The sequence below is a fragment of the Typopeltis vanoorti genome, chromosome 4, assembly GCF_054136105.1.
Source record: "Typopeltis vanoorti isolate ZY-2024b chromosome 4, IOZ_Tvanoo_1.0, whole genome shotgun sequence".
Classification (NCBI taxonomy): domain Eukaryota; kingdom Metazoa; phylum Arthropoda; class Arachnida; order Uropygi; family Thelyphonidae; genus Typopeltis; species Typopeltis vanoorti.
Genome location: NC_143552.1, coordinates 35,096,456 through 35,315,562, shown reverse-complemented (window position 1 = coordinate 35,315,562; position 219,107 = coordinate 35,096,456). Strand labels below are relative to the sequence as shown.

At 35.1% G+C, this 219,107-nt stretch overlaps 3 protein-coding genes across 3 annotated transcripts in view; 1 reads left to right on the top strand and 2 right to left on the bottom strand.

Moving 5' to 3' along the window:
* Positions 1–1,835: 1,835 nt before the first annotated feature.
* Positions 1,836–188,362, bottom strand: LOC150107224 (uncharacterized). The gene is made up of 6 exons (XM_090391082.1): positions 188,202–188,362; positions 171,423–171,721; positions 160,308–161,027; positions 115,230–115,424; positions 11,050–11,178; positions 1,836–2,140 (listed from the first exon to the last, which is right to left on the bottom strand). Exons 1-5 carry the CDS (start codon positions 188,252–188,254, stop codon positions 11,066–11,068), a joined length of 1,380 nt encoding a protein of 459 aa, XP_090247208.1. The 5' UTR covers positions 188,255–188,362; the 3' UTR covers positions 1,836–2,140; positions 11,050–11,065.
* On the top strand, positions 17,567–51,672 carry LOC150107225 (uncharacterized). Its single transcript, XM_090391081.1, has 2 exons — positions 17,567–17,674; positions 50,468–51,672. Exon 2 carries the CDS (start codon positions 50,469–50,471, stop codon positions 51,270–51,272), a length of 804 nt encoding a protein of 267 aa, XP_090247207.1. The 5' UTR covers positions 17,567–17,674; position 50,468; the 3' UTR covers positions 51,273–51,672.
* Positions 188,363–206,696: 18,334 nt separating the features above from the next.
* Positions 206,697–219,107, bottom strand: part of LOC150107223 (uncharacterized) — a 22,590-nt gene continuing 10,179 nt past the window's right edge. The window contains exons 4-5 of the mRNA XM_090391080.1: positions 211,588–211,723; positions 206,697–207,279 (exon numbers count right to left, since the gene is read on the bottom strand). Coding sequence (XP_090247206.1) covers positions 207,033–207,279; positions 211,588–211,723 — 383 coding nt within the window. The 3' untranslated portion in view covers positions 206,697–207,032. The remainder of the gene's footprint in view (positions 207,280–211,587; positions 211,724–219,107) is intronic.

Below are 219,107 nucleotides of genomic sequence, written 5' to 3'. Positions count from 1 at the left end.
CTCCTTGCGGATATGTCTAATGTTATGCATTAAAGGAAGGGCCACTACCCAGACTAGTTTCGACCTTTATTGAGGTCTCTTCAGTGGGAGCCAGGCCCTAGTGGAAATACCAGGCAGAAGCATTAGCAGGTCATCTCTACCTATAGGAGTTGCCAAATGGTGTGCCACCCTGTTTTTTAATTCACACTTGGATAAAGGATTAAACTAATTTTATTATACTCTAACCAAGTGAAAAAATAAACTTTCAACATGGTATGTCAGGGATGTAACATATTCATACACAGGAAGCACTTTTTATGCAGTCAAATTTTTATTTATTTTATAACTATGTTATGAGGAAAAAGAGGACATTAGAAAGATCCGCACTTGATAATGCTATTATTATAATTTTGAATCCAGTATTAATTCCACATGGAGAGATGGAATACAGAACAAATGCATTTAGATCTAGACTAGTTTTATGTATTCCTATAGCACACTTTATCAGGAGAGAAAAAAACTGAATTATATGACTGAGTTTGGTGACAAGCCAATAATGGTAACATTAGTACATAGTATTTGGAAAGACTAACAATGGAAATTGTGAATGTTTTTATGTTGTATCCTGGTGGTTAGTGATGCGATGAGCATCCAAGGTCTGTATGCATTAGGTTTTTAATGAAAGATGACTCAAACCTGATATAAGATCATGCCTTGTTTTTTGTTGAACTGATGTGGGTTCTTTAACATTTCAGATGACTGAATGCTCTAGCATAGAAATTGCAGTTAATATATATACCATTTCAGTACTCTGCCATAGTACTTGGTGTTCGTGTCTGTTGTACATGTTACTAATCCTGATTTACGTGTTCTTTTTTTCCCTCCACATCCTTGATGTGTTCTGATAATGTACATCTCTCCTGACCAGTCTGTCTGTCTATCCTACATGGCAGATATCATACCTGCAAATGATCTTGAATATCCGCGGTTTCTTGAGTGGCAAGTGGGATGGTTTTTGGAGGTTTAAAGAGACTTGAAATCTTATTTAGAGGGAAGAGAGCAACTTTTATTTCTTGATAAAATACTGCACTTCTGTATTCTTGTTCAATTAATAATTCTAGGGGGGGGGTAGAATTTTATCAATCAGTTTTTTATTAAAGCCATTTTTTGGGAGGATGAAACTGAGGTATTCTAATTCTTGATTTCTTTTTTACATACTGCTGGAGATCTTGTAAGCCCTGTCTCAAAGGGTTCTTATAATTCCAATCTGTCATGATGAATGGCAGTGGGATTTTGCATATAGGCATCTGTGTTCATTGGCTTTCTGTAAGCTGAGCAGATAAGTTTATTTTGTTCAGAGACTTTGGACAGTGTCTAAGAATGGGTAAAAATCTATTGGTTTCCAATTTCACAGTGAACATAATCCAAGGATAAATATTGTTAAGACTAATAACAAAATCTTGTGACTGGTTTGCAAAGCTGGGCCACATTATGAACACTTCATCTACATATTTAGCCAAACTTTAGGTCATAACCATCAACATCTCCATGTGGAATTAATACTGGATTTAAAACTGTTCCATATCCACAGAAGTCTGAGAAGTCAGTGTTGAGTTATTTAATCTGGTCCTCATCTAGAACAGAATTCACATTACTAACTTTTGTTTGGTTATTCTGCTAATAGACTTGTAGACATTTTCTTCTCATAATAAAATTGGCTAGATGCAATACACAACACATTTATGAGTCTTTGAATTGTTTCCATACTTTGACATACTGCTTTTAACATGTCATGGGAAGAAAATGAGTGTTTATGCTGGAAGTGCAGTGTAATTCTGGAATCATATAAACTATCATTTTAAAGAACATACACAAATTTAATGAAAATTATCTATACAGGTTGTTTTTATACAAGAAACATTTTTTTTAAAAACATTTCATTGAACACCATTTTTCATATCTGATTGCTCAACATATGCACTGATGCATATATCTTTCAAACACTAACAAATACAGCAATCAAAGTTCTTCATTGCTTGTTGTGTCTTCATAACTGCAACGACAAAAACCCTTTCCAGTTATGAATAATGCATAACTCTGGTGTGGTTAGGGTAGCCAGATGGAATGGCATTAGAGCAACACAATGTCATATGATCACCAGCTAGGGGAAAAAAAAACAAAACAAAAAATTACTATATCAAATATTAATTTCACAAGGAGCATTCAGAATTTTTATTTTATTTATTTATTTTTTCCTGAAGACTGTTTATGATAGCAAACATAGTCATCTGCTCCATTCTCATGACAATACTTTTTGTGGAACTCACTTCATATGAGTATTTAAACTTAGTGATCGGTAAATTCATTACATTTATTGAGTGGTACTTGCTCAATGAATGTATTAAAAAAATAGCACCTTTAAATTTATAAGCACAGGAAGAATTGCTTACTTTAAGTTAATTGATAAGTGATATTTGTATTGATTATTTTACCAATATGATTGTGACTGTGTTAAATGAACAATCTGTTTCTGGAGTGAAAAAGTGTTTTGCATGAAGAACAATATGCCTTAAAATGCAACATTTATGACTGTTACAACAATCCCTTTCATGAAAAGGGCAGAAACTTATATGTTGGTACCGGAACAAATGGTTAAAAGTTGGGAATTCTGAAGATTGTATTCTTCATATAGCTTTTTGAATTCATTATGCCACCCAGGTTAAGTACTATTTTCTTGTCACAGATGACTATGACAAGAAACTATATACATGAAAAGTATATCAGAGTAGAAACAACTGGCTGATAAGAAGACATCGTTGTGCATTATGAATACAAGAGAAAGGAGCAGCAAGTGTGCTAATTATATATATATATATCAATGGATTTGTGCCTAAAATCTTTTTTTTTTTTTTTTTTTTGAGAGAGAGAAAAGCACAAAAATAAATAAAAAAGATCGGTTCTATTACTTATAGTTAAATTCATTTTTAAATGGTTTATCCCAATTTTCATCATATTGTTCTTATCAGGATTCCCTTTAAACTGTGCTTGTACAGTCCATTAATTCATTATTAAATTAATGGATAATCTAATGTCAAACCAATACTTCATAATCATTAGTGCAAATAGGGAAATTCCTTATATCAATGGATAGCAAATATTAAAGAGAAATAATGTTACTAATTTTTAGTGCTAAAGACAATTTTTTTTTCAATGACATTTTTATGCAATATAAAACATTCATTCCATCACTGTTTGTTATGCTAATATCATGTTGATATGCAGATCCCATTACCGCATATAAATCTAATTCACAGTTGATGGTTGGGTAAGAGGATATGCTGATCATATAAAGATAACAACACAATCAGTATAATACTCATTTTGGAAATGTTCATGCCAAGCCAAGGCAAATATACATGTTTTGTAAATATGTGTTAAACAGGATAAAACCTTTTTCTCATACACTTGAAAAGCCCTAAAGTAGGAAAACAACAGTGTATCTTGAACTTGCTTTCTCGTGAAACCAAAGAGGAAAAGAATCAGTATTGTGAGCACATCAATATATATAATTAATGAAAGGTGATCTCTACATATGGGTGATATAGTAACTTGCTACAGGGTTTAGTGATTAGAAGTGATCCTATACCCTACAGCAGTGATTCCAAGACTTTCTAAACATCACTGAACCCTCAAATTTATGCAAACATATACATGTGCACAAAAATAGATTCTATAAGTTAATTCTAAGCCACCTGTAAATGTCAATCCAAATAATTCAAAATCCTTTCTTAAAAAAAGCTTAAAATCCAAAATAAAGGTATATGCATAATGAAAATTAATTTAAAGATTATCTTCAGTGCTATGAATGAACCTGTCTCTCCTTGCACAATTTTCAAATATTTGAATATTTGTTGATAAATCCACTTGAAGCTCTTCATCATCAATCAGTAAATGACTTAAATCTTTATGTTAACCATTATCTGCTTCAATGACATGATTTCTTTTCATGAAGTTGAAAGTTTTTTCAACTTGGTTATACTATAAATTAAAGATGCCAAGATGTCTAATATTATGTACAAGGGTGATCTGAAAAGTTCTTGGCCTCAACCATAGATGGCAAGACTATCAGCAAGATTTTTTTTTTCTAAGTTGGTACATCTGTCATAAGCATCCATGTGAAATTGCAAGTCATTCTATCAAGTAGTTTGTTTTATACTGCTGTCTGAAGCAAAATTTTTGTCTGTATCCCTTGAAATGCATAAAACTGAGTATCATGTGGTTATAAAATTCTTTGTAAAAGAAGGTTTAACAAAGATAAAAGAAGGATAATGGCACCAAAAGAAATTCATTTGAAGTTCATAAAAGTTCATGGGCACTCTTCTCCTTTGTTTTCAACAATTAAGAAATGGGCTGCCGAGTTTAAACTTGGCCGTAACAGCCTTGAAGATGATCCAACTGAAGGACATCCAAAAAGTGTAAAAACACCAGAAATCATTGATCAAGTGCACGATATGGTATTGGATGACCGCGAGTCAAAGTGCATGAAATTGCTGAGACTATAGGCATTTCTCCATGCGCCGCACCAGCTCACAACAGATCAAAAACGTACTCGATTGAAAATCTCTGACCAGTGCTTGGGGCATTTTAACAAGAATAAAACTGATTTTGTGTGTCAATTTATTACTATGGATGAAACTTGGATTCACCATTACAACCAGAATCCAAATAGCAGTCAAAATAGCAGACAGAAGCAGGTTGTTCAGCACCAAAGAAGACAAAGTTGGTTCCATCAGCAGGAAAGGTCATGGCATCGGTATTTTGGGATGTTAAAGGCATTTTGTTTATTAATTATCTTGAAAAGGGTAAAACAATAACTGGAGAATATTATTCCTATCTCTTAACCAGACTAGATGAAAAAATTCATGAGAAAAGACTCGGTTTGCAGAAGAAAAAAATCATCTTTCACCAGGACAATGAATCTGCCCACAAAGGTGTTTTGGGAATGGGAAAATTAAGGGATCTGCACTATGAATTGTTGGAACATCTGCCCTATTACCCAGATTTGGCTCCCTCTGACTTCTATCTCTTCCTAAAACTAAAACTCTTCCTCGCTGGTCAGCTTTTTCTTCAAATCAAGAGGTGATTGCTGCTGTAGAGGGCTATTTTGCAGATCTTACTGAAAAACATTACAGGGATGGGATAATGGTGCTGGAGCATCACTGAATAAATGTATTAGTCTTAAGGGAGATTATGAAAAATTATTTTTATTAAAAAATAAAAATCTTCTTCTTCTTCTGCAGCTTCTCCCACTTAAGTGGGGTCACTGTTTGTTATGAGTCTCCTCCACACCTTCCTGTCTTGGGCTGTCACCACATCCAAGTTCTTCATCTTCAAGTCCTCTTCTACCAGCTCCCTCCATCTCTTCTTTGGCCGCCCACGCTTCTGCCTTCCTTGCACATCCATCTGCATGACCCTTCTTCCCACATATTCATCCTCCCTCCTCATCACATGACCAAACCATCTCAACCTTGCCTCCTGTATTTTCGCTCCTAAGTTCGTAACTTTCACTGTTCCCCTGACATAGTCATTTCTCAGATGATCCTTTCTGGTCACACCGCACATCCACCTAAGCATTCTCATCTCTGCTACTTCCATCCTGCTAATGTTATTTTTCCTCAGGGCCACAGTTTCTATAGCATATGTCATAGCTGGCCTCACTACTGTCCTATAAATTTTGCCTTTCAGATTGATCGGCACCCTCTTATCGCATAACACTCCAGCCATCTCCCTCCAGTTCCTCCAACCCGCTTGTATCCTGCATCCCACCTCCTTCTCAGCTCCTCCATCTTCTTCCACTGTTGAACCTAAGTATCTAAAGTCTCTCACCTTCCTGATGACATTTCCTTCCAACTCCAGATCTGTCTCCTGGCCACCGCCCACTGCGCAACACATATACTCTGTCTTACTTCTGCTCAGTCTCATACCTCTCTCTTCCAGTACTTTTCTCCATCTTTCCAGTTTAGTTTCCACTTCTTCTCTTGAATCTACACACAGCAAGATGTCATCTGCATACAACATTGTCCAAGGTGCATCTTCTCTCACCTCCTCTGTTACCACCTCCATCACAATATTAAACAGAAACGGACTTAATGCTGACCCTTGATGCAAGCCAACTGTTACTTGAAAACTTTCTGTCTGTCCCAAACAGGTCCAACACTTGTCTTCACATTTCTGTACATTTCCCGCACCAACCTGATATATTTCTCCGGCACCTTCTTCTCCCTCAGACACCTCCAGACTTCTTGCCTTGGCACTCTATCATATGCTTTCTCCAGATCAATAAATACCAGATGTAGCTCCCTTTGTTTCTCTCGATATTTTTCCATCATCTGTCGTAACCCAAAGATAGCATCTGTTGTTGATCTACCAGGCATGAAGCCAAATAGTTCCTTTGCAATCTCCACTTCCTCCCTCAATCTACCATCAAGAACCCTTTCTAGGATCTTCATTGTGTGGGACATCAACTTTATTCCTCTGTAATTTTTACAGTCTTGTGCATCCCCTTTACCCTTGTAGATGGGAAGAAGAGTACTCTTCCTCCATTCCTCAGGTAAATTTTCCTGTTGGCAAACTTTCATGAACAGGTCCCACAGCAGGTCAATTCCCTCTTCCCCCAGTGCCTTCCATGCCTCCACTGGAATTCTGTCGGAGCCCACTGCTTTTCCATTCCTCATCCTCTTCATGGCCTCTGTCACTTCCATTCTACTGATGTTCTGCACCATCCCCTCAGAAGGCTGCCCATCTCCTCTGTGAGTCCTTGCATTTTCCTCATTCAAAAGTCCTTCAAAGTATATTTTCCATCTGTTTCTTAAGTCCACATCCCTCCATAATACTCTTCCTTCAGCATCTTTGATCTGCCTCACATGTAAGATGTCCTTAGCTGCTTTATTTCTACATTTCGCTAGTTGGTAAATTTTTCTCTGTCCTTCCTTTGTTTCTAATTGATCATACAGATCTTGATATGCCATGGCCTTCGCCTGTGCCACAACTCTCTTGGCTTCTTGCTTTCTCTCTTTGTACACCTCTCTGTCCTCTTCCACTCTTGACTCATCCCACTTCTGCTTTGCCTTCCTCTTAGCTGTCACTGCCACTTGTACATCATTATTCCACCACCAACCCTCCTTCTGCTCTCTAATCTTTCCAGATGTCTCACCAAGCACCTCGATTGCACAGCTCAGGATTACTTTTGAATTATGTTTCCACCAATCTTGTACACTTTCCAGTCCATCCAAAATCCTCTCTAACACTCTCTCCCTAAAACGATTCCTCACACTCTCCTCTTTTAAGCGAAACCACTTAATTGTTTTCATCCCATGGCAACCAGAAGTTCTTATCTTCGATCTTATTTTAAAGTCTGCGCACAGCAGTCGGTGTTGTTGTGCTACTTGATCTGTTGGAATTACTTTACAATTTGTCACAACCTTAAGATGTTTTCTTCTAGTCAAAATGTAGTCAATTTGTGAGCTGTTGTTACCACTTCTAAATGTTATCAAATGTTCTTCCCTCTTGAAGAAAAACGCGTTCACAATTGCCAGATCAAACGCTACTGCAAAGTCCACAACCCTCTCTTTCCTGGTTCATCATTCCCACTCCGTGGCCACCATGCACCCTTTCACAGTCTCTATTCTGTCTTCCTATGTGCCCGTTCAAGTCTCCTCCGACAAATCACCATCTCATTTTCTTCCAATTCCCTCATTTCATCATCTAACACGTTCCAGAACTCATCTTTTTCCTCTGCTGTACAACCAACTTGCGGGGCATATACACATAATACAACCACCCGCTCTTCTCCAAGACCCAATTTCATTCGCATGATCCTGTCGTTCCTTCTACCCACGTCCAGTATTAAAAAATTTTATTAAAAAATAAAAATAATTTTTGAAATTATAAATTCGTATTTTCATTGTTAGGCAGAGAAATTTTCAGACCACCTTCCTATATAATGCATTGTTTGCTTACACTTGGATAAAGGATTAAACCAAAAATATAATTTCTTGGCTTCTTTAATTTATTACTTTTAAAATATTCTCTTTGGATCAATAAATAGATGGCTATTTTACAATTTTGTAAAATTTTGATGAAGGGTTGTAGAAAAACTGTTGGCCAAAAAGCACAATTTTTTCACTTTTTGTTCACAAATAATGCTGAGTACACAATGGTAGAAGTCTGTTTTTCAATGGAAAAAGTAGTCTGACCATGCTCTCGGTTAAAAAATGTGCACTGATAACGTGGGAATGACTGTCATACTGTGATTTGTCACTAAAGAATGTGATAATGGAGTGATAATCAAGCTCCCCATAAATCAGAGTTTGAATAACAGAAAAAATTTCAAAAAAGCTGAATGATTTTTTTTTTATACCAAATTTGTTTGTGCTTGATGCAATATAAAATATTTTATAATTCTAGGTTTGGCAGAACCTAGTTTGGGAATCACTGCTCTACAGCCATGTATTACATGTATCTTAGCACATCTATGCTACTAACAACACAACGCTACAATTTTTTTTTTGTTCTATGATATTGGTGAAAGTATTAAATAGTAAATCGTACATTAAGGTATAGAAGGCACAGAAAAATATTTACTTCATTTAATGAATTAAAAGAAACAACCCTTTTTAAAGTGCCATATTTTCAAAAAATTCACCCAGTTCTGTAGCATTTTCTTTTGTTACATTAACAAAAAAGAAATACAACCCTTCATCAAGTACAAAAAAAATTCACGATCACTTTAGCATTCATGAAGTTTTTTGGTCATAAACCTATGACATTTTAACAGAGATTAAGGAACACTAACTAGGAAGAGAACTGATTCTGATGATGCCACAAGTGACTTTCAGCATAATTTAGAACCTGTCTACAAATTGTCAATCACTATACTAATAGAAGTAAGTAGCTAAAGCTATACTTAGATCTTTCCTATGCTTCTGTCATAGGATATCAAAGAGGTTGCTGATGGTTGGACAATGAATGTGATTTGCTGGTTTGTGTTCACAGTATGTCTTGAAATTATTTCCCATGTTTTCAAATGAAATACAACTTATTTTTCATTTAAAATCCTTAAAGAAGCATTTATAATAAATTCAGATGATAATAACTTATTACATTTCTGATGTCATTTCACCTAACTTTTAAGGAGCAGGAAAAAATTCAAGAAAAACATGTTATCCTGGGGGATTTTTTATAAAATTGATACAGCTCACCTACCAAGTGGGAATCCCATAAGGGTATGAAATTCCTGATTGTTGGGTGAGGTTATGTAAGGTGAAATGATGCTTTAGCAAAAAAAAAAAAAAAATAAATAAAAAATATATATATATATATATATATATATATATATATACAGGGTGATTATAAAATAACATCAAGTGTTCAGAGCCCTCAGAGTAATGTATTGGATGAAACACACCAATATTCGGTAGACGTACACACAGTGGAACATGGGGATTTGATTTAACAAAAAAAAAAAAAAAAGTACCAAAAGTCACCAACAGTGGAAATTTTAGCATTTTACCGAGTAAAATGCATTAATTTGCATTATGCATTTCTTGTGAGCGATCATGCAATAAAAGGAAAGCCTGTGAGATTTTTTTATCATTTGTAGACGAACTGCTTTTCGATGCCTCTTACCTTATGTGAGCGTGCTTTGTAAGTCAAACTCTTATTATCAGCGGAACAATAATACCAGTGCTTGTCTTCGTGATTTTCGGTGTATGAAAAATTTATGAAAAGGACCGATTAGCATAACAAACTTACGAAAACTGATTCAGTGATTTGAAACTACTGGAACTCTAGCAGTGCAAGTAGGCAGGGGACGCACCAACAAGTTGAACAAGTTGCAACTGCTATTGTGGAACACGAGATGATGAATGTGCAGGGTACAAGCAGCGCACGAGCAATATCCCGGCAAACGGATATCGCATACACAACAGTGTGGAAAATCCGACATCAGATGTTGAAGCTTTACTCCTATAAAATCAATCATGTTCAAGAATTGTGCCCTGCTGATGTGACCACATGAATCGACTTATCTTTGAGATTCTTAGCACACATGGAAGTGGATGATGCATGGCTGTGGCAGATTTCATGGAGTGATGAAGTGCACTTTTATTTGAACGGCGATATTAACACACGCAACTGTCGCATTTGGGCTGCAACTAATCCACACATGTGTCTGCAGATGTCTATCCACTCGCCCAAAGTCACAATGTGGTGCGGATTTACAACATCTTTTATCATCGGTCCATACTTTTACGAGTAAAATCGCCAAAAGGGACCAGTGACCTGTTTCGTCAATGCTAACAGGTATGCCAACATGCTACAGAACTTTGTGGTTCCACAACTGCAGCAAAGAGGTTGTCTCGATTCGACCATCTTCATGCAGGATGGTGCACCACCCCACACTGGACTTCAGGTACAGCGTGTTTTGCGACAACATTTCTCTGACAGAAGAATCATTAGTCATGCATTTCCCATGCCATGGCCACCAAGATCGCCCGATCTCAATCCTTGTGACTTTTGGCTGTGGGGATTTCTTAAAAGCATTGTGTATCAAGGACATGTACCCGATATTCCAACTTTGAAAGATCAAATAACGTTACACGTAAGGCAAATCAATTCCGATATGTTGCGAGCCACTGTGGAAAATGTCGTGCACCGTATACAGTTCATGGAACATCAGAATGGTGGTCATATTGAACCTCATTTGTAATTAACAATAAACGTCATGAAATCGATGTGTGCTGTCTCTCATTTGCCATTTAGTCATTCATTAGTCACATCTACTAAATTTAATTTGGCAGCGCCAAAATTTCCCCTGTTGGCGACTTTTGGTATTTTTTTTTCGTTAAATCAAATCCCCATGCTCTACTGTGTACGTCTACCAAATATTGGTGTGTTTCATCCAATACATTACTCGCTAGAGGGCTCTAAACACTTGACGTTATTTTATAATCACCCTATATATATATATATAATGTATATATAAGATCATTAAGTAAAATAAGTACTAACCTAACATTCATCATTATCATAGTAATCCTAATTTTTCTTTTTCTTTTTGTTTTTTCCGAACAATCTCAAGATTCCTGTCCTTCCATGTACTTTTTCTTAATTTAATTGGCCTACTTCCAACATAGCGACCTGGAAAATTAAGAAACATAGTCATAAAATGAAGAGATAAATCATAAAATTAAGAAGAACCAACCTCTTTCAAGGTTACAAATACTCTAAAACATGTAACTGTAGTGAATTTCTTGAAAAATGACTATAAATCTATGCTAAAGTTAAATTTAATACAATTTACTTTTTTTTTTTTAATTCAAGAGGGAAAACTGTACTAAAGTTGACTTTAGCTTAATTATTACTGAAGTTATTTTAATGCATAAACTTTGGGCATTGATAAGTTCAGACATAACTTTATCTTGCAAAAAAGACATAACATTATCTTGCAATACGAATAGTCACATGTTATTGGAAGAAGCAAGAGTCAAGAGTGGGAAAGTGAAAATCATAAGTATATTACCTTGAATATGATAAAAATGTAATTAAGAAGAAGGGCTATGATGGCAAACGATTCAATGCATAGGCTGTGTAGAAAGAATGGATGTGAGATTTTGTATGTGTGGAGTGAGTTTGAGGAAAGATTGGATTTGTATAAGAGGGACGGCCTGCACTTGAATGCATTTGGTATCAGGTGTCTTGAAAAATTAATAACTGGTATGAGACACAGAGAGTCAGGGAAACTTAATTATAATGGGAGGAATGGTGAGAATTTGCATGCACAATGTTATGTAACTGTGTTAATGATGGGAATGGGCATTATCATGGAAATCATTACAAGGAGAGAACAATTTTGATTTTGTGTTCGTCCAGTTTGGACTCATTAATATGTGCAAAGATGTCTGTATATATAAGGCACTAGAGAAGAACAGATATTTGCAGGTGGTCCAACTGTGTCACGCAGACTACAGACAAGAGTATACAAAAGAACATGCAGGTAGCTTATTATGTCTGCATACGCGTTGAGACCTCAGATTGTAGGCATTAGTAAGACATAGCTATCAGAATCAGACATACTAACTGGTATCAAGTGTAAAGAGTACAGTAGTTTTTAAGAAGGATAAACAGGAAAGGAGAAGAGAGAGTAGCAAAGAGGCAGCCTGCCTCACGGCACGGCTTAATAAGGGCACTCATTCAGCCATAGGCATCGTCGCTACACTAACAAGAATTGTTAGCGTAGCAAGTGCGGAAAGAAGTTTTTCCAAGCTTAAACTGATTAAAAATTATTTGCAAACAGCAATGACCCAAGAAAGGTTGGTTGGTCTAGCAACTATATCGATAGAGACAGACATAGCTTATAATTTAAATTTAGAAGAGCTTGTAAACAGTTTTATTGTGCGATACCCCCATAGAGCAAACATTTAATTAATATTATTATGCAATTGCTTTGCATTATTGTCTCTCTGTAATAAAAAAAAAATTAGCAATTGGAGATTTTCTTATATTTTTGTCTTATAATCCATCAGGGAAGATATTTCATTTTTTGCCTCAGGGCACAATCTAATCTGCCGACGGCCATGGTTGTGTTGATGATATCGGATGACTTGAATCCAGTTAGTGTTGAGACCTATGATTGTAACACTAGAAACAGTTTTTCATGTGTCAACGAGTTTGAAGGTATTCAGACTTCCCACAAAAATCTGACCTACTGTTAAAACATCAAGAAATCACTCTCCCTCTTTCACAACCAGGAATATGCAGAATCCAGTATACCTGCAGTTTGGCACATTCTGACCAAAGAGGCTATAACAGCATCTAATCTTCTTCTTCTACGTGTTATTCCTATGCAGGGTCCGCATGTTATTTAGATGCGACTTCTTGTTAGTTATACTCCCAACCGACCCGTTGCCTGGTCTGCCGCTGGGGGGGGGGGGGTATATTTTTGACTGTAGAGGCGTATGTTCACGGGGCCGGTTTGCCTGTTTTGCGGGATGAAAAACGCCAGATAAACTGGCGGAAAAAACCCTACTGACCGCGCCCAAGACCGGCTAACTTGGCTATGCCTTAGGAAGAGCCTCAAATTCCTCACGTCTACAATGGGAATTGAACTTGGGACACTCCTTCCCCAGGCACATGGTGGCGAAGCGCAAAGCCGCTAGGTTAACCGCGCGGTCTATAACAGCATCTAAATGAACACTAAAACATCTGATTTGTGCATTACAATAAATTAGGATTATCAAACCATGAAACATACTCCACAGGATCAAATGAAAGCTTCTACCTGCTTATAAAACTGAATATTAACATGAAAATTTAAAGCAGTAGCAAAGATTATATCAACCTAACCTCAACAGGACTGAAATTACCCAGGATGCAGACAGCACACAACTCTTAATCAACTAACCATATATATATATATATAAAATCTTAGACTTACTGAGGTACAAGATCACTAGCTTACTTAAATTGAGAAACTATATGGATTCAAGAATCCAAGATATATACTGCTTGTCATACTTCCAATAGGATGCATTAGTGTAAAATAAATAAATAAATAAATAAAAGACTAGCTGAAAAGTATAAATTACAATTATCTTGAATCAAATGTCCAACCAACTCAAAAAATTTGCCTTACTATGGTTACTTAATAGCTGACGGTTATTATTTGTTCAGAGGTAGGATATTATCCGGTGAAAGAAAGGAAAACTGAGTCTCTTGGTTGCTGAGGAAATGATACAGTAAATAACAATTTACTGTATCATTTCCTCTTTAATTTTAAATGATGGTAGTAAATAACAGCGAGTATTTACTACCATCACTTAAATTATTGTTAATACTGTTACTATGAGGGGAAAAGAAACTACAGATTACAACCAAAGCCAATTAGGATATTCCTGATTCTTATCTTAGACAGCTTTGGTACATCTGTTATGGAATGAAAGAATAAGGGACAAGAATTTAAATAAGAGTGGTGAATAAATGTTTCAATACCTATAAGATTTATATAAGTAATGCAAATGTTTGGATCAAAAACTAAAAACAATCCAGCCAAGAAATGAAGAATAAAAATCAAGACTGCTAAACTTGGTATTCTTATAATGTCAAGCAATAAGAAGTCAGGAGTGGCAGTGTTGAGTAATGCTGCAAAGATGAAAAAATGAAAAAGTTATTATCTGAACTGTTTTCAGGATGATTGTGTAGATGGGATCCTTTCAGGTATCAGAAACATTACAGATCAGAGGAATGAGACATAACAAAACCCCTAGAACTTTTCTCTGGAGTTTAACCCCCCCCCAATAAAAATAAGTGTTATATTAAGAGGCAAAAATAATTCATCTACCACTTCACAATGTTTGTTTGTTGCTTTTCTTTTGAAGGGATGTGGAATCACATCTAAACCTCTGCCTGCAGTAATACACTCCTAGCTACTCACTTCCAGCCAATGCATTTCGTTTGCTAGAGGGATGAGCTTGACATTTACTTGCATGATTTACAGCAGCTTTTACTAAGTCATGAAAATAAAAGCCCAATTTTCGCTGCGCCAAAAGATCGATAAGAACTCCAAAACTGGCTGGGGAAAAAAGAAGGCTGTGAAAAAGTTTGTTCGTTTAAGCAATAAAAAATATATTAAAAACTGTCCCTGTGTGTACAGAAAGTAATCACTAATTACGACTTATCTAAAAAGAAAATTAAAAAGCAATATACAGAAGATAAAAATTTAAGACATATCTTGGCTATTTCTCTAAGTAAAAGGACATTTGGGAATTAACGTAATTTTATTTATTTTCCGTTCTTACAACACTGAAAGGAGGTTCAATTATTCTTGGAACATTTCATTTGCTGCGCAAACGAAATGCTGTATAGGAAAAACGTTAGTACAAATATTGTTCACTGAAGGTCATTTTCAGCAGGGAATTGCCGATTCCAAAAATTACCTGAAAAGAATGACGCAAAAAGGTTTAAGTTTTGATGTTACATTTCGAGAGTGGACCGAACAGCCGGAGTTACAGAGCCGACGAAGCGCATCAACAGCGCGCACACAAGATCCCAGCTTTGTCTATTTAACTGGACTCAAAGTTTTACTTGCATATATACTTAAGTTGCTTAAAAGTAAACAATTCTACATATCATGCAAGTAAGCTTAAGCGTACTCCGTATGAACACTAAATCTTAACTTAATTGCAGTTAGATTTTCCTTTACAACAATAGATTATAACGAATATTTTCACCTGTTTCATCTTGCATTAAAAAAAAAAAACCCATTGCTTATTAATACGAAATTTATCTTACTGAAAAAAAAAAAAAAAAAAAAAAGACGTGAAACTTAAGGGACATCATGTAAATGTCACAAATCTGATTATACTAACGAATGTTACTATTACAGAAATACTATTACAAAACGCAACCTTTATCTTGATTTAAAAAAAAAAAGAGAAAAAAAGAACGATAAGTACTTAACGGCACTGTTTCAACCCACCCACCCACCCTTGCAGCGGCAGGAAGGAACCTGATACTTGAAGCATTGATTATACCCGATCATTCTCAGATGGTCGCTTCGAACACTATACCCCTATTGTAAAACCAAACATTCATTTATTTAGCAAAATGCATTCAGAATGGTCACCTCATTAGTTCCCAAAACAAGTCTCAATGTCTCGGCCTATTTTTCTCTCTGATTTTTTTTTTTTAATTTATCATTACGAACTCTTATAGCATTTAAAACAAATATCTAATATGCTTGTCTTTCGAGCCTTCAGTGAAAAACCGGCAACGAATCCTGGTATATCGAAGATGATAGGCTTCGGAAAAATATTACGCCTCCTGTTAATTATGCACCTAGTTAAGATAAATAAAAATCTGGATTTTGGTAAATTAGGTACGAGAAATACAATATTTGTAAAAGAAAAGTATCATTGAAAACTGGTGCCCCCATCCCCGAAATAGCTAAGGAAAAAAACCTGTCACCTTACTCACAGACCTTCAATATAATCTCCATTCTGACTTATCACTGCAGCTTAATTTGGGAGGGCTTGTATTCCTTATTTTTTTTTTAACAAAAATTGTTGCTGATGGGTTTGATAAGTCAGACTACTTCAAAAAGAAATCTCGACAATGGCAGTGAAGCGTTTCTCATCGAATTCTTTCAGTCTAAGGCCCAGATTGAAAGAAAGCTGGTGGCGGAAAAATCCTTAGCTCATCCACGGTATAAAATGTACTATAGGTTTGCAAATAACCCTTCGTAGGAGTAACAAAAAAAATGTCGCACTAGCCTCGTAATGCGAAGCCAAGAGATTATAAAAAGCGAAAATAAAAGGGCTAGCACAGGGTATCTAAACTCTTAAGGGAACAATTCAGGAAGGGAAAATGTTTACATTCCTTAAGCACCACCTGTGACCTAACTGCAACAGAAAAAGACAGCTGTCGAAAACTTAATCTGTGGCAATACAATGCAAATCCATACAACCAGAATACACGAAGAGACTTCTGAAACAGATGAACCAGGGAAACACGAAAATCTTTCTACCTATTCCTAACATATAACTTCCCGTTAGTTTTCCTTCGTTAAAATTCTCTAATAGGGCAAGTTTTCAGTAATACGGCATCTTCGATTCTAAGAGTGGCTCTCTGGATATTCAAACGCGGCACGTGTCGGTGTATGTGTGTAATCCCCCCCCCCCCCCCAAAAAAAAACGCACCCCAATGCACATCTTCTTGTATAACGGTGTGCTGAAGTGGCATGAAAGATTCGGAGCGAAGTTTTCAGTTCACACTTCCACAAAAAGCAAGACGAACGATACGACACAGCCTTATGATGGCACTTGTAAAATGCCTCGCTCTTTCTAAAAAAAAAAAAATGCCCTTTAACTACACATTTCGTCACTTAAGGGGAAAAATGTATACCTAATCATAACAGATTCCAGCGTTTCCTAAGTGAATTGATAAAGATGATCAATGACACATCATCTTTACCAATTCGCCCATGATAGAAAAGAAACGTATCGCCGTTCACAAGAACAGCCAGCAGCAATTAAAACCAGTAATAACCTAAATGGATTGATTTTAAATTTCATTCGTTTTTTTTTTAATCTCGAAGTATCCCTTTAATGAGGATATAAACCCAACCCAAAACATTAAAATCTATAGGAGTGTGTGCTGAATCACATGATTCGACTCGCTAAATTCTCAAAGCAACTATTAGGGTAACGATGAAGATACAACAAATGATTTTAAAATACAGTTTCTCCGGTTAAAAAAAAAAAAAAACTCAATGTTTGAGTTCCTTTTTCATTAAATAAACACAACGGTAATTTATGAATGTGACTAATGTGTACTGTATAAACTAATTACACTGGCCATATACAAACGCAGATAACATCAATGTTCAGGAAACATTTTTGGTAACCGATATTGCTGAAACGAAAATAAAAATGTTTTAACGAGCGTGCTTTACCGGATAGCCTCACTTCCTACACTCCTTGCCCGTATTGGCTGCCACTTCTTTCAGTTCGTACAACCTCCCTCTTTAAGCGTATAAAAGACAGCTTCAAGCTTCAAAGCAACCACACGCTCCTACGATCTATCGATAGAGTTTGAACGACCAAGTAAGGGCGAATTTCGCAAGCACCTAATTTTTCAGGTGAGTGATGTCTCTCTCTATATATATACATACATACATACATATTTTTTCAACTCTGCAATTAGCCTATTAATAAGCATGACTGATAATACATTAAGCATTTGCGAAACTTGGCCCTGCATGACTATAATATGTCGTTTGCCATTAAGTTTTCAAATTTTATGCGTGAGGTGTTTTTAGGAATGCAAATACTCCTAAATTAATACTGAACAACACTCAGATTAATCGTAAGTTGAAAATTTAACATACAAAGCCAGATATTAATGGATATTTGAAATGATTACTATCAAATTCAGTAGAAGTTGTTGGAAAGCACATATACATGTCTTTCTTTCTCTCTCACAGTAAAAATCACTTCTGAAGAAAATAACAACTTTCGTTATGTTTAACAGCTAAACAGGAAGAATACTACTTGTAAATTGTTATAAACGCATGCATATTCGTAATTCTTATTTCATTTGACAGGATAGAGAAACTACTTTCTTGGAGATTATAATAGCAGCAAGGGATAATTCCAATAATTAGTAGGCTTGCTTTAAAGCCGCAAAAAGAATTTAATTTAGATATGAAGAAGACTAAATCACTATGTGAACAATTCTTTCTTTCTTGAGATGAACGGATTCAAAAGCGAACACATTCAAACTGAAAAATATTGCACAAACATGCAATTAATAATTTTATCAAAGAATATTATAACGAAAGGAGAAATGACAGATTTTATTTCAGAGCGAGGATGATAATATAAGTAACAAAGGATTGTTACTTGATGGTTTGAAAGTCAGTTAATCATCTACTTAGTTGTACTCTACAAATGGCCGTCTGTAGGCAAATTTCTTTATCTTTTAACAATGGATAAATAAAAAAAAAAGTTACAAAGTCTGTACATAATGAAATTTCATTTTTTACGGAATATTCCTCATTTCCAGGGTCCAGAAGTATTGAGAATGCACATATATCTTAGCTGGAACCTTTTTACTTTTGTCCATCACTAACTATTCGAAGAAAGAAATTAGATGGAGAATGAAAGAAGAGTTAGAAGTATGTTGTAGACAAGATCTCGATATATGCCTATAGAGAGGAAATTTACAATTTTCTAAATGAATAGCATTTTTTAAAAAAAAAGTTTTAGAATTCTTCAAGATGTTCAAGCCATTAATTCTACTGAATTGAGAGCATCTCAAACCGTTCATTTTTTTATCAGTTCTCGTATCTGAAAAATCGATAAAAAAATACCTTCTAATTTTATCACAACTGATACAAGGAAATTTAAGCTAGGCTTTAAACTTTTTTTTTTAACAGTTTTAATGAGCAATCCAAGTTTAATTTTTCAAATAATCTCACCCACGAAACACTGTTAATCTACAAAACATTAGTACCCTGAGTGGGCTAAGCTTACGCAAATAAATCCGGATGCCAATGCTAAGAATCAAGCATGATACTTTTACACTTCAAGTTATCTAGGGATTCGAACTCGGGCCCTATAAGTCGAAATGCAAAAGACGTTAAGCCTAGGAAGGAGTTAAAAATAAGCAAATAGTTATAAAGAGAGCACTTTTTAATCCTGTAATGGAATTTTCTGTGGCTATGCTACTAGAATTCGGAGAACTCAAGATAACATATTTCGCATTTGCAAAATTTGACAAGCATGTGCGATTCTAATACAAAAATATGATTTGTTCTATTCCTGTGGTTTCCATACTATTTCTTCCCTGCATCCGAGAATGGACTGATTGAAAAAAAGAAATACAGTATTCGTTTTATCATACCAGACTCGAAAAGTCGAACAACATATGAAATGGAAACTAGTTATTGCTTCCATTTTACATCGGTTTTCTTTTTATCCCTTTAGTGATATTTGTCGCACTTACTGAGATTATCATAACAGAGTATCATAATCTGGATAATTTTTACTGTACAGTAAAATTTGCTTAACTTTCCTCTATAAGATGAACATATGAAGGCAATTCAAATGCTGTTGTTGTTTTTTTTTAAAGCCAATTTAGTTATGATTGACTTTTTCGATAATTTCAAAATAACAGTTGCGCTGTTCTGAAACTGCACCAAAACCGTGTGATTTCATATGAAGTTTTTGTAAAAACGCGCAAAGCAAATGAGCAGTATTCGCGATTAAACAAAAAATGGAACAAATAGTGTGGGGAAAGCATCACTAAAATCACTAGCGACAGTACTTTGGCTTCGGAAAACAAAACGATTTGTATTCTTGACATACAAATGTGAAATCGTTCGATTTTTTATGAACAGCAACATTTATCCAAAACAGTAACATATTAGTCCAACTGATGGTATTCATGTTTTTGTGTAGGCGAGCATCGAAGGATACGCATTTTTTTTTTTTTTTAAAGCACATCAATCTAAATCAGAGTTTTAGCGCCACTTCTTTATCTTGCCTTAATATGTGTTTATGGAGTGTTCGAAAAATGTCAGCTGATTTGACAGGAAAGCAAAGAAACTTGTTGTTAGCTAATTTATTGCTTTCTGAAACAGCAAATACTTAAAAAAAAAAAAAATGAATAAAAATGCTACTAGTGATAAAAAAAATTCCCCACTCCCGTACTACTCAACAAAAATGTATACACATAGGTAATTAAATCTTTAATTTATTCATACACATTTTTCTCGTACCACTGAATACCAAAAACCTCATTTCATTATAATAACTCACACGATTAAACGTATCCTACCTATTCTTCGTTAACACTAGCTTTAACGATCTCAACAGAAGCAAAAACTGTACTAGAGAATTTCATTTCCCAGAGTTATGTGTAAATCTTAATCTTCAAACTGAGTACTTTATCAAATATTCATTTATACCTGCGTTACACTTGATAAAATAAAGCGGTGTACCTCGTGTTACTTCAAGTATAGTATAGGAGAAGGTTTAGTATCATGTCAACGCAACTAAAGCCATGAAGAGACAGTTACGGTATCTCTCATATATGTGTACTCTCCGGCTGGTTTATCAATTTTGTAAAGGGCTTTAAAAAATAAATAAACAAAAAATAAAATATCCTACCATTTCCGTGTATTACCGGCTATGCTGAAAGGCATTTAATGTTCTACACGTTGTAGCTGGAATTCAGACAACAGTCTCTGCGTCAAGGGTATGTCGATATTTGTCGACATACCCTTGACATATACACAGGACATTTTCTTCAAGTTCGGAGTATATGCAGGGAACGAATTATTACGTTTCTCGCGGCATATTTACTGACCTCAGTTGAAATCTTCCTCATTCCGACTATAGCTGTGTCATGAGAAAGCGTTGAGTTTTTAGCTTTCTCGAAAATGTTGTCTGAGTGCACTTCGAGTTGGAGATAGACATACTTGCGAAGAACTATTTCAAACAAGCGATCAAAGTTTGTTTTTTTTTCCGTCTTCGTTCAGCGGTATTTTTTCTCGAAGAGTAACATAACACACTTCTAGAAGTTAGCTGGAAGTGTGTTACTGGAAGGTAACCAGTTCTTTTGAAATTTTGAGTTAACTTCATTGGGATAAATGTATTTACAATTTGTGAATTCGCGAATAACAAATACTTTTCAACAGGAATGTTTTCCCATAGGTGTAAGCATGTAAAATGTATTATCTGTCATGATTCTCTTGGGACCGAAATGGATTTCTACAACAGAAACGGTGCTGCGTGTACCTGTGATTCTGATGATGGGCAGTGCAGCCGCTTGCCAAAACGTTACGGAGTGCCTCCGTAACGAAGTCGACAGAAACGATGACCTCTGGTCGAAAAGACCTACGTTCAATTCCTCACGTAATAAAAGAAACATTTATTAGGTCTTTTCAACTAGCAATGCGTTTTCCCAAGTCATATACAGGATTTATTCTCCCCAAAACGTGCACAACTAGTCAGAAAATAGAATTTGCATGTACAGTGGAACCTCGGTTGTCGAACTTAATTCGTTCCCGAAAGCTGTTCGGAAACCGAATTGTTCGAAAACTGAAACCATTTTCCCATAAGGATTAATGTACAATGGATTAATCCGTTCCCCAGATGATTGTTTATTTAAACCTTTACAACAGTACTTCATGCATAAGATCGTATACAAACATAATGAAAATGCATAAAATTTTTACATAAAAAGAATAAACAAATAAATAGATAAAATATAGACGAAAATTGATCGCCTCTTTATTTTTGAATATTGTACAGATCGTTGATTTCGCCATGCCGAACTGCATAGCAAAATCCGAGACACGAACGCCATTTTCATGTTTGGATATGATTTCTTTTTTCATCTCTATCGTGGTTCTAACAACTTTTCTTTTCACTTTGCTGCTATCACTATTCTTCTATGCGGGCCCATGGTGGCTTAATTAATAATAATTTATGAAAAAAAAATTAATCAAGAAAACTCACTGCAAATTCGAGCAGGTGTCTGCACTGAACGAAGGCTACCGCGTAACTGACTCTTTCCCGCCTTACAGCTCAGCACGGGTTGCCGTTTGCCTGTTCGGAAACCGGGGCGTTTTTTGTTCGAGAACAGAGGCGTTCGACAACCGAGGTTCCACTGTATAAGCTGCCTTTCTGATAAATTTAGTGGCTCGAGGGTAAAATAATAAAAAAGGCAACCTGCTAAGAGTGTAGTCCGCAAAGTGCAACGTCAATTCCATGCAAAATCATAAAAGATGCCAGCCGTTTTTCATATGTTTAGATATTTGTTTCACATTTAAATTATCTGACTTGGTAAGTGGCGTTTGTGAATACCATAATAACGGACAAACTAACTCTTCACTATTTTGACACGGTGTATAATTGCTTTTCTGCAACCTAATAAATATAATGAACTGTTAATTCATTCATTGTACACACACACACGTTTTTGTACCCATAAAAACGTGTACAATGCATGTTTTAGGATTATAACCTGTGCTTCCTCAATTTCATTGGTAAAACACTTTATGGTATTCAGATCACTGGTATACTTTTTTATGCATTATAATCTTAAGATGAACTTAATTTTGAGTTTAAATTATCAAAAACGTAACTCCAGTTTAGGGAATGTTGTTCTTAATATAAAAAAAGTACTCGAGACCGAAAAGATAGTATTCTGTTTCACTAGTATTGCTTAAGGGTTACATGTATTTTCTTATATTTCATTCTACAGAGAATTAAAACGAAAACCACATGTATTGCTATAAGAAGAAATTATATCTAAACAGACACCAAATGACATAATCGATAGTTATATCAAAACGCTGGAAATACTCGAGTTAAATTTATTCGAAACAAAACGCCTAGATGTTTCACAGCATCCCCCTCCCCCGTGAATTTGTAAAGTAACTCAAACACATAAAAAGCAAAGGAATGTAAACGTGCTATTACATGACATGTATTAAGCATAGACAAATATTCTTTAGGTGGTAAAGGACTTAAATATATGGTCGGCGTGAGATTACCGTTATGCTTACTGGAGGCTAGAAGTGGCTTGAAAATATGCTATCTTTAGTCTCCAGAGTAGGCTTTCGGATTATTTAATCCAGAGAACTAGAGAATTATTTAATATGTCGGCATGTCTTTCCCCATGAATGAAAGAAAGAGCTGAAACAGTTATCAACACTTCTGCACATTACAGAACGCGAACTTTGATCGGTTAAGTTTACAAAATTGACTCTTATGGGAAATCGAAGATTGCGAGCTATCTGTGATCCGTGGATGAATCTTTTGGGAACTTTTATAGTTTTTCTTCATATCTATGCCGCTCTAACTTCCATTCAAAAGAAAACAGACGGGGAGGGGAAGAATTCTAAGAAAAACAACACAAAGTTCAAAACAATGTATTAAACATACAGCCCTTTTAGATTTTTTTTATGATCTTACCAGCTGTGACAGTCATTTCACAAGTGCAAGGTCATATGCACATCACACAGCTATCTACTGATTATAATAAAGTATACTAATTATAATGAAGAGTCAAAGGCTTCAATTCGGTGACATGAACTTATTTAAGTTAAGGGATATTATATCCCATATCGTTTCTTAGCCGAATAAGAAACTCTATTTCATGCCGAATATAGAAACTATATAAAGTTCGGCGATTCCAAGCGTAAGCAAATGCCTGGAGAGTGCAACACCTGACCCATTTGGTAGTGCAAACTGAGGCAACTCATAGTAATGCTCCACTCTTACTATGAGTTGCCTCAGTTTGCACTACCAAGTGGGTCAGGTGTTGCACTATCCAGGTATTTGCTTACGCTTGGAATCACCGAACTTTATATAGTTTCTATATTCGGCATGAAACTCTTTGAGTTTCTTATTCGGCTAAGAAACAATATGGGATATAATATCCCTTAACTTAAATAAAGTATACTATTTTTTTGTATTCTTATTTATTTTTTTACATAGAAACCTGTTCTAGGGATCAAACAGTGAACTTTTTTTCAAGCCGCTTCTATCCTCCAATATGTAGAGCGTTGATTTCACACAGGCGACGAAACCCATCTTCCATTTAAGTAGGATAACATTCACTTTTTATGAAACTTGTAGTGTATGGAGCAAGAGAGAGAAGGACACTATTTACCGGATAATCCTGACCACTCTTCCTCACTAATAAGCTAAGTATATTAAATTCTAAGAGCCAGGTATCATCGAATCACGACTAGGTGTTGATTTCTTCTCAGAAAACAAAAAATCAACCTCGTGATCATCCAAAATCTGGTATTCTTATAATGACAAAAGGATATGCCTCGTAACTTCTATTCTTCATTTCCTTATCAAGAGAATGAAGAATACTTTCCTTACTTTCTCCGATCTTTAATCCAGTTCAGTTCTCCGCACTTAATTAAATCTATGAGAAATAACTTAGATTCACTTGCATTCTTAACGCCTCGTTCTTCACGCAACTCAGATAAAGAACGATAATTGTAGATTGGACAACTGTCAGAACTGTAGATTTCAACAATTGTCCCTGATAAAAATCAAGCAACATTATTAACAGCATTTTTCAAAATATCACACTTTCTCTCGTTCTTATAAAAGATTCGCAACTATCACCAGTGTTATATGATCAACTACTTACCGCTCAAACTTATAAAGATACCAATACTTAAGTTTTCTTTTAAATATTATACCCTGTAATTTAAATACGTCTAATATATGACGATTTTTTACATAATTACACAAAATAAAAAGTATTACCAAAAATTATCAGATGCACATTTCGTCCAATGCACCCCCCCCCCTTTTTTTTTTTTTTTTTTTGAAATTCCATGTTTCTTCTTGATATTACCTAAACAAAGCCAATCTCCTTGTTCACTCCTAGGCTTCTAAAACTGATATAAATGAAGCTTTTCTTTCCTTACAAACACATCGTATTTCCACATTTCCTTTGATATTCGCCAATAAGAGATCAAACGAACCTGTTTAATCTAGGCATCGAAAGCATGTCTGATAGAAACACAAATTCGCCGGTTGTTCTCAAGAACTTCTTTACAGTTACTTCCAATTTATATCGACCGGTCAATTTTGTGGCTTGAAAATTAGTCACTATTCAATCTATGTCTACCTCCGAATTACCGTCTAACGTCTCTATCACTTCGATCAAGCAAGCCTATTTTCAACTCGGCTCTAATTGGGCTTCTTCGAATCATAAAAACAGAATTCTTGTTAAATTAAAAACAAAACAGTTTCTCGAAGAGTAACACACTTCCACACTTCTGTTTTACGGACAGGATACTCAGCGTTTTACTCCTTAACTATCAGAACAAGGGACACCTATTGAAGGTTTATACATGTCCGACACTCATAGATGATGCTGTTTTCATTTTACCGATTACGCTATTTCAAGAGAATAAGTCAGAATGTAAAACAAACAGAATTTAAAATCTAAAACCAATTAATCCGATATACCCAACTTGAATCACATTCCTAATACAAATTTAACAAAGTCATCAAATTGCTGGCTTAGTTAGCTGAGTGGATAGCGTACTCATGGATATTTTGTAAATGTCTTTAGGTAGAATTTCATCGATAGGTGTGACACCACCAATCTCTTAATGAAAGCTTGAAAAAGTTCCGTTCTCGCTGTTAAGTAGGGTTTTCGGATTATCTAACCTGTTGTCCACATAATGTACGGATACTAATGCTATAGCATTTCATGGGTGGGATTTGCATCATAAAAAAAAAAAAGTACTACATATAAAGGACAAAGCAGGAGAAATTTTCGATGTTGGCGATAAATTATCCCCCCCCCCTAATTAAAGATGAAATTACGTATGAAAATGCTTATTTGAAAGTATTTAGATTTTATCTTAATAGCTATAATACATCCAAAACCGTTAACATGCAAATTGTATATAGGAAAGAATCGAAACCAATCTGATACCATGTTGACGATGATATTATCATCTGGGAATTGCGTATATTCTGCTGGATGGTTTTGACTCTTTTTAGGGTTAACTTCTTTTAGGGAAGACTAGGATTGTTCCGCCATGGGTCATTGGCGCCCATGCGAAATTCCACTGGAGCATGCGATGTCAGTATATTTCAGGCCCAAAAGCATGATTAAATTAATTTTAGAAATAATCTGGGGAATTAACTCAAACTACTTTAACACAAGGGAGGGAGATGACAATACAATAATGTAACAAACATTCTTGCTGACAGTGGCTATTTTCTAATACTAGACATTTATCCCAATACGACAGCATGATTCTTAGATAATAAAAACATCATCATAACGGTTTAAATGTAACAGCTCCTCCATTTTGTAATGCTACCTATTTAAATAAGTACTGTTTACATCAGAAAAGACGAAGACATTTTGTGATTGTATATATAATGCTCGTTGTCAACACACACGACAGGTTGAAATTAGGTTGAATTAATTTATTATCGAATCGTTCGAAACTAGCATTGTTTCGAACAATGTATTCTGTAGACTTACGCAAAAGCGCAAACGAATGAAGACGTGCGATGTATTATCGTTATTAAAAAAAATTACTAGTCTATAATTAGTTTTTGTCCTAACTAGTTCTAGTCCGCTATAACCACCAAGCGACTATTTAGTCAATTTGTTGAAAACAGTTGGATTACTATTCTAATCCAACAACTGTGTAGGTCCCAACAAACTGAAAAAATCAGATCAAGGTCTATATGGACGTCAAATGTTAAGCAAATGCCTGCACATCACACTAGTAATTTTTATGTTAAAATAGGATCGGACAGAGCTAACAACATTGGGTATTCACTCCTAAACTAATGGAAGCCTACGTTCAGATCTCAGCACTATGCACAAATCTATAATTTGACTGATGAAATTTCCACATAGGACAGACAGGAAGTGGACATGTAAAAACCGTAATGGGATCAAAGTACCCATACACCAACTTATTAATGGATAACAATGGTCAGTCAGTTAAAAACTGTTGCGCATACAGTGTATCAATTAACTCTGATAACAGGAGTTGTTAGCTATCATATTAGATTTCATACTCACATGAATTTTAAATAGTGTTGCAAACGAGTAGATATTTCTTACAATAACTTCTCTTCTGCAATGCAGCTCAAGAAACAGTCAATGAAAAGCAGAAAAATAAAATAAAATGTTCTAAAGGATTTTCGTGGGTATTCAATTCAAACCCATGTCAAATTTATAGAAGTGCGTATGAGGCAACAAAGTTTAAGAAAACAAGAAAAATCAGGGACTACAGACAAAGCTTAAAGAAGTAAACGCTATTATAACTCATGAAAAAAAAAAAAAAAGAAAAAAAGAAAACTGATGTTAGAAGTATACATAAGTACTATACAAACATACAAAATCTGATCTGTGCAGTGAATTAGAAGATCTGTAAAAGTATCACGGGACAGGAGGAACATATCAAATCTTTAGGTAATAACAAATTCCAAATGACAAATAAGCAGTCATAAAGATAAAATGCTCGAAATAGAGAAACTTTTGGCAATCCTCTAGTTTTCAAATGCTTTAAAATGGCCAACACTGAAATGTCCTAGTGAAGTGCCTGAAAAATGGTAAAGCTTCTGGATCAGATATCGCTGCCATGGAAGCTTTAAAACATGGAGGTAAGGAGGACGCTTGTTACAGCAAGACCCTGTTTCAAAATATCTAGCATCATAAATCATTCTTATTCCAGAAATGGTGCTAGATCGTTTCCACTGCACAACGAGACTCATCTGTTTAATGGAGGAATTGACTTGAAAAGTTCAGAATTATCGAACCCTCAGCTCCGAGCCGTAGAAATATAACTTAAGTTTCCGGCCTAATTTGTGGGTGGAATTCCTATAAAAAGGGCAATTTAAATAAAACTACAGGGAAATCAGTTTCTACCACTCCCTCTAATGATTTACAATGAAAACCGCTTCTAAATCGCATACAACCACAAATAACTAATCTGCATAGTATTTTAAAGACGCTAACTACCATAAAAATATATATACACACACACACATTTCTCGAGGGCTCAAAAGTCAAAAATCTTCCACTCATCCTCAATTCAATGTCTATACAAGTTTCGATTCGGTTAACTTAGGTAAGCTTTATCATGCACTAAGAAAATGTGGAATCCCTATCTATCCAAACAATTAATGCAATAATAACTCCATATGTTCTAAATCGGCAAGGAAGGCAACGGGAAACCACCTTGCTCATAATCATCTCTCCCTAGAATGGTAGCATATAGCTACCCTCCCGCGGCCGTATGGCAGATGGGAACCAGAAGAAGATGTTCTTAATAGAAAGAAAACAGCTTTTATACTGCAATTGGTGTTAGAAGGTAACTCATTGTCCCTTTTACTTATTCGATATATATATGATGCAATCGATTACACTGTCACACTCATGGATCAATATTGAGTGCAAAACTCTTACAATCTATTAGGATGGACATTAGCAACAATCTTCAAAGAACAACAACCATGGCTTTGTACAAAGATTCGCTATGTGTGTGTGTGTGTGTGTTTACGTTGTCTATTGATGTAAAACTTTATGAATAAAAAAATATTTTAAATAATCCTGTAATAAACATTAAATACTAATATTTAATGTTTATTACAGTTTAAGTCTTCATTAAAACACAATTCATAAAGAACATTTACAAGTAAATCATTATACACTAAATCCAGTTTCTGCAACGTTGGCGTATATCATAACTCTCAATGGAAGTGATGGACGTTGAAAACAATGAGGCAAATTACGACTTTCCCAAATTTTCATTTTAAAATTGTATTTGATCCTTGTGCTAATTTTACATAGTAGATATGTTTTCTTATTTCTAACATCTCAATACAGGGATCTCAATATTGGATTATTATTCGCCAATCTTTCGCATGCATAGCAAAATTAAACCGCGTTCCAAGTCTCAATATATGCGTGTGTTCTTTAACACCAGTTTGTGGCGCTAAGCAAGCAGAGGAGATTAAAGGCTGGAAGTCTTCGGCTGCGAAAGAAGCAATACTCATGCTTAGGAGATTTTAAGCTGTTTGGGTGCTTTGTAATTAATCCACTTCTTAGCTAAATGACAAGAAGTTGCAGTTATGTCCACTGGTAATGAACCAGTGAAAAAAGTCCGCTTCAGGCTAAATAAAATTTTTAATTTTAGACAAATACATTCACGTCCAACGTCAAGTTAAATAACGCTGTACGTGAATAATCATTTATAACTTCATTCTATGAAGTTGTAAATCATCTTGCAACACTTCTATATGGTACATATCCTTCAAGTTCATATTTGGTTATTTTGCTATTGAAGTGTAATTGTGGAGATTCAAATTTCTATGCTGCATAGCTACCATTCTATTCTTTAATATGTCAAAGTTTTAGCAATATTTTAAATTCATTCATCTCTTTTCTTGCATATACACATAGGATTTCTATAAAGTTCATGAGCTGTCTGAATTTTTAATAACTCACTTCAGTGTAAGATATGAAGAATATGCAAAATGCAACAGAGAATTTATTCACAGCTTAGCTGCGAATACTTGACAGTTAAAAAGCCGGGAGGCGACCAATGAGGGGAATCAAATATATACCAAAAATACAGTTAAAGGTAAAAAAAAAAAAAACATCGCTTCTGCAGACACTGAAGGGAGTCCTAAATTGCATTTGTCGTAACTCAGACTTTTATTGAGTATAGTTGCTTTAGTGAGTTTAATAAAGCTCTTGATCAGCTTATTTCTTCTGCAGCTAGCAGTACAGAAAATTGATGTACATCTTTGTGGCAGTATATGATAAGAAAATTCATGAAACACGTAAAAGAACTATAAAAACAGCGCGACGAATAGTACATACAGAAGAACACTGAGGCTCGTGCTCGAATGAGGTAATTGTTCAATCTCACCGGCTTTTGCCTTTCTCAAACTTGGATGTTTAATTCTGAAAACAACGCTAATTGAGCACTCATAATTACCAGGGAGGAAAAAAGAGGGGAAGGAAACAATGGGACGCTTATAGTGACCTGAGTGCAGGGAACGACCTACTGGTAGAACTGCGAGTGACCAGATGGCTACGCGCAATTTGAAATACGTACCGGATGACCAACCAAATTATAAAAACTCATATTCGTGGTAAATAGTCGACACGATTGAAAAAAAAAAAAAAAAAAAGCAATGAAACAGCATATTCGGAAACAACAGCGTGAGCATTTTGATTTTGATTCAAAGTGAATTATATGCTCTACGCTTATTTACTTTGAATCAAGACCTAAAACAGGACACACACATATTATAAAACTCTGGAACTATCTAATAGCTATTCGGGTATTCACTATATATTTGACAGAAAAAGAAAAGACGATTCAAGTTATATTACGAAACAAACATTAATTCAAGTAGTCAGGCGTGTTTCCTTTGTGGTAAACAACTTTAAAAAAGTATAAACGATATGACTTGTAACAAAAGGAATACGAAACACGCTTATGCACAACAATAGGCAACAGGTACAATACAACTTGAAAATCGATTATTACTTTTAATAGCGAACTCGGGGCTCGAATTTACGCCATAACGGCATCTAAAAATATTCTTTCCCATTCAGAAGTTCAATGGTAAACGAGCTTTTTTTGGGAGGAGGGGAAAAGAAATGCTTAGATGATAATTCCAGAGCTGTTCATTATATGGATAAAACTATTTATAACTATGCATGGTAACTGCACATATTAAGCGATAACACGACACTGAAGAAACAACTTTTCTATCAAGCCAATGGTGAAAATTAATTGTCGGGAGAGAAGTAATTATGGAACTGTCTTTGTAATTAAAAACAAATAGGTGATTATTTATTGTTACTATTACAAATGATTGTAATGGAGGCCATAAACACATCGAGATAGACCTAAATCTAATTACCTAAAATACACATCGTCTGGCTCTGAATATACTAAGTGTATCAGTCGCAACTACCAAAAACTAACATCCTTTCCCACCAGTTCTTTGAATGACCTTCATTATATTACATTAAAACATAAATGTAAATATATATAAATGCTTAATTTGATTTAATATCTGATAATACTACCACACTTTCCCGCTCTATGTCAGGAAAGACAGCTAAAAGTGAAAGTGTGTTGTTTGCCACCTGCAGGTTTGTATGTGAAAGTTGGCAATAGAAGCTGAGTTGATCAATCTCTAACGATGACAATAACATTTTTCTTCCGCAGGAAAAAAAAAATCTACTGGCATCATTAGAGACTGTTTAACTCAGCCTTAACGTAAAACTGCCTAGAAGACATTTTTGATGTCCAATCGAAAATAGTAACAGTTATGAGGTGTTAATGTAATGTGACCTAAAGATTACGAGGTTAGGGTTTAGCGGACTGCGTTTCTCAATTAAGTTTACAGCGTTTTATACTGAGATTTTTTATTTACTGAAAAATATAATTTATCATAATTTTATCAAAGCCATGTTCATTTTGGAGTTTCACTCAGAATGTAAAATCGCTTCTTTCACTCCCCCACCCACTCGTATTCCATACCAGGTTTGTTCAATATGTTTGTACGGTGCATTATAAATTAAGGAAGCAAGTAGCGAATGTCAATAGAAGTAGGTTTAAACCTGGGCATTTCGTTTTATAAGTTGGATGGCACATTGTTTAGTGTTTTACAAATTGCAATACTAATCGAGAAGACACCAATGAGTTCTCCCATATGTATTAAGTATGAAGTGTAAAACAGAGCGGAGTGATTGACTTTTCTTAGTCATTGGATAAGTCGATCCTGAAATTTATAAAAATTGCTGACCACATAACATGAAGCGAATTACATTGTGTAATAAATTGAAGAAAGAGATGGTTATTTCAATAGATTTTAACAGACAAAATCTTTTGGGGAGGGGAGGGGGCTTGGAGTAATGCTTTATGATTTCTTTCTTTCCCACACATGCAATACAACTAAAATAACCGCTCCCACTAATTCATATAATCCACAAAGAATATGAATTGGGTAAACTGGGATCGAAAGTTGAATGGATGTTTGTAAACAGTTTCTTTGACAATTCCAGTATAAAGATCCTATAATTCTAAAATTAAACTTTATTAGTTTCGAATACGTTTTTGCGCAGTTCTTCAGGATAGTTTAAGATAAGTTAAATGACAAGAAATATTTTCGGTATCAAAGCTGGAATGGAATCAATGGTTGCAAAATATTTTAACAATGGGACGTTGTCATTTAACTTATATCTAACAAACTCTCCCAAAGACGTGTACAAAAAGGTATACGAAACCTGCAGAATTTCAACATAACCACAGAAATCTCAGACTGCACTACACCTTGCCTAAGACAATGAAACACACTTTGTCCTTTAGGCATAGCCTAGAGTGTCTATGAAAAACAAACACCTGCCTTTCCAGTCCTTGTAGCTTTCATTACTTCAAATCTGAAAGTCAAACAACAGAAACAAGACAGAAAAATTAATAATAATAACAACTTATTATTCAACGTCAGGGAAACCATCAGAAAGGAATTTTTCCTGTTTACACTTGTAGAGCCAAGCATAGGGTTGCTGCTCACCGGATAGCAGTCAATTATCATCTGACTCCAACTGTTGCTTTGGAATTACGAAGCCACTACGAGTATGAGGCCAGTGTAATTGTTTTTCTAGTCGTTTGTCTGTATGACAATGTGAAAAACCAGAGCTACTGCAGGAAAAAACAACCTGAAGTAAATAAAACTTGTCTCCATTATTTTGACAGTTTCATATGAAGAGCTTTAGATGCTTCTTAATGATTAATGAAGTGTTCAGTGAATGCAAAGTCCAGGGCAGAACTTCAGAAGAAAGGTTTGCTCTTATGAGTCCAAAACTACAGTACTGAAATGTGAATAAGGGCAGTTAAAATGAGATCTTAAGTAAAGAATTTACCGGATATCACGGATTAGAACGAATTCACAGGTTTCAGATAATCAAGATTTTCACTGGCAATATGAATCAACAAAAGTCCTGATTACATCATTACTTATCGCAACACAATACATTACTGACGTTAAGACTAAATGTTTGCAGGTTATCAAACCACTCGTTTAAAAAAGAGAAACAGAACTAGATCCAGGAATTTTCGAACTTCAAAGCTTTTAACTACAAGTGACAATGATAAATGTATGAAAATTCCGAAAAGCAGGTTAAAAAAAAAAACCCTCGCTATACGGCGGTTTTCAAACTGTGGGACGAGCTCTAATTAGGGAACAAGGGGCTGAACTGGCAAGCAGTTTAGGATTTTCTTTTCCAATAAATTGAAGTATTACTTAAGTATCACAGTTGAAAAATAGGTAATTGGGCACGAGTTTGAATAACTTCGAATTATTCTAGTTCGATTGTGGACAACAGTTGCTTGCAACATACGCATACTTTAAATTCACTGCAGTGCATATAGACTTTCTTTCTTTCTTTCTCACTTTTCAAGAAAGTCCAAGAATCATTTGATGCTATAAGGAGCAAGGTAAGGCAGATTACATAAAATCAAAATATACTTTCCTCTATTTCTTTCGCTCACACACCGACTCTCACATTGATATCTTTTATATTTTTAAGTTAAAGTTTTACTGTTCTTTTAACTTTCCATTTCTCCTTTCATTTACTAATCGTTATTATGAGTGATTTGAAACGCACCAGATTTTGTAAGATTTATTGCAAATCGATATATTTTCTATTGTGAATAGACAAGTTTTTGATGGGAATCGAATACAATCAAGTGTTAAGTAGCTAATTTAAGCAAATGGGATAAATCACTAATCGCTGGGTTTCACGAGTTTAGCGAGTGGGGCAAGGGACGACCTCAGTATATACTACAGTGTTCATACACTACTTGGAAAGAAGTCAACGGACATCCCCCTTGGGCAAGGCGCATCGTTCCATGTAACGAGCCGCGTGTTTGTAGTCGGTGTAAATTAGAGGATTACGATGCTCCCAAGTCAGTACAGCTGCGAGAAGGGAACTGAAGGAGTTTGAAAGAGACGTTATGATAGGATGCCATATCGCAGGCCTATCTGTTCGGCAAATTCTTGACAAATTGCGCCATCCCACGTCAATAATCAGTGATGCCATACTGATATACAGTAGAAGCGTAGGGAATCAACTGCAAGTGCTATCCATAATATGTAATTACTGGTAGCACAGAAAACGTGTTACCAATAATATGCAAAAACCGCCATTTAGGAAAAAGCGCTGAATGCGGAGTTAGTTCCGGGCTTCGATCGGAACACGACTCTGCACAAAAACATTCAGAACCGAAGCGCACAACATGAGTTTCCATGTTAGAACAGCAATATTGAAGCCCCACGTTGTACCCGAATCAACATCTTCAGTGGTGCAAAGAACAGCGGGATGTGGAAGTTTGGAAAACTGTGTTATGGAGAGACGAATCACGCTACACCCTCCACTGACAGATTGACAGGTGTGGGTGTAGCAGAAAATTCATAGAACATTTCTAGTTTTTAAAATTTTGAAATCTCTTAAAATAATTATTTTTCTCTTTATTTTTCGTTGTTTCAAACTTGTATCGTTTTGTATTAGTAATCTGAATTATGCAGTTTAATGCAGCAGTTTCTTTTTGTGGTGGCGCCACAAGTCGACTTTTCGCTGCTGACAACACTGCACGTCGTGACATCTGACTACTGGACGTGTGAATATCTATATCTAGTATTGATTTCCTAAATATAAATACACCTGGTATTTCAAAAAGAACACGTGAAAGTAGTGATAGTGATAATTCCACGGATGATGTAAACGCGTGTGAAACAGAAAATAATACCAGTCGCAAATGTAAGAAAAAAAATAAGTAAACAAAAGGAAATATGATACAAGTTATATAAAATTCGGATTTATTAGTAGAGAAATGGATGAAATTCAAAAACCACAATGTGTTGTTTGTGGTGTGGTCCTCTCGAATGAATGTCTGAAACCAAATAAATTAAGAAGACATTTAGAAACGAAGCATCAACAATATAAAGATAAACCAGAAGAGTGTTTTTTATAAGAATAAAGGATGAACTGAAAAATCAGAAGTCCTTCATGAATGCAATAACTGTTAGAAATAAATAGAAATAAATCACTAAAATAGCATTGAGTAACACAACTGAAGCAAGAATAGACAGATTAGTAGAGAATGTTCAACAACAGAGGTCTCGTTAAAATGCATTTAAGTAAAGTTGATTTCTGTTTTCTGATTTTTTCTCCCCCATTATTATGTTACTCTAAACTAGGGGACCGTGAAAATATTTTAGGATACTTAGGGGACCGCGACTACTAAAAGGGTAAGAACCACTTACAAGAATGCGTAATATCAGGTATGAAATTCGGAGGTGGCGGTGTGATGGTAAGGTACTGGTTTGGTCTCGGACCTCTGTTTGTGGGATCACAAACACTGAACATCCTTGGCAATGCAATTGCATTGTGGCGTTTCTACGGAACTGAGCGTTGTCTCTTTCTGCAAAACAATGCGCCGTGTCATAAGGCTGCTGCTGTAATTGTGTGGTTTGTGGACAATGAACGTCACCATACTTGACTGGCCTTCACAGAGCCCTGATCTCAACCCTATTGAACACCTGTGGGATGACTTGGAGCGTCGGGTGAGGTCGAGGAACGTCTGCCACCGCAACAGTCGAGGACCTCATTACATGACTGTAGGAAGAATGGTCCAAAATTTCCACTGATCGCTATTATACGCTTGTGGAAAGTATGCCCCGTATGATAGAGGCAGTCATCGCAGAGAGAGCTACATGTTAAGATGGGCGCGATGGCTATTTGTTCATCACACCATGGCGTCCGTTGACTTCTTTCCAAGCAGTGTATATTTAGCAGCTGGCAGCACGAGATCCAACAGGCTGAAACTTCATTTTCATAAACATTTTAAGACAAACCTTAAAGAGGAAAACAAAGAAAAATCGCAGAAATATCACACAAATCAGACAGTTCGATAATTAGTTTCAAGTATTATCTCTGAGATTTTCTTTGTCTTCTCACTTTAAAGAGAAATTTAAATTATACTAAAATGAGAAACGAACCCCAATGTTCTTAAAAATTTAGTCTTGACTAGTGGCGAGTTCTCGTAACTGCTTGCTTTTGTAGCTTTTTTCCACCAATTTGACTTGTTGCGGTGGCTTCTCCGCAGAAAACATCAGAATATTTCATATTGAAACGAATGCTGGTTAGGAGCCTATAACTTCCCGGAATTTCTGCGAAAGCTCTTAAAATTCGCAAAGCGAACATTTGGGCCGCCAGAATTCAAATATATTCTTATTATTAATTTTCCGTCAGTAACATCCACATGCTATTCCACAAAACAACGCATTTTCATCACGCTGCAGAACGTGCGAGACGTAAGAAAACTTCTGTTTGGTTGGTACTCGTTAGTGTGTGACAACTAAAAATATCTCCAACGGCGTGATTATCTTTCGGTAGTCTCCCATATTTAGCCCTTCCACTCAGGCACTCTCAACGTTAACTACAGGGCCTCTAACCTAAACAAGTACAGTATATCTTAGAGGCAAGTCCAGACAGTTACTCAATTTAAGAATTTATGGTCCTGTGTTTATATAAACAACGGGATACCGACCAACGGAGCGAACCAAACGTCTTTTAGTGTCGCAATATTCTTCCAGTCATACTGATGAATTCCGATTAACGTGGAATGTTCTGGATCGAATAATCATCATTAAAACGATAATCATCAAATTCCTGCCATGTACCCTCAAGGGGGTGTACAGGATATGATAGTACTACATGAAAAACTTACATCATTATTAACTTCCTATCTACAATTTTCCTCCACCTGTCAAAACTCAAAAATTATGAAATCTTATATTTCTGCCTTCTAAGGCACTTTTTATAGGGCACATTAGTATCAATCCACCTATATCTTGGTCTTTTTCCTGCCAACCTGGCAAAGACCACTTGTTTTGCTAATCTTTCCTCTCCCATTCTGTTTAAGTGACCATACCACCTGAGATTAGCTCTGCTAACACATTTCTGAATGCTAACAATGGCAAGTTCTTTCCTAATATTTTCGTTTTTAATATGATATTGCCATTGATGCCATCTGTTCAAGCCCCTAATCTTTCTTGGGACTCTCAAATCTGCAGTCTCTAGTCTTTGGTGAAATGTTTTACTTCTAACCCAGTTCTCAGATCCATAAGTTAAAATTGGTTTGAACACTGTCTTGTATACAGCTGATTTAGTGTTTTAACTAATTTCTCTCTCATTCAATATAAATTTATTCAGTTGACTTCCTACCATACCAGCTTTGTTGATTCTGTTGTCTATTTCCATATTTAATTTAAAATCTTCACTAAAAATCGTGCCTAAGTCGATGAAATGTTTTACTTATTTTGCAGTACACTGAAACCGAAAAACAAATAACAGAATTATTGCTAAACGTGTTCGGTTTCAGCAAGCGAGATCTAACATAAGATGCATATCTGAAAGGTGGATTTTCTGTTCTAGAGAAAAAACCCGAAGTTTCCAAATATGTGAAAACTATGATCAGAGACTAAATACAACTGCATGCTACACAGTTAAGAATTCTAGAATTCTTAACTGTGTAGAAACTTAACTGTGTCTAGAAAATGCTTTCTCAGGAAAATAACAAATTATAAATCCCTAGACCAGATATGATCAACTAAGGTCTGTGGGCCATTAAATAATATGGGAATGAATGAAAGTCAATCACGATAAGGAACAATGCATACACATAATTACAAGAGCGCACTTATATATGCACCATGCCACAACAAATTTAGCCGCACTGGTTGGCCGAGTCGTTAGCGTATCTGCTCACAGGTCGGTCTCCAACCAACAGGATGCGGGTTTGAATACCACCCTGGACATGGATTTCAACTGCCGGTGTGAGACCACCTTCCCGCTTATTGGAGGCTTGAAAAAGTTCTATGTCTGGTCTCTACAGCAGGATTTCTAGAACTGGTAAAAATAAATAAATAAAAATATATTTTTAAAAAATGGAACACATTCGGTCTCGTGCCCCCGCAAATATTAGGATAAAATAAAATTGCTAGTCTTCATGCATTCTTGTTATGCGGAAGAAAAATGAGACCACGTGAAAGTCCATATTTCAAACACTCTGAGGAAACTCACTGGTTCGTGCATTTGTAAACAAATGTTTGCAAACAAAATCCAAATAATAGCCATGTAAAATTATCCAATCACAGTTAACTATCCAACAGTAGCTAAAAATACATTTCCAACATACCACTTTCTGGAGTAGGAAAAATGGAAGCCAGTAGTGCCTTAATCTTCTTCTTCCTCCCCTCCTCTTTTACCTTGCGGTGTCGAGGATTTTTCTACACTTAACCGCTACCGTATCGAGGATAAGGTGGTTATCCCTATACCTCCCGGTGTGTGTCCTATGTCTGTAAATGCATGTGTTCACGGGCCGGTTTGCTTGTTCTGGGGAAACGAAACCCGAGTTTCCGGCTGAAAAAAAAACCTACCTCCGTATTAGACTGGCTAATCACCTTTAGTCAAAAGAGATAAAGGTTCCTCACGTCTTTCAGGGGAATCGAACCCAGGTCTTTCCGACCAAAGAGCTTCGTCTATACCACTGACTGAGCTACGGAGGCTCAGTGTTTTTATATATAAATATACGAGTATATATATAATCCCACTGACGAAAGGCTCTAAATCTATAACACATTACTACGCCTAATCCGGAAACTATGCGGTAGAAGATCAAATACAATAATCAAGGGTCATCACTTAGATGAATTTTTTAAAGGCGAGAAAATAATGCTGAAAAAAAAAGTGACAGTTTTTTTTTTTTTTAATATATAACTGGTAGGCACAGCTGAGAACAATACTTTCAAGAGTCAGTGAAGATGTAAACAGGAATCATACAAATTTTAAATGGCTAAAGAACTTGAGAGGATAAATTTAATTTACTTTATTATTCAATTTAATATTACTTTTGTTATAGTCAATGAATATCTTATACTGCTGACATTCCATTATGTCAACAACGCTGTCGAAATCGGCTGAACAACTGATACGACTCGCAGAGTATCAGCAGCATCCCCCCCACCCCCCGATCCCGTTTCAGTCTGACTGTAACGAAATTCCTAGTCAACCTTATAGTAACATATGAAACTATTATGTTATATTAAAATTCATAATTAGGAAAATGCACAACAGTGAACACATCAGAAACTGTATTCCAGAAAAAAAGTCAACTCCGACATCGTCAGTTCTCGGTTAGTGGACATGCTGAATTATTAATTTTTTTCTTAATAAAACGGAAGTTTTTATTAAGAAATTGATTGAAAGAAATTGTATTATCCAATTGTTATGGAAATTCAATCCATAAAATTCGAATTTTCCACCGCTCTCTCCGCTATCAAGTGTTCTCATTACCAATCGATGTATGCTGAGTGAAGTAATAGAATTGCACAGCCTCTTGGCTCTTATGATTGCCGATATTGCTGTTACCATGTACCTTTGGAGGAAGTAAATTATTCCTTAAAATAATAAAGTTATAATTTCCAACTTTCATTCATTATTTCCTTGTATTTTGAAATCTGTTCCACGAAATAAAATAATTTTCGGCTTCAAAATACGAGGTAAACAATGGTAATCGCCACCGCCAATCACATGCATCACTCTAAATAATGAACAAAAGTGGCCAGAAACTGAATTCGACAATTATTAATATTATATTATACAGCAGTAAATTGTAATCAGTTAAAAAGAAATGTACAATCATCCATTTAAAAGCCGAAAAAAAAATAGGTTTCGATAAATCATGTATTAATTAAGGCAATCAGTATTTTATTATCATCAGTCCTCCATGGCGCTAAGTAACTTATCATGGAGGTCCCATTATTATACACAGTTTATCATACTATTCCTTAAATATATTCACGCTGTCTCTGCATTCACAACACACTAAAGGAAATTGATGCCAATCACTCGCCACTCTCCATGCAAAAAATCTGCTCCTCACACCCTCCTTATACAGCTTCCACGAATGACCCATTTTCCCTTTCTCCTTCCCCATTCTGGTAACAACCCCTTAATAACTTATGTCTCAATCATATCCCTGCTTCTCCTATCCACTAGTCTCTCCAATTTAAATTTCCTCAATCTGTCTTCATACTCAGTATTCCAGAAACCACCTTAGTCAATCGTCTCTGGATCTTTTCCAATATCTCATCTTTCTGAAAAACTGGTGACCGAATTTATACATAATAGTCCATGTGGCCAAATCAAAGCCTTATATACTGGAACCATAACATCCTGACTTCTACACGTTAGTGTCCTCGTATCACTGCCATAATCTGTTGTCCTGTCTTCACAATTCCAGAAACGTGTGTCCGAAAATTTAGGACCTTATCCACAATCACTCCCAAATCCTTCATCTCTACCACTTTAAGATATTGCCACTAACTGTATACTCTGCATTTCATTGCTTCCTAAATTACACTCTGCAATACCGAACCGGTAACCCCAATTACTTGCCCATTTAGTCAGTGCATTCAAGTCCTCTTGCAAAGCCACAACATCGGCTGCATTTTTGATTGTTCTCTCCAACTCTGCATCATCTGCAAACAACTGAATATCACCAATCAGGCCCATCCCGATATCATTAACACACAAGATAAACAGCAACGGCCCCAAAACAGACCCTTGGGGTCCACGCACCACTAGTAACGTTCCTTCTCTGGAATATCGCTCTTCCGCATGCAACTTGCTGTTACCTATCAGATAGCCAATCCCTTATCCCCCCCCCTTAATCCCTTATCCAATCCCTTACCCCCCATGCTTTCCAATTTAATCACCAGCTTATCATGTGGCAATCTAGCAAAGGCAGGCCTTCGCAAAATCTAAATATACCACTGTGCATGCATCAACTTTATCCAATGCACTGATCACCTTGTTTACTTGAATAAATGTTCAAGAAATGCACTGCCAGAATTAAAGCATTAAATCTTAATAACAATCTTTTAAAAATAGCAAAAAACGGTCATCGAGTCGTTTTTCTTCTCAGATATTGCATCATTCAATTAATTCCGATCAAACCGAATAGATTTGTTTCTTACTGTAAACTTTCTCTTAGAATTTTAGTTCAATCGCAAGGAAACTAAAGGGAGGGAAGCTGCATGGAAGAGACCTCATCCATAGACAAGAGTCGTCGTTCAGTTCACTATTACACACACACACACACACACACACACACACACAGAGAGAGAGAGAGAGAATATATCGTATGTGAAATCTGAGCCAAGCATTAAAAATCTTGCAATCCTGATACTTGTCTGACATTGTTTTTAACTGTCGACGAGAAGGAAAATTTCTCTCTGAAATTAAATAATACTATAACAGCAACAACACAAACATTAATCATCGAAGTGCCCACTTTTAATTTGCAGCCATTCTTCTTTTAACTTACAGTCATAAGTATATAGGATGTTCATGCGATGAGAAAAGTCAACAACTCTACTATTGCGCTACAGAATTACTGCCATGCTTGTCCAAATGATCAAGCATATTTTGTATCCAAAATGAGCTGTTGTCCTGGTTACCCATATGCCACGTATTATATAATTCTGAAAATATAATTTTAAATAAAGATTCCTCGCTTATGACAATTCGAAATCCGGTGTTTTGAAAATTAAAAGATCACGACGGCATTGTCGTCCTTTCGAACTGCGCTGCTTGGAGTTATTACTCGTTTCATTTCGTGTTTATTCCATGTTTTCATGGTAAACACTAAGTTATCCTTCATTTTTCAAGTAGTAAAGCATATGTATATCGCCAATTTATCCTGTTAGAAACAGAAAACAAAAATATTACCTAGGTGGACTAAGTTGTGATGTGCGTGACCAAGGAGGCTGAAAATGTGCTTCAACGCTTATATAAATAGTACTGATAAAGACAGAAAATGACTCCTTCAGCACGTATGTGAAAACTGAGCCAAGCATTGAAAAATCTTTGGTGAGGCAGAACAATATCACAGAAGCTTGTGGAATAAGATCAATATGCTATCATAATGACATTTTGGAAAAAAATTATTTACGGACTAGCTAGTGTTTGTTACGAACACTAGTTAGTTCGTCCAGTGAGCCTCCATACTTTTTCAACTGTTAACAATTGTTACTGAATGTGAAACTTTTTTTTTTAATGTGATCCTTTTAGTGAGAAATGCTTTCGCAACAAAAGTCCTTAAAGATCATCCAACCAAAATGTACTTACCTTTTTCACTTTTACGAAAAATGAACCTTCAGAATGATTTTATATGCTTATGAAATACAGTATTCTTTTCTTCTTATATATTATATCGCATATTTCATTTGAACACAAGATATATTTTAAATGAAAATTTGCAAAACACACCTTGTAAACTGGCATGCGCGTGTGCGCAGTAATTCAGAAGATAGATTTCGAAAGTAAGAAAATGATAAAGATTTTCAGAATCCCCCCTCCCCATCCAATTATGTGAATTCTACTCACAAATGATTACAAACTTATCGTACATAGCAGATGAAATAAGGATTAGATAACCGGAAACATGGAACTTTTTAGACATTTTGAAATGAAGGGCGGTGATCACTCGGCAATAAAATTCATCTATCGCACATTCATATTTGCCAACACAAACATCAAACGGTGAGATTTGACCCCTCATGGGTCAAATGCCACCGTTTGATGTTTGTGAGTATCTTATGTGAGGCTACACCCCACTTACTGGAAGCCTGAAGTAGCTTGAAAAAGTTTCATGTTTTGTCTCTAAACTATAGAAGTTATATCAATATTTGCTGCTGAAATGAGAGCAGACACGCTATAAGATAATAATAATAATAACGCGCATTTAGAGGAATCGCTGACGTTAATCCATCATGATAAATGTATCAAGCGGTAGTAAAATTACTTTAAATTTGAGGATATGTAAACAGGTATTCTTGTTGAATTGGGGGTTCTAATAATTTACCCTTTGTTACGTATCAGAAAATTAGGATCTTCCCGTTTGAGTATGCCCTGATATCACTTCCAACAAGATGGGGCACGCTTTTGCATATTAGAAACACTGAGGCAAACTCTGGATGATGATCAGACAGAAAGGAACCAATTTCCTATCTACAGTGGTTTTCAACTTGCACTCTTACATTTTTTTTTTTTTAATGAGATTATGCCAAAAAATAGTGCACACATAAAAGTGACTTTGCTATAAAAATAGGCTACGCATAACTACCGTTACTCAGAAAAGTATGAGCGCATAAAGCAAGAACTGAAGTTATTCAGGTTAATGTATGAAGAGCCACATTCGGAGTTTAAACTGTCATTCAATATTTGCTACTACTGTATTTTAATTTTTGCAATAAATATATAAACTAAAATACCGATATTATTTTATAGAAATCCTGTATATTACATATAACTGCTCTGTGTTGGCATATCTTATTACTTGATTTACTTCAAGTTTAAGATCAGAGGATAACATGTGATAGCTCAATGTTGAACGGATTATCTTAGCTCAGGCATGAAAGCATGTAGCTATTGAGATTATTTTTATTGGGTAAGGACGAAGGAGGGGGGGAAGGGGATGAAATAGTAGTATTTTAGTAGTCATGAGTTAGTGAAAGGCATGGGTGATCTCGATAAGCGTAGACGAAACTAATTGTCTTTGCCTGTAGCACGTTTGGATTGTATTTAAAAAGCGGAGTTTGATTTAACTATATTTTCCTTGAGTGTGTTTGGTTTTTGGTAGGGCTCTATGGTTTATTTTTTTGACTCGTATCACAGAGCCTCTAAAAATTTGTGTGCACGCATGAAAAAGAGTTACTTTATCAGCATCTTTTAGGTAGTAAGAGTATTTGTCTCACGATTTAAATCAAGACAATCCTGCTTACTGGAGGCCTGAAGTAGCTTGAAAGTATCGGATTATGTGACATATAGTCCGCCCACCTAACATTAATGTGTGATAGGTTTACAACATTTCGTGAATAGGATTCACACATTAAAAAACTTAGCCATTATGCAAACATGTTATTAATTTTCTCCATCTTTGTAGATTAAAGTTAACAAATGGTACCTAAAGGGATATAAATAGCCAGAGGGGTTCTAGACAAGCTAAAACTCACGGGTGCCCAAATTAATCCAGAATGCATTTAGAAAGTATGATATAGGACTGATATAAATCAACTTCTAGTTTAACTGTTTTACCACACTCCAGCAATCAACTCGATATTTTATTTAATGCACAATTTTGAAGAATATAACGTGCTGATAAACAAAGAAAAATGAAAACAGTTATTTTAAACTCGTGTTACGGGTTACATTTCGTCTTCATGGTTATTCACTAAAATTCTTGAGGTGAGGACGAATTTATTTTTATTCGTATTAAGAATCAATTTGAGAGCAAAGGAAAGAAAATCATGAAAATAAAAATGAGGTGCAGGTATGAGGATCAAATCTTTCGTGTTAACTGCTAGTTTTAATGGAATGTTTTAAAGATGACATCCAATATATCCAACTTACTTGGCTCAACTAACCAATTTCGTAGCACATATGCAGCATTATTCTCTGCGAAAACCGAAACAGAATGTTTACATATTCGTAGTTTAGATGTCACTTTAAGGAGATGAGTTGCATATCGTCCGCCACTAGCTCCGGACAGTACTACCCGCTAAGTGCAACGCCCTTTTCTCTAATGGATTACCCTTTACTTTCATGCACCACCGCGCTTCTAGGCGGCTGTTTTTATTTAAATAGAAATCTAACCTACGAAAGGCATAAATCTATAGAACATTGATATCGTGGATAGGTAAGTGTTAAATTCGGTAGAGACCAAACCGAACTTTTACAAGCCACTTCAAGGCGATCATTTCACAATGAGAGATGAATTACGTTTTATTTTATTTTTAAATGGCGAACAATGAATTGCGAATAAAATATGAGAAATGAAATGGCTGATTTTCTAGCAATAGCTGTTTTTCGAAGCCGCTGTTACAATACAAAACTTGTATATGTGCGCGCGCGAATTCGTGTTAATTTCTGAATGCACAGGATCAGTGATGCAGCGATTGGTTTTCAAGTTTAGCTTAATGTACTAGCTGAAACTAGTACATCAAGACTCAATGAACAGCCATTTTCATCCCATAAAAATAGACAAACCGTCCCGTTCGTTGCACACGAACGCCATTGACAGTTTGTCTGTTTTATCGGATAAAAATGGTTCCTCGTCTTCTCCATGGAATTCGAGCCAAAACTTTCCAACAGAAGGGTAAATATCGAGAAATCTTGGCGACTACACCATGAAGGCAGGTAAACTCAGTGATCGCTTATCAACTGACTTTTAATACACGCTTTTTGCTAGCTACTATTCCAACGTTCTCTGCATAAGACATTCTTATAAATGAAAGATAGTTTTAAATTCTATGAAATATTTTTCCAAGCCACTTCAGACCTCCGATAAGCAGTGCTGCAGTTTCACACTGATGACATGGATGCTTCTATCAGTGTGATATAAAAATGCATAAAAGAAAATGTTTTGCTGCAGTAGGTTCAGAGGTTTCATCAATGCTTCATAAGGCATGCCTGAAATGTTATGTTGATACACAGAAAAACAAATAGAGTGATTTAACTATTCTGCTCATAAGGTACAAACTTCCGCATATACTAGCTTTTAATGATACTGTATCTGCAAACCAGAGTTCTAAAACAAAATAAAGGCCTACATATTGTTAATTACAAAGATAATAAGCCGAAAGGCTATTTTACCGGCAAATTCGTTAATTGAGCGGGAGATGAAATCCCGTTTTTATTTTATAGCCGAGTACGAAACTCGGGTCGAAATCCATCGACATCCATAGAGTTTCAATGCCGAAAAAACTATCGGCGGAACCAAGCGTAAATGACCACTTGGGTAGTACAACACCAGAAAAACTCCATGCAAAGGTGGAGCAAGCTCTGTCACTAACTTTAATATTCTCTCATAATGTAAAACGCAGCTCCTAAGAGATGTATAAATACTGTTTTACATTACGAGAAGAGGTCACTACCCAGACCGGTTTCAACCTTTTTTGAGGTCTCGTCAGTGAGTAGGTAGACCTGGAATATCAAGGTTTTAAGTGAATCGAAACTTACATACCTCTACTATCGAATTGCCGAAGTGATGTACTATATATTGTTACATATTGTTAATTACAAAGATAATGAGCCAAAAGGCTATTTTAACGGCGAATTCGTTAATTGAGCGGGAGATGGTAAATCCCGTTTTTATTTTATAGCCGGGTACGAAACTCGGGTCGAAATCCATTGACATCCATAGTTTCAATGCCGAAACTATGGATGTCATATTGTCTAATTTGTACAATGAAAAATCAGAGATTCAAGTAGAAAAATAATACTACATCCATACAAAACCAGCTTACTCATCTTCAATTGAACCCTTATAAGGTTCCTCACATTCCAGATTACAGTCTGCATAATGTTTACAATACCATAAAGAATTGTTATATATATATCAAAGATGAATTACGTTGAATAAAACCTATCACCCTGCATTGGATATTATTATTATTATTATGTGAAACCTCCAGGGAGTCCAAAGACTCATCAAGGGAGAGTGTGCCAACAGCATCGAATGATTGATCTCCTTACAACTACTAACCGCGCTCAAACTTGCTTAACTTTTTGCATGAGCCATTAGTAACAGCGGCACTACCAATCGACCAACCTACCAAAATTTCAGGTATACCACTTACCCAAAGACAAAATTTTTTTTATTAAAGTTTAGGATTGTGATATACGGGCATTTCTGATAGTGGAGATTGACTTTATTAGCTACATGGAAACAATAAAGTACCGAAAACTTCACGTTCATTTAAGTCCCCCATAGTTGAAATATCTGATAACAGAACCAGATATGATGCAAATTATGTGCTTGATGTAGAAAGTATTTTACCTTGAGTATATTAAATGTTAAAGATACCATGTTAAAGTTTAAAATAGCTTGGTATCTTTAACATTTATGTGCTTGATTTTTATTATACTGGGCATTTCGGAGGCCTCTGAATTGCAGACATAGCCATGTAAGTAGTGCAGGCCATTCACAGTTTGTTGGCAACAATGTAATAAAAACGAAGAACTTCATCATATGCAATCTCTCTCATTAAACATTTCAGCCATGCAAATCCAGGATATGGTGGATGTTATGCTTTTCACCATGGCAATATCACATTTGTATGATATGATATCAAATATGTGCAAATAACTGAACTGACTGTTTATTCTTTTATCACTGTCTGAATATTGTATCTATCTCTGATTTGCATTTAGCTAATATCAACAATCTGTTGAAATAAAATTTCAGTCATTGGTTCTTGCTATCAATGTTACATTTTTACATTCATTGACAATATCTTCATTCCATCACCTAAAAGCACAATTACCAGCATTTGTAAGGATAATTAAATCCTCTCATGAAGAAAATCAATAGCTAAGAGCTGATTTCAGTGTAAAAACAAAAATTGAAACAAAATAACTTAAGCATTGAGAGAAAAATTAGCCAAAAATGTGAATTTTAGTTTTATAAAAGTTAATGTGCATTTAAAATCCAGAAAATAATTTTAATTTGCAGTGCATTAGTTTGCCCATTTAGTTCTGGATCATCATTGCTGAAGTTGTACAGTAATATATAACAATGCTTTACTTACTGTGTCATGAATATACTACAGCTTAACATGATATAATTCCTTCTTTTATACAAAATGTCTTATATACATGCATTGTGAGATGGAGCAGGATGAAAGTAATCATTCCAGGTGACAGTAGCAGAGACATCTTGAAGTAAACTGTCTCTACTACTGGTTTCAAATACTTCTACTACAAAGTCACTAGTGGAGAAACCTTATTCACCATCATCAAATTCCTAATATGTACCCTCAAGGGAAAGGGGAGGAGGGAACAGGATACTAAAACAGTACATGATTAAGTTCACATTACTACTAATCTCCTATGAACAATTTTCCTTCCAATTAGTCTATCACTTGTCAGCACTCAACTGCTGTCTGATCTTATATTTCTATCTTCTAGGACAAACACCTGTTTTACTAACCTTGCCTCCCCTATTCTATTTAAGTAGCCATACCATCAGAGATTACATCTAACACATTTCTGAATGCTAACAATGCCAACTTCATTCCTAATAAATTTTTTCATATGATTTAGCCATTGATGCATCTGTTCGCTCCCACAATTTTTCACAGAAATCTCATATCTGTGGTCTACAGTATTTTGATCAACTGCTTTATTTCTAACACAACTCTCATATTCATATGTTAAAATTTGTTTGAGCACTGTGTTGTATGCTACTTCTTTGATGTTTTGGATAATTTCTCTCTTATTCCATGTAAACTTATTGACTCTCTGCCTACTAACTTTGCTTATTCTGTTGTCTATTTTCATATTTAATTTGTCATCTTCATTAAAAATTTATTAAACTGAAATAGCTAAAATGTTTTACTTGTTTTATAGGTTTAAAAAACAGAAATACACCTGATGTTTTCAATATTCCTGCTTATTTTCAAATTCTGTTTTTTAATGTTGATTTTAATACCAAATTTGTTATAGCAGCTATTCAGTTTAGTTAAGGAATTCAAGGGTTAAGAATATAACTACCCCCAATTTTGATCTTATGGCTAATACCACTTTCCTTCACAATGTGTTCCATACAGATGCACAGTGGAAATATTGTGCACCTTTTCTTACTTCTTGTTTTTCATTGAACCATTTACATGTACCTCATGCAATTCTAACTGCTGACTTATAATGCACATAAACATACATATTGCTTAATATTTATTACCCATTTATATCAAATAATTATAGCATTTTGAACAGCTTTTCTATTGGAACCTTGTTATATGCATTTTCCAGATCTACAAAACTTAAATACAGATTGTTGTTATATTCCCACAATTTCTCAACTATATGTCTTAAAGTGAAAATCTGATCCTGACCACCTCTGCATGGCTGAACCAGCTTATTCTTCTACTACAAGTATCCCTTCCACAGTTTTTATTAGCCTCTCAGGTACACATAAATCTTACATGAGCTCAGCAGGAAAATTCCCCTGTAATTCTCACACTTCTTTATTTCCCTTTTTAGAGATGGGTACTATGTGAGCTCTAATTTATCTTATTTACCATACACTGTAATATGCACATGTTATGTAGTGGATAAAGGCTGCTCAAATGAAAAATGGATACTCATATATATCACTGTATCCCATACAGGGAAATGGATATATACAGAAAGAACTCATTAACACTAGTATCATTTATACATATTGGCACTGACAGACAAGAATTCTGGCCAGACCCTTTTATAGATGGATACTATATGAGGTCTATTTACCTAATTTACCATGCAAGCATACTATAAAATGACCTGTAAAATATAATAATTTGTATATCAAAGTAGAATTTTTATTTCAGTTGAGGTGGATAATGCTGAATACAGGTAGAAGCTGGATATATATGTGCATATTATTGTACAGTATTATTTTTTGTACAAAGATGATGCACAATAATAAAATAAATATGGACAGTTACTGCTTACAGTTTACCTTGAAAGGAAACATGCACATTACTCAGTTTAATAATTACAAAAAATATTACTTTCATACTATTATCTAATTTGGCCCATTTGTGGTGCTATATGTACCTTGCATAGGTGGGATCACTATTAAAAACAAAGGAGGGAGGAGCAAACTAGACTTTTCTTTTCTCCAAATGCCAATGACACAATGCTGACTAGCAATAAGATATAAAATGTGAATTAAGATTTGAAATTTTGATATTACTGAAAAAAAAAAAAAAAATGCTAACCTGGATCTGATTTTTCCTAGAAGGCTAACTTTTGTTAATTAACTTAGTAGTTTTATCTATCATTATTAAATACTCAGTAAATCAAAGCAGCATCCATCATTTCAGTATACATAGTGCAGTAGTGTAACTAAAAAGTTTCATAATTTAAAGATGAGGGGCCATGTGGAATGAATTTCTTAAGAGGGGTCCACTTTTTAATTTAATTTAATTTTTAATATTAACTTTTTATAATTTTATCTACTGAAATGATATCAGGTAAAAATTCAATACACCAAAAACATTAACAAATCAGTGCACTACCATCATGGTGTACATAGTACAAAACTTAAATTACATTATCACTATATAAAGAACCTGCTGCAGAAAATAATTTGATCTGCCTTTCCCCCCTCAATAGGCAAAAGTAAGTTGTACTGTATGTATATATTCAGAAATATTAAACCATTCTATTGATGTCTAAATTTCATTTTCATTTCATTCATTTGCAGAATGCTTGCTATCCATCAATGGCAGATGACAGGAAAATTACTGCTATTACTACTACTACAAACTTTCAGTTTTATCTGGAAGATTAATACTGTACAAGGCCAACAAATGATGCTATTTCCTTATCAACTTGGCAGAAAGAGTGATATATCTGATGCTGGCAAATCAGAAGAAAAGCCATATTCCTCTGGCAGTGAAAAATTCTACAAAGACGATGGCATAGAAGTGATAAGGAACAGAATTGTAGACAACAAAGACTTTGCTTGGAGACTATCAACAAACAAGTTTGAAAGGGATGTTAAAGCACCAAGTGTGAGAAAGATGATGCCAGTTGATATTTCCTCTTTGAATGGAAATCGAATGAAGACCGGAGCCTCTGGAAAACAGACGACCTTAATTCCAGCACTGATGGATATTGATGTGTCAGTATTATCAAGAGGACCTGACAGAAAGTTACCTCTATCCCACTCTGTTTCTCATATGACTGAGCCATTACATCCTCAACTTGACCGACTACCACTTGCAATAAATGAGACACCTCTGAGTATCACTTCTCACCAACCTAAATTAAACAATGAAGAAAATGATGTTGTTGTTTTTCCCTTATTCCACCTTCCATTTAAAGCAATGAATTTTTACCATTCAGTTATTAGAGATAACAAAAAGGATGACAAAAGCTGGCATTCAATACGACTCCAATATCCCCCATATATTTATGTAACATCATCTCATATGAATATTAAAAAAGTATTGGCAGATATGATTTCTCATAAATTTCATGAGGTGTTGCCAGAATTATACCAATGATCAGTCAGAAATATTTCAGTAGAATGTTGTTGGATGCTAATCTTCCTGATCATACTAAAAATAAAAATGTACATTCTGAAATGATTTTATTTTTTTGGCCAGTCTTAAGGTTGAAGCTGTTAAATTATATTTAGGTCTGATTTCTGAAAGTTACAGAGTGACAATTTTCTCACCTTTCCAGTTCTATATGTTGATCTTTGCACTAAGTAATAATATTTTATCATCTAATTTTATAATAAACTAAAAAATGAAATGTTACTAAGTTAATGTAATGAAATGTAACTAATTCAATTTGTTACAAATGAATATTGTTAAACACTATTTGTAATTTAATGCAAAAGACAACATGCTAAGCTAAAATTCTGTTAAAACAATAAGTAAAAGAAAGTCTGAAGTCCTGTTTTAATGTGTCATAAGTTTTTAGATTCCAGTATTACAGCAAACTAAAAAATAAGCTTTTTTTTTTAAGTATTTTAAGAAAACATAATATTCTCCCCACCACCAGCACACAAACACATCCAGTCTCATACCACTTCAAAATCTTTTAAAAGGATAAACCTGAACCATATTATGGACTAAAGTGAGGTTATTTCATACATATATATATACGCGCACACACACGCACACACATAAAATTACTACAAAAAAAAATCATGACACATCTTAACACCTAAAAGGATAAAAAATAAATTGAAAAGTAATACTTATAGAAGATTTTTTCTCTCGGTTACAAGGTAAATTATATTCTCTTGTTTTAACCCTTTATCCAAGTGTAAGCACACAGAGTTTGTGTGTGTGTGTGAAATATCTTCACAACTAGGCTACTCGTATATAGCTGCTGCTGATTTCACATCAATTGCCTTAGTATCCCATAATGCAAAGCAGAAGTGATCCTCTCATAATGCAAAGCATGTGCATGTCCAAAATGAAGTACAAATCACATTATGGAATGCTAAGGAAATTGATATGAAGTCATCAGCCTCTATATATAAGTAGCCTAGTCATTAAGATGCTCACATATAAACTTTGTTTGCTTACACTTGAATAAAGGATTAAGCAAGAATATAATTTCTTGGCAGGTATAATCATCATCATCATCAAATTCCTGCCATGTACCCTCAAGGGGTGTACAGGATATGATAGTACTACATGAAAAAAATTACATCATTATTAATTTCCTATCTACAATTTTCCTCCAATGGCAGGTATAATTTGAAAAATAAAATGAGACTGTCAGTAAGGGTAAAAGATAATGGGTAACAGTTTAATGAGGAGAAATGTAAAGTTATGCACTTTAGGATAAATTGATTACATGCTGTGTACTATATTGATGGCACTAGAGATTTGGGGATGGTGGTAGACAGAGAGTTTGAGGGCATATTACTAAAGTTGCTAAAGTAGCTCACAAGATTACTTGGCTATTGAATAACACACTAGCAAGTAGAGATAAGACAATTGTTACTCCATTTTATAAGGACCTGGGTTTCTTGGGGATGAGAAAGCAGTGGAGAAGATTCAAAAGCAAGCAACCAAGATGGTGAGCGGTGTGTGGAATATGCCCATGAGGACAGATTGTGTGTGTGTGGATTGTAGAAGTTGGTTGATAGGTGAAAAAGAGAGGATACGATAAAAACATTTAAGTTACTTAAAGGGTTTATAGGATTGATGCAAGGGAAATGTTTTAGCTCTTTGCTAGAGAGGGCAAAACAAGAGGTCATCTCTGGAAGTTAAGTAAAAATGTGGTTAGTAGAGGTGTGAGGACAGATTTTTCACTTGGAGTTGTGAATGAATAGAATGGGTTGCAGAGTCAATTGTGAGTTCTTTGTTAATGAGTTCAAGAGGATATTTGATACCATGTGTGGCCAGTTTGGGTCTCCTGCAAGTCTTCAGACTCCATGGTGGCACCAGTACAATAATAATAATAATTATTATTATTATTAAAACAATTAAATAAAACAAGTTATATGCAGTTTATAATTCACACCAAAACACAGAAATGTAGCTAGGAATGGCATCACAAACAGTTCATGGAAACCTCTGTATCATTGGTTGATTCACAAGATTCATGTCACTAAAACTGTCACATGAGCGAATGTATATAAATGGGTACCGGACATAACTGAAAAGTGTCACATGAGCAGAGTGTTGTAAAGTGAAGCATCGTAAGACAGGGTATTACTGTATATAACAATTTTGAGAGTGATCTGAAAGAATATTACTAATAATAAAGGGGGTGAGTTTTGTCCAAAGCATGAATTTGCACTGGTAAATTTGCTAGCCTGGTTGTCCAAATAATGTACTTGCTAAAAGCAGACTGTGAATTCAAATATCACATGAAAGACTTCAAGTAATGAATGAATTTCACAATCTGGAGTGAGACTTCCACCTTGTCACTGGAGACTTGCTTGAGTGGCTTGAAAAAATATTCTATGTTTGGTCTCAAGAGCAGGATTTCCAAATATATTCCAAATTACTTTTAGTCTATGAACAGTACTAATACTAACGTACTACAAGTTTACAACCTTTTGTGGACAGAATACGCAAAAAATAGTGGTCTGCACTTATTCCCTCTGATCACCTGCTAAAAGTAAGTAGTCAGTTTATTATTAGCAAGACAACTGATCAATTTGATCTCCAATTTAATCAGCCAACAATGCAATTGCATGATGGAGACATTTATGGCCTATATGCTGTAGACTCAGTTTATTCTATCATAATTATATATTTTTAATTTTTTGCATTTATAAAATAGGAAAACTTTTATATCATTTTTTAATCATTTGGGCACACAAAGAAAGTTTATCAGTCTTTATAAAAAAGAAACAAGAAACAAATAACTGCAATAATTAGAGTATATGATAAAGAGGTATTTTAAGAAGACTGCATAGAAATATGATAGAGAAATCAGAAAAAGAATATAAAGAGAGCAAAATTGAACAATAATCAGGATTCCATGTATGTAGATTTACAATAAAATAAAATACATTAATAGGTTTCCTGGCAGTATTACCAGGAAATGTATTTATTATACCTTATAGATATACGACAACATACTGGTACTTAAATTACAGAATTGATTGAATACTCAAGAGTTCTTAGAAAAAGAGACATAAAAAAGGTGTTAAATAACTCAAAATTTATATGAGGGATATAATATATATATATATATATATATAAAATTAAATATAATTAAATATAATTATATAATTAAAATATGATATAAAATTGGAGCTTATCTGATTCATTGAATGAGATCCTGTGTTTTATCAAATTTATTATTATTTATATATGAGTATCTCCATGGAGTCAAAAGACTCATCACAGGAGACCCACACCACCCATTATTCACATAATACTTAACATACCTCTCCTTAAATGTATTCACCACTGGCACACTCACAACCACCTCTGGCAATTCAAATCCGCTCATTCACCACACTTCAAGTAAAGAACCTACTCTGCATAATCTTACTAACCACACTCTTACACAACTTCCAGAATGACCTAACTCTACTCCTCATGTATTGAAAATTTTCTTTTGTGCCAATCTTATAGAATCCCTTTAGTAACTTATAGATTTCTATCATGTCCCCTCTTGTCCATCTGTTAACTAAACTCTGCAACCTCACACACTTTCAATCTATCATCATAAGAGCATCCCACAGACCTGTCACTAGCTTGGTCACTCATCTTGGAATCCTCTCCACTACCTCCTAATCTATAAGAAACCCAGGTGACAAAATCTGTGTAGAACAGTTCAGTCAAGATGTGGCCAAACCATAGCCTTATAAAGAAGGATAATAACTTACCTATCTTTACTTGTCAATGTCTTCTTCAACATCCAAGTAATCCTCTGAGCTACTCTGCCAATCCTTGCAATATGTCCTCTGAATTTCAAATCTCTATCCATCATAATCCCCCAGATCACTAGTCTCATCAATTTTCTGTAATTCAGTACCATCAATATGATACAAATTATGTAATCTTTTCATCCTGAAGTGCATCATTACTCTGCATTTTGTAACATTAAACTGACAACCATAGAAGCCATCAACTTAACATAATTGCCTCAGTATTCCATAATGCAAAATATTATGGGAGGAGTTACTAGGCAAAGGATTAAAACTTCCTACATTATTTGTATGTACTATAATACAGAAGCTGAGATGATAATAAAGGATTACAAAATACTTTTCAGACAAGCTATGACAGCTTCTGTAAATTTATTGGGATTAGCCAGATAAATGTGGCCTTGACTAAAGTGTATAAACTCATATTTAGTCTTTAGCAAAGGATTCTTAGCTCTTCCAGGGTATACGTTTTTAAGATTTTGTGGGTGAATCTGCTATAAAAAAATAAAGTAGTTTTCTGATGTGTTATCAATCATTTTCTACAGATCTTCCATTTTTTTTTTTTGAAGGTTTTGAAAATCTATATGAATTGATGCGATTGCATGATTTCAATTCTCGATTATCATTTAGACTTTTCCATGAGCAAGAGAACTAATTATAATTACACACAGCGACATTATGTGTATGAGAGAAAGAGAAACATTCCTATGTTTACAACATAAATTTAAGGAAATAAAGATTCAGTGCATTGTTATTATTACATGAGCAAATTCATAATTTATTTCTATTTAATTAGTATCTACATAAAAAAAATGCTCATCTAATCTTCACTGTCAAAATGTTTCATGATTTTTATGCTAGTCGATCAAAAAAAAATTATAGATGACTGAGAAAATAATAAAGTTACATTTTTTAAATCAGTAAATTTAGACTTCAAAAACATGTGCACTTATACATTGCAACTAAGACTTATAAAAAAAAATTACTAATTATAACATTTTAAAAATGTTTAACTCAACTGTAACATTAAAGGTCATATGAATGTAAGCTTCTGTTGAATTACTAAACAGAGAATATGAATATCAAAAACCTGAAGTTAGATTTTTTTTTTTTTTTGAAAACCTGAAAGATTTTAAAGTGTTTTAACTTCATAAAAATATTTAACATGAAATAACTATTACTTGTATTTGCATTTTGGTACCGAGACTAATAAAGTTTAAACTTCAGCTTTTCATGATAAGTTTTTAGCTCAAAATATTGAATTTATCCAGTTAGTATAGTATTGCAGATTATAAATTTTATTTAAAAATACTTATGAGTGAGGAATTCAGAGACCTGCTATAGAAGTAATAGAATGCAGACAGATAATCAATTCATAATAAGCATAATACCAGCATGTAATATGTAATGCTCATATGACAATTACTGTACTAAGGTAGTTGTTCAATTAAAAAAAAAAAAAGAAGTCAAAATATGTAGATGGTGTACTTTCATATTTCTGAACATACACATTTGAAAACAACTTCATATAAAACCAGATTTTTTTTTTTTTTTTTTTTTTCAGATTCCCCATTTCCTTAAAAGTGATAAACTAAAATTGAAACAAACTATTTGATTTTTAAGACCATGGATTTAATACACATTTAATACTAATTTAATGTTTATTAAATCCATGGTCTTAAAAATCAAATACAGTAGTTTGTTTCAATTTTAATGAAAAGGACCAAATAACTTTCAGTGATAAACTAAGTTGTCAAAAATATTCCGGAAGAGTATTTTGACAATGTTTTTTTTTTCTAAAAAAATTCTAATTTTCTGTATATAAAAGTATATTGCACTTAGCAAAGTCATCCAGAACTCTTCGAAACAATCTCATTAACAGTCCCTCACAATGTACAAAAACTATTACAAATAAGTTTTAACTCTTCTTTAATGGTTATGGGTTATTGGATGCTGATTATAGTTTGTGTTGTAGTTAACAGACTGAAGAATATTTCGGTTCTCCATTTCATTCCTTATAATAAACAGTGCATATAAAAAAAAACTTTTTTTTTTTTTTTTTGCTCCTATTAAAGCCTCTTTCTAGAAGCATGCTTATATACTTTACAAAGATACACTCAAAGTGCTTTGTATAAATGTTCAAATTTATACAAAAATTTGAACAATTTATACAAATTCTTTCTTTTAAGGTTACATGGTGATCAGCATTCATATTTGTTCAATTAGGGACACAAAACACATGTGTTGAAAAGATTATTTTACTGATTAATAATAAAATAATAACTTTACATTTCGACCCCTGTATTGAGGTCATCTTCAGAAGGATACATTCAGAAGTATAAGAACAAGCTACATGCTGTTGCACTCTATACTATACAAGTAAATTACATCTACGTTGTTAACTAATCTTTTTTCTGGCCTGCCCTCTAGTGGGAAAAAAAAAAAAAAATAAATAAAACAAAATAAAATAAAAACTACAATAAACTGCTGAAGTCCTCCCGTACTAGGATTCTTCTGGAATTATACAGTTATATTACGATTATCTTCTGGATTTGTACAGCACAGGTTACTATAGAATGTTCAAGAGGAAAAAAAAAAAAAAGAAAAAAAAAAAACTTCACTAGGTCTTGTGTTGAGATTTTTCTTCATGGTTGCTAGATAGGTCCTCCACATTCTTGGAATTGTTAGACCATCATTTTTATTCAGATTCGGATTATGTTTGAGCATTTCACATGCTTCCTTGAATTTCCACTCGAACCAGGTTTTGGTGCGGTGTAGGGACTTGGTACCTTTCCAGTCAATTCTGTGGTATGTTTGGAGTGCGTGGTCAGAAAGGCCAGTTTTCCCAAAATGGAGGTATTTTATGTGTCGTTTGTGTTCATCCTTTCTGATTGGGATGGTTCACCCTGTTTCCCCTAAGTATGGTATGTTACATGTGCAATCTATTTTGTACCTTTCCTGGGTGGGCTAAGTGTGGCAGGGGATCCTTGGAAGAACTGAGTAGGTGTCGTAATTTTGTCGGGGGTTTAAAGGTGGTTTTGATGTTGTATTTGTGTAGTGTTCTGTCTATTTTTTCTGAAATGCCTCTAACATATGGTATAACAATAGCATTCTTGAAATCTTTTTTGTTATTAGTGGTATCTTTGTGGAGGATCTTGTGAATGGTTTTTATACTGTATCCATTTTTTATAAAGGTATGTTTGATGGTCTCATATTCATCGTTAAGAGCTTGTTCATTTGAACAAATGGTTTGAGCTCTGTGTTTAAGGGTGCTTATGACCCCTAGTTTTTGTGTTGGGTGGTGATAAGAAGTTTTGTGTATGTACTGGCCTGTGTGTGTAGGTTTGCGGTAAACTAAGAAGGAGAGACAGCCTGAAGGAAGATGTGACAAGTGTGTCTAGGAACGGAAGAGAGTTATTTTTTTCAATTTCAATGGTGAATTGGATGCGTTTGTCTTGTTTGTTCAGGTGGATAAGGAATGTATCTAGTGCTTGGCGGCCGTAGGGCCAAATGGCGAAAATATCGTCAACGTATCTGAGCCAAATTTTGGGCTTTAGGCACGCTGATTCTAGAGCTCGTTGCTCAAAATCTTCCATGTAAAAGTTCGCTATTGGGGGGGAGAGTGGAGAGCCCATGGCGGTACCCTCTTTTTGAAGGTAAAAATTGTTTTGCCACACGAAGTATCCGGAGCGGAGTACGTGAGCAAAGAGGGGCGTGATGTCGTGTGGAAATATGTTCTGTAAGAGTAGGATAGTATCATTGATTGGGACATTGGTGAAAAGGGAAGTTATGTCAAAGCTGACTAATAGATCTTGGTTGTTGAGTGTAATATTTTTAATTTTGTTTATGAATTGCTGTGTATTTTTTATGTAGGAAGGGGAATGACCAACCAATTCCTTGAGTGTGGCCACTAATTTTTTGGCTAAGTAGTAATTCGGACTGTCAATTCCTTCCACAATTGGACGTAATGGCGTGTCTGTTTTGTGTACTTTTGGCAGGCCATAAATTCTAGGTGCGCGGGCATACTGCAGTATTAATTTTTTGATTGTTTCTTCCGGCCACGTGTTAACTGATTTAAGTAGTTCAGTAGTTTTCTTTTTGTTACGTTGCGTGGGGTTGTAATTTACCATTTGGTAGGTGTTGTGGTCCGATACCAAATGGTTTATTTTTTCAATGTAGGTTGTCTGATTTAAAACAACAGTTCTGACCACGCACTCCAAACATACAACAGAAGTGACTGGAAAGGTACCAAGTCCCTACACCGCACCAAAACCTAGTTCGAGCGGAAATTCAAGGAAGCATGTGAAATGCTCAAACATAATCCGAATCTGAATAAAAATGATGGTCTAGCAATTCCAAGAATGTGGAGGACCCATCTACAACCTTCATAGCAACCATGAAGAAAAATCTCAACACAAGACCTAGTGAAGTTTTTTTTTTTTTTTTTTTTTTTTCTCTTGAACATTCTATAGTAACCTGTACTGTACAAATCTAGAAGATAATCATAATATAACTGTATAATTCCAGAAGAATCCTAGTACGTGAGGACTTTAGCAGTTTATTGTAGTTTTTATTTTATTTTTGTTTATTTTATTTTGTTTTATTTATTTATAATTTTTTTTTTCCCACTAGAGGGCAGGCCAGAAAAAAGATTAGTTAACAACGTAGATGTAATTTACTTGTATAGAGTGTAACAGCATGTAGCTTGTTCTTATACTTCTGAATGTATCCTTCTGAAGATGACCTCAATACAGGGGTCAAAACGTAAAGTTATTATTTTATTATTAATCAGTAAAATAATCTTTTCAACACGTGTGTTTTGTGTCCCTAATTTAACAAATATGAATTTATACAAATTGTTCAATCTATAGTACATTAGTATCCTGAATGAGTAGGAATATCTGCAGATTTGACTTCTCAGGCTTCTGTGAATAGGGAACATACTACTTTTTAACCGGTATTGATTCCACACGGAGTAGGTTAACAGAATACTTTTATTTAGTTCTCTACTAGTTATACTTAACTTTATTGTACACTTCATGAGGGGAAAAGCAGTGAAACAAGAAAATATTGGTAACATTAGTATATAATATTTGAAAAAAGACTTAGGATGGAAAGCATGCATTTTTATGTTGCATCCTGATGGTTCGTGACATGATGAGAGTGCCTGAGGTTGGTATGCATCAGATTTAATGAAAGCCGACCAAATATTATGTACTAATGTTACATTATTTGCTTGTTGTTAAACTTAGTCATACGATGCACTCAGAGTATCATTCTGTTGTATAAGACCATGATCAGACCACACTCAGACTATTGTTCTCAGATTTGGTCCCCAGGATTTGAAGGGGATAAATTAACTGGAAAGGATACAAAGGCAGATAACAAAGACAGTTTCAGGACTTTACAATGCTAGTTATGAGGATCGGCTGAGGGAATATGGACTGCAGAGTTTGGTGAATAGAAGGAGAGGTGATATGATTGAGACTTTTAAACTGTTGAGAGGTGGTTACAGGGTTGACACTGGGGAGTTCTTTCACTTGGTTGAACAGAGGGAAGGAGTGATGACAAGGGGCCATCCTTGGACATCATGAAAGGAAACTGTGAACAAGAGAGTGAGGAGTGGGTTCTTTGCATGGATGGCGGTTGAACCGTGGAATGCATTGCCTGATAGAGTGGTGAGAGCGAGAACGTTCAACAAGTCTAACGAGTGGTATGATAGACTTTGTGTTTCCTATGAGTAACCTTCCCACGATGAATCTTTTGACTCCTTGGAGACCTAAATAATAATAATAATAATTTTTCATTTGATGAAGTGTATGATATAGATACATGAAACTAGTAGAGATTGAAATAAAATTGTTGTATCAACCTTCTCCATATGGAATCAATAACAGTTAAACAAGCAGATCCATAGAATGTACTCCTTAAAAAATACACATGAGGGAAGATTGTTCCAAAGGCCAGCAGCAGAAGAAGCAAATCAAAATGACAAAAATTTGTTCTGAGTTCTATAGTTGAAATGCGAAGAGGTTGAATGGCTGCTGACTGGTGTTTTAACCAATGACAGTGGTGGAATTATTGATGCTAAACTGATGAATAATGTCCATGGAAAGATTTATAAAAAACGAAAATAGCAAAAACTGAATATTTGTGTAAAAGAGCAGAGTGAATTACTGTATTCATTCACGTATTTTTAAGGAGTTATTAGGCGCACCACCCCAAATGTTAGAACAGTATTCAATGGATTGACAGGCCTGACTGTAGAATTAACACTGCTCAGAGGTAGAGTAGCACCTTAAATAAAACAGAAAATCTAATTTTTTGAATGCTAGAAGACAATATTTGTGATGTATGCCGAGAGAAATTTAGAGTAATTCCAAGAAGAGAAATTTCATCTTATATAGAGATTTGTCAAAAGTAAGACTGGAGATTTTTTTTTTTTTTTTTGATAAATGAGTAAGCTTCTAAATGCCACTAAAACACATTCCATGTTTTAGTAGTATTAAAATTAATAAGAGTATCAAAACCCCATTGAAGAATTGGTTTAAAGATAGAATTTAGGACTGCAGAAGTTGATGAGCCTCCGTAGCTCAATCAGTATAAATGAAATCCCTTTGGTCGGAAAGACCAGGGTTTAGTCGAAAGAGGAACCTGGTCTCTTTCGACTAAAAGTGAGTTAGCCGGTCTTATACAGAGGTAGTGGGTTTTTTTCACCTGGAAACTCGGGTTTTTCGTCCCCCAGAACACGCTTCTACAGATATAGGGCACCTCCAAGAATAAGGAGTAACCAACCTATTCCATAGGATTTTGGTTCCGAATACCTACACGGTAAAATGTGTAGGTCTACACATTTTACTGTGAAGGTATTAAATTAGGATAGAATAGGATAGGAGAAGTCGATATTTTGGTGATTTGTGTGTACTGGCTTGATAGATGAGTGCAGTGTACTGTCATCATCAAAACTATGGATTTGCAGTCATATGGAGAGAGGTCCTGTTCTTTCACCCAAAAATGGATGAAAGAACAAGACTTCTAGGGAAACACCACATTAGTCTAAAGATAAAGATAATCTGCTATCACAGGTAATATGCATCCAGACAAAATGTTTACAACCCAATTGCAGAAGTTAGAATATGATGAAAGCTTAATAGGTTTTTGTGCCAAACCCAGAGCAACCACTTGAGATTGATTCCCTCAAACTTTTCTATTGCATATGTCCATAAGCAGATAACATAAGATCCACTCCACCTCTGATTGAGAGTGATGGAACACATAATGGAGATCATAATACACAAGTTGAGTGGTGGTTTTTTCCATTAATTTAGAAAGAATTGAAGTGAGTGAGTGAAACTGAATGGCAATTAGATGGCAAGATTTGTAACCCTTTTTAGGAATGGACTGAATATGGGCATGATTTCAGGATGCAGGATAGCTATTAATGTAACAGGAACAGGAGAGAATTAAAAGGAGATACAGAACAGGAGTTAACACCAAAGCAAAAACCTTCAGTATAATCAGAGAAATGGCATCAGAAACAGAAACTTTCTGGTATCCAGTTTGAACAAGATTGTTTCTAATCTCTTTGGAGAAAAATCAAAGAGGAACACTGAATGTTTGTGTTAGAAATGGTAGATCATCCAGGGAAAAAGCAGAAGAAAAATAAGAAGCCATGAGATCCCCCCCCCAAATATCCAAGTGCAAAAGAGGTGGAAGCATGGTCAGATAAAAGTTACAGACAACAGTTTTGGCAAGAGATCAGAAGCATGATTGTCACTTGGACATGATGGTTTCCTGATTTTAGTCCTTTTAGAATCAATACATACTGATAGTTTGTATACAGGTATTTCAGGCTCTGGCATAAACAGAAAAGGAAATTCTCCTGTACTCTGCAGCAATGATTCTTGTCATATAAGGTAAAACACAAATCCAAGAGGTTCAAGTAAAATATCTGGTCAAAAAATTGGAGCTAGATACAGCCAATGGTTATAACTGGCAAAGAAAACTCTGCTGTCAAAAATAGCTCAGAACAACTAGTATAATAATAAATATACTAATAAATTAAGCTAACACTGAACCATTAAACTTGAGCATTTTTGCTTTGCAAGACAAACTACTGAATTTTGCAGTGGAGCAAACATTCAAAAGGCAATCAGGCAATTGCGAATACATTTCACTCCCACTTGATGGGTGCCTTGATAACAAATATAAATTATTTCATGTGCTGTTTTACATCTTTCAATAGGTGAGCTCAGATGATTTCAGAAACAACTCTGAAATCAGCAGGATAGTTCCTAGTAGATGGAACTAATTTGAAAAAAAAAAGGGGGGGGGCAGTTATAGGAAACATACAGGGATTAATACTAAACAATATCATAAAGATATAAATATACATGCAGACAATGTGTATATAAGATATACATAAAAACTGTAATTGGAAATTCTAATCTTAGTTTTATGTCTGGAAATAAAACTAAAAACTCTTGTAACTTGTTTTCAGCAATAAAATCATACAAAACAGTCTAATTAATAGATATCCACAATTTAAAACAAATGCTGTTGAATAAGCTTTCATCATGCTCATCAGTCACTTTATGGATAGTGAACATTCCCTTACATTCAGTTACATTCAAAATATGAATGTAACTGAACATCCAATACATAAAAGAAAAATAAAAGATTGATAAAACTCGTATACTCTTTTTTTTTTATCACAGTAAAGCAAATACATACAATGACAATGTGGACATGCTTTGTATGTAAATCAGTCACTAAATCTCTCTCTCTGCCAAAAAAATATAAATCAAACTGCCTAATCCAGATAAAACTGAACTTTGAGGACAATGAGTAGTAATTCCCCCTGCCACAGAATCAAAATCCATCAAGTGGTTCAAGAATTTAAAGCTATGACAAGTTTCGGTAAATAAATACAGCATGCCTAAGGTGTTTTCTCCTAGTATCAAATTTTCTGATAAAGATCTCCTAAGAAAACAAGATGGATAAATATAATTCTAAAATTATTATTAACTGGCTGATCAAAGTTTGTAAGATGATAATGTTGAAGTTTCTGGAACCAAAAATATGTGAAACTTGAATGCAAATAAATAATTTACTGACTAAAATTAATTATTTACAAGATGATGCTTCACCACCTCAAGCTAGGATTATCAGAGGCACTTGAACAATACACAGACAGTGAAGACTGGGAATGAAATGATCTCAAGAACAAGGATAGTCAAGCATGGAGGATGACAGTGCTCTTTGTGATAATTTTTGTTATTAATGGTGAATAGGAAAATATGGTGGTATACCAAAATTTATGCAAGTTAACTAGGTTTTGTAGAACTTATGCCGCTTCAGGAATTTTCATCTGATTTAAACTTGGTTAACTGAAACAGAACTGATGGTATGATCTTGCATAGACTTTGGCCCACTGTCCTATCTTTCTGTCGGCATTAATAACAGAAATTATCATAAAGAGTGACACTATTGCTATCTACATATGTAACCATCTTTGTTCTCAAGGTAATTTCATTCCTTGCCTCTGATAATTCTAGCTCAAGCTGGAAAAATGTCGGCTTGTAAATAATTAATTTCAGTCAGTAATTCATATGAATTCCAGTTTCGTGTAGTTTTTGTTCCAGAAACTTTGGCATTAATCACTGCAGCATTTATGGAAATACAACCATAACAAATTACCTATTATAGACATTTTAAAATTAAATTTGAATTGATAAAATTCAATTTCACAGTTTGCTCTTCTTGTAATAGATCATGCCTATAATGCAATGCTGGTTCACTATGAATTACTATCATACAAGTGACAACAAATTACTGAGATCTACATTATTACATCTCTACAATGATAATTTAAGATGAGCATCATTGGCTATGACCAATAGAACAACTAAAATGGTGGAAAGGGAGATACACATCCCATAGCAACTTGTTAAAGGAGGAGTAAAGATAGTAAAGGAGTAAAGATTTAAATCAGAGGAATGGTTCCTCTGATTTAAACTTGGTTAACTGAATAACTGATAGCATGATCTTGGCAGTAGAAAATAACCAAACTTTTTTTTAAAAAAAATTTCTCAGCAAAATCAAACTTCTTTTCAAACTTCTGCATTAAAATATTAAGTATGTAATGAAATTCAAAGAAGAGAATAAAAAAATTGTGTAAGAAAATCTTGATGAAGAACAAGGTAGGTTCAAGCTAAACAGGAACTGTCAGGACTGCACCAGAGACTTACTCAAGAAATAATGGGAAGAGAACAGGGATTTGAAATTAAGTTTTACGGATCTGCTAAGCATGTGATATGGTGTAAATGAGACATTTTGAAGAAGCTGAAAATATTGTATTTTGAACTTTTTAAAATGTTTCATGAGTACTGTAATCTTCATGTCTAATTGCCGACTTGTAATAAGTCAGCAATTAGACATGAAGGAAATATACAGAAAGATGGTTTGATATGCTCACTGTTGCTTATCAAATATATTTTGCATCAAATATCTACATTTATGTATTAAATGATATCTACCATGTAGATATTCAACTCGGCTTTTTTGTTATTATTAATATTTTTAATTACTTCATACAAATGTAACGCTTCAAAATAAACCCCTATAAGCCTTCAGGTCTACCTAAGCTGAATGACTTCTGCCATGGAGTATCTCAGTAAGCATTTTTTATTATTTCTAGTTGATTTTGTATGAAAATCAGCAAAAAACATCATCTGCATTCCCAAAGAAAACTATTTCAGCTATAAATGTACGATTTTGATAACAATGGCAAATTAAATATGGCAATAGACAGATCTCATTTAATTAAAACCTCGTTGGAGATTTAGATACAACTCCAAATGACTTCCCTTTTTGAGAATGCACTAATCCAGCAGGTGGAGATGCTAAGACATTTACTATATAGCCACCAAAGATCTCATACAAATTGTCCATATGCCTACTAGAATAATCAGATGATGCTAACTACTCTCCAAGAGCTCAGTTATCATTCATGTGATGTTTGGCAGTAGAAGAATGCCAAGTCAAATAATCTTTGTTATTAAAACAATAATCTAACTAAGAAAACAACATTCAGAAAGCCAAATTTCTTTGGTTGGATTACTGTAATCTTCTGATTCAAACATTTGCATTGAATGCATCAATGAAACAATTCTTGCCGATACAGAAACATGTAATCCCCATTCCACTTTAAATTCTTATCCCTTGTTTAACCTGTCTTTCTCCAAGGAGTGTGCCAAGATTGTACAAGTGAAAAATGAAGCTTGTTGCAATTAGCTTTCATCAAAATTTGCATCTTGATTTACAATTTATACCGAAGATCAAAAACAGCTGTAAACATATAATCGACATATCCAAAAATGACTCAAGTTTCATCATGTCCAAATTGCAGTCATGCTTTCTGGTCTCTTGCCAAAGTCAATTGGTGTAAATGTTGCCCAACTCTGCTTTTACCTCTTTCACATCATTGACATCTATGGAAAATTTTTATCTCATTTCGTATTGAAAAACCTTGGCAAATTCCACCTACCATTCCCAGCACATAATATTCAATGTGCTTTTGAAATCAATCTTTACAGTAAAAAAAGAAGAATGTTGTCTGAAATGGATACAAAAAGTCTCCTTGTCCTGATGGTATTTCTTTAATCGTTCTGAAGATTTGTGCTCGAGTATTGATTCCCATCCTATGTTGCCCTTTTATTCTCTCTTGTTTCACTGGCATCTATCCTGAAGCTTGGAAATTAGCCTATATTCCTCCTGTCCATACAATGGGGATGAATCTTTACGATCAATTTAACATCCAATTTCTCTGACTTAAATTCTTTCTAAAGTAATGAAGTAAATCATTAACACTCCTTTTCATTGCTACTTGGAAACCTTTCAAATAATAAATGCCTGTTCATATGGCCTTTGTCATTGCCAATCCAATCTGTTTTTTGTATTGTTTATCTCAGCATTCCCAATTATGCTGACAATGTATATCTTTACTTACTCTACTAGTGCCACACTTCTTTCCATCAATTTTCTTCCAATGATGATTCCCATCTTCAATTCTGATGAATATGAAGTTGCTCCAGTACCTGATTTATCATGGTGTGTGCTATTCTCTGACAAAACCAGTGCAGAAATTTAATCAAGCAAAGTACTAGGCAGCATAACATTTGATGTTATACCATCATATATGCGTGCTTCAAGCCATACAGAATGCATCAGTATAATTGCAATAAAACTACAAAGTAAAAAAAAAAAATATATATATATATATATGATGATTCCAATGATGATTCCCATCTTCAATTCTGATGAATATGAAGTTGTTCCAGTACCTGATTTATCATGTACTGGAGCAACTATATATATATATATATATATATATTGCCATGGATAATATCTTTATGGAATTATGGCCAACCAATGAAGCTTGATATCAATAATATACATACTAACGGAGTCATTTGCTATTATATGCAAATTTGAAAAGTTACATATCAAGCAAAAAAAGATTTATAAGCAGGTTATGTTTCCTTAAATTATACAGATGGCAATAATATACCTAAGCTTCTTAGAATAAGAAACTGTTTTAGAATAAAGAAGTCTAACTTACACAATTGTGTCATTGGTATTTTTACCAAATAAAAACAAGGAGTGGTAAAATGTTTATCAAGACACTTAGCTAGTTTCATATCATCAGGAGAAAAAAATACTGGCAATACAACTGCATTATGTCCTCTAATCACAGAAGCCTATGTAACAAAATACCAGACTACAATTATCTGAAATACACAAAAGTTAAGCTATAAGGTTAGCCATAGTGCAAATAAAGGCTCTCCTAACCAAATGTCAACCTCACCTGCACATGTAAAGTCTGCTTTAAGAAAAACACAGATATGAGAACGGAGTCTCAGCTGAATAAATGATCCAACAATTTGAGGAAATGGTAAATATATATGTTTTAATAAGGAAATACCATGAGCAGACATATAAATACAAAATTAATAATGGGAAAAACTCACGTAAAAAGATAATTTAATAGTATAATTTTCGCCTGCAATATTCAATACCTTGAACCTGAGCAGTCTGGACTTGCAGACCATGCCATCATCACTAGACACAGAGTTCATTGGAAAAAGACATGAGTCCTTCACAAAAGTTGGTTACCTCATGGAACAGCTTTATAAAGAACCATGTGAAACTTTACTTCACTCTCCTAACTTGAACAGATCCAATGGTTTATGTCTATCTCCTTTATGGGAGCTAGTACTTTATAAATAAGCTAATCTTTCTTAACTTTTTATTGTGTATATATATATATATATATATATATATATATATTTATATATATATATATAAAATATATATATATAATATATATATATTTTATATATATATATATATATTTTTTTTTTAGTTAGGAAATTTATTGACCTTTTTAGTTATCTTACATTAGCTACTTAGGCGGTGCTTTTTTGGAATTGTCAGTTATTGTTTAATTTTAGCTTAAAATGTACTGAGGATGCCTGTAACATGCAGGCAAAAATTATACTATTAAATAATCTTTTTACATGAGTTTTTTTCCATTATTAATTTTGTATTTATGGTAAATATATATACGTGCCCAGTCTGAGGGCAACAGACAGATCTTCTGTCATCAGGTCATCAGACTTGCTGATGACAGAAGATCTGTCTGGTAACCAAATCAAAACTCATCTATTACTGATAAGTCTAACACAAAATCTAGACAAAAATAAAAAAAAAATCAAAATTTTAACATGGTACTTCAGAGGAATAGCACATAAAGATGAAGAACTAGAAAAAATACTATAAAGCAGTAGGATATAAAATAACTTCCATGATGGAAACAAAATGAAAACAAATGGGATTAAAAAACTAAATTCTTAAATGTATATTCAAAATATATAATGTAGTAAAGAAATCTGGAGCAAAAGCAGGAATAGAAGCAAAATTAAAAATACAAACAGGAAACATGACAATATTCAGTGTTTTTAGTCTCTTTTGCTAGTTTGGTTTATTTAGATTTACGGTCGAAGCAACTCACAGGCTATGAGGACAGGGACTACACAGTATATAAAGTGCAAGAATAGGTTAACAAACTAATAAAAGATAAAATGAGAAATAATAGGGAATCCCATCAAAATAAGAATAAGCTAAGTTAATTAACTTTGTCTTATTCAATAATTTGAAAATAGCAAATTCCTTTTACAGGCATCGAGAAGTACATAAATAGCATGAAGCTGTAAATCTATAATTGATAATTAATATAAGAAATAAAAAATAACAAACCTAAGAGATGTCAGTTTACAGAAGCTTAAAGTTAGAAACAGATCATTACGCAGTTACTGGAAACATGTCAATACTTCCAAAATGGCTGAAGACAAAAAACTAATAGAAAGTGTTTTTATAATAAAATTGCTATAGGAAGATATTAAAAACTGCATACAAAGAAAATTAGAAGACAGTTCCTGAGAGATAGCAGTAAATGAAAATAGGGAAATAGAATGGAAGAATGTATGTAACATAATAAAGAGAGCAGCCTATGAAAAAAAGAAAACTGTGCTCATGAAAAGGGACATCAGAAATTGGAATATACCTGCAGAAAATATAATATGGAGAAAATGAGGCTTAAAGAAAATGATTATCTTCTAATAAAGTTGAAAAGAAACAAAATTATAAAGGAAAGAATGTCACAGCTAAAAGGGAAATTAGATTCTTACCATAGAGAAACTGTAATAATGATGTCAAGTCCATAACAAAGAATATAGATATCACATGCAAAAATAAATTAAAAAAAAAAAAAAAGAGGAAGAATTATAAAAAAAGTTTGGAAAGATAATGATTTTAGCACTCCTGACATAATAAGTAACAGTAACAATTAGAAACCACATTAGATAAATTAAGTGAAATTCTACAGGAAAAAAAAATAATAGAAGAAATATGGAATAATTTAAATATACTGATTTGGATCTGCATAAGGACTTATTAAATCTATTAAAATGAAAATCAGCAAAAAATAAAAAGAACCAAAACTATGGAAATAGGCAGAAACAATGAACACACAATTTAATCAACTGCATTCTGAATGGAGAGCCAAAAGAACAAGTAAAACATTTTAACAATTTAGGCACAGTTTTTAGTGAAGATGGCAAGTTAAATCTAGAAATAGAAAACAGAATAAGCAAAGCTGGTATGGTGAGTAGTCAACTGAATAAATTTATGAAGAATAAGAGAGAAATCAGCCAAAACACCAAATTAGCAGCATACAAGACAGCATCAAATCAGCCTTAAGTTATGGATCTGAAAGTTGGGTTAGAAATAAAGCACTCGACAGACCAGAGATATGCAGGTTCTGAAAAAAATTAGGGGAGTGAACAGATGGCATCAATGGCAGAATCATATTAAAAATCAGATATTAGAAGGGAACTTCACACTGTTCATGCATTCAAAAATAGTTAAGCACAGCTAATCTAAAGGGGTACGATCGCTTAAATAGAGTGAGGAAAGGTTAGCAAAAGAAGTGTTTGATGCCAAGGAAGAGACTCAGAGAAAGACCGAGGTCTAGGTGGATTGATTTAGTGAGAAGTGCCCTAGAAGCACAAAATGTTAGTGTGACAATATTGGAGTAGAGATTAATAATGAAAACTTAATCATATAGTAATGTCATAGTAGCCTGAACACCCTTTGCGGGTACATATCAAGAAACTGATGATGACAGCGATGAAAAATCTATTAAATAAAATTTTGCAAACCACTGGAATACATCTGGAACCACTCCAAATGACTGGAAGAAATCCATTATCTTACCCATTTTAAAAAAAGGCAATAAATAAATGAATATGTTCAAACTGTAAACAATGTCTATTAAATATTGAATACAAAATTTATACAGCAGTATTGAAAAGGAAAATAAATAAAGGCAAAGAAAAACGTTTAGTAGAAGAACAAGATGGTTTTAGAAATATATATATATATATATATATGAAACAGAATGGCGATGTATAAATAACACAGGCATACAATTAGAACCAAATTACCAACCACATACAGTTGACCCTTGAAGAACATGGGTTTGAACTGCACAGTTCCACTTATACGCATTTTTTAAAAAAAAAATAATATACTGAAAAACTTTTTGGAGATTTGTGACAATTTAAAAAAACTCGCAGGTGAACCACGTAATGTAGAAATATCAAAAAAATTAAGAAAAAGTTAGGTATGCCATGAATGCATAAAATATATGTAGATACTAGTCTATTTTATCATTTATTATCATAAAGTATACACAAATCTATTATAAAAAGTTAAAATTTATTAAAACTTACACATGCAAACACTTGACTGTACATGGTCATTTGCAGTCGAGAGAAATGTAAACAAACATAAGGATGAGGTATTAAATCATAACCGAACAAAATTAATTGTTATTAATTAGTTAAACTAATTAGCATGAAATAAAAAATTTAACTATTTATTCATTAGTGTATAGGCTAGGCCAGTGACGGCGAACCTATGACACACTTGAGGATTTCAGGTGACACACCTTGGATGTTGAAAGATATTGGTATTCTGATGAAATCTCAGTTAAAGTGAAGGTAGGTTTCGGTTCACTGAAAGAATTATATTTTATAGTTAGCCTATTTCTATTTTATTTTGTAGTTAGCTTATTTCTATTTTATTTTGCAGTTAGCTTATTTCTATTTTATTTTGTAACTAGCCTATAAACAACGAGCGTTTGAAGTTTAAGTTTTCTTTCTTAATCATTATAATTTCTGCATAGTCATATGATATTATAAAACACTTATAAAAATTATTATCAATATTATATGATACAAATTTATAAATACGTGCTTTATATATTATAAACTTAAAGTTTTCATTTGACTTTTGTGTGAAATTCGTTCATGCATGCATTCCAAGTCTCTCCAAAAATCTCGACTGAGTAATACAAGTTCTAAACATATTTAAAACCACTTTAACAGAGAATATAATTTGCAGCATTAAATATTGAATTTATCTGAATAAATAATGCAAATAGTAACAACTTACAATGACGTCACAACAAAACCTACTAAATAGCTGTGATTTAGTAGCATGATAGAGAGTAAAACGTAACAAGGTTGCTAATAACGTACCTGTAATAAATCTGGCAACCCTGATGAAAAAAGTAGTGGTAGTCTTGCATGGTCTGCCTCTTAAGTAATTTGAGTTGCTGGTATATAATTCATTTCCAGTAATTGTTAGTTCTTATTAATTATTACTGCTTAATTACCGCTATACATAATTGTGCTCTTTTTTAATTTGTGAACCCTATTACAATGGCAGCTAGCAATAATAAAAAACTCCTGATGTATTATACATCAGGAGACACTGTGTGTGAAATCAGTCTTAAAGGATTTGGATGATGTGATGAGAATTGTGACAAAGGTAACTAATTTTATTGCTGCCAGGGGTTTAAACAAACGAGAATTTAATTCACTTTTAAGCGAAGTTGAATCAGTGTACAATGGTCCATTAATGTACAATAATATTCGATGGTTGAGTCATGGCCAAGTACTTGAACGGTTTGTTGAATGTTTAAATGAAATTAAATTATATTTAAATACGAAGGGCATGGAGCATGAATTTTCTCAGTTGAACGATTCTGCTTGGCTCAGTAAGCTGATGTTTTTCACAGATTTTTCATTGCACCTGAATGAACTTAATAAACAACTGCAAGGTTTCGGAAAATCTGTCGATGTTATGTTTGGCACGATCAAGAACTTTGAGAATAAACTCAAAATATTTCAACGTGATTTAGAAAGTAACAATTTTAAGTATTTCTCAAGAGTGAAAATTTTTTTTTAACAAAACCAGCCCCAAAAATCGTGAACAACATATCAACCAATCTATCAAAGTTCTAAACTCAGTAACTGAGCAGTTTTATTCTAGATTTGAGCAATTTCGAGTGTTGGAACAAACAATCTAATTCATAAAGTATCCTGATGAAACAGAATTCAAGGATCTTAAATTAGATGGCTCTGAGTGGTTGGATTTAAAAGATCTAGAAATGCAACTAGCCAACTTCCAGTGTAATCCTATCTGGAAAAGAAATTTTATTGCTCTTAGAAATGAATTAGAAGAACTCGAGTGGGAACATCTGCATGATATCGCGTGTAAAAATTCAGACTGTGAAATTCTAAGCGTATGGAATAGCCTTCCCGAAAACTTTCATGCTCTTAAAATCTTAGCTAAAGCTCTTCTAACAGTTTTCTCTTCTACATACTCTTGTGAAACTTTATTTTCTGCCTTAAATAATATCAAATCGAAAGGGAGAAATAGATTGAGCAATGATTTGAGCACTGCCTGTGCAGCATTAAAACGTATAAACTATAGCCCTTCTATAAAGAAACTTTCTACCAGCACTCAGCAACAGAAAAGTCATTAAATGTAATGTAAGTTTGTAATTTCACTTTATTAAATTAATTGTATAATATGAATTCATAGATTTTATATCAATGTCCTATTAAATAAATAGCCTAATATGATATGTATAAGTCACCATCTATGATTATGTAGTTAAATTTATAATGCATGTATGCAAGTGGCACATCAACAATGTCAATATTTAAAAAAAAAAGATGTTTGACACACCTGGGTAAAAAGGTTCGCCATCACTGGGCTAGGCTATCGCGAAGCAATCGAATCGATTGAACTAGGCTACCATAAAGCAATCATATCGTTCCTTCTTTGTTACCAATGCATGAATCGTTATACTTGTAAATAAATATGAATCTCTTTTTCAGATTATCTTTTCATTTTTGATTCTAGTATTAGTAATACATATGACATATACAGTGTTTTGTATCATATATGACAATATATGCCAGCCTATTTGGTCGAGTGGTTAGTGTGTCCACTCTTCAGCCAAAAGGCTGTGGGTTCAAATCCCACCGTGGGGATGGATGTTTGTGATTGTCTGTGGAAATACTAATGGTAGTGGGCTGTAGATGGTGTTGGTGTAGATTATGATGATAGTTACGGTTTGCTGTAGTTGGTGGATTGCGTAGTGGAGATGGAGAGATGTGGAGTGGGTGCCCTCCCTCGATGAGTCTTTGAACTCGTTGGAGGTTTCATGTTATAATAATATCGATGTAGGTCATGACAGACAGACAGACAACATAAACTTACTGCATCGATAAATACAGTACAGTATGGTACAGTAGAGTAAATATGTTTTCACTTCCTCTTGATTTTCTTTAATAACATTTTCTTCTCTCTAGCTTATTTATTGTAAGAATATAGTATATAATACATACACACCATACAAAAGATGTGTGTTAATCAACTGTTTATGTTTTCGGTAAGGCTTCTGGTCAACAGTAGGCTATTATCAGTTAAGTTTTTGGTGAGTCAAAAGTTATACACAGATTTTTGAACAATGCAGGGAGTCTGCACCCCTAATTCGATTGTTCAAAGGTCAACTGTATAATTTTTATTTTTCTGAACTGTGCAATGCTAGACAGAATTTAATCCAAGCGAACTGCTTTGAAAAATTTAAATGAAATTTTATTCTTTTTCTTTTGTAAAACTAAATAATATTCTTATTTGGCAAAGATCAGGGCACATTATGATCAAAACAATTTGAAATATTTTTTTTATTTTTTTATTTTTTATTTTTCCCGTTAGAGGGCGCCAAAAATAGGACTTTAGATCTTTTGTCTTTCTGCAATTATATTGTTTCACTCACTGTCGCGTTTACATGTGTGTTGTGCTCTGATGATGCTGATTTGAAAATCAGCGAAATATTAGCGTTAATAAAACATCCTTGTTAATAAAAGTGTTTGTGGTGTTGTTAATACCGTGAAAAAATAAGTCATGAATAACCAGCAACGCCTAAGCTTATCAGTTAAATAAATACAAATTAAGATTAGTATCCTCCACAATTAATATCCTCTATTTTAAAAAGGCAAAAGGTAGACCACCATCTGGAAATCTGACCCTATTCATTGGTTCTTTCAACGAATAGGGTCAGAACCCTATTCGTTGAAAGAACTTTATCTTCCAACTCCCATATTGATTTCCTGCTTCAAGAACTGCAAAATGTAAAGTTTGATGTCCTTGCTATTTGTGAAACCCAAAGAAGCTCTAAATTAACAGCAAAATGGAGCGATGGCAACCATATTTTTCTGGGAGCTTCAGATAATGCTACAAGGACTGGAGGAGTTGGCTTCATCATAAATGAAAAGATAACTCAAATATTATTTCTTGCACAACCCATTTTGAACGACTAGGAATGCTAAAATACAAAATTAATTGGAGAATCTGTAACAATAAAAATAATAGCAGCCTGTGCACCTACCTCAACAGCTGACAAAGAAGAAACAGAAAATTTCTACGAACACCTAAGAGAAACATTACAGAAAAAAACAACATACACAATAGTGTGTGGAGATTTCAATGCAAAGATTGGTACAGGATTTATTAAAGAAAAATATGTTGGACCGTGGGGGAAAGGGGAAAGAAATGAACGAGGTGAACTCTTGGCAGAATTTGTAGAAGCAGAAAGGCTGTACATTATGAATAGTTTCTTTAAAAAGAGAACTGGAAAGAGATGGACTTGGTAATCTCCAAATGGAGAGACAAGAAATGAAATTGATTTCATCCTAACAGATTGCAAAAGAATAACAAAACATGTCGAAGTCATTGGGAAAACCTACTGCGACATTCATTCAGACCACCGTCCAATAAGAGCCACTCTTATTGGCCCTCTCATATAAAAAAAAATGAAGAATGCATACGAGCACAGTCCAACCATAAAAAACATTCAAAACAGATAAACCTAGAATTTAGAAAAAATGTGGAAGAAACCGACTGAAAATTAAAAAATGACATCGAAGAAGATTTAACAAACTTTAACAATCAATTAATGAACAGCAAAGAAAGAACCTCGTATGAACTTCCTCCTAAGACCAGGGACGTCTATCACAAGAACAATAGAACTATTGAAGAAAAGAAGAATACTGAAAGATACAGGAAAAGATCACCTAGAATATACAATTATTTGTAAACAACTGAGGCAGAATATCAAAGATGACTATAACATATATAGAACAACAAAAATTGGTTTATATGCCCCAAGAAGAAGGAAGAGAACAGGATAATATTGATTTTTATAATCAGCTACAAAACATATATAATAAAATAAATAACAATGATTACATAATTTTAGCAGGAGACTTAAATGCAAGAATTGGAAACACGAAAATTAATAATAATATAGGAATACATGGAGAACACACTCTAAACAGAAATGGTAAAAAATTGATTGACTTTGTAGTTTATAATAACCTAAAAATAATGAATTCCTTCTATAAACATAAAGACATACATAAATATACTTGGGCAGCAAGAGGATGGAAATCAATATTAGATTACCTCATATTAAATGAAAAGACATCAAAATTTTCACTAGATGTTAGAGTTCACAGAGGATATGAAATAAGCAGTGACCACTTCCTTGTTAAAATAAAATTAAGATTACCACCTAAATGGCTACAAGTAACAAGAACAGAAAGAAAAATTGAAACATTTGTTTATAAAACTAGACTATTGAATGACACAAATGTACAATGGCTATATGAACAAAGAATTAACCAGTAACTAGATAAAATAAAACAAAATGAAGAAATAGAAATAGAATGGCTTAATATAAAAACGATACTAAATGCAACAGCAAATGAAAGCTTAGGAAAGACCAAAAAATTCAATAAAATAAAAAAACTGAAGATCTGGGATGATACAATCAAAGAAATAATCAAAAAGAAAAAAGAAGCCTATCACAAATGGTTAAGCAGTAAAAGATTAGAAGATGAAATAGAATATAAAAGAATAAGAGCCATAGCTAAAAGAGAAGTCAGAAAAAGACATAGAGAATCATGGAATAAATTTGTTTCTAATTTAGAACATGATTTATATAAAATAAGACCCAATGTATATAAGATTTTGAAACACCTAAATGCAGATACCAAAGAAAACATAAAATTAAACACTGAATTGAAATTAGAAGAATTTCTAAATTACTACACAGAACTGTGGACAAACAAATATTTTAAAAAAGACAACTGGAAACAATTAACGAAAATGAAAAGGAAATAACTGAAGAAGAATTAGAAATCAGCCTGAAAGAAACAAGAAACGGAAAATCACCTGGAGAAGATAAGCTAGGTTCAGAACTATATAAATACGCAGAACAAGATTCAAAGGAAGACTCTTATTATTTTTAAATAAAATTCACTCAACTGGTATCCCCCCAAAAGAATGGAAAAAAGCAATTGTGATTCCTATCTTTAAGAAAGGTAATAGAGATGACCCTAAAATCTATAGAGGTATCAGTATACTAAATTCATGTTACAAAATATACAGCAGAATCTTAAATAACAAACTAATGAAATATTCCAAAAACTTTATTCTAGAGGTACAAAATGGATTTAGAAAAGGACGATCATGTATAGACCCAGCCTTCTGCCTAAAATTAATAATAGAGAAAAGAAGAGAATATAATTTAGAAACACATATTGCATTTATTGACTTTGAAAAAGCATTTGACAAAGTTAAAAGAAACATATTATTTAACATATTAAAAGAAAGACAAATACCAAATAATATCCTAAAAGCTGTCACAAGTATATATGAAAATAATCAAATACAAATAAGATTAAATCATGAGCTATCATATACAAGAGAGATAAACCAAGGGGTCTGACAGGGATGTCCCCTCTCAGCAACTCTTTTTAATATCTACTTAAATGAAATAATAATAAAATGGAGTAAAAATTTACATCAAGGAATTAAACTTTCACCTACAGTTAACTTAAACACTCTCCTCTTTGCAGACGACCAAATAATAATTACAAATTCTGAAGATAACTTACAGAAAGCTATTTCAAATCTAAATGAGATATCCAAAGATTATGGTATGATAATATCAACGGAAAAATCAAAAACTATGGCCTTTAAAGGACAAGATCCAGCAAGAACTAAAATAGTATTAGATAACAAGATCTTAGAACAGGTGAATTCATTTAACTACCTAGGATGTATGATCACTTATGAAAATGAAAAAGATATAAACATAAAAACTGCAAAATATTTAAAAATAACAGGAGTAATTAACTCTATATTTAAAGCAAACCTAGTTCAAAAACAAACCAGGCTAAAAGTATACAATACATTAGCCCTACCGGTCTTAATGTATGGAAGCGAAATCTGGACAATAAAACAAAAAGACAAACAAAGATTAACAACAGCAGAAACGAAGTTTATGAGAAAAACTGCAAAATATACCCTATTTGATCACAAAAGAAACGAAGATATTATGAAAGAATTAAACCAAGAACCAGTAATTGAAAAAATTAAAAAATATAAACGTAGATGGATGGAACACGTTCAAAGAATGAAAACAGAAAGATTACCAAAACAAGCCTTAAAGTACAAGCCATTAGGAAAAAGAAAACAAGGACTACTCTTAAACGATTCAACGATGACTTCTAAGGCCGGAACAGGCCATACTAGGCCTAAATTCTTGATACGTATGATGATGATGATGATGAGAACAACAAAATTGGCAGAAGCAGCTAGGCCCCGCAGTAGCCTAAAAAAAGTAGAAAAAGAAATAAATCTAAAGCAACCACTACCGTCAGCCTTCATAGACAATCAAGGAAACAGACACACAAACAGAGATGAAATGGAAAAAATAGTAAAATCGTTTTATGAGAACCTTTACTCATCTAAACAAGTAATCACAGCTCCAGTACCAGAAGAAAATTTGTAAAATTTGGAAATACCATCTGTCCTACCTGAAGAAGTAAAAATGGCTATCCACCATATCAAAAATGACCGATCAGCAGGAATTGATGGTATAAAATCTGATGAATTAAAAATGGGTGGACAAATACTCTTTAAAGCTTTAGTAGAAAGGTTTACCCGATATATACAATTAAGGAAAGTATCTACTGAATGGAAAACATCAAAGACCATAATTCTGCATAAAAAAAGTAATAAAGAAGACATCAGTAACCACAGACCCATCAGTCTATTAGCACACACACACACATAAAATATTCACCAGAGTCATCTTAAACCGAATACAATAAAAATTGACAAGAAAGATGGAATAAACATTGATCGTGAAATTTTAAATATCCTATTATTCGCCGATGATGTGGTATTAATATCTCACTGATCCAAACTCTTAGAATCAATGCTGAATAATATAAGCCAAAACTGCCAAAAAAGTGGATTGGAAACCTCCATCAACAAAAATAGCTGCAAAGAACAGGCTGGTTTCAAAAAAAGGCTTTTCAACAATAGATCACATTCAAACTATTACTCAGCTAACAGAAAGATGCAGAAAATACCAGATTCCACTTTGTCTTCTTTTTATAGATTTTGAAAAAGCATTTGACACTGTTGAGCATAACACAGTATTCCAAGCTTTAATGGAACAAGGTGTAGAAAAAGCATACATCCAACTCATAAAAGATATCTAAAAAGAAGGCACAACAAATATCACCCTTTTCAATCACCGATTAATATTAACTTAAGTAGAGGAGTACGTCAGAGTGATGTCTTATCATCTAATCTCTTCACATCTACTCTGGACAGCATCATTTGAAAAATTGACAAGAAAGATGGAATAAACATTGATCGTGAAATTTTAAATATCCTATTATTCGCCGATGATGTGGTATTAATATCTCACTGATCCAAACTCTTAGAATCAATGCTGAATAATATAAGCCAAAACTGCCAAAAAAGTGGATTGGAAATACACCCGGACAAAACAAGATGGATGAAAAACAAATACTGTAAAGATTATATAATCACTCTAGAATCTCACACCATTGAAAAAGTTGAATACATCTACCTTGGCCAGTCCATAAAAATGAATAATGATATATCAAATGAAATAGCAAGGAGAAAAAGAGCTACTTGGATAGCCTTCAACAAAATAAAATCAACAATTACCAACCAAAACATAGATATAGAAATAAGGGCCCATCTTTTCAATAGTCACATCTTACCAGCATTAACTTATGGCAGTGAAACATGAAACACAACTTTAAAAGAAAAACAAAGCTTAATAACAACTGAACGTGCAATAGAAAGAAGAATGTGCAATATAAACAAAATAGACCACGTAAGACACACAGAAATCAGGAAGAAATCTGGACTCACGGATATAACAAAAGCAATCTACAACAGCAAAAGAAGATGGGCAGGACATCTCGCCAAAATGAGAGATGACAATAGATGGACAGTCAGAGTTACAAACTGCTATCCGAGAGATACAAAAGGAAACCTGGAAGACCAGCCTTAAGGTGGGAAGACCCAATGATTAAGAAAGTTGGAAGAAAATGGAGAAGAAAGGCCCAAGACAGGAATAGTTGGACTCTTTACAAACTGCAGTCATGGAGAAATCCTGACTGAAATCACAGGTCCATCAAGGTAATCCTCCATAAACCAATTAATTTTAGTATTGTGAATTTTAAAATACAGGTAACCCTCGTATAACGCAGTCTACGATTTATAGTAACCTTTATTTTATTTATTTTTTTCATATTTTTCACCACAGGACTTAAAAATCAAATATTATCTTCGTTAAATTTGTGTCTGCCCGTATCACGCAAGTAGTTATAAGTATCGAATTTAGTTTTATTGTATCACTGAATAAGTACTGTACAGAGGCTTTTGCAGTCTGTGTCATTCTCAACAAATAGTGCAATTAGAGACAGATGGAATAAAAACAGCGCTAACTAATAAATCACGTCTCCTCTCACAGAAACTATGCTGCATAGACTTAAGCAAAACCATATGTTGCACCGAAACACAGTATCTATCTAAAAACCATTGTCCAATTTTTCAATTATGAAATAAGTGTTTGTTTTATTGCATTTGAAATTCTCGATGCCATTATGACAGATCACAAAAGCTAACTTAAAATAAAAGACTACCCTGAATTGAAACATGCCATATAATGAATGTGTGAGTTCGCCTGCCACCTCAAACGCAAACAAGAAGCCATAAAATTCAACCAAGGGTTGAAACGTTTGTGTGAGTTGAGCCAGTCAGTAATGAAAAGTTCCATCGGAACGATAAATGACACCCTGTGAATGTGTTAAAACTAATAGTGAATGTTGTTATGACAGTTTCAGATGTTATGGAATTCAATTGAAGAGAATTAGCATTTCAACTCAACACTTGTCGGTTGCTTTTGTCTTTGGGTCGCACGATCCTTTGTTAATACCGCACCAATCATATGCACGTCTTTATAGCTGCTGTCTTATGTAAAACAAAATTCAGCTTGCAGTACAGTAACGAGGGTATGATGCACCTGTGGCAAGTGTGTAGCTTGCGCTCCCCCCCACTCCCAACCCAAAAATGATAAAAATTTTGAAAAATTTAAATGTAACAAGTTAATTTTCAATTTTCAGTCAATTTTCAACAATAAAGTGTTTATTGTTGAAAATTGTCTTCGTTTTCTGCCAGGAAAGTGCATTTAAAATCATAAGTGTGTTATTCTCAAGCTGAGCAGTTTATTTTCTGGTGAGTTACATATATAAGTAATGCTCTTTTTTTATGTAAAAGTTTATTTTTTATTGTAATGGCCACTAAAACTGCAGCAAAAGGGAAAAAAAACCAGCATTGAAGAGGAAATTCATTTCTCTCGAAGAAAAAATTAAAATCTTGGATTGGCTGAAAATTGGAGAAAAACCAGGAGTTGTTACAAGGACTCTGAATTTAAATGAATCAACAATTCGAACAATCAAACAAAATAAACATGAAATCTGAGAAAGTGTTATTACTGGGTCAATGGTAAGTGCAAAGCATGCAGAAAATTCCTTTGGATGGACACCTTATTAAGCAAAAAGCTCTCAAAGTTTATAAACATTGAAAACAACTGCTGATCAAGATTCTTTAGAAGAAATCTCTCAGCATGGATTTTGTGCCAGTAAGGGTTAGTTTGAAAACTTTAAACAGCGGTTTTCTTCGTATAATCTTAAAATCGAGGGAGAATCAGCATCAGCAGATGTTGAAGCTGCCCGGCAATACCCAGCAGAACTTTTAAAAATCATCAAAGAATGTGGTAACAGCGCAGATCAGGTGTTCAATGCGGATGAATCTGGGTTATATTGGGAAAAAATGCCAAAACACACCTATATTTCAAAAAATGAAAGATTAGCTCCTGAATTCAAAGTTTCCAAAGATAGAATTCCTCTACTGTTTTGTAGTAATGCATCAGGTAATTACATGACAAAACTGATGTTTATTAACCGATCCGCAAATCCTCGTGCGATGAAAGGACTCGACAAAATCCACCTTACCTGTTTATTGGTGGGCCAATAAAAAGGCATGGGTTACAGCTAGCATGTTTGAAAATTGGTTTTTCAAGTGTTTTGTACCCGATGTAGAAAGTTACACAAAGAAAAAGAATATGGACTTCAAAATTCTACTAATTTTAGATAATGCACCAGGCCACCCAACAAATTTAAGCCATCCGAATATTAAAATAACTTTTTTGCCACCTAATGCTACTTCACTTATTCAACCAAGGAATAATATCGACATTTAAGTCATATTATATTTGGCAAACATTTCAATTAATTTTGGAAAAAATGGAATCTAATCCAAACATGACACTGCCTCAAGCATGGAAATAGTTTTCAATACTGAAGTGTGTAAAAATTATTTCTCTGTCCATTAAGGAATTACAACCCTCTACGCTGAATGCTTGCTGGAAAAAAATATGGCCTGAAGCCATTGTGGAACAAAATTTCGTACCCCCAGTGGATGTCGAGCTATGTCGTATAATAAACGTTGGACACATTTTTGGTGGAGAGGGCTTTTGCGATATGGTTGAAAACGAAATTAGTGAATTAATTGATGGGGAAACAGATTTAAATGAGGAGGAACTGGTACAATAATGGTGTTGAACCAAATGGCAGGGAGAGTTCTGCCGAAGATTCTGATTGTGATGAATCCATTAAAGAAATTAGCAGAAAGATTGGACTTGGCAAGAAAGTTAGGAAGTTATTTTACGGATAATGATCCCTCAACGGAGCACTTGGGAAAATTCACGAGACAGTTGGATATTTGTTTAGCGCCATATTATGAACTTAATAAAAAATTGCAGTATAGTGGAAAGCAAAGTCTTATCACTGACTTCTTGATGACTAAACCAGCCGAAGTATGCAATGAGAATTATACAAATGATGTCCAAGAGATTTCAAGTGGTGACGACCTCCCGCCACTTAAAGAACATCTATGAAATGTTATTTCTGAAGACAGTGATGACATTAAAATATGCGCTTTATTTTATTTTGCCTAAAACATTTATGCATTATGTGCAATGAAATTTATGTACAATTTGTAATTTTTATAATTTTATACTATGCATTTGTTTCATAGTTCATGTTTTCTTAACTTACATGAATTACCTGAATCAAATAAAAATATTGTTTTTGTTGGATATGTCATTGTTGTTTATATAATTTAAAAAAAAAACGATTTAGGAACCTAACCCTACTTTATCTATGTGATCTAAGTCTCGTATAACGCGATTTATATAATGCGGCATTTCTATGGAACCTAATATCGGCGTTATACGAGGGTTACCTGTATATATTTTTTTTGACAGAAATGTTATATTTTAACATAAACATTCAAAAATATAAAATGTGTTTCCTAGGAGATGCTAATCGAACAACACTACACTGAAAATTCAAAAGCAAAGATATTTCTAAGCAATATTTCATAATCAAGCATGGAAATACAAGTCTAAGAGGAGGGGGGGGGGGGATATATTGTTTTTCTTTATAATGATTTCTAGGTGTATTTTAAAAAGAATATACAGGATGCTTCAAAATATAGATTTATTAAAAACACCCTAACATGTTTTGATTCATTTAATTATATATTATCGTAGTTGCAATGGAAAATTTAATTCTCCTCAGAAATAGTCTTTCTTCATGAAAGTTACTGCCTATTTATTGACCAAGAGCAAACATATTTACAGACCAAGTATGACACTGGGAAATCTGGAAAGTAGGAAAAATCTTGACGAATAAAGATGTTTAAATTAGAGTGAGGCTATGAAAGATAAGATGAAGAGACACAATTCTTAGTATACCAAAGAACTTTTATTTCATAGCAGAATATTAAATTCTCAGTTGGACTATGTGAATTCATTACATATATACATTCACTGATACTTGAAATTATGCACATGTCCATTTATTTCTATGACTGTGTTAGTAATTATGATAGGACAGTAACATAATCACTGTTTTACTGTAAGCTACTTATGACAGAATGATAAATGAGCAAGTTAAAAGGAATAAAAATAAGGTGATCATTTAATTTTGTAGAGAATTTTCCAAATAGACATTAACAGGATTTAGCTGTACAATTAACGGTTAAAATAAAAAGCAAATAAAATAAAAGCATTTAATAAAGGAGACTTTAGTAAATGCTTCTTATGTGCCAGAACTGAGTTAGAATTTTGTTTTCTAAAGAACATGTTGTCCCTTATGTAGTACAGTGACTCCATTTATGACAAAATTCAACAGTGTTTTAATGGGAATAATCACATAAAAAAGGAAAACAAATGATACCTCAAGACCTATTACAATTACGATGCAATAATAACAGTACTTCATCGTGAAATATTATATTTTGTGATGATACAATGCGCAAATTCACCTGACAGCGCACTGCAAAGTAATTCTGGAGCGACCACAATGCAAATCCTTCATTGTGTATGTCACAGCATAAATACCTGATATGAAATGAAACAAATCAACAAAAATGTCTTTGGATAATGTTGTCGTCAAGATTTTCATGATTGCAGAGTGTTGATGGGGGGGGGGAAGCAGGAGTTTCGTAACTCACTAAGAGTGATAAGTTTGGCAAAAATTGACAAAATTGCAACAAAATCATAAAAAGACCATTTTACAAAAAATATTTCCTTATATATTTTCTTAAGGGGAGGCCAACAGTGCTTGCTTTGGAACGGCATATACCCTGACAATGATCTGTTGAAGGGAAGAACAAATACAAGTTATTGTTAACTTTTAGAATAATCTGCTTCAATCTGATTTTATATCTGGATATGACTGATATAATCATCTGGTTGATGAGATAACTAGGAAGCTAGACCTGTGTAATGTAACGATTGCCACTAATAATGATAACAAAAGCATTTAATCTTTTGCTCAATAAATTTTCATTCCCTATTCTAATTTTTGATCAGATTAAAAATGGTATATTAAAAAATTTCTAAATTTTTAATTAAAAAAATACTGCAATTTTTATCCTGAATGAGATATATTTTTTCTTTGAATTACTTAAATCAGGGGTCCTCAACCTTTCAGACAGTGTGGGCCACATTAAAAATTTCAATGAAGCCCAAAGGCCACTAAGCTATACTGTGGTATTTAGAATTGTAAGATGCTTTCCAGATTCACAAGGAACGCTGTGCATTTGATACTTTACATAAAACCCTATAAAAATAAACAAACTCAGCTTAAAGAGCGTAGGTAGGAGTCAGGTTCATGATAAGTAAATACAATCAATACTTGAAAAAAGATAATTTAATGAAGAAAACATTCATTTTTTACAATGTCAATGGGCAACTTGGCAATGCTTTTCCTTGACCAGCTTGTCAATGTTGGCATCAATGTTGGAAGTCGCTATGCACAGAGTATTCTTGAGATGTTGGTCCGTAATCTGAGTTCTTGTCTTGGACTTCACATGCTTCATTCCGGAGAACTGCTCACATAAGTATGTGCTTCCTAATGCTGGCGAAGATTAGGGAATGCGTCCTCAGAAATGTAGTCATTTCTGAGGACATTTCGCACTCTTGGGCCAAAAACTCTTAGAATTGATGATGATTCAATTCTCTTGCCCTAATAATGTTGACAACAGTCACAATAACTTTCATGACATTCTCAAATCCAATAGTTTTCATGCACAAATTCTCCTGGTGGATTAAACAGCAGTAATGGATGAAATCTTTTCCTTCTAGTTCTGGCTCTTTCCATAGCAGTGAAACAAACCCTTCATTCTTTCCCACCATAGCAGGGGCACAATCAGTAACCAAACTCTCAAGGTTGGTTAAGCTGAGGTCAAAATGTTGGAGCGTTTTCTTAGTGGCTTCAAGAATATCAGTGCCTTTCATTGTTCCCTTCATAGGTATGAGTGCTAGCAGTTCTGTCGCAGTGAATTGTCGATCAATGCCACGGACAAAGAATAGCCAGTTGTGCTGTATCCTTCACATCTGTGCTCTCATCTAAAGCAAGTGTATATGATGTAAATTTGGACAACCGCTTTTTTAAAGTTCTTTCAATGTCATTGGCAAGTTCTTCAACATGTCATGCTACAGTTACCCCAGACAAACTCAGTTTTTTAAACAATTCCTTATTATTTGGGCACAGAATCTCCCCAGCAGCGATGAGACACTCTTTCACAAGCTCGCCGCCCAAGAAAGCTTTTGATTTTTTAGCAATTTTTTCAGCTATTACATAACTTACTTAAGCACACTTTGTTCTCTTCCCTCTGCCTTTTAAATGTACCCTGCTGGCATTTTAAATCAATTTGGAGACGGTTCATTTTGTACACACAAAGCTGCCCTTGAAGGTGATCGAAATTGGACACATGCTTTGTCTCATACTGTCTATTTATATTGTATTCTTTTGATACTGACACTGACTTACGACAAATTAAACACACTGGCTTATCGTCAATTGGCACAAAAAAGTAAAAATGGTCCACTTTTCATTAAAAACCCAACAAGAATAGCTTGATTTGTGCTTTTTACTCGTAGACGGCATAGTGATGGTGTCTACAAGTAAAAAGTTACGATATTCACACTTTTAATTTCACGATCTGCATCATCGCTGAGTTAAAAACAAATAACCCAACTCTGAATGGTCTGGAAACTCACCCATTTTAGATGCTGAAATTAAAAGTATTTGAAAAATAAATAAATCTTAAAGTGTGTGTGTGAGGGGGAGTCTTAAGAATAATAGGCAAGATGTGGCACGTCATGCAGATGAATGGGATACTTCGTTACTCAGGGAAATGTCTGTGGCAATTTAACAGATTAAAATGTGAAAATTCCTCTTATATTTTATTCCTTTGAAAATATACTATTAGACATTTCGAAAGAACAATATATCATTCTTTTATAAAAACAGCTTAAGATTACTAACCCTCACTGAGAAACAGAACAATAGAACATGCCCAGTAGGCAGCACACTAAACAGCCTCAAGCAATATCTGAATATTTTACAGGTAAAAATTTCTTGTTTGGTTTTTCCATCTTTCTTTATTCTGATATTGCATTTGATGACAGTGATTTTAAATATTAATTTCCCCTATTACTCAATATCACATAATTTCCTGATTTATAATAATCAGGAAATAATATGTATATTTTCTGATTTATAATTTGCTAATTTATAATAATCACCACCTAGTTTCTGTATCAAAAAATTATACTTATGTGGAACAATTACTAGAGAAAAATAATGAATTAAATAAAAACTGTACCTATGTTTCATAACAGCTTTCAGGTGTGTGATAGTGATGCAGCAGGGATGGGAGGGAGGTTAAACTATCAAAGGCGAAATAAAGTTCAATTCTACTATAAAAATATGGAAATTATTTTCCTTTATGAAGTGCTCAAGCGCATCCTAAAGGAAATCTGCGAAGTATTATTCGATTTCTATGATTTTGAGCAAAAATAAAAATAATATAATCTGGAACATCGGCAGCCAGTTTTCTTTTCTTTTTCTTTTTTTGGTAAATAATATTTCAAAGAATTACAGTGAATTAATTTCTTCAAGAACAAAGAAAATGTTTTGTCGAGTAAGTAATTAGAAAAAATTTTTTAAAAATTGGTTCTCCAAGGTTCTCTAAGGCAATATTTAAGTGAAGAAATTATGCAACGATCTTTATTTTTCCTGGGCATTAAAATTCTATTGTACAATAAAAAGAGAAAATAAAAATAATTTCTATATTTTTAGTCTATCCAATATAATTAAGATCCAGTTACCCAGCATAGAACAAGGAACTGCGTTTCTTGTTATAGGCAACTGAGACGCAGTTATGAGATAATCTGATTGCATTCTTATCCATGTTCTTTCAACAAGTGGGCTGAATCATATCCAGATTTCGCCGGACGTCTATAGACGTCCTAGCCATTTGAGAGGTTAATATAAGCTTCTTGTGTCTACATGTTCAAAGCTTTTTTTTTTTTTAATACCTGTGTGCACGCTTCAACACATGCTGCATCCTTCTGGAATGAGGAGGCTTGGTTTTATAAACATCATTATTTATGAGGTTTTTCTGTACAATTTTTATATAAACATGAGTTTTTCAACTGTCTCAATGAAGTACTTTCATAGAAAATTATCACAGCAGTAATGTTCTCTTTTTTTCAAATAACCCACAATACACCTGAATGTTTTTATTTCAAAAATGTAATGTATTATAAAAATCAACTAGTTTTCATATCAGCATACATAGTGAGCGTATCCATGAATTTTAAGACAATAAATTAAAAATAGGCAACGGTAATTTTAACATTATTTTCCTTTCCTCAAGGAAGGATTCTTGATCTTAAACTGAGTGCTAATTAGTTTCTATACTTGTCTTCATCTAAGTCATCAAAAATACATTGGAATATTTAAAATGTTACTTACAACATTCTTAACTATGATATTTACATATTATTTCAAAATGAAGTATTTGGCACTCAACTTTATGTATACTATACAGGGTGTCCCAGAATTAGTTATCTATTTCAGTGATATGGGACGAACAAAAAACTCGTGTTTATTGATGTTTATCATGTTTAATATGTGTTATAAATGTAAAAATTTCTGAATTGTTTCATAATTTTATTTTCATCTTTTCAGAACCCTAGCTCTAATAATGAATACACAAGAACGCATCTTTGTTGTAACATCATGTATCAAAGGAGTGTGATGTAATGAAACCAGAGAAAGATTCACTAGGAAATTTCACAGAACCGGTCTTACAGGCAAAACTATTCATGAACTTGTGAACAAATTTAAAAGAACTGGATCCATACATGATGAGGTGGGAAGAGGACGCTCAAGGACAGCACATAACAGTATCGAAGGAGTACAACAACTGTTCGATGATGAACCAACAACATCAACTAGGGAAGCCAGTCGAAGACTTGCCATATCCAAGACAACAGTTCATAGAATCTTGCATTCGACACTGATGAAAAAGCCTTATCACATTCAGGTACCACAAGCCCTAAATGCAAAGGATTATCCAAATCGAGCAACAAGGTGTGCAGAATTTGTGGATCAGATCGAAAACAGAGGTCAATTGGATAACATTTCATTCAGTGATGAGGTGACTTTCCACACGTGTGGTACAGTCAATCGACACAATTATCATATTTGGTCCAATGAAAAACGATCTGAAGTCACAGAATGGCAAAGAGACTCTCCAAAAGTTAACGTGTGGCTTGGAATGACTAAATCCAAAATTTATGGCCCATTCTTCTTTCAGGAAGCATCTGTAACAAGTACCTTCTATTTTGATATGCTTCAGAAATTTCTTGAACCAGAGCTTCTTGATAATGGCATTCTCGATGTTGTGTTTTCAACAAAATGGAACATCATGTCATTATGCACTAATTGTCCAAGAATACCTCAAAAGACACTTTCCGAATTGGTGGATTGGACATGGATGACCTTGACCTTCATGTTCTTCGGATTTGACACCCCCCCTGGATTTCTTTGCATGGGGTTTCATAAAAAGTATCATGAAAGGTCTATTGCCAAAAGATCAATAGTTTAGCTGAACTTAAAGAATGCTTTCAGTTGTCAGTGCAGGACATAGCTCCTGAAATGCTTCAAAATGTGTTTCACAATGCTAAGGATAGATTTGAAATTTTCAGGAATACAGATGGAGCACATGTTGAAAGTTCTCAATTAAGATTTGACTTATGATTTACAAATCTATCTGCTTTTGTATCATAATTAGGTAATAAACATGAAATTATGTTAGTTTTTAATAGATTCATCTGATTTCACAGAAACAGATAGCTAATTCTGGGACACCCTTCATTTTGAAATACAATGTACATAAAACATAATTCCCAATTCCATCTTTTTTTGACGAGGTGATTTCCAAAAATAAGACTGAAAGATTAGAAAGGGATTTTTTAGAAGCTTAGTTTCTAAGAAATCCCTTTCTAATCCGAAACACAAAGAAGGTCCTTTGTCCATGTGTTAAGATTTTTAGTGCTGAGAGGAGACATCATGCTAGGAGCATGGAACAGTTTAATAGAGTATGTACAGCATTGGGAAAGGAATAAAACTATTTTAATTCTTCCAATATTTCATCTGAGTCACTGAGATATCTTCAGTGAGTACAAACAAGCACTTGGTAATAACACACGAGCAATGGCAACACAGTACTTAATGGAACATGTGAATATAACGCTAGAGTCCTATTTAGGTGGGGTACCTTCTTTGGGTGTCTGTAGGAGGTCGAGGTTGTACCTTGGGATCTCTGATTGTTTCCCAAATTTTGGGAAGTTTCTTGTGTCTGTAAATACTGTAACTATTTAAATTTGGGCGATTTCTGAGAGCAGCTGCAGATTCCAAAAATAGTCTTTCTATTCTAAATTTACTGTGATGGAGCATGGTGGGTTTGTTCTGGATCATCCCATTACTAATATCCAATGAATTGTCCTCAAGATCAGACTGACCATAGTTGTGATTGCATGCATTTTTTTGTGTTCATCTATATAAGAACGGCCAATCTACTTATCTGTCCAAAGTACACCAATTTGCAGGAACAGGGAACTTTATATACTCCAGGAACTAAGAGAGGAAAGAGCAGCTGAGCTTTAGTAGAACAGATAAGGGTAGCAAGTTTCAGGTGAGGTTTAAAAGTTAAGGTGGTATTTCTTTAAAGACCTGGCTATTTTTTCGGATGTACTATGACACAACAGATGGTGATGGATTTCCCAAAATACTTCTGAAGACATGATTGTGATTCCCCCAACCACAACAATGTGAATGGTCCTCAAGATCAGACCAGATTGTGGTTCTCCCAACCACAATCGTGTGGGGATTAATATTTTTTTTTTTTTTAAATTCCATAGTAACTGTAGCCATTGGATAATAAATATTTTGAGTATATGGTTGAGTTCTGTCGAAAGAGAGGTTCCACCAAAGGTTGGTGGAACCTCTCTTTCGACAGAACTCAACAGAACAGTAGTGGTCACTGTTCTGTTGAGACAGAACAGTAGTGGTCCAAGAACAGAACACTGTGTGCCACAGTGTTCTGTTCTTGGACCACTACTGTTCAATTTGTTCATTAACAACATAGGAAAGGATCTGAGAGGAACTGTTCATTTGTTTGCTGATGATGCAAAGTTGGGTAGAGCAATAGTGAGTGCACAGGATGTCAAAATTTTGCAGGATGATTTGGATAGTTTGGAGGATGGGCTAAGGAGAATGGATGTCAATTTAATGTTGCAAAATGTAAAGTTATGCATTTTTGGGTGAAAAGATTAGCAGCAGTATATCACATTGGTGGAACTGTACTCCAGGAGATTCACGAGGCCAGGGATTTGGGAGTGTTGGTGGATAGAGAGTTGAAGTTTAGGGGGCACATCATAAAATTGGCTAAATCAGCTCATCAAATCACTTGGTTGCTGAAAAATACTTTAACAAGCAGAGACAAACAAGTTAAGTTATTGTTCCTCTGTATCGAGCCTTGATAAGACCCCATCTAGACTACTGTGCCCAGATGTGTAGGCCAGGGTTTCTAATGGATGGGAGGAGGTGGAGAGGATCCAGAGATGAGTGACCAAGATGATAGCAGGTCTATGGAATGAACCTTATGAGAACAGGTTGAACATTTGTGGGTTGCAGAAATTGGTTGATAGACGAAAAATGGGTGATATGATTGAGACATTCAAATCACTGAAAGGTTTATATAAGATTAATTCAGAAGATATTTTTGAGAATAGGACTGGTGGTGGGAGGACTAGGGGCCATACATGGAAGCTGGGCAAGAGTGTGGTTAGCAAGGGTGTTAGAGATGGAGAAAGGTGAATGAGGAATAAGCTGCCAGAGTCTGTTGGATGCCATGACTATAAATGAGTTGAAGGCGAAGTCTGATAGATACTGTGTGAATATTGAATAGTTGTTCTTGACATGATGTTAGGGCCTCCCTCGATGAGTCTATGGACTCCTTGGAGTTGCCCATAATAATAATAATAATAACTAATATTTTGAAGTAAAGCCTTCTTTTCTGGGCATATTTGTTCATTTTCAGCTAATAAGCATCGTTTAATAAATTCTGAATCTGTATAACACCTTCCTTCTTTCGCAACAACTTCCCCTACAACATAACTAGTACGAACAATCAATTCATTATGAATACTTTGCTTCTTAAATATGTTTTGCTGAGCAGTCAAAGAAGCTTCTAATTTATTAATTTGATTTTTTCCAAGTAATACATGAAAGCTAATACACGAATCCTTGTATTAGCTTTCATGTTCATTCTCGTAATGACATCTGATATTATATTCTTTCATAACAGAAACACTTTTATGACAAGTAAGACAAGGGGCTTACTGCCATTTTCAATAAAACTTGCTGTTCCATTCATCATTAAACCTTCTTCCTTCGTCTGCAATTTTACGTGTTCTTGAATCCATTTTTGAAATAATTTTTAGCAAATATACATCCTCTGAAAATAATAGTTGATGTTATTGAATTATTAAATTATATTAAAAGACAGACCAAGGAAAGCAACTGCAAAAGTGTGCCAAAATCTCTTGTTGGATGAAGTCGCCTTTGTTATCCCCACTCACACAGTTGACTCGCGCCAAGTTGCATGGTGATATCACAAAGTATAGGTATAAAATTGTTTTTAATTTATTATTCATATTATAAAATGTATTATTTAAATAATTCAACATACGGGCCATGTAAGTACAGCCAACTTTTTATGGACCGCCAAAAATGCACGTTTGGGCCGCATGTGGCCCATGAGTTACCGACTCCTGGTCTGGACCATGAGGCCAAATTAAAGAATACATCATCTACATATCTTAGTCAAACAGAAGGTATGGGTCGGGGGGGGGGCTAAGTCTATGGCTCATTTTTCAAAATTTTTCAAGTAAAAATTGGCCCAATGGCAGTTCCTTCTATCTGTTTGTAAATTTTGTTCTGCCAAGAAAAATATCCAGAATGGATGACAAAGGAAAAGAGATCCAAGATATCAGAAGGTTGGATGGATAAATAGGTAGAGCAGTCTCAGAGAACAATATCCATTTTATGAGTGTATTCAGTGGAATTAAGACTTACTATGGCACTATCTTTATCCACTCTGGTGATAATGATACTATTGTCCTTTCATAGCCTTCTGAGACTCTCTGTACCAAGTTCCTGAAATAACCAACAACAACAACAGACTCAACATTGTCAATATTCCTTTCCAGTCTTCATCTTCAAAAAAAGAAATCTATCTTCTGTGGTCAACTTGCTGCTCTCTTGTCTTTACTTACATTCCACTGGATCACAATCTACCAAAACACAGGTTAAAAAATTAAAAAGCCTACTTAAAAAAAGCATCCTCTTGGCCTCCCAATATCACAAAAAAAAAAAAAAAAAAAAAAAAAAACCTCCAGATCTCATTATCCCCCCCCCCCCCTCAACCCACACACCACAATATATGGCTTACCAAATATCCATAAACCAACTTTCTCCCCCCCCCTAAGACCTATAGTAGATGCCACTGATTCCCCATGCCACAAATTATTAAAACAGCTAGCAAACTCCCTTAACCCTTTCACTGGTCATGCCAAATTCTATATTAAAAAAAAAATTAAAAATAAAAAAACTCTACCCATTTTAAAACTTCTATTGAAAATCTGCCTCCTTAGCTCAGTCGGTATAGACGAAGCCCTTTGGTCGGAAAGACCTGGGTTCGATTCCCGTCCAAGATGCGAGGAAACTTTATCTGGTCTCTTTTGACTAAATGTGAGTTAGCCAGTCTCATACAGAAGTAGGGGGTTTTTCCACCCGGAAACTCGGGTTTTTCGTCCCTCAGAACAGGCAAACCGGCCCCGTGAACACACACATCTACAGACATAAGACACCCCTGGAATAAGGATTAACCAACCTATTCCATAGGATTTCAGTTTCAAATGCCTGCACGATGAAGTGTGGGTCTACACGCAAGCATAAATCAATAACAACTGAAAATCTAACTTTAAATAATATTGAGATACTGGTTAGCTCTGACATCCAATCACAGTTTACCTACATTCCCTTGAATGACCATAACACATGTAAAAAATGTTTCTCCTTCTGATATCGTAGATTTCTTTTCCTTTGCCATTCATTATGGATATTTTTTTTGGTAAAACCAATTTTACAAACAAATAGAAGGAACTGCTATGTCCCCCCCACCTCACTCCCCAAATGCTAATTTTTACATGAAAAATAAACCACTGACTTAGCCCCCCCCCCCCTCAAACCTTCTATCTGGCTAAGATATGTAGAAATGTATTTTCTATTTGTCTCATGGCCCAGACACATTAGACTCTTTCCTCTGTCACCTCAATTGTCTATATCCAAAAATCCAGTTTACGATGAAAAAGAAACTAACAACAGTTTCAAATGGTAATCTCTCTCTCTTCTTCACTGTACACAGGCATATACATCCAAAATATTCTCATCGCCCCCCCCCCCCCACTCAACAATATTGCATCATTAAAACTCTAACCAACAGAGTTCACAATCTTTGTTCCGGTGGAACATCTCAACAGAACTCAACCATATACACAGCATCTATCTATCCAACAATGGCTACAGTTCCAACAAAATTAAAAATTTAAAAAAAGTCACCCCACCCCCAACCACAAGAAGGATTTTAGAAGATTCAGTCTTCAGAAGGATTTTATGAATGCCATCACCATCCTGTCCATCAGAGTACATCCTGAAAAATAGCCAGGTTCTTAAAGAAATACAATCTTCACAAAGCTTTTAAGTCCCACCTGAAACTTGTTACCATTATCTGTTCCACTAAATATCAGCTGCTCCTTCCTCTCTCAGTTCCTGGAGTATATGAAGTTCCCTGTTTCTGCAAGTTGGCATGCTTTGGACAGACAAGTAAATCAGCCACCATCTGAACAGATGAACATAAAAAATACATATTAAATCACAACTATGGTCAGTCTGGTCTTGAGGACCATGCATTTGATACTACTCATGGGATCATCTGAAAAAAACATGTAAATTTAGAAAAGAACGAATGTTTTTGGAATCCACAAAATATGTGCAAGCAAGAAACTCTCCAAAATTTGAGAAACATTAATCCTCAGAGATCCCAAGTTACAAGAAGTCCTCCCCACCTAGAGATAGGAGTAGTGTTATATCCACGTGAGTGAGTGAGTGAGAGAGAGAGAGAGAGAGAGAGAGAGTGTGTGTGTGTGTGTGTGTGTGTGTGTGTGTGTGTGTGTGTGTGTGTGTGTGTGTGTGTGTGTGTGTGTGTGTGTGTGTGTGTGTGTGTGTGTGTGTGTGTGTGTGTGTTTGCTTCAAGTATTAGTTTATACTCACTGAAGATGTCTCAGTGACTGAGACAAATACTGAAATAATAAAAATAGTTTTTAATCTTTTCCTAGTGCGATATATACTCCATTAAATTACCAACATAAAGTCCATTTGTCCTTTCATGAATGTTTCTTGAATCCCAAAGAAGTCAACAGGACAAGACATGCCATTTTATTTCTTTCTATTAATAAACTATAGAAAACAGCACAATCAAATGTGGTTTGTCTTGCCCAGCTGAATTATTTTACTGCACATGGTAAGATTGACATTTTTCCTCCTCACAACTATTCACTAAGCTGCAATTATGCACAGACATTATTTGTTAACAGCTATCTCTTCAAAAGAAATCTCTCTACTTATAAGATACTACAACTAATCTTCCCTTTAATGCATAAGATGGCCAGTCACAGACAACTAACTTGGTTTTATAGAAATGTAATTAATTCTATGATAGGTGGTTCTGCAGGATAAAATCTCTGCCATCTCCAAATGATAACAGCTTAATCTTCTTAGCTGAAAAGTGTTATTTATAATGGTTCTTTAAGTCACTGATGGGATTCAATACCAGGCCTCTCCAACCAAAGAGCATCATCATCATTATGGACCAAGCTATGGAGGCTCTGCTTTTCTTCTTTACTTTAAATTCATTATAAATGCATGATTCATGGTGATATATTATATATCATCATGAATCACAATATATATATGATAAATTAAAGGCTCACCTGCAATTTGTTTCATCTCACAGAAATTTACGGTTATCAGTCACAAAATTTTTTCTAAATTCTGCATTATTTATTTTTCTGTCAAATCTCTCTAACTTTTCTTGCTATTCAACGATTTTCATCTGAAGACTATACAGGTTCAAGTGTAATTCACTCCACTCTTCAGTAGTGATTTAATGTATTAGCCAAATGAAGAAATTTTCTAAGTTATATATATTCTGAAATCAACACATTCTTTCCCTTCGAAATAGTTTTTGTGTCACAGAAAGCACAAATGCCAAAATATGTGACATGTTTCCTGATATGCTAGAGAAAATATAAGAAATTTTTTTGTCTTACATCACAACCAAGTACAACAGGAAGTGATGTACTTCCCTATGTAACCACAATAATGTGAATCCATCATTATAGTCAGTGATTAATTTATTATTATTGTTGTTGTTGTTGTTTATTATTGTTATTTATTTATTTATTATTTTTTTTACAAAAATGGCCGCTCAAGTGATGCTCATGATTTCTATCATGAGTAAATAGAACAGGTGCTTATTCTCATTATATGCTTCCTTTCTTAGAATAGCATGATTCCAAGTCTTTCTTCTTTCAAAATAATGCTTTTTTTTTGTTTCATTCTACAGACAGATTATCTGATTAAAGTATAAGACTAATGTGTGGCAATGCATTCAGCTTCGTCATACATGCCTAGATATTTTGTTGATGGGTATCAGACTTTAAATGACCTAAGAAGAGCTTTGTCAATCAGATGGAAAAGCAGTTACTTTCAAAACAAAAGGCACAATCTTTTCTTTCAGTCATTAAAGTTATCCTCTAGAAAGGATGATCTTTAAATGACAAAGGGACATAGCTGAATGTGATAGTCAGCTTTCCATATTTCTTGAGGGATATGCCAAGGTCTCCTACTATTTATCAAATGTAAATTCCTTCAGTTCAGGGACAGATGAAATGTTTCTAACTCAAACATGTTTATTGTATTACAGTGCTAATATAAGAATTTTTAGGAGAAATTTGAGGTGGGTCTACAACAGAAAGTTCACTAAAGTCCATTTCCTTCAGTACAGCAACGTTGCTGTACTAAAGTTAGGACTTTTTCTGAAGTTCGTTATAGGGAGTGAATTCACTATAATAGTGTTTACTACAGTGAGAGTCGACTATGTGATTCATACAATCTATTATGCCTATGATCCATTCCCAAGAGATGCATATTCATTCACAGAAGTAATGTAATTAAAACAACAATAAAGAAACAAATAAACAAAACATTTATTTCTTCGAAAAAAGTTCCAATGACAGCAAGCAGAGGATGGGCAAATTCGTGAAGGAAACCTAAAACCTTTTACAGTGGTTGTATTCAATATTCTGGAAAAAGTAAGTAGTTCCAAATAATATTTTCTTGCTTCAAATGGATAAACTTACTGTTCCTTCATGGAATAACAGCATGCAACTTATCAAAAGTAGACTAAACATTAGTGATTCTCAATGTTTAAATCAGTTCTGTAAGCTGAGTTTCTAAATATTAATAAGGAAATATGAAGCTTTGAAAAGATCCTTTTTCATTAAAAATGGGGTTTTTATTTTAAGCATATAAAAAAGGAAGACTTACTCTAAACTCTTGAAAATTGCAGTCCTTTTTCTCAAATGTTAAATTGTATTCATAGAGGACAAAGGAAGAATGAAAGAAATCAACAGATGAATCTGTAAAAGGACTGATAATAGTTTAATATAGTTTTATTACACATGCAATGAATTCTATGACTGTCTGCTTGCTCAAGTCTGACTTTATAACGAAAGTTTAATATCTGATGAGCAACTATTAAATCAGAAAAAAATCAGAAATTCTATTATTTAATTTCTCTGCAATGGGAATTATGCATACATCAGGGTGGTTCAAAAAACAAGGTAAAAAGCACTCTTATATGAAGGAAATATCCCTTTTTTTCAGACAGTCACTGAGATGTTTATGTATTTATCATAGTGTGGCACCAAAGCATCTATTCAAGAATATATAAAATCAACATTTTTTTCAGTCTTTAACCAGAAACTGATAGCATGCTGCAAATGCTCTAGGCCAACCAAGTTGTATTACCATCACCACTTGAATGTGCAGGAGAAACACAGTGCAGGACATAGAATTAGCATATAGCATGATGAAACTTCATGAAAAAACTTAGCACAGTTGCAATGAATGGCCATGTAAAGCTATCCAGCCTCTACTACAGTAGCATTTGCACTATCACCTTAGCTCATAAAGTCAACAAGAAGCATGGCCTTATAATCCCAAAATACTATCAACACCATCAACAAAGAATATTCACCACACTGAAACATCTATGACATGACTTTTGTTTATTCTATACACTTCTTTCAAATGTGGAAAATTTCTGCTGATGTGATCAGAAATCTGATCACACCTCTTTCTATGATCGTGTTTCCCATTATTCCAAGTGATGAGTCACATGACACCATGTGATATCATCTTGTAGCCACATGAGAAAATTGGTGATACAAATGTTCTCATCAGCTATTAAAATCCTGCTGCAAATGATTCTTTTTTTTTTTTTTTCATGAGTGTTTGTGGTATTACCTTATTTTTTGAAACACTTGTATTTCAGCAGATATTTCATAGACTTTTCTTTCACTAGAACACCAAGTTTTATTATGTATTTTATGAATAAAGGAAGATAGCTATTATTATAATTACTGATATTTGACTTCTTCACCTATTTATTTATGAAGAATGGATGTTTATACATGCAAAAACTACCCCAGCTAACCTTACACGTTTTCTATATTTACACATCAGTCACATACACAAAAGTCTGAATGAAGAACTTTTTTACAGTATACCTCATGTGATTGGGTATCTGGAAAAAGAAAAGAAACTTACTCGCCCCATCTTAAACAGCTGAATGTTGTAAATGTTGGGAAAAAACAGAGAAAGACTAAAAGGAAGAGAAGCCAGCTCAATAAGTCTGGACTATATAAATTTACACAACACTTAGACTAATATGTCCAATAGTTCCACAGACACAATTACTTAAAAAATAACAAAGACTCTCATCACAATAATGCATTAAACCTAAGTATATTTTGCTGGAAATATCTATCAACAAAAAGTTAAATATAAAATATAATAACTAAAACATGACAGAATATAAGACATAATTTTTATTTTTATTTATTTATTTTTTTTTCCCCTATGGGGATGAGCTAGCAATTTGGGACAGCTGTATTTTGTACTGGCTTAAATAAAAAAAAAAATCATACAACACGACAAAATGTCACCCTGTTTTTATCAGAAACCACAGCAAAACAGTGAAAATTAAGCCATGAGAACAAAATCAACTTCAGCAAAATTGAAAATAGGCACTATCAACATAACTGGCTTTATACAACACAAAACAGGTGAGACTGGATTTTGCTAACTGATAACTATGAAGGTATTCAGGGGCAGCTTGTGCATAGGCAATGCGGAACTGCAGCCTATGCACAATTTTTCTTGATATATAAATATATTTATTAATTTATTTATATTTGCTTGTAATATTTAATTTTATCATCAACAATCCTGTACAATTCTCTTATTTTGTATAAAAAATAATAAAAATCTATCTTGTAGCACTTAGGAGGGCAAAGGATGCTAGCAGCACTGCGTTTACCACAGGGTCATATTGCTACATGCACAAGCATATGCACGTCATAGTGAGATGCGAGCTATTAGCATAATGTGGCACTGTCTGTCACGCAGTTCCACTGTTGTTTATATGCAGTTTGCACAGTAGTAGAGTGTTCGTAGTGCTTATCGTGTTTACTGATTCTCTTTAAATATTTGGACATTACAATTAAAGACATAACATTTGTTATAGTTTTTATTTTAGAACATTATTGGGTTATGATAATGGATTTTATTTTTAAGTAATTTTGAATTATACTAAACTGTATAATTTTATTGATAATAAATAATATTTTTTCACGAAACAAAACAAAAAGAATATATTTTATTTTTAAGTAATTCTGAATTATACCAAATTGTATAATTTCATTGATAATAAACAATATTGTTTCATGTTTCATTTTTTTAAAAAATTTCTACCATAATTTTGATATTTTATCCAAACATGTATACAATGTACTTACAGTGTGTATGTATATTTTGAAAGTTGCAACACCCCTACAATTTCAAACCACGAGCTGCCACTGAAGGTATTATATTCAGGCAATAATGACCACAGAAAGGAAGGAGTTGCTGTAGTATGCAATATTAAACATAATGGTAAGCTTACTGAATGGTAGCATCTTTGAGCAGAACAATGTGAGCAAATTTTAAAAAACAGGGAAGCTGGACAATGAGAATTCAGTTCCTATAATCCCACAGAGGGTTCTGATAGAGAAGAAATAAAGGAATTTAAAGAAAATGAAAAGTTACTCTTGTTGCCACAAAAACTAAAGATATTATGGATTTCTGGAGTAATTACTTTGAAAGGCTGTTAAGTATTAAGCACTGATAGAAAAGTGGCAGAAATTATTGAAGAGGAATGCAGACTAAAGTACATATCAATACTTCAGTTAGAAAAAGCCTTCAAAAACCTGATATATAGAAAGGCTGGTGGAGAAGATGTGTTAAGCCAGAAATACAAAAATATCAAGATATAAAGGCTTTAGTGTGACTACATTGTATAATTCAGATGACTAAAATAGAGCCCATAGCATCCATCTGTAAAATGGGAAATAAAACAATAAAACTAAGACTTATGCAAGCATGCATAACTGTGATGATAATGTTGAACCATAGTAGAACTAAACCTACCGTAAGACAAACTGATGATACAAACAATTTCTATAATTGATGAGTCAAAAGAATCAAATCACATGAGACTAATAGGTAAATGCCTTAATATCAATTTTTTCAGTGAAACCAGGAAATGAGAAAATGGAAAAAAGTATACCTGTTCATGCATTTTCTTCTCACCATGTGAACTATAGTGTAGTATTAAATAGCAAACATGTGGAAGAAATTTGTACTATATAGCTCAATTAGTGTTGGTAAATGATCTGGTTGGCCAATGGTTAGAGTACCCGCTCTCCAGCCAAAAGGCTGTGGGTTCAAATCCCGTCTTCAGCATGGATGTTTGTAATTGTGAAAATACCAGTGGTGATGGTGGCAGGCAGTAGATGGCATTGGTGTAGTTGCGGTTAGTTGTAGTTGGTGGATTGAGTGGCAGAGACAGAGCTGTAGAGTAGGTGCCCTCCCTCGATGAGTCTTTGGACTCCTTGGAAGTGTCATGTAATAATAATAATAATAAATGGGGAGGAGAAATGAAAACATCAAAAGTTATGGTTTTACAATGTATTATGCTATTGGTGTTTGTTCATATATCTGCTGATCACATTGTCTGATCTTTAACCACTCTGGTCTACTATAATATTTATATAATCTATTTTTACTCAAAATATCAGTTTCTTGTCATTTCTAATAGTGTGTGTGAATGCATCACAAGTAGTTACAATTACACTGTATATATTTCTCATGTTTAAACTTAACATATTTAATTCTGATAATGATGAAAGATACTTGCAATAAAATACGAGGGTGGTCTGAAAAGTTCTCGGCCTAACAATGAAAAAACGGCTTTATAATTTCAAAATTATTTTTATTTTTCAACATTATCTCCCTTAAATTAATACATTTATTCCAACAATGCTCCAGTACCATTATCCCGTCCCTGTGGTTTTCAGTAAGAGAACCACTACAGGGATGGGATAATTCTCTTAACAGCTGCAATCACCTCTTGATTTGAAGAAAAATGCTGACCAGCGAGGAAGAGTTTTAGTTTTGGGAAGAGACAGAAGTCAGAGGGAGCCAAATCTGGGAAACAGGGTGGATGTTCCAACAATTCATAGTGTAGATCCCTTAATTTTCCTACTGCCAAAACACCTTTGTGGGCAGGTGCATTGTCCTGATGAAAGATGATTTTTTCTTCTGCAAACCAGGCCTTTTCTCAAGAATTTTTTCATCTAGTGGGATTAAAAGATCGGAATAATATTCCCCGGTTATTGTTTTACCCATTTCAAGATAATTAATAAACAAAATGCCTTTAGCATCCCAAAACACCGACGGCATGACCTTTCCTGCTGATGGAACAGACTTTGTCTTCTTCAGCGCTGAATAACTGGATTCTGTCCACTGTTTTGACTGCTGTTTGGTTTCTGGTATGTAATGGTGAATCCAAGTCTCATCCATAGTAATAAATCTATGCACAAAATCAGTTTTATTCTTGTTAAAATGCTCCAAGCACTGTTCAGAGATTTTCATGTGAATGCGTTTTTGATCTGCTGTGAGCAAGCGTGGCACCCATCTTGTGCAAAGCTTTTTCATTTGCAATTCTTCATATTCTTTTGAAATGCCTATAGTCTCAGCAATTTCAAGCACTTTGACTTGCCGGTCATCCAATACCATATCATGCACTTGATCAATGATTTCTGGTGTTGTTACACTTTTTGGATGTCCTTCGCGTGGATCATCTTCAAGGCTGGCAGCCTTGAAGAAGATTAATTGTTGAATACGAGGAGAAACTTTTATGAACTTCGAATGAATTTCTTTTGGTTTTAAACCTTCTTTTACAAAGAATTTTATAACTGCATGATACTCAATTTTATCCATTTCGAGGGATACACAAAACACTTTTGCTTCAGACAGCTGTATAAAACAAACTACTTGATAGAATGACTTGCAATTTCACATGGATGATGTTTATGACAGATGTACCAACTTAGAAAAAAAAAATCTTGCCGATACTGTTGCCATCTATGGTCAAGGACAAGAACTTTTCAGACCACCCTCGTATTTATGTTTAATAAACTAATGTCATAATGATGTGTTGTTGTCATATATACAATTTTATTTTTAATTACTGCATCTCATACTGAATAGTCATGACAGGAGAGTGACTGTTGCAAATGATATAGTGGAAACAAATATTATGAGAATTGGAAGTGAAAGAATCAGAGGTATATCAGGTGTTGATTGGGTCAGATATTAACAAGGCTGTAGGAATGGATGACATACCATAATGTATTTTTAAGGAATGTGCACAACAGTTAGTTATGCCCTTAACCCTTTAATGAGTCTTACAGTGGGTAAGGTTCCTAAGCAGTGGAAAGAAGATAAAATAGTATCACTCCAGAAGCATGGTTCTATGACAGAAGTTTCCTTTTGTAGACCAGTATGTATAACTGTAGTTGTAGTCAAAGTGTTGGAGAAATTGGTTAGAAATAGAAAACAAGAATGGGTTTAGGAACACAGTATTCTTTATGATGGTCAACATGGATCTGTAAAGAATAGGTCTTGTTTTAGCAATTAACTTACATTTTATGATAAGGAAATGCAGTGATATCTTATACAGTGATATTCTTGGACCTTGCAAAAAATGTTCAATAGATTACCACATGATGGGTTGGTGTACGCACTGCAGAGGATGGGAATAAATAGTATATTGGTTAGATGGATTAGTGATTGGCTCTCTGAATGATACCAGTAAGTTGTGTGTGATGGAGCAGTGTCTCAAAAAAGAGAGTAACCAGTGTCATGCCCCAGGGTTCTGTTCTTGAGCTACTGCTGTTTAACTTATTTGTAAATGATATATCATGTGAACTAACTGGGGATCTTCAGTTGTTTGCTGATGATGCAAAGTTGGGGAGAATTATAAGTAGCACTGCTGATGTTAATTTCCTTCAGGAAGATTTGAATACTTTTGATTTGGACAAAGCAGTGGGGTTATGGTTTTAACATTAATAAGTGCAAGATGTTGCATTTTGGAGTGCAGAAATATAAGAATGTGTACTATATTGAAGGCACTACACTGCAGGAAGTGGATGAGATTCAAGATTTGGGAGTGATGGTTGACAGCAGACTGAAGTTTAAAGGGCATATTGCAAGTGTTACAAAGACTGCACATCATAGTGCTACTATGATAAGAAGTACACTGACATGTAGAGATAAGGAGGTAGTTGTGCCACTGTATAAAGAAATGATCAGGCCACACTTGGACTGCTGTGCTGAGATTTGGTCACCTGGATTTCATTGTGATGTGGAAACATTGTAGAGGATCCAGAGATGAGTGACTAAGGAGTTTGGAATGTTGGCTATAGAGAAAGGCTAAAGGAATGTGGATTGCAGAGTTTGGTGGATATGAGGTAAAGAGGTGATATGATAGAGGTGTTTAAGTTAGTAATGGAAATTTTTTTTCATCGAATTAATACCAACAGGATTGTAAAAAGAATAGAGGGCAAGAGGAGAAGGACCAGAGTCCATTCCTGGATGTTATGTAAGAATGTGATGAAGAAGGGTGTGAGGAGTAGATTTTTTACATGGAGAATTGTGAGTGAATGGAATGCATTACTGGAATATGATGTTAATGTAAGGAGTGTTAAGGATTTTAAGATTCAGTATGATAAATATGTTGACAGTCGAATGGATCCCCCACAATGAGTCTGCCAACTCTATGGAGGGTGTAATAATAATAATAATAATATGGATATTGATCAGCTGCTGCTATATCTTTTATAGTTTAGAAGCAAGTGAAGAGGTGATAAATGCTAACTCAGTAGAACAATACCCATGGAAATACCTTAGTAAATGCAGAAAGAGATCGCATGACAGTGGAATGAGTCAGAAAGAAGGTTTTCAAATAGCTTTCTTTGAGAGAGAAGCAAAAAATTTTAGGTGAGTTTGTAGCTAGCAATTTGGGACTTAACTATATTATATTGTTCATTAGCTAAAAATAAATATGAATTATGATGATACAACTTCTTCTTCTGCAGCTTGTCCCACTTAAGTGGGGTTGCTGTTTTTGGCGAGTCTCCTCCGCATCCTCCTGTCTTGGGCTGTAACCACATCCAAGTTCTTCATCCTCAAAACCTCCTCCACCAGCTCCTTCCATCTCTTCTTTGGCCATCAGTGCTTCCACTTCCCTTACACATCCATCTACATGACCTTTCTTCCCACACATTCATCTTACCTCCTCATCACATGAATAAACCATCACAACTTTACCTCCTGTATCTTCGCTCCTAAGTTCGTAACTTTCACCATTTCCCCTCACATAGTCATTTCTGAGTGTGGATGAGATTAGCATTCTCATCTCCGCCACCTCCATACTGCTGATGTTATTTTTCCACAGGGCCACAGTTTCCATAGCATACGTCATAGCTGGTCTCACTACTGTTCTATAGATTTTGCCTTTTAGATTGATCAGCACCCTCTTATCGCATAGCACTCCAGCCATCTCTCTCCAGTTCGTCCATCCTGTTTTTATCCTGCATCCCACTTCCTTCTCAGCCTCTCCATCCTCTTCCACTGTTGAACCTAAGTACCTAAAATCCCTAACCTTCCTGATAACATTTCCTTCCAGCTCTAGATCTGTCTCCTGGCCGCTGTCCACTTTGCAGCACATATACTCTGCCTCACTTCTGCTCAGTCTCATACCTCTCTCTCTCTCTCTCTCTCTCTCTTCCAGTACTTTCCTCCATCTTTCCAGTTTAGCTGCCACTTCCTCTCTTGAATCTGTCCAAGGCACATCTTCTCTCACCTCCTCCATCACAATATTAAACAGGAACAGACAATGCTGACCCTTGATGCAAGCCAACTGTCACATGAAAACTTTCTGTCTGTCCCCCGCAGGTCCGAAACTCCTGTCTTCACATTTCTGTACATCTCCTTCACCAACCTGACTTATTTCTCCAGTATCTTCTTCTCCCTCAGACACCTCCAGACTTCTTGCCTTGGCACTCTATTGTATGCTTTCTCCAGATCAAATTATGAGGGTACAACAACCTGGTTAAAAGGAAACTGCTGTTTCTGGCAAGAAAGGTGGTATGCTATAAAAGTTAGTTAATGAAACAAACCTCAACAAAACTAAAGGCAGGCATTATTGAGATATTAACCCAGGGTGTGTGTGGGGGGGGGGAGAGGGATCTTGAACTTTTTGGTAAAAATCACCTAATGGAACAACCACAACAAAACTGCAAGTAGGTATCATCAATATATTAAACCAAAGGGAAATGGAGGAAAGTATTGCAATTTTCAAAATTATCTGTGAGGGTGATTTCGCTATGTTTGCAAAAAAGTCAAGTGATTTGTGCAAGCATGTTTTCTCTTGTGAATTAAGTGAATAAATATTTCATAAATGTCAAAGAAATGCAAATCCCAATTCATAAAGGTTGTTTCATAATGTAAAAACAAATCAAATAACAAGTAACGCAGATGAGAAATTAAGTTAATCTTTCTGTCATAAAAAAATATAAAAAAAAAATCAGTAATATTTACTCTGGGTTAAACTTGATTCTTCTTCTTCTTCCACCTTTTCCCCCTCGTTTACCTTGCAGTGTCGAGGGGTTCTATTCATTTAACCGCAACCGCACACAAGGATAAGGTGGTTAGCCCTATGCCTCTTGGTGTATCCTATGTCTGTAGAAACATTGAGTTATCAAGGCCAGTTTGCCTGCTTGAAGGATGAAAAATCCTACAGTCCATGCCCAAGACCAGTTAACTTGGCTATGTCTGAGAAAGATCCTAAGCTCCTCAACGTCAGCGACGGGAATTGAACCTAGGACATTCCTTTCCCAAGCATATGGTTGCAAAGCGTATAGCCACTCTGCCAACCACACGGACTTAAACTTGATTTCATTTTATAATTTTCTCTAACAAAAGAATCAGTTCAATTCACTTCAATTATGAATACATACATATATCATGCCTTAAGTTTTGGCTGGCCACATTAAAATAATATTAATCCTCTTAATGAGTGCAAAATTAATTGTATGCATACTGTTGGATGCATTTAAAGCACTGAAGAATCTCACTGCCACTGTGGTTGTTTTAAAAGTTCTCTGAATACCAAATGTGATATGCACTTTATATAAGTAGAATAACATTTCTGTTTCTCAAAATTTGGTCAATGTGAAGAATACCTAACAGAACACTGGCAAGCATTATTTTTTTTTTAAATATATATATATCAATTCCACATGTGAAAGGGGTAGCTGAACCTATAGCATATGTATCTTGGGTGACATTACTTCAGTAAAAGTCTGTGTGTCGATGTCCACCATGACATTTTACTAACTTCTGCCACCAAAGTTAATACATTTTTTTGTATTAACTTTGGTGGTGGAAGTTAGTAAATACAAAATTAATACAAAATTTTGTATTAATTTTGTATTTAATTAAGTTTGTATAAAATACAAACTTAATACAAAACCTGTTAGGTGTATTTATATCTAACACAAGAAATAAAAGCAAAAAATATAACAATAATAGAAATAGTACATTACTTTTATCAAAGACAACTCGTGAATAAGCTGTACATCCCCATTTTGAAGAAAAGAAAAAATTTAAGTTTTATGTTATTTATTTGAAGTGTGAATGATGTCCAGTATAAATGTACATAATCAGAGTACTAAAATTCAAATATGTTCTTCACTAATTGCAGCTAAAGTCTTGCCATTCATTTAATCAAACATAAAATTATGCAAAATCAAGATAAAAATATTGTACTACTTACAGAGTTAATCCTCTTCAATGCTTTTGTAGTTTCTGTCAAGATCTATAGTTTTCTTTATGTCCTCATTCTTTTCCTTTCCTTTAGTTTACACGGTGATCAGCATTCATTTTATACAATTATGACCTCTACAACCATGTTATAAATAATTATTTTAATTTCCCGATGTTTCGACCTTCATATTAAGGTCATCATCTGGAGTATACACACACAGAGACAAGCTAAATTACATTTCACACAATATGCTGAAGAGACAATGATTTGATCAACAGTTATTCTACTGACCTGACCTCTAGTGAAAATAAAATTACAATAAATTGAATAAAATAAAGCTATTATATTCATCACAGCTATATTCTATTCTTTCATATAGATAGTTTTGTTACAGTAAAAATGATGTCCTAATTTAACATGACAATTGTTATATTAGATTTAGGATCCTGGATTACCTATGGTCCTATTTATAATTAACTCTTAGGCAGAAAGGTTAAGTGGGTAGAATATGTGCCTTTCCATATTCTTGGGATTTTAAGACCATCATTATTGTTAAGATTAGGGTGATTGATAAGAATCTCACAGGTCTCCTTAAATTCACGTTCATACCATGTTTTGGTGTGATGTAAACAACAGGTGCTTTTCCAGGCAATTCTATGTAAAGTGCTCAGGGCATGATCAGAAAGACCAACTTGACCACAGTTATTATATTTAATGTGTCATTTATGTTCCTTTTCTCTGTTCCATTTTTTTTTTTTCAGAAAAAAAGGCACATAAATTACACATTAAATATAATAACTATGGTCAAACTGGTCATTCTAATCATGCCCTGAACACTTTACATAGAATGAATGGAAAAGCAACTGTTGTTTACATGGTATGAATGTAAATTTAAGGAGGCCTATGAAATTCTTATCAATCACCCTAATCTTAACAATAATGATGGTCTAAAAATCTCATGAATATGGAAGGCACATATTCTACCCAATTAACCTTTCTCCCTAAGAGTTAATTATAAATAGGAACATAGGTAATCCAGGATCCTAAATCTAATATAACAATTGTCATGTTAAATTAGACCATCATTTTTACTATAACAAAACTATCTATATGAAAGAATGTTTCTCTGATGTTGTCTTAAATAGAATATAGTTTTGATATAGTTAATATATTTTATTTCATTTATTTATTGTAATTTTATTTTATTTTCACAGGAGGTCAGGCCAGTAGAATAACCGTTGATCAAATCATTGTCTCTTTATAATACTAGGTGAAATGTAATTCAGCTTGTCTCTGTATATATATATACTTGTGTGTGTGTGTGTGTATACTCCAGATGATGACCTTAATATGAAGGTCGAAACGTCGGTAAATTAAAATAATTATTTATAACACGTTTGTAGAGCTCATTCTTCTTTTGATATGTCATATTTTTTAAGATATTTTCCATCAAGGTATTGAAATGCACCATTAATCCATACATGAAAGTAAATGATTTCTTGTTGGTGTGAACTTACACTCTTTCCTAGCCACTCACTATATATACCATTAAGAGGTTGGCTTCAATTCTGAAGCAGTTATTTTATGAATTTCATTTGAAAGAAGTGGAGGTACTGTTGCTGCTACTGTTAAGAGCTGCTCGAATTTCAGAGGGTATTTACATTTCCAACAATTAAAACAATAACATCAGATCACCCCGTATATTTAGTTCCCTTTAAAAAAAAAAAAAAAAAACATAAAATGTATTTTTATGATGTCAATTATTTTTTTAGGTGAAGAGGGTAACATATTCAAGAAATAACTGATGGATTACTGTATATTCTAAATTTTTATTAAGTCAGGCTGAACTGACTTAAGCTGTATAACTGAGAGGAGACCTCCACATAGCCTTTAAAGGAATGCGGAGAACCGACCAGGGCTTCTCACCTAATGGCCAATCCTCACCTTCTCACGGTGCACCCTGTTGGGTATCTACCTGTATACTGAACAAACGAGGATGGTCTAGCAATTTGAGATTTAGCCGACCAAATTATATTCTTATTGGTTAAACCAAAATACAAAATGATGGTACAACATGACAAAATTTCATGCCAGCTGGGGCTTCGCCTGGTTAGACAAGACCTCCCTTGTTTTCGTCAGGGAACCAGGGCGAACAGTGAAAAGTCATCTACTGGAACAAATCTGAAAACACACCCCAACTCAACATCACCAGAGTTAAAGATTGGTACTATCAACATAAGAAGCCTGAATGGCAAAGAAATGGAGCTAGCTGAGGAATTAGATAAGCACCTGATCGACATAATAGGGGTGACTGGAACAAAAAAGACAAAAACTGGTGAGATCTTTCTGAACAATAAATACAAAATGTTATATTTAGGCAATGACAATCAAGGAAAAGAAGGAGTAGCCATAGCATTCAACACAAAATACGAGGCTAATCTTCTTGAATGGCAGGCAGTCTCAAGTAGAGTAATGTGGACAAATATGAGAATGGGGAACTGGACAATGAGACTTATTTGTGCCTATGGTCCCACAGAAGGTTCTACTAAGGTAGAAGTGAAGGAATTTTTTGAGGCTTTAGCAATAGCAACTGACATGATGAAAAAGGAAAAGTTGGTCCTTGTTGGGGATCTAAATAGCAGAGTAGGAAATGATTGTGAGACATACAAAAATATTTTGGGAAAATTTGGAGAAAAGAGCAAAGCTAATAATAATGGCAAATATCTGTTGGATTTCTGCTCAGGACATGGATTGGTTATTACTAATGGCATGTTCCAACATAAATGTATAAATGTGCACAAATTCACATGGAGAGAAGAGGCAATGAATAAGAAAAGTCTCATTGACTATGTTATTGTTGATAGCGATGTTTTCTCCCTGGTTCAGGACACCAGAGTGTACAGAGGATTTGAAATTGGAAGTGATCACTATTTAGTCTTGAGCAGGATAAAATAATTTCATATTGAAAAGAATAACATGTAAGAAAGTTTTAAAGCGAATAAAAGTTGAGCATCTCTCAGATGTGAACTGTAAACTAAAATACACAAAGATTATTGAAGAAAAAATGAAAGAGTTTGAGAACAGGAACCAAACCTTGGCGATACAGTGGCAAGCCTTGAAGAAAACCCTGACTGATTCAACTAGAGAGGCACGTGGTGAAGTTGTCTGCAAGGATAGAAAAATTAGAACTCCATAGTGGACACAGGAAGTTAAAGAGGCAGTGAAGGAAAAGAAGAAAGCATATCAAAAGTTCCTGGCAAATAAGTCAGCTTGTGCCCTTAGAGAATACAGAGACAAATGTAAGAAAGCTAAACACTGTGTAAAACTAGCTAAACAAAAGTCATGGGAGGACGTTGGCAAGAATATAGAAAATACATATCAAGAAGGTTGCAAAATATTCTGCAGGTTGTTGAAGAAGCTTAGGAATGGAGGAAAGAGTGCTGTAAAAGGAGTTAGATGTGATAAAGGTGACATGAAAACGGGAGAAAAAAATATCCTACAAGTATGGAGTAATTACTTTGAAAAACTGCTAAATGAAACAAGCAGTGATGACAGCATATGATAAAAAACACTGACCAGGCATGCAGTCAGGAATACATATCCATACTAGAAGTAGAAAAAGCCATCAAAGGCTTGAAATGTGGAAAGGCAGCAGGAGTAGATGATATTCGACCAGAAATGCTGAAGTATGGTGGTATAAGAGTCTTACAGTGGCTACACTGCATAGTTCAGAAAGCCTGGACAGAGGGATGAATTCCCGATGATTGGAGTAGAGCTCTCATAGTACCCATATATAAAAAGGGAAATAAAACTGAATGTGAGAATTACAGAGGTATTTCCCTACTTAGTGTTCCTGGCAAAATCTATGCAAGTATACTTGAGAAATGGTTGAGAAGAATTGTGGAAGAAAAGCTTGGTGAAGAACAAGCTGGATTCAGGCCAAATAGAGGCTGTCAGGATCAGATCTTCACTTTACGACAAATTGTTGAGAAAGCATGGGAATATAACAAAGATCTGTATTTAAGTTTTGTCAATTTGGAAAAGGCATATGAAAAGGTGCCAAGAGAGAAGCTATTCAATACGCGACAGTTATTTGGTGTCAATTGGGCATTATATCAAGCAATACGTAGTCTTTATTTGAGTTGTAAGTCAGCAATTAGAATTGAAGGAAGTACAGGAAAATGATTTAATGTTAAATCTGGTGTGAGACAAGGATGTACATTATCCCTCTCTGTTATTCATTATCTATATGGATCACACTATGAAGGAAAGTGGTATTAAACATGATATCAAAATTGGAGATGTTAATGTCAGCTCTTTGCTTTATGTGGACGATGTTATACTTCTAAATAAATCTGCTACAAGTCTACAAGAATCTCTGACTAAATTGAATAACTGTTGTAATAGATATGGTATGAAGATCAGCAATAAAAAGACAAAAACAATGAAAATATGCAGAATCATTGAAATTGTCAACTGTGTTGTGAATGGAGAACCCGTGGAACAAGTAAAACATTTCAGCTACTTAGGCATGATTTTTAGTGAAGATGGTAAATTAAATATAGAAATAGACAACAGAATCAACAAAGCTGGTATGGTAGGAAGTCAATTGAATAAGTTCATATGGAATAAGAGAGAAATTAGACGGAACACTAAATTAGCTGAATACAAGACAGTGTTCAAACCAGTTTTAACTTATGGATCTGAGAGCTGGCTCAGAAGTAAAACACTTCACCAAAGACTAGAGACCGCAGATATGAGGGTCCTGAGAAAGATTATAGGCGTGAACAGATGGCATCAATGGTAATATCATATTAAAAATGAGGATATTAGGAAAGAACTTGACATTTTCAGCATCCAGGAATGCGTTAACAGAGCTAATCTCAGGTGGTATGGTCACTTAAACAGAATGGGCGAGGAAAGATTAGCGAAACAAGTGTTCTCTGCCAGGTTGGCAGGAAAACGACTCAGAGGAAGACCAAGGTATAGGTGGATTGATACGGTACAAAGTGCTTCAGACGATAGAAATATAAGATCTGATAACGTTGGAGTCTTGACAAGTAACAGACTGATTTGGAGGAAAATTGTACATAGGAAGTTAGTAATAATGTAAATTTTTCATGTAGTACTATCATATCCCGTACATCCCTTGAGGGTACATGGCAGGAAATTGATGATGATGATATATACTGCTCAAAACAATTAGGGGATATTCTTGTTGTTATTCATGTTAGAATTATTTCACGCTAAAATGTATAATTAGTTAAATTTGTAATAAATATTGATTATTTAAACAATATCTCATCAATTACACTTTATCTGTAAGTAAGAAATATTTATTCATGTATAAAGTACCCAATAGTTATAATTATTTGCAGAAATTTATAATTATCCGACAAACTAAAATATTGCTAATTGTTTTGAGCAGTGCATATATATCTATAATATAATTTATATATATAAAATCATATTTCATTTCATATCCTCATTTCTGGAACACCAAATGATACATTCAAAAACAAGACATAAGGGTTCAAGTCAAAACTGGTCTTAAGTGATCCACTGTTGCAATGATGGCATGGAGAAAAAAAATCTTTTATTCCTCTACTATGAGAAATGCTACAATATAAATCTGTCTGATTTATCCCAAATATGAAGCTTTGTTGTATCAATTATAAGGCCAGATTGTGTTTTATTATTTTGTCTGTTACAAAAGAAGCAAAACCATCTTGGAAAAGCATCTGACGGGGTGGGGGGGGAACACTTCTACTTCTGTATAATACCTATATAAAATGCTCTTATAAACATTCCTTGTTCTGTGGACAGAATTTGAACCTAGATCTTTACAATAAAGGAATACACATTATGTTGTTCTTGAAACTGTGCTAAAACTGCAGGTAGACAGTGTTAATTTTTCAGCTTCATCAAATCTGCAGCCCTTGTTACGAACATATTGTTCTATCACATTCTGAAGATGCAAAACAGGATTGAAATCTGATTAAGAAGGCCAATCCAAAATTCACTGTCATTCTTAAATGGAAATTTCTTGTGATAAGGCAGGTTATCTGTGTTGGAAGTGTCCATTTGCAGTGTCAACAATAAACATGAATATTTGGTGTTGGTGTACTGATTTTCAAGTAATAAGCAGCAGCATTCAGCTTTGTTTTCTACTGTTATCAAGCACTCATGTCATACCAGAAAAACACTCTCCAGACCATCACTGCAACCCAACTACTATATCTTTACTGTTGTGATGAAGCATCATTTGTAACTGATATCCCTTTGCTACCATAGCAGTAGCTGTTTATTGTCAATATGTATCTATCTAGCCATTTTTAGCTCCCCCAATTCACAACAGAGTATTTAAAGCAGAGTGTATTTGGATATACTCTCCTACTGTCACTGGTTTACTGTACAGTAACCCAACCTCATTTGACCAACTTTATGATCCTTGAAATTTGGTATACCACTTGTATAGATATTTTATCATACTATTCTTAGTATATTACTGCCTACCAACATCCTAGTTGCGCATTATTGGTAGATTCCATTCAGCATGGGATGTCTCTAATATTTTGACCATTTGTTATAAGAGAATTTTTGAAAATATCTAATTAAGTTCTGATATAAATAATACTGTTGTTGTTATTTGGGATTACAGTCAAAGCAACTAAAGCTATGATGCCAGCTTATTATGTCTATAAATTTTTTTTGTGTGTGTGTGTGCACGTGCACATGCGCGCACGCGCACACACACATACACACAAAGGATGAAAAACCTGAGCATCTAAGAGGGGAAAAAAAAAGCTTTCTACCTCCATATGAGACCAGCTACATCTTCAACCAAAAAGGTACTGATCTGAATGAAGCCACCAACATTATATTTATTTTATATTTATTAAATGTAAACATAACAGTGGATAATATCCTAAAATAAGAAATCCAACTATGATGAAAGATTTTGCAACCAAATGTTTAACCTTTTGCAACATTCATGTGCCTGTAAGGCTGATTATGACAAGTTCCTCAATATCCTGTTATTTTCATATGATATATGGCAAAATTTCTTCCATAAGAAAGTGAGCAATGATTGAGAAAAACAAAAAAAAAGACTTACCATTCATTTCTCTCATTGCTTTAATAAAATCTTGTGGATCTTTAAAACTAACAAAACCAAAGCCCTTGGTTTTATTAGTCCGTTTGTCCCTAATGACTTTTGCTTTAACAAATGATGGATACTTGCTAAATGATCTGGTTAATACTTCATCTGTAACATCATTACCCAAATCACCACAGAAGATTCTAAAATCATCTAAAATAATATTTGCAAAAAATTACTATGTTAATTTCAAATCAATTAATCAAGATTTTTTTTAATTCATTTATCTACACTAGTGTTTTTCAATCCAAGTAAGAGGCACTTAGAAATATACTCAAAATTAGGTATCTTTTCATTTTGATGTTACTATAAATAATTTTCAATTTACAGATTATGTGGAACAAAAAATAATGAAGTTTTGATTTTCTGTTGTGAAATACATGCACACACACACACACATGTAAATTCCTCATCAACTGTTTCAACAGACCAGGTGAAATGGCTAGCTCACCCATTATAATGTGACACCTCCGAGTCCAAAGACTCATTGGTGGGGGGAACCTACTCTACAACTCTCCTTCTCCACAACTTAATCCACCAAATACAGCAAACCATCACCTACACCACTGCCACCTACTGTCCACCACTAGTACTTCTGTCTGTAAATTGCGTATGCTCTCAAGGCCAATTTGTCTTTATGCAGGATGAAAAACCCTGCTACCTTTTTTTTCTCTACCTCCATATGAGATCGGCTAACTCACCTTCAATTGAAAAAAAAACATATAAAGATTCCTCTCATCATGACAAGAATCGAACTTAGGCCTTTTCCAATTGAAGGGTGCAACGTACCATTGTTCTTCCAATTGCACTATGAAGGCACTTAATTATATCCACGTATATTTTTTCATCATTAACACTATTCCAACCAAAGTTACTTCTTTTTACTTTCTTCCCTATCTTCTCTTATTTGGTCACTCCACTTTTCCATAAGTTCTAACTAGTTTTTTCTCTTAATCTTCATTTCACACATTCTTCATAGTATTCTTTCTGAATTCATGTTTTTATATTTACTTTTGAGCACCAATACATTCCTGTTGTCCATATTTATTTTATTCAGTCAAATCTTCTTTGTGTCAACAATGTTCTTGAAACTTTCATTTCCATTGGTCTGTATTTATCTCTATTTGTTAATCTTCAGTTTCTCTGCCATAAAACAAAATTGACAAAAACGCTTGACATATATTACCTTTTGGTTAGTCTTCATGCATTTTCATCTGAGGTTCATTATGTAAATACCACCTGCAAAAGGTTGTAAAGCTATCATATATTAGTACTGTGGGTAGACTAATGATTAGATAATCTGAAATCGATCTCTAGAGGCCAAATGCTTGCAAAGTGGACAGCACTATTATAATTAAAACAAAATAAATGATCAGAAATTAGTCATGCCTAACTTAAGATTGAAGCAATCATCTAGAATAATACATGTAACCACAGTAAGAATGAAAATAAATAGGGTAACTAAATGATGTCATTGTAGACCAAGCCAAGTTAATCCCATTTTCTGTAGAATGGTCTGTTTCTGCAAAAGAGAGTTCTATTAAGAAAAATCATCATCATCACATGCTTGTCAAGGATTTTAGGCCTAGAGTGGCCTGTTCGAGCCTTAGAAGTCATCGTTGAATCTCTTAAGAGGATTCTGGCCTTCTTTTTTTTAATGGTTTGTTTTGGTCATCTTTCTGTTTTCATTCTTTCAACATGTTTCATCCATTCAAGTTTATATATATTTTGTTATTTTTTCTATTACTAATTCCTGGTTTAATTCTTTCATAATTTCTTCATTTCTTTTGTGATTGAATAGAATATAGTTTGCAGTTTTTCTCATAAACTTCATTTCAGCTGTTATTAATCTTCGTTTGTCTTTTTTTTTTTGTTTGTTTTGTTGTCCAGATAACACCACTTCCATGCAATAGAATGTAGGGCTAATGTATTGTACTTTTAGTCTGGTTTGTTTTTTAACGAGGTTAGGTTTAAATATAGAGTTAATTACACCTCTTACTTTTTAAATATTTTGCAATTTTTAGGTTTATATCGTTTTCATATGTAATCATACATCCTAGGTAGTTAAATGAATTCACCTGTTCTAAAATCTTGTTATCTATTACAATTTTAGTTCTTACTGGATCTTGTCCTTTAAAGGCCATTTTTTTTTTTTTTCTGTCGATATTATCATTCCATAATCTTTGGCTACCTCATTTAAATTCAAAATATCTTTCTGTAAGTAATCTTCAGAATTTGGTCATCAGCAAAAAGGAAAGTGTTTAAGTTCAGAGTAGAAGAAAGTTTAATACCTTGATGGAAATTTTTATTCCATTTTATTATTATTAAAAAGAGTTGCTGAAAGGGGGGGCATCCCTGTCGGACTCCTTGGATTATCTCTCTCGTACATGATAGTTCATAATTTAATCTTATTTGTATTTGATTATTTTCATATATACTTATGATAGCTTTCAGAATATTATTTGGTATTTGTCTTTCTTTTAATATGTTAAATAAAATGCTTCTTTTAACTTTGTTAAATACGTTTTCAAAGTCAATAAATGTAATATGTGTTTCTAAATTGTACTCTCTTCTTTTTTTTATTATTAATTTTAGGCAAAAGGTCAGGTCTATACATGATTGTCCTTTTCTAAATCCATTCTGTATTTCTAAAATAAAGTTTTCAGAATATTTAATTCTTTGTTATTTAAAATGCTGCTATATATTTTGTAACAGGAACTATAATTTATAGGATCATCTCTGCTACCTTTTTTAAAGATAGGATCACAATTGCTTTTTTCCATTCTATTGGTGGATTACTCGTTGAATCGATTTTATTTAAAAATAATAGGAGTCTTTCTTTGAACCTTATTCCTGCATATTTATATAATTCTGAACCTAACTTATCTTCTCCTGGTGATTTTCCATTTCTTGTTTCTTTCAGGCTGATTTCTAATTTTTCTTTAGTTATTTAATTTTCAGTAAATGTTTGCCAGTTATCTTTTTTAAAATATTTATCTGTCCACAATTCTGTAACAGAAATTCTTCTAATTTCAATTTGGTGTTTAATTGTGTGTTTTCTTTAGTATCTGTACTTAAATGTTTCAAAATATTATATACATTGGATCTTATTTTATATAAATCACATTCTAAATTTGTTCCATGATTCTCTATGTCTTTTTCTGAACTTCTCTTTTAATTATGGCTTTTATTTTTTTTATATTCTATTTCATTCTTCTAATATTTTACTGCTTAACCATTTATGATATGCTGTTTAAGACAAAGGTTATAAGAATATAATTATACCGTCCATTGTAGGAGGAAATGTCAACTCTGGGTGATGAAAGTCATCTAACAGATGACTCATCATCCAGTGAAACATCACCACCACCACCCTTGCTTATTAAAGACCTGAAGTGGTTATTGCTATGTTTCTTGTGTCAAGGGGGATGATAGAAACATCCCCTTGACACAAGCAGTGTGGGTGATATCCTTCATAGGCATTAATTAGGAAGCACACTTTCTTCATGCAAAGACAGCAATAGATACAGTTCTGCAGGCTGGTTACTAGAACAGTGCCCAGGAGAAATGACCATCTGGCAAATAACCCTGCTGCCATTTGCTCTGCCTTAAGTGTGTCCAAGCAGCGCAGTATGCATGAGGCAAGGCTGAGGCCATGAGTGGACCAAAGATGAAACATGAATGTATGAAAGTAGTCAACACAAGTTCTTCATTATCTCACTACATTTGTTTGCTTTGTAAGTTTCTAACATTGCCCATTATATAAAAGATGATATAATAAATAACAGTGACACTGCAGTTATAAAAATCTCCCATGAAAAATCAACAAAAAACACAAAAATGTCAAAAATACAATAAAATTGCAAAAAAATAAAATATCCTCCCCTCAAAAATCCCACACAAAAGGGAGAAAGATTCCATTTACCGCATCAACATTCAACACCTCAACAAAAACATTACTGACAGACACTATACCACTTGCATGCATTTTTAAAACTAGATCAGTTATTCCAGCCTCAACTGGCATACTCTTCTGCATTACTACCTCTTACCTTAACTGTCAAAAATCATACTACATGAGTTCATCAATAAACTTCAATAAGAAAGATGAAAGATAATGCATTTCTCAGATCTGACAATCTATGCCAGAAATTACTAAACCTTTAATCACCTTCATACAATCAGCTCTAACTCAAGATTTCCTTCCTTCCCTCACTTTGTTCCTTTCATTTGGTGCTTTACGTCTCCTAATTCTGATCATAATGCTAACTTCTTCAATTATTTTCCCTAAAGATTGATAATTTATTTATTTTTTTATTTTTTTACAGTCTAATTATTAAAAAAATGACATCATACAATGAAATGATAAGTGCCTCTGTAGTTCAGTCAGCATAGATGAAGCTCTTTGGTCAGAAAGACCTGGGTTCAATTCCTGTAAATCTTTCTTTTAAGGTTACAGGTTGATCAGCATTCATATTTCCGAATTTAGGCACACAAAACACACATGTTGAAATGATTGTTTTACTATAACAATTTGACGTTTCAACCCTGTATTGAGGTCATCATCAGAAGGATACATATGTATAGGGGAACCAAGCTACATGATCTTGCACTCTGTACTGGTAAATTAAATCTATGCTGTTAATTAATCTTTTTCTTAGCCTGACCTCTAGCAATAATTAAAATATAAAATAAAATAAAAGTTGAAAGAAAAAAAAATAAAATAAATTATATATCTACCCTATATTTATAAAATGATAAGCCTTTTTATGTCACGTTTTTTGTTAAGTTATGGGAAACGTTTTGAAACTCAGGGGCTACCCTGAGTGTCGAGTCTTCGAAATTCGAGTCATCAGAATTCAAGGAGAACCAGCCCACCAGTCTGGAACATGGGGGGCGCCATAGGTAAATAAAATAAACAATATTAAATAATAATACCGCCATAGGTAAATAAAATAAATAAAAAACTAGAATAAACTCTGCTAAAGTCCTCATGTACTAAGATTCTTCTGGATTTATACAGTTCAGATTGTTATACTATGATTTTCTTCAGGCCTTATACAGTTAAAGTTGCTATGGAATGTTAAGGGGAAAAAAAAAAAAAACACTTCAAGTCTTCTTGTACTGGGATTTTTCTTTGGCTTGTTCTGGTTGCTATAAAGGCTGCATATGGGTCCTCCACATTCTTGGAATGGTTAGGCCATCATTTTTTTTTTCCAGATTTGGGTTATGTTTGAGCATTTCACATTCCTTCTTTGAATTTCCTCTCGAACCAGGTTTTGGTGGGGTGGAGGGACTTGGTATTTTTCCAATCAATTCTGTGGTATGTTTGGAGTGCGTGGTCAGAAAGGCCGGTTTTTCCAAAATGGAGGTATTTAATGTGTCGTTTGTGTTCGTCTTTCCTAAATGGGATGGTTTGCCCTGTTTCCCCTATGTATGGTAGGTTACATGTGTATTGTATTTTGTATATCCCCTGGGTGGGCTAGGTGTGAAAGAGGATCTTTGGAAGAACTGAGTAGGTGTCTTAATTTTGTTGGGGGTTTAAAGGTGGTTTTGAGGTTCTATTTGTGTAGTGTTCTGTCTATTTTTTTCGGAAATGCCTCTAACATAAGGTATCGCAACAGCATTCTTGAAATCTTTTTTTTTTTTTACTAATATCTCCGTGGAGGATCTTGTGAATCGTTTTTTTACTGTATCCATTTTTTATAGTATGGTTGATGATCTTGTATTCCTGGTGAGTTTGTTCGTTTGAACAGATAGTTTGAGCTCTGTGTTTAAGGCTTATGACACCTAGTTTTTGTGTTGGGTGGTGATAAGAATTTTTGTGTTATGTACTGGCCTGTGTGTAGGTGTGCAGTAGACTGAGAAGGAGAGACAGCCTGAGGGAAGACGTGTGACAAGTGTGTCTAGGAATGGAAGAGAGTTTTTATTATTATGGGTATCTCCATGGAGTCAGTAGACTCATCGCGGGAGACCCAAACTAGCAAAACAATATCTGTCATATCTCTTCTTGAATTCATTTACAGACGAAGAGCTCACAACTAAGTCAGGCAATGAATTCCACTCATTCACCACCCTCCAGGCAAAAAACCTTGTTCTGACACCTTTGTTAACCACACTCTTCTTTAATTTCCAGATGTGACCTCTTGTTCTTCCATCACTATCACACAGCTGAAACATTTCCCTGCATCAATCCTATAAAAACCTTTTAGTAATTTGAATGTTTCTATCATATCCCCTCTTCTTCGCCTATCAACCAATCTCTGCAATCCACAAGCTCTCAATCTATCAATGTAGGGAGCATTTTTTATATCACTCACCAACTTGGTCACTCTTCTCTGAACCCTCTCCACAGCCTCCTCATCTCCAAGGAATCCAGGTGACCAGACCTGAGCACAGTAATCCAAATGTGGAAGTATCAATGCTTTATAAAGGGGAATAATAACCTCTTTATCTCTGGATGTCAGTGTGTTCCTCAACAATTTTCTATTTCAATGGTGAATTGGATACGTTGGTGTTGTTTGTTCAGGTGGCTAAGGAATGTATTTAATGCTTTGCAGCCGTGGGGCCAAATGGTGAAAATATCGTTGACATCATAAGCAACGAGCTCTGGAGTCAGCGTGCCTAAAGCCAAAAATTTGGCTGAGATACGTCGACAACATACCACAGAATTGATTGGAAAAATACCAAGTCCCTACACCGTACCAAAACCTGGTTCGAGAGGAAATTCAAAGAAGGATGTGAAAAGCTCAAACATAATCCAAATCTGAACAAAAATGATGGCCTAACCATTCCAAGAATGTGTCGAGGACCCATCTGCAACCTTTATAGCAACCAGAATAAGCCAAAGAAAAATCCCAATACAAGAAAACTTGGTGAAGTGTTTTTTTTCCTTAAGATTCCATAGCAACTTGAACTGTACAAGACCTGAAAAAATCATAATATAACAATCTGAACTGTACAAATCCAGAAGAATCTTAGTACATGAGGACTTTAGCAGAGTTTATTGTAGTTTTTTATTTATTTTATTTATTAATTATAATTTTTTAAAATTAATTTATATATATATATATATATATATATAATTTATTGTTTTTTTTTTTTTTCTTTCAACTTTTCTTTTATTTTTTAATTATCACTAGAGGTCAGGCTAAGAAAAAGATTAATTAACAGCATAGATTTAATTTAGCAATACAGTGCAAGAGCATGTAGCTTGGTTCCCTATATTATTAATAAAATTAATACTATTTTATTAATAATAAGTAAAATAATCATTTCAACACGTGTGTTTTGTGTCCCTAAATTTGGAAATATGAATTCCTGTCCATGATGTGAGGAACCTTTCTTTATCTGGTCTCTTTCGACTAAAGGAGAATTAACCAATCTCATATGGAAGTAGAGGGTTTCTTTCACCCAGAAACTTCAGTTTTTCGTCCCTCAGAACAGACAAATCAGTCCCATGAATACACACAGAGCTACAGTCACAAATACTTGCCTTTAGGGGATGCAGCAGATGAGTGATGAGCCAGCTGCATTAATTCGTTACAAGCCCCTCAACTTAGGGACTCAACCTTAATCTTTTATCCAAGCATAAGCAAACAATGCTTGCACAAGAAGTATCTTCAGAAGACTACTTGTGTTTCAGATATGTATGCTGCTTAGCATTATGAGAAGCGTCACTACCCAGGCAGTTTCAATACCAAGATCTATCAGTGCAAACTAGACCTTTCTACAACTATCCTCTAATCATGAGCATTTTAATATGGTGATACACAATTTTACTATTTGCATATGGAAAATATGACTCTTGCATTGATTTAGCTCTCAGTATTTCTACAGGTCTAGCTTCTACTGATGAGACTAAATAAAGATTGAAATCAGTCGGGGTGGTGATCCTTTCCATAATACACAGAAATATACATACAGTGGAACCTCAGTTGTCGAACATAATTCGTTCCTAAAGGCTGTTCGAAAACCGAAACCATTTTCCCATAAGAATTAATGTAAAATGGAATAATCCATTCCTGAAACCCAGATGATTACTTATTTAAACTTTTACAACAGTACTTCATGCATAAAGTCATATACAAAAATAATGAAGATGCATAAAATCTTACATAAAAAGAATAAACACAATAAATAGATAAAATATAGATGAAAAAGGGTGATCTTTTTCCACAAAACTTTGCACCTCACCCTATTTCACACACATTTCTTTGATCAAATAACTAGGAATCCTCCCTTCCTTCCTGTCTCTGAAAGCATTTCTTCAACCACTGTCTTTTGCTGCTCCTTCTAAGGTGTTCCAGTTCTTCCATGGTGAGCTCATTCCTGTGGTCCAGAGATACAACATCATCAACAACAGCAACACACTCAGCCTCAAAGCCCTCAATGTCTCTGTGTGTGTGCAACACAGAGACATTGAGGGCCATAATTTCCTCCAGGCAGAGTTTATGGTCCTGTAAGTCACTTGCACCTAGGCTTTGTCAAGAATATTAAGCAATGGAGGATATTGAAGTGATTTTTCCAGAATTCTCTGAGTGTTAATTCTGTGTCAGAAGTCACTTCAAAACACCTTTGAAACAATGCTTTGGTGTAGAATTTATTAAAGTTTGAAATGACCTGCTGGTCCATGGGCTGGATTAGAGGAGTCGTGTTAGGGGACAGGAACTTCACTGTGATAAAAATCAAACTCGTCCTCCAAGTCTGGAGGGTGAGCAGGAGCACTGTCCTTCACAAGAAGGCATTTTAATGGCAATTTTTTTTTTGAAGGTATTTTCTCACATTTGGGGCAAAGACTTCATGGATCCACTGAATAAAAAAAGTTACCCAAGCATTACTTTTAGCACCATTCGTACCAGGGTTTTTTAAACAGGTCATCATGTAATCGCCTCGCTTTCTCACAAATTACAGCATAAGAAACACTATCACTAGTCTAACTGTTTCTTGTTTATCCAAATCAGCAACAATTTTTCCACTTCTTCAATCATCTGAGATCTTTGTTTAGTAAGAACTTTCACTCCTCTCAACATCAGCTCCCTTGATTGCCTCTTTACTTTTGAGTATTGTACAGATCATTGATATCGCCATACCGAACTGCATAGCAAGATCCGAGACATGAACGTCATTTTCATGTTTGGATGAGATTTCTTTTTTCAACCCCATCGTGGTTCTAACAACTTTTTTTTCGCTTTGCTGCTGTCACTATCCTTCTTCGATCCTGGTGGCTTATTTAATAATAATTTATTAAAAAAATAGCAAAACACAAAGAAAATCAAGAAAAGGCACTGCAAATTCGAGCAGGTGTCTGGATTGAGAGGAGGCTGTAGCGTAAGTGATGCTCTCCCACCATACATCTCAGCCTGGGGATCACATGATTGCAGGTTTGCCTGTTCAGAAACTGATTTGTTCGAGATGAGAGGCATTCGACAACCGAGGTTCCACTGTATATTACATCTCTAAGAAGAATACTGATACAACTCAAAAATATGCTATTTTCAGGAGAGAGGAAACATCAAATTTTAATTCACTTTGGTTAAATTGTGAGAAAGCTACTGCAATTACAATTAAGATATTTGGGTATAATGAAGTTTATAATGTTCCTTGAAGAAGACTTCAGTGAATCTGTCAAGAATTGTTATTGAAGGATTCCAGGACCACTCAGAAAATGATCTTTTGAGTTGCGACAGTATTATCCTACAGATGTGATATGTATGAAATGAAGTGCACCGTGCATCAGGATCAGATAAGATGTCATCACTTGATATATAAGCAGCCTAGTTGTGAAGATACTTCATGCATAAACTTTGTTTGCTCACACTTGGGTAAAAGATTAAAAGAATATAATTTCTTATGTAGTATAATTTACTTTGTAACCAAGTGAAAAAAAACTTGCATCTTCCTTGGAGACTAATCTTTATAATTCAAACTGGCTTTCCTTCTGTATCTTCACAGATTAAGCTGAGTTATTTGCTGTCACTAATGTAAAAAAAAAAAAAAAAAAAAAAAAAAAAAAAAAAAAAAAAGATCTAACAGAAATCAAACAATTTGTAATATCTACTAATCAGTTAGGAGAACAATGCAAATAATCTGCATTGTTCTAAATGAGCTTTTTCCTAAGAATGTCAGGAGCAGATGATGTCAATGGTTGGAAATCCTCGATAGTTGAAGGTTTTTTTTGCCGAAACCTTTTGGAAGAACATTGTAAATGGAAGTTGTTCTTGTTGTCGCTTTCTTTTTCACTCATCAAAGTGTTCCTGCAGAGATTGTAATCCATCAGTGATCATTATTATTATTATTATTATTTTGACACCTCCAGGGAGTCCAAACACTCATCGAGGGAGAGTGTGCCGACAGCATCGAACGATTGGCCCCCTTCCAACTACTAACCGCGCTCAAACTTACTTAACTGAGCCATTAGTAGCAGAGGCTCTACCAATCGACCAATCATACAGGTGACTTTAATGCTACTCCTCATTCAAGGATCGCACACTGTTGTCCTTTAATGTCTGTGCAATTTGAAACATATTTCAAATTGCACAGACATTAAAGAATATAATTCAACAAGTTCTTCTAATTCCTCATTGGTTAACACTTCTCAATGGCCTTTAATATGTATGTTCTTCCACTTCTTCACAACTATCAAGTGACCAATGAGCAGGTAGCATATACAGTGACATTTAATTAATCATGCTACTCAGAACAGCACACAATTTAAAACTTATGAATTGTTTATTTCTGGAATTTTCCATTTAATATTTTCAGAGTGGTTTGATCACAGGTAACTAAAACCACAGATAAAGGGGGGGGAGGGAGAACTACTGTATTTATCTCTTTATAAACCTTAGCTTAACCCTGTTAGCTCTAGGGACCAAACATAGAATTTTTTCAAGCTGCTTCATGCCTCCAATAAGCAGGACAGCCTCACACCAAACAATGAAAATCATCTAGCCTGTTGGTTGGTTGCTTCTGCTTGTTGATACTCTCACTCAGCTAATCAGGCTGTCAAACAATGTAAAACTGGTACTATACAACAATGAAATCTGTATTGGAATCAATTAGCTACCATTCAATTAGACAACATTACCACCAGTGATATTAACATCAAAAGAGGAGTGAGACAAGGATGCATGCTCTCACCACTCTTGTTCAACATATACTCAGAGTTAGAAGATTGTTAACAACCCAATATGTAAATGACACCATGCTAATTACAGATAACATCACAGATCTCCAAAAACTCATTGTCAGAGTATACACAGAAAGCCAAAGAATGGGAATAAATATAAACATGAACAAGAAGAAATACATGGTCATCAGCAAACATCCAACCTCGTCAATGAAACTGACACTCAATGGGAAAAAAAATATTGATCAAGTGTCAAGGTATAAATATTTTGGTTGCTGGCTTAATGAAAGGAGGGATCCTGAAATAGATATAAAGACAAGGATTGAAGTTGCACAGCAGTCTTTCATGAAAATGAGAACATTATTCTGCAATAAAGATCTAAACATAGAAGTCAGGTGCCGAATGCTGAAATGTTATATCTAGTCTCCATTCTGCTCTATAAAGATGAAACATGGACATTGAAGGCAACAGTCATCAAGAAAATTGAAGTCTTTGAGATGTGGCTATATAGAAGAATGCTAAAGATATCATGGACAGAAAAAATTACCAATGAAGATGTCTTAAAATCCATTGGCAAAGCCAAAGATCTCATACAAACAATCAAGAAACAAAAAACATCATATTTTGACCACATCATGAGAAATGGCAAACACCAACTTCTACAAACTATTTCGGTAGGAAGAACTGATGCAAAGGAGCTAGAAGAAAAAAAATATATATCTTGGCTTGACAACATCAAAATATGGATAGGAAAGAGTAGCGTACAACTGCTCAAGAACACAAGAACACAGTTTGTTCGCCAAGATGGCCTTCGATTGAAGATAGCACCATAAGAAGAAGATATACAACAATGAATATAATCACGCAAGCTTATACACACACACACACACATAAAACTGTCATCCAAATTTCAGTTATATACAAGTGTATTTTCAAGTCATCATTTTTTCTGTTCTTCTTCAACTTAAAGTAGTTTCTGATTACTTTAACTGACTACAAGAACAATCCATCACACAGATTTGTTATATAAAGACACTGTTACATCCTGAATGAAACATTTTTTGAAAGGAATTTATTCATTCAGGATGTTACAAGTCTAAATATTACCTCTTTATGCAGAATTACAGAACTTAGTGTTAACCTCCCCCCCCCCAAATCATGTAGAGAATTCGTATAAAGTACAGTTCTTAATAATAAGGTATTTTGTATACGATCAAGGAACAGACACAGTGTAAACGATAGTTCAAGGGTCACACGCGAACCCTTAGGGCAAACGCAGAGCCTGAGGTAGTGTTAATCTTGAAAGATGAGGCATGCTGAATTTTGCGAAGATGCTACTTGAAAATCACCTGATGTACTGTATCACGGCAGTCAGTGAAGGTCAGTCTCAGGCAAAAAGAGGGTGCCAAGGTTAAAGATAGAATGTAGAATAAAAGGAGTTTGCACCCCTCCCTCGCTCCATTTTTTTTTTTTTTTTGGCTTGTTCGTTCCCTCCCGCGGACCGACAGATCTCAGATGGATTCTCCATCTGAGATCTGTTCAAGACGTTATTCCGATGTCGGACGGCGAGTTTATCCCTCGATGATCGAAGTTCCGGACGGCACTAAGCGCAAGATATCGCCATGTGCTGCCCACCTTCTTTCGCTGGAGATTTCGTCTTAAGGAATCGCGGACGTATTCCATGTTCCTACGGCAGAACGACAGGAATCATTGAAAGCAGAACCAGAATGTCGTGGACATAATGCCAGGAGCAGAGCAGATGTTTGAATAGACGACTAGCTAAATTCCCACCATGTAGAAGCAAGCGTATGGAAGTCACGTGTTGTGTTAGGACAAAGAAGGTAGAACCAGACCGATCTGAGGATCCTATTGCAGACATGGTAATGTAGAGATTTTAATCTTTGTTTCCCATTAAATGAGAAAGGGAAGTACATAAAGTAATAATCAAGTGTGGACTGAATTAGAGAACTTTAAGTATTTGTTTAGTAGCAGATAGTTTCCTTGGACAGATTGTCTGGAAAAGGATTATAGAAGTTTGTGTCATATTTAGTGAGTGTAATTAACCTTGTAGGCAGAATGGAAATTGGATCTATTTGGTGTATATAATATGCGTGTTTTAATGATTTAACTTAAAGGAATGCGTTTATTTTCATGTGCTAGAATGTCAGTTAATTTCACATAGTTTGATTGAATATAGCATTGACTTAGTTGAATGTGAGATATGATTAGCTGTATATGATTTAAGATTCCCAATAAATATGATGTTTCTTGTATATCTGTGTGTTGCCTATGATATGAACCAAAACTACCACTCATAAAATCTGAACCATAGTGGGAGAAAGAAAGCATAATATGTTGTAATAGAAGTCACGACTGCAAACAAGGATTATATAATTTAGTAGAGTGTTTAGTTTAATGAGTGAGGATACTAAATTGTTTACAAATGTGCTTTTGCAGTCTGGAAAAGTTCCCCTGAATAAGAGTCTTCTATTATAGGAATATTGGCTGGTGCAGTGGAAAAAAATAAATTTTGCCAAGATCTGAAAAGGGACTGCCCCAGACTAGATTAAAGGATTCTTTCTTTGTTAAGGATTAATCTTTACTAATTGGATTAAGCATGTGTACAATCTAGAGATCGGCCAGAGTAGTTTAGTTTGCCTCCCATATAGAGTAAGAACATAGGAAGTGATAGAGATATTTAAGTCAGTAAGATATTGGAAGAGTAATAGTAATTGTAGAGAGGCAAGATTATAATTAAGCTAAACCAAATATAAGGAAAAATATACGACATAACAACACCTACAACTTCCACAAACACATGCACAATAGACATATGCCACAGCCAAAGACTAATTTATTATCAACATTATCAAATATTTCATTTTATGCCTCATAAAGCATCAGTGTGGAATGAAGAACAACAGAAATATGAATACAACTGAACAGCAAAATGTGTGTGTGTTGCAATGAAACCCCTTTCAGATATACAGTCATGCAGCAGCTAGAATAAAACACTATGGGATGTATATACATATAAATTATTTATACAGTTGAGGATAAACACTTCTTCAACTTTTGAAAATAAAAGAAAAGAAAAGCAATCAGTACAATTTCAGTTAGACAAATGTATTAAAACATCAGTACTTTCTTTGAATAAAAGTTCAAATTTATAGTTACAGCTATACTGAACTACACCAGATTTATGGACTTTAATAAGCTAAATATGGCTCTGATATATAATTTTTAACTGCATCTTCACACTTGACCAAAATAAGGTAAGTGGCAAGAACATGGAGCTTGGTAAATACTAAGCAGCAAGGTAACAGAATGAAGATTTGGTTCCACAAATAAGTTGAAATTTTCCAAACATATATCAAAGATTTTAGTATATGTTCAGAAATGTAAGAAATATATCTTCTGCAGACTTCTTCCTTGGAGGATACTAAGAGAAACTATCAATGATATTTATTTTTGATTTTATTTTATTTGTGGAATTCTTGGTTTATAACTATTTAGTAGTGGTTGGTTGACTGTCAATTTGTAGCAAAGATATTTTGGAGAAGAAAATTTTATGTGCTCTTATTACAAAGAATTTTATAATTCTGTATTTCTGAGAAGCATCTGTGCTCCACACAGATGAAACAGGAGTACAGTGATAGATTGTTTTGATACAGACACACAGAAAGTAAAGTCATCTGATTTACATTTGATGAATATGTCTAAAAAAGATTCTGCTCCTGATGATTCTTTCTCCTAAATAAATCCAATTCTATGATGTAAATAATTAATTTTATGTAAAAAGGATAGAAGCTCCAGTTTAGTGCCACCAAATATAGTAAAATGGCATCAACATAGCATATACAAGAGGATAGAGGGTGAGCTTATAGCTGTTCCTTCAACCTGTCTATAAATTTAAATAAGTCTACAGTGTCAGATAGAAATTATCAAGATAAAAATTCTTATGTCTCTTATGAGGAATATTTATGAAAAGAGATATGCCAAAATTGACTAAAACATCTGAAGATTCGATTTATCAATCTTATTTCTGAGAGAAATTCTGTGGATTTTTTTTTAATTTTTATTTAATGAAGAAACAAAGTGGCTAATTTAAGAGGATGGAAAAGGATAGTCAGAAATTTTGCAGGCAGGACTGTTCATGGAATCCACAACAAACCAAAGAGGACAATATACAGGGTGTTCGGGATAAATTTGACATATTTATAATTAATTATATTTTTCCGTAAGTTACATGTATTAACACACACTTCTCTTCATTTAAAAGTTTGGACCCTTCTTCATTCATATACAAGATGTCAGAAAGGATGGATAGCTGGAACCCACCTGAATCATGGAAGAGAATAACTTGTATCATGATGATTCGTGCCCGTCATCAAAATAAGGATATTACGACTGCTGCCCAATGCTCCCTGAATACAGTAAAAACAATCAGGCATGAACTAGAGACTTGCAATGGTGACTACGAGGATGTAGCAAGAAGAAAGATCCCTAGCAGACGATCTGATTGCGTTCGTACAGCAGAATTCCTCGCAAATCTGCAGGAACAGGTGTTGAAGAACCCTGGCATTGGAATTCGGGCTTTGTTCGTGGAGTTGCTAACTGTAGTCAAGCCCTGGATAACAAGGGTAGCCAATGGTAGGCCGTATGTATGGTAGCAGGATTCGGCCCCTTGCCACACCTCTGGGAAAAGTCAAAAATGGTTGTCTGAAAATTTCTACGACTTCACCAGTCCAAATGTTTGGCCTCCAAACTCCCCAGACCTTAACCCCATGGTTTATTTTGTATGGGGCGCAGTTGAAAAAGACACCAATCGCACTTCCAGTAATACAAAAGCCCAGTTAATGGATAAAATTAAAACAGTTTTTGCGGCCCTTCCCAGGGAGACTGTAGCATCAGCTTGTTCGAGGTTCCGAAGCAGAATTGAAGCTGTGATCGATGCTAATGGTGGTTATTTTGAGTAAATCTTGTTGATAGTATTGTAATTAACTCTGCCTGTAATGTTTTTTTGTCAATTCATTAAATTTAATAGATACAAAGAAGATTTTCTTTTTCCTTATGAAACTGTCAAATTTATCCCGAACACCCTGTATAACCAAGCTTTTTCACTTGGTTATATATTAAATTAAAGATGCGTAGCAGTACACACACACACATGCATGCACACACGCACACACACCTGAAAGAACGTGTGCTTTGCATTATGGTATACTAAGACAATTAATGTGAAGTCACTAGCCTCAATATACAAGTAGCCTAGTAATGAAAAACTTCATATGCAAACTTTTCCTTACAGTTGAATAAATGATTAATCAAGAATATAATTTCTTGGCATCTTTAATAACCAAGTAAAAAAAATTACAACATTGATTGGGTAGCAGTGAAAATTCACGAGAAAGATGAAACTGAATTTAGCGAGATGCTGTAAGACATCTTCCTCACGTGGCATGCTACAGAACTCAAGATAAAAGAGTATTAGATCTGATGATAGAGTCAGAACAGTCATGTTTCAGTTAAACACGCCAGTTCTGCCTCCAGTTGGTGACCGTGACCAGGCTGTAACGACCTAGAAAATTGCTATTACATGCTAGATGAAAAGCAGAAAATTATGACCAACAGGAATAAGCTGGGTTCCATTCCATAGTATGGCTGCTGGATGGGAAGAATACTGGCTGTGCATGGAAGCATTTAAAAAATACAATCAGAATGTATCCCTAGAGTTCAAAGAATAAACAGGATAGGAGTAAAATGAGGTGCAATCTTATTAAGCAAGAGACTATTTTAAAAAAAATGTTATGTGGAAGGAATACTGTGTGCATTAGGATGATGTCGGTTATGAAAATTATAAGGAGAAGGCCAAAAGAGTTACAATTATTGTACAGAAAGCTAAGTTTGAGTATGAAAAGAAACCAAATCTGCAAATTAAAGACAACCCAAAAGAATTCTATCATTATGCTGCAAGTAGAAGAAAGAATAACTCTACTGAATGCATATGGCATGCAGATGACAGATGCAGAAGAGATTGTTCGACTAATAAGTGCTCATTTTGCTAAATGCTATCAACCTAGCGTATGGAATATTGAGCACACTGCTACCTTTTCAATTGATAAAAAAACTCAGGTGTATGAGGAAGAAGTGCTAGAGCTGTTGTAAAAACTGAATAAGAATTGGCCAATAAGGGCTCATGATATGATATGAGAACAGATGCTAAAAGAGTGTTCAGCTGAATTGGCTGTGACTTTGACTATGCTATATAATTTGAGTCTCAGAACAGAGAAGATTCCACAGAAATGAAAAGAATGTATAACCCCACTGCATAAGGTGGTGAAGATTTTGGAAAATAAGAACTCGCATACAGACATGGGTTGATAAAAAATCTATACTTTGTGTGAATTGTATCTAAGGAAAGGTCATGTTTGAGCAACTTGATCATGTTTTATATTATGTTACTATAGCATTAGCCAAGGAGAATGGATACTCCCTAATACTTTTGGACTTTGCTAAGGCTTTTGATACAATACAACATGGAAGAATACTGTGTTGTATTTGTGCCAAAATACAATACAATGACATAGTATTCATTGTATACATTGAATACAAAATACAATACAACAAGGAAGACTACTGCATAAATTTGAGAACATGAATTGGATTATAAAGTATTAAGCACGGATGGCTAACTGACAGATATCACAAAGTGGTTATATAAGATGTGAATCTGCAAATTTAAGGTTCACGAGAATCGGTTCGTGGACCATAATTATTCAATCTTTACATTAATGGCATCAGGAAAAATTGACAGGCAACATACAGCTGTTTGCTGATGAAACAAAGATAGGCAGGGTAATTAGGAATGCAAGTGGCATGCAAAACTTACAGAATGATTTGAAAAGGCTGGAATTGTGGGCATATGATAAATGGCTATTAGTATAATGTTAGTTATGTCAAGATATGCACTTTGGCATAATGAGATAACCAGTGCCATATAATAGTAATGGGATTATGATAGAAAAAACTGATAAGGCTAGGAATCTTGGAATTTTAGTAGATGAGAAGTTGAAGTTCGAGAAGCTATAGCAACAATGGTCAAGAGGGAAGTGATATGACTGAGACAAACTTCTGAAAAGATCATACAAAATACCAGTAGATGGGAGTTTTTCATTTTATGGAGATAATGAAAGGGCAACCATGGAAGTTGAGAATGAATGCAATCAATAAGAGATATTTTCACATCGAGTGATGCATGAATGGAATGGATTGCATTTGGAGGTGGTGAGTGTAGATAGCGTGAATCAATTCAAGAAAGGTGATATGTGAACTCCCTCAACAAGTCCCTGACTCCATGTTTGATCTCTCTTAATAATAATTCGTTTATTATTTAATTAAATCAATGCATTTTTTCTGTTCTGATAAAGAAGCAGCATTATTAGAGTAGTGGGAAGGTTAGTTCCATTCAAGAAATAACATGCAAAATGCAAGCATTGCATAACTGTATAGCTGATGAACACTGTTGTTTCATGTTTTACAAGCATGGTTAACAGGTTCATGTCAGAATGATTCCAGCTCTTTCACTGTCATCCTAACTATCTGACAGGATGAGAGAAAACACTGTACTCCACAAAAATTTTATGCTTGCATTTCAGAGGACATGCTACATATCATAAAGGTTTTTTAATTGTAACAGAATATGCATAGGGTGGGGAGAGGGAATGTTTTTGTTTTAGGTATATTAATAAAGAGCCTCTGTAGCTCAGTCGGTATAGACAAAGCCCTCTGGTCGGAAAGACCTGAGTTCGATTCCCATCAATGACTTGAGGAACCTTTATCTGGTCTCTTTCGGCAAAAGATGAGTTAGCTGGTCTCATATGGAGGTTGGGGTTTATTTCACCTGGAAACTCGAGTTTTTCATCCCCAGAACAGGCAAACCAGCCCTATGAACACATATGAACTATGTGGTGACCTAGTTGCATTAATTAGCTGTAAGCCTCCTTGGTAGGGGGGAAGGGACTCAACCCATCCTAGGATAGGATGGACGAATAGATTAATAAGCCATGTAAAAATGGAAAATGTAAAGAAAAGAACAAGCATAAGTAGAAATACTTTCATGATTGGCAAACGAATTATTAATAATTAACATTTGTGATTGGTCGGAAAGACCTGGGTTAGATTCCCGTCCATGACATGAGGAACTAAAGGTGAGTTAGCCAGTCTCATATTAAGATGGAGGGTTTTTTCATCCCTCAAAACAGGCAAACCAGCCTCGTGAACACACATCTAGAGTCAAAAAATACTTACTAGGCAAGGAAGGCAACAGGAAACCACCTTGTTCCATAATCACTTCCCTGGTTAAGTAGCATACTGCTACCCCACCAACCAATAGGTTGATAAGGACTAAATACACACACAAACACACATTTGTAATATTATATGTGTGTCCTGTAAGTTGCTGAGTGGAGAAAATAGCATGTGAGCCTATAAATTTTAGACATGCATAAGTGAATTTATGATGGCATAATTTAAAATATGTATATATATATGAGGAGAGGGAAAGAGATTTGTTTGCAAAGTATAAATAACTAACGAACAATAAACAACCACTGTAAATTTGGTAGTTCAGTAAATAACTATAAGGAGGGGTTAATGTAATGAAATAATAATGTTGTTAAGGTTATCGGTGATAGGAAATAACATTATTTATAATAATAATGTTGATCATTTAAGTATGGCAGGAATACATGTGGGTTGATGGAGCAGTAAATCATCTTGTAAAATACGATGTGGTTATATGTATTTATTTCTCCGTTTTATTTATATTTTGATTCTTTTTCTAAGTTTCTTTTGTTTACTGAGGATCAGTATACACTTTGCACAGCAATAGCCTCACAATATCCGATCATTATCGGAATTATCCACACTTCTTTTGAGAATCCTACATTCATTACTTTTTTGCATGTTTTTTTTTTTTTGTGAGTGGCTCTTCTGTCTTATCTATAACAGATATCTCACATATGCTGGTATTTTGTTGTAGATCAACCACGTCTTATAATACATGAAAGTATCAATTTTTATTCAGGAATAGATAAATATTTACTATGTCTGTTGTTTCTGAAGACTGGAATAAAAATGCTCCTATACTGTGAAAAGCATTCCAACATCAACATACACTATACTGAAGAAGCAAGAAAAACAAATAGCTTTGTTTATCACTAAATACAGTAGAGATATTTACAGTCTGTCCTATATTTAGCAATAATTAGTGTAATTGGAGACAAATGGAATGACATTCATAATGGGAAAAACACTCTCCTCCCACAGACTATGCTGCATACATGCAAGAAAACAGATTTATTGTGGCACTAAACATAGCCGTTATCTAAACAGATTTGTCTTAGCATCCTCTTTCAAATTTTCAGTTCCATAAAATATGTATATCAGCTGTTTATAATGCAGTCATTGGGCACAGAAAACACCCAATTTATGTCAAGTAAAAAGATACATATGAGAATCTATATATATAACTTGAAAACAGTTTGAATCACATTTCAGATATTTGATATCATCAAGACACTTCACAACTGCTAATTTTACAAATAAAATCCTACCAAAAAAGTTGCAACTAGCATGCTGTATAAACTTTATGAAAATGTGACTGCTGAACGTGGAAACGGCATATATATGCTAAAGCTAGTTCTCACCAACAGTTTATGCATGTGCGGACAATGCCCAGCACTAACATGTTAAACTATCTCCACTAAATATTACTCCTTCAGAAATAAAGGATAAAACAAGATAATGGATAAAAACAAGAATTAAATTTCTTGTTGAGTTTATTTTCATTTAGAACTGCAAGTTTAATCACAGCAAAAACAGTGTAATAATACACAGATTTAAAAAGTGAGACATAAGTAGATGATATAAGAATAAAATTAAAATAATGGATTACACTTGTGTTAAATTATTTCATCAATATTCAGAATTTTCAGCTAAGTTTCATAGCCATTATCAATAAAATTCAAAAGAGATAAACACAAAAACACCTAAATTGCAAGTGTGTGACTAGATATATAAACTGCAGGAGGATAACTCTATCCGCAACTAATAGAATTCAAAGAAATAATATTTAAATAATTATGATTTTATGAAACCCATTATTGAAATAAATAATTTAACTTATCATCTGTCACTGCATGAAAGTGTCACTGGTTTAGTCAGTGTTCTTAGTAAGAACAGTGACTAAAACTTTTAACAGAAAAGCAGTAATTTAGAAGAATAAAACAACCCTCTTACAGCTAGAATAAGTTATTGTAATTAATAGCGCTTCAACATCTCCAAATGAATCATAACACAGCTTAAGTTTTGTATAGCTGAACTCAAATCTTCCTCTATAGACAGCCTGGGTTTAACATATACACACATGCTCTAAGAATTTAGACTTTCACAAGTGCATAAAGAACAGAATCTTATTTCACCCAATACTCAAGTGTACCAATTATCTACCATATCATGGCAAAATATCTATCTAAATGACTACATAATCTCACAGGTATTACTCTTCTTTAAAAAAAAATGTCAGAGAAATGACAAGCAGGACAAATACAGCAAACTATGCAAGTGTCATTAGAGACTCAAGAGACCATATTCTAATGGATAAAAAAGAAATCACGGAAAGATGGATTGAATACACAAGGAAATTATATGAACAACAAAGAAATGATATTCCTGAACAGACTGATTTAGAAGGACCATCGATTTCACTCTGTGAAGTTGAAAATGCCGTCAGAAAACTAAAACCACATAAAGCTGCAGGAATAGATAACATCTTGGTAGAATGGTTGAGGACTCTCGATGAAGGAGGACTGAAATTTCTAACAAAATTATGCAATAAAATATATGAGACTGGATTTCTACCCAAAGATATTAATCACTCAATTTTCGTCCCAATTCCCAAAAAAACAAAAGCTACAAGATGTGAAGAGTTCAGGACAATCAGCCTCATCAGTCAAGTATCAAAAGTCCTCCTATAAGTTATTCTTGAAAGAAATAAAAGAAAAATAAACATAGAAATAGATGATACACAAAGTGGCTTCAAGGAAAATGTAGGTACAAGAGAAGGTTTTTTCAATGTCAGAACCATCATAGAAAGATATCTAGAAAAACAAGATGTGTACCTCTGCTTCATAGATTACAAAAAGGCATTCGACAATGTCCAACATGAACAATTAATTGAAATCCTTTCAAAAATAGGCATCGATGGAAAAGACATTAGGCTATTAACTAATCTTTAATCTTAAAATAGACAACATAATCAGCAAAGCTGATATGGTGGGAAGTCAATTGAATAAATTCATATGGAATAAGAAAGAAATTAATCGGAACACTAAATTAGCTGTATACAAGACAGTGTTCAAACCAGTTTTAACTTATGGATCTGAGAGCTGGGTCAGAAGTAAAACACTTGACCAAAGACTAGAGACCGCAGATATGAGAGTCCTGAGAAAGATTATAGGCGTGAACAGATGGCATCAATGGCAATATCATATTAAAAATGAGGATATTAGGAAAGAACTTGACATTGTCAGCATCCAGGAATGCGTTAGCAGAGCTAATCTCAGGTGGTATGGTCACTTAAATAGAATGGGAGAGGAAAGATTAGCAAAACAAGTGTTCTCTGCCAGGTTGGCAGGAAAACGACCCAGAGGAAGACCAAGATATAGGTGGATTGATACGGTACAAAGTGCCTTAGACAATAGAAATATAAGATCTGATAATGTTGGAGTCTTGACAAGTAACAGACTGATTTGGAGGAAAATTGTAGATAGGAAGTTAGTAATGATGTAATTTTTTCATGTAGTACTGTCATATCCTGTACACCCCTTGAGGGTACATGGCAGGAATTTGATGATGATGACTAATCTTTACTGGGAACAGACTGCATCTTTGAGAATAAATAGAGAGACCTCAGAAGAATTCCCAGTTCAGAAAGGTGTGAGACAAGGCAGTGTCTTTTCTCCGATTCTCTTTAACCTATACACAGAAGAAATATTTAATAAAATTAGTAACCTCAAAGGAATCACTGTAGGGGGCAGAAATATTAATAACCTAAGATATGCAGATAACACGGTTCTTCTAGCTGAAAACAAATGTGACCTCAAAACTCTTATAGATGAAACCTTCAAGTATAGCGAACAGTATGGCCTCAGTTTCAATTTTAAAAAGACAAAAATCATGATAATTTCAAGAGAAAAGAAAATACCAAAAATGTGCATCGATATAAAAGGAAATAAATTAGAACAGGTGCAAAAATACATATACCTCGGACACTTGATCACAGAGAATGGCAGGACAGAAGATGAAATTAGAAAAAGGATTGAAATCGCAAGGTCAACTTTCAACAGTATGAAAAATCTACTAACATCTAGAGAATTAAATCTGAAAACAAGACTAAGAATCTCCAAATGCTACATATGGTCTACATTATTATATGGAGTAGAGACATGGACACTCTCCAATCTGAGTGTGAAAAAACTGGAGGCCTTTGAAATGTGGATGCTGCGAAGAATTATGAGAATATCATGGAAAAATAAAAAGACAAATGAAGAGGTACTAGAGATAGCAGGCATCAACAGGAGCCTGATGAAAGAAATTAAAAAGAGAAAAGTCAGATATTTTGGACATATTCTGAGACATAACTGCCTACAAAGGACACTTCTCGAAGGAACTGTTGAGGGAAAGAGAAAGAGAGGAAGACAAAGACTGGAGTGGATGAAAAATATAGAAGACTGGACCTATCTCTCATATGAGGAATGCAGCAGAGAGAGAGAGACACAGAATAGGACATGGTGGAGACATACGGTAGTCTCTCCTGGAGGGAGAAGACACCTGACAGGACAGGATAAGTTAATCTCCCCCCCTACCTTTTAACCTTATAATTGTAAAGCTGTTTCTTTACTTTCTTCTTCTGCTGCTGCCCTGCAACAAGGAAACAACACAAATGCATCAGATTCCCTACTCTGATCACCACCATACTCTGGCTGAACTGATCACACATCAACTATACAAGTTTCCTCCAATCATATAAACAGCAGCTAGCCAAGGAAGCAATCTCTACTAGTAACAGGATTCCCTACTTATTTTTTATTTTATTTTTTAAAGCCATTCATAACTGTACTAACTTGAACCATAATAACTACATAATCATTTCATAACTCTTCAGGAGTTATAATATTCAAATATTGCTACAGGATACCAGCAGGACATAGCATGATGCCAGTCTTGGCCAAGTGACTAGTGTACTCACTCCAACCAAAAGGCTTTGAATTCTACCATGAGTGTGAATGGTTGCGATTCTTTAGTGGAAGACCACTGCCCTGCTTACTGAAGGCATAAAGTGCCTCAAAAAAGTTCCATGTTTACTCTCTAGCATAGGGCATCTGGATTATGTAAAAAATATAAAGCAAAATAAAAAGACAGCCTGCTTAGAGTACTATAGGTTTATAACTTATCATGGGTAAGTCACATGCAATTAAGTAATAAAATTATTATTATTATTACATGGGTGTTTCCACTGGCTGCACAGATTCACTGAGAGAGAGGCAATACACCAAGACTATCATTGATGAGCTATGGCAGGTACTGCCAAAGTATTGCTGACAAAGCATTTAAAATTGACTGGCAACTCATTTCTTCATTCACCACTCTCTTCACATCCCAAATAGACACAATCTTACTCAATTTCCAAGGATGACTTCTAGTTCCTCATTAATCAAGTACTGAAAAATTTTCTCTATATAAATCTTATAAAATGGTGAGTAACTTATATGTCATTATCATATTTGCTTATCATCACAATTTCTCTAACTAATAAATCTTCAACCTATCCTTATAAGGAGCATTACATAAAGCAACCATGATCTCCACCTTTTCTTCACTTCAAGAAACCCAAGTAACCATATTTGTGCACAATAATCTATAGCATAATTCATATCAAGGCTTCATAATGAGGTATATAATGACTTCCTTATTATCTTGTCAATGTGTTCTTTAATAAACAATAACTATGAGTTATGTTAGCTTCTTCTGCAATATATCCTATGAATTGTAGCTCACACTCCACAAGCAATTTCTTCCCCAAATCTCTGGCACCATCATCAATTTTCTGAAACCCAGTTCCATCAATTAGTATACAGTTGGTATTCTTTTCATCTAAATACGGATAAGTATACTAAGCCAAGAGTCATTCTTCTTTGTCTATGTTGTCGGTCTATTTAAATCATCCTACAAATATTTACATCATCTTTGCTACCTATTGCTCTATCCAGGTTTACTTCATCAGCAAACGAGTGAATATTTCTCCCTGAGATCTGGATTAGGATAAAAGATTTGCTGTGGTGGTGGTGCTTCTTAATAATTTCATCTACTAAAGATCTATTTCTTAAAAAAAAAATCATTAAAACAAAACTTACATGAAGCAATTTATGCAACAACTTTTTTAACAGCAGAAAGCCATGACAATACTTCATATGCAACTGTTTACTTATGCTTAGGTATAGTACAACAATAATTTCAACTATTTTAGAAGTTCAAATATGTAACTTTTAAACTTAAATATAGTATTTTTAAACTGTTGTAGCATATAAATATCAAAAAGAACCGGAAATATAAAAGGTGTCTTCATGGATATTATTTTTTTAAGAAATCTTGTTTCTGTAATTTTTTGGATTAGGATAACAGATTTGCTATGGTGGTGCTTCTTAATAATAGACCATGATTTACACCTGTAAATGATAGTGAGAGTATATATGCTGGGCAACAGATGGTCTGTTTTTTTTAAGTAGATGGAATAAAAAAGGAGGCAGTGAAGTTGGTTCAGTGAGTTTTATGGTGCACTATAAAAGGGTTTTGGTTAACAGTGGTTCTTGTTTTAATGATTTTGGAGGAGAGCAGAGGAATAATAGTGGCCAATTCAGCAGAGCACTGTCCATGAAAGTATCTGTAGAAGAGGCACAAGGTAGAAACTGAATGTCTGTGAGAGAGGAACTGAAGTGGATTTGTGAGAGAGGGATCATTAATTAGCTGGACTGCCCTCTTCTGGATAGAGTCGAGCAATCTTAGATATTTTGGTGTACTGCCACCCCAAATATGGGAACATATTCCATGGCTGGGCAGATTTGGGCTTTGTATTGAGTTAGGCAGCTGTGAAGGTGTGAAGTAGTGTCTTGTGCAAAAAAGTACACCAAGTTTTTTTGGCGGCTGCAGAAGCTATAGTTGAAATATGGTTGTGCCAGGAAAGATCGAAGGTGCAAGTCAGTCCAAGAAGTGAAATCTGATCATGTTTGGTTATCTCAGTATTACTGAAGGTAAGGAGGAAGAGGGATGCAAGCTCTTTCTTGCAAGAGATCAGAAAGAACTGGGTTTTCGTGGCATTGAAGTTTACAAGGTTGTCTTTGCCCCACTGGGATACAACTAGAAGATCTGAGTTCAATTCCCTGGTCGTGGTAGATCTTGAGGATTCTAATACTTGAGAACTAACAGGTTTGTCGAATGAAAAGGAGGAATGAAGTGTATTGTCATCTGCAAAGCTATGGAAAGGATTGGAAGTCTGTGAAAGCAGGTCGTTTATATACAAGAGGAAGAGAGGGTGAAAGAACAGAACCCTGGAGTATTCCTGCATTGGCAGGTAAATCTGAGGAGAGTAAGCCATCCACCATGACATGCAGTGAGCGACCATTGAGAAAGTTGACAATCCAGCTGCAGAGTGAGGAAGGCAGACCATAGGATGGCGGTTTGGTGAGTAGGCCCAGCCGTGCCAAACTCGATCAAATGCCTTTGAGATGTCGAGAGCAACCATGTGAGTTTCTCCCAATTTCTCCATGGGATGAGTCCATAGGATGGTGAAAGAGAAGATCAGCTGTACATCGCGACTGGTGGAATCCATACTGCTGGTCACTGATTAGTTGGTATGTCTCTGGGCAGTTCAAGAGTTGGTTGTTGATAATCTTCTCCATAATTTTTGAGAAAAAGTGAGAGAAATTGGATAGTAGTTCGATGGTTGACTTTTATCACCTTTCGTTGGGATGGGCTGAATGTGGACCTGTTTCCATGTTGTCAGGTAGATGCCAGTTGAATAGGATAGATTGAAGAGACAACACAGGATAGGTGTTAGCTATGGGGCACAGTTTTTTAGCACAAGATCTGATATTGTGCTAAAATCCCGATACCATCAGGACTAGATGACTTGTGTTTAGGTTGTTCAGGATTCTTCAGATTTCTTTTTGTCGGAAGACTATGGGAAACATGGAGAGAGCCGTTCTTTGTGGAGTGGAGGGAAGTTTGCCCAGGTTCGTTAATGCAGGAATTGGAAAAGAAGAGTGATGCAAGTAAATTGTCCTTGTCATTTGGTGAGGTAACTACAGTACCATCTGGATGTGAGAGTGGTGGAAACCTGGTTGGGCAGAAGTTGCACCCAATGGCCTTGGCAAGGGACCAGAAAGAGTGAGTACCATTTGGGCAGGAAGCTGTAGTAAGAAAAAGAATTAACCTTCTTAATGTCTAAAAGAGCTTTTTCAGTAGCTGATATGCATCCATTTGATTTCTTGTCAATTTTTCCATCTTGAATAATGACTTCAAGGTCATAAACATTTTATCTCCTAAAGCATCTCTTGATCTATTATGATTTTGCATATTGTAAGTTCCCTAGATAGCAAGATTTTGGTTCTTACAGCACATACTCATATTACCACATTTCAGTGGGTCCAGATTTAAGGATATGTGTTTGTATTGCAGAATATTCTGTAATCTTACATACCTTTTTTTTTGTTTTATTTCTACAAAATTTAACTTCTTATCAAGCATATCATCTATATGACAATGATTAAAAAAAAAAAAAAAGCAAAACAAAGAGTAAAACACAAACTAGTAATTAAATACGTATCAACAATGATATTAAATGTCTAGCAGAATCATTTCCCAAAAGTGGGAATCATTCTTTAAATGTGGTTTGCAGCAAAGAACTTCACAGTTCTCACAGAGGAGAGTAAAAGATGAGTATGGTAGGAAAGGTAGTCTGTGTGCTGTGGCATGACAGTGATGAGTTGAGAATAGCAAGAAAAGATCACAAATTGTCTGCTATAGATGTAAGGAGAAAGGAGTGCAGTTTGTGTGTGAGATGAATATGAGGGATGGATGGAACTGTATAAGTGATAGACCACATATAAAACCCTAGAGAGACTGTTGCTAAAAGGGAGAGTAATGACAGCAGTTAACAGGAAATCTGAAGAAGTAAGAAGTGATGTGGAAGAGCAAGATAACAGAGTAGGAGAGACAGAAGAGCTTGTGAATGGAAAAAGTGGGTAGCGCAACTCTGTAGTATAAGAGAAATGGAATGCAAGATAGAAAGAAAACAGGGGACAAGGTAAAGAGGGAGATATTGATTGAGAAGGGTGGACAGGGAGACATGAGAAGGTTGGATATTGGAAGCAGTAATGAATGGGTGTACATCAACTAAATGAACATATTATTATTATTATGTGACACCTCCAAGGAGTCCAAAGACTCATGGAGGGAGGGCACCTACTCTACAACTCTCCGTCTCTACCACTCAATTCAACTACAGTGAATCACATCATCTACACCAGCTCCATCTACTGCCCACCACCACTAGTATTTTCACAGACAATTACAAACATCCATGCCCAAGGCAGGATTCGAACCAGCAGCCTTTTGGCTGGAGAGCGGATACGCTAACTACTCGGCCAACCAGGCCAGCTGAACATATGACAAAGGAGGACGTGCCTTTGCTTCTGCTTTGCATTTGGAAGATTTTTCCAGATTCAAATGCTTCAAGTGAAGCATTTGAATCTGGAGAAAATTATGGAATAGGTGGCGACAGAGAGGAATGGCCAGGGGCAGGTGTGTAGAAATAACATCTGAGAAGCAGTATCAACAGGACTTCTTGTAGACCCAAAATACTGTGTATGTTTACAAATGCCAAGAGTATCAGAAATAAGGGGAATGCAATTGTTGCATTGATAAAGCTCATTCACCCAAAAAATTTTGGAATATGTGATATGTGGTTGGATGACAATGAAATCCTAATGGGAATAAAGATAGAGGATAATGATTTTCATGAAGGACAGGAAATAGGAGAGCTATTCTTGATAGTAGGAATGTTTTGCCCATGTAAGGTTACATGTAAGGGTAAAATAGTGACAGTAATTTTGAGGCCATATGATATAACTGAAATGGATAGGATGAAATATTTTGTAAAATGTTGCTATAGTCCTAGGAATGTGGAGGGCAGCAATAATAAAATGTACAGTCAAATAAGGAAGGTGATGATTTTTAGTAGTATAGAATGGACAGATGGTATCCACAGCAAGGAAAACAAATTTCTTGAGTTTTTGAAGAGCAACTACCTTAAACTGTTGAGGATCTTAGATGCCATCATTGCATCCCAAAATGCTATTCTATTAATGACATAATCAAATCAATGACCACTGATCTTCATGTGTGATCCTGAGAAAATCAAGAAGTTTTCTTTGCCCCAGATGCCAACTTTTCATTCCAATCTACCACCAGTGAGAGTAACCATTATGTGGTGGTGGTGGTCAACCATATGTGGACTTCTGTGAAGTAGGACATACATGGAGTTGTACATACGGCTAGTGATTATAAAAAAGCTCAGAAAATAGCCTGAAGCTATAAAATGGAATGAGAAGTTGGGTGGAATGGAGATTAATGCTACTAAAGAATTACTTAGCAGAAGCAATGTATAAGATAGGTGTGATGGATGGATGAACGAGAAGGTTAAGCATGCAATCTGGAAGAAAACATTATAGGGCAGCATAAGTGAGTGGCTATAATCAGTTGCATGATGAGTACAAAGAGTAGAACAGGAAGATGACTCACTTGGTAAAAAGGAAGTATGAGCAACAATAGCAAATGAGGTAAAAAAAAAACAAAACACATAATTCTTGTCATAAGTGGAAAAAGAAAGATGATAATGGAAAGATGATACTGTCTGGTGAAAGTGGCAGACTGTGGAAAATGTTGTTGAGAAATTAAACGAATAACTCATAAAGGTGTTTCATCATCATGAAGTGTGACACCATGATGATGATGATGACATCCAGACGTTAATCTTGATGTTAACAAGGCAGTAGGACTTAATGACATACTACTGTGTATTATAGGGAAACATTCCAGCGAATAAACAGCTGCACTGATGTACTTGTTTAATATGAGTCTCTTCAATGGGCCAAGTTCCAAAGGAGTTTAAAGAGGGCAATAGTGTCTGCTCCATAATGGAGGTGATAAGACTGAGGCTTGGAATTATAGGCCAATCCATATGTATCTGAAGTGGTGCTTAAAGTTGTTAAAGAGGCCAATAGAGATCAAGATTCAGAAATGGGCTGAGAGTAACAACATTCTCCCTTTTTTTGGAACAGCATGATTTTGCTACAGGGAGATTGTTGTTTTTTTAACAATCTACTTGCTTAATACAACAAGATGACGAATATATTGGACATGCGAAATGCATATACAGCGGTATATGTAACAATCAGTTATTCAGTCTTCTCCCTTTAATTAAAATGAAAGTGAGGAGACTGAATAACAGATTTGTGCACTGGGTTGAAGACTGGCTATTTGATAAGTGCCAGCAAGTTGCATATAGAGAAGCAATGCTGGGTTGGTTGGCCGACTGGTTAGCATATCCGCTCTCCAGCCAAAAGCCATGGATGTTTGTGATTGTCTGTTGTTATGTTTGGGGGGGGGGGTTGTTATTTCTTTATATATATTCTTTTCCTTTGTCCTTTTTAAGGTACATGTTTTAAGGGACGTCTCTTACATATATTCCTTATCCTATACTACATTCAATTATTTATTTTTTTTTTTAGAATGATTAAGCATATTAAATAAATTGACAAAGAGTAGACTTCTGAATAGAGTCCGATCCTCAGCAATAATGGTCTGGAGTTACCTCCTAATCAGGTTCTGGCAATATTTATTTGATCAAGCTGCGCCAGCCATATCCCTAGGTTAGAAAGTCCTTTTAACCAAGGAGTAACCCTCAGAAAATATACTAAGTAAATCAATCTATTAATTACTCTTTATCTCAATTTTATCTCTCTCTCTCTCTCTTAAAATACTTGCAGTCGTGGTCTCTGTCATATAATTCTCTCCCGCTCAGATTCAAATGTTAGCAAGCAGTGCATTGGATTCAAATCAAGGCACAAAACAGGTTAAGATAATCAAGATACATTTTATTAGATTCCTAAGATTACACATTTAAAAAAAAAAACACTCAATAGGAATAGAGTTATCCCAAGTTATAAGGTTAGACATAGCAACTGTAATTCACACATCATATCCAAGAATAGGCTCATTTCACTATACAAAATTCTTGTTAGCTTTTAAATACCTTTACTAGCTTACACATATTCTTAAAACATTCACATTGATAACTCTATAGATCATTACTTATAGCAAATTAAGTACTACTCATTCACATAAATACTAAGGAACAGCCTTTACATTCTAGACACTGGTATCTAAATCTCACTATAGTCCTTCTTCCTACAAGTTTAGAGTTTTATAACCTAACATCTCATTTCTTCCATAACACAATATTCTGTTCTTTCTTAACAAAAGAATTATAAAAGGGTTTTACATTACCACATTCCTGGAACTCATTCAGTCTGTCATTTTTTTATAATTTCCCTCCGAATGTTTGATCTCGTCCTTGGTGATTGACTCACGGGCTAGATTTGGCCTTCATTGTTTTGTCCTTCCATCGCATTCTCGACTGGAAACAACATGGCTTGGATCGATCCACGTGGACATATGTGGCGGCCAGTTTCTTCAAGCTTACTAAGAAGAGTACCAAATATTTCTTTGTCTGTTCTTTCCATACGACATTGTGAACCGACAGCAGAGAATAGCTGCCCACTATCGATTAGATCCCGAACTCGAACTCCTCCCAACTCCACAAGAAATTCTCCAGCAACTCCAGATGAAAAAAACCTAAAAAGCCTTCAACAGGAGGGAGGGTGACAAATCCGTTTTATACCTCGTATCTCTAGCGCCCTCTTCACTACCAAACCTTTCTGCCCGACACTTTCTTTTTGCACCCAGCTCCTATTTTCATTTCTGTCTTCCTGGAATACTTCATACGCGTGCCGCGTCTTCCCAGAAAATACCGTGCACGTGCTGTTTGCACGTAAACAATTTGCTGTCGGCTACACAATTTATCCTAAGTTGTTGTTAGTGGACTTTGAACCTTCGTTACTATGCTCTAACATATTTCTTATAAAGAAACTTCTTACATTATAATCATTCACAAATAAATGACATCTTTCACCTTTAATTAATATTTCAAAATTTATATTAGTATAATTCTTTAAACAAATTAGTATCTTTACTTATTTAGAAGCAATTCCCCATTTAGTTTTTTTTCTTGTTAAATTCTGAAAGAGATATTTCTTAGTTAAAATATCTTCATTCAAAATTCAACAAAGGTTTCCCCCTTCTATTAAAATTTTTCCCAAAAATTTTATTTGTGTTCCCCCTCAGAATCTCTGGGGGGGGGGTCTTGACCTTGACTTAATAGTTCGTTTCTTCCATATCTTTCTTGGACTAAAATTGTACTTAATCTCATTTTGTGTTTTAATCTCATGATTACACTTAGGTTTTCTGCTGTCCTTCAATGGCTTGGGCCTAAACAATTCTTCCTTAGTTTTATTCTCAGAGCATACACAATCTGTTAGTAAATGTGCAGCCTTTGGCCAGTGTTAAGTACCAACATAACAGACCACTTATAGCTTTTCTAAGCAGGAAAAGAAAACAGAGGAAGTTTGCATAATTAAATTGCCGTTGAGATTGTGTACTAATTTCCTGTCTTCTGTACTTGTTTCTTCTCTTTCTGTTATGGAAACTCTTAGATCCGCTATCTATCTCAACATAGTTCATTCCGATTGATCTTGGACCATCTTGCCCTAATTGTTGTTCTGCACCACCCTGGTTATTTGCCAAATAAACGCTTGACATTTGGCAGGTTTCAGGATGATTATTCACCTCTGAATTTGAAGATATCTCAGAATCAACCTGGTTAATTTGAGTCACTTCATTAGCTTTATCATTCGGTGTAACATTACCTTCACTTTGCCTTTTCCCCTTTCGTGACCTTTTAGTCCTATTTCTATAATTATGGTTCTCTCCTCTGGACCGTTTGTTACCCATTAGGAATATCTCATTTCTCGAGAAGTGGAAAGAGAACTTGTACCTCTCAAGAAAGTTAATTCCTAAAATTATCTGAACGTTAGGGCGGGATGTCCTAGGGAGGACCAACAACTCCTGCCAAACACACATGTTAAACTCAGGTAAGTATAATTTTACTCTAACACTTTTTGTTGCATAAACTTTAGATGTCGATAACCCTGATAATCTGATTGGTCTCCTTAGATTAGAAATGCCTTGCCATATATGGGATTTTATTCCTTGAAAATAATCTTCCGTTATGACAGAGGCCTGGGAACCAGTATCTAACAATACATCACAATGCGATCCTTGAATCTTAACCTTAATTATCATTTCTGACTTTCTTTGTCTACCTTCATAATTGTGAGGAGTTTGCCCAAACTTTGACTCATTTCTATTATTTCTCATGGAGAGTCTCCTATTACTAAAACAATTATGAGCTAAATGCCCTGTCTTGTTACAATTAAAACATCTAGGAGGCTCCCTTCTGTCTCCTTGCTCATTATTTCTCTGTGAATGAGGTAGAGACACCTTGGGTTTCCGTTCTGTCACTACTGCCAACTTTTGCATTACATCATCCAGACGGTTCAACATAGGCTGTTGAAGTCTTTCGACTTCTTGTCTGATTAATGCATCAGTCTCCTCTGGTTGAGGGATAGACGACTTTGAAGTCTTATCTGGGACTACTGCCAGCTGTTTCAGTACTGCATCAAGACTGTCCATTAAAGGCTGTTGAAGTTGTTCAATTTCCTGTTTCACCATTGATTGAACTTCTTCTATATAAACTAGCCCCATCTCTCTCTCTTGAGGTGTTGGTTCCACTGTCAGTCACTCGATATGCTTATACCTAAGTTTACAAATTTTTTTCTCTAAATTAGTCAAACTCTCTCTCAAATTCTAATGCACCTTGATTGCCTGACTTGAATCCAAAACCAACTTACTGTGACTGATCGATTAATATGTTTTAAGCGATCAAATTGCATCCTGCTGGCTGTGCCATTGTTACATCGTGACATTTCTTTAATTTATATTTTATTGTGTTCTCCTACTTATATCACTTATCTTAGATTGTCACTGTGTAGTTATTACTTTAACTATATATTTCTATGGTCTATACACACGAGACTATCAGAATTCTGTACTCTCTTATCTACAGTTAAATCTATCCACACAATTGGCGATTCATTGAAAGATTACTCATTCACATAAATACTAAGGAAACAGCATTTAGATTCTAGACACTAGTATCTAAATCTCACTGTCTTGTAGTCCTTCTTCCTACAAGATTAGAGTTTTATAACCTAACATCTCGTTTCTTCCATAACACAATATTCTGTTCTTTCTTAACAAAAGAATTATAAAAGGGTTTTACATTACCACATTCCTGGAACTCATTCAGTCTGTCATTTTTTATAATTTCCCTCCGAATGTTCGATCTTGTCCTTGGTGATTGACTCACGGGCAGGATTTGGCCTTCATTGTTTTGTCCTTCCATTGCATTCTCGACTGGAAACAGCATGGCTTGGATCGATCCATTTGGACATATGTGGCGGCCAGTTTCTTCAAGCTTACTCAGAAGAGTACTGAATATTTCTACGTCTGTTACTTACTTTTCTCTTACTGTTCTCTTACTTTCCATACGACATTGCGAACTGACAGCAGAGAATAGCTGTCCGCTATCGATTAGATCCTGAACTCCTCCCAGCTCCACAAGAAATTCTCCAGCAACTCCAGATGAAAATAACCTAAAAAGCCTTCAACGGGGGTAGAATCTGTTTTATACCTCGTATCTCTAGTGCCCTCTTCACTACCAAACCTTTCTGCCCGACACTTTCTTTTTGCACCCAGCTCCTATTTTCATTTCTATCTTCCTGGAATACTTCGTACGCATGCCGCATCTTCCTGGAAAACACCGTGCGCGTGCTGTTCACACGTAAACAATTTGCCGTCAGCTACACAATTTATCCAAAGTTGTTGTTAGTGGACTTTGAACCTTTGTTACTATGCTCTAACATATATCTTATAGAGAAACTTCTTACATTATAATCATTCACAAATAAATGACATCTTTCACCTTTAATTAATATTTCAAAATTTGTATTAGAATAATTCTTTAAACAAATTAGTATCTTTACTTATTTACAAGCATTTCCCCATTTAGTGTTTTTTCTTGTTAAATTCTGAATGAGATATTTCTTAGTTAAAATATCTTCTTTCAAAATTCAACACTGTGAAAATATTAGTGGTGGTGAGCAGTAGATGGCGATGGTGTACTTGCAGTTCGTTAAGCAGTGGAGATAAAGAGCTGTAGAGTATGTGCCCTCCCTCGATGAGTCTCTGGACTGCATGGAGGTGTCATGTAATAATAATAATAATATCTAAGAGAAGTCACAAGTGGTGTATCCCCACAAGTGGTCTGTTTTCAGATCACTGCTGAAAACAGAGACCCTTTGGGGATGTGCAGTTGTTTACAGATAATACAGTTGGAAAGAAGTAATACAGACATTGTGAACTTACAAGATACATGAATAAAGTGGATAAGCGTGATTACTAGTTCAATGTTTTGAAAGTGTAAAGTTTTAAAATTCAGGAAGCACAGATGATCCAGGATGCACAGTATACAAATTATGAGGATATCTTACAGGAAGTGGAGGAAATAAGTGATTTGGAGGTGATGGAAGTTAAGGACCTAAAATTTAGAGGACAACTAAAATTGTGAGGACATCACAACAAATTATAGCAATGATACAGAGGACACTTGATGTAGAAGGAGCTCATGCTTTGCTCGTATATGGCCTTGATCAGACCACATATAGATTTGAGAACAGATTTTGTCAGCTCGTTTTTCATAAGGATGAAGACATAACATGGGTCCAGAAACAACTGATTAAAGTGGTTTCTAGTCTCTATGATTATATTATATTGAGCATTGGAATGTTGGATATAAAGAAAAATAAAAAAATGAGGAAATGAAATTTGCAGGAGTCTAGCAAGGAGGAGATAACCGAGACATAAGTTGGTAAGAGATTTTTACTATACTGATGTGAATCAGATCTTTCATAGAACAATAAAACAGGAGAAGACAAAGGGAGAAAAAGAGTCCATCCTATAAGAAGGATTAGTAGAGTATGAATAGCAAGACAGTTCTTTGGGTGTGGAGAGTGGTGGGTGATTGGAATATATTACATGAGTGTGGAGATGGTGAATGAGTGTAAGGCATATTTTGTGAGCTGTGTGTTTGTGTGTGACACAGTGCAATCCCCAACAATGTCTTTTGCTTCATGGGGGTTTGATGATGTTAACAATAATAATGACCTTAATACTAAACTGAAAATTCTATGAGAAATAAATAATTACCAATTAAAAAAGGCACGTAAATTTGTATATTTTTCTTCCACCAAATAAAATTTATAAAAATCCGTCAAAGCAATGTTGTTAAATTGTGATTTTAGCACTAAATCCACCTGAAGCTCATCAAGTTCCATCTGTAAGTTTTCTGGCACATTATTTACATCAGCATCCATTGGACGAGCAAATATAGCGAATGTGGAGTCTTTGTTTTTGAAGTCGGCAAACCTTGTATCAAATTGCTCTATTAGTGCCTTCAGTTCATCTCCATATCAATTATAAGGGATATTTTTATGAGTTGCTAGAGTTGGAAAACGATAACAATTTTTAGCTCTTATCTGACTTTCCAACAATCTTAGTTTATTACAAAGAGCTTTGACATTTCCATGCAGTTCATGAACCAATTGTCCTTGTTTTTGCAATTTAAGATTCAGATCGTTTAGGTATCCGGTGACATCTACAAGGAATGCTAAATCACACACCCACTCATCATCTTTTACTTGGTTAATTGTGTTTCCTTTTATGTCCATAAAATCTGCAATGTCTTGTCTCAGATCATAAAATTGTTTTAACATTTTACCTTTACTCAACCACCTCACTTCACAATAATAAGACACATCTTCATAATCTGAAAATAGGTCTGCCAAATACTCCTTAAATTGGTGGTGATTAAGTGCATGTGACTTAATAAAGTTATTACTGGCTACTACAACTTCCATAACATTTGTGAATTTAATCGATTTTGCACACAGATTTTTGTTGGTGAATAATGCAGTGAAAATTTGTTAAATTTTCCAGATGGATCTGTAGTTCTATTGCTCTTTCATGAACTATTCCAATAAATCCCTTCTGTGCACCAACCATTGCAGGGGCTCCATCAGTGCATATGCCAGATAGTGAACTCCATTTAAGCTCAAATCTTTCGAAGACTGTGCTGACTGTTTCAAATATATCTTCACTGGTAGTTGTTCCTTTTAACGGCCGAAGCGCCAATAATTCTTCTGTGATGTTGAAATCCGCATCAACTCCTCGAATAAATATTGATAGTTGTGCTGTATGGGAGGCATCGATTTGAAAGCAACTGAAAATGCTCCCAATCTAGCAATCTTCTCTTTCAAACTTTTTTTGATATCATCAGCTATAATTTCTATCCATCAGACAACAGTATGTCTCAATAAACGAATATTCTCGAAGTCTTTTTTCTTTCCAGGACATATTTTATAACAGGGTGACGCTGAACTGGATAAGGGAAATGGGTTTACAGTGATACTGCTGGACCTGGCAAAGGCGTTTGACAGGATACCACATGGAATTCTAATCCGTAAACTACAACATATGGGAATGGATATAGGGTTGGTGAGATGGATAGCTGGGTGGTTGATGGAGAGATATCAAAGAGTAGTTTATTCAGGAATAGAGTCCAAAAAACGGCCTGTGACTAGTGGTGTGCCACAGGGTTCTGTTCTTGGACAACTGCTGTTTAATCTGTTCATTAACAATATAGGGAATGGTCTAAGTGGGACAGTTCATTTGTTCGCTGATGATGCAAAGTTGGGTAGGGCGATAGTGAATGCAGAAGATGTCAAAGTCTTGCAAGATGACTTAGATAGATTGGAGTTCTGGACTAAGGAGAATGGATGTCAATTTAATGTGACAAAATGTAAGGTTATGCATTTCGGAGTGAAAAGATTAGCAGCAGTATACCACATTGGTGGAACTGTACTCCAAGAGATTGATGAGGCCAGGGACTTGGGAGTGTTGGTGGATAGGGAGATGAAGTTTAGGGGGCACATTGCGAAAGTAGCTAAATCAGCTCATCAACTCACTTGGTTGTTGAAAAATACCTTGACGAGCAGAGAAAAACAAGTTATTGTACCTCTGTACCGAGCCCTGATAAGACCTCATCTCGACTACTGTACCCAGATTTGGTCACCTCGGTTCCTTCTTGATGGGGAGGAGGTTGAGAGGATCCAGAGGCGAGTGACTAAGATGATAGCAGGTCTATGGAATGCACCATATGAGAACAGGTTGAAGATTTGTGGGTTGCAGAAACTAGTTGATAGGCGAAAAAGGGGAGATATGATTGAGACATTCAAGTTGCTAAAAGGATTCTATAGGATTAATTCAGATGATATTTTTGAGATCAGGACTGGTGGTGGGAGAACTAGGGGACACCCATGGAAGCTGGGCAAGAGCGTGGTTAGCAGGGGTGTTAGAGCTGGGTTCTTTACTTTTAGAGTGGTAAATGAGTGGAATAAGCTGCCAGAGTCTGTTGTGGGTGCTATGACAGTGAGCGAGTTCAAGGCAAGGTATGATAGATACTGTGAGAATGTTGAACAGCTGTGTGAACATGATGTTTAGGGCCTCCCTCGATGAGTCTAAGGACTCCTGGAGTAGCCCGTGGTAATAATAATAATAATAATTAATAATAATAATAATATTATACTTGCAACATCCAGCAGACATTCTTTGATAAATAACCTTCACCAAATGACTTAGAATGCTTAGTGATTTTTTCGCTTACCACAAAGCTGGCTTTGACAATGCTGTGCTGCTGTGTTCTTTGCTTGTTGAAAATTTGCTGCTGGGTAACCAAGTTCTTCTTCAACTTCTGTATTTCATCTTTTCGTAGCTCCATCAATTTTTGGGTGATCCGTATGTCTTGAAGTAAAGTGTCTCTTCAAGTTGTATTCTTTGTTGATGGATACAGATTCGTTGCACAGCAAACATACAGGCAAACCTTTATTCAGAATAAAATGATAATCCTCCGTCCAGTTGTCTTGAAATTGACGATTCTCTGCATCTACTTTTCGTTTTTTGCAATAACCCCTTTTGCAATATCCCAAATTTATAAGCGATATTCAGAAATGTCAAACAAAACTGTCTTCTACACCACAGGTGCTGAACAGAACACAACATCAACGCAAGCACCGAACAGAACATAACATCAATGCAGGCACTGAACAAAGCACAACACCAACGCAAGTACCAAACATTGTAACACGTTCACACATGCCGCTAGTCAAAGTGAGAAAGAGACCTTGGTTGGAGAAAACATAGTGTTTTGTGCAAGTCATATGACATCAGCTTAATGTGAGTTAGTAGAACACACCATGTTTTCTCCAACCATGAATCAGACAAACTTCGCTGAAATAGATTAGGGTCGGATCAAAAGAAGTAAAGGGCCGGATCCAGCCTGCAGGTTGCCCATATGTGATACAGATAATGAATAAAGAGGGGATAATGTACATCCTTCTCTCACACCAGATTTAACATTAAACCATCTTCCTGTACTTCATTCAATCCTAACTGCTTATTTACAACTCAAATAAAGACTAAGTATTGCTTAATATAATGCCCCATTGACACCATATAACTGTAGTGTATTGAATAACTTCTCTCTTGGCACCTTGTCGTATACCTTTTCCAGATCGACAAAACTTAAATACAGATCTTTGTTATATTCCCATGATTTCTCAACTAATTATCATAAAGTGAAGATCTGATCCTGACAGCCTCTATTTGGCCTGAATCCTTTTTCTTCACCAAGCTTTTCTTCCACAATTCTTCTCAACCGTTTCTCAAGTATACTGGCATAAATCTTGCTTGGAACACTCAGTAGGGAAATGCCTCTGTAATTCTCACATTCAGTTTTTTCCCTTTTTATATATGGGTACTATTAGAGCTCTACTCCAATCATCAGGATTCATCCCTCTGTCCAGGCCTACTGAACTATGCAGTGCAGCCACTGTAAGACTTTTATACCACCATACTTCAGTATTTCTGTTCGAATATCATCTACTCCTGCTGCCTTTCCACATTTCAAGCCTTTGATGGCTTTATCTACTTCAAGTATGGATATATATTCCTGACTGTATGCCTGTTGAGTGTTTTTTACCACTGCTCGTTTCATTTAGCAATTTTTTGAAGTAATTACTTCATAATTCAAGGATATATTTTTCTCCTGTTTTCATGTCACCTTAATCATCTCTAATTCCTTTTACAGCACTCTTTCCTTCATTTCTGAACTTCTTCAACAACCTGCAGAATATTTTGCAACCTTTTTTGATATTTATTTTCTATATTCTTGCCAAAGTCCTCCCATGACTTTTGTTTAGCTAGTTTTATACTGTTTAGCTTTCTTACATTTGTCTCTGTATTCTCTAAGAGCACAAGCTGACTTATTTGCCAGGAACTTTTGATATGCTTTCTTCTTTTCCTTCACTGCCTCTTTTACTTCTTGTGTCCACCACGGAGTTCTGATTTTTCTATCCTTGCACACAACCTCACCACATGCCTCTCTGGCTGAATCAATCAGTGTTTGGTTTGGTTCCTGTTCTGAAACGCTTTCATTTTTTCTTCAATAATCTTTGTGTATTTTAGTCTACAGCTCGCATCTGAGAGATGCTCAACTTTTATTCACTTTAAAACTTTCTTACATGTTATTCTTTTCAATATGAAACTCAATTTTATCTTGCTCAAGACTAAATAGTGATCACTTCCAATTTCAAATCCTCTGTACACTCTGGTGTCCTGCACCAGAGTGAAAACATCACTATCAACAATAACATAGTCAATGAGACTTTTCTTATTCCTTGATTCTTCTCTCCATGTGAATTTGTGCACATTTTTATGTTGGAACATGGTGTTAGTAATAACCAGTCCATGTTCTGAGCAGAAATCCAACAGGTATTTGCCATTATTGTTAGCTTTGCTCTTTTCTCCAAATTTTCCCAAAATATTTTTGTATGTCTCACAATCACTTCCTACTCTGCTATTTAGATCCCCCAACAATGACCAACTTTTCATTTTTCATTGTGTCAGTAGCTTTCTCTAGAGCTTCAAAAAATTCTTCCACTTCTACCTTAGTAGAGCCTTCTGTGGGACCATAGGCACAAATAAGTCTCATTGTCCAGTTCCCCATTCTTATATTTGCCCATATCACTCCACTTGAGACTGCTTGCCATTCAAGAAAATTAGCCTCATATTTAGTGTTGAATACTATGGCTACAAGTTCTTTTCTTTGATTGTCATTGCTTGAATATAACATTTTGCATTTATTGCTCAGAAAGGTCTCACCAGTTTTTGTCTTTTTAGTTTCAGTCACCCCTATTATATCGATCTGGTGCTGATCTAATTCCTCAGCTAGCTCCATTTCTTTGCCATTCAGGCTTCTTATGTTGATAGTAACAATCTTCAACTCTGGTGATATTGAGTTGGGGTGTGTTTTAGGGTTTGTTCCCTTAATGTTTAACTTAGATGTTTAACATATCCCTGATGTCTTTTGGCCAAAAGATCACAGAGGGCATATGGTACTCGGTTCATGGTAGGTAGGAGTTGGAGGAGGGTTATTCCAAAGATCAGCTTTATTTTCAGGTGCTATAACAGTGGTGTTGTCATGTGGATGAAAGAGGTGGAAGTGCAGGTGAGCAGAAATTGCATCTCATGGTTTTTACAAGGGACTAAAAGGCATGACTTCCATTTGGAGAAAATGGGTTTCCTACAGCTTGCCCTTACAAATGTCAATTTGTTGATGGCTGTTTTGCATTTATTACATGTAATAAATGTAACAAATTATGAACTGCCTTGGTACAATTGTTATTTATATTAAATCATGGCTTTGAAAATGAACAGGAATTTTTGAATGGAATAGCCCTTATGCCAGTGAAAATAATTTCCGTGTCTCACTCCGAGCAGTTATCTAGATCAGAAAGGCAGAAACAGTAGTTGGCCATGAAAAGGAAGAATAAAATTTCTGAGGTCATTCCATTTTGCCCCTTTACAATGCCAAATGACACGAAGATGAGAATGGCTGGAGGTAAGTCATTCTGTGTGTGTGTGTGTGTGTGTGTGTGTGTGTGTGTGTGTGTGTGTGTGTGTGTGTGTGTGTGTGTGTGTGAGAGAGAGAGAGAGAGAGAGAGAGAGAGGAAACTTACAAGTTACCATGAGGAGAAATTACCTCCTTGGTATATCTGGAAGGAGAACTGTTTAAGATCAAGAGTATTTGGGAGAGTGAAGAGAGTTATCATGTAATCAAGTTGGTAGATTTGCATTAGGTTACTGCTTAAAGCAAATATTTCTGCATCTCTTCCAGTTTGGTCAAATTGGAAAAGGTAAGTAAGTTGGAATTGTGGACATTATGATCACTAAGGAAGACTGCTTCACTAATGAGCTACTTGGATTTCAGAAAGAATCTCTGAAGATAAGTCAAAGAGGTCAGGGTGGATTTTTTCATAATTTGGAGAGCAGTAAATACAGCAGATAAATGTTACTGAACAGAGCAAGGAAACTAAACTAGAGAAGGTCAAAAGCAGAGAATTCAAGGTTTTGTATTCCCTGACAAGCAATGTCAGATCTAGAAAAAGTACAGGTGCCACCATTGTGGCAAAAGGATTATACAGTGATATTTGTAAAGATAAACTGTTGTTAGCTGTGAACATTGTAGATATAAGTTAGGTTTCAGTCAAGACTAGAGGGGCTGGTCTACATGTCTGCAAGTGATAGTTGGTTGATTGGTTAGTTATTTTTGATTTTTATGGTGCAAAGAAATCACAGGTAATACTGCAGCTGGACACAGGTTACAGGAGTACATATGGTAAACAGTTAGTAGGACCATCACAAACATCTATGCCCCTGATGGGATTCGAACCTGCAGCCTCTTGACCAAAAAAAAATGTTAGTGTATCCACTCAGCCAACCAGGCCTATATCAATATAGTATTGATGTTTATGCCATGGATATTAGTAAAGTGGATGTGAAAGTAATTTTTTCTCCCCTTTTGTACAGGTTTTGGTAGCGTGTGGTATTTTTTGTAAGAATCAAATCATTTTCTTTCTTTTTTTTAAAAAAAAAATCAATCACAGTGACATTAAACTGTGTATCTATTATACATTTCATTTCTGGATTAGGAAATAACTGAAGAGAGGGTAGAGACATTCAATAAGAAGAAATACTCTTGGACATAATGCTCATACCAAGAAAGACAAGTCTCCTTATTATAACATGGCCTTGCAGTGCCCCCAATGTACCAATATTTGGGCCTCACCCATCCAGGTCAGAGTGTGTGCATGGCAAGGGATTATGTGCTAGCTGAGCATGAGTTCTAAATAGTTCCTGACAAGTTAGAGTGAACTATCTGGTGGTGTGCCTGAGGCACCATTTACTGCTCCACTTTTGAAACAGAAGAGGTGATAGGTATCGAAGTATGTCTGGCATGGAAAGGTGTCACTCACACTGTGGAGTAAGGAGGGAAGGAACAGAAACTGAAATCCATGTTCTCATGAAATGCCATTTAGACTCATCTGTGTGGTAGATGAAACACTACCCTGCTTTGATAAGCAGGGCGGTGTTTCCCTATTAGTTGAGGGTGTCATCTACCACACAGATGAGTCTAGATGGCATTTCCTCCAACTCCAAGATATACTTTTGAAGCAGAAAAATCATGGAAAAAAAGTGAAACAGTTTGAAAACAAATTCCAAATATTGGAAGCCCAGTGAAAAAAATCAACCTCACAAAAGTAGTGACTGATTCAGCCATGAAAATGTGAAGTTAGCTGCACAGATAGAAAAATCAGTTAGCAGATTCAAGCAGGTAGTCCTTTCTTATAAGAAAGCTGACTTATAAATAAAAGTAGCAAAATTAAACTCATGAAAAGACTGAAAAGAATATAGAAGATAAATGAAGAAATAACTGATGGAAATAATCTAGAACTGAATATATGAAGATAACAACTGTCTGGATGGGAAGTGGTTAGCATCCCAACTCCCAAAACAATAAACTATAGATTCCAATCCTACTGTGGGCATGGATGTTTAGGACAGCCATTAGATAGGAGATAAATTTCATCTGTTGTAAGACCAATGCCATGCTTACTGGAAGCCTGAAGTGTCTTGAAAAAGTTAAATATTTGATCTCTAGAGTAATGTTGCAAGATAATGTAAAAATAAATAAATAAAATAAAAATAATTAAAATCCTCCCAATCTACCCTAGTACTAATGTACTGTATGTTTACACCTTTCATAGGTGGGAATCACATAAAGACAAAAAAGTGTTCTTCAAACCAGTTCACACAGAATGAAGTTACTTGCCACAGACTGGCACAGAAACTACGTGCACCCACACACAATGCCTAGTGGCATCATTCCTAACTAGAAAATGTGCATTACAAGTTCAGATTCCAGTTATTTTGGGGTACCTCCTTGTACATTGTTTTATTTTTTTATTTATTTACTTTTTTGTGTATATTTATTTGTTTATTTATCTACTTATTATATTTATTATTATTATTACCTGGATCCCAATCTTGTAAAGAGTTGTCTTCCCATATTTGACCACCAGCTAAACGGATTATTTTTTTCTTCTTTTCTTTTTTCTTTGTAGACACTTCTTCACCTGTATTTTGTGCTGGCTGAATCCCCAAAGTGTCTTCAGAAGAAGCTTTGGCACTATTCATTTTGTCAGTTTTCTGAACACCCACCATAGGTGACATAGATGTAGTTGATACTCTAGTTACTAGAGTCTCTCCATTTGATACTGCAGATTCATATTCTATGTCAGTTTTAACTGGTGGTGCTGCATAAACTGTCTGTGCAGGCATAATGACTGGTGGTTTCATTGATGTTTGTGGAGGAAGAGAAGCAGGAGCCATGGATGTAGGTAGCATGGGGGGACCCATTGGAGGAATAAAGCCATGTACCATAGGACCCATTGGTGTCATAGGTGTCACTGGAACAACAGGTGGAGGTCCATAACCTGGTGCTGGCAAAATACCAATTGGACCCATTGCTATTTGCTGATGCATACTGGGATGATGTGGTGGAGGTGGAAATGGACGAACACCTGGTGGAAGAGGAGGACCCCTCATAGGTCCGAATGGTAACCTCACTGGAGTACGATGTAATGGTATATGTGGACGCTGCAACTGATGAGGAATAAACTGTATAGGACCATGTACAGGTGGTAATGGAGGAGGTGGTGGCGGCGGTGGTGGTGGAGGCGGTAAACACCTTGCTGTAATAGACATTTTTAGAGTACACTTTACTGGATTTAATAGAATATAAAATTATATTATATACATCATAACTATATTAAAATTCTTTAATACCTAATATTTTAAATTTCACATAAAAAAATAAAAAACACTAAGAAATGCAAGATAAAAATCTACATTTCATAGCCATGCCAAGGCAAAAGAATGTTTATAAGAAGCTAAAAAAAATCTGTTTGAGAATTATTTTTCTCTTGGTATTCTAAGATAAAGCTTATATGCTATGCTAATTGGGTTTATTTTAGAAAACAATAAGTAAGGAGAGTGCTATATTTAGTTGGTATATTTGAATTAATAAAAGTTATAAATATGTCAGCCATCACAGAACCTTGGTTAGAAAGACCTAGGTTCCAATCTCATCTAAGATATGAAGAACCTTCAACTGAAAAGTCTCATATCATAGTGGCAGTCTTTTCCATTCTGAAAACTCTAGATTCTCATCCAACAAAGAGAAACAAATTGGCCCCAAATACCTACAATAATAATAATAATAATAAAAAAAGCATGCCATGCCATGCAGATAGATTTAAATGCCTTTACAGATCATTAATTAGGTCTCCATGAACCCAAGTTACTGGCTGTGACAGATCATCAAGCCTAAAACTTAAAATGATAGATGAGATGGGTTGGCTAAGCATTAGATAATCTGGAAACTCTGCTCAAAGTATAGTACATCGTAACTAAAGTTATGATGTACCATATATAACAACAACATAACCATAGTAGGATTCAAAGCTGTAACTTGGCTGAAGGGCAGATATGTTATGCACTCAGCCATTCCGGCCAGCATTCAACAGTAATGTTAATTAATATACTATATTTAACACATTCACATCGGGGCAATTGTCACTCTCTCTCTCTCTCTCACTATGCCTTGTGAAAATTTTGTGTTTGCATTTCTACAGACATGATGGTTCTTTGATTATAACCAATTCTGCATAGAGAGGGAAGAGGGACTGATGTGTTTGTTTAAGAAAACAATAATTAGGATATGATATATGTGGTTGATATTTTAGAATTACTAAAAGCTATAAATATGTGACCATCATTAATAAGCTATGTGAGGATTGGAAATATAAAGGAGAAAGAACAAGTACGAAAAGAAATACTTTCTTTATTGGCAACTAAAGTATTAATAATTCACATATGTGATATTATATGTGTGTAATGTAAGTTGCTTGGTAGAGCAAACAGCATGTAATCCTCTAATAAACATATGTATATGCATTTATGATGTCATAAATTAAGGGAAAAAACTCTAATGAGGAGAGAGAGAGAGAGAGAGAGAAAGAGAGATCTGTTTGCAAAGTATAAATAAGTAACCAATAATAAACAGCTACTGTACACATTTGGTAGCTCAGTAAATAACTATAGGGAAAGGCTAATCCAATGAACTAATAATGTTCAGGTGATTCATTTAGGGATGGCAAGAAAACATGTCAGTTAATGGAGTTGCAAAATCATCGTGTAAAATTTGTTGTGCTTGTTATGTATATTTATTTCTCTGATTTATTTATAATTCGCTGGTTTTCTAAAAATTTTCTTTTGTTTACTGAGAATCAGTATACACTTTTTACACAGTAATAGAATACACAAATAATTTCCAATCATCATCGGAATTATCCACCCTTTCATGAATCCTACATTCATTCTACTCAAATAATAGATACCTCACAATATGCTAGTATTCTGTTGTAGATCAACCACTTCATGTATTACATAAAAGTATTCATTTTAATTTAGGAATAGATAAATTTTACTACATCTGCTGTTTCTGAAGAATGGAATAAAGATATTCCAATACCGTGAAAAATATTCCAACCTCAACAGATGTTACACAGCAGAAGCAAGAAAAACAAGTGGTTTTAGTGTATTGCTAAGCACAGTACAGAGACATTTTACAGTCCTTGTAGTATGTTTAGCAACAATTATTGTAATTAGAGACAACTGGAATGACACTTCATAATGAAAATATTTCCCTCCCACACACACACACACACTCTATGCTACATGCATGCAAGCAAAACAGATTTATTATAGCACTAAACACATTTGTCCTAACATCCTCTTTCAAGTTTTCAGTTCCAGAAAATTTGTATAAAATGCAGTCATTGGGCACAGAAAGCATAAAATTTATGAAAAGCAAAAAGACGCATATGAGAATCTATATAAATATATAACTTGAAATCAGTTTGAATCAAATTTCAAATATTTAATATCAACAAGACACTTCACAAATGCTAATTATAAATAAAATCCTACCAAAAAAGTTGCAACTAACATGCCATATAAGCTTTGTGAAAATGTGACTGCCTGACACAAAAGCAGCATATATATATATATGCTAAAGCTAGTTCCTGCTTGCATTTATGCATATGCTGACACCGCTTGGCATGCACATGTTAATAGCAATGTCTCTGTAACACAGTCAGTATATGCCCTATTGCCAGGAGTGGGGGGGGGGAGAGTTATGTAGACATAACAGGCTATCTTATACAAACATACTGAGGCTGGAAAAAATCAAGATGGGCTTTTTCTCCAGATACACCCACAGCCCAAGATCAACTAATTCAGTGCTGAAAAAAAAAAAAAAAAAGTAGGCGGGTGAATCATAACATAAGAGGACAAACTGATATGTCCTCATATATCAGTTGGTATAGAAATTATTAATTTATATAGAAATGCAAAAATGTAGGCAGCCACAGTTTGATTTCAGACTTAATCTGATATAGTGTTGGTTAGTAGTCTCTGTAATCAATGTTTGTCAATGAGATATTAATTGTCTCATTATTCATTTGTAACTGATACAGTGGATAGGCAGAAGGAGAAAATGTTTCTATCAGAAAAATGCCAACCTGGTTACAATATCTGCAGCCTCATTTTCCTTGATGCTGATGTGGTTTCACATCCAACATAGTCAAATATCCAAATGGAGCCTCCTTATTTGATAAAACAAATTAGATCCAAGAGTATATTATACTTGACAAGAAATCATGGTCCTGTTTTAATCCTGTATTTTGTTTGCATAAGCAAACAAAGTTTGCTTGTTCTCATCAATTGGAGCCAGATCCAGGAATTAACTAAGGTTAAATCAGTGCAGAACCATTTTACTACTTTTATACAAAAAATGTACATATTACTTGTATATAGAAGATACAGAAACTCAGATCTTCTGCAGACTATGTTTTTGAACCAAATGAGAAGCATGGTACAAAATATGAGTTTTCTAAAATAATTTGTGTATGTTTTAAAGAACTGAAATGCATAAGTATCCAAGCTGGATAACTGGGAGAAGAACTTCACATAGCCTTTTAAGGAATGTGGAGAACCAATCAGGGCTTCTAACCAAATGTCCAATCCTCACCTTCTCATGGTGTATTCTGTTAGATATCTACTTGGATACTGAATGAACAAGGATGGATTGGCAATTTAGGATATAGCCAACCAAACTGTATTCTTATTTGCTAAAACCATAATGAAAAACTATGGTATAACATGACAGAATTTCATGCCAGTTAGGGCATTACATGGTTAAGGCCCCTGTTGTTTTCATCAGGGAACCAAGGCAAACAGCAAAAGGTCAGTTACTAGAACAAATCCCGACTCAGTGTCAGCAGATATTAAGATTGGCACCATCAACATAAGAAGCATCAATGGAAAAAAAATGACACTAGCAGAAAAACTGGATAAGTCCCACATCGATATAATAGATGTTACCAAAACAAAGAAGATAAAAGCAGGTGAGATCTTTCTAAGCAACAAATACAAGATGCTATATTTAGCCAATGGCAATCAGGAAAAAAAGAAGGAATAGCTATGGTATTCAAAACACTAAATATGAGGATAATCTTCTTGAATGGCAGGCAATATCAAGTAGAATGATGTGGGCTAATGTAAGAATGGGGAACCCTACAATGAGATTTGTTTCTCTGGTCCCACAAAAGGTTCTAGTTCTACTAACAAGGATGCAGAGGAATTTTTCGAGGCATTAGAGAAGGTAGCTGACACAATGAAAGAGAAAAAGTTGGTGCTTGTTGGAGATTGAAACAGCAAAACAGGAAATGAGTATTAGACATATAGAAAAGTTTTGAGAAAATGGAAGAGCTCTAATACTAGCAGTATGCACCTGCTGGATTTCTGTTCAGAGAGACTAGTTATTATTCACACCATGTTCCAACATAAAAATGTGCATAAATTCACATGAAGAGAAGATGCAAGAAATAAAAGTTTTAGTGACTATGTTATTGTTGACAGCAATGCTTTCCCAGAGATTCAGGACACAAGAGTATACAGAGGATTCAAAATTCAAAGTAATCACCATTTAATGTTGAGCAAGATAAAACTGAATTTCATACTGAATAGAAGGGCATGCAAGAAAGTTTTGAAATGAATCAAAATTGAACAGCCATCAGAGGTGAATGGTAAACTAAAATACACAAACATTATTCGAGAAAAAATGAAAGAGTTTGAAAACAAGAAACAAACCTTGGAGATTCAGTGGCAATCCTTAAAGGAAACATTGATTGATTCAGCCATATAATCTGAAAGGATCAAATATCAGAACTCCATGGTAAATTCAGGAAGTTAAAGAGGCAATCAAGGAAAAGAAGAAAGCATATCGAAAGTTCTTGTCAAGTAAGTCAACTTGTGCTCTTAGAGAATAAAGAGAAAATGTAAGAAAGTGAAGCACTGTGTAAAGCACACAAAACAAAAGTAATGGGAAGATTTTGGTAAAAACATAGAAAATAAATACCAGGAAAGGAATAAAATATTCTGGAGGCTATTGAAGAAGCTCATAAATGGAGGGAAGAATAACATTAAATGAATCAGAGATGATAAAGATAGTCTAGATATCTGGAGTAATTACTTTGAAAGATTACTAAATAAAACAAGCAATGACAGCATGGTGGAAGGAAACACTCAATAGGAAAATGCAATCAGGAATATATATCGGTACCGTACCCGAAGCAGAAAAAGCTGTCAAAGACCTGAAATGTGGAAAAGCATCTGGAGTAGATGATATTCGACCAGAAATTCTCACATATGGAGGTATAAAAGTTTTACAGTGGCTACAATGCATAATTCAGATGGCCTGGTCAAAGGATCGAATTCCAGATGATCAGAGTAGAGCAGTTATAGTACCTATCTATAAAAAGAAAAACTAAAACTGAAGACTAAAAACAGAGGAAGTTCCCTACTGAGTGATCCTGGTAAGAATTATGCAAGTATATCCGAGAAATGACTAAGAGAAATTGCAAAAAGGAAGCTTAGAGAAACACAAACTGGGTTCGGTACAAACAGAATTTGTCAGGATCAGATCTTCACTTTTGAGGCAAACAGTTGAGAAATCATAGGAATATAACAAGGATATGTACTTAACTTTTGTAGATTTGGAAAAGGCATATGACAAGACACCAAGAGTAAAGCTGTTCAAAACACTATAGTTATATGGTGTAAATGGGACATTATATCAAGCAATATAAGTTTATATCTGAGTTGTAAATCAGCACACAGAATTGAATAGGTACAGGAAGATGGTCTAATGTTAAATCAGATGTGAGACAAGTGTGTGTATTATCTCGACTCTTATTCATCATCTATATGTAACACATTATGAAGGAAATTGGTATTAAACCTGATGAGAAGTTAGTCCAAAATCAAAATTGGAGATGTTAATCTCAGTGCTTTACTTTATGCAGATGATCGAAGTTTTTTCACTTGGTTAGACTATAACTTATATATTTAGTTTAATCCTTTATCCAAGTGTAAGCAAACAAAAGTTTGTGCCTGAAGTATCTTCTGAACTGAGGCAACTTGTGGCAAAGGTGGACTAACTTCTCATCACTTGCCCTAGTATCCCATAATGCAAAGCACATCTCCTTGCTTGTATAATGCTATACATTAAGGGAAGGGTCACTACCCAGACCGGTTTTGACCTTTATTAATGTCTCTTCAGTGGGCACCAGATCCAGAGGTGATACCAAGGTTGAAGCAATGCAGAAGTCATATTTCCATAAATCAGTTGCCAAAAGGTCTCATACCTCATTATTAAATTACTCTGGATTTAGAGAAAGATGTTGGAAGTTTTTTCACGTTGCTTACACTTGGATAAAGGATTAAACTAAATATATAATTTATAGTCTAACCAGTGAGAAAAACTTCCAACGTCTTTCTCTAAATCCAGAGTAATTTAATAATAAGGTGTGACACCTTTTGGCAACTGGTATATGGAAATATGACTTCTGCACTGCCTTCAACCTTGGTATCACCTCTGGATCTAACTCCCACTGAAGAGACCTCAATAAAGGTCGAAACCGGTCTGGGTAGTGACCCTTCCCCTTAATGTGCAGCATTATACATGTCCACAAGGAGATGTGCTTTATATTATGGGATACTAAGGCAAGTGATGAGAAGTTAGTCCACCTTTGCCACGAGTTGCCCCAGTCCTGAAGATACTTCAGGTGCAAACGTTTGTTTGCTTACACTTGGATAAAGGATTAAACTAAATATATAATTTATGCAGATGATGTTATACTCCTAAAAAAACCAGTACAAGTCTGCAGGATTCCCTAACTAAATTATAACTGCTGTAATAAATTTGGCATGAAAATCATCATTAAAAAGACAAAGACAATGAAAACAGACAGAAACACCAAAAATATCAACTGCATCCTGAATGGAGAACCTATTCCATTCATGTGCTGTCTCCTAACCTAGGAGGCTGACTACCATGTGACTCAAGACTAACCACAGGCATAACGACATGTGGTGATGACCCTATCTCTTCCACATATTGTCGTAAGTACTCATGGCTGTAATCCGTGTGTTCATGGGGACGGTTTGCCTGTTCTGAGGGACAAAAAACCAGAATTTCCGGGTGAAAAAACCCTCTACTTTCGTATGAGACTGGCTAATTCACCTTTAGTCAAAAGAGACCAGATAACAGTTCCTCACATTTTAGAAGGGGAATCGAACCCAGATCTTTCCGACCAAAGGGCTTTGTCGATACCAACTGAGCTATGGAGGCTTCGAGAACCTACAGAACAAGTAACACATTTCAGCTACTTAGGCACAATTTTTATTGAAGATGGCAAATTAAATTTGGGAATAGATAGCAGAATTAGTAAATCTGATATAATAGGAAGTCAACTCAATAAATTTATATGGGATAAGAGAGAAATTAGTCAAAACACTAAACTAGCTGTATACAAGACAGTGTTTAAACCAATTTTAACTTATGATTCTGAGAGCTGGGTTAGAAATAAAACTCTTGATCAAAGACTGGAGACTACAGATATGATCTTAAGATTAGAGCACTGAACAGATGGCATCAATGGCCATATCATATGAAAGATGTGGATATTAGGAAAGAACCTGATATCATTAGCACTCAAGGAATGTGTTAGCAGAAGTAATCTCAGGTGGTATGGCCACGTAAAGAGAATGGGAGAGGAAAGGTTGGCAAAAACAAGAGTTTCCTTTGCCTGGATGGCAAGAAAAAGACAGAGGCAGACCAAGATTTAGGTGGATTGATTTCAGTGAAATGTGCCTTAGAAAACAAAAACATAAGAGCTAATAATATTGAGAGATAACAGGTTAATTTGGAGAAAAATTATCAATAAGCGGTTAGTAATGATATAACTTTTCATGTAGTACTGTCATAATATTCTGTATACTCCCAGGAATTTGATAATGATTTAAAAGAACTGGTGGCAGAAAGAGAGAGAGGGAGTAAATAATTTCCCTAAATTTGTAGTTATACACAGCGTTTAAGCATTATCAGAATGTAAAAGTGTAAGCATGCCAAAGTGGAAGGTTATGTTGTGGCATGCAGATGAGACAGAGAATAAACTTTATAACAACTGTTTAAAGTTTAAAAATGACTACCATGAAGTATAACATTTGGAAAGTAAAATAATGAAAATTCTTTCCATTTATTTAAAAACCTGCAAAACGCTTAGTAAAACATGTCCAAATCAGAGAAATGCATGGAACAAAAAACCTGAGATTTTGAGAGGAAAACCATTTCTCCTCCATATGAGATCAGCTAAACCACTTAGGCTATAAGTTCAAATAGCAAACACATCACTACTGTGCATTTAAACTGTGTTTATGTGCGAGCTCATGAGTACCAATGTATTGAGAGCTCTGGTTTCTGTTACCAAGAAGAAATCAGCTAATGGGAAATGTATAATATCACCTATTATTTTATGTTTTTCTTTCTCATATGAAATAACTAACATGAACACAGAATTTCAACATTACAAAAATGTCAAAAAAGGAGGTGTGGGAGGATTCTGTTCATAATCAAAGCCAAAGCAGCTAAGGCTTTGAGGCCAATACACAATACTTATTAACTGTGTACATTCTTTGTTCTACTTTTCAGGAAGAAAAACTGTTTTTCCTTAGGACAACAATGATTATTTATGAGTTATTAAAGACAGATTAAAGAATTATTTTTTATTATACCAAGCTGGTTTCTATTTGACAGAAAACTATTTTTTTTTTTAATCTTACTGATGTTTCCTCCTCTCTATTACTTTCAGAATAATTTAGTGCAATTCTAAGGGGATTCAGCAAAATTGTTTTTTACTATGTGACATCAATTAAATCCAATAAAACCACTAATGAAAAACTGACAATCAAAAGGGAAAATAAATTGCAATTAGAGGAAGAAATTACAGTTAGTCCTTGACTTATCATATGATAAGTAAGAGCCATCTCAATGCGTTTACTAAATACTACCTCACTCCTCCAACATATGAAGCTGGGCATTACTGCAACCTTCAATGCAAATTAAGAAATACATTTGCTCAGGTGCTGGTGCAGAAGACAAGAAAAATCCTGAGAGACTTTTGAAAGAGATCTTACATTGTACACAGAATGTATAAGCAGATTGGGTGAGATGACAGCAGCGAGAGAGAGAGAGAAAATGGTACTTGGAAGAAGCAACTGAAAATATATGTTCATGCATTCAGAGAATTCAACAAATGTCTTACAACAGAATGCTGACAAAATAGTGCTGGTGAGTTAGAGTTTGACAATGAAGATACAAAGCAGTTGGTAGAAGAGTTCTCAAATGAAGACCTTAAAGAGTTTGAAGCACAGAAAGTTGCAAATAAAGAAGAGAAAAAAAAAAAACACCAGAACAACAAGGAGAAGAAGCTGACTCCCCAGAAAAAAAGGTAGAGTAAAAAAAATAGGCAGAGGCATTTGCATCTGTTAATAAGGTGATTCTGTTGTTTGAGAAAATGGGCACCAACATGCAGAGATTTAGCAATGTAGATAGAATTATGTAAGCTACAATTGCTTGCTATAGACAAATTTATGCAGGGGGGGGGAGAAAAAAGAAGCAAACTATCAGACTACCCACCCTTACCTGAAGATTAGCACAGATCTTTCACAAGATATGCACCTGATGAACTATCCTCAGAATGCTCTATTGCAATCCCTGAATCTGAAGAATTTGACTCCCCAGAAAAAAGGTAGAGTAAAAAAATAGGCAGAGGCATTTGCATCTGTTAATAAGGTGATTCTGTTGTTTGAGAAAATGGGCACCAACATGCAGAGATTTAGCAATGTAGATAGAATTATGTAAGCTACAATTGCTTGCTATAGACAAATTTATGCAGGGGGGGGAGAAAAAAGAAGCAAACTATCAGACTACCCACCCTTACCTGAAGATTAGCACAGATCTTTCACAAGATATGCACCTGATGAACTATCCTCAGACTGCTCTATTGCAATCCCTGAATCTGAAGAATTTGTTGTTGATGAACAAGCCTCCACTATCTCTTCTGATGAGTCATCCAATTAATAAAGCATCAGAAATGAAGAATTACTCTTGCTCCATGTATTTCTAGCTGATTATTTTACTAATAAGTGCACAGAAGCATGTACACTCATGTTTCATTATGTATTATAGTACAGTACTGTAATTCACTGTATACAGTAAACGTTATGATTTGTACATTTCACTATAAACAAAGATTAAAATTAGTTTTAAAATATAACAAAACAGACCTACGCATTTTAGCATTCAGGCATGTTAATTGTCAACATATCCTTATGGTTCACATTGTAAGTTCTGACTTACGACCTTTTCGACTTACAACAAGATTGTCAGAACGGAACCTCATCATAAGTCAAGCAGTGACTGTGTTAAATTTTTTCCCCTTAGTCTCCCTAGCTTTCTTTTGAGTAGTCACAAAGGAGATTCTCTTGTGCTTCCATACTAGAAGAGAACTAAATTTAAAATGATATTTGATCAAACTACTTTACTAAAAAGATAATTTCCTTTTATGCCAAATGAATATAAATATTAATTTTTAAAATTAAACTTCAGAAAATAAACTTACTGGAAACTGTTACAGTTGGGATAACAGTCAAGACTGTCATCTGTGGGTGATCAATTTCAGGAAGAGGAGGAGGAGGAGGAATTTCAGTTCTTTCAGGAATTGGAGTTTTAACATCTATTGCAGGTGGGGGCGGAGGTGGTGGAGGTATGGGAACAGAAGCAGAAGTAAGGGCAGGAGAAAAACTGGGAGTAAGAGCAGATGTGGATGTAAGAACATGAGATGAAGTGGTAGGAAGGGGTGTAGAAGTAGGTGTTGAAGTAGGAACAGGAACCGCTGGAGCAGCAATTTCTTGTTCGAATCTACATAGAAACATTAAAATATTAATATGTATATATAGAAACCATTAATACAGTAAGAAATAAATATTCAATAATTAAAGCTCCAGAATAAAAATTAAAGATATCTGTTTTGAATAAAGCTATATATATATATATATATACACATGCAGCATATGATTATACATGGGTCTAGACTCAATCCACTCCATCCTTAAGGAGAATGTTTTAGGATGATGTGTTACTTCATTAACTGTCATTTTGACAGATCTCTTTATTACTAGCTAATATAATAAAATTAGTTTAATCCTTTATCCAAGTGTGAGCAAACAAAGTTTGCGGCTGAAAGTATCTTCAGGACTGGGGTAAGGTGATACAACACCAGGGCAACTCGTTGCAAAGGTGGAGCAAGCTACCAACACTCCTATCTCAGTATCTCCTATAATGCAAAACACATCTCCTTGTGGATATGTCTAATGTTATGCATTAAGGGAAGGGCCACTACCCAGACTAGTTTCGACCTTTATTGAGATCTCTTCAGTGGGAGCCAGGCCCAAGTGGAGATACCAGGCAGAAGCATTAGCAGGTCCTGGTGTTGTACCACCTTACCCCAGTCCTGAAGATACTTTCAGGCGCAAACTTTGTTTGCTCACACTTGGATAAAGGATTAAACTAATTTTATTATACTCTAACCAAGTGAAAAATAAACTTTCAACATCTTTCTCTAAATCCAGAGTAATTTATTAAAAAAGGGTGCCACACCATTTTGCAACTCCTATAGGTAGAGATGACCTGCTAATGCTTCTGCCTGGTATCTCCACTTGGGCCTGGCTCCTACTGAAGAGACCTCAATAAAGGTCAAAACTAGTCTGGGTAGTGGCCCTTCCCTTAATGCATAACATTAGACATATCCACAAGGAGATGTGTTTTGCATTATAGGAGATACTGAGATAGGAGTGTTGGTAGCTTGCTCCACCTTTGCAATGAGTTGCCCTGGTGTTGTACCACCTTACCCCAGTCCTGAAGATACCTTTCAGGCGCAAACTTTGTTTGCTCACACTTGGATAAAGGATTAAACTAATTTTATTATACTCTAACCAAGTGAAAAATAAACTTTCAATAGCTAATATAATAGAGGATAATAGCACAGAAAGTTAGCTTAAAAATAAAAAAAAGTAAAGATGGACAAACTCTAAACTGCTGCATATGCCCATATATGCAGACAAATATATATTGCATTCACCGCCCTAGTGGCCATGGAAAGCACTGCCACTTTCTAACTAATGGATCTGAGAGTGGTACTTATTTATTGGAGGCTTGAGGCAACTTTGAAAAAAAAAAGCACTTATGTTTGATATCTTTTGAGAACTGAGTTTCTGGATTATGTAACCTTTGGCACCCAGTTCTAATATACAATAGGTTTATAACCATTCTTTTATTAGGATCTCTCTTCCATGCATTCACACACACACATATATATGAGCCTCCATAGCTCAGTCAGTATAGACGGTTCTGATCAGAAAGACCTGGGCGCGATTCCTGTCCATGACGTGAGAAACCTTTATCTGGTCTCTTTCAACAAAAAGTTAGTTAGTTGGTCTCATACGGAGGTAGGGGTTTTTTCACCAAGAAACTCAGGTTTTTTTATCTCCCAGAACAACAAACCAGCCCCCATGAACACACGCATCCATCTACAGACATAGGACACACTCTAGGAGGCATAGGGACAATCACCTTATCCTCGAGATGGTTGCAGTTGCGAAGTCCACAACTAAGAACCCTCTTTTACAGGGTAAAACACCTAAGTTACCCGAAGGAATATATATATTCTTAAAACCAAATGTACATCTACATAGTCAAATAAAATGTGAAGAAAAACTTAGATTTCAAAAGAGGTGTTATGATATGATCCCTTATCTGTTCATAATGTTGATAAGACTGCATTACCCAAAGATAACTGTAGGAAACATTATCAACCAATGGAAATGTGAGAGTACCATCTTGGTCAAAAGATACATAACGGCTACAAGAAACAAACAACAAAAGGGTGCTTGGAGCAGCAGTATGAAAATCTCAGTCAACTATGAAAATGAAAAACCAGGAGTTTCACAGTCCATATTTCAATCACCGAAACTCTCTAACGCTTCACATTATAAGTCAGCAGTACAATACTCATAGTGTAAAACATCAGAGTTTCAGTTTCTAATGAAGCAAAGAGCTGCATATAAATTAAACATCAAACACAGCAAATCAAAACAGCCATTAAAAACACTGTGAGTGGTCCATAGAGCACTAGAAGCTCATTATATGGAGCAGAAACAAATCACATTAAACCCTTTTCCAGTTTTAATTTTAAATCTGGTGGATGGCAGATGCTAGTGTTCATCAAATGAGTGCAATCAGTTTCAACAGGAGATGATTCTGAGCACAAGCAGCATAATAAGTTGCTGAGTGGTAATTACTAGCTCACAATCAGTGTGATCAGTCTCAAAATGACAGGGTCAGAACTTAAGTCAAATGCCAGGCTACTAATGTGTGGCCAGATATTATGTGACTTACTGTAATATAAATTACTCACTGCCATTATTGCTAACAATGTTATTAACACAAATTAATAATAATAATAAAGAGATGGCACATAGTACCAACAGAAAAAATATATACATCACTTGGATTAAACCTATACTTTTAATGCATTATAATTAACCTTACCTTCATGCTTACACAGTGATAACATAACACATTACGAAAATTATGGAACAACTACCATGTTAGAGGAAAACTTTAGTTTAATATAAACCAAAATAAACTCTCAACATTTCGACCTTCACATTAAGGTCATCATCTGGAGTATACACATATACACAAAGAAACAAGCTGCACTACAAACAACATGGCATGCTAAAGTTACTCACCAACCATTACAACTATTGGTCTGACCACTGGTGAAAAAAAGAGGGTTTATTTTGGTTTATATTAAGCTAAAGTTTTACTCCAACATGATAGTTGTTTCCATAATTTTCATAATGTTATGATTAAGTTTTTAATTCAGTTTAATTTTCATTTCAACTTTTTTTTTTCAATGACTGTTCAGAAAACAGTGCACTTGAGAGGATGTCACAGCAATACTGAAAGCAAGTTAGCAGATCTTGCATCACAAGTTTTTCTTACCCATCAAACAAAGCAACTAGAGAACAGAAATGCTGATCACAAGTAACATGCACAATTCACATTCTAGTCATTTCAGCACCATTCAAAACAAATGGCAGCAGCACTTCTTTGGAATAATTTTATAATTGCTGTTTAACCTTCAATTAAAAGTTTTATTATTAATTATGCATTATGGCATTTATTAATTCCCCCACCCCAGGTTTTGAAGATCTGATTACATTTTTCTAAAACATCAATGAATACAGCAAGTTTCTTTTTTTTTTCCCCTTAATGCCAATCCTGGAATGAAAAGATGTAAAATTAAAGCATATTAATGCTCAGGACAAAATAAAGGGCAAGATAATCTGGTGCTCTAGAGAATGAACATGACACTACTTCCTCTAGTAAGCACAGTAGTGGTCTCACACTTCAGATGATAAATTAACTCATAGCCTGAAAGATCATCAAGAAAGACCAGTGACAGGTTTCTTTTTCTTTCTGTTTTACCATGTTTGCTCTGCTATACTAGTTTAAGGTCTATTACTTGTTCTGAAAAGGCAAAATTGATATCTTCTAACAATGCAATGCACAACATAACAAATGTTGGTAAAAGTGTGTTCTCCCAAGATAATGTCCAACTACTTTGAAACTTGAAAGTCAATTCAATTGCCTTTCAAAATCAATTCAAAATCAATTGCACGAGTCTTTCGATTTTATTATCCGACTTTTTAGAATTAGCACACATACTGGACTGACCATGTGAACATGAGCTTACAGATAAGTCATTGTTTTAATATTAAATTCATGATATTTTTGATAATTATTGGTTGTAGTATCGTCGTGTATGACTGTATGTTATTTATATTTTGATATATTTATACTGTGTGTATTATATATAAATAGTATTATTTGCGGTAACAATGCAAATGAGAATGGCAGCTAAGACATCATTGTGCAGGAGTTTGATATGGATTCCATATCAAAAGAAAATGGTGTATGTGTGTGTGTGTGTTTTGCATTTTCTTCCCAATAGTAACCCTATCAGGAGGTAATTTATTCCTGCATGCTCCACTGCATATATTACATGTAGCTTACAAGTACTGATTAACATTTATATTTATATTTTTGTAACAATATTCATATTAACATTTTTATATCAATATTCATATTTACATTTATATCAATATTCATATTTATATTTTTATATATCCATATATTAACACCATATAATTCACACAATATCAGTAATTTATGTTAGATTACAAGCACTGGAAGTTGATCTTATTGGCAAATTGAATTAATTCTGAGTAATACTTTTCCGTGTCCCATTAGTAGCGTGTTAAACCTGGAGAAATGGCATATCTTTTCAGCCAGAGTGTGCTTCTGATGCTTGGCAAGGATTCTTTTGTTGTTGACCCGTTTTTTGATGTCTTCCAGTCTTCTTTCCACAAGTCTAGGCTTTTCTCTTCTGTGAGTGTTTTTTTGAGAGATTTTGAGTACTTCTGATAACTTGTTTCTAGCCATTCGTTTCTAGCTGCTTCTTTAGTCAGCTGATCCGCTCTCTCATTTCCTGCTACACCAGTATGTGCATTCACCCAGCAGAACTTGATTTTCCATCCCTTTGGAGTGAGATTCCAAACTAGATTTCTTGCCTGTTCTATTAATGCTATATGATTGTTTTGGTTTTTTATGCCCGTCTATAGTGCTTTTACTATCACTGAAAATTGTTGCAGTTTTTTGATGAGAGGTGTTGAGTTCTAATTCTCTGAACTATAGCAATTGTTCTGCTTGGTTGTTGGAACAGAGATGATGCAGCCTACAGCAGCATTCTTGTATAATGGACTGTTTGTTGTATGCAATGAAAGAACAACCGACGTTCCCTTCGGTTCTGCTTCCGTCAGTGTATATTTGAAAATCATCGCTTTCGAAGCTATCCTTCTCCTTAATATATGTTCTCTTTGCTGAATGAGGCCACCTACTTTAGTGAATCGGGCACTCATAGTAATTTGGATCAATATTATAACTTTCATTATAATCTTCCGGAAGTAACGTCATATACAAGAGATAATTCGTATATTTTCAGGCAGATCGGTGTTAGAGCTGCAATAACGCAAGCTGCCTCAAAAGTCAGGGAAACTAGAGTTATTAAGGGTGCGGAAGTAGATATGCAGACTTTAGGGAGACGGTTAAGTGTATGAATGTGTGTAATATGCCCGAGCAATTACGAAGGACAACGAATCAGAATGGGATAGTTAGTATAAGGCATCAAAATAGGGATGGGACAAATGGAGTTCTGCAATTCATGTATACTAATGCCAGAAGTACTAGGAACAAGAAGGAAGAATTTTTAGCCTTGGTTGGTACTTCCAGACCACAGGTTATTGGCATTATTGAAACATGGCTGACAGAAGATGATATAGTTGGTGGGATTGAATGTGAGGGGTATAGTGTGTTCAGGAGTGACAAAGAGAATAAAATGAGTGGAGGAGTGTTATTGAAAAAAAACTGATGAGCTGCAGCCAAGGAGAATAGAAGTTGAACTGCAAGATAGAGAAACAAAATATACAATTGGGTGCTGCTATAGACCAGGTGATGGAATAGATGGTGGAGATAGTATGCATAAGCAAATAGAAGAAATGAGTGGAAGGAGGGTAATTATTATGGGAAATTTCAACTATGGTAACATTAAATGAAAGGAGGAGAGGACACATGGAAGGAAGGAATTGGATTTTATGGGGTTATTAAGGGATAACTATCTGCGACAGCATGTAATGGAAAATACTAGAGATTAGAGAGTGCTTGACCTAGTAATTGCATCTGAGAATTTGGCTGTAATGAATATGACAATCTTGCCACCAACTGGTGAGAGTGATCATAGGGTCTTGACTTGGGAGGTGGCTCAAGGTATAGAATTTACAATTAAGACAGGGTACATGTGGAATTATCAGGCTGGTAAGTATGACAAGCTTAGGAGTTTGATTGGTTCAGTGCCATGGCATGTAAAACTGCAAGGGCTGGATGTTGATACTGCATGGGAGGTGGTTAAGTATACATTCAGCCATTGCAGGAGGCAATGGCTGACTGTATACCTAGAGTCTAAATAATAAATCAAGTAGGGGTTAAATGGATGAATAACACCATTAAGCTTCAGCTACAAATAAAGAAACAACTGTGGAGGGAATTTAAGGAGAAAGGTGACTGGCAGGCACATGAATGGTACAAAGCGCAGTCCAGAAGGGTGATGAGTGTGGTAAGAAAAGCGAATTATGAAAGAACATTAGCCATGCAGGCAAAAGAGAATCCCAAACAGTTTTTTCGATATGTTGCAAGTAAAAGAAAAAAAGTACACACAGATTGATTTTCAAGAATGCCGATGGTAGGGAGGAAACCAAATCAGTTAATATAGTGGAATTACTGAGCGAGCACTTTGCAAGGTGGTGACATTGCAGGAATGAAAGAACCAACAGCTTATACAGGAATTGTGGTGAATGAAGTGGAGGTGAATAGTCTATTACAAAACCTCAAGGTCAAATACCAACTGATCAGCATATCAGGAATCGTTGTCCAGATCTTGGAGAAAATAGTCAAGAGGAAAATACAGGATTGGATAGATGAAAATGGGGTACTGTATGGGGACAGCATGGTTTTGTGAAGGGTACATCATGCCTCAGTAACTTGCTCACGTTTTATAACACAGTGACGGCTGAACTGGATAAGGGTAATGGGTTTACAGTGATTATACTGGACCTTGCTAAGGCCTTTGCAGGATACCACATGGAATTATAATCAACAAACTGCAGCATATGGGGATGGATATAGGGTTGGTGAGATTGATAGGAGGGTTGCTGATGGATAGATATCAGAGAGTGGTTTATTCAGGAGTAGAGTCCAAAAGACGGCCTGTGACTAGTGGTATGCCGCACGGTTCTGTTCTTGGACCACTACTGTTCAATTTGTTCATTAACGATATAGGAAAGGATCTGAGAGGAACTGTTCATTTGTTTGCTGATGATGCAAAGTTGAGTAGAGGAATAGTGAGTGCAGAGGATGATTTGGATAGTTTGGAGGACTGGGCTAAGGAGAATGGATGTCAATTTAATGTGGCAAAATGTAAAGTTATGCATTTTGGGGTGAAAAGATTAGCAGCAATATATCACATTGGTGGAACTGTACTCCAAGAAATTAACGATGCCAGGGATTTGGGAGTGTTGGTGGATAGGGAGTTGAAGTTTAGTGGGCACATCACAAAAGTGGCCAAATCAGTTCATCAAATCACTTGGTTGCTGATAAATACTTTAACAAGCAGAGACAAACAGGTTATTGTTCCTCTGTATGGAGCCTTGATATGACCCCCATCTAGACTACTGTGCCCAGATCTCTGGATCCTCTCCACATCCTCAGATGGGGAGGATGTGGAGAGGATCCAGAGACGAGTGACCAAGATGATAGCAAGTCTATGGAATGAACCTTATGAGAACAGGTTGAAGATTTGTGGGTTGCAGAAATTGGTTGATATGCAGAAAAGGGGTGATATGATTGAGACATTCAAATTACTGAAGGGTTTCTATAAGATTAATTCAGAGGATATTTTTCAGAACAGGACTGGTGGTGGGAGGACTACGGGCCATCCATGGAAACTGGGCATGAGTGTGGTTAGCAAGGGTGTTAGAGCTAGGTTTTTTACTTGGAGAGTGGAATAAGCTGCCAGAGTCAGTTGTGGATGTCATGACTGTAAATGAGCTCAAGGCAATAGATACATATGATAGATTCTGTGTGAATGTCGAATAGTTGTTCTTGAGATGATGTTAGGGCCTCCCTCGATGAGTCTATGGAGTCCTTGGAGTTGCCCGTAATAATAATAGTAATATTGTCCTGTATCCTTTATACGTACGGCTATAAGGTTGAACTCTGTTTAGTTTTTGTCGGTTAATCTTTGATTTTAGTGTATGTTTCCAGGCAGGTGCAGCATAAGGTATCAGTGGTAGTATAGCACCGGTATATACTATTTCAGTGCTCGTTGGCCTAATCTTCACTTAATCCTTGTCAACTTAGCTAGATGGTTTACTACTTGTAAGCTTTTTTCGGCAACATATGAGATGTGCTTATTGAAGGTAAATTTTTCATCTATCACTCCTAGGTATTTTAACTCACTGGCTACCACGAGAACTTCTCCATTTAGGAAGACCATTACAGGTTGTTTTGATTTTTTGTGTGAGATGTGGAGCATGTGTTACAAGCCAGAACTGCAAGACTTGTTAGAAGCGAGAAAAATGAAGTAGTGGAAGTTAATGCTGAAAGCCGTGAAACTGAAAGGGCTGTAGCGAATAGAGTTCTAGCTTTAAATGGTGAAAGAAAGAATAAATGAGGTGATATAGCGTATGTGAGAGTTAAAGTGACAGACTGGAAGATAGGTAGGATGGAAGTGTGGACAACCTGGTAGAGAAAGCGAGGAGAAGTGAAGAGAGAAAATAATTTAGGATATAAAAGCAGAGTTAGTGAAGATGAGGCAACTGTAAAGTAAAATGAAGAGAATAACATGCATGTACGGAAGGGAGAGAAAAACTGGAATAAAAGATGTCAGTGTGAAAGAGGTGTCCAATGATTCGAGAGTGATGTATGGGGATTCAATTATTAGAGGTATGGTAAATGAGAAGATGCATAAGATTTGCTTTCTGGGGAGGGGGATAGATTGAGCAGTGTTTGAAGCACTAGAAGAAGCAAGCAAAAGAGTGGTAATAGGCAAAAATGAACAGGATGGAAACAAGGAGAAGGTAAAGATGAATATCAAGAGGTTACTAAGGAGAGTAAAAGATAACAGAGTGGTAGGAAAGGTAGTCATCACATTCATAATTTTCAGAGGTGAATAACATGAGTGAAGAAAATGAAAGTACACAAGCCAAACAGAGAAATGGGAGAAGTGGAGTGAAAAAGGAGACACTTTATGAAAGAGTGGATGATGGATACAAGAGTGGATATATGTGTGTACAAGAAATGACCAGGGATGTGGGGTGGGGGGAGAAACAAACAGGCTTGAGGAGAGGTGTAAGATCAGTGATGATAGAGATGAGTGACCAAAGGGAGGTATGGAGGAGTCACATCTGAGGAGTGGGGTTGGGAAGGCTTGTTACAGAACCAGAAATGTTGCTATGTATGTTTACAAATGCCAGAAGTATTCAAAATAAAGGAAATTAAATTGTAGCATTAAAAGAGTATATTTGCCCAAAAACTGTTAGAATAAGTGAGACATGGTTAGATGAGGATGACATTCTGACAGAAATAAAGATTGATGGGTGGATATGATGTTTTCCGTGAGGATAGGTAAGATAGAAGGGTGGGAGGAGTGCTGTTGATGGTGAGTTGTCTCCATCTATGGTGGAGATGAAAGAAGCGAATAGCAGCAGTGGTTATGAAGCAGTATTGTGTTTGGTGGAGATTAAAAGAATGAAATATCTAGTTGCATATTGTTATATACCTGGTAATGCAAAGGATAGTGTGAAGGAAAGATATAGGCAAACGAGTCTAGCAAATCTAGCTAATAAGAAAAGGGTGATCATTATGGGTGATTAATTATGGTAATATAGACTGGAATAAAAAGAATCAGTTTGTTGAATTTTTGAGGGACAATTACCTTAGGCAGTTTCACACAACAGAGGGTAAAAGTGGATCAAGGGTCTTGGATTTGATTATCGCATCAGAGGATGTTACTGTAAATGAGGTGTTGAATTTCCTTCCAGTTGGTGAGAGTGACCATCAAGTGATTACTTGGGTGATAGCCAGCCATATGAGGACTTCTATGAGAAAATGATATGTGGAACTATAAGGCTGGTGATTATGATAAAATCAGGTGACAGCTTGCAACTATATAACTGAACAAAGAATTGGAAGAAAAGGAGATCAATGCTGTCAGGAACTGTCTGGCAGAAGCAATTCTGATTGCATTCCAAAGGCCAAGAGATCAAATAAGGTGGGTGTGAAATGGATGAATGAAGAGGTTAAGCATGCAATTTAGAAAAAGAAGAATGCATTATGTAGGCAGTATAAGATAAATAGTTGTAATAGATTTCATGGTATGATATGAACACAGATAGATAAGAAAATAACTATTTATTAACTTAGAAGCTAATATTTCACTGGTATTATATCCAGCATCTTCAGAGCACACAACACAGAGTTTGTTACAAAAGCAAGACAACCACAATCCGGTGTAACAGTGGGGCTAGTATAAGTAATTTCAGCATGCAACACAAGACTAAAGTCCTAATATGGTGCCCTCTAGGTAAAATAAAATAAAAAATAAAATAAAATAAAATAAAAAAAGTTCAAAGTTTTGAAATAGTAGTCCAAATGATAGTCTTAAAAAGTTTTAAAAAATCAAATAAAATAAAAGTAATAAATATTAATTTGGTCTTAGGATGACTGTCTCCCAAATCTTTGGTAGATTTATACAGCCATACTTGTTAAGGTTTGGAGGCTATGTTTTAAGGCTTCTGTTGATTCCAGGAACAACCTCTCTGACTTGTAGAAGCTTCTGTGCATTACTTTTGTTTCTTTCCAATTGATCCTGTGTGCAGGGGTATCCAAAGCATGGTCTGCCAGACCCAACTTGCCATAGCGAAAGTGTCAGATATATTTTTTGTGTTCACTGCAGCAGATATCCACAGTTCTTCCTGTCTGTCCATAGTAGGCTTGATGGCAAGAACAGGGCACTTCATAGACTCCTGGATGTGATAAATGAGTGCATCTGTCCTTAGGTGAACGGATGAGAGTTGCTAATTTCACATAAGGTTTGAATACTGTGCATAGTTGGTGTTTGTTAAGCACCCTAGATATCTTTTCAGATGTGCCTTTAATGTATGGGATGGTGATAGTTTTGTTGCAGTCTTTTGTGGTAGATAGAGAGCATTTCTGGGTAGCATTGAGTATATTATCTATCTTATGGGGATTATAACCATGGTTAAGAAGGTGTGACGTAGGTGAGAAAGTTCAGCAGTGAGAGCAATGTCATTGGAACAGATTGCTCTAGCTCTATGGGTTAGTGTTTTTAAGATACCATATTGTTGAGAAGGGTGATGGTGTGATTGTTTGTGTAAGTATCTCCCTGTGGGTTTTCTATAAACTGAAAATGATAAGGAACCTTCTGGAAGACGTGTGATCAGTGTGTCCAGGAAAGGCAGGCAGTTATTGGCTTCTAGTTCCATTGTAAAGTGGATTTTAGGGTGCTGGCTATTTAGATGCACTAAAAATGTATTCAATGTATCTGGGCCATGTGGCCAAATAGCAAACACATCATCAACATAGCATAGCCAGAGAATAGGTTTGAGAGTGGCTGTGTTGATAGCCAATTTTTTCAGATGTTTTATGTAGAAGTTGGCTGGGGAAGGGGGGAACCCATAGCTGTCCCATCTAATTGTTTGTATATTTTCCCTTTCCATGTAAAATAACCTGCCTGTACCGTGAATTTAAATAGCTGAAATATATCTGGGGGAAATTGTGAATTTAGTAAGTTAAGTGTTTCAATCAGTGGTACATTAGTGAATAATGAGGTGATATCAAAACTCACCATTAGGTCTGAACTATTTAAAGTGTGGTTTTCTAAAATACTTTTTTAGGTAGGTAGAATTTTTAACAAAAGAGGGAGAACTGTTTTGTAAGTGGTTAGTAATTTGGCTAAATGTTTAGCTAGTTTATATGTACGACTGTTTATACTATCTACAATAGGATGCAAAGGTGTACCTTGTTTGTGTATTTTAGGAGCACCATATATTCTGGGTATTTTAATGTGCAAGTGTTTGAGTTTTTTGACAATTTCTTTTGGCCAGGAAGTGACTTTGTTCAGTAACTTGCACCTTTATTCATTTGTGAGTTGATGGGATCTCAATCTGTGATTTGATATGTAGACCGGTCTTGGAGCAGTGCATGCATTTTGCTTTCATATTCTGTTGTATCCATTACTATAGTGGCATTTCCTTTGTCTGATTTGGTTATTGTAATGTGGTTATTATTGCGTAGTTCTTTTAGAGCTATTATTTATTTATGTGGGATATTATTTTTGGGAGGCTTAGAATGGATAAGGATATTGGCCAGGATTTTTTTTTTTTTTTAACCTAGATGGCGCCATATTAGGACTTTAGTCTTGCGTTGCATGCTGCAATTACTTATACTAACCCCACTGTTACACCAGATTGTGATTGTCTTGCTTTTGTAACAAACTTTGTGTTGTGTGCTCTGAAGATGCTGGATATAATACCAGTGAAATATTAGCTTCTAAGTTAATAAATAGTTATTTTCTTATCTATCTGTGTTCATATCATACTGTGAAATCTATTACAACATGTCTGACGAACACATAAGCCTATCCACGCGAAGATAAATAGTTGTAAAAGTTGGTTGCATGAGGAATACAAAACGCAAGCAAGAAGAGAATGCTTGCTTTGCTACCCTTACCAAAACTCACTTGGTAAGGATAGCAAAAGTTGTAGTACAGGCAGTAGTTGCTAATTATTTCTCTTACGTGTCCAGTAAGAGAAAGAATGATTATGGAAGGATGAATGATTGTGGTTGGTGAGAATGGTAACTGAGAGGATATAGCAGAGTTGTTAAACGAGCAGTTCATAAAGGTATTTCACCATTGTGAAAGAAACATCATGCAGAACTTGAGAGCAGTGGGAAGGGAGAAGGAGCGACTAATAGTGAGTGAGCAGGAGGCACATGAGGAACTGACTAAACTGGTAGGACTTGATGGTATATCACTGTGTCTTGAGGATGTTCCAGGTAGTTAACAATAACATTAACTTACCTCTTTAATTTGAGCGTTAGATTTGCACAAGTTTCAAAGGATGGAAAGAAGGCAAAAACTGTTCTACTTCATAAAGGAAATGAAAAGACTAAGGCTTCAAATTACAGACTAATCTATTTGTCTGGAGTTGTGGTAAAAAGTATTGTAGAGGCTGGTTAGTACCAGGATTCAGAATGGGTTGATGACAACATTCTCTTTGATGGATAGTAGGGGTTTGCGAAAGGAAGATTGTATTTTAGCGATCTGCTTTCTTATTATAACAACGTGACAAATACATTGAACAAAGGAGATGCATATACAGTAGTATATTTAGATTTTGCAAAGACCTTCGATAAATTGCAAGATGACAAGCTGGTAATAAAATTGGAATAAATGGGGTTGGACAGTAGATTAGTGCACTGGATTGGAGATCGGATCGGCTGTCTGATTCTGATAGTTATCAGCAAGTTGTATAAGGGGAAGCAATATCCCAGAGGAGGAAAGTCACCAGTGATATGTTCCAATGGTCTGTTTTGGATCCACTGCTGTTTAATTTGCATGTAAATGATATTGGAAAAGCCTGAATGGTGATATACAGTTATTTGCAGATGATGCAAAGTTGAGAAGCACTATGAGGTGTATACTGGATGTCAAAACCTTGCAAGAGGACTTGACTTTCTGAAGGGGCAAATGAATGAAGCTACCAGTTTTAAGGCAGCAAAGTGTGAAGTTTTGAATGCAGAGAATCATACTGTTGGAAATATCTCAAATGAGGTTGAGGACCTGAAATTTTGGGGACATTTTGCTAAAATTGTGATGTCAGCACATTATAGGAATGATGCAAAGAACAATGACATGTAGGAGTAAGGACATTATGATTCCATTGTATAAGGCTATGATCAGACCAAATATGGATTACTGTGCACAATTTGGTCACGAGGTTTTCAAAAGGATGAAGAGATATTAGAATGGGTTCTGAGATGACTAAGGTGGTTTCTTGTCTCTGGAATGTAGAGTATGAAGGCAGATTGCGAGAATGCAAACTGCAAGTGTCTAATGGATAGAAGAATGAAGGGGGGGGAATATAATTGAGACAAATAAGTTGGTAAGGGATTATCTAGATAAATGTGAATCAGATTTTTCATGGAATGAATGGAGATGGAGAGAGAACAAGATGCCATCCCTGGAAGCTGTCTAAGGAGGGTGTGAGCAAAAGCATGAGTAGTTTTTTTGCATGAAAAGTTGTGGGTGGTTGGAATGCATTGCTTTGAAGTGTGGTGAGTGTGAAGACAGTGAATGCAGCATTCAATTCACAGTATGATGACCTGTATGTATGATGGAGAACTTCCCACAATGCGTCACTGACTCCACGGAAGTTTAATGCTAACCTGGTTGGCCAAGTGGTTCACACATCCATTCTCGAATCAATAAACTGCAGGTTGGAATCTTGGTACAAGCACAGATGTTTGTGATTGTCTTTAAGTAGAAGATGGATTTCATCACCCAGTGTCAGATCATCGCCCTACTTAATTAGAGATCTGAAGAAGGGGTTGAAAAAAGTTCCATGTTTGATCTCTACAAGATTATAAATAAATATACTTAGTCCACCCAAAGTACTAATGAAGTATAGGTTTACAATCCTCTGGGTGGGATCAACAAGAAAACACCCAATTTACAGTATGATACCTAGTTTTCTCTCTCTTTTCATCCCTACCTATTCTTGCCATGTAGGATTTTTTTTTTCTGCATCTATCCTATAAAATCACTCCTTTGCTAACTTACATGTTTCTATCATGTCATATCTTTTCTATTTATCACACCCACAAATATTTACTAACTTTAATGCTTGCTATAAGTCAGAAAGCTCAGAGGAAACATCTTTCTTTTGAGCATTAGCATCTATTTATGAGCGTTGCATTAAAGTCCTTACAATAATTTACATTTAGTACACTGAATAACATGACAGAGTATAACACTGTTATAGAGGCAAAGGATAGAGAGAAGGAATTAAATTCCTTTCCTACATGATCCCTTCAGAACTATTTTTATATATATTTAACTTTTATTAATCCTTCAAAGGATAAAATACGACCTGATAAAAATGCTGCAGAATTGTTTAAAAAACCGAAGAGGACAAAACAAGAAATATGCAAATCATCCTGATTAATTAATAATCTTTTTCATACATACATCATTTATCAAAATATCATTTTAATCTTATCTACTCAAGCCAACTAGGCTGGAATGATATGTTTTGGTTGAAGATGATAAATGTCTTGAGATAGCTGATGAATTGTCCAGTGCAAGATTGCCACCCTGGAAAGGTCTGCAGGGACTTTAAAAAGTTCCATATTCTTTAGTCTCTAGAGCAGAGTTCTAAATTATCTTGAGCCCTTAGCCACCAATAGTGCTAATATAATGCAGATATACAAAGAACCTTTTATGGTTGAGATGCACATTGCCATAATACACTGTAGACCCGGTTTATATTTGACGATGCTGAAGACCAGATGTGTTAAACTATGCCAAAGAACAAAAAAAAAATTTTTTTTTTTTAAAAAGGCACTGAAAAACACCATGATAAAATAAAATATTTTATTTTTGTATATATCATGTAATTTTATTAGTTCATTTACACATGTTACATATCAGAAATATTCATCATCGTTAGGTTTACCTACCATTGAAGTCATCAAAAAAGGCATTATCAACTAAATAAAATGAAGTTCATATAGAAAAATTGACTTGTGACATGTGATCCATATTTAATTTTAAAACAGCCTTCAGAATAGGCGTCTGTAACTGTTTGTTATGTTTATTATAGTATCAGCTTGTGACTCATGATTTCATAGAATGTACACATCCTTGTTGAATGTGTAGGGGAGAAGGAAGGAGATAACACCAAGCCAGTATTTTAGGAGTAAGTTTGACATAAAGAGGGTTGTAATAAAATGGGAGAGAAGCAGCAGTTGCATAACATCCACAAGAAACTATACCACTTGTGACATCATGGCAAATGTATCCAAACACAATATAAAAACAATATACTAGGTGCATGCACCAACTGACAAAATACAAGATTTTTTGGTTGGTTTCATTAAACAAAATAGCTTTTTTTTTTTTTTTTTTGATATAGTGCAACAGTATCTGGGTTTTTTTTTTTTTTCATAGAAATTATATTTAACATATCGTGAATTTTACATGATCGTTTAAATTAAGAAAGGAATCTTTTAAATAAGTGTAATGAAATTACCACTTTAAAAATTTGAAGCATCTTGAAAGTACCTTCTGGTATATGATTACATTCAACAAACAGACTGAATATTAGGTGAATTTTCGGACTGAACTGTGCACAGTAATATAGAACACTGATCGAGGTGATCAATCTGAAAATGTACAAGAAGTTACAACTCAATGCTACTAGTATATGTTAACATTTCTAGTCACCTAAGTAACATACAAGCAACAAAAACATTTCAAAATATTGTCATTACTACTAATTAGCAAAATGTGTATTTTAAGCGACTTCATAGCACTTGATCACATTTGTCATATGATCTAAGAAATGTTTAAATATACCTATTCATCTCCTCCTCCATCTCCCTGCGTCTTTCCTCAGTCATTGATGCCATTTTGTTTTATCTTTATTTACAACTCTAAGCAAACAGTTATTCTAAACACCGCACATCAATAAACAAACAACTTTTTACATCGACCAAAACATTGATCCACATCGCATAACTTCCATGTTATACAAACCGAGGCACGTATATCATACCCTCTACCGGTAATAAAACAAGGCGATATATTGAAATTTCGTAATCAAGAGAGAAACGTGTCAGAGATTGTAAATCACGCGAATAAAGGTAGCACGAATATTTCGTATAGCCAGAAGAACGGCTAGTATGGCAAGAAAGGAAAACTCAGAGTATAAGAGGGAATTAGCTGAGAGAGCTGTGGATAATCCGAAAGAATTTTTTCAGTATGTAGTAAGTAAACGAAAGATTGGCTATGGTGAAATAATTCTGATGAATGCGAAGACGAAATAGTTGAATTATTGAGTTTCTTCTCAAGGGTGTCTCATCCAGATGAAGATATTTCAGTAAAAGAAGTTTATGTAGATGTACGGAAAGAGGAAGTTGGAGTGTGTAGGATATTACGCAATCTCGATGTTAATACAGATGTGGGCATGGATGGAATGTCAGTTGCTTAGCAAGAAAATTGCTCGGAATGGGTAGCGCCTTTGATTCGACTGCTTAGTTTGAGCCAACACTCTGGTAGAGTCCCACCGAAGTGAAAGTAGGTTCCAAGACAATAGGGGCAAATTATAGACGGATCAGCATTTCAGGAGTGGCGGTCAAGGTAATTTGAGAAGATTAAACAGAATTCAGGAATGGGTAGATAGGAACGGGATCTGTATGAGGGGACACCATGTTTTTTGAAAGGTAGGTCATGTTTCAATAACCTACTTTTTATGATAAACTGGCAGCTGAGTTCGATAAAGATAGATTTCGCAAAGGCGTTCAGCATCTGGTGACTTACGACAGGGCTCTGTGGTAAGTCACAGAGTACCATTTAATTTTTACATTAATGATATAGGAAATGATCTGAATGGAAAATATTCAGGTGTTTGTAGATTATACAAATTCGGCAGAGCATCAATTAAAATTATGTAATGAGATGACATTACAGGAAGATTTAAATAGACTCACAGAATGTGTGGGTAAAGCAGAATGGGTATCAATTTAATGTGACTAAGTGTAAGATTATGCATTTTGGAGTGAAAAGATTGCCACCTGTGTACCATATTAATGGAATTGTACTTCAGGAAATTGATGAAACCAGATATTTCGGGGGTTTGGGAGTTGAAATTGAGAAGATTCGTTGCAAAAGTGGGTAAACAAAACACAGTACTATCTGGTTATTGAACACTCAGATAAGCAGAAATAAGCATGCTAATTTACCTCGTTATGGCTTTGATAAAACATCATCTGGATTAGTGCACACAGTATGGTCGCCTGAGTTTCTGGAAGATATGGAAGAGGTGGAATGGATCAGGAATCGAGTGACCAAAGATGCAGAAAGTTTGTGAGATGATCCATATAAGGAGATACTGAATATTTGTGGATTATAGATGCTGGTTGATATACAGATAGTGGTGATAAGATAGAGACACATACACTTGCTTAGTGAGTGTTGTAGAACTGATAAGGAGGAAATTTTTCAGTTCTACAACACTCTCTAAGCATGAGTATATGTCTATCTTATCACCACTATCTGTGTATTAACCAGTATGAGGGAAAACTAGAGCTCATTCCTGGAAATAAATAAAAGTATGGTTAGCAAGGATGGAATGATTAAATATTTTATTTGGAGAGTAGTGAATGATTAGAATGGTTTGCCAGAGTCAGGTGAGAATGCTTTATTGGCGAATGATAAAAAAAATCAGCTGACGCCTTTTATTCCCATAAGGAGTAGGTGAGGATGTCTTAGCCCTTAACTCTTCGAGACCAAGGAGAAGTACAATCACCACCGTAGCCAATCTGAGATCGCAACCTGAGGACAGTCACTAATTATAAGCAGCATCTGATGAAGAGACGACCGACAAGTGGTGTCATCACGAGGCACATAATCCTAACACAAAATATTATTGTCTGAAATATCGTGGGTTCTATGTTTTGCTTTCTTGAGTTTATGAGATGAAGAACCGAAGTTTCCGGGAGAAAACAGCTTGTCCATCCCCTGCAAGAAAATGATTGATTTGGGATCTGATGGAAGAAAGCCTTAGAAAAGGTATCTCTAGTTTGGAACAAAAGAACTCTAGAAGGATGAGTGGTGGCTTAGCAAGGGCTCTGCACAGAGACATAAATATTTATTTTTTACATTAATGATATAAGAAATGACCTTAATGAAAATCTCCTTTATATCCTCTATGCTGTCTAGCCTCAGAGGTTGTAAACCTTATTTCCACTGAGCTACACAGGCCTTTAGTGAATGAGTTCAGAGCGATATATGACAGTATTGTAAAATTATGGATGTTTTGCGTTGATATTAGTAGACCTCCCACGAATAATAACTTTTGACAAAGTTTATTATTCTTTAACATATACAGAATATTTAAGTTTCCTTTTTTAGCGTTTGTAATTCGTTAAGTGTAGCTCGTGTTTACTTCATATTTTCGTAGATTTCTGAAATTAGTAGTATTTTTGCCCTATAAATTTTTGATGTTAGTTGATTTCTTCTGTTTTTATTTATGTTTTTATACAATGTTTGTCGATAAGTGTTACCCGGTGCCTTTTTTTAGTCTTTTACATAGATTTTCCTTTGCAGTAATCCTATTTAGAATGTTGACATTTCTCCATGGCTTATTGTCTCTTTCTCTCCCCTCCCTTGTGTAGGTTTTGTAGCTGTTTTTTGCATATTTCTGTGAACAGTAGTTGAAAGTTCTCGAATAAAGTTAGAGGATGTCATTTATTTTGAGTAAGCAATTCCAGTCAGCATTTTTTATAAGGGTGTCGACAATGCGCTTTAATATGATCGAGTTATGCGATATTGGGAGTGGGAGGAGATTGAATAATGAAACGAAGCTGAGACAAAGTAGTGATCGCGATTTTGGCTTTAATTCCTAATGAGGTACTGTATATGTATGGATGGGAGCCTGTATGTTGATATGGTCAATGTATGATTGTGTTAGTGAAATGTTGAGTATTTCTTCTCTTGTGTTAGTGGTTGAAGAAGTACTAACAATTTTAATGCCGTTTATTTCAATACTACTTACCCATGCTTCTTGCAGAAAGCTGAGTGGATTATTATCTGGGGATCTGTATATTACATTTATCGTATATTTGACGCTATGTTTGTCGTTATTTGTGATTTCCAAAATTAGTGTTTCCGCATGTTCGAAACTAGTTTGTTTTTCGGTCACACTATTTTTCTTTGATAAAAGTCATGATATCGCCTCCTCTTTTGTTTGGTCTACATAAGTTGTTATTAATGTTGTATGCGTAAGGTTTTATGTCATTTTTTGCAACTTCGGCAGGATTAGTACGTCTATGTTTGTCAAGGTGTAGTTGAGCAGTGTTGTCAATATCAACCAGTTTGAAATTTATGCTTTCTGACTGGATATATTCGCTTAGATTTGAGATCTCCATGATATAGTTTTTAAAAATAATTTAAACCCTGTTCTTAAGGATGACGAAAGTTAATGTACTATATTGGTAAAGTGCTTAGGTTGAATTCGCTTGCAATTACTGTATTTTTCGCCTTCAAAAAAAAATCAGCTAATGCCTATTTGTTCCCATATAGGGAGTAGGCGAGGCCATTTACCCTATCTAACGTTTGGAGACTGAGTGGGCAGTTCAATCTCCACTGGTAGCCAATCAGAGAGATAGCTAGCCCAAGGCAATCACTGACTCATAGGTACGCAGTGAAGAAGGCGGCAAGCTAGTTCCGCCCTCTCGTGATCCCTAACCCAAACACAATATTTTTTATGTCTGAAAATAGTGTGGGTTCAACAGTCGATTTTCTTCATTTTACGGGACAAAAAACCCGAGTTTCCGGGTGAAAAAACCCACTAGCCCGTGCCAGAGATCGACTAACTTGGGAACCGGTCGAAAAACGGCTTAGAAAAATTTCCTCTAGTCGGTGACTAGATTTCAACCACCAAATTCTTTCTTCGTGCGGTCAAGCGCCGTAGAGTGCAGACGACACTTCTACTGAGCTACACAGGCTCATTTTTCGCCTTATAAGCTTTTTTTTTTGTACTTAAAATTTATTTGGAAATTAGGACGCATCCTATAATCCGAATGTGTCTTATAAACTAATGCACCTTACTTTGCGTCATCGCTTGTCGGTAATGCGTGATCAGTAGGAATAGTTGCATGGTCGTTAATCGTCACGCATTTAAACTAGTAATCAATACATTATTATATTTAATTTTTTTATAATCCATGGATTCTACGAAGCACATACATAACTATATAATTGCGTTTAAGTGTAGTGTGATTGAGTACGCAAAAAAGAATAGCAATAGGGAAGCAGAGCAGCACTTTGGGCCTCCGCTACAGAAAAAATGGTACGAACTTGGAGGAAATAAGAACAGCAATTAATAGAAGAAAATTCTGAAAACACAATCTCTGCAGAATACCGGAAAAATGTCCAGAAATTGAAAATGAATTAACAACTTCGATATTAGTCAAAGAAGGTAGGGTTGCTGCGTATCTATGAAAATGATTCTTCAACGAGCAAAATTATTGGCAACAGAAAGAAATATAATCGATTTTACAGGGTCACCATCATGGTGCCTTAGGTTTATGAAGAGAAATGATTTATGCATGCGTGCAAAAACGAAAATATCACGGAAAATAAACGGATAACATTAAAATTTTAAAAATTAAAATTAATTTTAAAAAAAATAATAATATTTACATGAAAAATTTGATGCATAATTCGTGCGTCTTATAGTGCAAAGAATATTTTTTTTAGAAAAATTCGACATGAAAACAGTGATGTGTCCTATACAACTGTGCGTCTTATAATGCGAAAATAGTATATACTGAAATGTTTTCATTCTGTCTCATAAATATCTGTGCATAATTCGTCCACAGGAACTAACTTGTAGTTTTTCTGTTTTTGTTATCCTTACTTGGTATAAAAGATTTTAAAGTATAGCGTCCAGTGTTCAGATATTTAGATCGCATTTGGGAGTTGTTCAGAGCTGGTCGGAGAGTATCTGATAACCCTAGGCAAAGAAAATTTTAATCAAGGTTTTACTAATTTTTTCGAAGGTTGCAATTTTTCCCCGAATTATGCAGCAAAATCTGGCGCTCCGAAGTCTTAACTAGGCGAATGTCTAGGTTCGCCTAATGATAAAATCGACTCTGGAGTTGCTTGTCACTTAGGATCGATGTTGTTGGCCTTGTTATCTTGCTTGCTGGTAGAATGCAGTCTCCAGACTTCTTCTGGTAAAACGAGCGATGATTGGTGTGTGTGTGGGGGGGTCCCTCTTTATTTTTTTGTGGTGCTCAATTAACAGACGTATTTCCGTAGTTGTGATTGGAATGCTGATTTTGGTGCTAATCAGTTGCAGTATGGTGCTTAAATCTTGTCTTTTCTTTTGGTATTCCCTCTATTGGAAGTTCTTTTTTTGTAGTATTGCAGGTTATTTTTATAGTATATGATCGATTTGGCACTTAAGAGTGTTTACCTCTTTCATTTTCTTCATTTTCGTGCTTCAGGTTTTCTTGTGCTTCTATCGCTACCGTTAATTTCGGTTTTATTTTTCACATAATAATAACAACAACAATAATAATTAAAAAAATATAAAAAATCAGCTAACGCCTTTTTATTACCGTATACGGGGAGTAGGCGAAGCCATTTAGCCCTACCTAACTTTTGGAGACTGAGTGGGCAGTTCAATCTCCACTGGTACTATCAGAGATAGATGACGCAAGGCTATCAATAATTAAGCGGTACACAGTGAAGAGGGAGGGCTCAAATGTGCCGCCATCTCGTGGTCCCTAACTACGACATATTTAATATCTGAAATAATGTGGGGTCTACGGTCGATTTTCGTAAGTTTACAGAAACGCGAGTTTCCTGGAGGAAAAACCCTTGCCCGTGCCAGAGATCGACTAACTCGGGAACCGGTCGAAAAAGGGCTTAGAAAAATTTCCTCTAGTCGCCGACTAGACTCGACACCAAGTCTTCCTTCGTGCGGCCAAGCGCCGTGGTGTGCAAACGCCACATCCACTGAGCTACACAGGCTCTTAATAATAATAAGTATCATTATAATAATAGAAAGCCTGTGTAGCTCACTGGAAGTGACACTTGCATCCTCTGCACTAAGCCACCCAAAGAAAGACTTTAGTTCAAGTCTAGTCACCAAAAAACGTTTTCTAAGCCCTTTTTCGACAGATTCCGAGATAGTCGAAGCAAGCGGATTTTTTCGGCCAGAAACTCGGGTTTTTCACCTCAAACTACCGTAAATTCAACAAAGTTGGCTGTGGAACCTACATTATTTCAGACAGTAAATATCCTGTTAGGGTTAGGTACCAATAGATGGGGCTACTTGCTAGTCCTCTCTTCATCAGTTGGCGCTTATAATTAATGATAGTCATGAGCCAGCTATCCCTGTTGACTACTGGTGGAGATTAAAATACCCATTCAGTCTCCAAAAGCAAGATAGGGTTAACAGTCCTCGCTAACTCACAATAAGGGAATAAAAGGATTATTATTATTATTATTATTATTATTATTATTATTATTATTATTATTATTATTATTATTATTATTATTATATTAACATAAACATGATAAAATTCTTGCATGAACTCAATTGCTAGCTTTCACGCCAAGAAATATGCTCAACCGAATACCGAATGATAATTGGCGACATAAACATAAATATTGCAAACCAGAACAATACTGTATAATACCTAGACACGCTATCCATGTATAATCTAATACCAACAATAACATCATGTACTAGAGAAGAAATATTCGGAAACACTATCACTGCCTCCTGTCTAGATCATATAAACGTCCGAACACCGCGAAACAGTTACACTGCATCAGTCATAAAGTGCAAAGTAGCAGACCATTACCTCACCGCTCTAAATCTGCACACCATACAATATCCATGCAATGTCCAACAGAAGAAAAGCGACAGAAAACAATAATAGACGAAGAAATAGTCAACCACGAAATAAGAAAAACAGACTGGGAACACCTGGCATCAGATTCAGCAGATATCTTATACAACAACATTAAACTCACACTGGAGGAAATATATAAGAACGTTACAAAGAAAGTCCGAATTCGTTCAAAAACAACACAAAATCCTTGGATAACACAAAACTTAATCCTAGAAATACACAGAAAGGACGCTTTATGGAAAGAATTGAAGCGATATCCAAATAACACAGCTTTAAAAACTAAATATAAGATAACAAGGATCGCCTTACAACACAAATCAGAAATGCAAAAAGAAGCTACTACAGAGACAAACTAACCTCTGCATAAAACAACATGAAACAAACCTGGCATCTGACCAATGAGATGCTAGATTGTGTTCCCAACACCACCCCCTCCGAAACCATAAAACACAGCTTCATGAAAGACGCAAAACCTATCCAACAACTAGCAAATGACTTTAACCAATACTTTGCAGACTCCATCCAAGAACTTCACAGAAATATTCCCCCAATCACAAAATGTGACCCTCCACTTGGACCTCAATCAAAACAGATCTGGTTCCCAACCATAAAAGAAGAAGAACTTCTCTCTGCAATACATCGAATCAAACCAAACAAAGGCCCAGGAATTGATGGTATAAGACCTAAATATATAATGCAACATGCAACTAGTTTAAGTCCTATCCTACTAAAATTATAAATAAAATATTTAAAACAGGACAGATACCAAGTATTCTAAAGACGACCATAATCACACCCATATACAAACTTGGAAAAAGAAATTTAATCAGCAATTATAGACCCATAGCAACATTACCAATTATCAATCAAATTATGGAGATCATACTGAAGAAACTCACAGCATACACAGAGACCTTTCATATTATCCCCAAAACACAATATGGTTTTCAGAAAAACAACATCTCTCTTGGAAGACTTTACAGACGTAATTAATACTGCCTTAGACAAAAACGAAATTACCATGGTAGTCTTCATTGATCTAACTAAAGCATTCGATACACTCACAGATCAAACCTTGTTAGAAAAGCTGAGGCATGTTGGAATAGACGGGCCTCTTCACAGGTGGTTTACAAACTACCTTCAAAATAGAAATCATATCACACGTATCGGGTCAAACTGAAGCAGAGAGCTACCAGTAACGTGTGGAGTACCACAGGAAGCTGTACTCTCCTCAACTCTTTTTAACATTTACACGCACGATATTAATCAGCTACCACTCAAAGGCAAGATATTCCAATACACAGACGATACAGCAATAATATCCATACATAATAAAGCAAGCATTGCCCAAAAAAATATGCAACATGACATAAATCTGATCATAGACTGGCTCACGAAAAACTCCATACACCTAAACTCAGAAAAGGCAAAATTAATGATATTCAGAAACCCACTGAATCGAACAGTTGATAACAAATATATAACCATCCAACATCCACTTTCCAACATAAAAAACACACAGAACAGCAAAACCACTACAATCACTCAGGTTGAAATGATACGATTCCTTGGAATTTACTTCGATGCAGATATGAACTGGAATAGCCATATAAACCATCTACACAACAAACTTCGAATAATAAGTGGCAAATTCTACAGGTTAAAAGACATAGTTACCATACGCCTAAAAACACTAATATACAAAGCACTATGCCAAAATATACTAAGATACGCTATAACAAACTATGCTTTCTGTGCACCCTACAAATTAAATAGATTAATGTCGCTACAGTACAAAATGATAAAACTGATCTTTTGAGAACAAAGAGAAAATAACGAACTTATATACATTGCAATGTCAGAACACAAAATATTGACAGCAAAACATTTATGTCACTATACAGCTTTGCTAAAACATTATTTCGATGCCAACTACAGGACAGTCAGAAATACATACCGTATAACAAGACCTCAACCAACTAATTATATCACATAAATACAATAATCACTACGGAAAGGCCACGCGAAACTTCTACATCCCAGACATGACAAACAAATTACCTTTTGAACACAAAAACCTTACAAACTACAATAGCCTGAAAAAAGCTCTAAGGACATACTATGAACAAGAAACATGCACCCAAAATACCATAGAAACTTAATGATGCACAATACATTCGTTCACGCACGCGAATTTCTCAATCAAAGATTTCGTAGCTTCCGAATACAGCAAAAAAAAAACCCAATAAATAATAAGCAACTGGTGTCATCTTCAGATAAGCTTACATATAAGCTTCGAGGATGAAAGCAGAGAAATTAGTTCTCATCCAAGATGTATCATATGTAATCAAATGTATGTAATGTATGTAATAACTGTAACAAAATGATGCAATATAGAGTGATCATATCCATTGATATTGTATATATAGAGTGTAAAATTGCAAAAAAATCTGTAATAATCATCATTATGTATACTTATAATAATATACGTTGTAAACAGTTATTATTATTATTTAAAAAAAAAACTTTATGTACGAGAAAGTATTTGTTAAGCATAATTGTCTTCATAGAATGTATGTAATTTATCTGAGAAATAATAAAATGTTAAAAAAAAATAATAATATTATTATTATTATTGTAACAAGTTGTAACAAGTTCAATAAGCCATTAAGCGACAAAGGGGATGGGACGCATTGTTCTGGATGTGGCCCAAGACAACACTTCCAATGTTCAGGGATCTCAGAAAGCACGTGGAAAGCAAAAGGAGCAGTGAAACGGACCGAATGGCGATGTCAACAGTGCCGTGAGAAAACGAAGAACAAAGACCAGACACCAAAGAAAAGTAACGACGCACATCAAGGTAAGCCGCTTCCGGATCCTAAAATTACAGATAACTTTGATTCATTTAAACTCATGGTGAAAGACTTATTAAATGCACACATGGATAAAATTAACAAAAAATTCGAGGAGTATGAGCATTACATACAATAACGAGACGTCTGAAAAAATGTTAGGAACCGTACGAGAAATAAAGACAAAATTAACGGTAGCGATAGAAACGCAAGAAACACTCCAACGCGAAAATCAAGAATTGCGGAAAGAATTAAACACACTCAAGTGTCAAATGGAACACATGCTACAAAAAAAGAAAGAAAAAAAGAACTTCAAATTTAGGGAATAACGAAAGAAAATACAGAAGACTTAAGCATCATAATGCAAAATTGTAATTCAAATCGCAACCACAGATATCACATATATCAACCGAGGCCCACAAAAAAATAAAGAGACACCGCCACCAATCAGCGCTCGTTTTACCAACAGAAATCTGAGAGACTCCATTCTTACAGCAAGCAAGAAAACAAGGCCGACAACAACGATCCTAAATGATAAGAAACTCCCAACACCAATCTATATAATGGAACACTGGACTCCATACTTCAAAAATCTTCTATACCAAGCAAGGAAGACAAAATCAGAGAAAAACTAGAAGTTTCTGTGGACAAAGGATTCGCAGATATTTTTGAGAAAGAATGAAAACACTCGAGTATACATAATTGCAAGTTAATCCGACACAGCCTACCAGTATAAAACACCAACTTTTCACATCCTTAAGAATAATATTAGAACTCATTTAAAAACTATATAATGGAGATCTCAAACATAGGCGAACATATTCAGTCAGCAACATAAACTTCAAGGTTTTTGAGTTTTTGAAGAAATGGTCAGACAGCATTTCCACCAACACCAACTTTACTACCATACACACAAACATAAGAAGTATAAAAAAATACTGGCTTACATTGATAACACAGCTCAATTATACCATGATAAACATAGATGCGCTAATACTGACCGAAGTTGCAATAAACGACACAGACATTTACGCATACAACATAAATAATTATCAAACCTACAACTTATGGAGACCAAACAAAAGAGGAGATGGCATTGTGGCATTTATCAAAGAAAAATACAATGTGACAGAAAAACAAACACACTTCGAACATGCGGAAACACTAATTTTGGAAATCACAAATAGCCACAATAGTATCAAATACACAATAAACACAATATACAAACCCCCAGATAATAATCCACTCAGTTTTCTTCACGAGTTAGAAACATGGCTAAGTGGCATCGAACCGGGTACAACACACAGGCTCATCCTAATAGGAGACATTAACATAAATATTCTTGACCACGATTATGCAACCACTAACACATATCTTGATATATTAAGTCAGTACAACATAAACTCTACTATTAACTCCCCAACAAGAGAATGAATACTCAATAAAAAATCCTCAATAAAGAAAGCCTTCTGTAAACTGTTATAAGAATACTTGAAGGTGAACGGATGAGGATGTCTAAAAATGATAACTTGTCTTTTTCAATCTCTATGGTAAACTTTATACGAGGATGTAAGGAAGAAGGAGTCTCTGTTGTGAGGCCATACAGCAAAGATGTCGTCTATATATCTAGCCCAAAAGGATGGTTGAGGGAATATAGATGTGAACAGGACTTCTAGATGTTGCAAATAAAAGTTGGCAAGAGCAGGAGAGAGTGGACTTCCCATGGCTGTTCCTTCCACTTGGTTGTAACATTTGTTTTGACATAAGAAATATCCAGAGAGCATTACGAAATCAAATAACTTTATAATATCGTGTGGGAAGATGTCAGCAAGTAATCCTAAAGTCTCTTTGAGAGGTACATTTGTATATAAAGATTGTATATCAAAGCTAACCATAAGATCTGTAGATTGTAAAGCGATGTTTTTCAATGATTTAAGAAATCGGAAGATTTTTTTTAAAAAAGAGCGTGAGTTTCCAATGTGTGACTTCAATAATTTAGATAGATATTTGGCTATTCGATACGTAGGAGAATCAATACAGTTCACTATAGAGTGAAGAGGAATATCTGTCTTGTGTATTTTAGGTAGATCATAAAACCTTGGAGGCCTTGCAAAATGAGTTTTTTGTCTTGCAATAGTGTATACATCCAACCTTATGACCTCATCTAGCAGGGAATTTAATTTTTTCAGTGGTCTGTTGGTGGGATCGTAATTGAGTTCTTCGTATGTTGAGCGATCTCGAAGTAAAAGGGAAAGTTCTGAATTTAGCTAAACCTCTTTACACGTTCGTATAAAAAACAGAATCAACATCTAAACTACAAATATGATGTTCTTGTTTCTATACAAATCAAGCCATTCCAAGTTCCAGATAATTGGATCATCAACATATCGGGTTGGCCTTTAACTAATAGTGAAACACTCATTCTCTCAAAAGGACATGATTTCTATATAGTCCCTAAAAAGATTCCATATCTAAATTTTCTAGTTAACATCGAACGGAACCTCATTCATCTTTCAAGTGAAAAAGCATCATCGCCTCTCCGTCTAGAAGTTGCTTCTTCGCTACTTAAAGCCAAGCTTCCTCCCTCGAACATATCTCCTTCTGAAAAGAAAGCTATACATTCCTTAAGAAACAGCAGTCACCTCATCATTACTAAAGCTGACAAGGGGAAAGCGACAGTAATTATGGACTCTTCAACCTATAGAAGAATGATCTATAGTGAATGATCAATTGTTCGTATTCCACCTTGTTTTTTAAAACTAAATATTATTCTAAATAAAAAAACGAAATAAAATTAAAATTAAATATTATTCGTTTGTTAACGTGTATATATTTCTAATCATTATGTCACAAGTATCGTTAAAGAATCATAATGATTATCCCCAAAGGGAGATAACAGTTACTAATCCAAAGATTAGTAATCATTTAGAACAGAGATTTTCAAAATGTGCTACGTGTACGCTTCTGGATACGTGAAAAGTCTTTAGGCAATACAAGACTAATTTTTTATTTAAAATTTTAAAATTTTAATTTTTGTTTATTCTGAACATGTAAATTTCATAATTCTTCTTTGTACTGAATGAATATTAGATTGTATGACTAAAAATTAATTTAATAATTATAAAATGTTTCGCCTTTAGAATTATTATTTTTATTATTGTACAGGCACTCCCATGAAGTCCTAAGACTCATCGCGGGAGACCCAAACTATCCACACAATCTATCATACCGCTCTTTGAACACATTATCAGATAAATTACTCACGTCTGACTCTGGTAGCCCATTCCACTCATTGACAACTCTCCTAGCAAAACAAATCTAGTCCTCACAGCCCTACTAACCACACCTGTATTCAACTTCTAGGAATGATCTCTTGTTTTGGTCCTTCCAACCAGCCAAGTGCTGAAACATTTCCCACGCATCAATCCTATAAAATTCTTTAAGCAACTTAAATGTTTCTCTCATATCCTCTCCTATCCACCAACTTCTGCAATCCACACCCTCAATCTGTTCTCGTAGGGAACATTCCACAAGCCATCTTAGTCTCTGGAATCCTCTCCACCGCTTCCTCATCCCCATGAAACCCATGGGACCAGACTTGAGCACAGTAATCCAGATGTGGGCGTATCAAGGCCTTATAAAGAGGAGTTACAACTTCCTTATTTCTACTTGTTAATGTGTTCTTCACTAGCCAAGTAATCTTATGGGCTAATTTAGCAAGCTTAGCAACATGTCCTCTAAACTTTAACTCTCTGTCTACCACCACCGCTAAATCTCTAGCATTATCTCTTTCCTGGAGTAAAGAGCCATCAATGTGATACCCAGCTTGTTATTTAACCCAAATATGCATACCTTACATTCCTTTACCTTAAGCTGATACCCTTTATCTATTGCCCATTCTTACAGGGTATTTAAATCGTCCTGCTAGATCTCTACATTGCCGTGACTCTCTCTCTCTCTCCATTACTCATATTCTTTACTATGTTTAACAGATTCAAATTTCCTTTTTCATTCCTTAGAATTAAAAATCAATCGATAAAATCTCATATTTATGTTAATCTGCCACCTCCCCACACACACACAAGAGCGAACAAAACACAACAGCAATGGAGTGCAGTCTCTCTCTCTCTCTCTCTCTCTCTCTTCTCTCTCTGTGTGTGTGTGTGTGTGTGAGAGAGAGAGAGAGAGAGAGAGAGAGAGTTTATATACAACAGTGAAGTGTGTAGGCAAGTGGTTAAGGTATAAATAGGAACCAACTAATACATTTCTTGAAAAGCTGAACTGTGCTGGGTGGTTAAAAGTGAATGCAAATGGCTATTCCAATGAACAATGGAATGAAGAAAGAAGAAGAATTTAATGATGAGAATTTGGTTCGATGTGTTTGGTGTTGAACTGTATATGGGTGTGTACTGGTGACTTCTGTTTTTACATAATGAGATGTTGGAGGGAACAGTAATAGCGAAGTCGGTGTAGTAACCACGATAAGGGTATGTACAAAAAGAGAAAATGTAGAATCCCCCCCCCTTCCCTCACAGAAAAATCTGCAAGAGAAGGACTACCTACACACACACACACACACACACACACACACACACACACATACCGGCCACTGAATTAGAAACCTTGATGCAGATGTACGTCGTTGTCACTTACGCAGTGTATATGCAAAATGCATGGTTATGTGCTCACCATGTATTCTAGGCAACTATTTAAGAATGCTGCTGTTGCTGGTCATTAATCGTCAATCAATCAACACGAAAAAGGGCTTATTATGAGTGCCCGTCTGGCTGGAGCCACGGTTTTGAAAACAGCAGAACTGACTAGTTTCTCAAAAGGTGAGATAGCTCCGGTGATTAATCAGTGGAAAAATAATTCACATTTCTTATGTAAGAGGTAACTGTGGTTCTAAGACAGTCCGTCAGGAATGAGATCTTTTCAAAATGCTTGTACGGACAAACAGAAGAACTTCTTGTGTTCAGCAATTGACCGAAAACATTTAATGAACGTTGTTCCCGTTCCATATCTCACCGAACTATGCGCAGAGAATCGCAGAGGATCGGTATTGGCAGTCGCATGCCTATGCGGAAACCATTGATTTTAGAGAAGCTTCTAATTCAGTGGCCGGTACGTGTATGAGAAGGATTGACTTCTTTTGTGTACAATTATATAATAATTGAGTCAGAATAGAGTGTTAATATACGCTATTGTTAAAAGTGTGGTTTATGTCATGTTATGTGAATTTATTAGTGCTAATTTCTTTTTTATTAGGATAACCAGCTCTGTTGAAGGAAAGATCATAACTAGAAAGCCATTGTACAATCGTTTTTGCATTTGTACGAGTACATAAACAAAAATCACATTGCATTAATTTCTATTTATTTTTGATAGTTTGTATACCATAAAATAACTGTATGATGTGCAATATATCCTTTGATATTTATTTTTAAAAAAAGAGTAGATTTTCTTATGATTTTCAAGCAATATCATTATAACTTAAGTCTGTATAGTCCAGTGGAAATGGAGTTTTGTATTACAGTGCTATGCCATCTAAAGAAAGACTTCCTGAGTCCGATTTCAGCACCACCTAGCGGAACTTCTTGGAAAGAAGTTCCGATATCAGATATCGGAACTTCGATATCTGATATGAGTATGTATGCTTTTTTTTTTTTTTTACTCTCCCGAAAACTCTGATTTTTAATCACGCAACTCAAAGAAAGAAAGAAAAAAGGGTCTGTGTAACTAACATAATTTCAAACAGTAATACTGTATCTTGTGTTAGAGTTAGTGACTACGAGATCACCACAGTTGAATACCAAACTCTGTACCTTGAACGTCAATTGAAATCATTGAAAACCATGCCAGCAATCTGTGATTGGCTAAGGGTGGAGTTGGCTACACCCTAGATTCCAAAAGTTTGTTATTTTTTCTGTGGTGATTTAAGTGGTAGTAAAACATAGCAACTATTAATTGGATGAAAGAGGATTATTTAATAGTATCCGCTTAAGTGGCAAAGTAATATACATTACTAAATATTATGCACTGTTTGACTTAAGAGTTTGCAAACATGCCATATTTGAATTGAAAACAATTTTGCTTTTGTTTTTACTCTCCTAAGTGTGTATTTACGTAACTAAAAAAAAATTAAAAAAGCATTAACTGAATAGTGAATTATCTTTATATAAATGATTTCCTTGTCCTAAAACGTCTGTAATGCTCTTCATAGGAGGGCTGATCAAAAAATGCCCTGGACCAAGGACATTTTGTGAAAATAAATGTGAGCTTCAAGTTCAGCTTAAAACTGTCTAGGATGCCTGATTGTAGTAGTACGGTTGCGAGCCTAAGAGAAGACAAAAGTCTTAATAGAAGATACGGTCATATATGGCGAAAGATCGAGGCTTAAATAAAAGACCAATAATCAAAACTGAAAAACGTTGTAAAAAAAAAAAAAAAGAGGTTTTTTTTGTTTTTTTTTAGTAAAAAAATATTTTGGTTGCGTCTCATGACCGTCTTAAATGTAGATTTTTCTTGTAACATCTTATCAATGTAACACTTGCTTTTTGTTTTTTAATTGTCATTCTGTTCTATTCTAACTATAAATTTTCTAAACACAATTTTCTGTCTTGAGATAAGACAGAAAATTGTGTTTATTTGTTGTAAGTTGTTTTCCATTTTTATTAGTCATTAGGGAAAGATACTGTTGTTATCTCTGTCAAAGAAAGCAACGATCCATGTCAAATATCAAGGAGGTCCTGATTTATAAATTTCTTCTCCAAGCGGGGGGGGGGTAGGAATCATAGTATATACAGAACCATTTACCAATACTTTCAAGATTCAGTTCGTTGGAAATGATCTCACAGATAGCTTTCACACAAGCCCAGTTTTTTTTTTCTCCCTTACCATGACAATGCATGCTACAATGGAGCTTCTCCTGCTTCAGAAATTCCTATCCGAGCACAGCATATTCACGCAGTTCACCTTTTTTTTTTTTCATTTCAGTGACTTCTTAATCTTTCAAAAGCTGACTAGAATTCCGCAGAATGAGCATTCTCTCAAGAGGTTGTGGATATGTGTAACTTAATACGACATTGCAGGCTATTTCCAAACAAATCTACTGTTGAGAGATGGAAATATTGCATATAAACAGGAGAATCACGCTTTTCTGTTTGTTTTGTTTTTGAAAAGGAAGTATACAAATTTGTCTAGAGACGGATGATAGATATACTCATGCCCACTGTGGGACTAGAACCTACGACCTCTGGAGGGAGAGCAAGTATATTACCAGTCGACCAACCAGGCCGGCAAGTGATAAATGAAGAATAACTTTTAATATGCTTTAATTTCCCACCAATAATTCTGTTCATATATATTTTTGCTTTATCTATACTGCTAAAGAATACTTCAAGTGAAGAAGGAAGGCTTCAAAAATGAGGAGCCCTTCAGCTATCACATCATAGCTTGAAAAAGTTCTTGAAAGTTTCTTGCAACAGTGCATGGGATACGGACATCAGAGAGCAGTGATCATATTCCAAGGGTTGTGTAATCATATGAACTTGAAAGTCAGATATACTGGTAAGTAAGGGGGAAAATGTTGGGAAAATCTTTTCTGTTTTTAGAAAGAATATGAACGAGGAACATTTTAACATAATTTTCTTTAAAGATTTATTTCATTACAAAAAAATTATCAATTAAATATCGTTTGCAAAGCTGCGTAATAGGGCATATAGTATTATCGACTGCTTCCATTTCACATCTAATGTGTGACTTAAAAACTGTCCTTAAACAATTAATGTTGAAAAAAAAAATTTTTAATTAAGATAGTAGTCTTTATAACGAGATATATTAAGCTGAAGTAGCAAATGTTTTATGGTAAAGGGATCTCCTATATTTCAGCCTAAGGCTAAATTTAATTCTAAATAAAATGAAGTTTTTAACAAATTATATCTTTTAATATAATTTACTAAAATATAATTTATAATTATAATTGATTATATAATCTATCAAGATTTAAATTTTCGTCTACTAAAGATAATTTCCACGAAACGGCCAGCACATCCTCATGCTTCTGGCTTTGTATATATTTTATATCATCTGTTCCTTTCGATTTTTTAATCTTTTAAAATCCGTTATTTTATTCATGACTTCTCCGCCATTCATGTTATTTTCGGCAATTGAGTATATATTTCTACGTTCACATGTTTGATCTTTATCAACAACTTTTTCTTACCGTGCCTTTGTCAGTTCAATCAAATTCGGCACCAAAATCACATAATCTCTAATGTGTCCTTTAAATGCAATTTGTTAAAAATTTCACTTTAGTCAGAACTAAATTTAGTTTACGGTTGGAACAAAAGGGCAACTCCATTACATGAAGCCACATGGAGCTACAAGAAATTATTTCAGAAAAATCGAAGAATTTATATACCATAATTATAATTTCTAAGTTTTGGTCACATATTCTTTATAATTAAGTCTATGGTATGGTATATTATTTATTAGCAAAGCTGGAATCAATGTATATAGAATGTGAAAAAAATAAACCGTATCAAAGCAAATAATAAGACAAGAAATCTGTGCATAATGACTTTTATACAACATGCCAAGAAAGCTAGCTATTAAAATTAAACATGAGCATCAAAGCAGCGAAATCGTTTAGATTTTTAAACATTTTTTTTTTTTCGTTTTTAAAAAAGTGAACTTTATAGATACAAAACATCAATTATGAAACATCATTACAACAAAGTTTCTTCAGATATTTGAAAATGATATTGCACAATACCAATATGGGAATAGACAAGCATGAGATAACAGTCTTCGTATTTGGTTCATATAACAAAGAAGTACAGATAACATTTTCTTGATCTTGTTTTTCAGTTTGGCGTTAGTGATTTGTGTAGATTAGTACTTTAATTCCCAAGATAAGCTGCCAAAAGACGGGAGAGGGCTGAATCTGAATTTGAGCCTTTAGGAGTTGTGCCAGGTGGAGGAAGTACGCCATTACATCTAGGTCCGTCATTGTCATATGGTTGACACAAGAGATTAGCAAGATCAGTGAGAGCTAGTCTGAGCATTTTGTCACCAAGATCGACAGATTCCTTACCACATTTTGTTTCCAAGTGACCTTTAATACACTTCATTAATCGTTGGTAACCACTAGAAAAGAAGAGTGAAATAAATTATTCTGTAAGGAAGGAGAGAAAATAAAACATATCTAAAGGTTTTCTTTGTGAAAAGTCTGAATAACTATCTTAAATTATTTCTTTATAAAAATCCGAAATAACAGTCCCTTTAAGTGATCGACCAAGTTAAAAATTATAATAAAAGATGGCAGACGTTTTATTTTATATCGTTTGTAAAGACATAGTTAAATGATTCTGCGAGTTCCTTCTGGTTCTTCTCTTGACCGAAGTTTTTGGTGATAACATCTTGTGGGAAGGTTTTCCTTTTTTAGCATAAGAGTTAATTAAATGTAGACCATGATTGCTTCATATTAATACTGTATTCCACGAATTTCTGAAAGTAGTAGTGTCTTTTTTTTCGCACTCCTAATTTTAGTTGTTAGTTGGTTTCTTGTTCATGTACAATGTTTGTAAGTAAATGTCATTGGGTGACTTTTTTACTTTCTTTCATGGAATGTCATTTCTTACAATACCGTTAAGGATGTCCTCATTTATCCATGGATTATTTAGTGCTTGTCACCAGTTTCTTGGATATTTTGTTGCCTTTCTGTATATTTCTTTAACTAGGATTTGAAGCTGCTATATAAAGTTATTAGATCATTTATATTAAGTAATCTGTTCCAGTATGCGTTAAGGTTATCAGCAATGCTTTATACTGGTAGAGTGCAGTTTATCTGGGGGGTTGCAGCGTGTGGGGGATGTAAAAGTGGTACTGTGGAATGAAGTTGCAATAAAGTAACGGCCAGCGAATTTAATGGTAATTACTGATGACGTGTATGTGTTGACAGGAGCTCGTATGTTGATGTGGTCTATGCATGATTGTGTTTAGTGAGTTGTTAATTCTCTTGTTGAGGAGCTTATAGTCGGGTTTATGCCGTACTGGCTTAATATATCAAGATATGTGTTAGTGGTTGGAGAGCCACAGTCAAGGATATTTATATTAATATCACTTATTAAGATCAGTCTATCTGTTGTGCAATTGTTGATGTCACTTAGCCACGTTTCAAATTTTTTGATGAAGAAGCTATGTGTTTGTAACTGGGGGTCTGTATATTGTGTTTATCGTGTATTTGTGGTTGTATCTGTCATCTGTAGTGATTTCCAAGAGTAATATTTCGAAAGTATTATGGTTTTGGTCACACTGTGCTTTTCATTTACAAACGTGATAATGCGGCCTCCTCTTTTCGTGGTCTGCATAAGATGTAGGACTGATAACTGCGTATAACAGACGCTTCTGTATCACACATAGAAACTTCAGTCAAGATTAGAATATCGATATTTGTTAAGATGTTATTGAGCAATGTTGATAGTGTAAGCAAGTACTTCTTTACGTTTCTTATAATTATAATTTCATATGTAATATTATTTAATAATAATAATGATAATTTGAAAATACTATTCAGTTATTCAACTACAGTATAGTTGAAAATAGAAAAAAATTCTGTAAAATTACATTGTGTACATATATATATATATATATATATATATATATATATATATGTACTAAACCTCCCTATATATATATATATATATAATATATAATAATAATAATAATAATAATAATAATTTACATGTATTAATTCTACTGTAGAGAATCGACTGTACAACCCACACCATTTCAGATATAATATATAGTAAAGTAATCATGTGACAATAGTATACATTGTAGCGCACCTCAGGATAAGGCAGTGCTTAACAGACTGAATGGAGCAGTAAGAGATGCACTTAAAACACATAGAAACCAAGTTTGGGATAAAAAGTTAGCCTCGATCTCGCCTATTGATCACTCTATCTGGGGCCTACTGAGAAACATCAAAAATAAAAACAGATCCCTACCCAATATAATCTCAAACCAGGGCCTAGTCCACACAGATGCAGATAAGGCAGAAGCCATACTTAAAAATCTTGAGGATCAGTGCAAACCTTCTTATAACAACGTTGATTTCAATCATCTGTACAAAATCCACAGACACGTTAGGCATGCACTAAACCTCCCTGATACCAGTGCTGACCATATTGCACCCGCATCACCTGTTGAATTATATGATATTATTAAAAAACTTAAGAACAATAAAGCTCCTGGACCAGACAGCATCTCAAACAGGGTGATCAAGCTGCTGCCTCGAAAAGCTATAGTGCACCTGACCAGTATAATAAATGCAATCTTAAGACTTTACTATTTTCCTTCCACCTGGAAACTGGCTGATGTGATTCCTATACATAAGCCAGGCAAAGACCCACACTTACCGCAGAATTATCGTCCAATCAGTCTCATCTCCAATCTGGGTAAGATTGCCTAGAAGGTCATCCTCTCACGACTCCAAACCTCAGTAAACGACCTAAACCTCCCTAAAGAACAGTTTGGTTTTCGACAACACCATAGTACTACCCAGCAAATCCACAGAATTGTGGAATATATCACCACCAGCTACAACTGGCGCCAGTGCACAGGAGCTGTATTCCTAGACCTATCCAAAGCATTTGACAAAATCTGCCATTTTGGACTCCTGCACAAACTTATCTCAGCCGGTATCTCACTGAAAATGGTTCATCTAATCAGTTCATATCTTCAGAATAGATCAATGCAAGTTAAAATTAACGGTTCTACATCGTCCCAGCGCCATATCTTTGCTGGAGTGCCGCAGGGATCTCTACTGGCTACATTGCTGTTTTCTGTATACACGTCAGACATCCCACACAATCCGATGACTTCCATTTTAGCTCTGTATGCGGACGATACGGCAATACTAACCAGATCTCTCAGACCCCACTTCGTTACCAGAAAGCTTCAAGAAAACCTTCTAAAGCTGGAGGGTTGGTTCTCCAAGTGGAGACTGGAAGTCAACCCCCTGAAAAGCTCAGCGGTTCTTTTCTCAAAAAGGCCAATGTCTCCTGCAAGAGATGTGTTACTATTCAATACTAAAATTCCCTGGCAGAAAGAAACAAATTACCTGGGTGTGATTCTCAACAAAAAGCTATCTTTCAACCAACATATCAAGTCTGCATGCGCAAAAGCATCTAAAGCCATAGCTCAGATCTACCCGCTAATTAATAGAAATAGCAAACTCAGCAACAGAATCAAATTGCAACTATACCAGATGATGATTCGTCCTATAATCATCTATGCCTCTCCAGCCTGGAGCCACACCTCTAATACTAACATTATCAAAATACTGCGAGTGCAGAACAAGTGCTTGAGAATGATTCTGAACGCCCCGTGGTATGTTAGAAACAGCCAACTCCACAGAGACACAAATATTCCCTATATTCTCTCTTATCTACAATCCTTCCTTAGCTTCCAAGTTTTTTCTAAAGACGTCCACACATCCAAACGATTTGGTTCAACAAGCTGCAGCATACGAGCCAACGGACATATTCAAATATAGAAGACCAAAAGCTATATTAGCCTCCTATAACGATGCATAATCTCCATGCCCATTCAGGGCGAGCAAACTGCTCGTAAATTTTACCCTCACTGTAACCACAACAGATAGCGGGGAATATGAAAAGCATTTTGCTTCACCCTTAAAGAATAAATGTCAATTGTCAATTATACATTGTATTGCATTAGGGTGAGAGACCACCAGATGGCAGTAGGTATCTGCTGTACTCTCATATCACTGGATGCTGCTTAATATTATTGAAATGAAAGCTTGAACCAGCTATATCTGATAGACTGAGGGGAAATCATCCCTAACCATAGCCAATGAGAGATAGTTGGCTGAAAGTTAGACAGAGTTAAAGTGAACTCATCTACACCATTTGGGGTGTAAAAGGAGTTAACAAATTTTTAAAAAATTCTGCTCGTTAACAAGTCTACTCATGGAAGCAATACTGAGCACTGAAACCTTATTCAAGGATTATGTTCTTGTTTATTTTCTTTATGTATGCGTGCATGTAACTTCTTTGAAATGGAATAAACTATTCTAGTTCTAGTTGAGAAATTATTATTATGATTATTATTAAATAGGCGGGCATTTAGAAATTTTTACTGAATACAAAACGTGTATTCAAAGTATTATAATCATAATACTTTAATTGTATACATGAAATTACTCTGTACGATGATAAACTTTATCATTGCTAAAACCAGAATTTATATTTTCATATATATTCCTGTTCAGCTATGTTTATAAATTATAAAATAAATTTTAAACAATTTTCATTCTTTTTTTTAAAAATCATATTAATTCTGTTCCGTATCGCCTTGTTTTAAAACGATCCGCGATTTCTATAACGAAATAGAATGTGCCGCCATCTATGAGACGTTAAGAAAACTTACCAGCATCCAATTGGAATGCGTTTGTCATATGCAGCGCTGTCAAGAGTTTCTACTGCCGCTTGCATATCAAGTAGACATGTCTTTGTGTCTTCCCCATTGATTACTTCTCCGATGCAGCTACCATACTTCAAGTAATCTGTAAAATACACAAATAATAATCTGGATGTTTTTGTTTTTGATTATAAACATGGGCAAATTAATAGATAATGTTTATTGTATTATAATATATTAACGACCGCAAAATTCATATCCTTGCCGAGAATTAAGTTTCAATAAGTTGATTATTAGATTGTTTATTAATTTTATAGGTACATTGATTTTTTATACATGAATCTAAAATTTTGGTCTGTATATTACCTTGTCATACATATACATGAAGTAATCGCAATCAAGCAAATTGTCTTGTAGACTGATTTCCTGTTCTTTAAAAGGGCGTCATTAAACAATAATTGAAAGAAGCAGGAAAGTTGAGTGTTATTTTGGATCTTTTATGCGAAACTATTTCGACATCTTTCCTTAATTAGCCCAGAATTGGCAAAGTTTTGCTCTTTACTTAGGTCAGAGGTCAAAACTAATATGCCACGAACTACTTTTAGACTGGAAATTGTCCTTGGGAGCCCCCATATATTATTATTATTATTATTCCGGGCAACTCCAAGGAGTCGACAGACTCATCGAGGGAGGGCCTAACATCATGTCAAGAACAACTATTCGACATTCACACAGTATCTATCATACCTCGCCTTGAACTCATTCACAGTCATAGAACCCACAACAGACTCTGGCAGCTTATTCCACTCATTCACCACTCCCCAAGTAAAAAATCTAGCTCTAACAGACCTGCTAACCACATTCTTGCCCAGCTTCCATATATGGCCCCTTGTCCTCCCACCACCAGTCCTATTAAAAATATCTTCCAAATTAATCTTATAGAAAACGTTCAGTAATTTGAATGTCTCAATCATATCACCCTTTTTCCGCCTATCAACCAATTTTTGCAACCCACAAATCTTCAACCTGTTATCATAAGGTTCATTCCATAGACCTGCAATCATCTTGGTCACTCGTCTCTAGATCCTCTCCACCTCCTCCTCCTTCCCATCAAGAAGAAACCCTGGCGCCCATATCTGGGCACAGTAGTCTAGATGGGGTCTTATCAAGGCTCGATACAGAGGAACAATAACTTGTTTGTCTTTGCTTGTTAAAGTATTTTTCAGCAACCAAGTGATTTGATGAGCTGATTTAGCCATTTTTGCGATATGCCCCCTAAACTTCAACTCCCTATCCACCAACACTCCCAAATCCCTGGCCTGGTAAATCTCCTGAAGTATGGTTCCACCAATGTGATATACTGTTGCTGATCTTTTCACCCCAAAATGCATAACCTTACACTTTGCCACATTAATTTGACAACCATTTTCCTTAGTCTAGTCCTCTAAACTATCCAAATTATCTTGCAAATTTTGACATCCTGTGCACTCACTATTGCTCTACTCAACTTTGCATCATCAGCAAACAAATGAACAGTTCCTCTCAGATCCTTTCATACATCGTTAATGAACAAATTGAAAAGTGTGGTCCAAGAACAGAACTCTGCGGCACACCACTAGTCACAAGCCAGCGTTTATTGGACTCTACTCCTGAATAAACCACTCTCTGATCTCTGATATCTCTCCATCAGCCATCTTCCTATCCATCTTACCAACCCTTTATCCATCCCCATATGCTGCAGTTTAGAGTTCCATGTGGTATCCTGTCAAAGGCCTTAGCAAGGTCCAGTAGAATCACTGTAAACCCATTACCCTTATCGAGTTCAGCTGTCACTGTGTATAAAACGTGAGCAAGTTACTGAGGCATGATCTACTCTTCACAAAACCATGCTGTCCCCCATACAGTATTCCATTTTCATCTATCCAATCCAGTATTCTTCTCTTGCCTAATTTCTCCAAGACCTTGACAACGATTCCTGATATGCTAATCGGTCGGTAATTTACAACAACAGTCTTGGAACCTCCTTTATGCAGTGGAACTATTTTCCCCTCTTTCCATCCCCTCGGGACTAACCCAGACCCGAGACTCAAATTAAACAAAATGGTCAAAGGTACTGACAAATTCTTTAGCCGCTTCACGTACTACACGAGCTGATATACCATCCAATCCCACAGATGTATTGACATTGAGGTTTTGTAATAGACTACTCACCTCCACTTCATTCACCACAATTCCGTATAATCTATGGGGTCATTCATTTCTGCAATGTCACCACCTGGATGATATATTCTTGCAAAGTTCTCGCTCAGTAATTCAACTATATCAACTGATTCGATTACCTCCTTACCATCGGCATTCTTTAAAATCTATTCTGCCATAACATTTTTTCTTTTACTTGCAACATATCGAAAAAGCTGTTTGGGATTCTCTTTAGCCTGCATGGCTAATGTTCTTTCATAATCTGTTTTTGTTTTTCTTACCACACTCGTTACACTTTTGGCCTGCGCTTTATACCGTTCATGTGCCTGCCGGCCACCTTTCTCCTTAAATTCCCTCCATAGTAGTTTCTTTTTTCTTTTTTTTTTTCAGATCAAGCTTAATGGTGTTATTCATCCATTTAACCCCTGTTTGATTTATTACTCCAACTCTAGGTGTACAGTCAGCCATTGCCTCATGCAAACACTTCCTAACCGCCTCCCATGAAATATCAACATCCAGCCCTTGCAGTTTTACATGCGATGGCACTGAACCAATCAAACTCCTTAGCTTGTCATACTTACCAGCCGGATAATTCCACATGTACTGTCTTAATTGTCAATTCCACACCTTTAGCCGCCTCCCAAGTCAAGACGCTATGATCACTCTCACCAATTTGGTGGCAACATGGTCATATTCGTTACAGCCAAATTCTCAGATGCAATTACTAGGTCAAGCATTCTCTGATCCCTAGTATTTTCCATTACATACTCTCCTCCTTCCAGTCAATGTTACCATTGTTGAAATCACCCATAATTATTACCCTCCTTCGACTCATTTCTTCTATTTGCCTATCTTCACCATCTGTTCCATCAACTGGTCTATAGCAGCACCCAACTGTATATTTTGTTCTGCTAGTTTCGATCTCACACCAAATAGCCTCAAATATGCTCTTTTCTCTATCCTGCAGTTCCACTTCTATTCTCCTTGACTGTAGCTCATCAGCTATCATCAATAACACTCCTCACCCCATTTTATTCTCCCTGTCACTCCTGAACACACCATACCCCTCACATTCAATCCCGTTAGCTGTGTCATCTTCTGTCAGACATGTTTCACTAATGCCAATAACCTGTGGTCTGGAAGTGCCAACCAGGCCAAAAATTCTTCCTTCTTGTTCCTAATACTTCTGGCATTGGTATACATGAATTGCAGAAGCCGATTTGTCCCATCCCTATTTTGATGCCTTATACTAACTATCCCATTCTGATTCGTGGTCCTTCCTACTCGCTCGGGCATATTACACACATTCACACACACTCAACTGTCTCCCTGAAGTCTGCATATCTACTTCCCCCCTTAATAACTCTAGTTTCCTAGTTTCCATGGTTCTACACATTTACTTCCACTACATTCGACAATACCTTTTCAAGTCTCCGTACACCAAATCCATGCTCGGGCATATTACACACATTCACACACTCAACTGTCTCCCTGAAGTCTGCATATCTACTTCCCCCCCCCCTTAATAACTCTAGTTTCCATGGTTCTACACATTTACTTCCACTACATTCGACAACACCTTTTCAAGTCTCCGTACACCAAATCCATTCAAATGCAAACCATCCATTTTATATAAATCCCTTCGCCCATCGAACTCATTCCACATATCCACAAATTCCACACCACTCATCAAACATAAGTCATGCATAAAGTCATTAGCAATTATGGCCCTCCTTCTATACTCTTTGCTGTCATACCGTAGAACCAGACTCACCATCCTAACTCTCTCCCTCTTCTCTTTTGCTACCTCAAGCAATTCCTTCACATCCTCACTCATAGCCTTTTTGTTTCCTTTCATATCATTTGTACCTGCCACCACTATCAATTCTTTCACCCGCTGCTTTTGTATTCTAATTGACTCGCTTACATTCTTAACGTTCGCACCAGGTTTGGTACGATTTTGTTAAACTCTCAACTAACACACCTCTTACTAAGGAATCTCCATACAACACTCGCTCTTTTATTTTGTTTACACTCACTATCATACTCTTATTTTTTCTATCATACCTTTGCCGTTTATTAGTCGGTACGCTTGGTAAACATTTTTGCCAACGCTCCAGCTGCCGATTTACTCTGTGTATCGCTCCGCGTAACCGAGCGATCTCACTCATTGCATCAGTCTCATCATTTTGATTCTCCGATAATTCACTCATTCGTTCTGTATGTTTACCTTTATTCTCACTTTCAACGCCACTCTCACAGCTATCAGGTACTACCTCGCAAACATCACTATTCATACTTCGCATATCACTGTTATCTAGATTCTCACTTTCAACAACGATATCACTCACACAACCTGAAACACCCTTTAAATCCTCACATTCTTTACACTTTCTGCACACATTCACTTCACTATCGTTGTTTAACCAGACTCCAACTGCTCTCCTCAATGCATACATTTCTCAAACGGTACACTGAATCAAATCCTTTAAATTAAAATTTTTAAACAAAGCTGGACGCCATCTTTGTATTTCTCTTAATGGGGCCATGTGCACAGATAATCGTATCTATCACTTTACTATTTAAAATACTCAAAAAATACACAAAATCACCCAGACACGCTAAAATGCGAAAAGTAAAGAATACTATGTAAATACTATGCAAATTTACCAATTATTAATCAAAATAGTACTTATCTGTTCAGGAGCTATCCGCAAACACTACACACCATGTAGCCCTCTAGTGGCTACCAATATAAGAACATTGCAAGTAGTACTTGTGTAATTTAGCATGAAAATAATCCTAAAGGAAATGGTCATTATCATCTCGTTACGATTATTTGATAACATTAAATTAATCGACGAAATTAATTTTAATTAGTTAAAAATTAATTGACAGTGATATTGACAGCCGGCCTGGTTGGCTGAGAGGTTAACGTATCCGCTTTCCAGCCAAAAGGCTGCGGGTTCGAATCCCGCCGTGGGCATGGTTGTTTGTGATTGTCTGTGGAAATGCTAGTGGTTGTGGTGATGGACGGTAGATGGCGTTGGTGTATTCGCGGTTCGCTGTATTTGGGGGGATTTGAGAGATGGAGAGGTAGAGTAGGTGCTCTCCCTCGTTGAGTCTTTGGACTCCCTGGGGGTGTCATATAATAATATTATTACTGTCTTTAGGACATTATTATCACTGTGATAAGGATATTTGCGTTATGCTGGAAACTTCAGAGCATTTTATTGTGATCCTCTATGAATTAAGTTGTTAAGTAAATTACTTGAATAGCATCCTACGTATTGGAACTTAACATTAGAATTTATCATTTCTTGTGTAATGCTAAGTTTTAGCTAATAATGTCCCTTCATATTAAATTTCCAGGCTAAAAATGGACTTAATATTCCATGGTCACTTAAACCGAGCTTACAATAGCAATAATCCTTCTACAAATAATCATTTCACTTCAGTTGTATTTATTATGTTCGTATGATCTGTTTAACTGCATTAAACATAATCTTACTACTGTTGTAACAATTAGATGAACCTATTAACGGACCAGGATATTTCTTATCTTTCTTACAAACGTGCGAAAGCCTGTTGAGGGTTGTCTGAGGATTGAGGGTTGTATTACAACGAAACTTAGACACTAGAACATTACAATGAAGTTCAAACATCATTTATGCCATTTTAGGCCTCCAGTTAACAAAGTAGTTCCATGTAAAACGATGTTCATCAATTTTTATCGATGTTCAAAAAAAAAAAGTGCATGCTAGGTTTTCACCTAGCATACACTTTTTTAATTTGGAATACCATAAGAGCTATGTGGAATTGCCATTGTCGTTTTTAGTGCAATGACTGGCCAACTGGCCAACTTTCTCGCTAATTAAGAGAAAATTTAAGCGATAACCGAAATAAAGCTCAATGTAGACGTAAAAATACAAGAGACTTTTTTTTCTCAATTTGTTTTATTATTTTTTTAATTAAACAGGTTCTCTGATTAACAAATGCCGTGTGCATTTTATTAAATATAAAGAATAAAATTTCAGTTTCGCAAAAATTCCGCTAAAATGTTTATTATAATGTAGTGTTTTTTTCGTCGTTTTCTTATAATCTTTGAATTGAACATGAATCCTTGATTATAAGCTACAACACCTAGTGGTAAAATCGTACGATTCATTCAAGTGTAAGGCCTCTTAATAAATCGGTTAATTTGCAAATCAATCGTTACTTATCATTCAGCCTTATCCCATAGAGTCTTCAGCTGTTTGCTCATCCAACTAGACTTATTTTGTGCTAACTTACTATATGATATTCTATTAAATCGAACCAATAGTCACCAAAAGCTTTTATTTGCATAAAATGAGAAGAATAAAGAGAAAGCAACCAATGTCCGATTCAGTCCTTCGAACTAAACTCTGCATAAAATATCTCCCTGACACTCCTGCATTCGTCTAATATCTATTTCAAGGAACACTGAACTTGCATTTGCTGATTTTATCGTGATCCAAGTTCTAATAGCCATTCTAGTACATTTGATTATTTATCTTTAAAGCTTCATTTTCCCTCGGAAACTTGGGTTTTTCGTCTCGGGCTACTAGGACTAATATACGTAAGAGAAGGAGGATGGCTAAAGTGGGAAGGATCGAGTTGCCTCATGTATGTTACACAAAAAGAGAAATCTAATCTTAACTACACCTTTCTTGACTTTTACTTGATTTTTACTAATCTTGACTAGAGATTTGGATATTATTTAAGATAAGGGTAGTCGAAATGAAATTTAAGTCGTATTAAATTCCACTGGATTCTTTTCATCTCATTTTATCATGGCACACAGAGACGAATGTTTCAGGCACTGGCAGATAAATCTTGAATGTTCGGACCGTGCTACTGTTTTGATGAGGAGTACCCGTTACTTGTCAGCAATGTACAGCAGTGAGCAAAATTATGGATAGGATCTGAATTCAGTGAGAGAAGTCATTAATTTACAGAAGAAAACGGAGGGAAAATAGAATTCGGCAGTCTTGCATTGTAAGAAAAAGAAATGTGAAGTGTGGAAGTTACCAATCATGACGTCCACACTTCTCTCATTGAAAGGGAGAAACTCGCCCCCTTACAATGAGTGAAAGGCAGCTTATAAGAATAATTTGCTGTGTATACTTAATCAAATGTTTTTTCCCTAGATATGTTTAGGCTAATAGCACAAGTTTTACCAAATCTTGCGATGACGCTTCCAGAAGGGAGTGAAGTAAGCAAGGAGATCTGCTGTGGATCAAGAATGACGGACTATATAGTGTGGGATTACTTGGTTTTGAAGGAATTGCTACTTTTATCTTTTTCCA

What these genes read in the sequence shown, in the direction of transcription:
- LOC150107225 (XM_090391081.1), top strand. Translation starts at nt 50,469, where the DNA reads ATGCTTGCTATCCATCAATGGCAGATGACAGGAAAATTACTGCTATTA.
- LOC150107224 (XM_090391082.1), bottom strand. Translation starts at nt 188,254, where the DNA reads ATGGCATCAATGACTGAGGAAAGACGCAGGGAGATGGAGGAGGAGATG. An exon ending in ATGGAGGAGGAGATGAATAG is followed by an intron (nt 171,722 to 188,201) that starts GTATATTTAAAC and finishes GTTTCTATGTAG; the next exon opens with ATTCGAACAAGAAATTGCTG. An exon ending in AGCAATGAGAGAAATGAATG is followed by an intron (nt 11,179 to 115,229) that starts GTAAGTCTTTTT and finishes TTAATTTTCCAG; the next exon opens with GTCGCTATGTTGGAAGTAGG.